The sequence below is a fragment of the Gallinula chloropus genome, assembly GCF_964237585.1.
Source record: "Gallinula chloropus genome assembly, chromosome: 2".
Taxonomy (NCBI): domain Eukaryota; kingdom Metazoa; phylum Chordata; class Aves; order Gruiformes; family Rallidae; genus Gallinula; species Gallinula chloropus.
The window spans coordinates 50,619,581-50,901,624 of record NC_140086.1 but is presented as its reverse complement, the minus strand read 5'-3'; the positions used below and the strand labels follow the sequence as shown (position 1 = coordinate 50,901,624).

At 44.4% G+C, this 282,044-nt stretch overlaps 6 protein-coding genes across 7 annotated transcripts; 3 read left to right on the top strand and 3 right to left on the bottom strand.

Annotated features, from left to right (window-relative positions):
• Positions 1 to 24,504: 24,504 nt before the first annotated feature.
• Positions 24,505 to 97,054, top strand: CABLES1 (Cdk5 and Abl enzyme substrate 1; the record flags this gene model as incomplete). Its single annotated transcript, XM_084280185.1, has 10 exons — positions 24,505 to 25,031; positions 60,853 to 60,924; positions 63,175 to 63,267; positions 69,361 to 69,438; positions 79,108 to 79,207; positions 80,726 to 80,882; positions 81,700 to 81,803; positions 93,099 to 93,205; positions 94,097 to 94,304; positions 95,861 to 97,054. The coding sequence occupies 10 exons, from the start codon at positions 24,505 to 24,507 to the stop codon at positions 95,999 to 96,001; spliced, it is 1,587 nt and encodes a 528-aa protein (XP_084136311.1). The 3' UTR covers positions 96,002 to 97,054.
• A 17,022-nt stretch (positions 97,055 to 114,076) lies between these two features.
• TMEM241 (transmembrane protein 241) lies at positions 114,077 to 176,340 on the bottom strand (the record flags this gene model as incomplete). Its single annotated transcript, XM_084260569.1, has 15 exons — positions 114,077 to 114,782; positions 118,166 to 118,230; positions 145,742 to 145,835; positions 148,836 to 148,905; positions 150,140 to 150,174; positions 155,826 to 155,861; positions 156,855 to 156,900; positions 158,931 to 158,979; positions 160,310 to 160,361; positions 161,745 to 161,770; positions 163,174 to 163,251; positions 166,256 to 166,337; positions 171,040 to 171,117; positions 173,644 to 173,690; positions 176,269 to 176,340. 15 exons carry the CDS (start codon positions 176,338 to 176,340, stop codon positions 114,722 to 114,724), a joined length of 891 nt encoding a protein of 296 aa, XP_084116695.1. The 3' UTR covers positions 114,077 to 114,721.
• A 3,487-nt stretch (positions 176,341 to 179,827) lies between these two features.
• On the top strand, positions 179,828 to 191,294 carry RIOK3 (RIO kinase 3; the record flags this gene model as incomplete). The annotated part of the gene is made up of 13 exons (XM_084260055.1): positions 179,828 to 179,890; positions 180,914 to 181,035; positions 181,847 to 181,992; positions 182,123 to 182,227; positions 182,783 to 182,892; positions 183,597 to 183,740; positions 184,567 to 184,694; positions 185,656 to 185,844; positions 186,318 to 186,477; positions 187,797 to 187,877; positions 187,966 to 188,055; positions 188,386 to 188,493; positions 189,968 to 191,294. The coding sequence occupies 13 exons, from the start codon at positions 179,828 to 179,830 to the stop codon at positions 190,067 to 190,069; spliced, it is 1,548 nt and encodes a 515-aa protein (XP_084116181.1). The 3' UTR covers positions 190,070 to 191,294.
• A 5,698-nt stretch (positions 191,295 to 196,992) lies between these two features.
• On the top strand, positions 196,993 to 210,419 carry RMC1 (regulator of MON1-CCZ1). The gene is made up of 18 exons (XM_084280430.1): positions 196,993 to 197,064; positions 197,447 to 197,503; positions 199,252 to 199,338; positions 199,990 to 200,130; positions 202,317 to 202,420; positions 202,883 to 202,972; positions 203,079 to 203,184; positions 204,506 to 204,617; positions 205,731 to 205,775; positions 206,189 to 206,242; positions 206,474 to 206,602; positions 206,925 to 207,031; positions 207,661 to 207,780; positions 207,906 to 207,983; positions 208,149 to 208,253; positions 208,340 to 208,408; positions 208,549 to 208,774; positions 209,491 to 210,419. The coding sequence occupies exons 4-18, from the start codon at positions 200,053 to 200,055 to the stop codon at positions 209,568 to 209,570; spliced, it is 1,503 nt and encodes a 500-aa protein (XP_084136556.1). The 5' UTR covers positions 196,993 to 197,064; positions 197,447 to 197,503; positions 199,252 to 199,338; positions 199,990 to 200,052; the 3' UTR covers positions 209,571 to 210,419.
• On the bottom strand, positions 210,073 to 237,464 carry NPC1 (NPC intracellular cholesterol transporter 1; the record flags this gene model as incomplete). The annotated part of the gene is made up of 25 exons (XM_084280429.1): positions 210,073 to 210,201; positions 210,812 to 210,974; positions 211,742 to 211,855; positions 212,858 to 213,089; positions 213,923 to 214,123; positions 214,522 to 214,651; positions 215,212 to 215,327; positions 216,108 to 216,298; positions 216,412 to 216,501; positions 217,067 to 217,207; positions 217,298 to 217,425; positions 218,357 to 218,471; positions 219,190 to 219,372; positions 219,780 to 219,969; positions 220,714 to 220,816; positions 221,733 to 221,833; positions 222,388 to 222,614; positions 222,985 to 223,355; positions 224,177 to 224,253; positions 226,631 to 226,880; positions 227,475 to 227,642; positions 228,524 to 228,699; positions 229,278 to 229,384; positions 230,444 to 230,566; positions 237,384 to 237,464. The coding sequence occupies 25 exons, from the start codon at positions 237,462 to 237,464 to the stop codon at positions 210,119 to 210,121; spliced, it is 3,861 nt and encodes a 1,286-aa protein (XP_084136555.1). The 3' UTR covers positions 210,073 to 210,118.
• A 14,526-nt stretch (positions 237,465 to 251,990) lies between these two features.
• ANKRD29 (ankyrin repeat domain 29) lies at positions 251,991 to 280,638 on the bottom strand (the record flags this gene model as incomplete). 2 transcript variants are annotated; one of them, XM_084260887.1, is made up of 10 exons in its annotated part: positions 251,991 to 252,074; positions 254,106 to 254,204; positions 255,314 to 255,409; positions 256,473 to 256,571; positions 262,073 to 262,171; positions 265,181 to 265,279; positions 271,057 to 271,155; positions 272,970 to 273,068; positions 275,148 to 275,258; positions 280,618 to 280,638. In XM_084260887.1, 10 exons carry the CDS (start codon positions 280,636 to 280,638, stop codon positions 251,991 to 251,993), a joined length of 906 nt encoding a protein of 301 aa, XP_084117013.1. The 2 variants fall into 2 exon arrangements, with proteins under 2 accessions (XP_084117013.1, XP_084117014.1); XM_084260888.1 differs by lacking the exon at positions 254,106 to 254,204.
• Between the last annotated feature and the right edge of the window lie 1,406 nt (positions 280,639 to 282,044).

Here is a 282,044-nt window from a genome sequence, read left to right as displayed (position 1 = left end):
GCTTGTGACTAGATAAAGCCCTGGGGAAAGGATTCAAGTTGGAGAAGTTCGTGGAGGACTGTCTCCTGTGGGTGAGACCCCACGGTGCAGCAGGGTGAGGGTGTGGAATGAATGCTCACCCATCCCCAAACCCCCTGGCCAAGAAGGAAACCAACTTGCAAGGGACTGACTGAAGCCCCCATCTCCCAGTCCCTGCCTGCCCTGTGCTGCAATCCGGGGGAAGAAGGGAGTGAAATCGTGACTAGAGTGAAGTCTGCTAAGAAGGTAGTGGAGAGAGAGGTTAGAGGGGTCTTAAGATCTGAAAGAGGAAAACAGCTCATGAAGAAGTAACCAAGAACCCCATATTTTCCCAGTCCCTGCCCCCCTGTGCTGCGAGCAGGGGGAAGAAGGGAGAAAAATCCTGACTAAAGTCTGATAAGAAGGGAGTGGTGGGGGGAAAGTGTTTTAAGATCTGGTTACGGTTTTTTTTTTAAGATCTGGTCATGCTCTCAACTCCGGTTTCTTCACTGTTCTTTGTAGTTGTAGTGTAGTGTAATAAAGTAGAGTAGTTTTTCTCCTCTACTCCTTGTGTTGAGTCTGTTTTGCCCACGTCGATGACAGAGTGATCTCTCCCTGTCCTTATTTTGACTCCTGAGCCTCTTAATACATATTTTCTCCCCTGTCCAACTAAGAAGGGGAGTAATAGACTGACTTCGGTGGGCATCTGGCCTCCAGCCAGGGCTAAACCGCGACAAACATCATAACTCATGAAGCATGATTGATACTTTTTTGAAAAGACAGGTACGTGCTGTGGAGATTGGTGGTCTCCAGCCTGTGGCAGCTGTGTAAAGTTACTGCACATCTCACCTCCTCGCAGAAAGGGGCTCATATATAAATGCATTTCTGTTCCTTAAAGCAAATGCGAACTCACAATGAAGCAACTTTTAAAAAATCTGTTTCCCTTTGTGATGAAAACTATTTCCAACTCATTATGCACAGGCATGGATCCCATGAGCTTCCTCAGAAGAGAACTTCTGCAGGATCTGTTTATGCCAGGGCTGAGCTGGGAAGGGCAGGAGAATACAAACACTAAGACTTAAGGCATTTACTACCGAGGGACTACAAACGTTATTCCAAATGGGCATGTAAACTTGACATGTCCTACTCCAGGAGCTCTCACCCATGTCCCCATCCCCTGTGGCGGCTCTTTTTACACTGGGCAGATGCCCATAAGCTGTAGTAAGCACTGAATCATTCTCCTAGAGGGAACTACCTTCCATATACAGTTAGGAGACTTGCAGGAGTCTTCCCAAAACCAAACGCTCCTAATTTGCTACCTAGAGGTAGTGCCCTGCTTTAATCTGCTCAACTCTTCCAAGACCTAGACATACGTCCTTTAGCAGGAACAAAACTCATGCTTGCAGCTGCAGCCCTCATGGTAAATATTTTCCTCAGCAATTTCCCATCTCTCTCACAGTTCTGGAGTCACACTTTGGGTTCAGACCACCTTGAAATATTTTCAAAAGGGGCTCTCTTTTTGGGGATCTCTTTTCAAAGGGCAAGAGAGTAAAGATGCTCCAAAACACAATAAAGCTCAGCAATCAGAGAGCAAGGCGCTGTCCATCACATCCCATCGCAAAACACTTGGCTGTAGGCTGGGGCACTGGCAGAGGGTCACCCACGTGGAGGGAGTTTGGTGTGAAAATATTCTGTGTGTCCCCCCATCCCAAGGTGTGAGAAGCATGTTAACATCAGGATGGCCAAGACCTTTTTTGTGAGATCCTGGCCTGTTTAACAGCAACTGTGAAAACTCTGCAATCTGGGTGAACCTACTTTCAGGTGGCTTTCTTTGCACCATCGTACAACTGGTGGCTGTTGAATCAAATATTTCAAACCAGCTGGCTGCATTTTAAATCTCAGGCACCCCTTTTTCTGTATTTTTTACCCCCCAGGCAGAGGGAGCTGCATCTTTTTTTTAAATATATTTATGCTATATTCTAACCAAGAAGAAATCGTGCAAGTTGAAAAGTATCAGGAACAGAGCACAGAATAATAAAATAATGTGAGTATGTCTGTGGCTGCTGTCCCTGCAGATCTCAAGCAGAATATCTGCTGCTCTGCACATCTCTTATTTTCTTGAAGGATGAAAAAAAAAAGAGCTACGATATAAAAGACCTGATGTTCCTTGGCTATAACTGATGATGAAGCGGGGGGAAATTTTCAAGAGAGGGATTTCTGAACTGCCCACTCACTAGCTTGTTCCATTTTTTTAAGTCTTTGGGATAATAGAGACTCATTTATTACTCAGAAGTGGCCTGCATGTAACTTTAGATCAAGGAGGTTTGATGAATTTTCAACACATGAAATTCCAGGATTTTCCTGGCCTACTGACAGCCCTTCTGAGCTTTCTCTCTTTTGCTCTGTACACACATGCATTTGGGTATTTTGATTGTGTCTTCAGACCACTCCACTTTCCCATTTTCACTGCTGCAATGCTTTTGAGGTTCACGATCTCACTGCCAAGCCCTCAGTTGCTGCATCGCTAAAGCTCCAGCCCCTACAATCGAATGATTGTGTAAATATCAGATTTTATTCAAGCAAAGCTTTCAGAATAACCTGGAAGGATCAAAACTTCCCCATGTATCAGACCAGGTGTTGTTACGTGACAAAACACTGACATCACCCTCCCCAGAGGTGTGACAGCAGGTGAGGAGACCCTAATAACCTCTCTGGGGACAGGAGTCCCCCTCCCCATCCCTTTAGGGACTGTCCCAGGGAAACCTCAGCTCCATGGGCCAGGGGTTACAGCCATCAGGGTGGAACAACGAGTGCTCTGGGAACAGCATCTTGGATTGTACACACTTACAGGATGTTATGGGGAGGAACAAAAAGTGGGGAAAGAGAGGGATGATGGTGGCTCGGGGAATAACGAATGTGGGAGAATTAGGGGATCAAGGAGGCCAGTGCACATCAACTGCAGCTTGTCAGTCTGCTGAGGTACATCTCATTGCTGCTGTCTGTTCTGCCTACTCTCTACACTCTGTTTCTGTTTCCCTGGGTAGGGGGTGCCTGCTCTTGCTGGCAGGCAAGTGGGGTAGGCGGCTTGGAAGCCAGGTATCAAAGCAGAGATAAGCCCCGGGCCAGATGTGTCTGTGTCCCTGCCTGTGAGACAGCTGGAGGAGTTGGCTATTGGCTGGGCTAAGAGGCCCAACCCAGTGGTGGGGGACTGTGTGGTCTGGGGTACACTGGGGTCTGTGTGTATGTGTATGTGTCCATGTGCACAAGCCTGTACAAAAGGAGACACGGGCATCCACAGCCAGATGCCAGTGAGCCTGAGCTGGTTAGAGGAGGGGCCCATAGCCTGGGCCCGGGCATGGAGCTGGGGCAGCCTCGCCTCATATCCGACAGATCCAGCTCCACCAGTGTCAAAACACAGTGCTCACACCCTGGGGTCTGCAAAAATAAGAAGCTGCTGCAGCCCCTATGCTTGCTGTGGCTTGAGGCTTCTCCCTCCCCATGTCAGTAGTGCAGGGCCGTGCCTCCAGAACCGCTGCACACCTCTGAGTTTCCTTCCCTCATGCTGCAAGGGATTACATAGCTTTGAGCACAAGATCATCAGCTACATGACCTGAGGGCTGCAGGTCCCTCCCACTATCCAGTTACCGGGAATTTTCCAGTAAGCGAGACCCCATAAGGAGGTGTCAGTGATAAAAGCCAACCTGAAAAGAACCCTCTCAGCGTCGGGCGCTGAGCACACTAATAAATCATTTAGCCCAGCACCTTCTAAATAGCAGCCCCAAAGCAGCAATATTTACACAGGTTTCTCCAGCTCGTGCACAGATGGTCTCCCACCGCTTACACCACGAGAGAGCTCTCGGCGTGAGCAAGAAGTGCCCTGAATGGGGGGGAAGGTTCAGGTTATTCACAGGGACATTTTGCATGCTTAGGTCTGGGTATGAAACTGCCTAAAATAAAGCAGAGTATTTCCTACAAGTCCGACGATTCTGACCTGTTTCTAAACAAGCATCTCTGCTCTGAGCACCGAAACCATCAACGAACACAAGAAAAACTCTCCTGAGCGAGCAGAGCGATGCAAAACTTTCAAATCCTTTAGAGTTCCTGAGATCCTCTAAAAGAAATAATCCCTTCCAAATTCTGGAGATGTGGTCTCAAGCAGAAATGCTGCCTCAGCACACACCAAGGTGACTGCCTGGGTTGGCTGTGACGCTGCTGGGACCAACTGATCCACTGCCCGACTGAGCGGAGACAGCAAACTTCACAGGTGATGCTTCGTGTCCTCCCACCAGGAAAACACAGTGGAAGCGGGTCAGCCGAGTTCCCTTCTCCCTGCCTTTCGGTCTCAAGTGAGATGGTATCACCTTGCCAGCATTGCTAAGCACAAACAGCCTGCCCACACTCTGGCTTTCCACTGCAAAGTAGCTTTTTTTAGGTAACCTTTCTTAAGCCAGGCACTGATAAGAGGCGGCCCTGTCACATGAGATGCCACCACAGCTGGGGCTGTGACAGGGTCCTGTGCTGGAGGCTGCACCTGCAGCCCTTTGTTGAAAAAAAAAGAGTAATGGGAGAAAACCCAAGAAAACAAGAAAAAAGAGGTAATAAACCTGAGTTCAAGAGGGCTGGTTGGGAGGGGTCACTGGGGACAAGCTTGAATTTAGCTGGTGATGTTTGCAAGCTGGGCAGCCAACATCATTCGGCCTCTTCTTCGTCTCTCTGTTGCCATCTCCCATCAGCTCCTGTCCAAGCTGTGCTCCTGCAGATACTCGGACAGGCAGAAAGCTCACAGGTGAGTCCTGCCTACGGGATGGGGACAGATGCCTGTCTCCATCTGCATCACACTGCACTGCCACCCACCACCCACCTGCAGGTGGGACCACTGCTATTGCAAGGACAAACCTCTGCCCAAGAGATGGGTACCTGCAGGGGTGAGGAGCACATCTCAACAGAGACCACTTTTCAGCCCTGGATGACATTGAGCTCCAGATGGATGTGAGTTAGGGTTTCAGTCCACCCAACAGCCTCACGATAAGAAAAAGACCTAAATTGGGAGGAACATTCTAATTTAAAACTCCTGGCATAGGGCCAGCGGATAACACAACAGCTCCACAAGTACAGTACAGAAGCATTCCCAGCCCAGAACAATACCAGCAGGTGCTGGTACCACCATGTGACTTTCCTTGCAAGCACCATTCTGTAGCATTTTGCACAACTTGGCCTGGGCCCCCCTTTCTCCAAGACACCCATCTCCCTGGTTTATGCCTGTATCCCCAATCTCATCACTGAAGCCAGATCATTTCTACATTGCATTATTTCTTTTGCCTGGGATTAGGGGAAGGGAAAAGACCTGCAGGATCTTATCTCTCTGTGCAGGGAAAGAGTGTGAGGAGTCCTCCCCCAGAGGAGGAAGGAGTGGCAGAGACAACATGTGATGAACCTGTCTATGAAACATTCCCTTTCCCCCTGTGCCACTTGTGGGAGGAGATACAGAATTCAGGAGTGGAGTTGAGATGAGGAAGAAGGGAGGGGTGGGGGGAAAGTGTTTTGAGATTTGGTTTTTATTTCTCATTATTTTGGTTTTATTTCTCATTCTCCTACTCTGATTTGCTTGGTAATAAATTAATTTCCCCAAGTCAAGTCTGGTTTGCTCATGACAGCAATTGATGAGAGATCTTTCCCTGCCCTTATCTTGACCCACAAGGTTTTCATTATATTTTCTTTGCCCTGAGTGGACAAAGGGGGTACCTGCTGACCTGCCAGGGTCAACCACATCTTGTAACCGTGCACATCTTAAGGACAGGAGCAAGTCTCCAGCCTCTCCCTAATATTCAGCCTGCTCACTCAGCAGGTGGACATTTCTGGAGCAGGGATGTCCAAAGTATGTGCCAGGGAAATAAACAGTGGAAGATGCTGGTCAAAGTGAGTGGTCAATACAACGACCCAAATGCAAAGTGGTCTGGCGTGATCTGTTCCGCGCCAGCGCAGCAAGCATCCATGCATGCTGCAGGGACAGTCCTCTTCACTCAGGGGCTGATTCTGACAAAGCTCCCCTTTCCCCTGGACTGATATTTTAAAACTGGAAGGCAGCTTCAAGGCTTAGTCTGTATGCCAAAAAGAGCCATGGGAAGAGCTTGGCATCTAGCAGGAGCAGAGGTCCACTACACCACGGCTGTGACTTAAAGGAATAGTATAGGAAAAGACACAGGTAAAGCATGGCAAGCCAGTCTTCCCATGGCACAGCACCCCACCTTCCAGCAGTTTGGAGATTTCCTGCACCAGAGGTTATGTCTGGGCCATCGCTGAGACACACAGCTTACTCACACCCTCCATGGAGGAAGAAGCCCTGTTCCCATGTGAAATAAGCAGATACTGCAGTGGGGACAGTAACAGGCAAAACGTGCCTGTCCCATGTGCCCCAACACGGAGGGTCAGGAGCATCCTGCCAACTTTCTGAAGGGTCCCAGCTCAGAGCCTGCTAAAGCTCTGAGTCAGTAATGGTCTCCTTACCCTGGGCATTCACAGGAGCATTACCGTGTTTTCCTTTCAGACTGTGTTGGAATTGCCTCTCTGCTGTGGGGCTGCCTTAGCAAGGCTTGCTCAAGGAAGGGAAAAATCCAAACCTCAGGTGATGTTAAGCTCCTCCCAGGTCTTGCTTTAGGTCCCACCTCCCTCAAGCAGATCAGCTGTAGGCCCAGCAGAGACTTGAAGCCAAGGAGAAGGAGCCAGGCACCACTGACAGCGTCCACGTTGACTTGTGACCCAGCCGGAGGGTCCCAGTATGATCTCAGGAGGCAAGATGAGATTCAGCAGTCAAGAAGAGAGGTGCTTTTCTGCCTGCAGACTTCACTGACAGCATGATGCTTAGGACACTGCTGCCTCCACCAGCTGAGCAAACAAAAGCTTAGATCCCATCTGTGAAAAATCCTCAGGGAAAGCAATCTTCCATCATTATGCTGAAGAGGAGGATGCAGTCCCCAGGGAAGCTCTGCTGGCAGCTGAAGTCTGTGCACCAGCCTTTACTGGCTGGGTTAGGCCAGGCAGAGGAGGAAGAGGGGTTCCTGAGGCTTAGCATATGCATGCCTTCAGGCACAGGCTTGCATCTATGAAGACAAAGATTTGGTTTTAATCATGTCTTTACGGATCACAGAATCATAGAATTGTCTGAAGTCCAACCGTCACCCTAACCTGCCAACCATCACTAAATCATGTCCCTCAGCACCACATCTAACTTCTAAATACCTTCAGGGATGGAGACTCCACCACCTCCCTGGGCAGCCTAACAACCCTTTCTGTGAAGAAGCTTTTCCTAATATCCCATCTAAACCTCCCCTGGTGTAACTTGATGCCATTTCCTCTTGTCCTGTCACTTGTGACAGGGAAGAAAAGGTCAGTCCTTGCTTCTCCTCAGCCTCCTTTCAGGTAGTATTAGAGAGCAATTAGGTTTCACTTCAACCTCCTCTTCTCCAGACTAAATAACCCCAGTTCCCTCAGCCGCTTTGAATAACATTTATGCTCCAGTCCCCTGGCCAGCCTGGTCGCCCGGTCGCGCTTCTCTGGACATGCTCTGGCACCTCAGTGTCTTTTCTGTAGTGAGGTGCCCAAAACTGAACACAGGACTCAAGGTGGGGCCTCACCAGTGCTGAGTACAGGGGCACATTTACTTCCCTAGTCCTACCAGAGGATGTAATAAAAACATGTGAGCATATTGGTTTGAGGGATGAATAGCAAATGGAGCAAATACCAACCAAAACCAAAACTGTTAAATAACCACTATATAACAGAGATTTTGGTTCATCACCACAGTACTTTTTAGTGTATAGAGTTCACAAAATCACAGATTCACAGAACAGCAGGGGGAGGGGACCTCTGGAGATCAGCCCCCTCCTAAAGCAGCATCACCTTGAGCAGGCTGTACAGGATCATGTCCAGGTGGCTTTTGAATATACCCAGAGAAGGAGACTACACAACCTCTCTGGGCAGCCTGTCCCAGTGCTCTGTCACCCTCAGGGTAAACAAGCTTTTCCTCATGTTCACATGGAACCTCCTGTGTTCCAGTTTGTGTCAATTGCCCCTTGTCCTGTCACTGGGCACCACTGACAAGAGTCTGGCCCCATCCTCTTGACATACACCCTTTAGGTGTTTATAAATGTTAATGAATTCCTCTCTCTGTCTTCTCCAGGCTAAAGAGACACATCTCTCCCACCCTTTCCTCATAAGACAGATGCTCCAATCCCCCAGTCATCCCCATAGCCCTCCACTGGACTCCCTCCAGTAGATCCCTGTTTTTCTTGACCTGGGGAGCCCAGAACTGGACACAAAACTCCAGATGTGGCCTCACCAGGGCAGAGCAGAGAGGGGGGGAAAAACCTCTCTCGACTTGCTGGCCACACTCTTTGTAATGCACCCCAGGATACCATTGGCCTTTTTGGCCATGAGGGATAACTTCTTGTCCACCAGGACTCTAAGGTCCTCCACAGCACTTCTTCCCAGCAGGTCAGCCCCTAACCTGTACTGGTGCTTAGAGTCATTCCTTCCTTGTGGCAGGACCCTATACTTGCCCTTGTAGAATTTCATTTAGTTCCTCTTGGCCCAGCTCTCCTGCCTGACCAGGTCTCACTGAATGGCAGCACAGCCTTCTGGTGTGTCATCCACTCCTCCCAGTTTTGCATTATCAGCCAATTTGCTGAGGGTACACTCTGCCCCTCCATCCAGGTCATTGATAAATATGTTGAATAGGACTGGACCAAGCACTGACCCCTGGGGCACACCACTGGCTACAGGCCTCCAACTAGAGTCTGTGACACCTATCACAACCCTCTGAGCCCTGCCATTCAGCCAGTTCTCCATCCACATCACTGTCCATTCATCCAACCTACACTTCCTAAGCTTACCTGTGAGGATGTTATGGGAGACGGTGTCAAAGACCTTGCTGAAGTTAAGGTAGACAACATTCACTGCTCTCCCTTCACCTACCCAGCCAATTTTGCCATCACAGAAGGTTGATTGGTCAGGCATGATTTCCCTTTGGTGAATCCATGTTGACTGCTCCTGATAACCTTTTTTTCCTCCACATGCTTATTAATAACCCCAGAATGATCTGTCCCATCACCTTTCTAGGGATGGATGTGAGGCTGACTGGCCTGTAGGTTACCTGCATGTAAGTCATAAGAGTATTTTTTGAAAAGGTAGCAATCCTAGGACAATTTGATTTGCTCTAATAACACATTCTGGAAGTCAAATTTCTATTTATTTATAGACAACCAAAATGAAAATATTATGTCTGTTTTCATATGATCGGCTTAGAAAACAAAAAACAGGCACAGGAAAAGCATCTGCGATGGAAAGTTACTGTCCTCTCACTGGGACTGCTCTGTCTGTGGGAAGGGAAGCAAAGGGGACAGACTGTCTGTCTGTCTATCTATAGATGGATATATAAAAATATATATAGCATGTATTTTCTTGTACATATTTTTATTTGTAGAAGTAAGAATCATAATCTCAGGAGAAGACAACATGAATATATTTAGTTAACATGAGAAGAAATCATACTGTTTCTTGGGCTAGAAGGGAGCAATGTGTGCTCCACAAATGCACATGTCCTTGCTGGGAGCTGGAGGCCTGGACACGAGTAGTTTCCTTGAGGGCACGAATGCCAGACAAACCAACCCAGGCCCCAGCTCCCATCCCCGCAGCTCCCAGCACGCGTCCCCAGGATGTAGGGGGTGGCTGGATACAGAGAGGTGTGCGCGGGGACCCAAGTGCGCACCCAACTTCTCACTGGGAATCCTCCAGGGAGGTTGTGGGCTCTACAGGAGCCTTTTATGCTGCTCTCTGCATTTGTGAAAAGCAATTGTAAGGTCAATTATAGGATTTTTTTCTTTCCCTGTACCACAAAGCATCCCTAAGAGAGAGCCTCTGCTGTGTCCTCCATCACCTCAGCTCGGGTTAAGCCGCTCCTGAACAAACACTAGCCCTGAAGCCCTCACCCTCTCCATCTACCTCAAAAGCTCAGCACCGCTGCAAGAAAATCTGTCGCCTTGCGTCCCAAAAAATCAGTATCTAAAAGTATCAGCTGGTGCCTTCATAAAGTGTGCCCTGGTGGCTAAGAAAGCCAATGGGATCCTGGGGTGCATCAGGAGGAGTGTGGCCAGCAGGTCGAAGGAGGTGATCCTCCCCCTCTACTCTGCCCTGGTCAGGCCCCACCTGGAGTATTGTGTCCAGTTCTGGGCTACCTGGTATAAAAAGGACAGGGATCTCCTGGAGAGAGTCCAGAGAAGGGCTACAAAGATGATTAAGGGCCTGCAGCATCTCCCCTATGAGGAAAGGCTGAGTGAGCTGGGACTGTTCAGCCAAGAGAAAAGAAGACTAAGGGGGCACCTAATTAATGTTTATAAATATCTTAACTATGGAATGCAGAGGGAAATGGCCAAGCCCCTTTTCAGTGGTCTGTGGGGACAGCACAAGGGGCAATGGCTGCAAGTTGGAACACAGGAAGTTCCGCACCAACATGTGGAAGAACTTTTTCAGAGTGAGGGTGACAGAGGCCTGGGACAGGCTGCCCAGGGAGGTGGTGGAGTCTCCTTCTCTGGAGATATTCAACACCCGTCTGGACACCTATCTGTGCAATATGAGCTAGGGAGCTGCTTTGGCAGGGGGGTTGGACCCGATGATCTCTCGAGGTCCCTTCTAACCCCTATGATTCTGTGATTCTGAGAATTAAAAAGGGGGTCACATTGGGAAAAGCCCATTGGCCACCCAGCAGATTATCAGTTCCCTGCGCACATGGGTGGCCGAGCGGCGGGCAGCAAGATAATCCACACATGCAGGCATATCGCCCAGCTTGTAGAAAACAAGACTCTCCACCAACTTTTCCAGAAAAGAAAAAAAGGGCAATAAAAAAGCAAAAAAAAAACCAACCCCAAACCCCAACCCAGCCTTGAACAAACCAGCCCTAGGCCATTTCAGCCAGCGACAAAGCTAACAGGCAAATCAAACACAGAAATATCCCAGCAGACCTCAGCTGGCTGAATAAACAAATGGAGAAACTCAGGTTCCAAAGAGCAGGGGAGCTGGGTTATGAAACGAGATTTTTTTGGATACAAAAGGAAGCTTACAGCTATCTCTGGTGATTAGACACGGAAGAGAAAGGTCGCTCCGGGTGTCGGACCACACTTCACACGCACGGAGGTTATTCAATCAATATTTGTCCTGGAATCACATGCGGTGGAAAAATCTGCAAGTGAATGGTCAGCAGAATTTAATGCTCATATTCATTCATGTTGTGCTCTTGGATGGACGTGTGTTTTTAAATCTAGCACAGCCTAAGCTTTAGAATCCAGCAGGGTTTTAACCAAAATACAGGGAAATCTCAGAATTAAACACCACATCTGTATATGCCTTTCAGTTGCATCTTCATCAAGGTGGGGACCCCTCACCTGTGATTTCAGATAGGGGTCTGTGGCAGGAGGGAGATTATTTGAATCCTCGAATCTAATGGGAAAAATAACTTAGTTAAAGCTCCAGACAGACAACCCCATCCTCACAAACTCCCCCCAAAGCAGAAGAAAGGTTTATCCCTGCCATCGTTATGTTCCCCAGCCACGCTGCTGCGCTGGCATTAGAGGTTTTATTTAGGGTCATGGCAGTAACAGCGGGAAGATATAATCCTCTGATCAACAGACAGCTGTTACCCCCTGCCTCGGTGAAAACGATGAGCTCAGGTTGAGGATATTATTGCCTTGAATCATCATATTTTTTTATCCCCCCACCCCCTGTGAGTTCACCACATCAGAGTGTTTGCTTATGTTCAGATAGTAAGGTCACGACTCAATTCCACACCCCATGCCCCCCAGCAAGAGTTAAAGGAAATGTGACCGTAGGGTCCCTAACCATGGACTTTAGAATCTGGCAACAAATAACGATGATTAAAACACAAACAAAGTAAAAGCCAGACAAACCCCCAGCTCTCTCGCCTGGTAACAGCAAAATGTGTGCATGGCACAGCACCCAGCTCGCCACAGGCTGTGATACAACTGATGGGTGGCACTCAGATAGCTGTCACGGGGGCAGGACACCTCTGAGTCCTTAAAATAGTGGGTCTGTGTGACTGGAAGGTGTTAGTGCTCTCTAGGATTGCACAGGGGTGGTTTCAGCTGCGCAGGGGTCAGCCTGGGGTTGTAGAGCCCCCTTCAACAGCACAGAGAGATCTATAAAAGGAAGGCAAATACAGAGGTAGGGTGGCCAATTCAAGGCAAATGCTTTATTTAATAGCCTAGTTTATTTTAATAGCCTAGCTGGAAATTCACTGGGCAAACAGCTTCATCAGCTCTGGTCAGGATGAGTGAGAGCAGAGATTATTTTCCTCTGGCAGTCTGTCCTGCTGAAGACCCCGTGCTCCAGCACAGGACAAAGCATTGCCATGTCCTGCATCCGATGTGCTTTATTCCTCACGTGCCTAACGCAGAAGAAAAAAGCCTCTAAGTCGGTCACACTGTGTTAAAGATTGCTTTGATGACTTCAAACAGCCTGCTGGAAACACCCGCTGTGCACGCAGGGCTGCTCTGCTTCCAGAGGAGATGCTGCAGGAGGGCAGAGGGATGAGCGGGAAGCTCTGCCCAGGTCAGGGACACGTTCACATCCAGGAGAAAGGCTCTTTGTCCCTATGGTAGGTGGAAAATCAGCAAACCCCACGCTGAGGGGACTTGGCATAGCACCATCCTGGTTGCAGTTCATGGGAAAAAGCAGTTCTGCTGCTCTTAGCAAAACGTCCCTCTTCCACCTGTGCACCTCCTGCCCTCTGCAAACACTGGCCCTCAGGGACAGGCTGACCCGTGATGCTGCTCTTGTTTGGGGAGAGAAAACGCCCTGTTCAAAGCCAGGCACCCTGGTGCAAAACAGGGTTTGTCCTGCCAATGGTGCAATGGGGCTGGCATGTTTCGGGTGGGGAGATGCTCTTTCTAGGTTTCTCCCACACAAGGCTGTCACGTTTACATTTCATAACCCTTGCAAGGAAATATGCAAATGGAAGAGGGAAAAGAATGATCCTCCCCAGATGTCACCTGCCCCATTCAGAGCTTTGTCCCTCAGTCTGTTTGGCACAGAGCACAGCTGTGTCCTGCCTCACCGCATGCTGTCTTCTGGCTCTGAATTGGGGCAAAACCTCCAGATTTGGGCACAATGGGAGTGTGGAGTTGCTCTTACTGCTCTGTAAAGCACTACCTTAAATAGCCACACACTTGGCCTAAAATTATTTGGCTTGATACCCTTTAAAACTCCCCACTTTGGAAAAAATTGCATGCCGAATTTGAGCACTTGATGTTCTGGGACAAATGACCCTACCTGCGTTTGTCATCCTCTGACCCTTATGGGCCATCACCCCTCTGCTTCTCTCTGCAGTCCAGGTATGCTCCGTATGGAGCAATACAAGCTACGTATCCCTTGCCTACTGTGCTCTAGTTGGCAAGCAAGTACGAAAGGCTGGAGACCAGAAGATGCCTATTCAAACAAACCCACATCTTATCGAGCCTGCAAAGGATTAACACACCCATGTTTTCACTGCGTGGTTCTCCCGTGGAGCTGCAAGGCCTGCTCTAAAGACGGAAACTGCAAGCGGTGGTTTCCAAGGGCACAGTGTGCCTCATGATCCTTTATCAGACCTTGTATTCAGGCCACTGAAATGCTGATTGGATATTGTTGTTAGTCAGTTTAAAATCCCTGTACCTTCTCAAGAGCAAAACCAGGGAGAGGTGGCAACACGTCATCGCTGCTTGAAGCAGCAGGAAACTTAAACCAGGAAATTTCCTGAGATTAGGAAGAATTGGAACACCAGTTGAACTTCTACAGTTTTTAAACCTTTCTCTATAGCCTGTTCCTCTTAACTTCTTCCCACAAACATACCCCCAAAAATAATCACTCAGGTGACGCTGTACAGGAAGGTGGGACCTTGCAGACCCCATGAGCTGCTGAGTGGCCTGTAACACCGCTACCACATAGACCAGTGCAGGCAGCAGACCCCTCCTGAAACGTGCCTCAAGTTTCTCAACACCAAGTGTCAATCCTACCATATCACCACCAAGACCTTTCCTTGGAGGTATTTTACCAGTGCCTCCTATCTAAAGCACCTTAGAACTTCTTCTTAGGTCATCTCACTATCATCTGCCCTAAGGATGCTGGGGTAAATGGCACACACAAACGTTCCCCATGCCTTATGCATGTGGGTGTCTCACCCTAGTCACCCTCTGCACCACAAGTAAAGTGCAAGGGGAGTTGTACTAATGCTAGAGCATCAGTGAGGGAAGTTTGGACTATGCCAGCAGAGACAAGATGCAGATGAACTAGCACTGAGAACTAGAGAAGATACTTGAGCAGCAGTTACCAGGGCTGGAAAGTACAACTCTGACATCCTTGTTTTATTTATTTTCTTTAGAAAATTGGTATTTATGGACTCATAGTATCAGATGGGACATGATGGGGCCACACTTGAGGCTTCATTTACATCTGTACCCTTGATGTACGGCCCATCTGACTCCATTTAATTGTGTTATTTCCCCCTACTTAGAAGCTTGCCTTCAAACTGCTGTCCCAGCCTCCCCATAACTTCCAGTAAGTTCATTCATTACCTGCTGGCAAAGAACCGCAGGGTAAGTTCTGTCTCCTCCATATCACTTAGCAGGCAGAACGGCTACTTTGCTGGCAATTTTAACAGCTTGGAGTTAAAAATAAAGCCCAGATACATTTGATCAGCTTCAGCTCAGGAAACAAATGCTCAGAATATTGATTCAAAGAAGTATGGAGCTAGCTGCAGCAATCGTTCTGTTTTCTGACCGGCTGGTCAGATCGACACTTTTCTTCCCCAGAATCCCTGAGTTTCAAGGCATAGTTTGACAGAGCTTTGAAGTTCCAGGGTTTTCTTTTGTAAGCACGGCTCCTGCTGCAGTCCAACGTTAAGGCAACATAAAACTCTTACAATATACAACACAAGGCGTTGTTTTGCAGAGGAGTTACGCATTTAAGGCAAGCATTAACATAAAGCCAAGTCTTAATATGCCTCCTCACAAAGAATAGTACTTTAATCCAGCAGAAGTCCCATTAAAGCCTATGGAATTAGTACGGCGCTTTTCCAAAGGGGTATCATCACTGGGATGCAGCTCTGGGAAGTAACACCATGATTCCAAGGAGGGTGCAAACAAGCTTTTGCTGCTGAGGACGTAGTAGTTGGTCCCAGCGATGGTTTGAATGTGGCTGATTGGTTCTTGCCTCATTGGCAGAGTAGAAAACAACTCTTTCATTTAGTTTCCAGGAGTGAATTTAATAAGGCTACTGCAGAATACTTGATATTACAGAATATTTAGTTTTCTGCTAAACCTCAAGTTCTTAGCCCAGATTCACCTACTTACCCTTGCTATAGAAGCCTCTTGCTTCGAGGCAGCTTGTTCCCATAGGAACACAGTCACGCTGGCATCACGTGGCTAAAACATTTCCAAAACCAGCCAGCAGAATAATTCTGCTACGTATTTCTTCTACTGCTCCAGTTTGAATGTATGTGTTATGTCCGACTATATCTACTCAGAATTACACCCCCACAGGGCAAAGTGATACAGATAGATAGATAGATAGATAGATAGATAGATAGATAGATAGATAGAAAGATAGATACGCAGACATCTATGCACACACACCTACATTCATACCTATGTTTACATCTAGACCTACCTCTATCCCTATCCAAAATCCTGTTAATTCCTTTTGATGTGTATCTGCACCTATTCTTTTTTTTTTCCCAAGGGAGCAGCACAAAACCCAGCCACCTCCAAAGAAGCTGAAGTAAATTAGAACTAAACCTTGGAAGGTTTAATTGCAGTAAATTAGAACTAAGCTTAAACCTTCACTTTGGGAAAAGGAAGCAGTGGTGTGTCAAGCTTCCCAACAGAAAGACCTGCAGATCACAGAATCACAGAATTGTAAGGGTTTGAAGGGACCTCAAGAGATCATCAAGTCCAAATGTCATGCTAGGAGAGCTGTACCCTCCTGCTACATTGACACTTCTTTCAGTTTGCTTTCTGGCCCCTAAGTAAGTTTTATTTTGTAGTAAATGTTAGGATGGACCTGATGGACCTTTTCCGTCGCTTATTTCTTCACAGCTTAATGGATTTATCCTTCCCTTGGGGCTCAAGGAGGCTTGAATTTTATTCTTTTGACTTGAATGCTGTCTCACTTCCCTTACTTTCTTCTACACTTGAACGCTTCATTTATTTAAACAGCCACATTGATCTCAACGTGAAGATTATTACACCGAGGTGCTATTCAATTTGAGCAGAGACAGCAGAAGACTTTGGATCTCTTGTGCCAGAGGATCGCCTTTCCGTTTACGTCATTTCCATTTGCTGCTTACAAAAATGTCCTGCCAAAACCTTTAGAGGAGAAATGTACCCTGTTCAGACCAATTTTTAGCAGCTTTAATTTCTGTTGGATTATGTGAGAAGTGCATGTGTCGAGTTAAGGTTATTTGTGGTGGGGTTGAGCTGCTGTTTTCCCCCGCGATGGCAGCAAGCCGGCTCCACCGCTGAGCTGGGGCACCCGTGGCCATTCCTCTGCAGGAGAATTTGCTGTTCCTCGAGCGGGAGCTGGATTCCCTCCCCTCCTAATATGAAGGCAAGCAGGAGGATTTGGGAATTGCAGGCAGCAGCCCTACATGAGCACCAGGGAGCTGTGAAAGACCTCCAGAGTGCGGTGGTGGGAAGCCCATGACCTGACCTGGTCCACGATGAGACGAAGTCCCCCAGACAGGCACATGCTGGCATCGAGATGCACAGCCTTTGGCAGCTCAAAGGGAGAGGAGCTGCCCACCATCCTTCTCCCACCCAAACGACAGCTGAGGCTGGCTGCACATCACCCCTGCCCTCCCAAGGTCATCGCCATTTCATCTTCCTTCTCAGCAGCTCAGTCGCTCATGCCAGTTTTCCTGGCTGCCTCAGACAAAGGCAGAGCTGACCCAGCTGGGTGTTATTACTCTGGAAATTTGCTGGTGGCAAATATTTACCTGGGACTACTGCTCAGAGGGTCCAGGCAGGACCTGTGCCCCATCCCAGAGGCAAGACATGGCTGCAGACCCCGGAGCCCCTGTAGAGGTGACAGGACAGAAAGGTGCAGGCACAGGCTTTACCTCTTCTCTCTGGCTGCTTGCTTTCCACGCTGGCCTGTGATGAGCACTATGATCTTCCAAAGTTAAAAGGGCTCTAAAATCTTCCTTGAAATTTCAGAGTGAGCCGAGCGTGGCGCTCACGGGATATCACGTTGCACACAGACAGAAAAATGCCACTGAGCTGAACGCAAAACCCCAGCTCCCTCCGCCAAGAAGTTTTCCGTTTGCTTCCTTCGTTCCCCTTGGACTCACACTCCCTGAATTTAATATTTTCAAGAGGAGGGGGAAAAAAAATAAAAAATCCTTTGAACTTTTTTTTTTCCTTGGATATTAAACATTTCCAGTGAAGCTGAACTCATAGGAGAGCCTCTGAAGTGAAACACTCCACCAGCAAGTCCCTCCGGGAACTTCAGATGCTATTTATTTAATGTTTTTACTCATTGAAGACTGTGTCTGAGAAGGTGTCAACAGCACTTTCACTCTCACCCAGCTCCTCGGTCCGACTGTCCTGTGAACTGGAGGATTTTCCTACCCTTGGCAGCCAGCAAGCTGAAGGACTTGCTCACATGAATGTTTCAGAAACCTGCAGCCCGTTTTAGAATTATCCCGAGGCGATTAAAAATTAACAGGCGCTGTGGCGAAGATGGATGTTCTTCCAGGCTTCCCTCTGAAATCTTAATGTCCAGTGACTCAGTATTTGATTCCAATTGCCTCAAAATGGTAAAGGACGGGATAAATCACAGCTGTCAATGAAAAACCTTAAAAAGCTCTTTTTAGCAACCGGTCGTTCCGTTCCACTGCAGTTACAAGTTGCTTTTTATTTACGCTGCTGCTTAAGGAGATTTCCAGGCAGCCAGGACATTTGCCCATTCCTTGCTTCAACAAAGATTGCTCCATTCTGGACCTCGTGCCCACGCCAACTTATTATGATAGTGGGGAGAAGAAAAAATAATCAAAATTTCTGATTTCACACAAGAAAACTGCAGCGAGACAAGGACAAACAGAGACAGGGGTTGTTTTCTGTACAACTGCCCACAGTTTTTGTTTTTCAAGGGAGGGAGGAGCTATGTGGCCCTGTTCCCATTTAATCACTCCAGTAGGAGCCAGGAGCGGCCACGTTCCAGTTGCAGTTCTGACATGGCCACCTTCCTTGTTTTGTCTAGTTATCCCACAAGCTCACTGAGGCACGGAGGCACATTTTAGCAGCACCCAGTAAAACGCAGCTCCCATTTCAGTGTGGGTCTCCAAGGGATCCAACGGTGAACAAATGACAACAGCAACCACAAAAAACCCTCAAAACCAGCTCCTAGGAGCTTTACAAATTCAAGCATACAAAAAAGGGTGAGAAGGAATTCAGGTTGGATTTGCAAGCCTTCAGCCCTCCCTGTGTGAATGCATCTGATGCAAGGATGGTGACTTTTCCTCCTGCAGCTCCTTCCCCCTCCACATCCAAACAGGCTGCTCCCTCATCTGCTCTGCTAGTCCACTCTGCATCTGTTGTCCAACCATGTCTCTGCCATGCCCCAGAGCAGATGGAAACATCTCTCCTGAAGCTCCTGTAGGTCTTTGGGGGTCTGCACATCCTCAGCCCATTCAGCAAATGCAGAAGGCTGAGGTCTGCTCCATGAAGATATATCCTCACTGGCAGTTTTAGCTGCTAGGCAGGAGTAAGTCAGTAGCTAGCATATGCAAATTATGATTCAAAAGCTTAAAATTGGACAGAGGTAGGTGGATTTTGATAGAAAGGGCACTCTTTCCTCAGCCCCACCTTGGAGACAGAAGCCTACTTCCTGGGGTTTTGTCTCAGTACAGGGATGCTGGGGTATTTTGAAGAAAAGGTCAAGAAAATTTCTAACATGGGTGAAGAGATGTGTTTTTCTTGGTCTTGCTCTTGGAGTTGGCATAACTGTTTTGACCAAAGTTTTCCAATAACTGTTTGGCCTGAATTGGATCTCGTATGGATCTAGCAATGGAAAATGTGAAGTACTCTTAACAAATGGCTGTTGCCACCAGACCCTGTGCAACACCCTACTAAAGGTATCGTAAGTTGGAGTAATGATACAGATGTCAGTTCTGATGACTTAACTAGACTCCCCGAATTTCTCCAAGAGACAAATGACTATCGAATCGGTCCCATCAACAAATGTGCAGTACTACCCTACTGCAGAGCCCAGGAACGTTTCAACACACACACAACCACCACACATGCCACACCTCTGACATCCTAACTAACAACAGGTGGGGTGCCCTGGCCATCCACACCTCATCTGATCTGCAGAGACACTACTTCCTCTTTACTGAGGGGATGGGCTTCTTCACATCCAGCCCCGCCGCCGTACGCATCGCTCAACCGTGCTGTCAAGGTGGTCACAAATACTCTCCCACTTTCTCACTGCCCAGTATAAACTTCGGTTTACACTAACTGGCTGATGCTGGCACCTCCCCTGGAACGGTGCAATGAAGCAAAGCTAGGCTTTTCAGAAAGAGGCAAGTGTGGACCGACACGTACCCAAGGAACGCTGCTCTTTGAGTAAGGTGACACTCATGTTAGTGTCAAGCTTTCACATTTCAATTGGCAAAAGTGGCCCTCAACAAGTAAAACAGTCAGGGTGCTGAAAACCCACCAATGGGAAGCACGAGTACTTAGCAGTTCTGAGAATCAGCCTAAATTTACAACAGACTGAAGGTTAGGGCCTGGCACCAAAACAGGCCTTGCTATCCAGATGCAGTATTAGTCTTTTGTAAAGAATTTGTACTGTCTTTATCCAATTTCCATTCTTAACTGTGGCGCTCAGTGAAATGTGTTCAAACTCCCTCTGTTTCTGCCAGGCAGTCCTTCTAAACAGAGAATTATTAAATTCATATTCCAAGTCTTTCTCCAACATTACAACCGCTTTCCTCTTTTGAAGCACAATTCTCTTCTGAAAAGGGACTCTGGGAAGGAAAAGAAAAAAGCACTTTTAAAGGTTGCTCGTTCCTTGTTTCTCCAAAGTCCTGCACAGTAAGAGTGCTCACAGGCTATGGGAAATCTGCCTTGACTGCTGGGCTCAGGGAGTGACATGCGTGACCAAGGGTCAGAATGACTTCTATTCTCAATTACAGGAGTGTGGGAGCGTTATCTCCAGACTACCTCTTTGCTGAGCTTTGCATGACAGCATTACCTGACTGATCCTGACAGTCAGAAAACAAACCTGTCAAAGTTACAAGAAGAGACAATTGCATTTACTCTTTTTTTTTTCCCCCTAGCCGCCTCGGTCCTGCAGCTCGAACAAGTGAGAGTGACAAGAAGTTTGGTTTTGCCACTAAAGCAGGCAAACACTGTGTTGAGGCCACTCAAGAACTGGCCTGGTGACTCATGCTGGTGACTCAGGACCGGTTATTCCTGCAGAGTTAACTCTCAGAGCAGTACAAGTCTTGCCTCTTAACTCAGATTCCAGGTGAAGTTTTCGATTCACCTGCAAAGATATTTTTAAGCTTGACTTGGCAAGTCACTGAGCAGCCCAGCTTTAGCTCAAGGTGTGTGGCCTTTCAGACTGGCTCTTCAGATCCTGCCGGACGCAGGCTTGGGTTGCCGCAGGACTGCCCTCACACTAGTTAAAGTAAACCCAAGACAACATGAGGCTTCCACACTTGGATTAACTTCCTTCTAAAGGCAGGCATGCAGAGGCACTGCTTCTCCAATCTCGTGTCTCAGGCTCGTAAACTGCTGAGCTGTCACTTTTGTACCAACTCCCTCCACCCTCTGACACTCCCCAGTGTTAATGGACCCTCCAAATTCCACATTGTCTCCGGACACCCGCACCTGATGAGTGTCTCTTGCAGCTCTTGGTGCACTGGGTGAAGAAGCCATCATGCTCTACTGCCCCTATTGCCACTCATCATCCAACCACTTACATAAGCCCGTGACCTCTGAAATAAAAACATTTGCTTCTGCTTAGGTAGAGCTGGTTGGTTGGAAGTGAACTCGGAGAGGGGAATGATTGAAAAAACAGTCACAGAAGTGAGCTTCCAGAATGTGTCTTTTTGGTTTTCCTTTCAACTTTGCTATTTCCTCCGGCCAACCACCGATTCCCCAGCAAAGAAAAAAGTTTCAACCCGCAAAGTCAATTTGTTTAACATCTCCACAGATCCTCCAGCAGACAGGACCACTACAGCACGTGTAAGCATCCCTAGTTTTGCTAAGCACAAATGAAAAGCACATAAGGAGCTGGAAAAAAACCCACTCACCTTAGGTTGTGCACATTCATTTGAATTCGCTATTAAATGTGCAAGTAAGTCTCGAGAACCTGGTATTTCTAACATGCCAATTATCCTTGTACTGCGGTACCCCACTCGTTACCCAAAATAGCTTCACTTCAGTCTGAAAAAATCATGCTTTTCTTCTTGTATGTGGCTTTCTCAAACAGCTTTAGTCTCACGTGCAGTGGAGGGGAGTGTTAACCCACCTCCAACGTGATTTTTGGAAGAGGCAGTCTGCACACACACACACAGTATGCCCAGAGGCAGTTGTGCGTGCTGCGCCGTGGGGATCAGGTAGGGAGGCTGGCGAGCACAGACACGCACCTTGCAAAGGTTGTGCTGGGTGACAAGGTGAGCTCAGCTCAACGAGCCAGCCTAGCCAGGACCGGCAATGTATCCCTGTCCCTCTAATTTTTATGCAGGGAGGTTTGATGAGCTCAACCATTCACATGGGGATTCCTGATCTCAGAGTATTGTAAAAATCGTGTGCTGAAAAGCACCTGGACACGTGTGGTCAAGGTGGGGGGGGTGTGTGGTGGGTGGGTGCAACACTTTGCTATGTGGCTCCACTTAAAATAATGCTTATAACAGACAGTTATTTAGCCCATCACAAGAGTAATTCTGTGGAAGGAATGCGTACTTCTGTAGTCACGGGAACTGTCCCAAGTCAGACAGACCTCCGGAAGCCCACCTGGCATTTGGCTGTTGTTGATTCTCTTTCTCAGATCTATCTCTTGTGAGAGGCTGGATTTGGAAAATACACTTCAGGACTCAGTTGCCATAGCAAGCTTTTGAGCTCCAGAGAAAAATACACACCGTGGCTGTTCAAAAATGCAAGAGGGAAGAAAAACCATCCCAGTGTATACCTTACCCGGCTGTAATGTGGCATGCCTGAGTTTCATGACCCACCTTCCATCTAGCAGTAGTCTCTGGACCAGTGGTCAGCATCCAGGGAATGTGCTGACTTCAGGCTACAGAGCTGTGACACTTCTCTGAGTCCCAAGAGCCCTTCTCCAAAAAGTCCTGAATACTTTCAAAAGCGGTACTGTCTCAAAAGGAGCACAGAGCTCTGCCACGGGAGCATCACTGCCCCAACGCCAGACATCCCGTTGGTTCCCACTGCAGGGGTGTGGCCTATGGGGAGAAACAGGCATTGCCTGCCCCATCAAAGGAAGGTGACAGGTCTGCAAATCCTCAGTCTTCCTCTCCGAAACAGAACTTTGCCACGTTGCAACCACAGGGCTAGAGAGCATCCTCCCAGCAGGTGGGAGATGCCAGTTGGGCTCTTCTCTGGAGAGGCAAGTCTAGCACTCAGACCAGCCGACTTCCTACCCAAATAATCCATCCCTGACACGCAACAGGGACATTATGCCACTGCCCTTTGTCAGGAAAGACAGCATCAGTGTAAACTTTAGGAGAGCAGCCTGAAATGAGACTGCCCATCTCAGAATAGCACTTGCCTTTCTAAGAAAGCAGGATCTGGAAAACATCCCTTTTCTCCATCATTTCCTCTTCCCTTGCTCAGGGTTTCCTGCTCAGGATGCAGCATTACTACTGTGTAAGAAGCCCACCCCAGGGACTTGGCCTCTTAAAGTTCAGACTTTGTGGCACAGGCCAAACTTTCAGAAACCAGTCCAAGACACAGAGCTCGATTCTGAAGTCACTGAAAGGTCAGTTTTGAGAAGAATACAAACCTGGGTCCATAGCTTCCTCCAACAGCAGGATTAGATCCCCCTCTGTGAGCAAAGAATCTCATTTTTTAATCAAACTAGCAAACTTTTGATAAAATCATAGAGGGCACTGCAATATTTATGACAGTTTGAGATGATTGTAAATCACCCACCAGCTATAGCTGCAATATAATACAAGTCATTGTAATGCTTTATGAAGGAGGAGCGCGTCACTATCTTGCAACAACCATATGTTCTGTTGTTTGTGTGTATGTGTTATCCAACCCTTACATAAGCTGTTGATGAAATTATCATCACAGGACAAGAACACTTGTAGCACGGTTGAGCGGATCAAAATAAAGTAATGAAGAAACGAAGGAGCTTTAGGCTGAGGTGGGACCGGCCACTCGCCCTCCCAAGCCGCAGCGGCAGGAGGAAGGAGCGTGCAGACCTGCAGTCAGCTGCACCACAGCCATCCCTTTGGAAAAGGCAGGGGATACACCAGTTCTGGGGGCTGGGGCTCCAAACGAGAGGGCAAGCTAAATACCTGCACTGTTTCTGGTGCAGGGGAGACGGAAGGGTTGGGGAGGGGGCTGCTTCAACCGCTCAGGGAGCTCCTGCGATGCTCCTTACGCACCCAGGCGAAGGCACAAGCACGCCCTGCACTGCAGCAGCAGGCCGCCCGTGCGAGCTGGGGCAGGCCGGGCTCGCCGTGCCGCGGGACCCGCCGCCGGCGGCCGAGCGCATCCCCGGGGGCGGCCACCACCTCCCTCCCTCCCCTCCTGCCCGCCCGCTCGCTCCAGAGCACTGGCCCCGGCCAGGGACAACCAGCGGGGCAGCAGCCGGGCCGCTGGGCTCGGCTTGGCACGGCAGGGCAAGATCGCAGCCCGGTGTCGCTTCAGCAGCCGCGGGCGGGCCGGGTCGAGCCGAGCCGCAGCCCCCGGGTCCGGTGCTGCCGATGCCAGCCTCCGAGGGCCATGTGCCGCGTACCGCGGGTACAGACTCCACCTTCCCCCGGCTCCCGCCCGCCCCCACGCATCCAGGAAGGGAAAAAGAGGAGGAGGAGGAGGAGGGAAGGGGGTGAAAGGGGAAAAAAAAAAGGGAGAGAGAGAGAGGTTGAAAGGAGGGAGCTCGGCGAGACCCACCCTTCTCCCTCCTCCTCCTCCTCCGGGCTGCTGGCCGGGCTTTTGTTTTCCTCCAGCTCCCCGTTTCCCACACGTGATTGCCGTGTTATTGCACAGGGCGCTCGGCGGCGCGGCTGCACCTATAAATAAGGAGCGGGCGGGCGGCAGGGTCCCGGGGCAGCGCGGCACGGCGCGGCCGGGCAGAGGGTACCCCCGCGCCACCCCCATGCACCCCGGAGGGCCGACGGCACCCATGCCCCGCCGCCCGCCCGCCTAAGGGGGAGGCAGCGAGAGGCAGCGCCCGGCCAGCGGGAAGGGGAGGGGGAGCCGGCCGACAATGGCGGCGGCCGCCACCGCCGCCAGCCCCGGCAGTCCCGCCGCCGGGCCCCTGCCGCCGCCGGAGCCCTGCCCCAGGAAGGGGCCGCCGCCGCCGCCGCCGGGGCCGCAGCAGCAGCAGCCGCCGCCGGCGCGCAGCGACCCCCGCCGCAGGCAGGCCGCGCTCTCCTTCCTCACCAGCATCTCCCTCGACGGGCGGCCCCCGCCGCCGGGCAACGACGGCCCCGCCGCCAGGCCCCGCCAGGCCCCGCCGCCGCCGCGGCTGGGCAGCCCCCCGGCGGCGCCCGCAGAGCCCCCCCGGGCCCAGGAAGAGGAGGAAGAGGAGGAGGAGGAGGACGCCTTCGCCGCTGTGCAGGTGCCGGCCGCCGCCTTCCTGGGCGCCGCGGCGGCGGGCAGCCGCGGCCGCCTCAACTCCTTCACGGCAGGGGTGCTGCCGGCGCCCTTCGGCCGCGCCAGCCCCCAAGGCCCCGTCGGTGTCGAGCTCGGACAGACTGGCCCCGCCGCCGCCTTCGAGCTGCAGCGCTCCCGGTAAGCCGCGCCGCGGGGATGATGGATGCGCGGGATGCGGGGATGAGGGATGCGCGGGATGCGCGGGCGACGGGCTCGCCCCCTCGGGAAGGGCGGGCGCGGCAGCCGGGCAGCGGGGGGCAGCCGCGGGGAGGCCCGTTAGCCGCGGGGCGTGAGCGCCGGTTGGAGCGGAGCCGCTCTCCGCGGGGCCGGGCGGGCGCCTCGGCGCTGGGTTGCCGCTTGGCCGGGGGGGCGGCAGCGGCGGGGATGTGCCAGCGCGCAGGGGCAGGTTTGGGAAGGTTACGGAGGGGCGGCTGAGCCGAGCCGAGCCGAGCCGAGCCCCCTGGGCGGCAGCAGCCGTTCCCGCCTGGGCGCGAGTGGCTGAAAGTTTCGCTCCTCCGAATAGGCAACGCGGGCGTGCGGCTGCACTGCCGCCGTCCCTCGCTGCGGCCGGGCGCAGCGCCGGGGCTGCTGTCACCCCTTCCTCACGGCGGGTGGCGGGTTCACCCCGCCGTGCTGCCCGCCTTTGCAGGCAGCGGGCTGGGACCCGCGCCCGAGCCGAGCGCGCTGCAGCCGCATCCGTGGTCCGCGGAGGGGGAAGGAAATCGTTTCTTCCCACCGGTGCCCGCGGATTACGGTGTGCGCGCGCGGTGTAAGCGGCCGTCTCGCTAACCCTCCCATAAATAAGCTCTTTATCTGCGAGCACTCCGTGTTCCTCTGGGCTGTGCCGTGCCGCTCTTTCGCCTTTCGATAAGCTCGCCTCAAAGGAGGAATGAGCTCACCTGCTTGGAAAGCAGGAGACTTTTGGCGGAGAAGGTGCCTGTCGTGTAAAAAACGTGCACGTGCATGTGGATTAATGGCTCCACGGGTACAGAATCGTCTTCCTTCAGTTCTTCAACAACATACTCGAATATCAAAGGCTTTGGGGATTGGGGGGGTGGGGGGTAAAGCCTGGGAAGAAGCTAGAGGAAACGACTGCTCACCCCAAGATCACATCGGTCGCCACTCCCACATTCCCCATTTGCCACACTCCCTTCTTGTTTCTCCCTCGGACACAGGTAGACTTTGAGTCACATGTTATTGTCAGGGTTTATAAGGGTAATTGAGCATAGATTGCTGTAGAAAAATCCCTTTCAAAACCAACTGGCTTGCAGAAATTGGAGGTATTCCAGGAGAAAGTTGTCTTAGCTGTGTGCCCTGCCGTCGGCTGTTTCCTTTTCTGATTCCATCTGGGATTGCGTTGGTGGCTTTTTTTGAGCCCCCTTTCAGGTGCTGTGCTAGGGAGCCCCACCTAACTGAGTAGAATGCCTGCTGGTGCGTTACCACCCATCTTCTCCCAGTCATGTGTCTCTCAAAACATTTCCTGCAGTGACAACCCTGCCGTTGGGCTGTGGATCACCAGCACAGCAACATGACACACACACGCTTGTGCATTTGTCCGTGATGTGGTTCTGCACGCTGCTGCCCATGGAGTGAGAAGTGACCCATAGACCATGATTTAGGAGTTTCTTTTCATCTCTTTAAACTTTTTACTGGTCAATAATGTGTTTGGCAGCACCTTCTTAGTATTCAAGAGACTAGATTCTCCTTGGCCTTCCAGTTAGTGAGTTCATTACTGATGCAGGATTCCTATGTTACCTTTCTTGATTCCCAAGGATCCTCCTTGGTTTTCACTGCATGTTTTGACCCTGTGCTCAGTTCTGGCAAGGATGCTCAGATCTCACCTGTATCACTTCTTCCCTCAGCGCTTCCTCTTTCTGTTGTTTTCCCTTGCCACTTTGCCACTCTCTGAATTTTTTCTTCCACAACCAATGCTTTTCTGTTGTTACACGAGAACATTGTGGAGTTGAAGAGGGAAAGGTAATTACTGTTCTTTTTTACAACCTAGAAATTCAGAGTTGTGCAAGTTTGGCTGCACTGCTAGCATACACTCGGGCTGGATGGATAGTCCAAGTCCATGTCGAGGGAAATCACCTAGGGAAACCTTGTCTCAGGGTGTTTCTCCAGCCCTGTGACCACCCTCCTTTGTACTGTGTATTTTTTTGTGGTTTAAGACATAGGGGAAGTGCTGGTTTTCTCATGCTTTTTTTGTTTTCTTGAGAGCTAGATTCGACTGTGGAGGACAGAGACCTTACACAGCCACCAACAAGTGTGAGGGTCTCTATTGTAGCACTTGCTTAGGGCTGCTGGTGGTACAGGAGAGCTCTGGTTTATGCCCCTGTATTTGCTGACTGCTGTGATGCTGCACATAGGCAGCCCGGGGCAGACCTTTGCCTGCCTCCTATAGAATCATAGAATGGTCTGGGTTGGAAGGGACCCCAAGGATCATAGAGCTCCAACCCCCCTGCCACAGGCAGGGACACCAACCTCCAGGCCTGGATCTACACAAGGTTGGCCAGGGCCCCATCCAACCTGGCCTTGAACACCTCCCATAGATTTGTTTTATTCTGGAAAAGGTAGATAATTTTAAACATCAGGAATGGACAGCTGCAGACCCCGGAGGTTGTATCGAGTGTTTGCTCGTCCTCATCATCATCAGTGAGAAGACGTGTAGGGGCTCTGGTTGCTGGGTTCCTCTTTTGGCGGCACGGAAGCAAAATTGGAGGCATGCACAGGGCTGGCGCAGGCCCAGGGACGGAGGGTTCGAGCAAACCTTCTGCTACTCTCTTAATGCAGAGGAAGGAGCCAAATGGCCAGCACACGGCCTGCCCTTCCCAGCGCGATGGGGTGGGAATCACAACAACTGCCCAGCGACAGGCGTTAGCCCACCTGAAGGAGGATGCAGGGAAGCAGAGAGGAAAATCAGGGATTTTTTAAATTTTGGGGTTTTTTTTTAAGTTTGTGTGTGCATCTGCTGTCTCTCCTCCCACCCTTCCGCTCTCCTTGCAGCGGGCTTGGAATTGAGTTTGATGCGCCGTTTGACAGGCTAGTCCTCTGTGCTGAGACATGTAAGTTATGTTGTAACGTGAAACCACTTTCTATTACAGTATCAGGCAAGACAGGCTGCCCTGTGTTGTTTTTATTTAGTTTTTGGGATCCATTGTGAACATATAATCAGAGTTTCCTGGCTTCTTGTTTTTTTTTTCTTTGCTTTGTTTGTGTTAGCAGTTTGTATAATTGCGTACTAGTTTATATTTAACAAGGTTATCATTAATGTGGTTTGGATTTGTGCTCTCTGTGTATTCCTGAGAAACAAATGATCCAGAGAAAGGAACGCAGAGCTTGGAGCTGTTGGGAGGCTAGTATGTAATTATATACAAATGGAAAAAGAGCCATGCTTGTTCAAAAGTTGGCTTGTTGATGCTAAAGGCTCCTGTCTGCTGCAGGAGGAGTTTTATTTCAATTCTGGGGTAAATGGGTGGCTGAGGACACGGTGCTGCTGGAAAGCAGGGCCAGGTTCTGCCAGGATTCCCTTCATGTCAAGTTTCAATTCATTTTAATAGCTTCATCTTAAAATAGCTCAGCGGAACAGGATTTCAGCAACACCTGTTTAAAATCAGTGCAGATCCTGGAGGTTAGGTGATGGTCCCAGGTACTTGTTTTTACCTATGCCTAGAACTCCTCTTGCCATAGTTTTCTTTGGGAAAAATCCTACTGTTTCCAGTGGCCCAGGTGGTTAGAAGCAAGCGCTGACTTTTGTTGTGGGCTTTTTTTTTTTTGCTAAGGAAGCAAATGGGCGATTGGATTTGAAATTTAAACATTGCTTACAGCTGCGTTTGTCTGTGTCGCTGCGTCAGGCTTGAAGGCAGCTGGGCAGGAGAATTCCTTCTGGGAACAGCTGGTGCTGGGAAGGAAGCAGAGAGGAGTATCTGCTGAGTAATTGCTGGGGGGAGTCCAGTCCAAAGCATATTGAAGTTGGTGTGGTACAAATAGATTTATCTTAAGAATTTATTGACCTGTAAGACAAATCTCATTTCCTGATTAATTCTAAAATTAATTTATGATTAGTAAAGCCTGTGAGAATTCAATTTGTTTCTACCCATTTGAAAATACAGAGCTGTGTACGATCTCACTATTCATCTTCTGGAGAGATGCAGTAAAGGGGGATGCTGAGACGGCCGACTCGTCTGGCTCTTGTAGGGCTCATGAAGCGTGATGGGTTGCTAGTGCTGGAAGGAAGCCTCCAGGATGTTGCTGAGGAGCTGAAACCCTCTGTTTAGTTTTGTGGCAGAGGGCTAAGAGGTCAGAATCCCATCCTCCATGGCCTTGGGTCGGCAGGCAGTGCAGGCTCAGCCCACCACAGAAAGTGCCTCCAAACTGGACATACTGGATTCAAAAGAAAAGACTCTCGAGTGTGTTATAGGCAGCGTCCTGAAAGAGAAGCAAAACAAAGAACTGGGGGCAGCATCCACCCTGTGGGGTCATCCCAGCATCAGGAGTTGTCTTGTGAGCTGCTGGAAGCACGTCGGACCTTTTGTGTGTGATGGAGACTCTGCTATTCACTGGACCTAAACCCCTTCAGGCAGCCCGAGTTTCAGAATGATGTGTACAAGACTAGTGTGAAAACAGCAATTTAATGGTCTGAGAAGTGAATAGAAAATGCACATGCTGAACTGAGTCTTTTCATAGGTGCGTGACCTTGTATACCACTGGTGGTTGCTGTCTCTAGAGGAGGGGATGCTTATTGACTTCAGCTGTCACTTGAGGAGGCTAAATGGCCTTCCAATGCCACCCTGAAGAGAGGACATTCGACAACAGGGTTAAGACTCAGGTAGTAAGGGCTGTTTCACTGGTTGCACCAGTGTCCTGCTGCATCTCTTGGAGCAGGTGTCTCACAGCCTGTTTGCACTGTACAGGCCCTGTGGAAGTTGATGGCCCCTCATCAAGGAAGGGCTTGAAGTTCCCATGCATGCAGCTAGCAGATCCTTCAGGAGTCCTGTGAGGGACACTGAGTGTACCTGTGTCCTTCAGCATGAGCATGCTGAGAGGCTGGGTCATCACATTCGCTTCAGACTATGCTGGAGCAGTCACTGACTGATAGTCAGCTTTCTGAGCTGGGCACATGCTGAGCATGGCCATCCGCCCACACATGGACTGACATCCATCACTGTTGGTCTCCTGACAGTCTTTTCCCTTGTTCAGGCTTGTTCTTCTCTGTCTTGCTTCCTTGAACTTTGTGGAGATGTAGTCATCTTCCACATGTTCACTGACCAACGGTTTGGAAGTCACTGCAGTATGATGATGCACGGGCAGATGGACAGCATAGATGCATCAGTCTTGTTCCCATGCTGCACAAAGTTTCAAACAAAAAGTCCCACAGAAGTTTGTTCTGGCATATTTTAAGCTTTTATTGTACTACTTAGCACCATCTCTGGCAGATAAAAGAGGTAATAGTCCTCAGATAAGAAAAAAACCCTTTGCTGTCAGTTCTGAAGAGGAGCTGGAACAGAACGTAGTGTTCAGGGCTACCAGGGAATTAATTAGACGTCTTCACAGAGGGATAGATGCTGAGAGGGAGCTGTTGGTGCTGAAGCCTCAGGACACGGAGTTTCTGAGCGAGACAGTTTTAGAGCTGGGTCGGTGAGAGGGCTCTGCCTGGGTGGGGGCTTGTTAACCGCTGTGAGGAAACCTGAGCCAGTAAGACTGTGTTGGCTGCCTTTGATGGCCAACAACTCAAAGCCTTCTAGGTCCAACCCCACCTCAGGAAGTCCTGTGGTTACCCAGAGCAGTTGCCTAGCTGGTACGTGGTGACCCCTCATTAGCCATCAGGAGAGCGGAGGAATGAGATGTTTCTGCAGGTTTGCTCTTGGGTCCGTACTTTTCCATTACTGGATCTTTTACTTTCACATTTTTCTTTGCCAGCAAAGCTCCTGTGTGGGCAGGTGGAGTGGTTCTTTTCCTTAGGAGCCTGGTACACAGTTTTCCTCTGCACAGTACTGCTGCAAGCATCTTGAGGTGATGAAGATCAGTAGCAAGCATGTGAGTCACCAGCCCTCCAGACCATCACAGAAACGCAGTTTGATGGTAGATAGGGTAATGACAGATCATGGTTTGATGACAGCTTTTGGGTAACAAGTGTGCTTTAATTTGTAATTATTATGACTTTGCAAACTCTTGCGGTGGAGGATGTACCTTAGCTTGGAACAGTTCAAACCAGCTAAAACACAAATATAAGATCACCAAGTGTGCTTGCTCAAATGAAAAAAAAAACCCCACCCAACCCTCTAGTAAATCTGTGGCTTCATCTTTTTAAAAAAGGAAATGGACAGTGGACTCTTCTCCCTAGAGTGGTGAGCTTGATGGGAAGCAGGACCAAATCCTGATTTTAAATTATTTTTTAAAATTTCCCTGCCCCTGATTTTAGCTGTTTGTTATCAGGCAGGATCTCCAGTGCACAAATAGAAAGGCTGATCTTCAGACTTTAACCTGAAAAAGCAGAAGTTTAGTTTTATGTGTTGGGACTTCTGTACATTGACACTTCAGTAGACACCAACTCATTCCATGAAAAATACGGGAAATCAGTTACTGAATCATGCAGATATCCACAAAATTCATCTCTGGACGTAGCCTAATACCTCCAAAGATTTAGTCAGTCATCTTTCTGACAAATACTCTCTCTTCTTCACTCAGGATTGCTACTGATTGCTGTGGGGCTGCCATGAGATACCAGGCTTAGCCACACAGCAGGTGCAGTGAGACACAGAGTTGGCTCTTCTCATAACCCAACTAAAAAACCCCTTGCCAGGTTTGTGTAAGAAGTATTATTCCTAGAAAATGGAAATGACATCATTTGGCATATGGAGAGTATCTATCTGCCGGCCTGCAGTTTGCAAATAACACGCTGAGAAATCTAAGGAAAGGTATTTGATTTCCTAAGAAGGGCTTAGCAGAAGTTTTATCTCCTGCAAGGGTAGGGTAAAGAGCTCAACAAATCAGTTAGGAAAAGAAGATTTCTCTGGTGGTTGGAGAAAACATGGTGTGTCGATGGGAAGCCTCTGGGACTCTCGGGGTTTGCTTTCCAGGCAGCAATACGCAGATTCGGAGGAGTACATATTTAAGGAGCTGCGAGGTTCCTTTACAGGGGCTACTGTGTTATATTTGTAGCCACTGCCTTCCTGTCATGAATGCTAAATGTATTTTCTGTTCTGGTGGCGTATTTCAAAGTCAACACTGCTCTCAGCAGCTACGTTTTGGTTTTTCGCCGAAGGAAGGTTTTCTATTGTGGAAAATTTAGCAGTGACTGAAAAATGAAGCAAAGGCTACCTTCCTTCCTATGAGGAGTATTTTTTTTTAATGAAGCCTTTCACTCTGTATATGAATACAAAGGACAAGCACATATTCTTAGCAAGCAGTTGTGTTTTCTGTCAGGTTTTGCTGGATTATGTTAGTGATTTTGTTCAGTTAAGGTTTGGGGGAGGGGGAAAGATGTACTCACCACAAAACGTTTTTCCCCCTTCTCATCTTGGATGGCAGAGGAAGGTATGTCCTTTCTAACCCAGGATCCCGCAAAGCCTGAACTGTACATTTACATATGTATAAAATTACTTGGTTAAATCAAGCGCCAGGGTAGAAAGGTATGCTAGTAAGTAATCTTTGCAATATCAGGGATTTTACTGCATAATACTGGGGAGATTAAAAAATAGAGAGCTAGATAACTTTATAATAATTTTTTTTCAGACTACAAGGGATTGCATTTTGGTACTCCTGCAGATAATCATATTACCAAGGTAAATATGATTAGCTTTTCAAATCTACATGCTGTCAAGTCAAATCAGACACAGGCGCGTCAGTTCATGGGTAAAGGCATTCAAGAGAGACATATTTTTTTTCTGCAAAGAGAAAAAAAAGTCCCCTGACTTTGTGTAACAAGAACAATCTGTAAGGTGTCATGATGGTGACTTGTTTCTGCACCACGTCCTGCAGCTGGAAGCGAGCCGCATGGAACGAACAGGGATGGAGCTCTTCAGTTTGCTTTTCCCTTTCTCTGGGCTTTGAGTAGGATGATGAGGACCAAGAAGTCAGTAGTGCCACTTGGTCTGCAGCCTGCAAATAGGTGGTTGTGGTATTTTTTTTTTTCCAGCCATCCACACGCTGTCTGCTCTGTGTGTGTGGCCTCCCCTGTGGCTGTACTGGGCATATCTGCACATATTTTTTTGTCTAGACACAAGGGACAGAGAAGTGATACTGGGATGTGGTGGTGGTGCGAGTGTCAGTGTCAACAGGTACCAACCACTATGTTGCTGTCCTTAGACTTGAGCTTGTGCCTTCTGCAGCATGGGAATGGTGGTGGTGGGTCTCACTGTCCTCTCCCCACTGTGGGCATCTTTTCCTTTCCCATGTAAGGAGGGAAAAGGAGCTGCTGCAGGTACAGGGTCAGCAACTTCCAGTAAGAAAAGTGGGTGAGGAAACATGAGGGAGGCTCCAGCATTGCCAGCATCGTTGTTTCAGGTGGGTCTGCCATGGTTGGAAGCGCAGGGAGAGATCCCAGCCCTCCAACAAGGCTGGATCATGCAGAGGTTAATATACTGGAAAGGAAGCAGAGGAGGTGGTGAGACACCCCAAGCTGAGCTGTCTCCCTGTCCAGCAGGAGGTGTACATGCTGGCACGGCGGCATGTACATGATTTTAATTTCATCATGATGAAAGGGTCAAATGTTATTACTGTTGCTTTTTACAGAGATAACTCACTGCACTGGAGCAGCCTGTTCCTCACTGTGGCTGATAGCAGAGAAGTGGATTATAACCCCAGTGTGGTGGTGTGCCCTTTGCAAGGTGCAACCAGCATAGCTTGGCCACACTACTTTAGAGGTCGATCTGCTGAGCTTCAGTTTGCTGGGTGCATAGAGCTGGGAAGACCACACTGTCACTGGCCCATAGACTTAAGGTGCAGTGGCCACTCAGGGAGGTTGATTGGGTCACCTAGAGGGATGTCTGGTTTCATCCAATACCCCCAGAACATGTAGGGTTGGAGAAAGGGGGACCAGGAGTTGAGTGTCTCCTAAGTCCCTTTGCGTTCACGCTTGCTTGGATCACATAGGTACATCTGTGCATACACAAATACAGTCCATACGTGCAGTTCCAGGAGCTCTCGTTACTCCCTGTGCATGCTGGCATGTGTGGGGAGCCTGTGCTTCCCACCCCACTGTCCTCAGCCTGTCTGAAGGACAGCGTAAAGCAGAAGCTCCATGTCAGCCATGGTCTGAAATGTGTCTTGAAAAAACGGGGTTTTTTTCCTACTCACCGACTTTACTCCTTGTGTTTTGTCTGTCACCCTCCCCTGCAGATGAAACTTTTATTTTCCTTTTGCTTCTGCACTTGATGTAGTATTTACAGATCCAACAGAAAAAGGGATTAATTTCCTCCTTTTTCAGTTGAGGTTGCAATCAGCTACACCCAGGCAAATGCGGGGTGACAGAAGGATTGCCCACGTGTCCCTGGGGTGCGGTGGACTTGCTCAGCAGGGAGTGAAGTCCTCCTTAGGTGATAGCTGCATGTAAACGAAGACTTGGTCTTCATGCCTGGGATGTGCACTCAGTCGAACAGGCTTGGTAGTTACAAGCCAGGCTGGGTAGTTCCCTTAATTTACTTAAGCGAACAATACAATTTCCAGTTGTAAAACACAGAGGTGGGTGGGTAGGGGTGTTTTTTTTTGGTGGGGTGGGTAGTGGGAATGGAGGAAAGGCAGTTTTCAGATGCTGCAGTGCAAAGTACGATGTAATCGCTGGGGTAGGTGAGTCGCGCAGGTGCTGCGGCAGGTTATGTAAAAAGGCGTGGAAAGCTCACCCTCTGCTATTCATAGTCTCAGGAGCCTGGTCTGCAAGACTCCGAGGTGTAATGATGGTTTGTAAAAATGTAACCTCCCATCTTCAACCCCTTGTGTATCTTAGGAGCCTCCTTGATTTTATGAGGCTTAATTGAAGCAAAACTGGCTTTGCTTTCTAATTGGTGGTGGTGGTTGTTTTGTAGAATACCATCTTTTAGCATAATCCAGAAGAAGTGGCAGCTAAGAGGTGGCTGCTTAAGAAGGCACAATTATTTACAGCAGAACAGAAGGTGCCACTGTCAAGTACCTCCATCGTGACCTTTGAGATTTATTTGGAAAATCCGTATTTTTCCGTTTGCATTACTCACCTCAAGATAAAATGCTTTTCTGTTTTAGAAGGCACTCCAGGTACTGCAGAACTCACAAGAAGCCTCACGAATAGCAAGTGTCTGCACACGTTTGTTTTAAGGATCAGACTTCATTGTCCAAGGGGTTTTTTTTTCCTTCTGTTTGTTTTAAAGAGATTTTTATAAATACTAGTTTCTTATTGTTCATCAGTTTCCTTATTGATGTAAGGCTATCCAAATCAAAGATACTCCTAGGGTGTAACAGGGAACAGAGTTTGAGCTAATGCATTTAAAAGCAAAAAAAAAAAATGCAAATGGCATGAATTTCCCAGCACTCTTAAACAGGCACTTCCAAGGTGGGATTTTCCTTAAGCTCCGTGTGAAGGTTGAATGGGTGATGTGAACAGAAACGTCTATTTTCTCGCAGTGAGTTTGTGAGCTCGCAAGCTTCCTGCTCCTAGAAGGATATAACCTTGCAGCAGGAGGGAGGTAATTTTTCTTTAATGGTGTGGCACCGATGCTGTGCTCAGAGCTGTACAACATGACGTTACTCCTCTGTAATTCTTAGGAGGTAAGCCCCAAGCCTGGTTTGAGCAGTTAAGGCACCACACAAAGGTGGGAGTTGTAACTGGAATTTACTCCCTGGGGGAGGATGGGGTCAGAAAGAAGGGGCTGGAGTGAAAAAGCCCTCCTGAACTGCCACGTGTTTGCGAACGCTGAGGCACCTGAAAACAAACAGGCTCTGAATTAATCGCAGGGTTGCTCGTGTACAAGTGAGAACAGGGTTAGGCCAGTCTTTTCTTCTTTTTTTTTTGGTGCAGAGGTAATATTTCTGACCTGTCGAGTGATGGCATATGTTGAATGTCTTACCAGACAAATGAATGTAGCATCAGCAGTTGGGGGTGGTACGCTCTGTCTTGCCACTGGCAGTTGCCGTGCAGTTGTTGCAGTTCTCTGTTTTGTATGACCCCCAGGAACATTTCAACACCGTCTTGTTTGGGGTTTTGTTTGTGTGTGTGTGTGTGTGTGTCTGCCATTTACATACATTAGAAGCAGCACAGCTTTTGAGAGGCTCTTGACCCTCACATCCACTTTCCCAAGATGTGGGGTTATGGTAATGAAGACTTGACTTTGCTTCTCCAGTTTTTTTCTGAATTGGATATCTGTCTTGCATTATTCCAGCTAAAAACAGCAGAGCAGTCAAGCAATTTGAGCTGGGATTTTTGAAGGAGCCTATGAACCGTGAATTTTGAGGAATCTCTGGGCTCCTTTGAAAATCTCACTTTGAAAAGACAGCATGTGCTTTGCCTTTATGCGTTTTCACAAATTTTCCGTAACCGCACCCTCCGGACCTGCCCCAGTTTCTTTACTTGCCCTCCCTGACATTTTTTTGGGGAGCAATTGGCATTGTTGCAGACTTTAATTGTGGTTCCTCATTTTATCAAGATTAACGGTTCGTTTCTGATTTAATCAGTGGCTTGTAGAGCTTGCTTTGTGCTGATGCATTAATAAAAATGGACAAAAACGCTCTTCACAAAACTTGAAGTGTGACTTTGGAGGCCACAGTGCTACTAATCCTTTGCATCTTAGCCCACTGGAGGGTTGTGGGTCACAAGCAGAAAATTGAGGTGATTGTGCACAATGTGACTGTAAATCTCTGATTGCTCTTGTAGCTATTTTTTCCACAAACTGAGAATGAGAGCAAAACTTGAGTAAAAAGACATCTCAAAGGCTTGGTCAGTTCCTCACGTGACATGCCCTTGGAGTGATGGTCAGTCCCACCTGGCTTCACTCTTTCTTGTTTTGCACACCAAAAATATCCAGCACGCTGAAACAAAGCTAAACAAGAACCATCAGCACAAGTTATCTAAACCAATAGCCTTTGTGGGAGAATCAGGTCTTCATCCAGAAGGACTGTGTCTGTGTCAACAAGCAGCATGGCACAGCAGGAGCAGGTCAGCAGAGCCAGGAGCTTGGACCTGAGGGCCAGATGTCCATGTGACGGACATTCAGACCAGCTCAAGCCTGGACGTGTGGACTGAACACCCTGTAGTAGTTGGAGGACGGGTGCTGTGCTCCTGCAGTGGGTCACCTGCCTTGCCCCTGTGCAAACATGGTGGAAATACACCCATAGAAGCTCAGTTCCCTGTTCTAGGACAAAGAGATTCATACTGAGCTAATTTAAATTTTTCACACCCCTCCCTCCTTCCGCTTTTCGTTTGACCCTGTGAATTCAGATGCCTTTTCCCTAGTCGTTTCGTCTGGGAATTGCTGACTCCCCTCTTTCCACTGGGGACTGTAAAAAAATTTTGGTGGGGAAAATATATGTATTTTTTTTGCTTGTTGAATCAGTGCAGGGGGCATCTGTTTTCTGTTTACTGGTTAGCCATGGGCTTCCTAAATCTTCATCCCTTAATACAGTGAGTTCTGTGAAAATGGATTTTTGTGTGTGTGTGTGTGCGTGTGTTAAAGGATGGTTATTCATATTAACAGACATCTTTCCTGCCTCTTCATTGTAAGAGGTGAAACAGGAAAACCAGAATTTTGAAATTCTGCACAGCACGTTGCTGGCAGTTTGTGAGCTCGATGAGCAGAGGGCTGGTGTCCTGCCCGGCGCGGTTCTACCCTTGCCCCGTGCTGTTTTTAGAAGCGAACACGCAGCAGCGGAGGAAGTAGCGGTTTCTGTTCATGAGGTCTGGGGAGGAGGGCTCATTTGTTTAATTAAAAGAAAGAAAAGAAGAACCCTGCCACGTTTCTACTAAGTACAGCCAATTTCACTTCCGGTGGAAGCAAAACAAGGAAAATTTTGCCCGTGACTTCTGTGTAGGTAGCCACCAAATGAACCTTCGCCGTGGGTCCCGCCGGAGGTTTGCAAGGGGGAACCACACACCAGGGTCGTGGTTGAGCTCTTCCTCCCACCCAGCCATGAGCAGCTCCTCACATGTGCGTTGGCGCTTCTGCCCTTTCCCAGCTAGATGCAGGCAGCTTTTGGCTCTATGCGCTGTCTGCCCCTTACCCATCTGAGCACAAAGCCATTCCCCTCTCTCCTCCAGACAAAGCTTCTCAGGTCTGAGGAGGTAAAGGATGACAGAAGCAAGACAATGCAAGTTTTGTATAATTTGTTTTTTTTTTTCTGCTGCTGTGGGGGCCACAGCACTTGCATAGCAGCACTGAGCTGAAGCTTCCTCTTCTGCGGACACTAGCGGGGAGGAGAGAAGATGCTGTCTGTGGCTGCTTGTGCAGCCAGAGGCGCGGTGGCAGAAGTGCTTTTTTGGTTCTTTGGCCAGATAGATTCTTTGTATGGTGCTGCTGTTTCTATAGTCACCTGCTTTCCAAATAGCAGCTAACAGATGCTGCTCAAAGAGGGGCATCTTCCCCGTGCTCCCTGTAGTTCTGTCCGAGGTAAGGGGACGCTGCTCTGTTAGCGTTTACATCTCCCGCTTTACTTGTTGAACTCATACATGCTGTTGGGATGAAGCATCCCGATGATACTCTATGCTGGTGGCAGTCTGAGCATCCCACTGCCCACCCCACCCCCCTCACCTCCTTACACCTTCTTGTTCTGGAAAGCTTCACCACAGCACACACATTACTTAACCATGCCTTCTCTCATTGGTGTTGCTGGAGCATGATGGGATGGCTGGAGCTGTCACTGTAAAGGCTTTAGATGTGTTTTACTTGAAACAGTAGCTGTATATCCAAGCTGTATTTGTCCTTACTAGTACAAACAAGCGTGTTTATTCTGAATTGATAGCTGTATTTGTTCTTTATGAGGTGCTGGGATAAGTTTTTCCAGTTGCTAAAACACAAGGGTTTTTTTCCAGTCTACCACTGCAGTGGTTTTATTCCCAAATTTGTTTTTCATATGTATTTGTTTGTTTTTTTTTTTCTTAAAAAACCTTCAAAGCAGCATATGTTTGTTGTGATTAAGTGCAAAATTAGTTGAGATATAAAAAGCAAGGGAAGGAATTGGGAAGGGGAACTACTCAGTCCTGGGGCCTCTTTCTCTGTACCCGTCTGGCTAATACAAATGTAGAGAAATTTTTGTTCGCAAGCAAGTTCAGAAGGGTGCTGAACAGTTTGTCTTCATATGTTGTTGCACTGTTATCAGGATACCATTTTCTTTATATTACTTATTTACCCAGATACTACTTTGTATATGATTTGGCAGCTTTAAGTTACAGAAAACACACTACAAAAGTTCATGCTTCCTGAGCTCCTACTTCAAGCCAAAGGAGAGACACGTGTATTTACAGATAATGTATTGTTTTGGGGAGGAATATTGTTTCCTTAATAGCCTGTCTGATACCCTCCTTGGAAGATTAAATATGTTTGGTAGTCACTTTGTGGTCTACACAATGTTTGCTTAATATCTGTCATAAAATGATGTAATCGGTACTGGCGCAGGTAAAACCTGAGTTTGAGTTCAGCTTCCAGGTAGGGTACTGTAAACTGGAAACTGTTGTGTATACCTAATCCCACTAGGCAGTATTGTTGTTCAAAATCATTTTCTTTTTCTTTTTTTTTTTTTGTTTTCCTTCTTTCTCCTCTCACAACAGAGCTCTGAGGTCTGCGGTGAAGTGTTTTGTGACACATTTATGAATGGGCCTTTTGCCCTGCTTTCAGTTCTTTAAAGCACAAGAAGCTTTACCAGGAAACAAGAATCTCTTTCTTCTCTGTCCGTGTTTATTCAGCTTGAGGCTGTGATGCTGAATATGCAGACAGACACACAAATCAGATGATCCGAGATGTGTGATACTATAAGGTTAGACGTTTCACACGAAAAGAATTTAAAATCTATATTGGAGATGTTAACATCTGCACTTAAGGCCTGTGCCATCTAAATATGTCTCTGTTACTTTTATAAAACATAGATTTTTGTGTGTTTTAACCCCCCCCCAAGGCTATTCTAAAGTAAATCTTCTCTTGCACTGTATTTAGTCGCATCTTGTGGAAGAGGCGATTAGTTTGACACAAACATTTCTAAATTAGCTTTTGTCAGTGAAAAAGGGGTTTATAACAAGAAAACCCTGCAAACACTTGCAGGTACAGGTACATTCAGCCTTCCTCTCCCAGGTAACTCTCTGCCTTCAGCTTACAAAGTCATTGCCTAACACTGTTAGATGAACCGTTTCATAGGTTCATCTGAGCACGAGCCCCATCAGCCGAGGTTTCCACAGAAGTGCATTGTTAGCCACGCAGTCAGTACCTTTGCTTACAGTACTGAAGTGCACAAAGTTTTGTTGGATTGGATCAAATTGTTGGTATAAGTGACTTATTTTCCCATTTATTAGTTGTGTATGTTTTAAAATGTTGTTGAGGATGGGCTTTCAGTGGTCACCTGTGAGGTCTTTCTATAAACGACTGCGCATGTATTTAGTTCTTGCAATAGTAGAAGCTGAACATAACAGCAACCTGGGAGAATATTGGGCACTGAGATTTTTTTCAAGGCATTTTACACTTTATGTTCTCCTTTACATGCTTAGTTTTTACGTGATGAGCTGCTGTGAGACTTCCTTCCAGGTGGCTTTCTATTTTAAAGGGTTGGTTTTTTGTTGGTTGTCTATCTGATGTTGCTTATAAAGCAAAAAACTTCCCCATCTGGACGTGCCTTTAGGCGATTTGGGCCAGTTAAAGGGATGACTGGCCCTAAAGCAGAGGCTGGCTAAAGCAAATGTGTTCACAAATCCAACTGTTTTACAACCCAGAGTACCACCTTAAACTGAATTAGCTGCTGATTTAAGCTAATGCGCAGGTCTGACTCTGCTCTCTTACAACCCCACAGTTCAGTATTTCAGCTTTCAGAAATACATACAGTTTTTAGACTGAACAGAGGAGTAGGAGAGCCAGATCCACTGAATCTGTTTGCAGGGACCCAAACCCTTTCTTTGCTCTTCCTGCATATGCAAGTGCCTTCAGCAGAACTCAGTAATTATGTTTGAAAGGTAGCATATGCATGCACATCACACTCCTGGCTTGGGGAAATGGAAGTGCAAGCAACAGCGAGCCAAGGCTTAGCATTTTTAAAGAATTTTTTAGTAGCTGTTTTTAAGGGTTTTAGTATGTTTTTTCATGGTGGTTGGAAGCACTAGCAACATCTCTAAATTGCATGATCCAATAAAGGATCCCATGTCTCCTCTCTGTCTTTGTTGAAGAGAAACTTACTCTAGTGTCGCCAGCTTCAAAGTGTTGCAATGCATGATAGGGGCTTTTCAAAGTTCCTGGGCTACTGGGATGAGGCATGGAGATGCTGAGCCCGATCTCCTTGTATTCTGTCTTTCTGACAAAGTTCCTAACTTCCAAGATCAAAAAAAAGCTTTAAAAAGATGCAGCCTGAAAGACCCACAAACCTGAAGGCACAAATAGAACTCTCTAAGGATTCTCAGAAATTCATACCTTTTTAATATGCTTTAGCTTTGTATTTGTTGTTTAAACAGGTAATACGGAGTCACAGGTGTCTTGTGCATTCTCTGCTTCCGGAGAGTCAGCAGTGAATACTAGAGGCAGCGTATGCACATGTAGAGCCCTTGTGTATGTTTTCTCATGGTGGTAAGACGCTTCAAAAAAATGCCAGGTACCACCATGGAAGTGGTAACAACTGTCTCCCACCACGACCAGCACCTGCTGGTCACGGGAGGATGCTTCTTCTTGAGGCAGATGGGGGGGGAGGTACAGTGCAGATGGACTGGGGCAGCTCGGGCAGGTCAGTACGGAAGCATCCCCCGAGGGTAGGACTGTGGTGAGCTGTCTCTGCTCTGACATCTCCTGTAACAGGAGGAGCTGGGGAGATGTGGAACTGGAGAACATGACAATGCACCCTGATGACCAGCGATGTGGTTTGTGAGTTCACAGGAGGAGGTGTAGAGAAATGCAAAGGGAATCATGCATCCCTCTGACCCTTAAACTTTGTTCTCACATCCTCACCTCTCCAGCTATATAAGTGGAAGGGGTCTGGGTGTGGGTACCCACTTTTGTCAGAAAATTTATAATACAAAAATCAGTCAAGAGGGACTTATAATTTTCCTTTTTTATTACCTTTTTTTTTTTTCTTTCCCCTGCAAGGCAGTTGTCTCCTGTTTCATAAATGCCTTTCTCCTCTGGACGTGACCTGGTCGGTTCTGTTGCCTGTCTCAACAAAACTAGCCAGCTGCTCTGAAGCGTGCTAAATCCCCTGCAGGTTAACCTGCCACAAGACGGGGTGTCATCTCCAGCTGGACTGAGATGTTCAAATCCAGCTCAGAGGTTTTTCAGAATTGCCTGTTTTGCATGAATATGGGTTCTGTAATGGTGTCTTACGTTACAGACATGGGCTGGGGGTGGTGCCTGCGAGTAGCTCATTGCCAGCTCTTGCTGAAACCTGTCCCAACCGCAACCTCTTGCTTGGGTTATGGGGACGCAGGGCTGACTGCTGCCCACAATCCTGCCTTCAGGGTATGAAGCCAGCCATGAAGTGTCTGATTAGAATACCCGGGTTTGGATGACTTAATGATTTTTGACAACAACAGAATTACCGGCAATAACAAAACTACCTTGAAAACCAGGAAGTGGAACTGCAAAATTGTCACAGTTGGGATGAGACACAGAGTTGCCCCTTGTATTTGTGACCCTTAATTTTAAGGTTTTTCTCTGATTGTAATCTGTGACTTGAAGTCGGGTCCTATCTCCTCCGGAATATTCATGAAATTAGGCAGTGCCATGGCCAGCTCCCTGGACCCTTTGGAACTACTTAGGCTGTAGTGTCTCCAGAGGTTGGTATTAAGTGAGTTTCCTTTCAGTTTGTGATTTTTTTATATGTGTAGGGTCTGTCAAATCCTTTGCCTGTGCAGTCAGAACTCAAACTGACCGTCTTCCAGAGATCAAGATAAATATTTTAAAGACTAGAGGCTTGATCCCGTGAAAAGCTTAACGGGCATTTAGTTGTGCCATGGAACAGTTTGCTGGGCTTCAAATGGGAATTAAAAATAAGGAATGCTTGGAGTGGAGGTTGTCTCTGCACAGGACTCTGCTGCCCAGTGAAAGCAGCTGCTCCGGGGCTCCAGTTCTGCAGCAAACCCGGCAGGGACAATGTGGGATATTTGCAAGAACAAAGGAGGGTAGGGCTTTTTTCTCTATCATTTTCCAGGATAGAGGAAAAGAAAGTAGCTCCTGGTTTTACTTTTTGTATAAACAGGAGAATAATGCTTTCATAGGAAATACAAGGTTGGGAACGGGGAGCAGCCATTCCATCCTTCCTGCCACTCTCCACTTCCTTGCCCCTTCTCCATTGCTGGGAAAAGTCTCAAAATGCTGCAGAGATTTGGGCTCAGGACTTATTTTTGTGGTGAGATGTGAGTCTGGTTGGGGGGGTACGTAATTTTCATGCCATTTTTCTGATGTTTGCGTTAAGTGCAGAGCTAGGAGCCGCGCTCCCCAGGCCTGCCCTGAAGAGACAAGTCTTTTGGGGTGCCAGCCTTTCCGTTGCCTGGGGAAACTGCAGTTTCACTGACGTAAAAAAAAGACTCTTCACTCTTCTTGTTAAGTAATTTGGTGTTTCTTGCTTCAGAGTCAGTTCTCTGGGTTGCTGAGAAAATTGCCATCCTTTAGCAGGAAGACTTGCGTTTCTGGGGCACGTGGAGCGAGGTGCGGGCTGTTTGCCTGGGGGTGAAACTAAGCAGGCTCTTCAGATGACCATCAGGTTGGTCTCCTCACTCTTTTTTTCAAATGCTTGCGGTGGATGACTGGGAAAACTATATTCAAAGTGACTCCTCATGTGAGAGGTAGGACAGCTCAGGAAATACATGGTAATACAGAATACATACGTTTTTCTAGGGATGCCTTGGTACAACATCGCACTGTGGCCAGACAGGCAGGAGGAGAGAAACTTTGCTACCTCTGAGTGGGTTTTTTTGCAAAATACTTTTAATTTTTAATTTTTTTTCCCTGTTCCCTGCTCTCTAGCCTGGCAGCTCAGGCTCCTCCTGTGGTTACAGCCTGGAAGTAGCCACTGAGGGATCTTCTAGAGAATAAAATTGAGGGGTATTAGAAGATAGAGAACAGCAGGCCATGCTCAGTGTGTTATCTGTGATGCCTAACAGAGCTTCTTTAATAAAAGAGATTTCTTCTCCACCATCCTTGTGTTAGTGGGGCACAAGCATACAAGCCAGAGAAATTAGATAAGTGACTATTAATGAAATCTGTCATTAATTATCGCCAGAGCAGACTGGGAGAATTGGGCTGCATTTTCAGTGGATTTAAATATAACTTTGCTTATGCAATCCTGTTAAGCATTGTTGCAGTATGTCACTGAGAAAGCTCATTATATTTGCTATATAAAGATTATGACTTTGGGGGGGGGAGATTAAAGTTTTAGTGGTGGTTGCCATCTTTCTTGTGGTCACAACAGTGAACTGTTAAATGTGGAGAAGGGGGTAGCGGGGGGGGAACTGTGGGTAAGCCAGATTTTCTGTCTGCCTGGAAACACAATCTTTAATGCTGTTAAGCCAAACCAGAGGAAATTGCGAGCTCTTCTTTCAGGAAGCAGAATTTTTCAGAAAGGTGACATGTTCAAACAGGGGGAAATGTGGGTTTTTTTCTGAGTATGAGTCTTTTACATCGTATATGCGATGAATATGGATGTATGCCTGTATATATAATAAGATAAAATAATAACCAACTGAAACATTGGCTTTAGGCAAATTAAAATGTGCTGTTCCCCACAAAATGTGATTTTTTTTTTTAAATTTTGATGAGAATAGTGGGTGAAATCAAAACAATTTTTTTTAAATTTCCTTTTGGTAATTGAGACAAAACTCACCACTGAACAACCAGCAGTGCTGCTGCCCCCATAATGTTGTAGCCTGTGCTCCTTACTGCTGGAGGTGCTTGGCATTTTCAGCCTGAAAACTTTGCCCTTGGAGCTGTGTCAGGCATTATTTTTTTTGCTCTTAGGAACCTAAGCGTGTCCCTCTGGCCTGCTCTGTTTTCAGTACCAAAAATTCTGAGCTCTGTGTAAGGTCTGCCTTTGCTCACAGCGCTGGTGCACTGGGGTATGGCCGAGGGGGTTGATATGCAGACGCTGTTCTGCAATGTATTTTATTCACCCCAAGCAGCACTTGCTTCAACAAGACATTTGCTGACCTCAGGTAAAGTGATGTTTGCAGACAGGTAACTCTAATTGGACACAAGGCACCTGGTGTAGTGGTGATTAAAAATAAGCAGCATTATGGCTGGTTATTGTACAACTGGCTTGTAACCACTATATAATGATGGTACATTTACCATCAGATTAGGTCATGAAGCAGCTTTACTGCAGCTCAGGAAATTAGGATCAAAAATAGTCTTCTGATTAAAACTTGAGCTTTTGAAAGCTCTTCAGAGAAGAAGGATGTGTGAATGCAGATGTATGGAAGAAATTAAGCAGTCTGGATATGCACGGTTCTTGAATTTAAAGAGAATAATTGATTAAACCTCTGTGCTAGCTTGTCTTTCACAGCCACCCTGTCTTAACAAAATTAAATGAAACATCAGAATAAGTTGCCTAAAATACAAACCATGATGGGTCAATGTATTAAGATGGTGAATTTAGTAGTTTTTATGGACATGCAGTTGTTCCACATGTACCAGCATCAGGCTGCAACAGCGGTTGTCTTGGGTTAGATTAATGAATTTCTCCCATGTTAAAAAAAATAATACTCATACACTTTATCACAAATGTATCAGCAGGAGAATATTTTCTCTTTGAAATAACATTTGCTTTCCGATATCATCGGGAATTGGTCGTCTCCTCCTCCACCCTTTGCTGCAGCAGCATGTTTCCATCAAACACGGGGCATCCCACAAAGTTCCTTACATCCTGCCAGGCACTTCTTAAACACCAGGGGAAAAGAAGAATGTTTGAACCGATACAGAAAAATGATTAGATTCTCATTTTGCTTTCTTTCCTCTGCCTCACACAGAAAAGCATGAACTATATTGGAGTTGTGCTGTCAGGAGCCTAAAGGCTGAACCTGGTCAGTATTGGCCACAGATCTGTTTGACATCTGTTGAGCTTGAAGGAGTCTGGACTAAACCTGTTCCTTGTGACAGTTTTAGATGCCCACTAACTGGTTGAGTTGAAAGTGGGACCTGCAGCTGTGATGGAGAAGGGTATGGGGATGAACAGGAGCTACGGGAGCAGCTGCCAGAGATACAGGAGCAGCAAGTCCTTTGCTGTGATTTGAGGATTGTTTTGGGCTGATCCTGTTGAGGACAGCAGGACTTTTCCTTCCTCACAAAACCCAGTAAGAGTGGATCACTAATTGGGTTTCTTTTTCCTGTGTGCTTGTTAGCAGGATCAATTCCCTGGCTTGGCTGGCTGCAGGAGTCCTTCTGCTGGCATGATGCAGGGGGTGGGTAGATGGCTGAAGCAGCACGGTGCCTTTTGGTCTCAGCAGAAGCTTATTACCATAAATGAGGCTTGTTTAAATCAATTATGAAGTCGTAGTTTGCAGGGGCTGTACACAGGGGCTGACCTTTACTTCATTTAATCTTATTTTGGAGTCAGGATGTTCTGTGGGTTAAGTTGTCCATGAGGACAGTTTCTCTGCACATCAAGCCTGCAACTGTGGGCTGTTCTGCATGTAAGGTACAAGAGTTCAGTAAGTCTTAACAGTGTTCACTCTTTAAAACCCCAGACCCATCTTCAACAAAATTCAGTGTAGTGTGGGTTGGGATCCATTTAACTGATGTCTGAGGGAAACCTCACCCAAGCCCTTTTTTTATCTTTTGAATAGAAGTGATGCTATGTTGAAGTAAGTAGGTGTTGCCTGTTGCCTATGACATGGACATGTTTTATAGTACTGATAAAAGGCCGTGATCACACTGAACCAGTTGCTGCCTGCTCCGTGTGCAGCAGCTCCATTAGCCTGGATGACTACAAGGCATTTGCTCACTCTTGGAGGGGAGCTGGGAGTGGAGAATTAGCGGAGAACTTAAAATCAACTAATGAGAAAAACAAGCATCATCAAACATGATGTACCCCAAGCTGAAATGTGACATACCCCAAGCTCCGAGGTCAGCACGAGCCTTGTGCCTGTTCAGAAAATTGCCATGGGCTCAGCTGGAAAGCAACAGGAACTCTCGCTCCTGGCCAGGATCATGGTCCCAGCCAGTGGAGCAAACTCCCTTGCCTGTTTATCAGTGTTCCCAAGCTGAAAGGCTGATAGAAAGTGCTTCCTGATCAGCATGACAAATGGGATTTTGCATGATAATTATGTTTACAGCAGGACAGATGTACTAATAACACGTCCTCTAAAGACTTCAAATGAGCTATAAAAGAACCAAATCTCTGCTGAAAATGCTGGCAGCAGTAGTATTAATTGTGTAAGTTACAGCTGATAATTGTCTTGTTTCATTTGAATGAGGCAGTCAGCTATTAATGGCTTGTGCTCTGTAGTACCGAAACAGCAGACTGCGCAAAATTCGTCAGTCTGGCTAATACAGTTATATATTAGCAGTGCATCCTAATGGACATACTCTAGTGGCTAGGGAAGGGAAGAAGTGTTTCAGTTAATTTCTAATGCTGTTTCATCTTTTTATATCAAAATACTTGCTTATGTGCCTTCAGGAAGAGAACTTACTTTTCTTATCTACAAATTGTTTGATGTAAGACAATGCCTGCAGTAAAAAAAAAACAAACCCACACTCTCTTTGTGGTTATTGAGGATTGAAATGGAGAATGACTAATTAGCTGTCTTGTTCCACTTATCTCTTCCACACTGGTGATATGAATTAAAATCTTACCCTTGTTTTTATGGGTATGAAAGATCCCCACTGTTCTGCAAATCTGTTATGGAGCATGCATCAGTGTGTAAGTGCAAGTGCACAGAGATTATACATACATATATGTATATATGTTTGTGTATTAAAAAAATACAGACATGACCTGAAAACCTGTTAAAACAAGTTACCCCGCCTAATTTTTAAAATAGCAGTAAAATAAAGTCCAAATTAGTGATGATGCTAGGTGTTGTGCCAGGTTTACAGTTAAATAAAGATCTTGTAGGTAACTAACCAAATTTAAAGCCCTGCTGATCCAAATTGAATTACTTCTTGTGACATCCTAATTCATTTGCATTCCCAAAGCATGTTTCATTTCATCTGCGGTAAGTTGAGCTGCAGATAGTATCCCAGAGGAACGCGCTTCTAGCAGTCCTAACCCACATCCTTGCTCTGGCTGATTAATCTGTAAATCCTTCAAAATTTCTCTCCCATGCTACTACATCAAAGCACCCCCTAGTAGAACATGTGAGCAGAATCCTGAAATGCATTCCCTTAGCATGAGAAGGCCTCTTTGTGTGTTTCATTAGGCAACACTTTGGGGTTTTTTATGGGGAAGCAGGCGGTTGACTTTCTAAAATGTGCAAGATGTGTGCGTTGGTTAGCAAAAGAGAGCTGATGGTCTGGAAAAACTGCCTGGAGATGCTCTGTAAAACTTGTCCTTGGTCCCTTGTAACCTTTCATCAACTTAATTCATTGCTAATGAGCTGCAGGTTCATTGCAATTCATTGCAGAGCTTTAAAATTGCCACCGAGTCAGATGACAAAGCGCCTTGTTTTATGTTACCAAGAAAAATCTTCCGATTGATGGAGGACTGGGCAGTAGCAGAATTCTGAAAAAAGTCTTGGGCCACGTGTCTCTAAAGGATGCTGCTGGAAGCACAGCGGTTTTTGAGAAGAGGAAAGAAGGGCGAGACCAAAAAAATGGAAAATCTTTGTTAGCTTACATCTGCATAGGTTTTATCCTTATTCCTGCTCACCCTGGGGAAATGGTAATGTGATTGATTTGTTCCAGGCAGATAGGCAAAGCCTTAAATATCAAAGATATCCATTTCTGCATCAGCTTAGTGGTTTTTTTTTCTTCCTAAAACCATCTAAAAAGTGCATGTATATAAAAAAATGAAACACCAACAAGAAGAAAGTATCAAAAAATTTAAACAAGGGTCTTGGCTAAAGAAGAGCTAAATAATTTTTTGCATCTGCAGTCAGGGCATTTACCATCCAGAGGTCTGTTACTCTGCCTAAGGTTGTAATTGGCATGAAGCAGCTTTGAGAGGACGGACCACTGCTTGGGCTCAGGTTCCTGTGCCAGGTGGTTGTCAGGGCTGGTGCTGTGAGTTGCCCCAGTGCTTCCCAGACATTTGGATGTTGGCACCTTGAGCAGCCACCTTTGACCGCTGAGAAAATTTGGAAATGTTGAGTGGTACCTTAACACCCTTTTAAATGCTTTTCAGTAAAGTTCATGGCAATGCTTTTGGACAAGGGAGAGGGACATCATCAAATGCAGGACTGCGGAAGCCATCCCTGCCTCTGCTGAACCTTGGAAGTGGAGTAGGGAGGTGCGCTAGTAAACTGCCCCTCCTGGCACTTTACAGTTGTCTTTTTGGACTTTTTTTCCCCCACCTCCTCTGTGCGTAGGCCCCCCTGTGAAGTAATGTATAGCCTATATAAACTCACCATGGGCACATTCATGCTAACAGTTTGTTTGTGATGGGAAGAGCTGGGTAACTCAGATCCTCCAGATTTCCTGTAAGGTTAGGGTGTAAACCAGCTCTCAATTAATCATCTCTACCAGCAGTTGAGTTGCAATTAGATTACTAATGATTGCTTTATCTATTTGTTTTCTTACATACACTATAGATTAGATCGGGTCAAGGGCTCGGGAGACATTTGAAGTGCGTCATGGTGACATTAGGGGTAGGTCAGCCAACATCTTCTCTTCTTCATTGCATAATACCTTTTGGGTGTGCTGGGGAGAGTCTGAGCATGGGAGGAATCATCACTGGGGTTATTTGGTACAGCAGTCAGTGTGCTTTAAGGGGGCTGTCTGCTTTTGCATCTGCTTGAGCTGCTGCCTCTGGTTCTTCTGACAGGGCATGGCTGTATGGGGAGGTAGTGAACACAGCACTGACATGGGTGAACCATGGCAGGGGAGCTCACCAAGTGGATCTTGTGCTGCCTTCTAATAATGCTGACCTTAAAGCACCCCTCTAAATTGCTCTTTGTTGGCCAGATTTGTCACTATGACAATGCTTTTTATTGTTCTGGTGATATATCAGTAGACCCAGTCTAGCAGAGTGCTCTGGCAGCTTCCCTCAGCGGGGTTGCTGAATTTGTTTTTAGAATGGAAGAGGATGAAGTATTTCAGTAGGAAGGGACCTGTAACAATCAGCTAGTCCAACTGCCTGACCACTTCAGGGCTGACCCAAGATAAAGCATCTAAATATTGGGCATTATCCACATTTCTTGGAGGGTTTGTTTTTTTTCTTCCCAAATTAACAGAAACCCAGTAACTCAGTACTGGGTATTTGCTGGCCAACCAACTAGCTGGAACCCAAAAAAATTCAGTCCTGTAATCACTATGCAATTTCCTAAGTAGGAGGCCACACAGAATGGCAGAATAAGTGTTATCTCTGCATGTCTGGTAGCCCAGCACTTCAACAGTATGTGGGGAATACAAATATGGGACCCTTTCAGGTCTTCACATCCAGGTGTTTCGAGGGCAGCAGAGCAGCATGTGTTCCACAAGTGAGCAAGCTGGGATGGTGCCCTTGGAAGAGGCTGTTTGCAGTAGAGTCTATGAAGGATGCTTTCCAAGCCAATTGCCAAGTATGTTGCTGGGGAAGGAAGTATTGACCCCAGGAAAGGCAGCTCCCCAGCTTGAAGATGCAGGCTGTATTTGTCAGGTCAGTGTGAAGCAGTGACTGCTGGATACTCTCTGTTGTGAAAACAGATGGGGAAGCCTCCTGGCAAGCTTCTCTAAATATTGGCTACTACTGTGCCACCACATCTTAACAGTGAGCAGAGGATACAGCTACACAACCAAATGTTACCAGTATTATGAAGATCCCCCTAAAGCTTGCTTACCTAGGGAGAAGGGAGGGTTCCTTGTGGAGATCCGACCTTCTAAACGACCCCCTCTAAACCACGGTTGGTCTTTGTGTGTGTACCTGTGATGAGCTATACCATCCTGTTCCACTCTTAGCTGGTCTTTCACCCAGTGGAACATATGAACTAAATGTTCTGAATGTAGTAAACTGGTTTCTGAAAGCATCTAAATTTTTAATAGAGGTCTGTGCCAGGAGAGAGAGCAGCCTCAGGCTGGGAATGTGCCAATTGCAGTATGCCATGCTGAGCAAGGCACCTCAACACAGAGAGAAGAAAATGATCTAATCCTCTGCTACCACATGTCAGCCCAGTGCCAGGTAAGAGGAAGATGCCGTGCCCGGTCCCAATGGCAGGGATGAAGGGAAACAAGAAGTAGTTTGCCTTTCCTAGAGAAGTCATGCTGGTTGGTTCTGGGATTTGTCCCTCATGGAAAGAGTGAGGAAGAACCGAGCTCCAACTTGGGAGCCTCAGGCATGTTGAAGCAGTTCTGCTGGACAGTAAGGATCTTCTTGTACTGGTTTTGAACTGTGTCTCCATTAGTGCAAATACAAGTTTAAGTAAAACATACGCAAATGCAATATTTTAAGTTAACACGCCTTTTTGTACCCAAATGTCTTTGACATTAAAACTGACTGTGAGTGAACTAACAGGCAAGGTATTGATCCTTGTGGGTGTCATAATATTTAAAATTATGACACTGGGCCATCTTGCATTATCACAGATAGATATGCAGAAGTATACTCATTATTGGATATCTGAGATACCCAGTATTTGACTTGTCTGAACTGTATGAATTACCTTAGCAATGCACGGCCAGGGGAAGGGCATCGACTCCTGCCAGTGTAATAGGATGGTGGGAAAAGCACTTGATCCTGAGGGAATTTTTAGCAGTTGTGCCCAAAACATGCACCATTGAACATTTTTCAGTGCCACCACCTGTGCTAGCATTCCTATCTCATGCACGAAATGCCAGGTGCTAGCTTTCGCTCGTTTGGTTTGGTCTTCATGTCCCCCTCACATAGGGGACTTCCTTTTTTTTCTTTATTCAGGCAATCCACAGTGCTCAGGATACTTTTTTTTTTGAGCAATGAGATTTATTAAATGCCTGTTCAGAGACTGGGGCAGGTCATGAAGAACTGCAGCCCATGGGAAGGACTCATGTTGGAGAAGTTTGTGGAATACTCTCTCCCACGAGAGGGACCCCTCGCTGGAGTAGGGAAAGAATGTGAGGAGTCCTCCCCCTGAAAAGGAAAGAGCAGCAGGGACAGTGTATGATGAACTGACAGCAACTCCTCTTCCCTGTCCTCCTGTGCTGCTGGATGGGGGATGATAGACCAGCTTTGGTGGGCATGTGGCCTCCATCGAGGGTCAACCTACCAGACTGTGTTATGGTGCCTACTACATGTAGCCTTGACTTCCAGTTGAGTTTCTTAGTTAATTCCAGAAGCTTGACTGCTCTGAAATACAGCATCATGGGATTTGATACTTCAAAAACTGGTCTTGCATTGTAGCTTACTCAAGTAGTGTCCTCCGTTTAAGTGTTGATTCTTATTTTCTTTCCTAAGGAATAGGTATCTTTAGGCTGTGACTTTTAAGGAGCAGCATTGCTTGTGGGCAGACCTAAATGTTCATAGTTTTACAATGTGTGGAGTTTTTCAGGCAGAAACAACACTTGAAGAATCTGTTAGATTAATGTTGACTGGACAAAGGCTATTTCAGTGGGGGTTTACTGTAGAAAAAGGAGAAAGATGAAGAATTTGTATGTTTTTACATTGCTATTGTATCTGCTTTGGCAAGCATGTTGTTTTCATGAGAATGAATGATTAATCTGCTTGTATGCTCCTTTAATAGTTTTGAGTGTCTTCATTTAAGTTGGTACCCACTGATGCCTTACCATGGTAATAGGTGTTAGGCTATGAGGTAATGGCTGTTCTGAAAAATAATGGCTGTGGCAGTGTTCGGGCACACTCAAAATAAATCACTGTGCACAAGCCTTCTGAATGGTATCACATTGCTGCAGAGTCAGTACAGTGAGGACAGTGAATCTGTAAATCACCGGTTAGAGATAATAGAGGGTGTAGATTTTAGGTGCTTCTGGATTTGTGAGAGCTCTGCTGCCTTAAAATGAATCTTACTGGATTGCAGCTGTAGCTCCTCATTATGGCTTGGGTTGAGTCAACAGTGGGAGGGCTGGGCACAGAGGCAGCTGCCTGTGGAGGGAAGATGGTAGGTTTCAAACAAGATCTGTCTTGGGTGAATTGGGAATCCAGCTGGGGAGGGTGAGAATGAAAGCCCCCCCCCCCCGAGAAGCAACAGCGTGTGGTGATTGCTCTTCCGTTCTCCCGAGACTCAACTCTTTTTTCCCTTCACTAGACATTTAATATCAATGCTTAACTTTGAATGCATTTCCTCCCAGAGACATGTCTTCTTGAAAGACTGATAATTAATATCAAGTTGAATTGTGCGAGATGCTTAAAGCCCCTCAAAGCCCATTCCTACCATACCTTCTGTTTTTCTGCTCACATGCATATACACATTCACACCACACCCGTGATTTGTCAGTGAACAGCTTGCTTCTCAGCAATTTGAGTGAAAGGACCTTGTCTCTTCACAGTGCTGGTACTCCTGATTTTATATTTAATATAGCCAAACCCAGGTGATCCCACTGGGACAGAGCTGCGCTGGAATACTGTGTGTGATTTGAAGGATTATGTGTGTGGAGCTACATAGAACGTTATGTGAACAGAGCATTATGTTGCATTGATGCACTGTGAAAGGTCAGTGGGATACACTTCAGTATTATCATGTCGATTTCCTTCATTCTTTCTTCCTTCTTTTTGTACTGGGTGTTGGATGTGAGCGTGATTGGTACACGCACACACACAAAAATCCCACCGCTGGGATGGCAGTGTAAGTTTTGGGGTTTTTTTGCTGAGGTGTTACATGCAGACAGTCCTCGTGTTGAGTTCTGTTTATTTTGAAGTATGGCTGGACATTGTGGGGCAACTGAGGCTCGGAGAAGGAGTTGGATGGCAATGGAGGTAGGATACTCTGCGGTGGGGACATCTGGTCAGGGAGGACTCTGGTATGGAGTCATGTTCATGCTATAGCTCCCCCCTCCGCTCATCCTCTTGTTTTCTGCCCATCTTCCTGCTTAACCCCAAAAGGTTGTTGGAGACCAAGTAGGCATTTGACATGGCATTATTCTTCTAATTGTTACTAGGCAAAGGTTTGAAGATCCATCTCCTTACAATATGTATCTCAAGAGGAGCGAGTTGTTGGGGATCCTGTGAGCTCAGGATTTCTGTGTTGGGAGACTTTTCCATCGCCACCCGCTGCAGAGGGATGTGGCCTTGAATCATGTTTGTGTCCTGCCTGCAAGTAGATGACAGCTAAATGGAGTTCTCTTGGTATATTCTCTGTGTGTTTGGGTTGGGCTGCTGAATAAAGAAAATAACCCATTTTCTGCGTGTGCCAGATGCTTTTAACTCCTGTTTTGGGCAGCCGTGCCAATACACTGCGGAGCTTGGGAGTCCTAAATGGAGGTTGATGTTCTTTGCAGAGAAAGGCTCTGCTGCGTAATTATGATAGCACACAATTAAATACTGCTTTATATCGGTTTGTGTAGCTCCTGGAAACTCTTTTTCCCTTAATAATTTTTAATGGTCTCAGGGTTTGTTTTTGCTCTGTTTGTCTTCCTGTGATATTGGCAAAAGATAGGAAGAAAATGAGCTGGGACACAGGGATCCCGCGAAAAACTGGAGAGGGAGGGCGAGAGGTGACTCATTAGCGGGTCTTTCATCTGGGTTCGTGCTGGGTCATGGAGTCAGGGGTCAGGAAGTGAATGGGGGTTCATACACAGCTGATGTCTTGTATAATATTTCAGAAGAGTGTCTTAATTGACAGCAGCTTAGCCCGGGAGTTTGGGCAGAGGCATTCAGCCAGCAGACTGAGGAGTCGGAGGAGTCTAAGAGGAGCGGCTTTTAGGCTGTGGGACAAAGGGGCTGGGGCTGCTGGGGACAGGGCACTGCCTGCCTCTGGCAGCTCTCCACTGCCTGCCTGCTCCCCTGGCCCAGGGGAGAGATGGAACCTGTGCTTCTGTTTGTACCCAAATTCAAAGGGGATTGGGGAGAGGAACTTTACTGAAAACTCCAAAGCTGCTTGGAAGAAACATTTGTGGCCAGCATGTTCTGAAGGAACTAAAATACTGAACAGCCAGTCTTTGTTGTGGGCTACAGACCAGAACTCTGTGTGTATGTGTATATATATTTACTTATAATATATATATATGTACTTGTTATCCTCTTTTTTTTTTTCTTTTTTTCATTCTTGCACCTAGGAGTCTGTTCTGAGATGTCATTGAACACTCTCCTTGTTTTGTTTTTACTGTTCGAGACATTTTGGTCATGAAGAGAACAGTATGAAGCACAAAGTAAAATCCAGCCCTGGGGTTGCTGTTCCCGTAGATTTAGGCTTAAGGTGATCCTAAGTCCTTAATGGCTTAAAATTACACCAGGAGAAATTTAGGTTAGACATCAGGAAGAATTTCTTTACTGAAAGGGTTGCCAAGCATTGGAATAGGCTGCCCAGGGAGGTGGTGGAGTCACCATCCCTGGAGGTATTTAACAGGTGTGTAGATGAAGGGAGGTGGACTAGTCAGTGTTAGGCTGTGGCTGGACTCAATGTTACAAAAGGTCTCTTCCAGCCCAGGTGATTCTGTGATTCTATGATGCTCTGTCTGGTGTGGCCTATGGGAGCTGCATGTCCAGAGCATGTTCGGTAACTCCCCAGAGAGTGTTTGCAAAGGACTAGGTTGGCTTTTGGGCAAGAGCTCCTCTTTGAGTCTAGAGCTGGCATCTTTCGGAAGGGTGGATGGACGGCAGAGGGAAACCTTCCACTTACACCTCTAGGCACGTCCCGAGGTATCCTTACCTCATTACCCTCATTCCCCATTTCTGCAAGTTTTATGATGACTTTCCTTTCATTCCCCCTCCATCAGATCTATGATAGTCTTCCTGTGCATAGGATACATCTTCAGTGATGAAGGCAAAGTGAAAATAATCAAGTCAGCATTTTCCAAATGCCAGGCAGTCTGTTCATGCACGTTCATTTTCCCAGGCCACCTGAAGGGAGGAGGTGACACAATGGGCACATCAACTACCAACAATCTTCAGCAGCTGAAACATCTCCCAAGTCCTCCTGCCAGTGTTAATGCAGTTGGTGCATGTTCAGATGATGAGCACTCATGTGTCTCCCATCATCACGGCATCACCGAAGGGATTCAGTTGTCCCAAAGTGGAGAAGCTTTTCCCTAGGGATGCTTTTGTTCTGGGAAGCCGGCAGTACCCATGCTGCTGGCTTCAGCTATTGTAGGTTTGTGATCTTAACACAAGGAGGGGGGTCTACACCCACAACTTCCACAAAAATTAGGCACATTTAAAATGCAGCTTTTTCCCCTGGTTTAGTAGCTGTGCTACAAAGTCATTATACATGGATTTATTTTTCGTTATCTCTTGGATTATCACTGGCTTCCTTCCTTCCTTCCTGGATGAATTTATCCAGTGTTCTGATTGCAGCTCCGGTTTTTTTATCACCTCCTGTCTATGGGGCTTAAGATTTTGTATGTTTAACATAATTGAGGTGAGTATTTTGCAGCAATTGACAGTGAAGATAATTTTCCACTGATTGATGGGTTGGTTACAGTGAATCTTTTTGCATACTACTCATTTTGGCTATTTGCTCTCTTGGTTACAGACCTTCTTCATTTTATTTGTCCTTGTAGTTTATTTCGTGTGTGCAACTGAGCCACATAGTAATCTGATTTTGGAGAGGGGAAACAGAGACAACATTTTAGTTTTTAAGAAACTTCCGCAGAGATTCAGACAGCTGGTCAAAGACAAATCCAATATGCAAACAGGGTCATGGATGTCTTAAAAAACAGTTGTTTAAAATACCAGGGCATCAAGTATCTCTTCAGTCTCATCCTTTGGACTGGGCTTGGAATTTGTTTGGAGAGTATTGGTTGTTTCTGGGCTTATGTAACAATTGCAAAGGAAATGGGGAGGAAACAGGAAAAGAAGTATTTTAGAGAAGCGTTGAAGGGAAAGTGGTATTACATGATTTTAAATGAATACCCCAAATCCTTAAGTTGAATGAGCTTGTGACTGACAGTGTCCTTCAGGGGCTGATCGTTATAACTAGGAAGTTGTCTTTTCAGAGCTAAACTGCCTTTGTCTGTGTGCATGGAGGTGTGGGGAGAGAGGGTGAAGTTTGGTATACCTGGGATGTGGTAGTTAATCTGGGAGGAATTTTTTTCTGTAAACTAGGAGAAATTAACATCATTAATTTTGTTATCAAGGAAAATTGGTTTTTAGAGTGTCTTAGCTGGCTGGCATTTACTTTGCACAAATTTTAAAGCATTTTATATTGAAAATACATATGCCTAAAGAATTATCCCAAAGCCTGAATCCCCTATGAGTCCCATAGTGTTACTTTCCTTTGGTCTGCATATAGATCCTCTTCCTTAACAATAGACCAACTGTCCCTTAATTGTTATTAAAATAGGACATGTTTTATTACAAAAATAGGTCTCAACGTTAGAATGATGGTGATATGTGATATAAACCAGTGCATTAATCAATTTTTGAAAAATAACCCTTTTAGAAGTTGTATAGACAAGCTCTGACTGCCTGGTTGAAGAAAGGTGATAAATTAGTTTAAATATTAAACACCAGTTGAAGCAATTAATTTTTACTGAAGACAATTAATAGTTTTGCTTGTATTCACTGGAACAGCCTTTCAGAAGCTTTGCTTCTCCAGAATTGTTCTTCTCCTGTGTGTGTGGCACAGGATGTGACTTGGTTCGGAGCAGGTAGGTTCATTAGTTGGCATTTCTGGCATGATATCCAGCTGTGGAAAGCTTATAAAATACTGGTATTTAGGTCATCTTAATTAGCCCTCGAAATAAAGATTTAAGATAAAGTTGAATAATTGCACCTACTTCATGGCGGCTGAGCTCCTTCAGTGAAGAGAGGGTGCATCGCCCTGGCAGCAGAAACTGATCTCAGCAGAGTTGCTGCAAATCCACCTCACCAGTGCTCCAGTGATTGTGTGGGGAGGGGAACCAATTAAAATGAATGATTTTAGGGAGAAGAGAAAGATGTGGCTGTTTTCAGCTGGGTTGGGTGCTGGACTGGTTGGATACCCCTGGTCTCATTAGTACCGATGCCAGCACAGGGATTGGACTGGGACAACCCCTATTTATATCACTGCAGGCTTCTGTGTGACCTCTGCTTCTTCATTGCTGGTGATTTGGGGTGGGGTGGTGCTGTTTATCTGTTCTCTTCCTTGCTTCCTGAATGAGTTTGTCTGCAGCCATGCTTATGTTCACACTAGTAGTGAGGGAGCTCAGGTATAGGTTCTTCTCCTCCAAGTTTGGGAGAGCAAAGAGCTTCCCCCTCTTCTTTGTACAGACCCTCTTGCCACGCTAGGTCCCCAAAATACTGCAGAATCACTACTGGTGACAATCAGTGTGAGATCTTTTGTGCTGAGAGGGGCGATTCCCATCCAGCCTGTGCTGCATTTGGGAATAGCAAGTGGAAACCAGGAGGCAGCATCCCTGGTGCTGGGCATAAGAAGTTGCAACCAGCAAAGGAAGCCACAGGAGTCTGAACAGTCATCAGGCAACTGGATGACCAGCAATTAAAGCTGCCCTGGAGCTGATGAAACACAGTTGCATGTATTTCTGCCAACCAGTGCATCTGCTTTAATAAAAAGCTGCAAATGTAGGATCTTGAAACCCATCTCTGCCAAGCCATTGGCAATGATGTTGAGGATGATGTGTAACTTAAGTTGAGGAGAGGCTTGGAGGGGGGTTGTGGTGGCAGGTGGCATATGTGTCTGGTGTTGCACAAATACCTTGCAGCATCTAACAGGCATCGTGGGGATATACTGTGTGTGACTAGTTCGATCAGTTTGTGGCAAGATTGTACTGTTGTTTACCTCTCTAACAACAGGCAAAGCGTGCTTTTGGTGTTGTGACACTGCAAGATGGGAGGCTGCCATCATTTAAGTGTGTTATTAAACTAATGACATATAAAGAGGTGTTAAAAAGCAGCAGCTATCTGCTACATCAGGGATGCTGGTAGTTGAAACTTCCAACTTGTGTTTATGGACCATGTAACTGAAAATGGAGGGCAAGCTCTTCCTGGCCTGAATTTCTCCCCATAAGACCATCTCTGTGTCCTCTGACTGCAGGTGGGTGCAGGAGAGACATGTTTGGTCTCTTCTTCCTTGTCCACATACCAGCAAGTTCAGCACACCCTGAAATGCAGACTTTATTTTTTCTGAGCATTTTTGAAGGTAGATCCTATCTTGCACCAGATCTTCTAAAAGTCTAGTTTAGACAAAGCCTGAGGGGATTTAGGTTTGCATATTTTCCTAAGAGGATTACGCTTCACACTTAGTTGCTCTATAAATTGTTTGAGGGTTTTGTTGTTTTCTTATTTTCTAAGTACATGAAAAGCCACATAGACATTCAGACTGTCCTGAGATGTGCTGTCTGGGGGTTAGTGATAGAAATCTGGGTTTTGAACTAGTAATAAACTGAACCGCTGAACCTGAGGGTTATTTTGAACTGAGAAACATTTTGGTAATCAGATTTGCAGCACGGCTGAGGGAACAGTTGTGGCAGCACAACTGGAGGGGATAGCAAATTGCAAGAAAGATTAGAAACTGCTTATACTGGCATCAGGGAAAACAATTTATTGTGAAAATACAGCCTGGGAATAAATGAATGAGCACCCTTCCAAGCATGGGGGTGCTCATAACACATTGAGATTCTGGAAACTCTCTATTTGCAGATCAAGGGAGTAAGGCAGTTCAGTGGGAAGCGGAGAACGGTGGAAAATAGTGTGTGTTGGCCTGTGAGGACTGTTATTATGATGTTCATACTCGTAAAATCACTGTCGAGGTACCATCCACCTCAGCAGTGGCTCCTAGGAGCAATGGGTGCTGACACTCCTGGTTGCTATTTGGGTGCTGCAGCACCACAGCAGCCTAACACCCACCAACAGGCTCCTTCTAATGACTTGATAGCCTAATTGTTCATCGTGTGCCTGCAGGTAGGCTGTATCTTTTACATGTAATTTTTGTATCTATAGTGTTTTTTGGAGGGCTGCTAAAACTAAGCCTGTACTGGGGTTGCTTCTCTGCTCACTGGAATGGTCAGAAAACTTGAAATGCTAAGATTTCCTGACTTCATTTCACGGAATGTGGAGGAGGGATCTGACTGGGCTAAAACAGGACTAAACTCATCTGTGCTGCTCAGAGGGATGGTCAGAGCTTGCTTTTAAACTGCTGGTTTGTGCCCACTGCTGCCGGCTCTGTCATCTTTCATCTCTCTTCAGTGGTCGCTCCTCACAGGAGCGGTGAGATGGACATCACTGAGAAGCGAGTGCCATTTATTTGGTAAAAAGGGCAAGGGACAAAGGGAAGTGTCCTTTGTGGCAGTGTGAGCGACGGGCATTGTCTGTACATCTACATCTGCATTGTTTTATCAGAGAGCTGTACTCATAGCATTGTGCACAATGTACTACAGCAGATGTGGGACTGGTGTTACATGGGTCTTAAGTCCTTGAAGAAAGGAGAAACAGTGCAGACTGAGGAGGAGCTGCTGGGAAGTTTCAACTTCTATTTTGCTATAGAAGCTTGTTGGAGTAAGTTTGCTTTTGGTCGGGGTCAAATTGATTTAGTAAGGTAAGCAGAACAGAATAAAATTGATTAATAACCCAGGGAACGGCTCAGTCCGGCAGCTTTACCAAATTACAGCTCTGAAGACTTTGTCATGTCCTCTAACCCATGGTGATCTCTTGTGCTCTGTTTTCTCTGCAGACGCCGGCTGATCTCCCAGCGATCTTCTCTGGAGACTCTGGAGGACATTGAGGAAAATGCCCCACTGCGAAGGTCATTTTATTTACCCTTTCTGGTTACTTATCTGTGAGGCGTGTGCGTGGGGAGACCTGCTGTCCCCTTGTGTGTTGGAACGTAGCTGGGTGTTCATGTCAAGATATTCTTCACAGTTGGTAAAGTAAAACCTCAGCATCTTTTTAAGGTAGCAGGTGACATGAATTACGTGTTCCCTGGCCTTAGGTTCTTAAATAAAAAGACTGTATTTAAATGTCAGAAATTTAAAAGTCAGATTTGATTGACAGAGAAGTCTAGCTGTCACTAACAGGAATGAGTAGTTTCTAATGCAGTACCTTTAAAAAGTAAGTACAGCTGGTTTAATAAAGCAAGCTTTTGAAGGCTAGTATTTTTATTTTTTTATGGATTTTTGATCATTTTTTCTCTCAACACACGTGATCTTATTTTGATAACCAGTATTGCTGTCTTTCTGTGTTGGCTGGTAGGTTTGTGACTGCTACCTCACTAATAAATCTGGCCCCATCCTTATAATATCAGCACTTCAGAGTAGTTTTGTTCCCTATCCAGGAGGCCACAGCTTCTCTGGGGACCGCAGTAATTAGTCACTAGGCAATTCTCTGGGGTGATGGAAAATGGAGCAACTGCTTCACCCTTCAGAACCAGGCTGATCAGTAATCTGACCAGTGTGTGGTATGCTTCCAGGTCAGCTGTTGGGCAAGGCAGCAGGTTAATTTTGAATGTCTCTCTACCTTGGGACATGTAGTTCAGCGGGTTCATGTTGATGCTTAGCCTATAGCCTTGTTTATCCATGTGCAGACTGGCTGCCTCTCCCCACATCGAAGCAAAAGCTTAATAGCAGAGGCTGTACCAACCAGCCAGTTATCAAGGCTTGATTATTTTTACCAAGCTTACTGTCGATGGCTAACCAGCATGTTACAAAGCATTCTCATAAACTACTCAAACGTGTAATTGCCAGAAGATACAAGCAAAGTGCCATTTGGTGGTAGAACCTCTCTCTTAGTGCTTGTGTTCCCCTGAAGAAGCTAACAGGGCTCATTGGAACCAGTGGGTTGAGGGAATCTTGAAGATTTTATTACCAGGAGGAAGGCAGAAATGACAGAGTGATGACGTCCCTCCCCTGGGCTGTGCCCAAGCAGCATTGATGGGTTTGAGTAGTCCCTGCTGGGTTGGGACCAGCAGCCTCTGGTTTCAGTCCAATAAAAGGACCGCTTGGGGTTGGGAAACCGCTGAACTCCGCCTGTGCTTAGGAGAGGATGGGAAGAATAGATACGGGAGGCTCAACACACAGGGACAGCGCTGGTCCTGTGCGCCAGCAGAGGATGCTTGTCCCATAGCTCCCACGGAGGATGCAGCGGCTGCGGTGCAGCAGCCCTGGCCGTGCAGGCAGCGCAGGAGCTCTCCCTCCGGCGCCTGTGTGCCGTGCTCTGTCTTGCAACAAAACAGCGCTGAGATGAAACAGAGGAAGCTTTCACATGCGTTGTGGTTTCAGCTGATTAAGAGGAGCAGGGCTGGAAAGGGAGGGGGATATTGCTGTTTGTCTCATCTCTCCTCCCTCCAGCAATTTCTTTCTCTAACCACAATTTAAAAAGTGTGTTCAGATGTAAAATAGATTTAAGGATTAATGTTTTGAAGAAAGATTTTTTTTTCCCTCCTGGGGTATTTTTTTTCAGTTGTTTTGTATGCTGCCAGGAATGTAAAAAGTAATATTTAGACTTAAAAGCAAATAGAAATTATCCCTGCAAATGAGAGATTTAAAATATTTCTAAAATTAGGACAAGAAAGAACTTTCCTCAATAGCTCCTTTATCAATAGCTGAGAAAGATACAAAAGTATGGGTGTTGGTGTGAGGGGGAAAATCTTATATTTACCAGGTTTTGGTTTAGTTTTGGGTTTTTTTGGGCTTATTTTCCTCTGAAAGCTTGGGCTAAGCTGTCACAGCAGATTACAGGAAGTTCTATTTTACTGAGATTTTTTTTTTTAATGATGTGGTTTGGGGTTGGTTTTTTTGCATAAAGGGAGGGGTGGTGGTGCCTTTTCTTCTTACTATTATTTTAAATATTTTTTTTTTTTATTTGAGCTGTCGTGTTTCCAGACTTATTGTCTTTATTGTTCTTGCTGATTCCTAACACAGGGTGACTCGAATCATTTGTCTCGTCTTTCCTTCCTGCCTTTGTGTAGACTTTTGGCCATACAGCAGGGAACTGAGTACTTTTATTTTTTTTTTTTTTTCCTCCCTCTTCTCCCCTCCCCAACTGATTTAATTTTCAGATGTCGGACACTCTCAGGATCACCCAGACCAAAGAACTTTAAGAAGGTTCATTTTATCAAGAACATGAGGCAACACGATACCAGAAACGGCAGGTACGGTGCATCCAAGGGCTGCTTCTGCAAAGGCAGTCCACAGGGCGTGGGGGAGAGAGCAGGGTGCCATTGCCACTTACCACATAATGCAGTAATGGCCTTGAAAATAGCCAGTGAAGGTTCAGGCTGCAATGCATACTCCTTCCTTGGGTGAAGTAGGAGTCCATGGAAATGCTGGCCCGTGGATTTTTAAGACCTGTGTCTCCGTAATACAAATAACTTGCATAAAATGAAAACCAGTCAGGGTGACCTAGGCACAGTCTGGGTGTATTTTTCCAAGGGTGGTGCCAAGTGCGAAGCGTGAGGGCAGAGGTACCTGGCTGAACCTGCCTGGAACAAGGTTAGCAATGGCTGAAGGACATTTCAAATGTGGATCTGGGTCAGTAGAAATTCTGAAGTTGCGTTGAACTACAGGTTTTTTGAATTGAATTCTAGTGGGTGCTGCGTGGCTCCAGCAAAAGTCTCCTTGTGTTTCTTCTCACACGTAAAATTAAATGAAGTCAAAGGTGGTAATCAACACAAGTATTGCAGAAAGTGGGTCTGAGAAACTAGAGCTTCTTAGAAACAGCTTTTGTAGCAAACAGACACATGAAGAAATGGTGACTTAACTATTGTCTGACGAGCAGCTGATGATTGTACATGTGGGATCAAATACTGAAAAGGAGCCCTCTGATTTTAGCCTGTCTTGTACATAAATATATGTATGCTCTGGAAATTTCTTATAATAAAAATATTCACTCATAAAATATGATGCAAATTCCACAGAGAACAAACGATTACTGAGACGTGTATATAAAATACGTCAATAAACTCCATGGGTTTCTCTGTCGGTTGCAAAAAAGTATTAGTAAGATATATCTTTGCATTTTACCTTAGTTTATATATCAGTCATTATGGCTGATAACATAACTGAATATTTTTCTTGCTAAGAAAACAATGAGTAAGCTTCTGTTACTCAACTAGCTTCTTATCTTTATCAGCAGACACAGTTTTCCAGAATACTTCCATAATCACAATAAAGATACAAGGAGAATAAGATACAGAGTTTTCAAAATGCATTTTGTCTTATGGACAAAGAGCCACAGCGACATTAGCTAAAAATAAGATGCCAACACAACACTTAGCCTAGCTAAGTCCAGTAGCCAGTAGTCTGAGTGCATACCCTGGTTTTCTGATGGGTCTGCATGCTGTTGCAGTTGCTCAAGTTAACAGGCATTCTGGACATAAAGGACCTCTGGAAATTCAGGTGGATCTGCTTTATATGTTCATTGTAAAATTGACAGTTTCTGAGTACTCTTAAGACCTTTAAAGCTGGTGTCTTCCTTGGCTCCCTGTGACACAGAGGAGCACAGGTATTGCAGTGGATAGAAAACCCTCCTGAGGCTCCTTCCCATGCCTGGGACCTTCCCATGCCTGGGACCTTGTCCCAGGCAACTCGTGCATGGTCATGCAGGATGCAGGCGCTCAGCCAGGCTGGAGTCGGGCTCTTTGAGCTCTCTCCCAACCCCCTGACCTTTCTGTGGCAGAGTGTCAGCCTTTCACTTAACTCATGAAGCCCAGCTTGAAAACTTCTGCACAGAATATATTTTTGAGAGGTGAATTTGCTATCTGGGCTCTAAAGTAGCACTTTCAGTAGCAGTGTCACTGGTGTGTGACTGTGAGTGTCACAGCAAAGGAAACTGCGGTGTGGATGGTAGCTCAGGGCTCCCTTTTCTGGTAACTGCCCTTACTTGTGGCTCTCAGCCTGTGAAGTGACGTGTCCTTGTCCTGCAGATCTACGAGCTCTTCACCTCTCAGCCCCAGGGGTGGCACACAGGGACGGTGCTTTGGCTCCAGCCTTCAGAATTCCAGCATCAAGGTGGTCCAGGACTGGCTGAGGCTAAAATAAGAGTTCAGCTATTTAGCAATGAATAAAAACACCTATACATAGACCCTGGTTAATCAGATAGTCCTTGTAAAGCTTCCTGTTGATGGTTCAGTGTACTGGTTAAACTGGTTTCTTCGGCTCTGTGGGACATGGTTTACTACAGGAGCTGGAAAATTAGCTTTCCTAGACTGTATTATTGAAGCAGTCTTGTAAAATAGTGCAAAATAAATTTTCCTGTTAAAAGACAAGGTAAGCCAACCCTGACATAAATTAGCACAGGTAGCCACCAGCCTGCAGTTTCACCCATTTGACTCAGCAGGTTGATTGGTGGTATCTTCCATGAACTGCGAAGCAGAAGATTTCCTATCTAGCTGGAACAGCCTGCTGAAACAGAAACCTGAGCCAGCTGAGCAAACAATTCATGGTGAGAATGGGACAAGAACATTTCTAGAGTCATCCTGTATAGCAGATATAAAAGCAGTAAAAACAATGCTCCTTTCCCACCCACCCCCCATACCATTGCTTTCTCAATTTTTTTGTTAGCATAAAGATCTAAGCCAAGGCCAAAACATGTCTTTTGCTGCCCTTTTAGTTGTGGAAATGCACACACACGCACTCTAAGAGGTCACAGCATCCTCATAGTTCATAATTATTCCCAGCCACCTTCCAATAACCCCAGCTTGAACTCAGGAGACTCCAAAATGATGGCTGCTACCCAGGGAGCATCCATGGTGCATGCGTTCACCTTTGCAGGCAGGACAGCAAAGCCCTGGTAGTCAATCATCAGTTGGGTATGAGAAAAGAGGCTACAGTATTCCTCGTGTGTATGGTACATGTGATGTATATCACATTGCCCAATTGCAGCCTTTCAGTACAAACCCAGAGAGCTGCTAAAGCAGACAGACATCGTTCTTCAGAGGAAGCGAATTACTGATTCTGCTGAGACCCTTGTGCTCAGGAAGTTTTTGTAGTTTCATAGCATGCACCTCATTAAAGAAATTGGAAGATTAGCTTTTATGATCTGAGACAGTTGCTCTGAACCATAGTAATTAGCACAACTTCTTGGTGAAATGTGAGAATTGGAGAGTGAAAACCTTTCCGTGAAGTGATTTTAAACATGTCTAGGTGGCACGGTGGCAACTGGGGCATATAAACCCACTCTGACCCAAGCTGCTTCTGATACTGGAGATGGTCATTCGGAGCCACACAGAGTTGTAGGCTCTCTTTGATGAAGAGCTGAAATCCAGGAAAATGCTTTTCTCCCATGAACAATTATTTGATTTTCTTGATCAGCAGCCGGCTTCCACCATACTTCCTTCTCCAAAGTGTACTTTCGGACAAGTTTCTGGACTTTCTGCTCCAGCAGACCATTGCCAGCCCTCTGAATATTTTTATTTTTCAGGCATATCACCTGAGCTCTAAATAAAAAGTCCCGTTTTATCCCTCCTTGATGAGTTTCTGATCACATCCTCCCCCTGCTTCTCTTCCAGTCCAGTTTCTATGGTTGTTTTGCACCAGCCCACACCAGCAGCTCTGCAGATGACATTATTAGGGCATCCTGGCAGTGGAGGTTGTGGAATCCTCCTCTCTTGCTCTTCATGGGAGATCTTTATGGAAAGAGTTTATGGAAAGAAAGGCAGTTCTTGGGTCCCAAGGGAAAGGCATCTGAAAAAAGTAGCAGCAGGGCTGGTGCTTTTTATTTCCTTTCTGGTCTGATTCCTTCTGATACACATAGCAAATTCTCTGTCGTAACTTCCCACTGTTGTCTCTGCTTGTGGATATGGAAGCACCAGTTTGTTTTTCTTTAAGTATTAAGAATTGGGTGTTGGTTTTGGTTTTTGTTTGTTTTTTTTTTTTTTTTTTTTTTTGTGAGGTTTTTTTTTTTTTTCTTCAGGGAGGTGTAGGGCATTGATGGAAGAGCTGTATTTCCTGAAGCAGCCAGAGGGAGGGGGGGTGGAAATATGCTTAGTGGGTACCGTGGTTTTCCAAATTCAAAGATGCTTTCTGATGTCAGCCTTGAAACCCTGTGCCAAGTTTCATACATCAGCAAACAAGGCTTCCAGTGAACAAGCAAGCTGTTGTGAGTAGCAACCATTCAGCAATAAGCAGTGGCAAGCACAAAATTAATCATATGCCAGTTTGGTTGGGTTTTTTTTTGCTTGTGGATTGCCTTTCTCCAACGTGGAAAATTACCCCCCATCCCCCTGCTGTATAACTTACTGCTGTGCCAGGAGACCGTCTTAAAGGATCTGAGATATTTGCCATAGGTAAGGCGTGTTACAGCTTTCAAACAATGAAATCATACTTTCTTTGCTGCAGGAGAACTTTCTAATGCTGTGTGCATGTTTATTATTAGAAACCTTTCTTTATTGAAGGGTAAATACCACTTTGCAGAATGACCCAGGAGAGGGAAAATTGATCATTCTGCATTTTTCCAAGCATTGCATGCAGCAGCTCTCTTGGGAATCCAAAGCTTTTCCAAGAACGATGACTAAGCTGATCCCTTAAGGAAATAGTGTTTTAATAACAGCGTAACTGGTATGAGATTTATGGGTGGGTATGGTGGTTTTTCAGATGCTAAGGACCTAAATGGCTTGCCTAGGTTTTGTCATCCAGCTTTGACTGGTGCAGGACAAAGGGTGAAAAATGGGGGTGAAATCCTCACATCTGTGCCACATAAGGTCAGAAAAATCAGTGTTGGAGAGCAGGGCAAAGAAGTGCAGCAGTCCTCACAATCAACCTTGCAGTGGGTCCTAGCATTTGAACCACAAGTGGAGATTTTTAGGAAGGTAAACCATCAGTAAATTCTAAAATTAGAATTTAGAATTTAGAAAATCTTAGTTTAAAGGGATGAGGCCTGTTGGCAAACTTGTGAGAGAAGAGCGGTATTTTTAGCACACATTATACAGTTGTCAGTGTCTGAAGGTACCCAGGAAAGAGGGTATATTTATAAACAATCAGTTACTTATTGGCATTTTATATATTGCATAATGATTGAGCTTCTCTTGGCTTCTTGCCAATCTGAATCTCCCAAAACGAATAACGTTGCCATTGACAGCCCACGCAGTTTTATGGGAAGCGGGTCTTAACCTCAAGGTGGTTTTGATGTTGCTTAATGACACATCAGAGCTGGTGTGTAATAGGGTGGCTGCAAAGCAGGTAGGTTGCTCTAAGGTATTTGATTTAATGCCACACAGTGACTTTGCAGATGATGCAGAGATTTGAGGGATGGTTAAATACAAGGCGCTTCCTCTGGATTCAGAGATAAGCTCTGTGCAGGCAGATAACGTGTGCTTTCATGTAGCCAAATCTTGAGCTGCCTGCCCATAAGGAATGAAGGCCAGCCATACTTCCAGAAGGGATTCAACCCTGACAGTTAGTGGCTGGGATAGCTGTGGCACTGGAGGAGAAGAGATTAGGAGCTGTGGGATCAGTCATGCCTGAGTTTCAATGCAATGTCATAGCCAAGAGGGCTGATGTGATTACTGAGGGCAGAGGCTGGTGCGTCTAGACACTGATCTTAAAGGTAAGACATGATGTTTGTATCTGCCATCTGTGCAACTGCTGAGGCCAGTGGTACTTGCTGCCCACAGTCCAAGAAGGGTGATGGGTTAAAACTAGAGAAGACTCAAGGAAGAATCTGGAAAACAGTGAAGGGAGCTGAAAGCTGATGATAATAGAAAACTTTGACTTCATCCATGAGCCAGGCTATTTCAGGAACAGGAAACTGAAAATGAAGGGAGTCCTTTGGTTTAGCAGAGAAAGGTCATGACCAGCAGCTGGAAATTCTTGTTGGATAAATGCAGACTCCAAGCTGGCCACAGAGACGTTGCATGTGTGACAGCTGGCTGTGGTGTGTGTCGCCTGGGTCTCTGCTGCAGCTGTAGTGGTGTGTTACCAGAAGGGCTCCTTGCCTCTCTGGGTGCACTCCTTTCACCAGGACTCCTTTCACGAAACAGCTCTCCTGGATTCAGAGTGATGCGTTCAAGGTAGGCTTCCTAGAAAGCCTGCAGAGGGGGTGGGAATCCACTACTCATTCCACAGGCTTTGGCGCTTCCCTAAAGACTCAGTGCCCTCCCCGCCTGTGGGATGACGAGGGAGAAGTCATCAGTGATGGAAGTTTTACGATGATGAATTCCTCAATGGTAACATCTGTTGCTTTGCTTATTGTGGTGGGATTTTTAAATTTTAGTCTTTGATTTCTTTTATTTTCTTTTATATTTTAGAATAGTCCTTATCAGCAGCAGAAGATCCTTCTGTAGCATATTTTCAGTGCTGCCATATCGAGACTGTACCCAAGTCGGGTATGTATATTTACACATGTACTACATAGACTTTCTGGGCCTGCATGTAGACCTGATAATGGACAACAGCATGATGGAGGCTAATGCTTTTACATATCTGCTCTGAGAGGAGGGAAATGCACTTAGATATATTAGCCTTGTGGTACATTACCAAGTTAAAACTACAGCTCTCAGTCCCCAGGTTATTTATAATGTATGTTGTGGTATCTTTTATTATTGAACTGGAGAAAACTACCCCCCTAAAATCAATGTTCTTGAAAAAAATGCACTGGTTTTATTGTTTCTTCTGACTTCACTCATCTTTGACAAAAGAACTCTAGACAGCAAAACTTCTCTTTTCTAAGCATTTTCAGCTTTCTCATTCTTCCCCAGAAACGTTGTGCTACTGTACCTAGATTTCCAGAACTATAGGGAAATAACTGGATTTAATCATGTCTTTATAATGTAAATTTAACCAACGGTCAGTTATTTCTGTCAGTGAAAGTTGATTATTTTGGCCATACAGGTTCTTACGTGGTGTGAACAACGTACCGTGGGGCTGCCTTGCATCCCTTGATATGCTCTGACACTAGACCTCTGATAGAAAAGTTTACTCAAATTAAAGCAGTTCTCCAAAGACTGAGGAAGCTTTTTGCTGAGCTGAGAGTTGCTTCTGGTTGGGGTCAGCTCAGAGCTTGCAGGGCACAAAATTTGGGGGAAATATTCAGCTGATACACTGAGGTGGGCTTGAAAGAACCATCAATCGCCTGGAGTCAAATTCATTCAGTGCGAAAAGGATGAATTTGGCTCCATCTATTCAGTTCTGGAGAATGATTTGCCACAAGCTGCTCATGCATCAGTAATTCAAAACAAAGGGAGATTATTTTTAATGCACAGAGGAAAGGAGGCACCTTTATAGGAGAGTTGACTTGCTCTCCTGTCTCTTACAGTAATTTTTTCCCCTTAATTAAACTGAGATGACACATCAAGCAAATTTTTGACAGACCGGCAGCTTTGTTCGTTCTTCTTGGGTTCACTGTCATTCATTTATGGTCATTGCCCTGTGGAAATTGCCTCTTTATTGAAAATGGAATATATTTTGAAATGCTGATGACTGGTTATATGCTGTAAATTACATCGGTAACGAGCCCAGCTGCACACCTAAGTAGTATTTTAGCATGTAATGCCTTGTGCCATGCTTACACAGCAAGAAGGGCACGGGTAGCAAGTGCCAGTACAAAACAGTCCAGTCCTGTTCCTTTAGCTAAAAAGCCAAGATTTATAAAAAAAAAGCCTTCTGTCTTTCTTCCAGAGCATCGGAGGAAGACAGAAACAATTCAATGGCACCTCCTTCCAGGAACAGCTGGTGCAAAGAACAGATGAGGCAGTATAGCATAAACTGTAGCCACTCTGTCTTGGGCTGCACAGTGTTTTGCTTACTTCTTTGCACATTTTGGATGTGTGGTTGGAGGGGGGAAGGAGGAGGAGAGAAACCCTGGTACCCCTCTGAAGTACTGCAGTGACAGCACCCATTAGCTTTGCTTTCTCTGAATCTCTAGATTGCTGATGTCTGTCCCTGGGTGAGATGTCCTGGCTGGTTTACATTCTGCAAACATGACTGAATAGTTTAGGAAAAGAAACAAAGCGCTGCGGGGAGCCTTGGGCATGTCTGCAGTTAGACTGGAGTAAGCCCTGGCGGGAGCGGGAGAGCATGGGGGACTGCTCCATGTGAGAGGAGCACATGGTGGAGCTGCTGCTGCTTCTCCACCTCTGCTCTGACCCTGGGCACCATGGCCAGCAAGGATATCTCTGGGCACAGCTGTGTTTCAGGGAGGCTGCCAGGGCCCCATTATGTTGTAGGAGGCACAGAAGAGCTCTACTGTATCGACACTGGCAGCTAAACTGTGCTAACAGATCCACGTAAAAGGACGATCTGAAAGGCAGTTCCTGCAGACACAGCTAAACGCTGTGTACTCAGGCAGGGTGGAGGGGGCAGTGCCACCTCTCACCAGTGAGGTACAAGCAGTGTGCCGGTGGCTGTGGCCCTTGCTCACCCACCTTCCTTGCTGAGGCCAAGCCACAATAGCAAGAACCCTCCCCAAGCCCTCAGACTGCATTTTCAAGTGGTTGTACAAACGCTGATGGAAGTCTGGAGGTACATGAGAGGATGACATTTGAGCTGTCCCTTGGAATACCTTTCCCAAATCCTCCTCCCTGTCAGCTGCTGCCGGCTCACCGGAACATGTCTGTCATCAGGCTTTTGAAGGGAAACTTACTTGACGCAGCACAGAGGCTGCTGGTGGTGTGTGTGGTTTCAGAAGGCCCCTCTGGTGGTACTTGCTCGGGCTGAGAAGGAGGGACACATGGTGCAGGGGGAGTTATTTTCTCTGTTTTCTCCATTATGCTGAAGAGAAATGAAAAGGAAGAAGCCAAAAGTGATGTGATGGAGAGAAACATAGTCGTGAACAAGAGTAATCACTAGTATTTTCTGTCCTCAAAATTTTGTCTGTACCATGTATCAATGGAAACCTAATCCTTCAGCTTAGAGTGCTTTTGTGACAGGGAAAAGGGGAGAATTAAAACCTAAATTCACAGGGATTTTGAGCTGTGGTGTTTCCTGCCAGAGTCACTGAGAGGCAGGTGCTTCAGTGGATCTGGGACATAATTTCTTCTCTTCAGGTCTGGTCACATTAGGACTGTTGGCATCTTTGCCAGTGCCATGATGACAGGCACAGCTTTGCCTGTTTCTGTGGCCAAGAGCAGGGAAATGGGCACGACCAAAGCTTGCTTTTCCTTCCCCCACCTAGCCCAGCAAAGCAGCTGTGAGAGCAGTCACAATGTAAGGAAGGCTGTGCTGCAAGTCAGGAGCTGGAAGAGGTGCTGAGCACCTTGGCGTCTGGCTTCCCTTGGCCCCCAGCGTCCTGAGTGTTACAGCCCAAAGTTGCCAGACCCTGCACAAGGTGTACTGCTGGCTGAGGGCAGCAGTGAGAGGGTTGCCCTGTACTGACAGCACTGTAACAGTGTTACTCCCAGTTATTAAATTAACAGGCACATGCACAAACAGGCTGATCTGCAAGGGTAGGTGGCACCTGCAGGATCCAGCAACACTGATAACGACTGAATGCCTGGCTTTGATTGTGGTATTTCTATGAAATGCAAAGCCATTGTGTGATGCACAGGTTAGAAGCGAAGCAATTCAAGTGCTAGAGGTGGTGCTGCAGGAGTGGTGATGTGGTTGCTACTCATTTTTTTTTCAGTGTATTCGAAATTGTCGTGGCTAAAGGGTAATGATGATCTGAATTTTTCTGCTGAACAGATTCTTGCTCACCTGTGAAACATGTATGCTCTCACCACACAGAGACAGGGCAGTAAAGGTTATGCACAAAACACATCCATGAGGAGATGGAGCAGTGACTACTGAACCTTTCTTACCATTGCGGAGAGATACTCATGCTTTACAGAAATTGTTTCTCCTCTCCTTCCTCACCATTTACTCAGGTTACACTATGGATGGTGTTGACACCCCAGTTAGTCTTTAGTATAATACTTACTTACAAATTTGAAGCATTGTGTGTAATGTTATGCTAATACTATTCTTCAGGTTCCTCTTTCTTATTTAAATGTAATACTTTAAGAGATGGAAGAGGTACTTTGTGAAGGGTACTGAAATTTGATTTCTGGCTCAGCATCCACTTTATATCTTCCTTGCAGGAGATGAGAATTAATCCCCACCTAGGTCTGGAGGTAGGCAGAAAATGGAGGTAATGACAGTCACCAGAGGTGTGCCCTGTACCACCCCTGAGCTGCTGTGGGGCACACCTCCTTTGTCAAAGGTTGTCACAGCGGAACGTCACGCAGCTCAGCATGTGCGTGCACACGTGCATGTTCACCTGCTCTAGGCCCTCAGGGTCATGGCAGACTAAAGAGTGGAGCAATTTACAGATGGGTTAAACAAGGCTTGAAGGAATTTCTTATTTGGAGATGGACTCCAGATGGTTTGAGGTGAATTGGATTTCAGCCCTTTGAGACGGGAGCTGGAGGTCAGACACAGCAGCTATTAGCCTTTTAGCCATGGCAAGTCATGCTCTGGGTGCTAGGGCCAGTGCACATGTCCCCACAGAGGAGCTTATATGGCTGGGCTCTCCCTTGCAGCCTGCACAAGGGAACGTGCCTGCAGGTTTCTGCCCACCCTGTTCCCTAGACATGTCTTTGCCAGGGTGCTCTGCAGCCCATCTGTGTGACCCCAGCCAAGGTGGAGGAAGACCAGGTTCAGGTCTGCCACCTGGTAGCTACTTGGGAAAAAGTAGATTTCCTGGGCAGGGAAAGAAGGGGACCCATTCTCCATTGCTTGTCTGCTCATGGAGCTTCTGTAGGCACCACTTCTTCAGTTTCCAAGGAGATAGTACAGCTCATGGTGATGGTCCTCATGGGTGTTGCTGGAGTTGCTCCACATGGCCTGTAGGACACAGTGGCCTGCAGAAAGGCTCTGTGTGTGCTTCCAGCCAACTGAGAGCAATCCAGCTCTCATTAGTATTTTAAGGTGCCTCAGCACTTTCAGAAAAGGTGGTGACAGTGTACACTGTTAGAGTTGTTATAAAAGAGGAAGGAAAAGAAGGTAGTGCTGTTAGTTGGGTTTGTAGTTCTGTTGTGCTGTGGCTTTTTTTTTTCCTTTCACATACATCATTATGGGTCATAATTCAAAAACATGGTTTTGAAAAGGGACTTTTGGGGCTTCTTTTTGTTAGTGGCATAAACACTGACAGATTGAAATCATACCTATTCTAAAGGTATTTTATTTTTTGATGTTGTAAGAACCTTTTAAGAGCTTCCAAGTTCCTCTGAAGTCCTGCCCAGAAGAAGAATCTGGAAGACCCAAGGGCGGAGAGCTGGTGGTGTTGCATGGATGTGTCACAGCAACATGGCTAGTCTTACATTGCTCTCTCAGCCTCTGGGCTCGCAGTAGCAGACTGGCTTTAGGGCTGGAGGTGATGAACTACAGGACAGAAAAATCCAGGGCATCAGATGTCATGTGTCCTTACAAAACCAGCCAGTTCACCTCATCTTTTATTCTTAATGGCAGTGAATTCATTAAGTGGTTAGAAAGTTACCTGCAGTAGGCATAGCTGATGAATATTGCTGTCTTGACAAGAATATAGGTGTTCATCTGACTAAACTTGCCTCCAGTTAAGGGAAATAATAAAACATGAGTAATCAAATGGATTGAAGCCCAGGGAACGGACCATTCTTCTGAAGTAAAGCAGCGAGTCGTTAGATAAAAAGAATTGTATGTGCTTCTCAGAAATGCTACAAACCAGCTTCATCCAATTTCTAAAGATAAATCACTGCTGGATTTAATTTTGAATTTAACCAAGTGCTGTCCAAAACACTTAATGAGTTCAGTGATGCTGCAGGTAAGAGGTTTTCAGTGCCATCACCCCAAATAACATAGCCACAAGAGTCAGTGAATCCAGAGGCCAGTCATTCCCAATGGCCTTCGTTACCTAAACTCTGAAATCTCTGGTCATTTAAACTGGGTAAGAAAGTTGTATGCAAAATGAGGCAAAAATAAGCCTTTAGGTGAGGTTGTCTCACCTAATAACCCCTGCCATCAGTCATTTTGCAGGTCAGGTAACAAGCATTGCAGTGAGAGTGGAAAACGGGGGAATATTTACAGTAGAAATGAGAGCATCCAGATTGCCACAAGGATAGTAGAAATAAGCACCCTGCAAAGTGGGATACTCTGTTAACATCCTTCAGATTCGTTACCAAGTTCCTTGCTATTGTTCCCCAACAGATTTTGTATGCCAGGCACTTTTGATTAAGTCATCAATCTCGAGTGCTTTTCCTGAACCTTTATCATTCCGTAGGCTTGGGGAAGAATAGCTACCTGATTTTAGCTGAATATCCCCGAAATATCCCTGCTTTGCTTTACTATTGCCCACTTTCCTTGCTTCTTCCAAGTCGAACAATCCAAAACCAAGTGCATATTAGCTTTACAGAAAGACACATAAATCTGGGGTTTTTTTCCCTCACACCAGAACATTTCAAAACTCATTCTCTCATGTATGAATTCTATAGAGCCATTGTTGCTCATTTTTGTAACTTGCCCTGTTCCTTTAGATTAAAATCAGGCAATGAATCCCAAAAGGTTTAGATTTTGAACTTGTACTCCTGTGTTGGGAAAAACATCAGAACGAGAGCTGATGTACTGACAGCTGAATGTGTTTGGAAAGAGAAAAAGGATGCTGGCCCATTAGAGCCATCTTTCCAGGAGTTTCTCCATCTCCTCTCCCTGTAAATTGCCGCTGGAGTTGTTGTTCTAGCAACACTAATGGCAATTAGGATCTGAAAGCTCTCGATCAATTAAAGCAGGCAGGCTCAGGCAGCGGGAGATCTGCTGCTGGACTGGCTGGCAGCGTGTATTTTCCAAAGCTGTCATTGTCCTTGTCCCTGTAAACAGAGATGGTAAGTAGAAATTATTTACAGTGACAGATAAGAACAGTATCTTTTCTTGATGCCTCATGAACTGCCGTGCCTTTTAGAATAAGTCTTTCACACTCTGGAATCACTAAGCATAAAATAATAGACACCAAAGACTTACAGCTCTAAATAACAATTATCAGATTCCTTTTTGCAGTAAGCAGGCGGCTTTTTCATGTATCTAGAGCTCTATTTAATATTTAATGGACACCTAAATTATTCACAGGTTAAAGTGTTCAACTGTTGCTGTCATTTAAAGAGTAAGTGGCCAGCGGGAGTCTTGCATGGGGCTTTGTAGATCACGTCAAAGTGTAACATGTGATTAATTAAAGAAATGTTATACTTCTAAAGGTAATAGCATCCAATTTATATTCTGTTAATCCTGGCCTGACTAATAAAATGCATGGTCTTCCAGCTCAGTAAAACTTCTCATTGTCCCACAACAAATTTGGGATCCCAGGTCGCCTGGGAAAAGAAAATCTGTGAACTCAGGTAGAGAAACTAAAACTAGCAGCTTAGTTTTGAGTGTAGTTTATAGCATTGCTCAGCTTTCTGGAAATGGTATGCACGAATAAGGTGTCTAGAGCTTGACATTGATCTAAGTCAGGGTAACTCCCCAAACTTTGCCAGAAACTGGGATCTAGTATTTTGCCTCCTAAGGAAATGTCATCCCAGATCATCTCAGTTCCTCATGCTTTCTCTGCTCAAATAAAGTGGAGGTAGTAAAATTAAGTTCCCATGATTTATTTCTGCTTTTTGGTGTCTGCTTGAATCCCTTGAAAACTTTGTTAAAAAGTACTTTTGAAAATAAACCAGGAAAATCAAAGAGGAGGAAGGAGGTTTTCTTCATTTAAAAGCCTCTTTGGCAAGGACCATCTTTCCTTCTCTGTATTTTCTAAGCATCTTTTACTACTGGATATTGGCTTGTGCGGTTCCTTGGTCCCATCGGTAATCTAAACAACTTAAACACCGTGAAAGCTTGATTTTGGTTTTTTTTTATCTAAAGTGCCTGTCCTGTAATAGGCCCCTGTGGGGCCCATTGACTGTGGTGCCGTGTGAGGGCATGTGTCCTGAAGGACTTGGTGGTGGTGGTTGGCAGCACTAGTGCGATGGCCATACCCCAACAACTCTCCTGACTGTTCCCCAGGCACGACTTGCCTGTTTGCAGGGGACAAAGTGGAGGCACCCCCCCAAATCTTTCTTAGTTGCTCCTGGGATTTCAGGGGTGTAGGATCCCCAGAATCCCAAGAGCAACTTAATATATGTTCACTAACGTCTTTTATTAGTGAGATGAGGATGTGTATAAGCCAGGATGAGCCTTCCCCATATGTTGATAAGAAGCTGCCTGTTGGTTATTACTGATCTTCCTCAAGAGAGGGAGTTTTAATTCTCTGTTTTATGGACAGGTTTCTCTCCAAAGAGTAGTATTTTATTACTCTAGTTTACAACAGAAGCCATCAAATACTACCTAGAAATAAAGACCACATGTCGAGGAGGGGAAGACCCTAATTACCCCCTGCAAAAACCCCTAGGATGAGGGAGAATGACTGCAGTGTTGTTCACAAGGTCCTGAAGGCAAAAGTCTTTGCTAGAAACATCAGAAAGATGGGAAATTGGAGGCATTAATGTCCATCGATCTTCAGCTAATGTCCAGGAATCGTCCCCATGTGTGCTCACACGTGCCAGCTGACCCTGAGCACTGATTTCTTTTTCAGTCCCCGGAGCTGCTGCTATTTTTTTTTTTTATAATGCTGCTGTGCTGACTCTTCAAAGGGTGCTGGATTTTCACTTGATGAATTACAGAGTTATCTATCTTTGTCTGTTAATTGCATGGAGAAATTTCTCCATGGCTTGTTTTTAAAGTCATAAAGGCACTATTTTTTACCCTGTGTCAGTAAGGTTTTTGTGTGGAAGGAAACTAAACTGTGCTGATATTACTTAAGGTAATTCAGGTATTTGTTTTCATTTGGGGGGTTGGGGGTGCATATGCTTGTTTTGTAGATAAAATCTGCTGAGATGATGACTGCTTGGCATTTATCTCTATGAGAAGTAGTTGCTTTAATTGCATTCTGTGCTAAGCCCATGCCTCTGACAGAGGGCTATTTTTACAGAATTATTTGTCCAACCCCTCAGAAGTACAGTAGCAGGAAACAGGAATGATAATGTGAACTCCAGTCCAGAAAGTAAGATGGTTTTGTTGGGATTAGAAACTTGATCCAGGCTTCTCCTTTGTCATAGAAGTATGTTTTTCAGCAGATAGACATGCTGGGTTTTTCTAGGAGTAAAGTACATGATTTACTGGGGACTCACCCAATTGCCACATTTCAGAGAAATAAAAATGAGTGTCAGGTTGGAAAGGGAAGATGAGGAAGCAGGGTGTGCAGAGACACAGTGGGAGATAGCACAGCCCTGCCATCGGGTGAAGGGCCTGCAGGGCTCCTCCCTGCCTCACTGTCAGCATCTCTCCCACACAGGTTTCTAACCGTGTACTTGGACTTCAGTGGAAATCAAGCAGGGAAATGCTGTGAGATAAACACTCCAGAGCTGCATACAGGTGTCATTTGCAGAGCACAGATTCACTCACTGTCTTTATAACCTTCATTCACGTTTGGATGATGAGGGTAAAGCATAGGATACAGCCCGGTTGTCCCAGGCATCTCATGTACCTCCAGGTGTAAGATGCTGAGTGGGTCTGTCCTTATCATGTAGATCCCCAAGTATCCATCCCAAGGCAATGGAGAGCTGTTTTTCTGCTGCCAGCCTTCAGCGGGAAGGAGAGGAGGAGTCCCTTGCAGAGGCTTTCACGGGCTGTTACATCTGTCTGGCAGCATGGGGGGACACTGGTATGTACTCGGGGAGCATCCGTCTGCCAGATACATGGCAGTTCAAGCTAGATTGTCGGATCTCACCCAAAGTCTGTGTGACTTCCAATTCCTTCCCAGTGCCAGGTTCTGTCAGAGGCACCCAGTGACAGGGAACCTTGCTCTGCACTGTAGATGGATATGAGATGCAACCTGGAACAGAATGTGGGTTTTCTCTTTGGCCTGTTTTAGACAATACAAGTGCTGCCCATAGGAAAAGTTGTCTGGTCTGTGCTTTGCATTGGCATGTTTGGATTAGTGCTGTTACCTTATTTTGGCATTGGGCCAGTGGAAAGTGAACAAGGCGTGTGTATTAAGAGCTGTTTCTGCTCTGGTTTCTGTTTCCCAGGGATATGAAGCTGGATGGTGGACGGCAGTGCCATTCTACTGGAGTGTGTCTGAAAGAGATAATTGGTCTTGAAGGTGTGGAGCTCGGAGCGGACGGGAAGGTGGGGATGATACAGTTCCTATTCCCTTAGGTTTTATGTTATAAGGGAAAAAATGGCTTAACTAATAAATATAAATTATAACATGCAGTGTAACACAGTAGTTAAAGCCCAGTATGTGCAAACTGTAAATAAGCGTAGCAGAAATTCAGGAGGACTGCATGACCTGTCAATACAAACAACTCTGTCTCCTTGAAATTTGCCTCTGGCAACGTCTGGGTCTGTAAAGATGAATCATGCAGCCTTCCCCTGGCTCTAGCTGGAGATATCACTGCAGAGTCTAGTGTCAGGGCTTGAAGATAATTTCTGGTGGGACTTGTAAGCTGTAATTCTATTTTCTCTCAGCTTTATTTAATAAAATAAATTCTGCTTAGTGGTGTATTTCTCCAAAGAGCAGGAAAATGGTGGTACAAATTTGGTGAGTATTTCAAAATCCAAGAGTGCATTCACTCGAATAGAATAAGCAATTATGAATCTTCAGGGTAAGGCACCCTTTTTAAACAAATACACAGAGGAGAGGCGAGTTCAGTCATAAATTAAAAACTTTTTTTTTCCCTGAAAACCCAGATTTACTTTTTACAATTCGGTTTTACCCAGTCTGCTGTCATATACAGATTTAAAGGCCCTGGGTCAATGCTGCTACACATGGTGTGTGCACCTAACCAGGTGTCAGCCAGACCACAGGCTGTAAATTCCTGAGGACAATCTGTGTGCTTATAAATAAATGAAAGCTCAGGTTTTATTCGATACCTGTTCTGACCTCCTCATAAACCAGTCTGGAGTCTGAGACTCTTATTTTCTCCTTCTTCAGTATAATGTTATTTTTGGAAAACAAACCTACAAGAGGCAAGGCGTAGCCTGTTCCTGGCCAAGGGTGCAGGCAGAGAATCCCTATGCTCTAAAAATAATTTTGTCACAAGTTATTCATTCACACTTAGTCCACGTTGGGAGGTAGTAAGTGATCTCCCACATCCTCTGCTATAAACCGGAGCTCACTTACGACACCACTACGGCTCTGCCAGACAAAACCCTAACGAAGAAAAACACCAGAGAAAGTGCTTAAAGTTTAACAGCCTCCGAGTGATTTGCCTCTGGCAGCTCTGTGCCGAGAGACCCGCACAGATGACGCTGTGTCAGGGAAGAAGCAGCTGAGATCTGTTAACAGAGAAGGCCCGCTGGAGAAAACAAGCACCCCGACTGAATTGACAGATTTTTAAATCTGACCCTTGAGTTGGATTTTGTAAATCCAGTGTATTAGAGCTTGGGTGTGTGTGTGTGTGAGTTTGTGGATTTTGTTTGAAGAATTAATGCTTTTGCAAAGGCTTTTTTTGTTTGCATGGATAAACTGGCTGCGCTGAAGCGAACATAGGTGACTGGTGTTTATTCATCTGTGTCTAACAACTAAATCCAGAAAATCCTCCACTAATTTGGCTTCCTTTGCTTCCAGTTGGGATGCACCAGAGGCATCACAGCTGAGCTAGGCTGAGAGTAACTGTCTGTCCGTTCTGACTTTCTTTTTAGACGGTTTCTTATACGCAGTTCCTCTTCCCCACCAATGCTCTGGGAACTCGGAGAAACACGATAGACTCCACTTCATCCTTCTCCCAATTCCGCAATGCAAGCCATCGTAGCCTTTCTTTGGCAAGAGCTAACAGCACCCAGGGGAGCATTGATGCAGGTAACTTCTCAAGAAGCTTGTTGAAATATCCTCGGGTAACCCGGTGATGGGCAGTTGTTGTGAAGGATGGACATGAAGCCGTTGAATCAGACATACATCATGTTGTAGCTTCCTTTCTTGCTGTAACTAAGCAAAATACAGTCTCGTGTCGGTGGTGAAACACAGCCCATTCCCTGTTTGTTTAGCAAAGCTGGCCTACTGAGGATGGAAAGTTAAGTAAACAAGACCGCTGGTTGTATTGACAGGCTCTGATGGCACTCGGCGTGCCGCCTCCTGTCGCCGGCATTGTTTGTTCCTCCTGCATCAGGCTCATCATTACCTTCCTTTGCTATGGAAAATTTACAGTGGCAACACTGCAGTCATAAGCTGAAGGTGTAAATCATACTCCTGACCTTTATTAGGCTGGAAGGGGCTGTGTTTACAAAGCCAGACACAAAACATAAGCCAAAGCACTATATGCTTGCAGTATTTTGGCACGTTAAATGAAACAAATCAAAACATCTGCATAAACAGATGAAAACTTGTTGCTGGGAATAAAAGTGATCATGGAGCTTTATATAACTTCGTGGTTCTCTAAGCCCTGGGTTCATGTTTAACAGGTAATTCAGAAGCTGTAGGTCCTCTATATCTTTCCAAATTTTATTAGTATTGAAGTACTTAGCGCCTTCAAGATTTGGAGAAGTCTTTCGGCTCTTTCTAAAATCTTGCATGAAGATCATGCTGTGCGTTTTCTGTGAACTCATTTGCCATTTCTTTTGAAGTCCAGAGATTTCTTGATGTAATGAATTCCTTTCTTATATTTACCACTGTTTTATAGGTAGTGACCTGGGAGACTTTGTTGAATATGACCCAAATCTTTTAGATGATCCCCAATGGCCATGTGGCAAACATAAGCGGGTTTTAATATTCCCTTCGTATATGGTAAGTGATATACACAATTGGGTGCAGCACAGATGAATTTTGGTAGCAATCATTTGAAGGTTGAGGTTGCATTTGGCCAAATTTTAAGAAGATTATTATTATTATTTTTAATCTACTAATAACAGCTGTTTGGAATGCTTTGTTCTAAATGACAGTTACTAACCAGGACATGTAAAAACAAACTCGTGGAGGTGTTACAAAAGTAAATGCGTTTATTACCCCTGTATTTCATAAATGCTTCAGATGAAAGGCTTGTTTGAACAATGTGTTCATTCTCTCACATTCAGAGGAAAATTTATACTTCCTCTAATTGGCATCTATTACAAAATAGGAGGATGCCCATTAGGGTTTTTCTGAAGTCATGAAGCTGCATTGTGTCTCGATGCTTATCATTCACTCCTTGGAACAGCACTTTGGTGTCTGGTAGAGCTTTTGTTTCCCAGGTATTTATTTCACCATGGGATAGTCCTTCCTTTAATTGCAGAAATTATGAGCAGAGCCTGTATTTTATTCACCATGTCCCAACCCATAAACAGTACAGACACCTAACTGTTCCTTACTCTGTGCTTGAACTCAGTGTTTTCTGTGGTGGGACACTTCTGTAGCCGGTTTCTTCAGTTGCACCAAATCTTTGGTGTGCTATTTTGGCAGGACTGTCACAATGCTATACGTGTTAGCACGTATCTGTCTGAACTACACATCCAGAGTAGTAGTAGTAGGTAGCAGGGGATTTTATTTTTCCAAAGTGGTGACCTCTTCCTCTAATCAAATGTACAAGTAGGCTAGGATTTGAAACACTGAGGTCTAAAGTGTCATCCATGGCCTCACTTAACTTGGAACAGAAGATATTATTTAAGAAACTGCTAATGTGTCTGAAGATACAGTCCTTGTAGGTTTTCTTCTGCCTTCCACCCTGGTCTTTATTTGATAGTAGGGCTCTTGGGTGCCTCTTCTCCAAAAATAAATAGATTTCAAGTGTTCCGTGCAAATTGAAGTTTGTCTCCTTGCTGGCAGCAGTGTTCTGCCTCTTGCACAGAGAGGCTTATTTGAACTCTGAAGCTGTGTTTGTGGTAAGTTTTCAAATGGGAAGTCCAGTATGTGCCCTGCTTACTTTTCAGCCAGTTTTAGGGTTGGCAAATTATTTTTGGCTGCCACCCCTCAAATTGTCAACCTTTTATGGCAGCTACATCTGGGTGGGCAAATATTTGCTAGGTTTTGGTATGGTTATTGTCATGGAGAGGGAACTGTCTTCCCTCAAAGAGGAAGACATTGTTAACCAGCATCCAAAATTATTACAGCTTTAGTTGTCACGGTTGTGTTTCTAACCTTCCTCAGGCTGCAAAAGCACACCAGGCAATCTGAGTCCTCTAGGATCATCTGAGATCTTTGACCCCTTTCCAAATTGGTGTTGAGGTGGACATGGTTGGCTGAGTCATAATAGGGCAGTCAGGACAGTAGCCTCTGAGAGGGGAGGTCTCTGTCCAAGGGGAGGTCTCTTTGATGCCCTTTCCCATGTGTGGTTAACCCCAGAGTTTTGAGGCCCGTGTCTGTACTTCTATTGCAAAACAGGAGCTGACTGGGGATTTCTGCTAGTAGGACTAAATACTTTAAAGGTGAGAACTGGACTTCAAGGGCAATTGTTAAATTCAGAGTCATTGTCTAGAATATATTGGCATTGACAAGCGTCTCCCTGCTTTTTAATTTTCTCTAGGGGTTAATTTCTTCTGTGTCAGGAAAAACATCTCATTTGACATTTTTTGGGGAGGAGGGATTGCCTGAATTTGCCTTCCAGCCTGAGGGTCTGCAGCACTCCCATCACCGTCTCTGAGAGCAAGCAGTAATCTATGGGCTGAAGGATGGGAAATGGTGTGTGGGTTTTGGTGGAAATCACAGGCATGTGCTAAAAGTTCTCTTCTTCAAGGATTTTTCCCGCCCCTGGTCGAAGCAGCATGGCTTTGCAAGAAACTGAAGAGCAGGTGGTTGTTCTTCAGTGCTTGGCTGAGAGCTTTCACAAGGGGCTGGTGCTTCCTTCAACCAGGAGCAGAGAGAAAAGGTAGTGCCGGAGCATCCCGGGAGCTTGCAGGTTAAATAGGATTTGGCACGTCGTCAGTCTGCGGGTAATCGGGCTCCCGCTGCATCAGGCTGGTGAATATAGGGACATATTGGCTGTGTGGGAGGCTTTACTTGCATCCATATTAGACTTTCCTGACTCAGCTGTCCTTCCCCCTCCCTGCAGTGTTCACATCAGTGTGAACAGGAGCACAATAGGCTGTAATTTCAAGTCATTTTCTTCCCCAAATATAAAAATCGGCGTACGCAGCAATTAAACCAGATTGCAGCCCCAGGCCTGCGAGAAACCTGTGGGGTATTTTGCCCGACCGTGCACGGCCATGGCGGCAGTGACGGGCCTCTGCCAAACCACCGTGGAGCTGGAGAGCTGCTGTGCACAGACCGAAACCGGTCTCTGGTCCTAAGTGGAATACAGCTGTAATTACTGCCTCTCGCAAGGGCCGGAGCAGCTGAGCGCGGCTGTGATGTCAGCGCCGAACATTTCGTTGTTTGTGGAAAGCTGCAGCTTGTAATTAAAGTTTCGTTACTGGGCCAGCGTTTAGTGTAAAGGCCTGGCAGCTGCAAGCCTGTAGATATTCCTCCCCCCCCGCCTCCTTATTGATGTCAGAGCAATTAATGGGGGCTGGGGGTGGGGGGGGAAGGTGCGTGTGAGGAGCGCGAGCACGTGGCGGTGTGGATGAGCGAGGCTGGGTGCTGGGCTGCAGGATAGAGCTGCGTGCACCGACATTGTTACTGGGAGCCTGGCTCGTCCTTTGCAGGCCAGGATTTCTCTCCGCTGGTGAAACTTGGTTGAGGTCTGTGTGAATGCTGCATCAGGAAACACTGCAGGCTTTGACCCGAGGTGTAAGATGGACAAAATCCATGGTCCAACTTGGATTTTACTCTGAAATACATGGAGTCAGCACTCGGCATGCAGTGTATGTCCCCCCCCGCCGCCATTTTTGTGGAGTTCATCCTCACCGACATTGGCTTTATAGCCTTGTAATTTCACTGAGCTGAATGAGTCCTGACTTGCACAGGATTTTTAACTGCAAGTGCTCAGCTGATTTCGAGGAGTAGCTGAGCTTCCTCCTTGAAGATAGCTGTGGGGAAGGAGAAATGCTTTCAGTTTGGTCTTTTTTGTTGGAGTGAAGTTCCTGGCTTGAAAAGGGTAATAAACTTCCCCGTCACATTTCTAAAAGAAATACCCGCAAACAGCCTGTCAGGGGGCGATTCTGAAAAAGCACCTTTGATACTTTCCCAGCACAAACTTTATGGCTTCTATTAATTGTTTTAGTCATATTTAAATTCTGGTCTACCCTGGAGAAATTACTTTGCTTTGTGTTGTCTTTGTAGGAGAGTCTACAATCTCTGCCACAATATAAACAGCAAGAGAAAAATTTCATGCTGGGGGGGCGGGCAGGAGGAGGGAAACATCATGTCATGGTTAACAGATGTCTTCCTGGCTGATACTGCTAAAACAGGAATTCTTGCAGATTCTTAAGTCTCTCTAGAATAGGAACTTTATCAACCGGACACTGCAATAATTTCTTTGCTGGAGCCTCGTGTCAACCAGCATACGTCCAGCTTGGCCAATGCCTCCTTGGCCTCCCGGCATCCTCTCCAGCAGAAACAAACTCTGTCCCTAGAGAAGAAAGCTCACCCAGCAACAGGCGTGAGGCTGACCCCGCCGTTCCTGCTTTTGTTGGTAACACAGGGAGGCAGGAGCATGTTAGCAGGCTGCCAGAGCTTTGAGCACCAGAAGAAAAGCCCAGATCAGTAGCATCTTGATTTTGAGCGACCCTTCTATAATAACATCCCTGCAGTAGTATCCATCTATCCCTGCCCAAGGGATGCACTTGGAAATTGGTTTGGGTACTTAACTGCAATTTCAGTGCATCGGTTTAATTACGTCAAAATAAATTGGCATCTCTACACCACTGATACAAAAGCACGTCACCAAAGTCTGCAGTGCTCTTCGAGGAGGCGTTTGCCAGGACTAGTGTCGAGCACAGCCAGGCTGCGTTATTAAGTATTAGTCCTCCATTCTGATTTTAAAATTAGAACTGCTTGCTGCCCTGGCTGTTCAGTCTAACAAAAGCCCTGCGTGATGATTCGGTCTCTTGCCCCCCCCATACTGCCTTTCACAAGGAGCATCAAGGTCAGGAGTCCTCCGCTACAGCCAGTGTCCTTCGGTGCCGTCACCCTATTCTTTGAGCTGCTTCCGTAGCTGTAAATTAAGCATTTGCAGAGTGCTTTTTTATCAGCCACTGACCTTGTACCCAAAAGCCTCAGGGAGCAGAGGATCACGGTTGTGGCGTGTAGTCACTCATACTTAAACCCTGTGCTGTATGTATTTGATGCTGTATTTGGCTGAGACTCCAACCACTGCATATACAGTAACAGTGATGCACTGTATTAATTGAGGATTATTTCAGTGTGTTAACTGTACAGAACAAACCACCGTCCTTCCCTGGGCTTTAATTCCAAAAGGCAGTTTTGAGATTATTTGCTTTGGGAAATTCTGAACCTTTCAGTTTAAAATCCTTGAGCATTAGTAACTTTCTAACAAGTGAGACGTCTTCTTTGAATCTTCTTTTGCTTTTCTTTGGTGGGCTTTTAAATTATTGTCTTTATAAAGAAGGAATCTCTCCTGTTTGCCATCACTGTTCTAAGCCTCTGCTCCATTAAGATTTCCCATCTATGCTCATCTTCAGCCGTCAGCATATGCATTAAGTTACTGACAGTGTATAGCTACAGAGCTGTTCACCTCTGGTATTGAGGTAGCCAGGCAGTGCAGTCACTGGCTGCTTTTCATCTGTTACGTGGCTGAGAACTTACCATTCACCTCACGAAAGTCTGTTAAACGTGTCAGTCTTCCGTCTGCTCTCTGTGAAGTAGATTTGTCGGAGGGTACACAATAACACCAGCTGAGGAGAGCCTGTCCTATACCTTTCCTTTTTATTCATCTATTTTAGTCTGATTTTATCCCTCTTAAGCAGGAGATAGAGGCATCCAAGGCCAGATCATCTTTATACTGGTAGCATGCCAAAGTAGGATTTATTTTCAACAATATTTCATCTTGCCAGTCTTCCCAACCATTCCAGGCATCCTCCCTCCTCCCCTATTTATGAAACTATATATACAGCTTTCCTATGAGAAAGCAGCTGCTTGAAAGCGCTCGTGAATAACACGCCAGCTAACCTCCAAGTTCAAACCTGCCAGCCGTGCAAGAAGTGTGCAGAGTACGTACAGACTCTGGCCAAGGCGGTCGTCGTGTTGTCCAGGCGTCTGTCATCTGCCGTATATCAAGCCTTTCGTTTGTCTTGTGCAACTTCCACCGCGCAGCTAAAACACACACACACACACACACACACACACACACACACACACACACACACACACACACACATTGGTGTACAGGGAGCGGGAACAGAGCTCGCGAAGGAGTGTTGCTGTACGCTGGAGCGGAACGTGTTTTGTGCACATTAAGCTGTGAGAAATAAGACAGACGTTTCTGGGTGGCAGAAATTACAAAACATGCGAGATTGGAGTACGAGAGAGACAGTTTGGTAGTTCCCAGTGCCTTGTGTCTGATGGCTCTGGGAGAGGCAGAGTGCCTGCCTGGGAGGGAATAACACTGCTTATAAGAAAACATGTTCGGGTAGAGGAGTGCTGTGCTCTTTCTAGGGAAATATTTACAAGCCCTGTGTAAAATTTGGGATGTCGCTGTGGAGCAGTGCTTCTACACTGGCAAGACCAGAATCGTTCCAGGCAGACAGAAATCCAAGCCATTTACAGCCACATCTTCTCAGCACGACAGCTTCGCCTGGGACTCACAGGCAGCTCCAATGCACCACAGTGGCATTCAACAGAGAAGAGAGGTGTAAACTGAGCAGAGACCAGGTGGCGAAGGGTGACATTAGGTTGGAGAATGTCCTATGTCAGATCCCAGCTGGTCCTTGTGGGTCGCTGGGCCGCCCAAGAGGTTTTCCTCTGCTCCATTCCTCATGGGCAGGGGCAGCAGTGAGGGTTGCTGCTCAGTGCCAAGCCACTCACAGGGTGCAGGAGGTCGGCAGGAACGGGGTCGGGGACTGGGATTTTTACGTGGACTCATGGGTGCTGTACAGCAAGAGGAGTGCCCGGGTGCCCAGTCAGAAACAGAAGGGGTAACCGATTTGGTCGCTCAGTGAACATTAATTCAGCGCTGCTTTCAGATTCCCTGTCATCAACTTTATTTTTCAAAAAATATTTTATTTTATTCATTTATTTACTGACTCATTCATTCTGTCTGCCTCTCTGGTGGGCAGAGTCCCACATGTACATGCATTTCTATAGGCACTGGCCAGGCAAACCGCACCGCACGGCTGAGGAAAAGCTGGGCTTCTGTGGCAGCTATGAGAAAAGAATCAGGGCTGCGCTGTGGAGGGGGGTAAAAGTAAAACCCAGAAGTTGCACAATTCCTTTTCCTGAGAATAAGGGCAGTTAGTTGAGCTCTCCAGCATGGCACTGACAAGATGAGACAGCTGCCTTAGAGCCAGTGTGTTCAAACATGCTGCTGTTATCCTGTTACATGAATCAAAACCAGCACACACCAGCTTTCATCTGGATTTCATTATTGTGATTTATATCATAGAGACTGTTGTCTCGCAGGAAGCAACAGTATTCAGACTGGGGGGGTGAGGGGTGGGGGGAGATTCTTATCAACAGGACAAAATTGACAAACCTGTTTAAAAATAGCCCTACCTCCTTACCATTTTCAGTTTTAAGCTGTCTGCTTATTCTTAAGCCTCTGAGTGCTTTGCTTTAAATAAAATCTAAAAAAAAAAAAAAGAGCTTTCTCCTTATAAAAAGAATTTACATGAATTCTGGCAAATCTCCCACAGGCTGGAAGAGTCACAGGTAAAACAGATGGTGCCTGCAGAGCGGCTGTGGGGGAAGGTGAACCCCGGGGGGCTGCTGCTGTGTGGCAGACCCCGGGGCTCGCTCCCCCTCTGCACAGCCCCCCCCGGCACTGGGGTCACCCCAGCTCTACCTGTTGGAGGTGAAAGCAGCTGCAGCTTGCTGTCCAACATTACTTCTGTGCAGCCCTTCAACTTAGTCTGGAGGATGGTCGGGCCTCTCTCTGCTGCTGTGCCCGTTCTGCTGCAAAGTTGTTGCTGTCGTGGGCGCGAGGTTTGTGAGGGAGCACGTCCTTCTCTCTGCAGGGGAAGGTGATCACCTAGAGAGAGCTAAAGGCAAGTCTGCCAGAAAAAAAAAGGTGATTGTTTGCAGGGAGGTAATTAAAATAAAAACAAGGAACTTGGTGGTCATGGAGAGCAAGCAGTGGGCAGTTGGGTTTGCAGTGAGGCATGAAATTAGGTGTTACCTAGTGGTGCACAGTAGCACTCTGTAGCTCACTCTTTCTAGGATTGCCCAAGACAACCAAATACAACCAAAAACCACCGGTAGTAACTAAAACCATCTTTGGATTGATTAGCAAGTAAACCTAATGTGCTCAGTAGCTACTGGGTTGTTAAGAGCAGTGTGGACCGATGTTTCTGTACTTTGAGTAGGAGGTGGCAGTGGTGTAAATGAAATTATGTGACTTGTTTCAGTAGTTCTCTCATGGCAGCACTAAGAGGAACCCAGCGTATCTGTGCGATGAAAGCACCCAACGTGCCAATGATGCTCTGGCAGTAAAACCCAGGAGGCAGGCAGCAACATCCTGGGACACAGGGGTAAATGGCCAGCCTCTTTTCAGTTGTCTATGGAGACAGGGCAAGGGGCAATGGCTCCAAGTTAGAGCACAGGAAGCTCCGCACCAATATGTGAGGGTGACAGAGCACTGGGACAGGCTGCCCAGGGGGTTGTGGAGTCTCCTTCTCTGGAGACATTCAAGACCCGTCTGGATGCCTCCCTGTGTGACCTGTCCTAGGGAACCTGCTTTGGCAGTGGGGTTGGACACGATGATCTCTTGAGGTCCCTTCCAACCCCCACAATTCCGTGATTCTGTGAGAGTAGTAGTTGGTATATCTTCTCTCTTCTGCTTTGGAGGGCTGAGCCCTTTCGGGTGAGATGGATCACATGAGAAGCAGTGGGTGACGAGGAGCTGTGGCATACAACCTTCCAACCTCAGCAAGGTTAAAACCAGGCAGACCCACTTATTCAGTTGAAGCCTTTCCTTACGACCCTGGGTAGGACAAGGTTTCTCCTCCTCCCTCCCTTTTTTTCTCTCTTCCTTTTATTCAGAGAGGGTAGCACGTCTCCTGCCTGGGCGTCAAGGCAGCATATGAATTTTTAACCTTAATGGCACTGCAGCATCGGCCCGGAGCTGCGCGCGAGCTCATCCGTATGCATGTGCAGGGTAGCAGGGCTGACTGAAGAAGGTTGATGTGGCTCTCTCCCTCCTGATGCTTTCTTACAACTGGCAGCTTTCCATAATAGAACTGGATTTCCTTAACAAATAATCCCCTTTACCGAGTGAAGTTGGGTCTGGTGCTTAGCACGTAGTTGTGTGGCGGGGGCTCACAGACGTGTACACGTAGGATGACAGCAGACGGCTGTTGTGCATGAAATGCCCAGCAGAATTACCTGCTGGGACGTGGTGGGGACCAGTTTGTCTGGGCAGATGATGCATCTCACTCTGACAGTCAGATAGCCAAATGGCTCACATTTTAAAAGGTGTGTATGACTGTAACAACTCCTCATGGCAAGAAGCTGTCCCTTTCCCTTCTCTTACTACGATGTGTTTATCTCAAATACTTCTGTGTGCTGTTCAGGGGAAACACGTGCTCTGCTTTCTTATAAACTCCTGTAATTATCTATTGCTTCAGTATTCTATCTCCGAAATAGAGTGCAGGAAAATGTGTGTTTTACTCCCTTTCATGCTCATTTCCAATCCAGATAAGAACAGGATGGGCTGACAAGTTGTCCAGTCGCTCTCTAGAGTCACTGCACTCTCTCCTGTCCCAAGCACTTCCATATGTCATTTTAATTAGTGAAAAAAAAAAACAACCCCATGAGCATATTCAGTCGATCTTTTTGGCTGATCTAGATTCCTGTGAGGGTATAATACAGCGATGTTCCGTGTTTTGCATAGAATCATAGAATGCTTTGGGTTTGAAAGGACCTCAAAGCCCATCTAGTTCCAACCCCCCTGCCCTGGGCAGGGACACCCTCCACCAGACCAGGTTGCCCAAAGCCCCATCCAACCTGTCCTTGAACACTGCCAGGGGAGGGGGCAGCCACAGCTTCTCTGGGCAACCTGTGCCAGGACCTCACCTCCTTCAGATTAAATAATTTCTTCCTAACAGCTAACCTAAACCTGCCCCCTTTCAGCTTGAAGCCATTGCCCCTTGTCCTGTCACTGCACTCCCTGGTGAACTGTCCCTCTCCCACTTTCCTGTAGGATCCCTCTAAGTATTGGTAGGCCGTAATTAGGTCACCCTGGAGCCTTCTCTTCTCCAGGCTGAACAAGCCCAACTCCACCTCTTACTGTTTAGTGTTAACAGTCCTTTGCTGTAATATAGGTTAATCATAAACAGAAATTAGAAAAGAAAAAAGTTCTTTTACTGGAAGGAGAAGGCACTGCACTGCAGACAGCTGCTCTCCCACACCCCATGCTTGCAGCTGGCCGGGAGCTGGGTGCCTGGGGACCAGTTTGTCCCCTGGGCTGCCCAAGCAGGGGCTCTTCTCTGCTTCTGTCCAAGGGGTGGAGCAGCCAAAGCCGGGAAGAATCACAGAACAGTAGGGGTTGGAAGGGACCTCTGGAGATTATTTAGTCCACCCCCCCTACTAAAGCAGGATCACGTCCAGGCAAGTTTTTAATATCTCCAGAGAAAGAGATTCCATAACTTCTCTGGGCAGCCTGTCCCAGGGGTCTATCACCCTCAGAGTGAAGAAGTTTTTCCTCGTGTTCAGGTGGAACTTCCTGTGTTCCAGTTTGTGCCCATTGCCTCTTGGCACCACTGAAAAAAGACTGACCCCATCCTCCTTACACCCACCCATCAAGTATTTATAAGCCTTAATAAGATCCACCCTCAGTCTTCTAGGCTAAAAAGTCCAAAGTTCCTCAGCCTCTCTTCATAAGAGAGATGTTGTTGTCCGCTAATCATCTTTGTAGCCCTTTTTTGTACCCTCTCCAGTAGCTCCCTGTCCCTCTTTAACTGATGAGCCCAGAACTGCACACAAGATTCCAGATGATGCCTCACCAGGGCAGAGTAGAGGAGGAGGGTAATATCCCTCAACCTGCTGGCCACACTTTCCTGGATACACCCCAGGATGCTGTTGGCTTTCTTGGCCATGAGGTCACGTTGTTGGCTTGTGGGTAACCTGTTGTCCACCAGAACCCCCAAGTCCTTTTCCACAGCGCTGCTTTCCAGCAGGTCAGCTCCTAACCTGTACTGGTGCCTGGGGTTACTCCTCCCTAGGTGCACTTGCCCTTACTGAATTTCATAAGATCACCTTCTGAGAACTGGCACATCCACAGCATGAAGGTTTGGTTTGGTTTTCAGCTGATAGATTTTGGCCAGGTGTTTGGTGACAGAGGGTTTGGGTGAAACACTTTCCAAATGAAGACTAAGGGCATGAGAGAAGTGCTGTACACCCACAGGTGTGAGCGCTCTCATTGCAGTACTGGCCAGGAGGACCGTCGGGACAAGAAGGCATAGCAAGCCCATTGTAAAGGAGGTAGACCATACACATTGAATGCTGTTCTTACTCAGGGTTTCTGTCCGCTTACTGCCTAACTTAGGACAGCATTGCTAGATCTTGCATGCTGAGTGACCTACTGTGTTGGCTAATTAGCTCTTTATCACAAATGTCTGCTGTGGCAGTGGAGAATTTGTTCCAGTGGGTTCTCTGAAGAATCAGTTTTGAGAGAAACTTGCAACATGTCTCAGAATGGCATGGAAATGTGCATGCAAAATCTGGTCACCACATCAGATATTGTGATGATTTTTTTGGGTGGTGGTTTAACAAGACTTCTCAGCTGAGCTTTATCCACCCACATTTAGTGCTACTTGGAGGATCCTAACAAGGTATGTGTTGTTTGGGGCTCATGCTGAACAGTTGTTTCAGATTTTGCATTGCTTTTCTGACAGAGCAGTCATGGACAGATTTTTCCCCTTAAGTCAGACTTAATTTTCCCCTCTGGGGAAAGAATTTGGACCAGCTGGCACTTGTGTGGTATTCCTTGCTTTCAGGAATCGAGTGATCTTTTGTTACAAGCTAAAAGAGCAATTCTCCCTTGACCTTGTGTTCCAGACCACAGTCATAGACTACGTGAAGCCATCAGATCTCAAGAAGGACATGAATGAGACCTTTAAGGAGAAGTTCCCTCACATCAAGTTAACCCTCAGTAAAATCAGAAGGTACGTTGCAAAGCTGGGTCAGGCTGCAAGGTGAGGCAACTGTCTCGTGTTTCAGTGCAATTGCTGCTGTACAGGAGGGGAAGCACAACACAGATCTTCCCAGAGCCGTGGCCATCAGAGGTGCAGGATAAGTCAGGTGGTTGCTTTGATTAGTGGGCTGAGTAAACAAGATAGGGGAGTGTGCAAACACGCATCTGTTGGGTGTCAAACTGATGGGATGAGGATGTGAGCTGGGCACACACTATACTAAGACACCCAGAAAAATAACTTGACAGAGCTTCAATGCTCATGGCCCTTAGCTTAAAAAGAGACTGCCTTGCCTGGAGAGCATGGCCAGAAGTTCTCAAGCTTCACAGCAATGTTACAGTATTCCATCATCATTTCCAGTGTAGCTGGCTAGACATACTGCTTCACTGAAGTAACAGTAATTTCATTTGACCAAAGTGGCCAGAAGGATGCTGAGCTGTGTTGCTGTGTAACCAGACAATTCTGCAGTACATGGAAAGACTGTTGGTTGGGATTTGACCAACCATAACCAGCAGCAAAGCTGCACATCGAGCACAGGGAATCAAGCTGTTGTTACTAAATAAATTGCAGGCAGCTGAAAACCTTTGATGAAATAACTGTGACTAAAACCGGCAAAGCTTCTCTCTTGGTTTTATAGTTTAACACAGCTATCTACTGGGGGCAGTGAGGTGGAAGAGGGAGGTCAAAATGTGCTGTGAAATACGTCCCCAAAACAGATCGTAGAGGTATCTGCCCAGTAAATGATGTTTTCTGTTTCCCCTCCATTTGACTAAGCAGGAACCTCTAAAAGGACGACTCTTTGGGTGGAATGAGAAATGCTTTAACACCCAGTTCACAGCATTCTTGTCTGGTCTCTTTACCCAGCTTGAAGAGAGAAATGCGCAAGCTTGCTCAAGAAGAATGTGGTTTTGAAGAACCCACGGTGGCCATGGCCTTTGTCTACTTTGAGAAGCTCGCTCTCAAGGGGAAGCTGAACAAGCAGAATAGAAAGCTCTGTGCTGGAGCCTGTGTTCTTTTAGCAGCCAAAATTGGCAGTGACCTCAGAAAACATGAAGTCAAGCATCTTATTGATGTACGTATCCATAGGTTTCCAGTGTTCCTTCAACATGAAGTGCCCGTGCGTTCTACACAAGTCTGCTTATCACGTGCTCTCTAAGTTTCCAGCTGTACAGCCAGCTAAATACCTTCTTTTGTTAAGCATTTATGTGGATGTAGTAGTGATCAACAGCACTGCAGAGGGGTGGAAATCTCATATGGTGTGATTGAAGACCCTGATCTGAGAGGTATCTGACCAGCATTCTGTCAATATCAGTCAAAATGTTAACCCTCAGGGAATTCATTTTGCTCTTAATTATGTGTTCAAGAGTGTCTATAAGGACGACACTCTGAGAGGTGAATGCAGATACCATTTTCAGAGGGAGTCTACTGAACTACTATTTCTTTCGTGGAGTTAAACTTTTGGGCAAGCAAACCTAAAGGAATGCTCCCATTAGAACACCTCACCCCAACTGGTTTTCTGTAGAGTGAGGTCTTTGGTCTTCCACCCACTCCATGTGAAAGAGTTAACAGAGGGGAGTATTATTCCATAGTCCATTTGCAAGCACCAAGATACTGATCTGATTTAATGCTAAAGAAAGTTAGGGCAGGCAGCTGGGAACCCAGCTACAACCAGCTCAGTTCAGGACCCCTGGAAACGTGATTATGGAGCCGAACTGGACTCATGTCCTTCTGCCTCAGTCACAGAACTGGGTTGATGGTCAGTTTGGTAGCAATCCCTCTGAATAACCGGACAAAAATAATCAACCCAGTGGGAGTTGACCTCTCCTGCTATCCTGAAACACTGGTCCATTCTTAAGAGACATTGAGCTTTTCAGTAGACCCAGTGAGCAGAGAAGTAGCATGCCAGGGAGATGTTAAGAAGAGGATGGGGGCTGGGGGGGGGATATCCCTGAACAGCTGGTTGCCTATTTGTAGCTTCCAAATCCATTGAAAACAGCGGAGCAGATGGGAGGTTTAGTACATTACAGCAGAAAGCCAGCTATGAAACCCATCTCATCCCTCTTGAGGATAGTAGCTTCTATTACTCACTGTTCTTACGGTTGTTGCAGATGACACTTTCTGCCTCAGAGGTATTAAGATCAAGTGTATCTAAATCTATCAGCATTAATTTCCCCAACAGGGTGTTGTAACGCAGCCTAATGCTGAATGGAAAATTAGTGATTTCAGGCAGCGCAGGAAGTTTGAGGGCAGTTACGAGGCGCGTGTCCTCCATTACACTAGTGACTCTGGGGTTTCTGTGAAGCCAAGAGATTCCTCTTCCTGCAGTGGCAATCACTACGATCGTTACAAGATGTATGTGCTGGAGCTGGAATGAAGGGAATGGCAAACATGTCAGAAATAGCCTGGCTGGCTGAGCTTTGGAAGCTCACCCCCACAGTAAGGAATCAGTACATCCCGTTCATCCTGCTCTCATTTTCTCAACCTGGAGCCGGTCAGGTCCATCAGCGCAGAGCTTTCAAGGCAGCAGCACGCGTGTTACGCACAACGTAGTCTGTAAGGGAGCACTAGAAAGTGGAATCCTCATTCACAAAGGCTTTTTCTTTCTCTTCCCCCCCTTTGTCATGGCAGAAACTGGAAGAGAAGTTCCGGCTGAACAGGCGAGAGCTGATCGCCTTCGAGTTCCCGGTGCTGGTGGCCTTGGAGTTTGCTCTCCACCTTCCCGAGCACGAAGTGATGCCGCACTACAGACGCTTGGTGCAGAACTCCTAGCGCTGGCTGCCCTGCGGGGAAGGGGCTCCCGACTGTTCCCGCCTGGCTCTCCTGAGCCACAGTTACTACTGGAAATGCAAAATCAGACTCCTGACACTTCACTCTCACTCCCCGAAACAGTATTTCTGGTGACATACAGGAAACACCGCGGCAACGTAAAGACTTTCAGCTTTGGCAGATTTACGTTGCGTTACTTTCTCCAAGCAGGTGAAGACGGAGCTGTTGGTAAGTGGTCAACGTGCTGAAACTGGGTGGCGACTGACCCTACCTGTGGGGAACTGCAGCTGTCAAAAGTAGGCAGAAAATTGGAAGGGCAGCCTCCACGACCACCCCTCTCTCCATCACACAAACCCTGGAAGCCCACGCCGAGTGCATTCTCATAGCGCTTTTTCTACAGACCTGCTGCAACTTCCCGAGAGGACTTCTTACCCTGAAAAAGCTTTTAAAGAGGATATCTTCACTGTGTCAAAAAGAATGTGCCAATCTATTTTTGTATCAGCAATTGAAAGTGCACTTTTTCCTGTGGGGTGTTTGTGTGTGTATCCGTGTGTGTGTGCGCGCGCGCGTGCGACGCCGAACTGATCTCAGTCCAGGTGGTTGGCTTAGCTGTTTCCGAGTGTATCAGTTACCGATGGCGAAGATCAAGGTGACCTTATGTGTTTACTTCTTGAAAAACATAACTACTGGAAAAGTGGTAAACGGGATCATTTTTGGACACTTGGGGTTTGGTTTTTTTAATTCTCTTTCCAACATTGTACCTTTGAAAGGATTACACTACTACTACTACTACTACTACTATTACTACTACTACTACTATGAGAGAAGGATCAGCAACTGACCTTGAGTTTTCAGTCATGTTTGTGATAACGATGAAAGCATTGGTATGAGATTTCCATGTCATGTTTTTTAAAAATATCTTGTGTTAAGCCACATGCATATTTTTAACCTTCGCACTTTTCCCACTGTGGAGATGGTTAGACTTGCACTCTGTAGTGTTGTATTTCTGTGCTCTATGTTAGAGTGCGTAATAAGCACATTTATTGTGCTGTATCTTAAAACAGTGTTTTATTAAAAATAAAATTAAAAGAAAAAATAAGAAGAGTAGGGCTCAGCAGTATAACAGGTGTCTTAAGGCTCCAACAGCAGGGCCATCTGCAGTTTTCGGGTTTTAAACTAGAATTGACTGTGCAAAACCTAAAAATCAGTGCCCACAGAAGTTAAAAGGTCCGGTTCCTTTAGACATTTCAGTACTGGAGTTTTACAGTAAAACTTTCTTGCAGCTTCCCTGGTTCTGACTGGACACCCAGAAAGCTGGAGGGTTTCAGCCAGGCTCCCGATGCTACATACACCCTAAGCTGGCGCCATGCTTAGGGACGCCATTCAGTTGTTGTTATCCCATGGGATTGATGACACCCCTGTCCAGTCTTCTCCTGTGCTGGTTCATTTAACAAGCCTTGCCCTTGACATGCACCACATGGATCCAGTAAAGTCAAATACTTACCATATTTATAAAAGAATAATTAAAAAATCTCAAGCACGAGATTGTAGCTGAAGCCTTAACTCTCTTAAGTTTGGGAGTGCTTGCTCGGAGTACAGAAAGGGCTTGTGAGCAGAGCGTAGAGAAGTGGGACATTCCAGAGGATATAAACACACTAACGCTTCCTTTCTTTCACTCTTATTTTAATCAGTTTTATTCTTTCCTTCAGTTAGGCCAGGAAACATCCAGTTTCTTTACCAGCTTTGACTCCTTTAAATTCTAGTATGGAAAACGCCTGCGTATGATTGCTCTGTAGGATCTGGAAGGGTTTCACGTGTCATAAAAAAACCCGAGTGGGAATTTGTTTGAGGCTGTTGCTCTCCCTCCATTTTAAGGGGGAGGGTGACTGCTCTAGCTTACAGTTGTTCTTAATACTTACCTAATTACTGATGAGATACATTCCAACAGGATTGGGGAAGAGGGGGTAAAGAGAAAAGTGTGCACTCACCTCCCCAGTGCAACGCCCCGCACTGCTGCAACCCATGCGTCACTTGGCCAGCTGCAGAGCGAGGGGAAGGAGGCCCTCGCTGACACTCCTGCTCCCTCTTTCTCCTCCTCCCGGCCCCCACGCAGCCAAGGAACAGAAGCATCAAGAGCCTGGAGCATGCCTAGTGCCTATGGCTGCCCTCTTGGTTTATTCAACCAAAAATGGCAGCGTAGCATTGACCTAAAAGCCAGGATGGTCTGTGGGTCTGCCAGGACGGCTCCCATCCTCAGCTGCATCCCTTCCCACCAAAATCCTGTATATACGTTCAAGATTCGCTTCTGAGCACAGAGATCTGTTTCTAATAGCGACCACTCAAGGCTAAGCAGAAGCTTTACCTTTCTGTCAAGGCTTCTGCCTTTTGCTTTTGAGTCTGATTTTTTTTTTTAATTTTTTTTTTAAATGTTGCTTTATAGGATTGCAGGGAAAAAGCAAATTGTGATTGCAAGATGCAGACTAAAGAATGACAGTCTTACAGTAGTCTTTAGAGACGCTATTGAATCACGCTGTCACATCTTTTGTCTTCTGTGCTGCTACCCAACCCTGATCTACAGTTTACACAGATTTCTGGGAAGAAATCTGATTGCTGGAGGCTTCCTGCTTTTTGTCGTTGTTCTTCTTGTTGTTTTGGGGGCGGGAAAGGGTTTCAGAGTGATGCTCAGTTACAGTTTGAATGTGGAATAAACACTTAAGATGGTGATGATGTTGCACTGTTCACTTAGGAACGTATACAAAGCCATATGATGCTAGATCTTGGAGCACAAAGCTTGGTCAATACAATTATGGTTAGGACAACGGGCAGGATTTGCCCCCCCATTTCTCCTCAACCCTGGGAAAATTCAGGCTGAAGTGATAGAGGAAATCTGTACCAAACAAAAAAACCATGTTGATTGTTTGCCTTTGTCGTAGATGGTAATGAGTGTTGATTTACAAATGATTTTAGGTTCAACTTTCAATAGACTGGGAAAATAATCCATTCCATATCACTTGTTCTGTTTTGAAATTCTCTACCGTACACTCTACCATGCAGAGTTTATTCCTTTTCTAAAAAAATAAATAAAAGTTTAAAAAAAGATAATAAATTTGAAAAACCCAGACTCTTTTCCACCAGTGACATTGTGTAAAGTTACTCCATTCCCTCGTGTGTATGTGTAAAAAAGTTTCAGTGTTGCCTTTCTCTGGGACGTAAAGCTCCTTGTTCATAAGCTGGTGATGGGTTTGTCTGAGGGCCCTCGCCTTCTCCTGGCATTCATCTGCCTGCAGAGCCCCCACTTCCTCCAGCCAAGATCTTCACCACCTTCTTCTGAGACCATTGGGGCTTTTTGTTGGTGTGATTTTGGTTGGTTGGTTTTGGTTTCTTCATTTTGGTAGCAGCTTGTGGAGCCCTTAGGCCCTCGTTCTCTCTGTCCAAACCCTCAGTGTGCGGGAGGATGAGGCCCAAGCAGGCTCAGTGACCTGTAGAATTTGGGATCCATCACTTCAGTTTAGTCCAGGTGTTAGTAAAAATTACAGCTGGCCCTCATAGCAGTTGCAGTTCACAAGCAGCTGCTTCTGCTTGGGAAGGTGAAAGTTTAATTTTGGACATTGGCATTCGCATGTACCCCCAGTTAAACACTCCCACTACTGGTTTTCAGGCTATTTTCTTCCACACCTGACACCCCCTAAACCCCAGCGTCTCACTAGGCCTACCTAGGCCAGGTGGTCTCGCTAAACAGCACCCACTCATTGTGCATTTTCATTCCACATCGATAAAGATATGCTAAAGGTGTGGCTCCCTACCTCCACCCATTACTGGGTTCTCTAGGGACCATCAGCTGTGAGGCCTGTTTGTGCCAGTGTGAGCATCAGCTAGATTTACACAGATCCCAGAGCATATAAATATACAGACACCCCTTCCCCACCACCACACTTTACTAACCACTTTCCAAAACTACTCACAATGACTTCTTTGGGATAGCAGGTAACATCTTTCAATGATACAACTTCAGCTAATGGTTCCAGCCCCATCGTGTGGAGCCCATGGTGTAAGCCTTTCCTGGAAGCACTGAGTAGTTTGTAGGGAGATGATAGCACCTTCCCACGACACTAAAGGGTTTTGGCACCAGGCCCCACATGAAACATTTGAAACAAACAACAAGAAAAAAGAAGGTAAAAGCAGTTTAATGAAGTGAGAGACTGAGCGATCACAGCAACGATGCCAACACCACTAGCTGAGGCTGAAATCTGTCCCAAATTGCACCTTTGGGGAAGGGGAAAAGAGTGTGGGAGGTGGAGTTGAGCTTAATTTGTTTATCTTCTATTTTAAATTTTGTAGTGAGGAGGAAAAAGTATACGGAAAAAGAAGTTGAGGTGCATCCCTTCAAAGAAACGGGCGCACCAGCATAAAGGTCCTTCTGAAGCCCTAAACCTTGTTCCTTCCCACCGCCTTCACTGTGAGCCCACACAGATGGAGATGCCCTAGCTGGGCTTGTTCAGCCTAGAGAAAAGGCTGTGGGGGGACCTCATTGAAGCCTTCCAGTACCTGAAAGGAGCATATAAACAGGAGGGCAATCAGCTTTTTAAAAGGGTAGACAATGGCAGGACAAGGGGGAATGGACTAAAAGCTAAAGGAGGGAAGGTTTAGATTAGATATTAGGGGGAAGTTCTTTACAGAGAGAGTGGTGAGGTGTTGGAACAGGCTGCTCAGAGAGGTGGTGGATGCCTCGTCCCTGGAGTTGTTCAAGGCCAGGTTGGATGGGGCCCTGGACAACCTTGTGTAGATCCAGGCCTGGAAGTCGGTGGCACTGCCTGTGGCAGGGGGGTTGGAATTCTGTGCTCCTTGGGGGCCCTTCCAACCATACCTTTCCATGATTCTATGATTCTGTCCAGGCCCAGAGCATGCAGGAGTGCTTTTTGATCACTATAAACTAAAAAAATGCCTTGCCCAGGACCCCATGCCAAACACCAAGACCTAGAGTGAGAGAAGTAATGTTTCTAGTGTGCTCCTGGGAAAGTGCAGGCATTGTGGTCCCGGAAAATGGCCTGTATTCCTTCAAAGCAAGGCAGGGAGGACCAAGAAGTTGCTGCTGACTTGAGCAGCAAACAGTTCCTTTGTTTAGCGGGATTTAAATACTGGTTACCATCAGAAGTTTACCCTTTCTGTACATTACTGTAGCCTGCCATGCAACTGTTTCCATAATCCTGCTGAACATCATCTCAAACAGGCTAGGAAACTTGCCTCTGCTGCACTGTTGAGACAGAAGCCTTCCCGTTTGCAGGCAAATTTCAATGGTGATTAATTGATAAGGTTTTTTTAACAGGGGTCAGTATTTCATCTAACCCAAAATGGAAATATTTCTCCATGGGAACTATGGGGTTGGCGAGTCGTCAGGGGCATCAGATATTCTTAAGCAAGGTCAGGTATTTAGTTAGACGGGATACTGAAAGGAGAAAGGAGAAACAAAAAGAATCCTCTTTCAAGACCTTCAAAGTGCAGCAAAGTGTTGCCTTCGCTGACATCAGTGGGTATGTCCATCAAGGAAGAAGCTGTGCAAGCCAGATTTCCAGAACCACTGACACAAAGCCTAAATTTACCACATTTTCAATTCCCCACCATCAATGAGCGAGCCTTTATACTCTTCTCTCCCTCCCAACAGATACAGGCAGGAAGAGCAAGTTTCCCTCTTCCCCATTGCTTCACCCTACCAACAGCTGGAGGGTTTTTACTCTGAGAGTTGACGGGGTTTATAAACCAATATTAAATCTCCTGTGGTCACTGGTTTACTGGGAATGGCTTCTATTCATTGATTTAGTAGAGGGAATATCATTGATTTGCTTTTAGCTTTTAGATCAAGCTTCAGACAAGCTTTTCTTCAGCACCTGTAGAGGCTGGAGCCTTACAGCAGGGAAAGGTTTGGAGACATCTAGACTACCTGAAGCCACCTGATTCTCCTCTGCTGCCACACCAATTGTTCGCAGTCCCTGCATGGCTGCACTGTGTGGGGTATTTGCAAAGGACAAAGGCATTGTGTTGCAGCACTAGAATGGCAGTTGCAACATCAGCTTTTAGTTGCTCATAGCAGAAGGCAGAAGGGTCCCCATACTGGTCCCTAAATTTCTCTTTGCGCGTTAGGAAGCCCTAAGAGCGCACAGGTCTCAGCTCTTTCTCCTTCACTCAGCCTTCACCAGTCATCCCAGACACACGAATGAAAATAAAAAAGCAGGGAATATGGCAAATCCCAACATCCTTCTAGAATGCTTCAAACCAAAGCAAGCTTACCAAGTAGTAAGCACGAGAGATGTGTCACATGCTGCTCTGCTCTCCCCTTGCAAGTTGCTCAGGCAGCTTCCCTGGCTTAGTAAAGCTGCACACTCATCATAGGTTCCTCCATCCTTCCACACTTTGGTGTTGCCTTGGCTGAAGAGCCCCTCTGGATGGGGAGGGAAGAGAAACACACCAGGAACAGAATTGCAGAGCTGAACAGCCTGACGTGCTGCGGGGTGGGGGGATTATAAATATGCAGAAAACAATGACAATCTCTCATTTCCAGCAGTATTGTCTGCTGGCAACCAAAGAAACCCAATTGTAATTTGTTGTTGTTTAAAAAGATACAAACCTAATGTAGAAATGTAGCTATAAAGTTTGGTGTTTTAAAAAACAAATGGATAAAAGCCTATTTCTAAACTGCTCTCATCCCACTCAGAGCAAAACTGAATTGTCACCATCCAGCTTGGATTAATGGTCTAGATCATGCCATTTCCCATGTCCCTCCCTGCTTGCCCGTGGCTGGGTGTCCCTTCAGAACGATGACTGTACAATCACCCCTAACCAGAGGCCTGAACCCCAGACACCTTCCTCAAGTGCTCCCACTTCTGTGGGTGAGCCCACAGCCTGTGAGGCAATCGACTCCTGTCAATCACACTGTCACACGCAGTCCTTTTCAATCTGGAAAGCTCTCAGCTCTCTGTCTGCAGGGCAGGACTGCACGGTGGGCCGGGTTCCCACCCATATACATTGGCTACTTCTTAGTTGCATGTTTGGGTAAGACCCCACTGAGCACTCACCCACCACCCATCCAGCTTACCTTTGAAAGGAAACCCTCAGCACCAGCAAGAAGGGGTGCAAGGGGCCACATCTGCCCACGTAAGCATCCCTAGAGAAAAAGGGAGAATCAAGGCATGGTAAAGACATGCCCAACTAAAGAAAGGAGAATTGAAGCAATGACTACACACTCATCATCACTGTGTTCTTCTTCGTCTTTATCATACCAATCTTCGTCTCTTCTTTCTCCTGAAGAAAAGGATCTCTTCTCTCACCAGCTGTGAGAGGACTAAAAAGGTGCTGAACAGGATGGCTGAAAGACAAGAGGTAACAATCTTCTTTCTGCCTTCAAGACCGAAAGTCCAAAGGTGAGCCATTCAAAGAGCACTAGGTTTGTGCTCTGACCTCCCATGGGCCAACCTGCAAACTAACTGCACCATAGCTCCTCGTGGAGCAGAAGCATGTTAAAGGAACTTCTAAGCATGATTTAGACATTTCAGATGGACAAAGTCCAGCAGTTTCAAACACCAGTAGGTTGTTCCAAGCTCAGTCTCTTCTAGTTGCGAGCATTTTTTCCTGGCCAAACCCAGCCCAACACAAGCTTATAAAGCAATCTGAGGGCATTTAAATGCACATCTTTCAAAAGCACAGAGCACTTTTGAAAGCTCAACAATTAATGCCACCTTCTGGAGCGACATCTTCCCAGATATCTTGAAATGTCCTCCTGTGAGCAGCAGAGACTGGATGCCAATCAGGTTCTGTGGGCAAAGCTTACATTGCATGCAAACCCAACACCAGAACTGCAAAGTGCTTATCTCCCATGACAGCCCAAGAGGTTCATTAATGTTTTCTGAATCCAAGACTCCTCAAGCTGTCATCTGCCTTCCAGGGTGCCCTGTAGATCATCTTTTTTCTGTACAGGTTGGAATTTAATTGACACAACAACCTACATAGAGGGAAAAAAAAAAAAGACTGTTTTTGTCCAGTACCCAGACTTTCATTTCCTCTAACCTGAGAAACACCATCCCGAGTTAGAGCTCTACCAGTCAGTGGAGCATACAAGGCATTGCATTCAGCTGTACTCTCTGAGGAACATTTCATCTATTGCAGTTTAAATCATGGATCGTGTTGATGGATTAAGAACTGTCAGATCCTGTTTCCTCTTTTATTCATTGTTAGATGCTTTTCACTTGACTGCTGGTGTTTAGGTGTTTTGCTGTTGGGTTCTGTTGGGGTTTTCTTCTTTCCTTTTGATTCACCTTTTATTATTTCAATAAATGCAGAGATAAGCAGAAAGAAGTTGGTGCAGCGCTGGGAGTTGGGTCTGGCTGGCTCTTTCAGATGGTGCATCCGGAGCTGCAGGCTCCACCCTTCATCTGATTTATTTTAAAAGCCTGCTGTGTCCATTAATGGAAAATTGGACTCTGTTCAGGCTGTGATGGTGTCCATGGACAGGAAAATGGAAAGTTTCAGATTAAAGCTGCAGGAGGCCAGGAAGAAAAATATCTGGTGAATTTAATCGGTGGTGGCAGCACAATTATTATGGACAAATTTTAAAGAAATGGCAGTCTTTGACCCAAAGCTGCTCCATAGTTAGAAAGACAAAGGAGGGTTCACATGAAAGTCTGTAAGAACACAGGACTGAGAAGTTTAAATATTCCTTACTAGCAGGAAGGGCAGACACTTTGCAAACACGATCTTTTGAACCTATCACTCTGATTTGCTAACCATCCAAGTTATTCTCTCCTTAATTTCTTAAAGATCTGAAACATGTCTGATGACACTCAGGCCTCCCCTGCTCGCTTTTGTACCTATCATTGAGTCTGAGACAATTACAGGAGTCTCCAGGACGTTACTCTGTAGTTTCACTAAAAGAAGTAACTGAGTATGGGGATAGCAGCCGCCGCAGCAGCTGCCTTCACTGAAGACCTGATCAGACACTGGAGAAGCCCAACAAAGCATATGGAAGCCCACCTGCATCTGGGTTGCTGCTCTCCACGGAGCAGAAGCCAGTAGATCAGTGAACACCATCCCCAGAGTGCAACCAAGCTTAGATCCTATCTGTGGGATTCTTAGGGGGAAAACCAGATCAATTAAAAAGCTGGGAAAACAAGCAGAACTGCTGCTCTTAAACTTACTGACTGCTTTAATAACTATACCCTTTTGCACTTAACAGTGTAGCAATAAAGTAATAGAAATGTTCCTTTTCAGCATAACAGCATCACTGTAACTATGGTAATTTATATAAGGCTACTGTAGAATACAGGAGGAAACCAGGACAATGACAAGGAAACTTAATGGATTCCACACCAAAAATACCCTGCAAAACTTCAAGACGTTAAAGAACGCTCCAGCTGAAATCTCATGCCATGGGCTTCCTTTATTGTTTGTTTTTAAACCATCATGTGGAAAATGATGATAGAATTCTATAGCAGGAATGTATTTTTGGAGTGGTCAAAAATATTTCCGAGTACTTTGTACGTTCCTATTAAGGCAAAATAGCTAAATCTTCAGCCCATGAGAGGATTTGTCACAAAGTGAGTTCATAGAGTCTCTCAGAGAGACCAACATGAAATTTGGCTCCATCAGAAGAGGGGTGGCCAGCAGGGACAGGGGAGTGATTGTCCCTCTCTACTCTGCCCTCCTGAGGCCCCATCTGGAGTACTGTGTCCAGATCTGGGGCCCCCAATACAAGAAGGATGTGGAACTGTTGGAGAGGGTTCAGAAGAGGAACATGAAGATGATTAGAGGGCTGGAGCACCTCCCCTACAAAGAGAGGCTGGGGGAGCTGGGCTTGTTCAGCATAGAGAAGGCTGCGGGGGGACCTCATTGCAGCCTTCCAGTACCTGAAGGGAACATACAAACAGGAGGGGAATCAACTTTTTTAAAGGGTAGACAATGGCAGGACAAGGGGGAATGGATTAAAGCTAAAGGAGGGAAGGGTTAGATTAGATATTAGGGGGATGTTTTTTATGGAGAGTGGTGAGGTGCTGGAACAGGCTGCCCAGAGAGGTGGTGGATGCTCCATCCCTGGAGGTGTTCAAGGCCAGATTGGATGGGGCCCTGGGCAACCTTGTGTAGATCCAGGCCTGGAGGTTGGTGGCCCTGCCTGTGACAGGGGGGTTGGAGCTCTATGATCCTTGGGGTCCCTTCCAACCCAGACCATTCTGTGATTCTGTGAAATACATTGGCTCTTTAAGAGTATGTTCCCTTGTTTCTTTTCCCTAAAAAACACAACCACATGCAAAACCCTTCCAGTCTTTACATTTGGATGAAACAATTGCTGGTGCAATACAACATTCCATTGTTTTCCTCCTCCTAGCTGAAGTCATGTCTTAAGACATTCCCATCAGCACAACCATCTGTTTGAGGGAGCTGTATCTAGCCTGGAGCCCATACGTAGTAAACAGAGAATCGTGATTGATTGATAAGCCGATTTAATTTGCATCCATTTAAATTAAGATGTGGTTTATTAACTCCCAGTGTAGAAGACCGTAATAGACCCAAGTTTCCTCTGGTCTAGAAAACTCTCCCCACTTTCCCATGAGCTGCTGAAGCCCCAGATGTTGTCATCAAGAGGTTACACTGTCATCTTAACTGTTTTCTACCATATTTACGCCTTTAAAACTGACTTTAAATGGGTTCAAAGGGGAGTTTAAACCAGAATGGTGCCCTTGCATCATGTCTTCAGAAACAAAAAGAGTAAAAAAAAACATGAGAGAGTTTTTGAAGAGAAAGGGGAAGTCATTTTTCTAGCTTTCACACTGATTTCTGTAGCAGGAGGTTAAGGGTTCCTCTGTGCAAAATTTTCAGCAGTGCTGCCTTGGCAATTCAGCATTTGCTCTGGTGAACTACACTGCTTTTCTCCAAAGACTTCTGAATCACCGAGGGTTTGTGCTATGGGTTTGTTTGTTTGTTTTAACCCAAAAGAAAACAGTACAGTTGAAGGGGTTTTTTTTTTCCATCTGAGAGGCTGCAGTAAGCAACTTGCCCATACAACATGGCTATTCACAACATGAGCCCTCCAATGCTTTGCTCAGCAACTTTAATATTCCACTTTGAATACAGCTGAGCCACATGAAATTCTGTTGTGTAAGGCTCTCCTTGAAAGCAGAGATTTATTTTCTTTGGTTACAGCTCATCGAGTCTTGAGGCTACAGCCATCTGTGTTAATCTCCGCACAGTCTGTTCTTATTCATCATCAATAATGAGCCCAAGGAGCACCCATGCTGAAGACAGGATGAACAGACAAGTATAACAGAGAAATAAAAGCCGCCTTGCTGAAATTTGTAGCTTCTGTGTCTACCCTACATCCTAATTCTTTGAATGCAACTGGAGACATTAAATGAGGGAAAACAATTAACTTTGCCCTGAAGGAAGACAATGTTTTAAAGAAAGTTCAACTCTGTTTTCCGAGCGGCCATCGCCGGAGTGATTTGCAGATCTCAGCCTTTGGCAGTGTGACAGCCAGAAGCAGGATGGCAGGGAAGAACTTGGATGCTGTTTTCTTCTGCCTGCTAATTTATTGTGTCTCTTCCGCTACAGCTATTGGGGTGTTCTCCACCAAGAGCTTCTACACAAGTACACCAGGTCATTCAACTGCTGCAAGCCAGATCCAGGGCAATGCCCACTGAGTTGCATACAACTTTGCCTTCAGCTTCATCTCCAGTGCCACTGAAATGTGGTTGGCACCTTGTTGTTCAGCTAATGAAGAAACTCGCTGTAAGGGTCGCGCTGAGCACTCCTGGCAACATCCTGATAATCTTTTTTGCTGGCATTGGACTGTCCACAGGGTTGCAGGCTTATGGGGGTAGAGGATGTCAATTAAAATTTCTTCTGACTGCTCCAACCTGAACAAACTTAATTTGCTAACTTGTGGAGGTAACTGGAATGGAGGTACAGGGACCCCTCCCCTGAGAAGACAGAGAGCAGACTGATTTCTAGGCATCATAAGTAGCTCCCTGAAAGAAGTTCTCCATGCCTTGTTTGAAGCCAGAGCTCATCCCTTGGTGTCCCAGAAGGTGCGTGATGGATAAACAGCAAAAATCCCTTCTGGTTCCCATCTCCAGCCAGGGCTAGAGGGGACAATGACCCAGGCTGGCTATGTCTCCACAGCTCTCAAAGGAAATTCTGAGAAATACTTGCCTTGCAGTGCTTCCCATCCCAGTCAGTGAATGCTTTCTGCTGTTGCAGTGTGACTGCTAATTACAGCAGTGTAGTTCTTACAGTGTGCGTTCACCTACCTCTGGAACATTTCTGCTTAACAACAACCTCATGCTTGAACCCTGTCAACAGAAACTTTAACCCACCAGGTATTAGTGATACTGTTTTGTCAGGGGGGTTGGACTTGATGATGTCTTGAGGTCCCTTCCAACCCCTAGGATTCTGTGATTCCTTCCGCACTTTGGCATAGCAAATGACGTTCCCTGCTCTACACCTTCCCTCTCCATCTTTGTTGCCCATGAATTAAGGAGCCTAACTCCAAACTAATAATTTCTCGATTCAAATAACCATTTCCTCCAGACCACATCAACCCTTCTCCTTACCAGTTGTGAAGGGGTTGTGCTGGAGGCTTATTATATTCAGCCAGCTTGCCTCAGGCAGCCGATGCTCTTACCTGGTACTGAGGTACTGGGTGCTTGCCACTGCAGCAGACTTGTGGGTGCACTCCCTTTCCTCATCAACAAGGAGCACGGAAATCAGAAGTGTAAGTGTAAACATGGATTGAACTCCTACAGGAAAATGGGCCAGACATCTGCTTCCCACAGTGTCCTGACCCTCAAATACTCGAACCAATGTGAAGTCTTATGTAGAGCAACCACCTCTTCACTGGCCTCGTCTGTAACAGTACATGTCTGCGCCTCTGTCAAAATGACATTCGTGTGGAGTCATGAAAAGTACAGGACTGCTGGTGCCCAAGAGTGGGGAGAAAAGCTCGAGCGCTCTCAGTTCCTGACATTACACAGCATCTCCTACAGCCACACCTGTGAATGCAGCAGAGGGATCACATCCATTGCCAGGCAGGAGCGCTCGGAGAGGTTCGCACCCATTTCCCTCCATTCTTCCACATACAGACTTCTCTACACAGGCTGGGAATGGAACAAGCTCTGAGTGAGATGTTCTTAAATCTTAATGACAGACCGTAAGACACAATACATTAAGCATGCTCTCAGCAATATACCATCAAATCAAGAGCTTAACATGCCAACTGGCTGCCCCCACCTAGTCCAAAAGCCGAGGCGTTTATTAAAAGGTAGAAGAGCACCATGTGACCAGTTCCCATCCCAGGTAGTAAGGAGGAGGTACGCTCCCCAACTCAGCCAGTGACCAAGAAGAGATAGTACAACTTTTTCACCTGCATTCTTCCAAAACCCAGCCAAATTTCTAGCAGAAATCAAGGCTTACACAATGGCACTTTCAAAGCACAGTTAAAAAAGGGCAAAGCTTCTTAAACCAGGCAATTAATATGGAAACGGTTACACAACCTTTATGGGCTCCTCTAATTCCTTTTTGGGACTAAACAGACATGTATTTGTAACATGTACCCCAATTAAAAAAACACTGGGAATAAGCAATGCGTTTGTCAGAAGCAAATCTCATCCCATTTTATCTCCTGGTTACAAAAGGGTTTTGGCCTCAGTATTTTTTTGAGTTCTGCCCCCAATCCCCTTCCTTTCACCCACACCTCCTTTTCAAACAAAATAAGCCTGTCCTTGTGTCAGTCGTCTGGAACAGGATTAAAGTTTCACACTGAGCCTGTTGCCTGGCTTGCAGTAGCAGATGATCTGTCTGAAAGCTGTTCAGCCAAGTTCCGCTCCGGGCAAGACAAATTTGCAGGGGAGTTTTCACCAACCCACCTCCTCCTTTAGCTTACGGGTACAACAAAGCTGGAGGAAACCTTTCCTCAGCACTCGGTGCAGCTCCCAGCACACCAACTTTCCTGCAACGCTTAATAAAAGCACCCTTTTCAAATACATGCCTGGTGTTGACATCACATTTCTTGAATTCTTCGGATCTTCTGGAGGATGGGAGACAAGAACATGAATGCACATACACACTCCTGCACCAACTTGTATACAGGCGTTAAAAGGAGTAAACCAGAACTCTGTGCCTTACCAAGTGTTTTAATCATAGAATCATAGAACGGTCTGGGTTGGAAGGGACCCTCAAGGATCATAGAGTTCCAACCTCTCTGCCACAGGCAGGGCCACCAACCTCCAGGCCTGGATCTACATAAGGTTGCCCAGGGCCCCATCCAACCTGGCCTTGAACACCTCCAAGGACAGGGCATCCACCACCTCTCTGAGCAGCCTGTTCCAGCACCTCACCACTCTCTGTAAAAAACATCCCCCTAATATCTAATCTAAACCTTCCCTCCTTTAGCTTTAGTGCATTCCCCCCTGTCCTGCCATTATATACCATGTCCTGCCATTATCTATGCTTTTAATACGTCTGTTGCTTTTTAAAAAAAAAAAAAATTAAAGAAAAAAGTTTTTCCTATTGCTTTTTGCTGGGACCAGGCACCCCACAGATTTTCGGCTTCAGTATGAAACCAGTCTTGAAAGATGGGCAGAGATTCCCTTCCGACACGAAGTAAACCAGGCACACAGCAATAAGCAGCAACAGAATCACTTCAGTGATAAGCATCAGGTTTGCTTAATTAATTTAATAACATTTTCTGCTGGAAGCTATGTCACAGCTGCCAGATCCAGAAGCTTGTTTCGAAACCACATCTCTGCCGCCTGCATTTTAGTAACCCACTTGTAGTCAACACCCACCAAGCTTTACCATTTCAGTCTTCTTCCCTTGGCACTTGGCTTTAAATAGGGGGTCTTCACCATGAAGGCCAGCCACATGCAAGAGTCATGCCTCCAGAGTGGGTAACACAGGCCTTGCCCCAAACCAATTACTCCAGTGAGAGGAACAAAGCAATTTGGAAAATGGAAGTGCAAACAAGGTAGGATCAAACAGGTGTCCCAGGGTTCAGGACCGTCTCTGACAGTGGTTTGATCGAAACTGGTAGATGGGAAATCAGCCTTCAGGGACCTGCTGTCCCTCAGAAAGACCGGCACGCTCCCAGAACTGGGGAGCCTTCAGACCCCAAGTTCCTTAAATGGCGGGTACTGCCAAAAGCAAGGGGCTCTTCCAGCAGCTGAGCAACAGGCCCATTGCTTTGCATTCAGGTATTAATTAGTGTCATTCCATCTTTGCCATGTAAAGGAGCTCCTCCTTCCTCAAAGCTTTGTGCTTGTCACTTTGTATCCCTGACTGACAGGAAAAAAGGTCAATCAGATATAAATAATCCACTCCTTCCATATTCATTCTCTAAATTCGTGAACACAACTGTTCAGTAGTCTTGCAAGATCTACAGCTTTGACTTCCAAGGTTTCGCACTTCAGAGACCATTGTTAACAACCCTGAAATGTGTTTTCACCATGCAGTATCCCTCCTTCTGAGGCAGGGCTGAATTAAAGACCACAAGGTTTGTTCTGCCCCATCCCACCCAAGCCACCACCCTCCACTAGCAACCAGGACATGCCTGTCTTCCCCGCCTTTCCCCTCTGATGTCACTGCCTCCCTGCCTGGGGCTGTTTGTGGCCAAGGAGCCCAACTCGTGCCTCACTGTGTCTCTTCTCCCTTGGGTGCCAATGGTGGGAATGCATCCTTTCCGGAGAGTGGCTGGGGTGGGGGAGGGAGGGGTGTGGAGCCAGGGTCTCCCTGTAGGTGCTCTCCCATGGCTCACCTGTAGATTTGCATTGCATGCACGTGCTGAACTGCCAGCTAAGACTGAGGGCTGCAGCTCGCTGTTCCCAGGCTGACGTGCCCACCGCAGCACACACACAAAGGCACCACTTGTTCCAACAGCCAGAAGCCCTCCAAAGGGCTCTCCCCTTTTCCCCTACAGCAGGGCTGACCCTCCATCAGCTGGCGCTGCTGGCAAGGCTCGTGCAGCCCACTGCTCCCAGGCATTCCCACAGGGGCGGCTGCCATGCTGGAGCCCGTCTCTGCTGCCACCTCTGCCATGGCCTGAGGAAGAAGAAAGTCAACCCATGCCTTTATCACCTCGAGACAACTCGGAATTCATAAAGATGGATTTTGAAGGCCCTGGGGCTCCACTTGCACCCTACTTCAAGTCTTCTGCAAGACTGCTGAGCCTTGTGCTGGCCCACAGGAGTCCTCCTCGCCTGAAGCAGGTGAGGTCCATCCGGAGGGTGACCTTTCTTCCAAGTCACGTTTGAGTCAAGGAGCCCAACTTCACTGTTAACTCAGCTTCACTGATTTGCTTGTGCAGCAGTCAGTTTAAACCTGCAGTATTTTACACGCATCAAGCCTTAGGAACACAAGCACGTGGCACCAAGGCACAACAATGAAAGCAGAAGCAAACAGCTCAGTGCTGTTTACCCTGCATGGAGTTAAATAAAAAGGAAGCAGACGTCTCCCATCCAGGCGACGTTCTGCCTGCTGCAGCCAAACATCCTTCCCTCAGCCACCCCAAGCACACCCTCCACCAGCAAGGTGCTACCCTGACCCCGGCTGCTGATTTGGCTGCTCACTTCCTGCTAAGACCTCCAGCAAGAAAGCAAATGGGTGTTCTGGGGTTTGGTACGTTGCTGTGAACGGCACAGATGACAGAGAGGAAGGAAAAAAAATATTCCAGACTGCAGCCAACCCTTGAAGGTTATGCAAGAAGAGAGGTACACAGAGAGCTTTCCCCCAGCAAAGGTTCCAGCTATGATTGCAAAACATCAGCTATCGCCCAGGGACTCTTTTGAGGTCTCCTAGGGTCACTAGTGACTTCATAATCAGCAGAAAGGTGGCACAGCAAGGATATTGTCTTGACTGGCTGGCAGAGCTGGTTGTCTGGGGAAAAGCAGCGTGTTGCAGCCATTACTCTCAGCACTGTTGGAAGTCACAGGCATGGAAGGCTGCGAAGGTCCATGCCTGGCTGTGTCTTGGCTCAGTGGGCTCAGCCACCCGTGGCATGTTGCTCGTGTTGGTCAAGCACACCTTCCATCCATGCTTGTCCCTCTTCCCTCCTTTCTACCCAAGCCCGGGTTTTACCACCTGGGAAGGAAAGAGCTCGCTCCAAACTCAAGCTGGAGCATGACCTAACTTGCACAGACAACATGCCAGTATAAACAGACCCCTTGCAATTAAATTGGGGCAGCTTAGGTACAATGCAGGCTGGAATACTTCCCTGAATTCTCTTTTTTAAACTACAGCATTTTTTTCTGAAAACCACCTAATCTTTAACTAAAACTCTCCAGTTGTAGGAACTGACTGCAATTCTTTGTAAAGAAGAAGTAATCTGGCCATTTTTGTTAAACTGTGCTGTTCTAGGTGAAGGTAAAATGTAGCTATACCATAAAACCTAGCCGGTGGAACTTGCTAGATTGAAGAAGACACACCTCAACTACTGTAGCCTTCTAGATGCAACACTTGTCTGGACTAGTCCTCTAATTTCCATCTGCAGAGAGATCTGCACTTCCAGAGGGTCTTTCAGTCATATTAACCCATCTATTTGTGAAGAATCACCTCTGTGAGGGCAACCCCCTGTCTCCTTCCATTGACTACAACGGAAATTCTGTCATCTTAGACTAAGGGCCTACACTTTAGATATCTAATGACATGTAGACAAGTCCCTCTCCTCACTGAAGATTTGTTACCAAGCTCTCTTTACCATGCAGACCTTCCCCACAATATTAGCAGTTCGTCATTTAATATTACTTCCAGATGGATTGCCTTCCCAGGCATTAATATATCAAGACTAATTTCTAACAGCCATTAAGCAACCAGAAATGAAATTATTTTAAGAACTCTTGAGATGAATTGTCGTACACTCTTTATGACATTCATTCACGGTTCATAATCTTTGTTGCCACTTCCAATAATTTAAGAGACAAACCACTCACTGCTGGGAAGAGTATGAGTCCCTCCACCCCCTCCAGCTGACAAAAATTCACAGAGTTCAAAAGAAATCTTGGGAGAATGGAAGAAGGAAAAAAAAAAATACGCAAAGAGCAGTGACCACAGATATTGAGATTTATTGCTGATTTCCCCATTCTGCAAAGCTGTCGACCTGCTGCAGTTCCAGAAGGGGATTATCTCCAGAAGCCCCATGGCCTCAGTCACCGTGCCAGTTCAGACGACGTGACTGGAGACCTGTGTGCAGCAGCCTGCTGCTTACAGAACAGACGGAGACAAAGTCCATCCTTCCTGACCCAGAATTCATGGCAGGGTCTGGACATTATTTGGTACAACCTGCTGTCAGCTTCCAACAACAACAAAAAGCAGGGGCATCCAGTGGGGAAATGCTGCTCGTCCCGAGTCCAGTTCCCTGCTCGAGAAGGGAGGTCCCACGAGGTTTTCACACAGAGCCATCCGCATGAGACACTGCAGCTTTTCCTTTACCACATCAATCAGAAACAGTTTGTGTCTTGTGCTTTGAGGCAAAGGCTCCTAAGCATCCTGCCAACTATGCTGCTCTCTTACCAGCACTATTAATAGCATGGTTTTTCTGTCTTAATAATAATAAAAAAAAAACAAACCCAAACCAACAATAGGTCTCCTTCCTTCTGTTTGGTTGTGCTTCTTCATTCCTGCTGCTGCATTTTTTTCACGATAGGGTCTCTAGGCTGCAAGTCAGCTCTTTTCCAGCTGGTGAGATCTGGTTCCTCTTTATGTGCCTGTCCTTTCAGCGTAAACAAGCAAAGCTTCTCCAACCCCACTGATCACAAGGCTGTAAACAAAGTATACCACAAATTTAGCATAAGGCAAGTCCCTCTACATGATGCAATGCCAAAAAGCACAACATTAAGAGCAAGATATTATTTTATCTAAATACATTTCAACCTAGAGACAATAACCCAGGCGTTTTTTTTATTTGTTTTGCCAAGAAAAGGCCAAAAGAAGCTTCTTATTTAACTGAGCTCATCAGAAACTACCCTTCCTGTATTTTAGGGCTGGTGCTATTCACGTGAAAATGCACAGACAGGAATCTAGACAGAGAAGGCTGCATCTAGTTATGAGAAGAGCTGCACCCCCATACACTAGCGAGAATGGGAAAGGGAGGCAGGAGAGTTTGAACCTCATTAGGTTCAAACCTAGTTCCCCCTTGCAATTCCCATTTGCCTTCTGTCCTGAAAACCTGACAAAGTCATGTGGAGCTGTAAAGCCTAGGTCTTCTGCACTGAGGAAATCGGGGCTGGGGGCAGGTGGGGGGGTGTGGGGAAGAATTTTGCTCTGGGGAGATCCCACTGGCAGAGTGAACCCAGTGGAAATCCCCATGTTTGCTTCTCTTCACGAGGAGCTTGGTGAAGGACCATGCCCCAGCCAGGATGGTACGTGTGCCCAAGCGCTTCCTTCCCCGCTGCTCACAGCGCAGTGGTGGCACCAACGCTTCCCTCCCTGGCTCAGGCTAGAAACGGGGCTCCAAACTGGGAGGAATGGTTTGACAAACAAAACCATTCAGTGGAATAAGCTGCCAAGACACTCAATCCATGCAATTGTTAGTAATTTCCAAATCTCTGCTGTCATAGCTGACAGGAATACAGTAGGATGCCGACTCATCTCCCCTTTTATAATAGTGCAAAGCTAAGCCTACTGACCTTCCTTCCGTCTTGGCCTCATGGCTTAGTTAGCTTATGAAACAGAAAAGCTCTTTAATGAACTTTATAAACAAAACAAACTTCTGTTAAGTTCATTTATAAGAGGACTTTTTTTTTTCTTCATTGGGGAAAAAAAAAGTGTGTAAAGCTGAAGGCTTTCTGGTCTTTAATAGCATTACATTCCCTGAAATCTTAGCTTTGGTGAGCTGTTTTAAAAATCACATAATCGCCCTTGTTCCTTAGAGGAACAAACATTGTATAACAGTGTCTTACAATTACACAGTAATCAGCCCTGAAAAGTAGGTGTTACAGTCTGTAGACAGGCCACTGTGGAGACCGAATACCTTAAAATGTGGAATTACCAACAAGGAGCCAAGGGCTGTGAGGGCTGCAAGCTTTTCAGAAAGATCTACACCACGTGAGTCCATCTGCCTGTAACCACTAACAACCTCCGAGCACCCAGTGTCGTGCCTGGATTTCAGCTCCAGTTATAAACACACCCTTTGCAGTAATTCCTTTGGAAGCTAAGGTTGAATAATGTATTCTTTATCCTAAAGGAAAAAAAAACCAAACCCAAACAACATTGCATTTTGGAAGACCTAAAACCAACAGAGCCTTAGAAATTACTTTTTTGTGTGTATGTCATTTCTGTAGATGTGTTGTTTTCTACAACATGTTTAACAGAGACTTTAAAAAAAGGAAACCTCTCTCTGATGAATCATTCTAAAGATCATACTGGCAATTCTGTACAAGAGATAGTAAACTGTAACAGCCCTGGTCTGTGAAAAGGTGCCTGCATTTAACTTGTTCTTTAATATCTTATGTCCTACATCAGAGAATCCCTCTTTGACAGCTCCGAAATCCGAGGTAGCCACATGCCCATGCAATCCAGACTACGAGGCCAACAGAAACCTCCATTATAACTTCAAGATGAAGCAGAGCCAAAACCATGGCTAGACGCCAACACTTGATTTACCTTCAATTTACCATCTGGCAAAGTCCTCCAGCTTCTGTTTATTGTGGGGTGACAGCTAACTGCATTTGCCCATCACTCAGAAATGAACATATGATATTGTCCATGACAACACTGAAGCAACACTAAAAAACTTGATGATTAATGATCTCGTGAGTGCTTCGCAGCTGCCATCATCTAACAAACTATTTCCAGAGCTCTGCTGATAAGCCAAGGCACTGCTGATGCACAAGCAATGAGAACTCAAGAAAATGAATAAATAGAAGAAATTGTGGCAGTCGAAGCGTAACAGTGACCTGAGGGCTAAAGCAAAGTTTCTTCTACAAGACACAGATGTGCTCCTCATGGCCATTACGCTCGGCGCACAACGGGCACGTAGTATGTGTGCAACTACACAGGTCCCTGTGCTCACTTGACTTTTCAGTAGACAGGCCAGCACATACATCCATATGTGAAATCCTGACCCTAGCACACACCAGCACAAGCACACATAAAACACACTGAGGACTGGCCAGGTAATGGTCTGGATTAGGAGTGGCTTGGGTACACTCGTATTAGTTTGGCCTCTTGCATGCACAGGCCACATAAATGGATTCCAAGAGCTAAAAAATATTATGTGTCTTATTTTGGTATGTGAGATTACATGTGTCTAACATGCATAGGGGGATGTTCACATATACATATGTGGGGTTAGTTTAAACCGAGATTCTCTTCCCTATAACTTCTTAATCATTCCTGGAAAAAGAACACGCTAATTCCATTTAGTGTGGAGCTGAAGCTGAAGGATGGCAGGCAAAGGGAAAAAGGGAAGCTTAAGCTTAAAGCTTTTCCAAAGTAAGCAGATTTTTATTTCCAACAACAAATCTGTCCTCTGAGGTAGATGCCTACTCCTGTATTTAGTTGCTATTTGCACAGCAGAAGTGTTTAGGAGCATCAGTCACGGGCTGGCATTTCCCTTCTCTGGGTACTGGGCAAATACAGACCAAAACCATTGTCTTTGACCAAAGGAGTTCACACTCCAATCCTTTACATTACCACCTAATTAGGTAACCCATAATGCACAGCCCTGTGTTAGAAAAATCTAGATACAGCTCTGGAAAAAGTTTGTGGCCACTGTTTCATTTTCCTCATTCACAGTACGTACACCGTGTTAGGGGAACTTGAATGCACTCGACTGGTTAAAAAGATGCTGTCACCAAACCATGACTCCCGTGTTCTACATTCAATTCCACCACTAATTTATAGCGTGCCTTTGAATGGGTCATTTATTTGCCTGTTGCAGCATTTGTCTAGCTGTAAAACACGCCGAGCGAATTGCGGCCAGGCTTAATGCCTGAAACATCCCTGCTCTCCCGCAGAGGCAGAAGAAACGCTCTTCTGCTCCTATTACTGTACCGCATCCATCATCGCACACCTGGTTCTCCTTACATGCAAAATATTACTGGCACTAATGGGACCTGACATTTAAAAAGTATTTCCACATGAAGCACTGTGTGGAAATTCACTTTTACCAGTAAGAGGAAAGCTCACGCAGGCACTTACCAAGAAACTGTTAGTGCATTGGCAGTCATGACAAAGAAGAACGGTGATAAGCTGGCAGTGATAACCTGTTGAATTGAAAAGAAAATAAACACTCTGTGAACTTGTATCACAAATGAAGGCAGAAATAATTTCGCTGAAATTAAATTTCTCCTCATTCAGGCACCTTTTTTTTTCCCCCCACCTTTGCTTTCTTAGGCCGCCTGGGCACACTGCAGGCTGAATATGAGTCAGCAGTGTGCCCAGCCAGCCAGGAAGGGCAACGGCATCCTGGCTTGTATCAAAAACAGTGTGGCCAGTAAGTCTAGGGAAGTGATTGTGCCCCTGTATTCAGCATTGGTGAGGCCACACCTTGAGTACTGTGTCCAGTTCTGGGCTACTCACCTTAAGAAGGACATCGAGGTCCTCGAGCGAGTCCAGAGAAGGGCAACCAGGCTGGTGAAAGGGCTGGAGAGCAAATCATATGAGGAGCAGCTGAGGCAGCTGGGGATTTTTAGCCTGGAGAAAAGGAGGCTGAAGGGAGACCTTATCACTGCCTACAACTACCTGAAGGGAGGTTGTAGAGAGGTGGGTGATGGTCTCTCCAGTCGAGTAACAGGTGATAGCACAAGGGGAAATGGCACAAAGCTGCACCAGGGCAGGTTCAGGTTAGATGTTAGGAAAAAAATTTTCACTGAAATAGTTGTCAGGATGTGGAACAGGCTGCCCAGGGAGGGGGTTAAGTCACCATCCCTGGATGTGTTTAAAAAAAGGGTAGATGAGGTACTTAGGGATATGGTTTAGCATAGGACAGGAACGGTTCGACTTGATGATCTTAAAGGTCTTTTCCAACCTTGTGATTCTGTGATAGATGCAGTACCTGAAATAGTCAATGGACAGCAAAAATGCTGTGAGTCTATGCTAAATAGTGAGACATTGCTAAACATGAAGCTTCTACTCCTGCCCAGCCTTCCTCCTGATATAAGTACTGAGACTTTCCCCTCCAGCCAGTGGAAGACAGGTCAGAAACAGCAGAAAAGGACATGGCACACAGGGACACAAGAGCTGCACAGCCAGCTCAGGGCAGGAGCCTGACTGTGGGGTCCTGCTGGGAAAGCCCACGCAAAATATGATGCTCATTAGGCTGGGAAGCTGGTCATGGACCACAGTTCAATTCAGACTCCTACAGAACCTGGGACGCAGCAGAGGCAGTGCAGGGAACCAGAGCAGAAGGGCCCTTATCTCACATCCCTGATACGTATTTTTGACTTCCCTCTCGAGTGGGAGCTCACTATTTCCATTAGCTTGGATCATGACAGTATTGCCTGTGTTGTACACTACTGTGGTAGGTAGTGTGCAAATGCTTCAGTCAGGTGAAGAATAAATGGTTTGTATCAGGAGGTATGTCTGGGGTTGTACCCATATCAGCAAATTGGCTGCTGTGAAGGAATGGAGTGGATCTGCAGCCTTGTGGTACCCTACCTGGATCAAGCCCATCTCCTGCCTCATTCTCTCCGCACGGTGCCTGTGCTATAGGCAAATGGAGAACAGCCAGGTTGTTATTTATGGCAACCTCTAAGAAGAAAAAAAAAGACATCTCCTGCATCTCTTAATCCCCCTAAAGCAGAGAACATCCCCAAATAGGCCAGAAGAGGCACTCGCTGTATCGCCCTCATCAAGCACCACCGCTCCTATATGGTGCTTATGATCACTGCCCGGTCTCACTGCCAGCTTTAGATTATCAGCCACCTCTCCAAGTGGGGCTGGAGAAGTAATGTACAACCACCTCTTCATCCCCTGCTGCTCGTGACCCTGCAACGACAGCACTCAAGGCAGGATCAGAACTGTGCCTTTCCAAAAGCAGCTGTAACAAACAAAGGGGGCACTGACTAACAAACTGCTTGCCCAAGGTCTGGCACACAGAGCCGACTCTAAAATGGCATCTGCTTCCCTACAGCGCACGTAGTAGCGTTTTAACAAGTAATAGATTATGGAATGAAGTTTCCACTGTCTCCCCTGGGAGTCAACTAGACAAACAACGATTAGGAAATCTTAGCTGGTAATTGTTTAAATGCTTTGTTTCTTAATTCCATCTTTTTCCTTGGGCAATTCTGTATTATCCTAAATAGTTCCTTTCATTCCTCAGTGCTTGTGTTTCCCAAGTATTTGTAAATCACTACCAAGTCTTCCTTTCCCACAGGCATTGCTTATCCTAACTGTTGACTGAAAATCAATCCCTCCATCTAATGACTCTGTCACTGTTCTCTGAACTCCTTCCATTTTACATTATCCATCTGGCAACAAAATGTCCAAAACCGCGCTCAGGCTGCAGATGTGGTAGCTCCATAGCTGTTGTGCAGGGATCCGTTACAAACCATCCTATGTCAGGACTTGGCTGCTTCTGAAAACACCAAGCCATTTGCCCCTGGCTTCTCTGTCCTGGACACCTTGGTGTCACGAGAGATTTGTACTAAACCTTCTGAAGTTGCATTGTTTTTCTTTACCCCATGCTCAATTCCTTTCTTTTTTTTTTTTTTTTTTTTTTGGCATTTCTACACCCAAACCCACATTGCAAACTCTCATTCTCCTCAGAAATACAAGGCTTTTCAAGCCTGGGTTCTGACTGTTCACCCCAACCTGCTGTCAGCAAATTAAAGTGAGTAGGTTTCCAGGCCAGACCAACTGGGATATGTCATAAGGGACCCAGTGTTCTGGTTCCCCACCCTGCCAGGATGTCAAGAGGATGGGGCCAGACTCTTTTCAGTGGTGCTCAGTGACAGGACAAGGGGCAACGGGCACAAACTGGAACACAAGAAGCTCCACCTGAACATGAGGAAAAACTTCTTCACTCCAAGGGTGACAGAGCCCTGGCACAGGCTTCTCAGAGATGTTGTTGAGTCTCCATCTCTGGAGAGATTCAAAACCTGCCTGGACACAATCCTGTGCAACCTGATGTAGGTGATCCTGCTTCAGTGGGTGGGTTGGACTAGATGATCTCCAGAGGCCCCTTCCAACCCCTACGAGTCTGGGATTCTGTGTTCAGCTCTTACCCCTACAGCCTTTTATGTATACATATAAGCAAACATACGACTAAATACATGCACCCAAAAGAGACTGACAGAAGAGAAGCAAAAGTCACAAACCTACAGTTACTCTTCAAAACTCAAGAAGATGAGTTGTCCACATTCAGGTCACACCTTGGACCGTCCCAGTCATTCACAGCCAGAGAGAGCTGATGTGGCTAATGACTCCATAAAATGGTGGATTTCTAGATCCTCAGGGCAGCAAGGAGGGCACACAGCAAACTTGCTATTCAGGACTTCAGAAGAACAGACTTTGGCCTCTTCAGGGACCTGCTTGGTAGAGTACCACAGGACAAACCCCTGGAAGGAAGAGTAGCCCAAGACAGCTAGCTAGTGGTCAAGGATCACCTCCTCCAAGCTTAGAAGTAACGCATCCCAACAAAAAAATGTCAGGCAAAAAAGGCCAGAGGCCTGCATGGATGAACAAGGAGCTCCTGGGCAAACTCACACACAGAAAGGAAACCTACAGAGAGTAGAAGCAGGAGCAGGCAGCCTGGAGGCTACAGAGAAGCTGTCTGAGCAGCCATGGATCAGGTTAGGAAAGATAAAGTCCTGATAGAATTACATCTGGCCAGGGATGTCAAGGGAAAGTTTCTATAGGTACACCAGTGATAAAAGGAAGACAAATGAAAATGCTGGTCCTCTCCAGAATGAAACAGATCTGGCTACCAAGGATATGGAGCAGGCCAAGGTACTGAAGGAATTTTTTTGCCTCAGTCTTCACCAGCACAGAAGGCTCTACTCACACTGCCCAGGTCACAAAAGGCAAAGTGGGCACTGGGAGACTGAAAAACTACATTGATGAAGAGATGAAGATCAGGTTTGAGAACATCTAAGGAACCTAAAGATGCACAAGTCCATGGGACCTGACAACCTAAGTGTACTGAAGGAACTGGCAGATGAAGTGGCCAAGCCACTATCCATTGTATTTGTGTAAGGGATGAGCCCTGACTGTACTGTGAACCCCAATAGGGAAGCTATGGGGAAGGGCCTGGTGTCACTCTCGATTTGCCCAAAAAGGTATGGAAAAGTATTGGTGTCTCAACTGCTCCTGGAACTGGAGCCAATAAACAGGGACACATACAAATCTGCAGGGGACTTGCTCTGCACCGAATACCTGTGTCAGCAGGTGCAACACTGGATCCAGGACTGGTGATCTCTCTACCCCTCTCCCTTTCCTTTCACTCCAAGCTGTTAAGGAAGACTAGGGCCTACCCTGATTTCCCACAAAGCTGCATAGTTTAGGTAGATCTATCTGTGAAAGTGCCAACATTAACAGCGTGTGTTCTCTGCACACCCATTAAAGTTGATGTTCATGTAGAGACCTTGAGTTGTGTCTCACCTTAATGCACATCAAAGGGATCTGTTAATCTGAGACACTTCCACCTCCTCAGAACTCATGGAAGTCTGGTGAAGTTCCCACTGACTGGAATAGGGGAAACATAATCTCCATTTTTAAATAGGGATAAAAGGAAGACCCAGGGAACTATAGACCAGTCAGTCTCACCTCTGTGCATGGGAAGATCATGGAGCAGAACCTCCTGGAAGTATGCTCAGCCACATTAAAAATAAGGAAGTGATTGGCAACAGCCAACATGACTTCACTAAGGGCAAATTGTGCCTAACAAATTTGGTGGCATTCTACAATGAGGTTACAGCAGTAAGGGGAAGAGTGACAGATGTCATCTACCTGGACTTGTGCAAAGCATTTGATGCTGTCCCACCTGATATCCTTGTCTCTAAATTGTAGAGACATGGATTCAATGAATAGACCACTGAGTAGATAAGGAATTGGCTGGACAGTTGCAGTCAAAGAGTCGTGGTTAATGGCTTAATGTCCAAGTGGTGACCAGTAACAAGTAACATTCCTCAAGGGTCAGCACTGAGACCAGCACTGTAACATCTTTGTCAGTGACGTGGGCAGTGGGATCAAATGCACCCTCTGCAAGTTTGCTAATGACACCAAGCTGTGTGGTGGGATCGATGCTGGAGGGAAAGGATGCCATCCGGAGGGACCCTGACAGGCTGGAGAGGTGGGCCTGTGTGAACATGAAGTTCAACAAAGCCAAATGCAAGGTCCTGCACGTGGGTCAGTGCAATCCAAAGCACAACTCCAGGCTGGGTGACAGATTGAGGACAGACCTGAGGAGGAGGACTTGGGGGTCCTGACTGATGTAAAGCTCAACATGAGCCAGCAGAGTGTGCTTGGCACCCAAGAAAGCCAGCCATAGCCTGGGCTGCATCAAAACCAGCATGACCAGCAGGTCAAGGGAGGCGATTCTGCCCCTCTACTCTGCTCTGGTGAGACCCCACCTAGAGAACCGCATGCAGCTCTGGGGTCCCTAGTACAAGAAAGACACAGAATGCTGCAGCAAGTCCAGAGGAGGGCCATTAGGATAATCAGAGCACTGGAGCACCTCACCTGTGAAGACAGGCTGCAAGAGTTGGGCTTGTTCAGCCTGCAGAAGAAAAGGCTCAAGAGAGATCTTACTGCATCCTGCCAGTACCTGAAGGGGCCTACAGAAAAGTAGGAGAGACAGTTTACCAGGGAGTGCAGTGATAGCACAAGGGGTAATGGGTTTAAACTGAAGAAGGGCAGATTTATATTAGATGTTAGGAAGAAATTCTTTACTGTGAGGGTGGTGAGGCCCTGGCACAGGTTGGCCAGGGGAGCTGTGGCTGCCCCCTCACTGGCAGTGTTCAAGGCCAGGCTGGATGGGGCTTTGGGAAACCTGGGCAAGTAGAGGGTGTCCCTGTCCATGGCAGCGGGGTTGGAACCATATGATCTCTAGGTCTCTTCCAACCCAAGGCATTCTGTGATTCTACGACCTCTACTCCAAACCAGTCAGGAGCTGAATCTTTCAAACACTTTATCTAAATACAGGTCCTAGGCTGGAAATCCATCAGTTCAAATGCAGCACTCTAAAATACATCCACATCTTCCTCTAGCAGGCTGGATTCTCCCTTACACACCTTGCACCAGCTGTGCTGACCCACAAGGAACTATTACTCATTTACATCAGTGTGAATGATTGTAGAATTAACTGCACCAAGCTTATCTTAGGCTAATAGCAATTTATTACAGAGAAATATACAACATTCATTACCAAGCATGTAAACAGGAACTGATGAAGCATGGCAGCTGCAGTTATCTACAGAGCATTCTTTTCTTTAAGCTGTTCTCCTGAAACAAACTGAAGTGCTGCATTTGGGAAGTTAAAAGTTGTGTCACCCACTCTCTTGTAGAGTTCTGTTTATCAGAAACTTGAGAAGAGGCCAACAGCAGAGAAACAGGCATTTAAGAACCCTCCAAAAACAGGCCTTATCAAAAACAATACACCATTCTACTGCGGTCATCCCAAACCTCTGCAAAAATGCAGGCTGGAGCCTTCTGGGCTATTACAGCACAACACTGATGTATTTTAGAAAAATTATGTAAGAGCCTCTCAGTGCCAAAGCGAAACAAAATGTGGGTTGGAAGAGCACATGAAGTAAGTGTGTGGAAGGAAGAAAAAAACCCCCCAAAACAAAAGGAAAACACATTGCTAAAACACCCACCTTTGATTGTTTATCTAAAAGAGGAAGACATTTAAAAAATGAAAAACAAGTCTGCAGAGAAGGTAACCATATAATTTGTTCCAGGGGAAGAATGTAAAGTCTAAGGACATAGTTCAGAAGGTAATTTTCCTTCAAGTACGTTTCAGCATTTTTCTAAAGTGTTTTAAGTGCACCTTTAAAAAAGAACACCACCTACATTGATGTTCTGAATGTACTTTAAAAAAACCCAACAAACCACAACACGCTAAGTGCAGTAACATCTCTTTCTTCACTGTAAAGGTCACAGTTGTCCTCTTAAGTATTCAGATGCCTTAGGAAAAGGAATGAGCTTGCAAGACAGAAAAAAAGCAAATAAAAGGGCTACTAAAGTTAATGATTTCCAAATATATTTCGATGCTGAATCTTTAAAACTAAGATGTGGAAAATTTTAATTAGTTGTAACCAGCAAATTTGAAACAAAGTTCCCCAAGAATCTGACATACAGTCAGTAATTTTACTAAATAATACAGCCTGGATGGTTAAACCCCAACAGTTCTAGAAACAGGAATAGCTCCATGGAATCTGCCTACTTGTTTAAAGGAACTGTGATCAGGCAGTACAACAGAAGCTATTTTTAAAAACATTCATACCGTGAAGGTTTCTACGAGATTCTGACACAGCTTTTAGTGGTTAGGAAAAGATTCCAAGCATAGCATCATTTAACAAAACATTTCCACGTGAGCTGAAATCAACCCTGAGAAATAATTTCAAACTTTTCCTTGAAAAAAAAAAAAAAAAGAAAACAAGAATTGTCTCTTAAAATAAATCACTCTAAATTTAATGTGTCACTCCATTGTACCATGGAAACAAGACCTGTTCAGAGGAGCATTTTATTAACACCCATTTGCCTTGATGTCAACTATTTCTGTAGTTCCAATCACTGAATTGTTTACAAGTAATATTATAATCAAAAGTCTTGGCAATTCAGAGTGCATTTGTTATCTCAATCAAAAACAGTTCCAGCTCTTTACAATGTGTATCAGCACTGAAGGAAATAAGCACACCCTTGTGATGGATGCTTATCCGGGGTGAGGTCCATGCATAAAAGGAGAGCTGGCTGATCTCCCCTACTGCTGGAGGACACAACTTGCAGAAATTCACCAGCTTGGCCCAACTCACCCTAGCAGCTTCTACAGCCACGCAGCGTCATGGTTCAGCCCCAAGCAGTGTCTGAGCACCACACCCCGCTTCCAGAGGAGAAGCAGACAAAGCCCCCCTGGGTTGGGATAAGGGCAGTTTACTGACAAAAGCACTGTGAAAGGCCACCAGTAACAGCTGATTACACTCGCACCAGGTGCTAACACAGAGTTACCTTACCAACCCAACAATTGCAGAGTGCTGCATGATGCAAGGACCAACCTGACACCCTGGTCACACTTCAACTGCTCTAGAGGCACCCAGGAGTACCCCTACCCAACCAGCCCCTTTTATGGGGGAGTGATGTCAGGTGGTGTGGAAACAACCTGAGCTGACTCAGATCACCTGGGCTGGCTGCTTGGGGAGGTCAACTCTGTCTTAGCTAGAACCAGAACAAGCAGATAGCCTGCTTGGGCTAGGACTACATATCCCACCAGGAAGAAGAAAGAGTATCAGAGAGGAATCACTTCAAGCACAGGGAGAATGCTGCAGGACTGCCAGAACAAAGATTGAACCCGAATAGTTAGAGAACAGATCAGATGGGACTTCTTTACACAGCTACTCTAGTACAGGGAGCGATCAAGAACAAGAAGGGAAGTCAGAGGACAGCCAGGTCTGTGGCTGAGTTGTGTCATAGAGAAGGGTCTTAAGACCACAGCCCTTTTGTAAGTTTGTACCTAAGTAGGGTTGAACCCACTGAGAAAGGGTGGGACAGCAGAGAAACTCTTCTGAGTTTCTGCTGAGAGACTCTTTTGTCACCTTACAATCTGGACCCCGCTCCAGTTTCTGAATAACAGCAACCAATTTTGAGGAGATTCAGTGATAGGAAAGACCTGCTCATTCTAAACACTGAAACAGAAACAGAAGAGGCAGAACTCATTGTACCTGATGACATTCAGAAGCTGTAGGCTTTGTGCATCAGAGAAATCACGGGCATCAAAGCTAACTCATCAGAAGTTGGTAAGGCACGAACTAAGGTAAAGCTTTAAGGAAGAATCATGAGGAATCACTTAGGAGGAAACAAGTCTGTGTTTCCTCGGTGGTGAAGTGCCTATCTGAAAGACTGAGCTTTGGACACTGGCACACCACAGCCGGACAAAGCACAGGGATCTGGGGCTCCAGGGTATTAACTTACAAGTGCAACAGTCAGAAGCTTCGAACTTCTTGGCTAGAAGACATTCCCAGATTCAGTCCCCACAAGGAAAGGATGAAAACTTCAGGCATTCCCATCACTCTGGGAACCAACAGCAGGTCTGGATGTCATATTACGTCCCGTACACTGCCTACATCACCACTTATATTTAACAAGCTGCTCTGAAGGACAACACAGAGCCCAGCCTCAGGATCCAAAGAGAAAAGAGAGTCAGTTCCATAGGTCCAGGGTTTGCTCCTTATCAGTCTGAACTACCAGCAACAAGAACAATGACAACATCGTTGAAGTGCTGGGTAACAGACTAAGATTCATAAAGCAGAAACATCTTGATGTGTCAAAGGACTTGTTGCACAGTAGGGATAAATCCAGCATGTGAAATCACCCTAGGAAAGAATGTGCTCTTTCACATCTGCATTTGCAAATTTGCTGTAGTGGTTGATGAGTGGAGGGAGGCTCTAATAACACCAGTTTTAAAGAGCTCCCAAGGAATTTTCATAGACAAACAACTCATGACGTGAATGATCCCCTCCTTTCTCCTCATCACATTATGGTCAGACAAGAAAAAAAAAGTTCAGAAAAGCAAAGTTTGTTTCATACAAGTTGTTTTTTTTTAAATTAGAAAAACATAATTTAGAATTATAAATTAATTTAGCTTTATAGATAACAAATAAAGACTGTTTGGAGAATTCTTAGCTGAAGGACCTTAAGAAGAGGCAAGATCACTGTGGAGACAGCTTCCCTATTAGATTTAGTTCTTGACCACATAACATCAGAAAATTCTGGTAAGTCTGACATGTGGTTTGAAGACAGGAGATGACATCCTAAGGGTTCCCAGTCCTTGACAAAGCAGAAACTTGGATCCTGGGAGACAGAAATGCAGGACTCTGCATTCTTTGCTGCAGCTGTGGTTATCCCAAAGCCTCTATGGTGTCAGTTCTTGATCGGTTCAAACCAGCTAGCACTGGCTAGATAAACGTGTCATTCTTCACCAAGCTATCCTTGATCCCTTCTATCCCTGACTTTAGAGAAAGATTTTCAAGCTGCAAAAGCTGGCTGTAGATTCTGACTGTCAAGCATTTCTGAGGTGTTCAGGAACATGTTGTTTACATAGCCAAGAACACGGATGAGGACATTTTCAAAATTTAGATTCTGATTTAATCTTCCTATCTGGAATGGAAAGATATGAGGGATTTAGTCCAGACATGGCCATGATTTGTTAATATTACAACTATACTTGTACATACCATGTAAAAAGTATGTTTCCTCTGATTCACTGCTAAACTGCTAGAAAGTTAAATGTCATAGTTCTTGCTGTAAGTGAGCACAGAGTACTTTACAAAAGTTTTCCTTAGTTTGTGTACACAGAGCCAATCCTTGTAACCTCATTTCCCCAAACTGCCAAACCCTCTGTCCTTACAAAAACGTGTATTTTTTCCAAAGAGAGTGTTTTGAAACGGCTCATCAAGTTCACTCACTGTTCAAAATAAATCCTTCTATTTATCATCAGGGCATCTTCTCAAAACATCAGGAAAAACCTTCTGATGTACGTAACTCTCTTTCTTTTCATTCTACTTGTGGAATTAAAGCAATGTCAAGCTTTTTATAGACATAATATTTGTTTTGTCCCTCTTCTGCATGTTTTAACCAGCTGCTAAGATAATCATCAAAAATCACCAGGGAAATGGACCACTGTTAGCACCACTGGAACAGCTACATCAAGATAATCCAGTACTACCAAAAAGGCAAACATTGCAGCAGGCAAACATCAGTAACAAAACACATTCTTTTGTTTCTTGAGGGAAAAGCATAGAAATAATTTCCCAGATTTCTTTTGCATATATGTCTACATGTACCTATGTGCACACACAATATGGTACGGAGATCAAGCAAAAATGAAACAAAAATCTCCAGACGAGGAAAATAGGAACATTTAATCTTTAAATGCCACCTTCTGTATTAATGAATTCACATTAATAATGTAAGCTATTAATACCATTACTCCTTGTTCACATATATTTTTCATCTCAGGACTATGAGGACATCTCTGGTCGATGAGCCATTTCCATCTAGCTCTCCTCTGCTTTGCTACATCCAAAGTTAAGGCAACCAAACATTGCCAGATGGAGAACCTTAGCCAGAACACTTTGATTCAGAGAGATCCAGCAGAAGAAGATGAACAAGGCATGACTGAAACAGCCAAATACATGGAAGAACACTGAGGGACCTGGGTCACCCCTGTCTGAACCCTGGCTGAAGTCGTCCAGCATGTACTGACAAACCTTTTTGAAGATCTTCGTAGAGCAGGTGCTGACTGTGAAGCTTCACAAACTGCAGAAAGTCAGTCATGAACAATGAGAGGTACCAACAACCCCCAGTAAGCTCTCAGATTGTGGATGGAGACCGTCACTAGAAACCTACTCTTAAGTCAGCAGCAAAAATCCCTGCTAAGGTGCTCATTCTCCCTCACAAAAAACCCAGGATGGGACGACAACTAAAGTCAAGTACAACTTGATTGTTTGTAAACAGGGCAAGGAAAAATTAAATACAAAGAAAACATGGAGGGGGAAAAAAAAGATGGTCATCAATCAAAATAAAGCATCGTTATCAGCTGCACAAGAGATGTCCTCCAACCTGCACACAGAACCAAACCAAAATCAAATTAACATTAAATGCTTAATTTCAGATCAGCCTTGGAGATGATCTACCATGGAAATAAAACCTTTCTGGAAGCTTTCAAGCTTACTGCCTATTGCAATTAGAAGGCTTTTCATGCAATCTGGATCATTTCTAGAAGCTTGAGGGTTCCCTGTAAACCATCTTTGAAGTGCCAAAGCCAATCTCTGGTTAAAAGCAATACAGCAAATGCTGGCAAAAGTCCTCTGACCAACTCACCTGTAATTAATCAACACACTGAAATGAACTGTGAGAGTTTTCAGCTTTATTCTGAGGGTCTGTTGCTACCAATCACAAGGCAAGACAGACTATGATGTTTAACCGAACAGCTTCAGCAGATAATACAACCCCTGAAGGGGCTGTGCTAATAAATCCACCGATGAGGAAGGATTTTAAGCAGAGACACAGCTTTTCCCAAGAGCAATGAGAAGCTATAGTCTTGAACCACCAAAATAATGGCTCTTCCCAAAGGAAACAGCAAGGCCATGAACCTGCCTGGAAAGCTGAGCAGCCCAAACAAGGGGAAGGAACAATCCAAATTGAAATACATTGGAGAAAGGGGGAAAGCAAACCAGGTTTCGCTCTCAATTCTGCTCATTAGTTTCAAGCTAACTCAAGCACATCTACTGCATTACCCTCACAACCTGACCAAAGTGCAGACATGCCCTAAGGGTTTTGGTTCCCTGATGGGCTTAACTGGAGACTGTCAGTCTATGAAATCATCAGGCAGTGCAATGAGTTTGCACATTACAACATCCTTAGGTGCACATCACTCATAGGTGGACTCTGGTCACCTCTTTTGAAGGAAGAAAACCCTTTAACCCTCCCTAACAAACACCCTGGATCAAGAGGTGCACGGGCCTGGGCAGCGTTGTTACTTAAACGATAAGTGATGATGGCACCATGGCAACAGTGGCACCATGGAAACGGTGTCAGAGTCAGCAACTTCATGATCCACACAGCTCTGATCCAGCCACACAAAAGTTTTACCAGCAGCTGTAAATTTATTTGAGATCCTTTATTCCTTTATTTCCTATTTACCTAAATGCCTGCACAGATCTCCAGCTTCCCTAAAGCATATTTTTTCTCAAAGGAGGTTTGGTCACTCTCTCCTGCCCTTTATTTATTTATTTCTCTTTTCTTTACCCCAACGTTATGAAAATAGTAATGGTAAATTCCAGGGGTTCCTTAAGACCACAATTAGTTCTGTGTACTGTGACTCGAAAGCAGGCAGTGTTTAAACATGCCTTAGCAGACAAATGGCAAATGATAACGAGAAAACTTAGTTGAATCTAAGTAAAATGAATCTATCTGGTTTTCACAGCAATTAACTTTTGACCCAGCTTAAAATCAGCTACATGTTGCATTTAAAACCTACTAAATAAAGGAGGGGGAGGGTAGATCAAATGACACAGCCAGCAACTTGCCCTCTAAAATGCTTTCTGAACAGGAGCAGTATAAATGTCTCTAGCAGAATCATCAGATATTTTAAAGATTTGGTTTCTACCTTACCAACGCCCCAAACAATAATCTCTGCATCACAGATGAACATTTCTACACGTCAGCTTTTCAACTGCTATAAGAAAGCAGATTTCTTAATTATCCCTAGTATGCACTTAGAGGGCAGATAGTCCTCTGCATTTCTCTGTATTGATATTCACAGGAAATTAGGTATCCACCCTCAACTTACTATTGCATTTATAAAGATTTTTTCTCAGAGCTGTTTTTTTCTGGATGTTCTTTTCATTTCCAGGATGTGATGACCAATACGACCAAGGCACTGACCCTGCAAATGCAAGGCTGAAGCAATAAGTGGTTGTATCCTATTAGGTAGCATCCTCTGCTACCTAAAAGAAGGGTAGATCAGGTACTCAGGGATATGGTTTAGCATAGGATGGGAACGGTTGGACTTGATGATCTTAAAGGTCTTTTCCAACCTTGTGATTCTGTGATTCTGTATTAGCTTTTTAGAAGTCTTTCAGCACCCTGCCCTATCAGATTAACGCATTGTCAAGGATTTAATGTATAATCCTTGCAGATTAATATGCTACAATAACTATTTTTAACCCCCAAAATCATGTGAAAGCCAAAAGAACTGCTGAATAGTTGTCTAATATCATCATTCTTTTATTCCACATAAGATAAAGGTGGCCAAACTATTGTTCTTGCACCGTATGCATCTCATTAGCAGTTTGGCTGCAGGAGAAAATGAGCCATTGGGGGATACTGAAGCTGTGGTTACTACATCATGCTGGAACCCAGCTTTGAGGCAAGGCTGGGAGAGCTGGGGCTGTTCAGCCTGGAGAAGACTGAGAGGGGATCTCATAAGTACTTATAATTACCTAAAGTGTGGGTGTCAAGAGGATGGGGCCAGACTCTTGTCAGTGGTGCCCAGCAACAGGACAAGGGGCAACAGGCACAAAGTGGAACACAGAAGTTCCATCTGAACATGAGGAAAAACTTCTTCACTCACAGCACTACAGGCTGTCCAGAGAGGCTGTGGAATCTCTTTCTCTGGAGAGATTAAAAACCCACCTGGATGCTGTCCTGTGTGACCTGCTGTAGGTGATCCTGATGTGGCAGGGATGTTGGACTAGATGATCTCCAGAGGTCCCTTCCAACCCCTACTGTTCTGGGATTCTGTGTATGCTCATTTCTGCTCAGTGCAAAAATTGCTCAAAAAGCCCTCCTTTCTCTTGCCTCTGGATGACTTCTTAGAGAACCCTCTGCCCTCACCTTTTCAAGGTTTATGGCACCTGTCTTACAGGTGTCAGACATAAAATGATTTCAGTGTATAGCTAAGGGATAGATTTTCTGATTCTTAGCAATACCTTAATTTCCTGACAGTTCTGCATTGCCTCTTTCTTTTCTTAAACCTTATAAGAGCCACCACAGAGAAAGACACAGCAATTATTTTAAAATATTAAGGTACCTTACAGTAGTTAAGTACAGAAAGTAAAGAAGGATATGTGTGTTGATAAATAATTAATAAAATCTGTGTAAGAAAAATCTCTTAGAAGACATAGGGTATGATGGTCACACTTAGAGTGGTCAGAGATGAACTGGACAGGACCTTTTCAGAAAGGCCTACATCTATCAATATATAAACATCTATCTATATACACATCCATATATAAAGACATGCTATATATAGCACAGACGTATATAAACACGCATCACTGATAAGATAGGACTGAACTTTCACAAGCACATCATTACTCATTTTGCTTTCCTCCAAAATGTGAAAGAAACCCTGAGACTAAAAAAACCAAACCAAAACAAACCCAAAACTCTTTGCCCTTTGTAAAATGCTAGATTTGGTTGAAAACTACGGTAGCTATTTCTTTTTGGACACCAAGTAGCCACTCCACCCTACCTTCACTCGAACAAAAACATCAGTTTCTGTCATAATAAAGAGAAAGCCAAAACAAGAAGCATTTGCCCTCCACTACTGGAGATAATGGCCAAAACATACACTTCCCCTTCCTATGACTAATGAGATAGCTGGTGAAGTGCCACCAATCTCCAGCCTATGAAGTGTAGAGTGGTTACAGAACAGAACATATTTAAGTGTTTCTCTTAAATGTGACCACTAAAAATGCAATGCAGATACTGTTACTGCTCTTGGTGTACCAGTTCTGTAGGAAGGAGACAAAGGGAAAACCCTGCACAATTGATGTATGCCCTCCCTGAAGCACGTTTAGCTGACAGGGAAACGCTGTCAATCATGATTCAAACATGTGTGTGTACGTGCACCAGGCTAACAGCATCTGTTCGGGTCAGTTCTGCAAGTGAGAGGCACAGTCCACCCAGCTGAAGCTTTGTCAAGCAAGGACAACAAAGGTCATTTAATGAGGGATATGAGAAAACATCTTTAGACCAAATAACTTTGATTTTCGTTGACTTTGCCAAGAAGTGCTTTGTCCATTCTTGCTGTTACATGATTGACTACTGATGCATGTGTATTTCACCAAAAGCTAAAAGATATATCTGTATTTCCAGGTTATACCATACTTAAGACCCAACACCTCCCATCTCCTGTAAAAGCTTCATGCATTTTAATGCTTAACTGTCCTTTTCCTCTGTCGTCTCAGCCTGCAGAGGAGTCTCTTTTCCTTATATCCTGTCCTGTTACTACAGAGGCCTTAAACTGCTCCTGCCATTGAGTCTCTCCCCTGAAACTTCTGAGCTCAGAAGCTGACAGAGCAATGTGATTCATTGCCTCATTCTCATTTTATGAATTATTAAATATCTGTGTAATGGAGCAAGCATTGCAACAGCAACAGCAATGACAGTGACATCTTCTACCTACTATGATCATGGACACCAACTGGAGTGGACGAAGGGTTTGTTTAATGAAGTATTAGTTCATGGTACAGAATTGGTGAGATTTTACAATCCTCCCCTAATGCAGCAAGTCTGCAGTCGATGTGCACATCAGAGGAAGGGTGGGGGATCTGCTTCTTAACTTTAGCTGATACAAAACTTGTGTCCCATGGCATGCAGTTTATTAACCTGTCCACTTCTGTCCTAGAAAGATTTCCACATGATGTCTGCTTCTGCTGAAATTACTCGTGACCCAGCCACTGGAACCTTTTGAGCAGATCTGAACCTGTAAAAAAGTATACACCTCTTTACTTTTACTCCACCAACTGTCTCAGCATTATCTTCTGTTTGATGCCCTGAATTTTACTGGGCACTGGGTTAAAGAATTACTTCTTCTATCGGATATGAAAAGTATTGCTTTTCAGTCTTGGGGAGTGGCCAGCTGTAGTAACACTCTGTGGCTGTAAAACCCTGCAATAAAATACGCTTCATCTTACGTTAAACTCGGCAAGAGCTAGCCTTCTGGCATTCCAAGCTGTTCTTCACCTCAGCTAACCCTTATGAGATCATGAACTGGAGATTACCATAAAGAGACAGAAAAGGCTGATAACCCAGATAAGACAACCAAGCTTTTCACTGTCACACTTACGTGGCAAATTTTAACAGGCAAACTGGCAGTTTGCTATGTATAAATGGCACAAAAGGAGTTGGCTCCTTGGGAAGGACTGAGCACAGCATCTGCCTGTGTCTATCTTCCTCCCAAGGGCTAGATGCCAGTGGGTGGGCCAGTAGCCAGATCAGGCAAGGGTATATGTTACTATAACTGCCTTGCAGCATCAAGACCTCTGACTAAAAGGCAGGAGAGGAGGCGATTCCAAACTTCTCAGAGGTGGACTACGACAGTGGCTCTGCTGGCACCCAGGGGTTAAAAAGAGCTGGTCCCAGCAAGCAGAGTGTAAAGTTCCTGGCAGGTGGGGTCCATGTGCCAAGACCAATCCTATCTGGAGTACCTTGCTGTAGAGGGGGCAGCTGGGTAGGATGCTGTGCACATTCACAGCAACTGCTCTTTCCGATATAGATTGCCCAAAGGTCTCAGGCTGAACACTGTAGATCGAGGCCACTGTCAGTTTGAGACCTCTGTGGTTTTGGAGTGTATCTTCAAACCTCTTCTTGTCTCCAGTGTCACTACTGTAAGAGAGCAGATTCTTTGCGTGCTGCTGTCATCACATAAGGAAAGCACAAATGTTGCTGAGAGGGTTCACAGATATTGCCAGAACTGATGAGGATGCCTAGCTCAAGGGGACTATTTTGATGAAAAGCAATATTAAGCATTTTTCCACTGTTAAAATCTATGGAAACACCTGAAGTGCTTATGTTCCTTGTCAAGATTATCATATGTAAAATATATTTATGCCATGACTTACTCAGAACTCTGTGGAGGATACCTCTAGTATCAAAAATAGTATAGGAAACTTTAGGATGCGTAATCAAGTATTTTTTAAAGTCTGTTAGTAAAAATAGCAAGTTTCCATCAACCTCTCTCCCACATAACACAGTTTTGGTATTTCTGTGCATGTATAAAGTCCATTTCCTATTGTATTTCCCATCTCACGACTCCTTTGGGAAAACCTAATTCATAAACAAACAATTCCCAGACCAGATAACTGAATCTCCCTGCTGACCCCTTTCCGTACAACCCAACAATAATAACAGAGACACAGCCTCTGCCTTGCCATTCTCTGGTGTGTTTATGCTGTTTTAGTAATGATGTAATGGAAAGAAATCGACATGCTATTATTATTATGCTAAGGACTGCAAGGAAGAATTGTATTCTTTAAGGTTTTATTTTTCCATTCAAAACCAAAACTCTTTCCAGGGCTTTCCTATCATTCACTGTTACAAAAGGTCAAAACATTCCATCAGAAACCCTGAAACATGTGATACATGACAAAATGGTTTTAAACACATTAACACAGCGAACCCATTTTGAGCAATGCCTTTTATGAGCATTTATGCCACAAGGTTACACGCTTAGCCCTGTGCGTGCCACTGGTCCTCGTGTGTCCTGTGCATGGGAAGATGGTGACAGAAGTGACTACAGTTGACTACAGCCTTTGGCCTCCTGTTGCCTCAGAAAGCGTGAGGAATCCTCTCCAAGAAGACCCATTCCCTTCTGCCCCTTTAGGACAACCACCCATACCGACATGCAAGGGGAGAAGGCTGGAGTCAGCTCTCTTCCTCTCCATGCTGGCTGTGGACAGGACGAGAACAGCTCACAGTCATCTCCTGAGATTTTTCTGAAGCCCGTGTGATTTCCCTGAACTCCACATATTTCAGGGATGGGACATGAGCCATTCAGTCTGCCTCCCCCCAGAGCCCAACAGCTGTTTGCTGACTTCTGTTGAAAGTCAAAATGTAATCCTTTAAGCAGGTGTACAGAGTGGGACTGAGAAATGAATGCACTTGAGATTTTGCAGATTGGTTCTGAGCTGGGAAGGGAGAGGAAGAGAAAGCCAGGGAGATCCATTTCAGACAGCGGCAGCTTGCTAGCATGAGAAGATTCTGAAGAAAGCAACCTGGAGTGTGACACTGAGTGTCTAACAGAGAGGTCAGTGGTTAGGCTCAAGGTTTGTGTGGAAGCCCAGAGACATTTCACCTGTGCAAAACCCAAGGTTTTCAAGAATTGAAAAGGCAGCTAGTGATCCAGACCCTGAAAAGAACAGGGAACCAGCAAGGGAGAAAATGTGGCTATTCTCACTCATTTTTGGAAGCCTTGCCTTAGCTACCTTGAAACCTTCTACATGAGCATGTTACATAGTGCACGGTTCTCCCATATAATTTTGGCGTTTACATCAGTACGTCAGCAATGGAAATGATTTCCAAAACAGTTCATTCTTGTGTCTTCTCTTTGTCACACTTATGACTCATCTCCCAGCCTCAGCTCTCCGTATGTAAGTAACCCCAGGAGACCAATAAAAACGTGGGAGAAAACCAATCTATTTTACAGAGAAACCAATGAACGTGCATCCTCTGTAATTCAAAATTCTGTGAGATTTGGCAAAACCTACTTTTAAATTGTAATTTTTTTACTGTCACGTATCTAGAGACAGTTTGTCCAGGGTAGGGATGGAAAAGGTACCTTCCAAGGACACACTCCAAGGTAGTAGTTCTGCAGTTAGCTTTACACTCAAGAAAATGATATTGCCAAATGTACATGGTGCACTTCAAATGGATACCACGATTGATAAAAGGAAACAAACTAATTCAGAGCATGTCTTAGGGCTCAATTCATCATGCCTGCTGAGACTGGATGTACCATTGTGCTGCGATACTAACCCTAGCCCTGACTCATAACTTGAGGTACTCATTTGTGTGACCGTGTCATGCCCAGAAGCTGTTTCACTAGATGCACAACTGCAGCCCTCTACAACCCCTCTACATATTGAAAGTACATATTGAAATTTTCCATTACCTGGAGATTCAAGTCTCAGCTATTCTTGCAAGGCAGCTTTCTGAAATTGCAGTAGTGCCCCAGGCAGCCTGTGCCACTCAGCTTAGTGGTCACAACGCACATAAAGGAGTTGTTATGGAGACTGATGTCTTCTGAACAATTATAGGGTGTAATTAGTGTTGGATGCTACAAGGTAACTATCAAGCTGTCTCCATGGAAACCACCTGAAAACCTATATTTTTAAGGTTTCAGCAACTGGTCTTTTTTATAGACCCTTAAGAGCACGCTGCTTTTGCCTTCTCTGCTAGTCAAGCTCAGCTGAGAAACACATTTTCTTTTCCAAGTTATTTGCATAGTCCCCATGGTGACTCACAGGAATCGAATATACGTGTCAAGAATAAATGTACATATTTCATACAGCGAGGACCAACCACAAATCAGTAAGGATCTTTACCATTTTTAATTACCTTGATGCATATGCCTGTGCATCTCCACATGAGTACACAAGTAGTCTAGATGGAAGAAGCTCACTTCCACTTTTGTGAACCTCTTCTAGCCACAGCGGAAAGCCTCACGGTCATGGAAACTCCCTCTCTCAAGTTACAGATGCGCTTCAAACCACACTGGTCCCACAGAGGGCACCTACCAGCAGAGTCTGGTCAGGTATAGCATACAATTTTCCCTCTCTCCCAGGACTTTGGCTTGCAGCTGCACAGTTTTTCCAGGCTGGGCAAGCAGAGATCTTGAGACATCCTCGCATGCAGTGCAGGATCTTTGCCGAGTGAAAACGCACTCTGTTTATGGAGCTCCAGTGGGAGTTTATGACATTTTTGCAAAAAAGCTTTAGGAGGTCCAAGCCAAGAAAGCAATGTGATTTTCAGCCAAGAATCTCACTGTCACATTTGCCTGAGCACAGCAGTGTGCAAAGAAGAGACTACTTCACTCTACACTACCGAGCAGGCGAGTGCCAGATACCCAAACACATTCCGGTTCTGCTTATGATAGATGTATACAATCTTTAAACAGTTTGTTGTTTGGTTTTTTTAATGTGGAATCCTCTCCCATCAAGGCAGAGATGAACAAGGAGACACGCTTGCTTCAGAAGGTGCCAGTGGCAAGGATCTTGTAGAGTGGCACTTATTTCTGCAAGTAGCCCTCAGCAGAATTTAGGAACTGGCGTTCTGGACCACAGCGCTTTACAGCACTTGCATGTGAGTCAGCAGTGAGAGGCAAATTAAGAGAATCAGAATCACAGAATCACTTAGGTTGGGAGAGACCTTTAAGATCATTGAGTCCAACCACAGCCTAACCCTGACTAGTCAACCTCTAGTCCACATCCTCAAGCACAACATCTACACACCTTTTAAATACCTCCAGGGATGGTGACTCCACCACTTCCCTGGGCAGCCTGTTCCAATACTTGACAACCCTTTCAGTAAAGAAATTCTTCCTGATATCTAACCTAAATCTCCCCTGGTGCAATTTGACCCCATTTCCTCTCATCCTATTGCTTATTACCTGAGAGAAGAGACTGACCTTTACCTCTCTACATCCTCCTTGCAGGTAGTTGTAGAGAGCAATAAGGTCTCCCCTCAGCCTCCTTTTCTTAAGACTAAAAAGCCCCAGTTCCCTGAGCTGCTCCTCATAGGACTTGTGCTCCAAACCCTTCACCAGCTTCATTGCCCTTCTCTGTACACACTCCAGCATCTCAGCATCCTTCTTGTAGTGAAAACTAGACACAGTACTCAAGGTGTGGCCTCACCAGAGCTGAGTATAATGGAACTACTACTTCCCTAATCCTGCTGGTCACACTATTCCTGATACAGGCAGAATGCACACTGCCAGCTCATGTTCAACCAGCTGTCCACTAAGACCCCCAGATCCTTTTCTTCCAGGGAGCTCTCCAGCCACTCTGCCCCAAGCCTGTAGTGTTGCCTGGGGTTACCGTGATCAAAGTGCAGGACCCAGCACCTGGCCTTGTTGAACACCATAAAGTTGGCCTCAGCCCATCGATCCAGCCTGTCCAGGTTCCTCTGCAGAGCCTTCCTGCCTTCCAGCAGATCTTAAGTATGGGATGCAGGGGGAAACGGCCAGCACCTTTTCAGTGGTCTGTGGAGACAGGGCAAGGGGACAAGGGGACAAGTTGGAGCACAGGATGTTCCGCACCAACATGTGGAAGAACTTTTACACAGTGAGGGTGACAGAGCCCTGGGACAGGCTGCCCAGGGAGGTGGTGGAGTCTCCTTCTCTGGAGATATTCAAGACCTGTCTAGACTATCTGTACAATATGTCCTAGGGAGCTGCTTTGGCAGGGGGGTTGGACCCGATGATCTCTGGAGGTCCCTTCCAACCCCTATGATTCTATGATTCTATGACACTCCCATACAATTTGGTGTCACCTGCAAACTTACTGAGGGTGCACTCAATCCCCTCATCCAGATATACAAGTTATACAGAAGATATACAAATAGCAGCACATGTTTTAAACTGCAAAAAAAGTGGAAAAAACATAAATTTGGTTTATTTCTCTTGGTTGGTTCACCCCTGGATTTAAAGCAGATAAAATTCTCATGTGAACTGATATCTGTGAAGAAAGGTGCAGTGAGCACAACGAGGCTAGGAGCCCCAGAAGACTTGCAGTTGTAGCCTCTCCATCTCATGAGAAGCAGAAAAAAGAGAATTTCTGCTTTAATAAAAAACATGAGTACATTTCCAAGCTTTAAGAGGAATATCAATCATTTTTTTTTTGTGCTGACATGAAGATGGATCTAGTCTCTCCATTCTCTTCAAGACACCGTGGGGACCAAAGAAGCAGATATACAGAAACAAAACATAAAAATCAAAGACTAGAGCAGGCATTCTGAGTAGCTGTTATATATTTTGAGGGAGGACTAAAACTGCTGGCGTATAACTGGAGCAGTGGGCTACAGTTGGGTATATAGGACCCACAGAAAAGGTGCTCTTTCAGACTCTCCTGCAAAAATACTTTTGCAATGTCTGGCAGCCAGCATTAAACATGGGGTGACCTGGGGCAAACACTTCTAAAGCTAAAAAAATGAGGAACTGAAGCAGCTGTCAGGAGATGCTTTTATGTATCCGTGAGCCTCCAATAGTGTTCTGGTACACTAGAGATTACACAATGCTGCGTGAGATGGCCGTAGAGAAAAGAGCTGCAGACTCCTGATGAGATTCATCTAAATTTTCTTCCAACTAGTGCGTAAGAAAGACAGCATAACACTCAATGAGACTTTATTTCAGTTATCCAACTTTGTTTCTTCAAAGAAGGGAGGAAGAAAGAGAGAATCCAAAATCCACTTTCCAACGACCTTCCCATTTATTCTTCCCCTTTTTAACAAGTTGTCTCAATGGGTTCCTACTGCGACAAGAGGGAAGAATGCTGCCAATCAATGTGATTGATAAAGCACTTCAACTTCATTGCAAGCACACACTCCCTTTTATACTATTCCTACCACGTGTTATACTTATCATATTTTAATTGGCTCTTAACTAAAAGTTACATTTACATACTCCACCCATCTTGCAGCCTGGGAATCATGTCTCTTTCTCAGTCCCAGGAGCACTGAATCCTTATCACACCTCCTGCTCCCACATCTTGTGGCCTTGCTGCATGATACACAAGAATACGCTGACTGATGGTTGACCCTTCTGTTCTCACCGAGGCGGCGTGGGGCCTGGTCTCACTGAGCTACACAGGCGACTGCTTGGACAACTGCTCCATAGGCTCATGGCCTTGCTTCTCAAGCCATTCTGCAACAGGTTCCTACTGGAAACAAGCTGAGTCCCGTACTACAAGATTGCTGGGATAACACTAAACATGATACAAGAGTATGAACTTGTAAGTAACCAGGATCTTCCTGAAGAAATGTTCCAAATTACCATTTTCCTCTCCTATTAATGATTTAAATTATTATTTAAATTATTATTTAAATTAGAGACACTAACAGGTTTCATCACCAGATACAGAGTGGCAGCCTTAATCTAAACAAACTCACTGACTGTTAGAGCTCATTAGTGTTCTCACCAGATGCTTCTGTCTGTATATACGAGCATCTCCAGTTTTTCTTTCCAGTACATGACCCATGATACTAACATAGCTTTCAAAACAAAACCAAAAAACATCTCAGTACAGCTTCAAATCCTCACTCTTCTGGGGATTAAATCTGTGCAAGGCTATGACAAAGCATTCCATATTTCTTCAGCTTCTTAAAAGCAATTATTTTGTTTTACAGATAAGTTAAGGGATTTTTTGGCATTTCCTAGCCATCTATACAGGGATGAGTAACACACACGCTATGTGCTTCCACAGCAAAAGTGCTGAGAGCATTTGTCACTGTAAATATCACATGGGGCCATCTACACAGATGAAACCTGGGCTTCATCTGTCTCTGCACAGAGCAGTGCTCTGACACAAAAACTGTCAGAAATCATTATTAGGAAGAATTTTAAAACCTCATACAATGATTTAAGCTGCCGTAGCCAAAGTAAGTATCATAAAAACAAGTTATGACCCAGCTCCAGTTTTTAAGTGAATGAGAAATTAGAGGGCAGGGAGGCCAAATATGTGGGTTTCACAAAGAATGTCTCTTTGAATCTGCAGAGCAGGCTCAATCAGATCTCATGGTTAGTTTATTAGTCTATCGGCACTTAACAAGAAACGAAGTGGTGGCAACGATAGCCCCAGCTCATCAGTCACACAGGTACAAAGCATCCAAATGGAAAACAGATTTTCTGATTCTCTGCAACTCCCTGGAGGCCTGTGCTGCTGTCTGAGGAGTACAGCATTCTCTTTTCTTGGCTCATTTGCAACATAAACATATTCTGGCCTCAAATGCTGCTCCTTTCCAACTGCTGGTGAAAACTCCAGTCAGTCTGAGAGATTAAGAGGATGATCTAGGGCACTACTCAATCCACAAAAAATGCTCATGTGGGAACACAAAGCCGTTGTTATGACCAGGGGTGGGTTTTTTCTACTCGATCTCATTCTGCAAGTCTAGATTCCAACAGTTTCTATCTTTACTCTTTATCCACATTAGCTTCCTTCTTTTTTTGAAGGGCGTCACACCCTCAGATTTAAACAGATTTTTACAGTACTAGTTAAATGCTGCTTTTCCACACCTATGATGAATGAAGATGTAACTGAGACAGCCTTCATACCCACGCAATGTTGGGCTGGATCAGTGTGTAGTTTGAACACTTCCAAACACCTGCAGCACTAGTGATAGACAGGACTCTTCTTAACCCCATATGTAAATGTATGGCTCCTCAGAGTTAGAAGATAGTTTGTGAGAATGTTGTAGGAGCTGATAGATCAACTGCTACTTACCCTCATAGGCAAGGTCCAGCCCAGCTCTTGCTTTCTCCCTATCTGTGTCTGTCTCTGCAGTCTCTTTTGATCCTTGTCCTGAAGCTGATGTATAGTGTTTCTGAATTTTTCAAGCATTCACTGATTTCTACCACATAATCTGCTGCATTTTGGCACTTGGAGCAGCAGTTCCACTGTGCTCCTCATGCTGCCTCAGATGGCTATGACTGAGCCCTAAAATAATTCTTACAGCAAGCTTTAAAACATTAGTGAAAGACATTAGGTAAATTGCTAGTTTTGGTAAAATTGGTAGGGCTACAGACAGATCTCATGTCCTTATTACTTATGCCCCTCTTTGAACTCAGGACAAGATATAATTTGAGCACTGGGTTAGAAGCTACAACAGGAAAAGAATTAATTTGCTCTGTTACAAAAAACCTTCCCAAGCAAGATAATTAAACCATGCACATTGACAAACACAGACTTTAAAGGCTGAAGATCAGATTAAATTATCACAGTGACAAGCCTTTAGTTTCTATAAAGGCACCTAATTTCACTGACAACAGTGGCTAGAACAAACTTTGTCTAATTTATGTCTAGAGTTGGCCAAACCCCCACAAATCTAGAAACTCTTGAACTTTGTGAAAGCTTTGATCCAGTCCAGACTTCGTGGCTCTGATCCACTTCAGCTGGGAAGGACCCAAATCCGCTTAAAATATATTTCACAACACATCTTTGCCTGCATTTTTTTCAGATAGGTCATAAATACCATTCCTCCTTATGCACAGTACCTACCAGCAGAGACAGCTATTCCCACCTCCAACCCAGGCTGCTAAAAAAGAAAGAGAAAAAATCCCCCAAAAACATGCAAGAGTGAGCTCTAAATCAGATGACTTCCTACCAAGGAGCAAGAAGAAAGCTAAGGTACTAAAATCTGCACAGGCAGAATGTTGGGAAGAAATTCAAACTGGTGAGAAACAATGTGTGATTTGTACAGCACGGACCAGCTTACGAAGCACGAAATGAGCCTTATCACTTCCTTCTGGTTATCCCCACAAAAACAAAGACTCATTTGACTACAGTTTCTGAACAAGCATATTATGCAAGTCATTTTTTGTTGTTGTTGTAAGGTAGGAGCTTCATTCACTGTAGTAAGAAAGCTGTGATCACAAACCACATAGGAAGGTTGTGGTTTTCAGATGACCTAGCTGAGAGAGATGAAATGAAGTAAAATCTAATCAGGGAGTCTGACAAACTCCTCCAACTGCATTTACCACTGATAATTTAACAAATGAGTTGTTGATAACTTAAATCAAGTGCAGCCAGATCCTAGACCTACAGATCATAGGACAGTTCCAGTAGGAATGGACGTTAGGAGGTCAGACCAGGTTGCTCAGGGCTTTGTCCAGTTGGGTCTCGAAGAACTTCAAAGACAGAGACTGCACAGCCTCACTGGGCAACCTGTGCTCCTGCCTGACTTGTCCTTGGGGTGAAAAAATATTTCCTTATACCAATCTGAACCTCTCTTGTTCCAACTTACACTTGCTACCTTTCACTGCCCCCAAACACCACTGTGAAGAGCCTGGATCTGTCTTGATAATTTTTCCATGGCTCCTGGGCAGCTGCTGTTTGTTAGGTGCTCCCAAAGCTGTCTCCCTTCCAGGCTGAACAAGCCTGGTCTGGCAGCTGCTCCTCAAAAGGCAAGTGCTCCAGCCCCCTGAATTCCTTGGCAGCCCTCTGCCGAACTCACTCTGGTTTATCAACATCTTCCTTGTCCTTAGGTACCTAAAACAAGGCTCCCTGTTCCAGATGTGGTCTAACAAGCGCTGAGTAGAGGGGTATGATCACTTCCATGAATATAGGGCCTGTGCTGCTGTTAGTAAGACCCAGGATACTTTTGGCTTTCTTAGCTGCCAGGGCACACTGCTGGCTTGTGTTCAGCTTGCTGTCTGCCAAAATCCCCAGCTCCTTTGCTGCAGATCTGCTTCCCAGCCATCCTGCATTATTGCCAGGGGCTCTTCCTTCCTACACGCCGGGCTTCATATCTGTCATTGCTGAATTATGTAAGATTTCTGTTGGCCCATTCCTCTCATCTGCCCAGGTCCCTCTGGAAGGTAATCCTGTCCTTCAACATCATTGACTGGTCCTCCTGGTTCAGTGTCCTTTGCAAACCTGAGTGAACTCTATCACCTCTGATTCTTCAACAAAGATGTTAAACAGGATGGGTCCCAGGACAGACCCCTGTGCTATTTCAGTTGTCACAAGCCTCCAGTTAGAGCAAGAATCTTTAACCTCTACCTTCTGACCCAGACCATCCAACCATGTTTCTACCCATCTAATTGTTTGCTCATCCAAACTGCAACAGTCTAATCTGGATATAAGAACATTGTGGGAGATGCTGTCAAAAGTCTCGTTAATATGAAGACAAATGACATCCACAACTCTCCCCTGCAATGACTGAGTGACAGTACTGGTACTGAACTTCAGGGAACTAGTTTTAACTCTTGGCTCTGGGAAGACACACTAGGAACAACTGGTGCACGCACTCTCAGGAGTATTCTTCTCCAAAACACCTGTGGTAAGTATATATTTGTATTACCAGGATTCAATAGGCCAATTCCTTAGTTGAAATAATGAGCCCAGCCTAAATAAACTCAGTGTATACACAGTATTTCAGCTTAGCTAATGATCCTGGTGTATTATGCATATGGTATTTGTTGCCTCAACTCAACATGCAAGTTGCACAGACGCCCTTGAAGCAGCAAATAGGTCAAATGGAAGTTAGAGACATGCAGAGATTCCTCAGTTCTGGGAGAAGCACATATCCACAGTGCTCCCGTGACAGTCTTTGTCTTACCTTTGCGAGGAAGCTCCATGCTGCATACTGCCCTGAGGTTGTGCTGCTTTTTAGCTTCACTGTGTGCAACATCAGGAAGAATCCCAAGAGTCCACTGCAAGGGATGGGGAAAGCTTGTTACTAAAGTCTCTTAATTTCAACTAATCAACCTCTTACCGGCATCTTGGTTTTCTTAATGCAGAACTGCAGTGTGTTAATCCCATCTGGAGAAAGAAACACGTTGGACAAAGAGCTTACATTATGTCCAGCACATCTCAGGTTTGGTTCAGTCAGTGACTAGCATCAGAGTAAAGTCAGTCTGACACTCTTATGACTGGTCTCTGATACTCTTGCATAACCAAGGAAGTAGAGATTATTGGAAACATGAGGTGAAATACTAACTTCAGGCACTGAAATGGCTCCGAATAAAGGCAATGCTAATTTCAACAGGAGCCACACATGTTTGGCAACTAACTCACTTCAACCTCCACACAGCCTTGAACTCAAAAAATAACCACTGGAAAGTTTCTGCCTGAAGCTTTCAAGCTGTTTAAACTTCATCAGGCCTTAATTCCAATTAGGAAGTCAAATACATCTCTACTGTATAACAAATAGACAGATGACTCAGTAGTGCTGGGAACTGGATACTCCAAAGCTCCTTACTGACAATTAAGTGAATTTTTCTTCTAAAGTCATACAGGACAGTAGTCTCCAGTGCTCCCATAGTCAAGACTACTCTCAAGGAAACTCTGTTCCACATATCACTGTACCTCACAGAGCTTGCAAGCTCTGGCCTTGCATTTTGTTTCACTTGTTTACATACCTACAACCAGTGTGAACCAATGAAATAGTGTAAACCAGCAAGCAGGGAAAAGGACTTCAAAATATATAAGGCACAAATTCCTGTGTGGCTGGTTGAGAGGTATAAGAGATTACAAAGTACTGTGGGAAGATGCACGGGAAAGCAGCTGGGATCAATACAGCATGCAGGAGGTGAGACAAAAAGTGCCCTGGTATCCCAAGACGTATGTTGTTCTGGATAGTGATGTGATACAGTTGGTGCCCTTTCTGCAATAGCAGAAGACAGAGGCTCCCCAGGTCAGAAGCTCCATGCTGGGCTCCAGCACCAAAGCCAAAAGCCTCTCCCTGCTCAGTACACGTGGTAAAGTTGCACGTCAGTCATGTCAGTAGAGGTGGTTTTGACACACCAAGCACCAGGTTAAGGTACATGCCCAGGAGCAGTAGGTACAAAGGTTTCTTACAATGAGCCATGACATAAGATCCCAGAGGACTATCCTCTCTGCCTGGAGCCAAGCAAGCAGATACTGCTTTGATGAAAAAAGATAGGCCCAAACTCAGCTCCTTCCTGCAGAGTGTGAAGTGCTGAGCAGCAAAGCATTCCACTCTGAGAAATCAGTGAGTTCAGTGAAGCAGCACTGCCCAAACGTTGGAAAGTCCAGTAGCTGGCTTAGGTTTGTTCCACATCCTCTGACTGCTGTGAGAAGGGCTTTTAGTCAGAGTGATTTGAGGATGTTTAGTGCAATTCAGAGATTAAAAGTGACACAGCTAATTATGATATCTGAAATATTGATGTCACAATTAATCCTGAGCTATTTCATTAAATAAATGAAGCACTTTGCACCTTATTACAAGTGCTTCAGACATTCCACATAGGTAGTAAATTTAGCTGCATCAGTTACCCTTACTTTACATTGTATAGGTTTTCCTCTAAGTCCTTTATGGATACAAAGACACTGGATTACAAGAAGTAGGACCATAATTGAAGAGGGTTGTTTCTCCATCCAACTATTCCTTTCCATTTGCTGTAGTGTACAGTTCTATCTACTACACGTGTTCTGAAGCTGGGGCAATGGAAACAGAAGTGGGAGGCTACAACAGCAGTCAAATTTTCATTAAGTGAAAGAGAACAATATCTGGGCTAGATATCCATTAGAGCCTACAGTTAGACCTTACCTTCAAGAAGTAAATTTCACCTACCTATCGTGGACAATCTTATTCATTAAATAACTAATTGCAAGTTACTTGTGGTGTGGATAGTCTGCCCTTGCAAAAAGCCACTTTCATACCCCAAAACTATGTACATAAGGAAATTATTTAACAATATTTTTTCATATCCTTTTTTACTGGAAAATCCAGATACAAGTAAGAAAATCCTTAACAACTGGAAAATATTTTGGCCATCAGCATGAAAAATATTTTTTCCCCTCTAAAAAGAAAACACTTCCATTTGGCAAATGACTGGAGGGGAAAGACAGGAATAAATTTTTTTTGAGATAATTAAGAGCTATAGGAAACATATTTATGTTATCCTGTGAGAATTATACTATTGGGCAGTGAACTTTTGCTACTCAAAATAAAAGAATGCTTGTTAAAGCTTTTCCCTTTTACCCCAAAAAAACATTCTGCCAAATAACAAGATGTACAGGCAAATAAATCCATGTACACCCATATACTGCTGAAGACTAATACTTCATAATCACTGCAAACAGCAAATTTTACAAGGGCTAATCCGACTTGAGAAGTATTTGAGAGATGCTATTTATCAAAGCTTTACTACATTAGGTAAAAATTAGTTTACTGGAGACTGGGAACTCTCCTAATCAGAATGCACTCACTCAAATAAATACAGGCTTCCTGCATGCTTAAATCTCAGGCCTTCAAATGCATACCTACATATGCACAGATATAGATCCTCTGCAGTTATGCCAGCAGAAACTAGTAAAACTAAGTTTTTGCATGCTGCAAAATTTGTAACTGAGAGTTGAAGTTGGAAGTCAACAGGATCTGCTATTTTGAAAACATTCACATGTCCTGTTACAGAATCATAGAATGGCATGGGTTGGAAAGGACCCCAAGGACCACAGAGTTCCAACCCCCTGCCACAGGCAGGGCCACCAACCTCCAGGCCTGGACCTACAAAAGGCTGCCCAGGGCCCCATCCAACCTGGCCTTGAACACCTCCAGGGATGGGGCATCCACCACCTCTCTGGGCAGCCTGTTCCAACACCTCACCACTCTCTCTGTAAAGAACTTCCCCCTAATACCTAATCTAAACCTTCCCTCCTTTAACTTTAGTCCATTATAGAGAAGTTACCTGGCGCAGCAGCTGCTATGAAACCTGTAGAAGTACAGGAATGGAAAGTCCAAGGCACTGAAGAGATCACCTGAGGGACAAAGCAACATACTCAGTGGAACACGTTGGGAACAGCAATTATGTGAACATTACTAGTTTAACATTCCTTTGAGCTTTTACAGCCGGCTGACTTTTCATTTATGACGCTCTCCACATTTCTAGTGTGTTTAATGATTTCTCTCTGACCTTGCTTCTAGTCAGTTCCTGCCTTTGGTTAAAAAGGAATACCTAAGAGTATTCTTCACTCGTGTACAGAAGATCCTGCTTAAGCAACAGCTGCCAGTGGATAGACACGCATCATATCCACTTCTTTTATTACAGAGCTCGTGGTAGTTCCTACTGAAGTAACATGAAACACAGACATATGCTGGCCCCTTCCCTCTGAACATATGTCACATATGTTCCCTTGCACTCTGTCACACAGAGCAAGTTCAGAGATTTAAAAAAAAAATCTTCCAGATCCAAGCAGAGCTTCTGAGTGCCTATGTTTCCAAGAACCTGGGCCCTGGTTGCTTTTGGTAGCAACAATTCCCAGGAGTTCTACAGCCTTCAGGCTCTACAGGAAACTCCCTCTTTCACTTTTTTGAATACATGACTATTTTGCTTAACATGTCTGTTCAGGCTGGTTGGGGAACACTGGATACACAGTATGCACCACCAGGCAAAAGGGGGATTTTACGTTTATTTAAATGCTTCTTTTGTTTTTCTGACTGAGCAAATGTCTAGTGAAAGCAAGAGGTGATCAGCTTTAACCCTGTAACTATTAAAACATCAGTACAGCAGGAATATTAGCCACCATCAAATATTTCATTTCTCCATCTTTAGCCTTTGATCTTTCACTACTTGGAATCCTGCCCTGGGCTCAAGCGATGGGATACATCCAATGAACCTTTGCACAGCACTGAGGGTGATGCAGAAAAGGAAACTCGACTCTATATGGATTGCTGGAAGACTGCTCTGATTGCTCTGATGAGGACATGTTGTAGGGAATTCTTGTCCTTTACCATGAACCACCTCAAAACCTATTCCTTGTTCTCCGTCCCATGCTGCTTCTTTGCAAAGGGCAGTTAAGAAAGGTATTAGTAAATATGATGCTAATTACACTACTTTATATACCCTCCTCTCCTTTTTCTGCAGGATCTCATATTATTGGTCACTGTTGAATTACAGGGCTAAAATCTCACAGAGTTTGGTCTCTAAAAACATGCATGGAAAGGAAGGGTAATATGGAAACCTAAAAAAAGGAATAAATCAATCCACTTTACCTGCTGGATGGGATGCAGAGGCCAACAACACCACACTAAAATATGTAAAAAAAAAAAGTTTAATTGTATACTACAGAATTTAAGACGTTGCCTGAATATTATAAATTGATGGCTTTGTGTTTGTGGGTTTTTTTTCACAGTGAAATTTATTCCAGTTAAGTAGAACAGCTGAAGCATAAGTATCAATTTAGAAGAAAAAAAAAAAAAGGTTGGTTGGGAAGGAATCTCTGGGATCACCTAATACAACCTCTCATCTTAAGCAGAACTATCACCAGTATTTGGTCATGTCCTCTGTGGCTTTGTCTCAAAAAAACAGGTCTCAAAAACCTCCCAGCATGGAGACCATAGCCCTCTGTGTAACTCTTTCCAGGGCCACCCTACTGTCCTAGTGAAGATTTTCCTGACGACCTGTTTTTTTAACAACCAAAGCTGCAATTTATGGTTGATCCATGTTATACCATATGCCACTCCTTACAAGAGTCTGGCTTTGTCTTCTTTGAAATTCCCTTTGAAGAAGGTGTAGGCAGTTTTTAGGTTGCACCTTGGTCTCCACTTTGCCAGTCTCAAAAACACTAGCTCCTTCAAACTCTCCTCACAGCAGGCCATGTGCTCTAGGTCCCTGGCAACGTCAGTAGCCTACTTCTAGATCTATAATTTCTCAGTGTCTTTCTTGAACTGAATAGAATATTCCAGCTGCAGCCTCAGCAATGCTCATAATAAATTCTCTCAATCTGACAGCCATGCTCCTTAAAATGTAGCCCAATACCTGGTTTGCTTTATTTTGCCATGAGCATAAACTACTGCCTCATATAGAATCACAGACTGGTTTGGGTTGGTCAAAAATGAGCTAGCTCCAACCCCCTGCCATGGGCAGAGACAGGCTCCACTACACCAGGTTGCTCAATGTCCGATCCATACTGATTCACTGTTACCCCAAGTCCTGCTGTTCAACCAGCTGGTGACGCCACTGAGACAGAACCTAGGGAGAACTGTATTTGTGCCTAGACTTGAGTGTCCCTCTGTCTGAGGATTAATTTCAGCTGTGTCTGTACAGATGTCTGCTTTATAGGCATGTACACATATTCAATATCTGTGATAAAAAGTCAAACATAGAGTCTTATGCACTGCACGGTCATGCCCAAAATAAGGACAAATGCTGCAATTAAAGGAGCTGTAAAAAATACATGAAAATAAAACCAAGTACCAGCCCAAACAATGCACGCTTTTCACAGAGATACAACTGAACAAGAAAATCAGCTGTGACCAGTTCTTTGGTATAGTTAGTGGTATAGGCTGTGCAGGGCCTTCTTCAGTGCTACTGATTCTTCCCAAATTTTTTTATTGCATGTTGTTTCCAAGGTTTAGAAGGTTAGAGAAACATATTCTGGGGCACTGCAATATGGGAGAAGCATGCATGTCTCCAAAGCAGATTTGCAGCTTCCTCCGATAACATTCGTCCATGAACACGAAGGACAAGAGGGAGAAGGAGAAAAGATTATCTGGAAAGGTTATTTCTTGGTAAGCAGCAAGCACTGTGCTTACAAAAGAAAAGAGAAATTCATTAAGGTTATAGATGCTAAAGCTAAACAATTTTCCCTGGGTAATTACCTGCAATTCTTACAGTTCACTAGGCCCAGTAATGGTGGCAAAGTGCCAACCCAGCCGATGGAGGAAGGGAAGCCTGCACAATGAAAAGTTAGGGCAGAGAAAGAGCTGGAAGTGCTTCCCAACACACAGAGGTTATGGCTAGAAAACTGAACTTGCTGTAAATGAGCAACCCCCAGTACCTGTGGCAATAAAAGTATCATCAGCATGGTGCTTAGAGCAGGGCAATTCCCTCTCCCAGCATTAGCACAGCTACAATTTCCAAGCCTGCTCCCTCTCAGCTGTTCCCTGTCCTGTACATGACCAGGCTACCGTGCTTGGCGGCCCTGCCCTCGGCACGCTTCCGTGAGCCCTGGCATCATTCGCAGAGGTGCCGGATGGAAAAGGCCTTGGGCAGCCTTGTGAAGATCCAGGCCTGAAGGTTGGTGTCCCTGCCTGTGGCAGGGGGGTTGGAGCTCTATGATCCTTGGGGTCCCTTCCAACCCAGACCATTCTATGATTCTATGATTCTATGAAAAGAAACTGTGAAAAGCACGGAAATCCCACGGCCAGGGAAGCCTCCAGGGGAAGACTGTCACTGAAATCAGCCATGGGAGACAAGGGGCTGAAGGAGGGAACAGTTAATGAGCGACAGTCAGGTGGGTATTTTACACTTAATGTTTTACACAATGTCTTTGAAAAGCACTGGCTGAGATGTTATGCTCACGTTGTCAATATTTATACGTGTTTTTAGAAGATGTGGTTGTCACAAAGATATTAAACAAGGCAAAGCAGATCACTTACAGTAGGCAATCCCCCACCCCTCCTCCTCACACATGTGCTCTCCTGCATGGGATGCCAAGAGAAATTCACAATTCCTTGGTTTCCTGATAAAGAGAGCAAAAGAAGCAAAGGCCTATTGCTTTTGACTGAGCAAGAGAGAAAAGAAGAGGCTGGCAGGACAAGTGAAACTGTATCAACAGCAATGAGAACTATGACTATGGCATGTTTCTCCACTTTAGCTTTTTCCATTATTAGTTTTTAAACAAAAATCCAGTGAGATTGGGAAATGCTCAGAGAGAAACTTCCTTCTGCAACCAAGAGAAATTGATAACCCTACCAGACATCCCAGGCCTTGATCCAAAGAAAACATAGGAGGAAAACAAAGCCACCCTTGTCAAGTGCAAGGCAGGTTAAAGCAAATGGGTGAGATGACACTAAAGCTGTCTACTCCGGACAGAACATCAGTAGAAAGAACACCATGATGTTGCAAAACCAGAAGAGGGATGCAGAGGTTTCCAGCAAGACAGCCTGGACATCAAGCTCCAGCAAACCCAAAATCCCTGTGCTCTTTTTCCTCTGTGTACTCAGCACTAAGGGCTGGGTCAGCCATGGTTTTCCTTCTGGCTAAAAAGAGGTTTTGTCAGCAAGAACAGCAATTTATGCCTGCAAAGCCACTCTTCACTATTGCAGAAAATCTATTGCAGCTTTTTTAATTCACACAAACGATTCACAGCCCTTCCAGCAGCCAGATGTAGTTTAGCTGCATTGAAGAGAGCCTTTACCTCACGCCTTTGTCAGTGCCATTTATTCACCACTTGAAACTCTGCTGCTACAAGTCCCTGTTTTCTCCTCACCAGTGACTCCCAGGCCATCCAGCATGCATTTGTGAACAAACACCAGACAGACACTGGGATGCACTCAAACTTTCTTCCAGGTTCTCCAGAAGAAGTAAACTATCTCTACCTGCCTCAGCATAGGAGAAAGCCCAAGATGAGCTGTCACCCACTTCTAAGACACATTATGTATCCCTAAACATGCCATAACATTACTCACCCCCACATGTAGCCCTTACTACCGAGATGGGCAGGGGGCAGAAATCTGGCTCGCTCCTTGATAAAAAGTGGGGGACTGGAAAGGAATAAAAGAAAATACAAGATCACTGGAAAAACTACAAGAAAGTAACTAACATGTAAGTCAGAGCGCAGGGAAATAAAATACTGCAGTAAAAAAAAAGGTGGTGGGAACAAGACTGGTGGATTACAGAGAGGTTCTTGGAAGTGCATTTCTTTCTCTTCTCTTCCTCCCTCTCCCTGCCCCACATGCTTAAATACAAGGGAGATGGATGAACAGGATGGAGTTGGGCCCTGAGAAGCCACATCACCCCTCCCTTCTCTGCAGAGCACAGCTCTGCTTTCCCTCCTACACTTGTTCCTGGTCTGGCTCCTTTTTAAAAAGCCATTGAATAATCAATCATGTTCTAAGTGATGAAGTGAGAAGAATGCCACACTTGCAACATCAGCAAAGATTTCTTCAGATCTGTTTGGTTCTGGAAAGTTCCCATTATGTACGTTTGCTTAAAATGTTCTCCACTCCCCAACTGTTACAGATCTTAAAACTGGAAACCGTGCATGGCATGTAAGGACAGCCTAAGTCAGGAGACTTGGTGAATTTCAGTTGCATGTCTGGAAGTGTCCAATGGAGCCAATACAGTTAATGGGTTTTTTTCTCCCTTTCATAAGCCTGTAAATCAATAATCATGCTTCCCATGTAATGTGGAACTCCTGCTCTCTGGTGGACACAACTTCACAGGCTTCAAAGGATACCATCAACTAATACAATGGGAATCCAGCCATGAGTTTTTAAATTAAACCTGCAAAACTAAGACCTTCAGCCACAATCTGAATTTAAAGGTTCAGGCCCAGATGCAGTTTTCAACTAAGAACACAACTGAGAGCTGTAGTCAGGCAGGTGCCAGAAGAAAAGACAACAGATTTTACTGCAAGTTCCATGATTGTCCCTTCGACACAAATAGCTACAGCTCATTCAAGGCTTCATGGGTTATTTCTGCACACAGCAGTGTATTTGCAAGTTCCATGACTAACTCTTTAAAACACTTTCAATAAACACAACTACCTTGAGTAAAATTGATTTGCTTTGCACTTCACAGTAGATGGAAAACATCAACTTAAATAAGAGACCACTTCAGACTGATAATCAGATATTGTCAATGCATGGGGGCCCTGGTGAATAGACAGGGGGATCATACAAATGCAAAATCAGAGTCCTGTATTACTTATACATGGAAATAGGAGATATGACTAAGCAAAGACAGAAAGAAATACACAGTATTATCATGTTGATGAAGCTCACAAGATAAATGGGAATTGAAGAGAAGGAACTGTCCTACATGGGTGTCCCTAAAGGGTTCTTATCAAGGACCTAGAATGCGGCCACACATCCATCTAATCAAAAGGACAAGCATAACTTCACTTTTCTTATCTTTATTTCTAACTTCTGCTCTCTCGTTCATTCCTTTTGACCATCCTTTCTTAGAACTTAGTATCTGTACTCCATAGTTTTCCCATATAACTTTAGCTACTGTCCCAGTAGGCCAACATATACAAGATGGGATTGTGGATGGAGGAGAATCTACTAAGGTCTCTACATGCCTGACATCAAACAAAGCTTTACAAAAACCTAGGGGAAGCCATGCACACCGAATGTTCTGGCTTCCATGGCTCTGAGGAAAGGACTGACTTTTTTTTTTTTAATAAAAAAATGTAGGGGAGTCTGATCAGTGACTCTGGCTCTTTCACTAACTACAAAATAACAAGTCACTTTTGTATCTTCAAATCAGAGAAACAACTGAAAGTCTGATTTGCTCAGTCCCACTAACGGCACTCTGAACAATCAGCTGCCACTCATGTTCTTTGCAGATTGTACTTTTGTAATCACTACCTCTCCTTCTGGCAATTTTGTAGAAGTTTTACTTTCTGAAGTGGGGCATTGCCAGGGAGTTACTCTGTAAATATTATTTCTGGAAATGATAGATCACTTGTGCACACGGTGATTAAAAAAATCCATAATTAACACCTCGTTACCTCCCCAGGTATATATTGGCATGTCCACCTATAGCCAGAGCCAAAAAAATCCAGCTGCTAGACCATTCAACTTTGCACTGTCCTTTCAGTGAACGTTCTGCTAAATATACACATTAAGAGAGTGGTAACTATGAGCTTCTCAAACACGCCACGGCTGAAAATGAAAACACATGCCACATAAAACCAGCTATGGTGTATCAAAGGCTTATTCATTTTACCTGAACACATAGTTGATGTACTGTTGGTCCAGGTCACTGGGAGAGGAGGGAAAGGAAAAAAAAAATATCTTCTTTTAGTAATACAGTTCATTTTGTATGAGACCAGCATTGTAACACTGAGATATGGCATAATATTAAGATTATATATGACAATGTTATAATTAAGTAATACTAACACTATAGTTCTATTATATATAACTAGTTATATTATATATTACTAGCATTATAATATTATATCATATATTATGCCCATAATCTACAAACATAATCTATAAACATTATAATACTATCAATATATTCATTTCCACATCTGCATATTCCTTTTGTTGTTACTATGCCAGTGGAGTCTCATTTAAAGTGAAGATAAAGCGAGACTGACAAAAATTAAGACCTTTTCCACAGGGTCTATCCATATTCTATACACACATGTATTATGTACATATACATAATATGCAGTGGCAACATATCCATCTCCATCTACAATGACATGTGCAGAATATAGACAAGTAACACCACGTGCTTTCAAAACAGCTATTGTCTGGGTGAAGTTTTAACACATACGTGGGATTAACACGAGGTTTCAAGGTTTTTAAGGTACTCAGCCATTCCAGTCCTGTGGCAAGTCACCAGCTGCTAAACATTTTTGAGACTATGTCACAAAGGCAGACACTGACAGATTAAAACCATGCAGCTTTCAAGGTTAATACAAACTAACATTTTCTCTTAATGACTGTGCCAGTAATTAGGGGTTCTTTTTCCAGGACTGTCATCATCCTTTGATAAGACACTGTTTAAAACTAATTCAGTGTTCGAGTTTGCAGCATAACTATCAATAACCACATGCTGTTGTTATCAACAGTAAATAAGGCTCCTCTTGCAAGAGAAGTCATTAATGATTAACCAAGTGGTCCAGCTCAGACTTGATAATGCAGAGATCCCTAGAGTTTTATCTGACTGCTACACAGTTGTGACTCTAACCCTCTGTGACAGCAGCCTCTTTCTTTTAAACAGAGTAAGAAAACACATTACCTTAAAGAGCTAGGTTTCCATAACTTGTGAAATACTTTGTAAGCCCCTGTAATTGAAATGACATGTGTAATTGCCATACCATTCAATCATTCTGACAAGCAGCTCGTTTGGTCGTGGTACCAGCAGACACGGAGCCCCTCTAAATTACAGTTTAGCAACACAGCACAAAGGATGCCTAAACCATGAGTAAAATGAACCTATCACTTCAAATGAATGGTTTTGAAGTGTTATCATCTCAGAGTACTGCCATGCTATTTGTTTCTGCTAGTCCTTCTGAAGAAGGGACAACTCCTAGCTCACAGCAGATTCACAGGGAAGTGTGTATGTACTTATGTACACATGTGTAAATAAATACAGAAAAGTGTTGCAGAATGCTTTCTTCAGCCAATCCTGGTTTTTTGGGTAACTTCTATTATCTGTTCACCTATGTAAACCCTTACTGCTACTGGCTCTGAGCTGTCTTTCCTGCTTACAGTTCTCTCAGTACTAGAGTCTCCAGGTTCTTTACATTTTTGACCTACCCACCTCTTGGTTAGCTCCCATTTCTATTCTGAGAACAGCTTTAAGCACTCAAGAAGGAACAATACAACTTCAAGCTCTACTTTTTTCAGACCCTTTATTTAAGGCTTTTTAATTCATAAAGAAAACCAGAACATGAAAAGCAAATCCATTAGAACACTATCTAACAGATGTTCTCTGTTAGACAAACCAAAGGGTAGAAAACACGTCCCTTCTCTAATGCTCTGTCTGGATTAACTGTGTGACAAGTTAATTCATCTGTTTGCTCTTTTTTTGCAGCATCTTTATTCTGTGTCACTTGATAGGAGATCTAATTACACAAAAAAAGCCCCAACAGTCCTACCAACAACTTTCTCTCAAAAACAAGAAAGAAGCAGTATTTTGAGCATAAACATTATGTTGGCACTTCCTACACGCTTCAAGCATGCAGAAGAGACCTCCTGAAGACTCTCAAAGCAGTCTTCCACCTCCGTGGCCTCACACTGCTTTACAAATGAGACCTCTTGACTTTGAGAAAGCAGTAACATCACTCATTACAGCAAACAAGTGTTTGAAGTGAAAAATGCCTTGCTTTTTGTTTTACTTAAATAAGCAAATGTTTACCATATTACATTTCCTAAAGGAAGTATATATATATATATATACTATTTCTAGTTTGTACATTAACAAGATTTTAGAATGGGATCTCTAGACCTTCCTTGACACAAATACACATAAACAAATTACCTTTGCCCTGAAAATGATGCAGCATGAATAAACAAAATAAAAAGAGGAATCAACCCTAATTTGCAGGCAAAACTTAACATATGCATGAGTCTACTCATTAAGCCTACAGGACAGCTAAGAACCAGCTACAAGTACCTTATTATCCAGCCTAATGCTCTAAAAGACACAGATCTAGTTGAAAGTTACTGCTCTTGTTTTCTTGATATTTTCTGGGTCTGTTTCTAGCTGAAAAACTAGAAAAAATCAAATATAAAATCAAAATAAGTCCTCAGGGAGGACTTATGATTTATCCAAATCAATGTTTAGTCTGAAGAAGACAAAAGAAAACCTGACAGGTTATGCAACTCATTGTTAAATTTTTTTTTGAATGCATATGATTACATAAAAAAACCTCCAACATGTCAACATCCTTCCTCTGGGATCATATTCCATGATATTTTTGAATATTTTTGTCAGTTCTTAAATAAAATCAGTGTGTGCAATAAAGCTCCAAGTTATTGCTTGATTTTTTTTTCATGTTTTTTCTCCCTTCGGAAAGAAATGTCTCTTAGTAGGCAACCATCAAAACTTCCCAGAAAAGCTTAGTGCTGATTAAAATTGTATGTGCATTTTCACATCCACTGTCAACTGACTGCAATATCTAGTTTATTTTGTTATTGTTTTCAACATAAAAATCTATGAAAGGAAAGCACTTTCTTACATTTACTGAGCCTCTTCATTCTAAGTGATTCTTAAATCCAGAACCTTAAATACCAGTAACTTCATAATAAAGCTGATTCCTCCAACACATTTACTCTTCCTAATTCTTTTTCCAAAGAGAAAATTACTTACCTACACAGACCAAGTGGATCAGAGCCCATAAATAACCGTTTGGATCAAACTGCAATAAAGAACATGCCCATCAATAAAAGCACGTTCACGTAAATATACGTATGGCTAGTTCCCTGCATTAGCTTTACAAAGCAAGTACAGCGAGTGGGAGCCACGCTACAAAGAAAGAGATGATGGCTCAAGAAGACTAGGAAGACTGAAGCTTTTCCTGTCCTGCTCAGGGACCTGGCATATGCCAGTGACCAAACTTTTTCACAGTGAGGGTGACAGAGCCCTGGGACAGGCTGCCCAGGGGGGTTGTGGAGTCTCCTTCTCTGGAGATATACAAGACCCGTCTGGACGCCTCCCTGTGCAACCTGTCCTAGGGAACCTGCTTTGGCAGGGGGGTTGGACCCGATGATCTCTTGAGGTCCCTTCCAACCCCTACAATTCTGTGATTCTGTGACCCAGGCTCTCAGCTAGTCTTGGTGTGAGTAGCTGTTTCTTTCTGAGACACACACCATTTTAAACAACCAAAGCCTGTGGACTCCAGCCTGCGGAGTCTTGCGCCGGCAGTCAGGGAGAGGCGAGAAGAGGAAAGGAACATCCCTGGTTTTTGCCTTGTCTCCTTTCCCCTCTCAAGCCCTGCAGCAGCTAAGCTGTCTCCCTCCCCAAGGCTCCACCGAAACAGGGAGTATCCAGAAGTGTGCTTGGAACAGATTCCTGTCTCTGAGCAAAGTCAGGTCTCTTCACAATCAACAGGGAAAAATAAACATTTTTGAGAGGAATTCACCTGGCACATTTTAGTTGTCTGCTTTCGGGGGAGATGAATTATACCCCAGAAGTTCCTGCTCTGCACCATGGACCATGCAGGGGGCTAGCACTTCTGATGGTTACATCTGATCAGGTGTATCCAGACAAGTTCCCAGATTCATCCCACCCAATTTCAGATACTAACTACGGTATCTAAAACAAAGAAGCAGCCTTCCTAACTCTCCAAAAGAGAAGATCACTTCCAAGGAATAGATCTTTCCTGGACTGAGCACTTTCTGGAGCTAAGTCCTTGCTTTCCCCAACAGCTACAGAAAGTGTGCAGAGTGATTACAAAGCTACCTTAGGAACCTCCTGAAAGTATGTGCCACTAATTCAAACCTAAGTGATTTTCTCTAAGCCCTAGGAGAAGTTGAACTGAGGTTTCCTAGTTTCCCCTACCTTCACCAAAGGGCTGTATGTCCACACTGCTCAGAGGTTTTATCATGATGCAAAAAGCATTAAAAGCAGCAAGACTACAACACTGCAACAGGAAACATTTACAATTCCTTTGCAGGCAAAATTATATGCTACAAAGACATCACACACATCGAGGTCTAACTAGAGTTGCTTTAGAAAGCAGAGCTCACCTGTGTGTCACACAGAGGAAGGCACACTGCTGCTATCAGGAGGAACAGCACACTGTGGGGAAGAAGAGAAAAAAAACAAAACAAAATCAAAAGCTGGATTTGTACTCTCAGCAAAGTATAGGCAATTACGCTCAATTTTACACTGATATTTCATTTGTTTAATTTTCACTCCATATTTGAAAAGTAATTTCTGCCACCAAAATTGTTTTACCCTGTATGTTCTTCATAAGTCATACGCAGCAAACTTCTATGAGAAGAGAAGCAGCAGCAGCAAACATCTCAGCAGTGATGAAACAAATTTCTTTGTAAGGAATATTATTCTTCACTTGCCATCTGGCCTCCATAGGCTGGTTCAGAAAGCCAAAACCCACCAATTTCTGGATGTGAATGCCTAGCAAAAAGTTCTTTCATTAAGGTGAACTGCCTGTTACAACAGTGTGACTCCATTACAAGCTATGGGGCAACTCCAGAAAACAGTGAAGTGGGTATGAAATGACTTAAAGACAGTACAAGTCCTCTCCTAGTCCACTGACTTGGACCAATAAATTCCTAACCCCTGACTGAGTTGCTGTTTCCACAGGCTACTCTGGATACATTGATGTCAAATTTCTGCAGACTGTCACTATTAAAAATAACCAAAGCTTTTGCAGCTTATATTCCTGCTCTCTGGGGGTACAGAAAAAAACAGAATAAAGATAAAAAACCCAGCATCCTTGAAAATACTCCAGTGATGAAAACAAGGCCACAGTAAGTCTGATAATGGAAATAACAAGAAGAAAGTAGGAAGATGGTGCCTCTAAGTACACTGAATAACAATCCAACATCATCCACTCTAAGTACAGCTAAAATATTACAGAATGTGGAGGACAGCAAATACACATTCTTCAAGTGGATGGGGGGTGGAGGGGAAGAATGAAAATTTTAATACATGACTGGCCGACTTTTATTTGTCCCCTTCTATGTCTCTTTTTAAGCCTAAACAACAAGGACCAAGGTTGGCAGGCTGTGTAGCAGAATTGGGTAACACTCACCTTTTCTTTCTTAGGAAAGGCATTTTCAGCTATTTTATATCACATTAATTATCCTTCTCTTACTGTTTAAGACTACCCACAGGAACTTCAAACCTGATTTTTATCTCCTTTCCAAAAACATACTTACAAACCCTGCTTTGTTATTCAGAAAGACTGACCTCCTGGGATTTTTTTCTTTTTGCAAGGAGCAAAAAAGTGTTTCTATTTAAGCACTTGTTTAAAAAGAGAAAGAAAAAATCCCACAACATTTTAAAAATATTTAATTACTCCTATGTTGCAATTTAGGCTCACTGCCCACAGGAATGCGCCTTACATTCTTCATTGTTTTGGTGTGCCATTATCTGAAGCAAATACAGAAGCTGGAGTCAAAATAAGTCTGAATCTGAGCAGTTTTTACAACTTACCTACAGACTTTCAGATGAGAGGTCTGCTGTAAAAAAGAAAATACGATTAAAATAATTAAAATTTGAAAATAAAAATGGTGAAATAGGCCTTTCTTCTTCCAAAAAAGGGAAAGTGATGTCAGGTGATCTTACTGCACCAAATACATTAAAAACCCACCAAGCAACATCCAGCAGTCCATTATGTTCGAGCACTGCTTAGCAAATTCAATTTTAAAAAAAGAAGCAAGACTACAGATTAGTCTACTTCAACTTGATTTACATTTTCAGATTACTTACCAGCAGGTAAACCTAAAACCAGAGATGAACTTTACACCTGGTCCTCAAACTTAATGTGAACTACACCAAAACTATGTAATGCATATACTCAAATATTCAGTATTCTTAATGAATTAGGTACTAACCCAGACAAATCAGTCTTGGTCTAAACTCATGAGAGTTTCCCAATGCTTTGGTCCAAAATTATCCTCCCAAGGCTTCCCAGCAAGACCTGTGTTTGCATTATCCTTGTCCACAGTGCTTTTGTTTCTCAAGAGAGGAGACATAAACATGTGAGCTAGAAGGAAAATATGAAACACTGACAGGGACACTAATCAGAGGACAATGCCACAGGGACATGCCATGGTACACACTGTTATGTCCCTTAGGCTAACCTTAGTGACCTCCTCAGTTTGTTAGCAGTAGCAAACATGGGCCATTTATTTGTCTTCTGTATACACACAGAGGCAATGAATGGAAGATCGCTTCCACAGCGAGCCAGGGGCCACCATAGAAACGACTTTGTGATAAATCATTTCCCAGCGTTACCTCACACAGCAGCTCTCTGGTCAATTAGAAAAGCATTTCATAGCCTAAAAAGATGGATTCCCAGTGCTGTTTGCAAGAAACAAACCCAGCTTTTAGGAAAGGGAGCAGGAATTACTCTCCTGACTTTAAAAGATCTTGGGAGAGATTCTCAAGCATTCAAAACAAACCCAAAATGCACTGGCTTTCCTGCATTTCATATGGAGATGTGATCTATCTATAACCAGACAATGCATATAATACTAGGTATATTATGCTAGTTAGAGCTAAAGACCCATTCCTTCTCCCTCTCAGCTCAATGAGATTCTTATGTGGGGAATGAGAGAGGGACAATATTCATTTACAAAAGGAAAAAAAAAAAAGCAGGACCAAGCCAATCTTAAAAATGCAGATCAAGCTGTCGATACACATTTGCAGAGTTTCATCAACTAAAGGGGAAAAGAAAACATCAATATAGATACTTGTCAACAGCAAAGCTCTCACTGGGTCTCAGTAACGACTGGCAATCACAGGAAGACTAGAAAAGTACATGGCAGTTATGCCCATATTAAAAGAAATGAGGTGTCTTGTTACAGGGCAATTATATCACAAGAGGTACCCTGAATGTAGCAATTAATAGATCAATTACCTCCTTCTGCACAAACTTCTGGAACCCACAGGTTAAAACTTCCGCCGCGTTGTGCACGGTGAGGAACACTGGGATTGGCTGTCATTGGGAGAGAATAAAAACACCCAAATCATCCCAAAACACTCAGTCACATAGGCAAGGGGCATTTCTCTTAGGGATGGCTGTCCCACATGGTTGTGGGTTTTGGTTTTGTTACCGTTTTTTAAGCTGTAAACCCACACCACATCTCCTAAACAGGACTTAAACCCATTCTGATCACTATTACAAGGCACAGGTATCTTTTTTAAATGCAGACTTTGCTTGCTTCTTCTCCCACTTTGGAGTGCACTTCGTTTGTACACAGCTACCTCGGTGAGATTTTCTCCAGGTTTCTGCCTCTAGTTTTGCTTCTCTGTTCAAGCATCTGCAGCCTCCACAGTAAATAGTTCTCAGTAGTTTTCCCACCTCTGTCTACTGGTACTAAGAATATAGTATGACTCCTAGCAACAGAGTTACAGGCAAGATGATTTTATTTGATTGCTTTCAGTTACTGCTAGGAAAAGCTGCCCAAAATAAGAGCATAAACGTAATAGTTCATATACAAGTGATGTTGAAATTATACCCACTGAGGTATCTGGATACCATCCCAACATGAAATCATTAAGAAACAAACCCCAGTGATAACAATAATGAATCAAACACCCATCGCCCCAAGCAAATTCATCCAGAATTAGTGGTTCATAATACTTCCTTCAAATCAGAGCCATGGTCTCTGAGGCAGCTGAAACAGAAGCAATTCTGTCCACTTGTGTGGACCCAGAAACACAACAGTTACATCAAAACAACTTTTAACACCTCTAAACAAGCAAGGACTGAAAAACACACAAACACAACTAGCAAGAAGCTGTCAGCCCCAGCTTCACTGATTCTGAAAAACAATTTTCAACCCTGTTGCTGGACAACTGAGAACATAACACCACAAGTGTCAAACATAAGCGTTCCGAGCCTGACACAGTAATAGGAAAAGCAAGAAATAACCACGCACAAGGAAAGGTGACAGCAGAATTTACATTCTTCCTTTTATGAAGCCAGTTTATTGGGTTTTTCTTTCCTCCCCCTTGCTGTTGGCTCTTCCAAATGTGTTTTGGAGCCAACAATGGCTCCAGTTTGCCTAGCCCAGTTAACCTTCTCCATATGTCTATTGTCTTTGATGTGAGTATTTCTTAGATTTGTGCGCGGGCTTAATGCTTACGAAAAGAAAGGTTTGCTGGTTGGGCAGGCAGGGTGAATAGACTCTGTGCAAACCTCCCCTCGCAGCTCTGCATACTTCTGTTAATGCATCACAGTCCAGAGCTAAGCAGCCCTCCTCCACTTCCAGTCCTGAACTCCTGGGCAGGGGAGACTGCCAGCACCTCTAGGGAGAGGCACAAAAAGAGATTAAGATTGTAGCCCTGCCAGTATGCAGGCGTGTTTGAAAGTGGGTCTCCTTGGCTTTGATCAAAAAAAGTGCACGTAACTTCTGCTTTAGGAATAAACCCTCTTAATTCAAACACACTGCTGAGGTGAGCCAATTCAGGTACGAGTTTGGGACAGTCCATTCTCCTTCTCACCCATGTCATAAACTTGTTGTATTACAAGTTATAGTAAGTAAAGTTCCTGTGTAGGATTGAATTTAGCCCCAGTACAAAGTATAACACAGTAACTATGGCCTAAGACTCCTTGTCCTTTTGTCTTTCCTCCCAAAATGGCCAGAGAAATAGGCCTCTCAATCTCTGTTCACGTGCAACAAACAGCCCATCAGAAATGGGAGCTGTGCCTTAAGAAACGTTTGGGATACAAATCAAAACCATTCACTGACCCTCTGGCTCTTCAGTACCTCTCACACTGAATGACCAATGCAGGGACAGGAGAGAAACAAGGTAACTTACAGGATGACTGGGAAGTAAGAAGCAGCAGCAGAGCAGATGTGATTCATACCTCCTCTGCCTCCCAGGTGAGCAGCCAGAAAAGATGCTGCTGCCAAGGCTTTATTGCTGTTTCCAGACAGGATCCTTAGAGATCTCTGCTCAGTTTACACCAGGGAAGCCGAGTGGAACTTGCTCTGACAAGGAACCAAGTGGAAGTAAATGTAATCGCCCCGAGATGGAGCTAATCTGGAGGCATGGGGCATCTGAGCACATGCCTGTGCTTTCCAAAGGCCACCTGGGTCTGCGATGAGGCCCCTAGCTGTGTTCGTGACAAAGACTTCCTACCCTCTTCTGCCCTGCCATCCCTGAACTGGGATGTTCAAGGGATCACTACAAGGAGAATCTTGTCCAAAATTCCCTTTTGATCCTTCCTGGGGTTCAGGAGCTGGCAGGAGCAAGCTGGCTCTGGAGTTAGATTAAGAGGCAGTGACAGAATGCAGAAGGGGACTAGTGCAGAACCTGGCCTTGCAGACTGCGTAACAGCAGTAAAACATGGCTGGTTTGAAAAACTGTCACCACTTTTTCTTTTTTTCTTTATTTAAGAAAGACTGTATCATTTAAGTAAAAAGCATTCAACTTTAATGAAAGCAGATTTGAGATCCCCTAAACATTTGGTAGTTTATTGTGATTCAAATGGATCATAAAACTGATTAATCTAACTCTTCCCATAATCTCTTTCCAACCTTCAATTTATTTTTTCAAATCCTGTAAAGCATTAAAAGCCTCTCCCTGAAGTGGTCTTCATCCTTGTCCTGGAAGACCACTTCCCACAGTGTGGTGGCTGATCCCACAGTCACATTCCCCCTTCTGCAGTTACAGCTAGTAATGTCTTCAGAGTTTCTTCCCTATTTGCACAATTCAGGTCACCAAGGATCTGTTCTGCAAAACACTGAGTGCTCCAGAGAGATGCTGAATGCTTTGGACTGTCACAAAAGCGCTTTTTGACACCACTCAACACTTCCTAGGATTGTGGATTGCTGCTCTAGCACCATCAACAATGCACATTTTACTTTAATCCCTCCTCCCTTCTACCCTCACAACCCAGGAGCTGTATTAAACACCTTATGTGAAGGGAATGTTCTTTGCTCATAAAGAAGAGGTAGTAAAGAACCAACTTCTACTTGTGCCTTTCTTACCAATCTAGAGAGTGCCCTAGAGCCCGCATAAATAATGCCAACAAACAGCACTGAAGCAGGAAGCCATGACAGGATTTCAGACCTGTGAAAACAATTAAAATGCCATTAATTCACCATATTCACTTTACATTCAGTCAGCAACAGTTGCTTGCAAGGAATATAACAATATGTATATATGCACATATATTTCAGTGGTGTGCATACTACATTTGTTCCCTGATTGTTCAGTATTCCTCCCATGTAGTAAACAGCTCTGAGAGAGTAATTACTCACTCCATCTAAGCCCAGATAGGAGCTACCTGCAGGTACATTTTCTTTCTTTTACTTTTTTTCCATGGCTCCTCTGCCCACAAAACTGTTTGTTTCATAGCAATTACTTCCACTGGTTTTAAAGGAGAGGAATTTCAACGAGTTTCGTTGATGCACTGTGCAAGGAAGCAAGCCTGACAAGCCAAGGCATTAAATGGCGCACTTGCACAGACAACACACGTTTTCACTACGCACAAACACACTCGCCCACCCACGCATCCATTTCTCAGCCAGATTTACAAAGAGACTCTTCCTAAAGATCAGATTGTCTCTGTGGGAGCCTGTCTCTTGAGATTTCCTAATGATACTCCTTTGACTAAGGCAAACTCCTAGAGGCAGTTTGACAAGCAATGGAGGAATGAAGTCATCAGAGATTGAACTGATATTTGTATATTTTTTTAGCCATGGCTATTGCAGCAGGGTCAGGTTTAAGTTCTGGGAAAGGGATTCAGAATTTGTGTTTTTCCTTTTCCATCTTGGTACCTGATGGGAAAAAGGATCAGATAGGTGGTAAATTTCACAGGGAATAACTTCAGATTTTGAGCAAGAAAGGAAAGGAGTAGCAGTGATCTCAAGGCCTGATCCAAAGGCTTCCCAGGACTGCAGACACTGCTACCCTTATTAACTCTTCTCAAGCTTTGAACTAAAGTAAAAAAAATGTTAGTGAACAATGCTGGGTCTCAAAACAAAACCAAACTGCTTGTAGTTCCTTGATTTGGGTTACAGAGTCAACCAGCATGTGAGAGTTAAATCATCATTATGGGAACTGCTACTCTACCACACTTCACGGAACACAAGACAAACAGATCACCAAACGATGAAATCAGAATAGCCTGAATGAAGATAAAACACTCCCAAAGATTCACATGAACACAGACAAGGGAAAAAACTAAACATCCCATTTCTTCTTTTTACTTAGTCCTTGTTTTGGCAGGGATAGAGTTAATGTTCTCCCTAGCAGCCGGTACAGTGCTGTGTTTTGGATTTAGGATGAGAGCAATGTTGATAACACACTGATGTTTTATTTGTTGCTAAACTGTGAAGGACTTCTCAGCTTCTCATAATGGCCTGGGGTGGGTGCACAAGAAGCTGGGAAGACACAGCCAGTACAGCTGACCCAGGCTGGCCAAGGATATTCCACACCACATGACATCATGCTCCCTACATAACTTGGGGGGAGGTTGGCCTGTGGGTGCCACAGCTCGGGAACTAGCTGGGCATCAGTCAGTGTGTGGTGAGCAATTGTGCTGTGCATCACTTGTTTTTGTATATTACTATTATAATCATCATCATGTCCTATTAAACTGTTTTAATCTCAGCCTGTGAGTTTTTTGTGGTGGTTTTTTAATTCTCTCCCCCATCCCGCTGGCTGAAGGGTGGGAGGATGCCAGCAAACCCGATTTCTATCCATAATTCTCGAAGATACTTGATAAAAAACCCAAGGTAATGAAAAGAGAGTAATCTCTAGATCCTTTCACTGGCATAAATAATTGCTCTGTTCTTTGAGGAAGTCACCAACATTTTTTTCAAGTTACCAGCTTCCACTGGAAGTCAATAACCTCGGACACCAACACAAATACCCCCACCTGATTGGAACTGCAACAAATGGAAGAGGGAAGGAATAAAAGAAAGGAGGACTGGGAAGATGAAAGGAACACACCATGAAAACTGAATTTTCATTTCAAGCATAACAGTCTTTCATGTTCCCCCCCACTAAATTCTAGGAATACCAAATATATCTTCATCTCCAGTGCAATGCTGTGAAGTGCAATGGAAAAGGATTTCAGATGCTTTTTCCATGATGTAAGGGTAGAATTTTATGCTGCCAAGTGGGAATTTCAGGACTGAAAAAGAATGCATGGATGTTTGATGTAACGTGTCAGCACCAACAATCTGTCTTGGATGTAAACCAATTAGTAGCTTCTTATGTTGGCAACACAGTCATGTACATGCAAAACAGGAAAGCTCAGCGACATAAAGAACCGATGAGCCTGTGGTTGTAGGGCTAGATCCAAAGCCCACTAAAGTCAATGGGCAGCTTCCCCTAAGCCACACTTTGGGGCTTTGGCTTAAGCAAGGCTCTGAGCCACTGCTTAGCTGTGGGGAAAATTCAGCACTACAAGAAACACCAACCAGAACACATACAGCTTGAGTGCCTACAAGGGGAAGGCAGGAGTGGGGTGGCAGATCACAATGCTGGAAGCATTATTTAGATGCTACACATATTCCTCTGCACTCCCACAGTGCCCTTGCTTTGGATGACAGACAGGTACCATTCACCCTTCAGATGCATCAGTAATGGTGACAGAATCTCCTACAGCTGGGGCTACTGGAGGGAAGCAGATGAAAAGCACAAAATGTAAGGAACACTAAATAATGTATTTTTATTTGGTTTTTACTGTAAAGCTAGCATTTCTGACTTTAGACAAAGGGTGCTGATTTCAATGTAGTAAAATAATTCTGCTGAGACACTTTGGGATAACATGAAGTGGCTCAGAGAGCACATGAGACCAGTCCACACGACAGAAATACCAAAGCTTTATGGAAATAAACAAAAAATAGTGTATTATTTGAACAATGGTAAGACTGGGAACTGGATATGATTTTCTCAAGTATCTTATACACACACCAAAGAAACCACAAAACCCCAGATAGATTCAGAAACCAATACTCTGTTGGGAGGGGCAGAGAGGATGACCTCACCTTTGGAGGGGGAAGGAGCTTGATGAGAAGTGGTGGACATTATGTTTGTTGGGGAAATTGTTGTTTGGTTAGTTTGGGGGATGTTTTGGTATGTTTTTGTGGGTTTGGTGATTTTTTAAAATACAGGATATATATGCCCTATGCCCAGTTTGGCAAATCATTAAACCACATGCCTCAATCCCCTGAAGAAATTCAGATTTAAAGTCATTCTTAAGTAGTTGGCTGAATTGTAAAACATCCATTAATTCTGTCCATTTCATTCGGTCTATTCGAGAACAGGCGTTCTGTGTTAGATAAACTAAGGGGGTTCTCAGGAGCTATTTTACTCCCTTTTCCAATGGCGCGCTGACATCTAGTGGCCTGAAGTCTCCATCGTCAAAACACGAACTAATTTTTCACCAAAACTTTAATTTGATTTTAAAAAGTCCTCTTCAACAGTAGAAAATGGCTGTGTTCTGTATTTAGTGTCTCATGAGTTTTGAGAAAAAGAAAAAAATAATAACCAAAGCATCTTCCCAGAGCTAGGAAGAAAAACTAAAGACTAAACTTCTTTAATTCTCCTATTTAAAGCAAAAGTAATCATCGAGTGATGAAAAGTTGATCTAGAAAGGACATTACTGATGGCTGCATTCCTCTGTCCTTTAGGCTGTCTGTGAAGACAAAATCTGCATAACAATATATATTTTATAGTAATATATGTATCAGTAACTGCCACTAAAGCAAGGCTTGAACCATAATCCTGCCTCTGCCTACATCACTCCTCACACCTTTAATGGCAATATCCTAATTTTATCTACACTGCAGATAAGAGATAGGAAGTTAAATTCTGGTTCTATTTATACTTTCACTTAAGTTTCAGTAGTGACATGAAACTTGGACATGAAAACAAATTTATCCTGGTTCTTCTGACATATATGTAGGATTTTATTCCAAATGAGGAGATTCAGTTTTGCAAACAGAAAATTCACCCACACAGAATCACTGAAAAAAGGCTATATCTGAATAGAATTTGGGCAGTCATCTAGTCCAGAATCCCCAGCATCAGACAGGACTCCAAATGTCTCCAGAGATGGACATTCAACAACTGCTGTGGGCATACATCTTCTATATTATATTTTGCAAACTAAAAAACATATACCCCACAGTCCATACCGCAGAATGGATTCACCTGAGCAGAGTACATCATGCTGGACAATTCTGCTGCAAGTTGCTGTCACACTCAGTACAAGTAGATGACCTTTTAATTTGGGGTTTGAGTATTGTATCAGTCTGGTACTTCAGTAGCTGCTGTTGCAGTGCAGTTAAAAATGCTAGAGTTAGCCAAGGGTGAACCATTCCCATTTTTGTGACACACCTCTTATAGAAAAAGATCACATTTGTGGACTTCCCCACACTGAGGTTTTGGGGAAACATGTGTCAACACTCTTAACTAACATTACAAGGTTTCTCATGTAATACTGTAAAATAATCCAGGAAAGAGATATGGACAGACTGTTGGCTAAGTTATCTGTAGAGTCTTCACTACTGCTTTTTTGGTTGCCTAACTAAGGTTAAATCAAATCCACTTCATATTAGCAAGCAGATGGAATTGTGTCATTGAACATTCACGAGACAAAACCACAAGATCTCTCCTACACCTGGGAAGCAGAACACAAACACACACACACCAGCTTGTATTTTAGCAAGTTAGTATCTTCCACAACCAACTTAACTATGTCGTAACTCAACAACAGAAAATAGGCAGGTAGCAGACACTGAAAACCCCACAATACCTGGAACACAAGTTTATCTCCACCCAGCCCAGCTTCCAGGAGATGTGAAGCAGAAGTCCACCCACTAATGTCTGCCACCTGAAACAGAAACAAAACAGTACCTGTGAATTGCTTTTGCTTTTTAACCATGTGGAGTATTACCTTAGAATCCCCAGAATTTCTCATAACTCTTGTTATTGACCAATTCTCTGGGTTTCCAGGGATGCCACTATTCCTCTTTGAAGCTTACATGTTTATGGGTCTTTACTTCCTCCAAGTTTTCAAAACCTCTTGTTTCAAATGTTTTGTAAATCACCATCTACCACAATTACCTCAGTCGTGTTACTGAATCCTCACTTTATCATCTCTGCCCACGCAAGCGTTACACTAACAGCGATGTTACAGCGACGATGATCTGAAGATGCAGGTGAGGCGAGGTTTGTGACAAGAGATAATTATCTTCTCATATATAAACCTCTATTGTTAGAATAAATAAACATGATCTCAGGATTCAAAGACTCGCTTCCGCTGAAGTAACAGGCCCCAAGCATGACGCCTTTAGGCCTAGCAGCTTCAGACATTAACTCTATGACTTCCCGTGGTTATCTGTGATGGGCTTACATTATGAACTCCCTCAAACTCAGACTGCTTCCCACACTCCCCTCATCTTGTGTAGCTGGTACCAAGAGAAGAGTCATCAACAGTAACATTATTATGCTTCTGATTCTGAGCTTCCAGAGCAAACATCCTTACAGCCAGAAAACCCGGCATATAACCACAGTGCTGTGGTTTTTCCTCACAGAAAAGGTCTGTAGGAATCACATACATTCCACACTGACTTCTCTAATGACTTACCCTACCATAAAGACATTCCTTAGTCTATTAGGGAAATAGTATGTGAAATGCTTGCAGATAACTTATTTTAAAGCTTAAGACAAAGTGTGTATCACTGTTAATGTTAAGTTATTAGCTTCCTTCTTCCTTAAGCTAGTGGCTTTCAGAGAGGTGTTTCATATGTCTTGGGCAAAAATCCTTAAAACATCTAGCACAGTTCAGAGAGAGATGCCATACTAGAGCGTTAAATCACATGAACATCTGTAACAGGTATAGCGAAGATTTTGTTTACTATTCCCACTCATTTCAATGCATTTAAGAAATGACTTAAAATATCGCTCACCCATAGGTAAATAAACAAATATTCACTCTATGCAGTATTACATGCAGAGGGACAGCATCAGAAAAGAGAGCTTGCTGTCTACACGGGTATGATGGATATTCAGTGCTACTACCAAAACTCACTTCACCTTTTTAAAATGACCATATGAGACCTTAAAAGCCAGGTATCCCTGATGTTTGTTGCAGGCTTGACCACGCTCTGTTCCAAGCCAGCAGTGAGTCCCCATCAACTTCATTGTGAAGAATGTCTTGTCTCAGGTTTTAAGGACAGAAATTGATGTTAGTAACAGCTCCAGATCCTTAGCACTATGCAACATAGTCTTAGATTATATAGGGAACGTAAACAATGACAACAAACAGTAATAACATGAACTGAGAATAACACTCTTCACCACCTTTGCTCACCCGTCATAGCTCTGAATGAAGGAGCATCTGAGCCATTTAATAATTATCAAGGAAAGGACACCTTTAAAAGCCAGAATTTAATGAAAAAAGTATTAAGGTGCTGAGATGCATCTCCAAATAATAGAAAGAGGAAATAACTGGGCTAATAGACATACCATCAGGCAGCTGCTTGCTATGCTTTTTCATTGTTGATTTACCACACTTGTATTTCACACACATTACTCAAAACCCCCTTCCCGATATGATAAAAGCCTTGTCCAATAGACAAGCCTGTACGTGTGTCAGAACTGAAGAAAGCATTTGCTGTATATTTAACAGAGCTGAGTACACTCAAAGGAAATTCCCAAGGCAATTATTCTTAGAGCTGATCATACTCCTGGGCCTGCAAGTCAGGCAAAAATATAAGCCACAAAAAGCAGCAGCAAGGGAATCAAAGATACCCAGTGCCTGCAGATTTTACCATTATCTCAAAAGAACAAATGGGGAAAGTCTTGACCATGAGAGGCTGCATTTTCACTAGAGGTCTCACAAACTGTGAGCAGCTCTGACAGTGTTTATAGATACTTGACAAAACATGTCTTAATGATTGCAATATATCATGACAGTGACTTGTGCTGCAGGGTTACAACAAAAGCTAGGCATAAAAATAAGCACCATGATATTTGCGTATGCCTAAAGATGGGTGTCAGGTTGGTTTTCATTAGCATAGTGAACAAATACACCACAACTGCACATTGTCCATGAGTGACATTTCCAAAGACAGGCTGTACTAGAATTGCTACTTTTATATTCTGAAGCATAATACTTTCAGAAAAATGAGAAATGATAGAGTCTATACATCTTAATTGCATCACCACCATGATGTTTAAAAATTAACCAAGACAAATTAATGAATGGTTTACAAAGGCTTCCTGAAGTAGGTTCTTTAAACAGCAAAAGCCAGTAATGACAAGAGGTACAAAAGTTAGCTTCAGCATGGCACAGCAAGACATTTGCTGATTAAAGTAATTTTTCAAAGAACTGTATTCTAAAAATGGTACTTACCCTTGAAATAGGGTAGGGTAGGTAAATTTCAGGACAGACAGGACATACTGGAAAACAAACACCAAATTAATGAACATCAGACACCTACAGCTTATAACATTAACAAACAATCCAACAAAACACAGAAAGTTTCTATCAAAATAAAGAAAAATAAAAAGACAACAAAAAAAGTCAGTAATTTCTCTTCCCATGCCAGAACTGCTGGATGCTGCACAAGTCACTGTGGAAGGTAGCAGACACTAAAGTACAGGTGTGGAGTGGACACACTGAAAAAGGCTACCTTCTGTGTTGCACTCTCACTTTCTGAACACACACCATGCATCACACTGAAAAGGATTAACAGGAACAAAAAGGCACAATCCCTTATCACTTAAAACCACCTCATACCTCAGAGGCAACCCTTGGCAGAATCAATACCAATAATCTTAACATAATTGTCTCCTGATGATTAATTCATCTTGCAGACCTAATATTCCATTCATTTTGTGCAAAATATTAAACAGACCATAAAGCCCTTTGGAGATGTAATATGCAGGGACAAAAAAGCAAAGCTTCTGTGTCGTTGCTTTAGGATGCTTCATCAGGGCTTTTGTGTATAGATGCTAGTGTCTTTTCCCACTCTATATGTATATATGCAAAGGAGAAGAATGGCTGCAGGTTCCTCAGAGGAAAGGGACATACCATTCCTTCCAGGAGCCAGCAGAAGTTGTTGATGGCAAAGTGAGAAGCTGAAAGCTTTCAACAGAGAGGAAACTCTGCTGAGCACTTTGCAAGGTCCAGGATTTGTGTTGATTCACAAAGGGCTGTGTTACACATAAGCTTGTCTGAACTGCCACATGGGTTTTAAATCAGGACAATACACCTGCACATGTCCTCACCTCCACTTGCATTTACATACTTCCTGCAACAACTGAAAGGTCTATATTCTGGTTATTTTTAACTTCATTGCACTAGCCTGCATTCAGGTTTGAAAAAAGGTCTTATGTTAAAGTTCTTCCATCTTCCTCTCAAGTATAGTTAAGCCAAGGACCTTTTTCCAATGCATGATGCAATCTGGCACCTAGTCTAGCCCTTTTCTGTTTAACTAATGACTGCTTATAGCAGTCTATCACATTAAGTGTATTACCTCTCCCTATGAACTTTGCCTCTTTTCTGGTCTTCAGTCTACTTCTAGGCATCCTTAATAGCAAGTATATCCTTGGGAGGGACACAAGTCACCAATGCCAAGAAGAGATTTCATTTTCACCTCTGAAGTGCTGCTTTTCAATACCTCTCCCCCTGGAAACCCATACCCTGGTTGCTTCAAAAGCATCTTTCAGAAATCTGCACCGGAAACACAAATGCACTTTCTGATGAACAGGGCAGCAGGGAGCCGTTGCTCGCTCTCTCTCTCACACCCAGAGTGAATAACCTGCTTCAAACGATGTTTAAACTACACTATTTTATTCACAGTGTGGCCATCTTCAGCTTTCTACTTCTTGGACATTTCAACAGGCACCTAGGCTGTGCAGCAGCAAACGAGACTTCTCGTCCTTCATCTGCAGGTTCACGAAACTTTCAAAGGGCCTGTGGAAGTCAGTATTTGCTTCACCACCACTACAATGCTTTGAATATTTCAGACTTCTCCCTTGGATGCTTGGTATCCTTGTTGCAGGTAACAGACGTTTTTGGGGAATGACTGTGCGTTCACTCAATGGTTAGAATCATAGAATCAATCATAGAATCATAGGGGTTGGACGGGACCTCGAGAGATCATCGGGTCCAACCCCCCTGCCAAAGCAGCTCCCTAGGACATATCACTCAGACAGGCGTCCAGGCAGGTCTTGAATATCTCTAGAGATGGAGACTCCACAACCCCCCTGGGCAGCCTGTCCCAGGGCTCTGTCACCCTCACTGTGAAAAAGTTTTTCCTCCAACTTGCAGCCATTGCCCCTTGTCCTGTCCCCACAGACCACTGAAAAGGGGCTGGCTGATTCCTCCTGCATCCCCTGCTTCAGATAATTATAAACTTTAATTAGGTCCCCCCTTAGTCTTCTCTTCTCAAGGCTGAACAGTCCCAACTTACTCAGCCTGTCCTCATAGAGGAGATGCCCCAGGCCCTTCATCATCTTCGTAGCCCTTCTTTGGACTCTCTCCAGGAGATCCCTGTCCTTTTTATACCAAGGAGATACCCAATGATGAAATACAGTCAGCATCACTGGTGCTTTCGAAGGAACACAACTGCTGGCTCTGTAACTAACGTTTCATTCATTAAGCGATACGATGTCACCCCTTTACTCTCCCGGGTATGCCGTTAGCAACTCACGTACCTCACGGAGAGGCAGAGGCACGGCACGCTGAGGAAAACGCGAGCAGCGGGAGCAGGCAGCTATGTGCTCCGTTACGAGCGGACGCGGGGATGGGCAGCGGGGGGCCACGGCGCTGACATGCCAGGGGCTTCAGCCACCCGCGGGGCAGTCCTGCTCCGGGAGGGGCCGACTCGCCGACCCTCCCGCGTCCCCGCACTTACCTCGCCCTCTCAGGCGCGGCGCCCCGCCGCTGCTAGAGCGAATGAAGTGCCCCCCGCAATCCCGCTCCGCCCCGCCCCTCCGAGATTCGGGCGGCTCCCCTCCCCCCCGCCCTCACCTTGTTGGTGAAGTAGGACGCCAGGTAGAAGAGGCAGAAGGCGAGGCCGCCCGCCGACCTCTTCAAATACATCTGTCACCGCACACCCCGCCGCGAACGCCTCGGTGCGCGGGTCCGCTCCGCGGCGGCCATCGCAGCGACACGTAGCGCCGCGGCCGCTCCAATGGGCACCGGGCTCCCGCCGCCCGGCACCGCCTCCTTAAAGCGCCGGTGCTGCCGCCTCGCCGCGGTGCCGTCCAGCTCTGGGGGAAAGGAAGGGCGCCGGTACCGGCGGGTGAAACTTTGGGCCTGAGCCGACCCTGTGCCCTCACAGCCTAGAAGGCCAAGCCGTGTCCTGGGCTGTATCACAAACAGCATGACCAGCAGCAGGTCGAGGGAGGTGATTCTGCCCCTCTGCTCTGGTAGGACCCCGCCTGGGGTGCTGCGTCCAGCTCAGGGGTGCCTAGTACAGGAAAGACATGGAGCTGCTGGAGAGAGGCCAGAGGAAGGCCATGAAGATGACCAGAGGGCTGGAGCACCTCTCCTGTGAAGAGGTGCTGTGAGAGTTGGGCTTGTTCTGCATGGAGAAGGCTCCGGGGTGACCCTGGGAAGGAGCCTACAAGAAAGGTGGAGAGGTACTGTTTATCAGGGAGTGTAGTGATAGGGCAAGGGGTAATGGGTTTAAACTCAAGGAGAGTAGATTTCAACTGCTAGGAAGACATTCTTCAGTCTGAGCGTGGTGACGTACTGAAGAGGTTACCCAGAGAGGTGGTAGATGTTTCATCCCTGGCAACACTCAAGATCAGGCTGGATGGGGCTGGCTCTGAGCAATCTGATGTACTTGAAGATGTCCCTGCTTATTGCAGAGCATACGTAGACTACATGGCCTGTAAAGGTCCCTTCCAACCCAGAATGTTCTGTGATAGATTCATCAGTGATGTATAAACTATAAATATTTGAGGGACATAGAGAAGCAGTGAAAGACATGCCCTACCGATGTTTTATGAAGGCATCAGTAAACCTTGTTTGTCTCCTATCTGGTATTAGCAAGGCCCTATCTTTGCAGTTCTCAGATAATGCAAAGTACAGGGCTCTCTGTACACGTACACCCTGGTTTTAGAGACCAGAGCAAAGCTGCAAAAATAAGGAAGTGAGTGTGGCCTAACCTGGGGAGGAGGGCACTAACTGGTAGACCAGAGACCAAATCCAGCCCACAAAATGAGCCTGTCTAATCTGCTATGTTTAGCCTCAAAAGGCAAAATCAGCAGACAGAGCACAACAGCTCAACTTTCTCTGCTGCACCAAGACAAATTCAAGCACTTTGGGCCATCAGACACAGTCCTGTCTGGTTCATGAGGAGGTGGCCCAAACCAGACATGATTTCCAGTGCTGAAAGGTTTGTTCTATCCAAGCCTACAGAGATAACTGTCACGCCACAGCAATGGATGTGATAGAGGTGGCAGGGCAGGTGATACAGCAGTTCCACTTTGCAGAGCATGTGTTAAAAAAGCTCCAAAAATCTGTATGCACGTCAAATGTGTACTTTGCAGACAAAAGTACACTTTACATTGCATCACCAGTTCAGGATGGAAAACTTTAAAAAAAGCATTCAAAAAGTTTACAGGTATCTGCAACCACTAGCCTAAATAAGTATAGGAATACTTTTGACATTACAGTGATAATCTCTCTCTGTGCTTCTTGTGGTATTTCTTATTAAAATTGAGAGACTCAGGCCAAGACGAGCTATCTTTCTACAGCAAAATGCAGGATCAGATCTGAATTCTTCAGCTGCTTACAGTGAGGGATTATGAATGAAGGTAGAAATTTATACCGACATTGTTTATCATGAGTAACTTGAATTACATATTAAGTAACTGCTATACAGCTTTGTAATTATTTTTAGTAATATGAAGGGAAGTTGCTATCTAGATTTTATTTTATTAGGAGATAAGAGTGTGTGGCAAAGGATTTTGTTTACATGTAATTTTACAGAAAAATTATTAAAATTCAGTTCAATAGTTGATCCATTCAAGCATTGAATGATCCAGAGGTTGTGGGGTCAAGGCCTAATCGTCTAATTAGTCTCTTAATATTTAAGAGACTAATAGAAAAGATTTATTTCTGAACACTGAAATCATAATAAAAGACATAGGAGTATTAAGTCATTGTTAATGTCTTTTTTCACTAAAACCTACCAAAACCAGTTTTCTGGCTAAAGTAATGATTTTTCTTGAGGCAGGAAGACATTGCTTTGACATTTTGCACGTTTATAAGACTGATAAATTCAACCAAAGAAGATAGAAGGGGGCACAGAAGCAATCTTCATACCCCAAAAAGGTGATTGCAGAGAGGAATAATCTCTTTTCACCAGGGTTAGGGGCAGAGAGGATGAGGACAACACTGGTGTTGCATGACCAGATCTGGCCATCCTGATGCCTCTGTGGCACGCCCCTGTGTCGTGCCAGCAGGCTGTGCGTGGCCAAGGCAAGCGTTACGACCTGGTCCTGACCCTCTTCCGAACAGTCTGCCCTTTAGACTTTCTGCGGGAATGAACGCTAGAACAGATTGTCTTTGGAGATTCTCATGTCTTACGTCATTGAAGGTTGTTAAGGACAAACTAGGTGAGTTTTGCCTGACAAGAGTTGATTCTTGCGTGCCTGAGAGTCAGGAGAGTGGCTCTTGCTGGGCCCGCCCTGGCAGCGGGGCTTTGTGAGATGTGTAACGGGGAACTTAACTCTGAACAGGCCAGGGGTGCCGCAGGGGCTGTACAACCTCTTCCCACTTCTCCTGCTCTTGCAGCCAGACGGCTTCGTGGGGCTGTTTTTCTGGTTACCCACGGCAGCTGTGGCAGTGTATTTGTCTTTGTGTGCAGATACCTCAGAGAGCCGGAGGTGGGCCAGCCCCAAGGAGGTTTCTAGGCGTTGCTTCCTTCCTGCTGGAGGTTTGCTCCAGCAGCTGTCTGCCAGCCACCGTGCAGGGCAGGGGCAGCGTCGTGGAGCTGCCCCTGCCCTGGACATGGGGCGTTCTAGTCACAAGGCAGTGTAAACACTACATGCCACACTGGGGTGTAGCAGCGGGCAGCTCACACAGGAACCGTTTCGCTTTGTACCGACAGTGAGTTAAGGGACATGGGGCAAGTGAACTCCTCCACTTACAGCCTTCTGCGTGTGGGACCCCCCATCCCCCGATTCGCTCGGTAACTCCCTTCGGTAACCCTAACGTCGCTCACTGGCTTATCCAGTGTTACCCCGTTTGGTGTCCTGTCAGCACAGCCCCGCGGCCAGGCTGCCATCGGCCTCGCACCCAGCGCTGCCCAGGAGCCCCCAGGGCGCGGCCGGGCCGCAGCCTCAACCCTCAGGCGGCCCCGAGATTCTTCGGAGTCCGCCGTGGTCCCACGGCCGCCACAGTGACATCACCGGAAGGCGGGTCAGGCCCCTAGCCACCGGCCAATGGGGAGCCTTACTGCGGGCGACCGTCAGAGGGAACGGAGGAGAACCCGGAAGGGCTCGCATTCGCTTCAGCTGCACTGAAGAGACACCTCGTTGCCGCCGTCGCCGCCCGCTCGCCCTTGTATGCTCAGATGGACCCGGTAGGAATCGCCGCCGCTCCCGACGCAGGGCCGGGCCCCGCCTGGCAGAGCAAGGTGAGCGCGGGCTGGGCGGGAGGCGCAGGCCCGGCCCGGCCCGGTGGGCCTTAGCGGCGGTAGCGGGGCGCTGCCAGGCCTCGGCGGCGGCCCGCGAAGCTGTATCCCGCAGCTCCGCGGCCACCGCTGGCCTGGCTCCTCGGGGGTGGAGAAAGACATTTCGGGGCGCAGGCACCGTCTCCGACCGACCTTCGGTTACGGCAGGGGGCCAGGCACGTAGGTAGCCCCGGTATGCGGCTGCCCTGCTTCCGCCCGCCTCCCTCCGAGCCGGCCGAGGCCGTCGTGAGGACGCTGTGAAGTGGTGTCAACAAAACAAGGGTCACGGCTGTTTGGCAGACTGAGCGCTTGGCTCCGCTGCTTGAGCGGAGAGCTGTGCTGGCCAGGGTATGGCGTGGATTGCTGCCACTGGCGATTATCTCCTTGGTGGAGAGAGCTGCTGTTAGACCCTGATAAGTGAGTCAAAGCTCTGTTGGTGAGCAGGGGATTAGATCTAAGTGAATTTGGTTGTCGAGGCAGTGAGTCACACATTGGTTGCATTCATCATTTCCCCAGCCCCCACCACTCCAAGTGAGCTTCATGCGTGCTTCTGAGTTTTTGAACGGATGTTTATGACAGCTGTCCTTTCAGTGCTCTAGAAATGGGGGAGGAAGCTGTGCCCCAGCCATTAATGTTGTGTTATTCTAAGAGAAGTTTTATGTAGACTGTGCATACACTTGTAAGTAAGCCTTCTGGGAAGGGTTTGTCCCTGTATTCAGAGTGTACTGATGCTGTCAAACTGACTCTTTCCGCCCCTGTTAATAAGTGGCCATCAAAATGCTTTCAGTCACAGTCTGCCCTGTCAAGTTTACGAAACTACTCCTTGAAGTGTTTTTAGTATTTCAGTTTATCATACTTCCCTGTCCATAGAAGACAAGCTCTCATAAAATTACATGAGCTTATTTTGGAGCTAGCGATAGCTAATTGTCCAGATTATTGTGTTGCCACTGCATTTCTTGCTGACTTGAATAAAATGTTTATTTACAGTGTCCGTGGGGAGCCCCTAACACAACATCAATATCATGTTCCCTCGCTGATGTAATGAGTGAGCAGCTGGCGAAAGAGCTGCAGCTGGAAGAAGAAAATGCTGCTTTTCCTGAAGCGGTTGCGTAAGTTTAAATCCTGGATTAGTGATCTCCATAGTTGTGAAGACATCTTCTGTCTCTTGTGCATTTTCCTGCAATGGGTGTAAGGTGTAGTGGTATAATAAATGCTTTCTCTGTTGTCTTTTTCAGTGAAGATGGCTTCCCCAGTTAAAACTCCTCCTTAAGTTTTCTTCTCTGTCACACTTCCTTCCTTTCTGATATTTTCTTTGTATTGTTTTGGGTGCTTTAAACCAGCTGTAAGCTGAGTTTTGAACAATACCAGAAATGTGTTTTTTTCCTTTCCCTTCTAGAGACTCTTGTTAACAGTGCACAGTGTTATTTCAAGAGCTGTCATATGTATCACCTATAACCTCCTAATACTTGGAAGCTCTAAACATAGGCCAAGAGCGTACAGTTCTAAACTAATACAAATTTTGCCTGAAGTCTTTTCTGTGAAGCAGACCAAAGAAATGCTGTTTGGTTTTGGGGTTTTTAATTTTTTTTTTTTGTAATTTACAAATAGATAGACACGCCCCTTTCAGTTTCACAAAGGGCATCCTAAAAATAGAGCCTAATGCTTCTTACTGAATAGTGAACAAGTAAAAATTAAAGTACTATTTACATTGTAAAGGAGTGGCAAAGAGAAATAAAGTCAGGCTCTATGAATACTTACAGTTGGCTTGGAGGTGGAGGGTGGACAGTTGAGATCCATTAGTTTTTGTACAGCTCTGTATGAGGTCTTTTGTATTGAGGGATGAAACAGTATAAAGCAGTGTTTCTCTTTAGATTACTGTGTTTAATTTTTTTTTTTAATCTCTGTTTTCATTTTACATAGTGTTGCTGAAGGACCTTTTATTACAGGAGAAAATATTGACACTTCTAGTGACCTAATGCTAGCTCAGATGCTGCAGATGGAATTTGACAGGGAATATGATGCACAGCTTCGTCGTGAAGAGAGAAAGATCAATGGAGATAGCAAAGGTACCTTCATTAGGAGAAATATGTATTTGCTTTGGACAAATTCTTGGTGCTCTGCTTAAGCTGACAGACCTGTGAGGAAGTAGCAAATCCCTGATAATCAGAGTCATCCTTATTTGTTTTGTTTCTCAAGTGTCCATATCCTTTGAAAATTATCGGAAGGTGCATCCCTATGACAGTGACAGCTCAGAAGATGAGGTTGATTGGCAGGATACTCGTCATGATCCTTATAGAGCAGGTATGTGGCAGTTTTAAACAGTACAATAGGTTAATAGACCTAAGAATCTAACATCATTAAACTAGGTTGGGTTTTTTTTAAACATAAGGAGACATGCCAGTTGTGTGTAAAATCAGGTCACCTAGTTGAGAAGTGTTACTCAGGAAGTTGGGTGGGCAACTTCAGGCTTCTGTCTGTCAGTATGTTGGCTTCAGTGGCTCAATGTGGTAAAATAACTATTGTACATGGAAAGTATTGTGGGATGTGCATAACTGTCATCTACATTTGGCTGAGGGCATCTGCACATGATACTGAACAGACCTGTCTTTTAACACACCAAAAGTGTGATCTCCCAGAGAAGACAGAGAGGTCAGTCTTCCTGGGAAGAGTCTTCATAGGAAGAACATTGCCAAAGAAGCTGTCGTGTTTAAGACGAGAGTGCATTAAGATCACACAATTGAAGTATTTTATTCTCTTTAACAAATAAAATTACATTACTTTTGTGGGCATTGTGGAATCTTTATCAGTTATGTTTATTTAGATGTAAAGTTAGATTTATTTTTCACACTGCTGCAGATAAACCTACTACTACACCAAGAAAGGGCTTCATAGGAAAAGGAAAAGACATCACTACTAAACATGATGAAGTGGTATGTGGAAGAAAGAACACTGCTCGCATGGAGAATGTAAGCAAAAACTTACTTTGTGTATAAAACTGGAATGCTGCAACTCAGTCAAAGAACTAATGCTTGTCCATCTGTGCTACTGTTTTGGTTTTTATTGTTAACAAGATGAAAGCGAAAGCAGTGCAGTGTCTGGATTAGTTATTCAGATTGGCAGTTTGAGTTGCGTGGGTTTTTAGTTTAATAATAGTTTGTTAAAAACATGAATCAATAATTTTCACAGAACTGTTGTGGCAAAACAAAACCATCAGTAAGTTTGGTATGTAGGCAGATAAAACGCCAAGGCTACTTTTGAAAAGCATAGCTATTGTGTAACCTGATTTATTTTTTTTTAAATTCATTTTGCCTGATGAGCCAAATAACTTACTTTCAGTCAGTTGTTTGGCTTGGAGCTTTTCAGTCTTGATTGTCCATAGATCGTACCTTCCACTTTCTTTAATGTAACTGGTACAGCTTCTGCAGATAAGGAAATGCTGCAAGTGCTATTTTTATAGGATATTAGGTAATCTCATACCAATGTGGGCAGAACGTTGAGTTCCGAGTTCAGAGCAATAGCTTTTTGGCATAGTGACATTACACAAAGTGGGTTTCACATAGTTTTTTATCTACCCTAGGTTTTTACAAATCAAAATGAGAAACTCCTTCTTGTGTCAGCTTCTGATGTCTGCAAGTAATAGTGCTGAACCTTCTGTTATTTCTGCTTGTAGTTTGCACCTGAATTCCAAGTTGGAGATGGAATTGGGATGGACTTAAAGCTGTCAAATCAAGTCTTCAATGCCTTAAAGCAGCATGCCTACTCTGAGGAACGTCGAAGTGCAAGGCTCCATGAAAAGAAGGAGCACTCCACTGCTGTATGTTTTTAATTAAATCTCTATATACTTTTAATCTTGTGTAACAGCTGAATGCTGTTTTGGTAATTCTTTGAAACATTTGATATTCAGTCAAACAGTTGAGCAACATTATGTTAACGTTGCTGAAGGCGATGGTATCAGCCAGCTCCTACTAGAAAAAAAAGCTGTCTTTACTTGAGCTGCAGTATTGAGAGCTGTATCAAAATAAGAGGAAGCAGCTTCTGGGTTGGTTTTCTTGGTCTTCCTAAATTGTTAATCAGCTATAATGAATAAACCGCCTAGAAATTATTAATAGAAACCATTCAGAGGACTAATCCTCTGCAGCTGAATCATGTGCCTCCAAATACCTGTCATCATAACAAGATGAGGTGACCAAGTAGGCTCTGGCTTAATAATTGAGGAATTCAGTTGATATGCTTTATGGGTGAGTTTAGAGTAAGGCCTCTAGTAATTCCTGCTGTGGACTTCTTCAGATTTGGGATGGTTTTGATTCATGATTTGTTAAGATATCTTGAAAACACTATAGAAAGCACTCCTGAGTCACGGCATGTACTTCATGTTTAACTGGTAAAATACTGTATGGGCTACACAGCTGACAAGGTACCTGGGAGTATTAAATATTAAGGACTAAATATGGCAGTGCTGGAGCAGTTTGACTTTGCTTCATCTGTTTGTTTGTATTGTTGGGCTTTTTCCTACCTGTTGAGAGAATGCTTAATGCTTTATTCTTTCCACCTAGTTGAACATTTGTGCTATATAAATACTCAAGCTCGCTGTAAAGCAGAGAATTATTTTAATGAACAGACTATTAATTTCTTGCCTGTAGGAGAAAGCTGTGGATCCTAAAACACGTTTACTTCTGTACAAGATGGTCAATGCTGGGATGCTGGAGATGATCACAGGCTGCATCAGCACGGGAAAGGAATCTGTTGTTTTTCATGCATATGGAGGAATGTAAGTATAACGTTTGTTACTCACAGGAGCTTTAAGTACCAGAGATGGTTTAAAAACCAGAATCCACAAAAATACTGAAACAGCCTGCATTTCTTTCATTTACAGAGACTTAGAGTTTGTATTTATGTGTATGGAGACAATAATAAAATCTGAAAAACAGATGGTACCAACCATAAGAAAAAAAACACCTGCATTTTCCTTCCTTGAAGAACGGGGGGAAAAAGGCCACTATGGCATTTTGTATTATCAGCTCCCTCTGTGCAGTTCAGTGGAGGTGCTGTTCATTTACCTTGAGAATAGTGTGGGGATTGCTATGTTCACTTTGCCAGTCATGAAAAAAATCCACTTATAAAGACTAATTGAGGTGTATTGAAGCACCACTAGTTAAAGTGAGTTAAGAACGATCTAATAGAACCCAAATACCTATTTAGAGACATCAAGAGAGAGGTAATTTGGGGAGAAAAGATGTTGCTTTTTTGTTTTGTGGGTTTTTTTGGTGTGTTCTTTCTTTAATTGACATTTGCTTGAATGGTATTTGGGAGTGTGCTCTTGCTTAGTATTACTCAATGGGTGACCTTTGCGGTGTTTAACAAAACAGTGTCGCCAGTTATTGTTCTTATGCAAGACTTTTTTCACTTGTAAGTTATTGAAACAAGTACATCCATTAACAGTTCTGTTATTAGCTGTGACATTTCAGTAAAATTTAAGAAATTGGGAGATGGAACCTATCTGGTAAGCAACATAATGAAAATGCCACGATCCAAACTTTCATATATATATAAGCTTAGTCATAGAACTCTTCTAAACTTAACTTGACTTCCAGATTTGATAGAAAGTCAGATTTTTTCCTCTCTTACGTTAAAAATCACTATGCCTTGCAATATTTGAAAAATAAACCCATGCATTTGCTTGTAAAGATGTGAATAGTTAACTTTGCTATATATTTGACTTTTTCCACAAGAAGCACAACCGAAGATAAAGTTATACCTCCAGAATGTGCCATCAAAGTGTTTAAAACAACTCTTAATGAATTCAAGAACCGTGACAAATACATTAAGGATGACTACAGATTTAAAGACCGCTTCAGTAAACTGAATCCACGAAAGATTATTCGTATGTGGGCTGAGAAAGAAATGCATAACCTGACAAGGTAAATTAAAAAAACCCCAAACGTTTAGTTGCTGAATGCCTGCCTGTTTCTTATTTTCTGTTTAAAGAAGTTACCCTGCATCTGGCTAGAACTTCAGGTTTTATTTTTAGGCTACACAATATGCAACCTGGCACAAACTGAATAATCCTGTGTATTTTTACAGTGTAAGGAATTGTCAGCATCTTCAGTGATTTGGCAGCAGAGTTGACAAGGTGATGAAATTAACAGGCTCTAGCTGTAAAAGTAATTAGTCTTCAATTAAAATTTTCAGACTCATGACTTTTAAGATCTGAAATTTCTATGTGAAATGCTGCACAATACATTAATTCAGTTTTCAGTTTGGTCTGTTTCAAAGTCTTGATTCTGAATCAAATTCTTCACACACAGCTCTCTAAGACTGGAAACGAGGCAGGGTTTGGGGGGGGCGGGAGTGTTTTGCTTTTCTTAATGAGTATCTATTTTCTGATCCACAGAATGCAAAACGCAGGAATTCCATGTCCTGAAGTGGTTATGCTTAAGAAACATGTCTTGGTTATGTCTTTCATTGGCAAGGATCAATTCCCAGCTCCCAAACTAAAGGATGTAACACTTAGTAATGAAGATATGAAAAAGGCCTACTATCAGATTCTTAATGTAAGACAACAGTGATTTTCTCCTCCAATTTCTTGTAGAGGATTAACTTAAAGGACAAATTAGCATTTATTTACTTCTCAGGATGCTTGCATCACTTTCAAGATAGGGAGTCCAAAGGCTGATTTTGCTGCTGTTTAATGTGTGACTAAGAATAAATAAGAAATTACACCCTAAAACCCCCAAATTTAACCTTAATCTGTCTAGAAAACATACTGCAGCTTGATGGCAGATATTTAGCAGCAGAGAAATTATGAGCAAGTAGTTGTCCTTTTATTGAAGCAGTATGTGGTTTAGAAAGGGCTCTGAAGTCTTTCTGGGCTTACTGAGTACTTAATTTGCAATGTGTAAGCCTGCTTCAGTGGATAATGCCCTCCCCACCTCCCTTTTTAACAAATCTAGAAATCAGAGGATGAATTAGAATATTGCACGGTGGATGCTTTACTTTCCTCTTACCTGCTGTAATTGGTTTAAACATGTACTTGCTAACTGTCCCCTGGCTTTTAGCTTCCTATAGACATTAAAACAAACAACACCCAACTCAGAAGCTTGATAATATGAACGGTCTGTGCCTCAAATCTTGAGGCCAGGTTAAAATTCACCTAAAACACAAGCATGTTTTAAGTTAAATATGCATACTGTTTAGGATTCAGTATATAAACCTGTGAGGCTTCTTTCCTATGTGATAGGGGTGAGAATGACAGATGTATTTAGAGAAAGTATTTGTCTGTCTGTCCTGGTTCTGACCAGCCAGATCAACTTCCCCAAGCAGCCAGCCCAAGTGAGCTGAGTCAGCTTGGGCTGTTCCCACACCACCTGACATCACTCCCCCATAAAAGGGGCTGGTTGGGGAGGGGCACTCCTGGGTGCCTTTAGGGCAGTCTGAGCATGGCTGGGGCATTGGGTCAGTTCTTGTGTTATCTGTTATCAACAGGTCAGTAAGGTGCTGTTATCACTGGGTGCAAGTGAAATTTACTGCGGGTTGTTACTGTACTCCTTTCACAGTGATGTTGTCAGTAAACAGCCCTTATCCCAACCCATGGAGGCTATGTTTCTCCTTCAAGAGTGAGTGGTGTGTAGTGCTCAGCCACTGGTTTGGGCTGAACAACTGCACTGTCTCATATGCTTGGGCTGGTTAGCAGAGCTCATGTGAGTTTAACAGACCAGTTGCCATGTCCTGTATGAAACTTCATTGAATAATTGGGGAAAAGCAGTGTAAATTGTGTGGGTGATTGGAGAAAGGCTTTTTGTTATAGTAAGGTGAATGATACTTATTTGGAGTATAGCATGCTCCATTCATTCATTACTTTGGCTCCTTGCAGATGATGCAACAGTTGTATAAGGAGTGCAACCTGGTCCATGCAGATCTGAGCGAATATAACATGCTTTGGCACGATGGGAAGGTGAGCGTGTTCTTAATGTGGGAAGGAAAGGTTTCATCTCATGTGAAATGTTGCTACAAAGTGAATTACTACCTCTCTGTGACTACAGGTCTGGCTTATTGATGTCAGTCAATCCGTGGAGCCAACCCATCCTCATGGGCTCGAGTTTTTGTTCAGAGACTGTAAGAATGTTTCACAGGTAGGACTTCTGCATCTCCTACTCCTCTGTAATGCTGAATGTTTTTCAAGATAAAACAGAACAATATCAATTTGGAGCTGACAAAAAAAACCCTAATTAACCAGTGCAACTAAAAATTACCACCACCACTTATATGTAAGATTGCTCTTGCATATTGTCCATGCTAATGGTATGGAAAAAAGTGTGGAGGAGTAAACTGGTACCACTGGAACGTAGAACTTCTTTTATTTGTAGGTCAACAAAAGCAAAAGTATCATTTTGGGGAATGAAAAGGAATTATTTTGTTTTGTGTAGTAAAAGTGCTTCTTGTGTGCTTTTTCTATTGACTAGTTCTTCCAGAAAGGAGGTGTGGCAGAAGCACTTAATGAGCGTGAACTCTTCAATGCTGTCTCAGGTTTAAATATTACAGCTGACAATGAAGTAGACTTCCAAGAAGAGGTACAGCTTTCTCTGTCTTTTGCTGTAGCTGCTATTGTAATACCTGTGACTGGTGTATCAGAGTATAATTTCAGCTATCATTCTGCATTAATTCTTTTAAAACTTGATTATTTCAACCTAGTAAGAATGTTTTCAGAAACTCATACTGACAAACCTCTCCCTTCTTTCCTGCTCCCAACTATAAGAGGCTTCATGTTGCACACAACTGCTGCTTTTGGCATTGAAGAAAACAGCGATCTGTTTTAGGTTAAAGGCTGGCTTTGTTGTCTTCCCTCACACATGTTAAAAGTTGTGCAGAGAAAGGAGAGCTGGGTTAAAAACAGTAATTGTGCTACTGCTTATTTTTCATGGTTTAGATTTTAACTTTAAATTCCAGTTTGGGCTAGCATTTTCAGTTTTGAAGCCTGAAATTACGCTAATGTAAATGTGGCTAAGCAATCTTTGGTCACCTTTTGGCTTTTAATTTTCAAATCTTGGCTGTAACTCTTCAAGCTGTGCATCAATAGCAGATATTTATAAAAATAAGTTCTCAAATGTTACATTTTTAGTAATTAAAGCAAGGGCAACATGGCAATTCTACTCTACATGGGTTCCTAATGACAGTGTAGGTTTATGCTAGTCCAGCAGGTAGCACATGGGATCTTGAAACTACTTAACTCCTGGGGGGAGTCCTCAAAGTGAGGAAGGGATAAAGGGATCGCTATGTCACTGTTCCACAATCCTTGTGTATCAGCTAATGAAGGGAAACCAATTCCCTCACTGACTGTTTTGAGTATTGGAGGGTGGTTTGTTCTTTGGTAGATTTCCTTGTGGGGTGTGGGGTTTTTTGGTTGTTGTTATGTATTTTTTGTGTTTAGGTTTTCATGGGAAAGGCTGTTTACATAGAGTTAGGTTTGAGCAGCCCACCCTTAATTTTAGTTATTAGTAACTAAAGTCAAAGTCTGGAGTTTATCTTCCCTGGAGTACAAGATGAAGTAATCCAAGCATAACAGTCTGGAGGTCAAAACAAGCTACTGTGCTGTGTTGCTGTGCACAGAACATCAGCAATGAAAGTTGAAGGCAGTGACACTTCAAAGATGGTTGTGGCAGATTTGTAATCCTGGTGCTGAATTTCTCCAATGCTAATGGATTGGCTGAGTTACAGTAGAAGTGTTTGGAGATTGAGAAAGGGATGCTTCTGTACTTGGGGAAAACAGCTGAAGACTTAAGAATCTCCCAGTCCTCCCTGCAACTCGTGCATTGTAGTTGCATAGTGTGAGACTATAAGGGAGTGCTACTCATTCCACAGGCTTGTTGAGAACTGACATTTCAAGCTGTACTTCCAAAGCCTGTGGCTCCCCTACTTTGACTGATACATTGAAACAGGAATAGAGATCTGATCAGTCATCTGAAGCTACCTTGTAACGCTGTTTAGAAACATTCTGGTGCAGGTGTGGTTTTATAATTTTGTCATGAATTTACCATCTTACTCTAGATTGAAGCTTTGGAGAAGATGAATGAAGATCACGTGCAGAACCATGGAAAGAAACTCTCAATGTTCTCAAGCGATGGAGACCCACCTATATATGATGAATAGCACTGAGTGCACAGCTGCTAACAAAATCAAACACAAATTTGCTGCTTCTAACAATGTTGGTGCAGTGGTTAAATGTCAACTACCCATGTCGAGAGTGTGGTTGACTGGGAATACCAAAATGGAAACACAGTGAGCATATGGTGATGCTTTGGTGGGTTTTTTAACTTTGCTTACGTGTCGGGCTGGCACTGTGAGAATGGACTGTCACTACCTCTTCCAATGGTCTGACTTCAATTACCCAGTTACATTAGACTAACGTAGCTGAGGTAATAATCTTTTGCATGATTCAGAGCTTACATGTTTTAGTTTATTTAAATTTTTACTTTTAAAAAAAAATCTAGATCATCTGAAGTATTTAGTGGGAAAGCATGCTAGGAGAGTCCTTTTTTCTTTTTTTTCCCCCCTTTATTGCTACTTGAAAAACTAATTAAAAAACTTTCATCCTTCTCCACCAAGGGTAAAATGAGAAGTCAAGCTATGTGCTCTAAACATATGAAAATGTTAACGAACCAATGTCCTTATTCATGCAGAAGTCTGGACCTTTTCATTTGAAGTACCTAGAATGTGGCTTTAACTGTCTCTGTAAATACAGTTGGGTATTACATGAGAAACAGATTTGAATCCAACCAGCCAAGGACTTCTTTGGTGATGTGCCAGGAAATCTTGAGGGCTGCATCTACACTGCCTAACAGAGTAAGTTTGGTTAGCTTCATTCTTGATACAGGAGTTGTTCTAAGACCTTGATGCAAGCAACAACAACAAAAAATCTGTATAATAATCCTGTTCCTAAACTGAAATTCTGGTAGAGGATCAAGTGTTCTTACTGAAGATAATTATGAACTATGAAAACTAAATATTCATCATCAATATTTTTAAAAGAAAGGGTTGGGGTATTTTTGCTTAAAAGTGGAAAAAAATCCCTTTGGATTTGTCTTTTTTCATGCTATAATTCTTAATGTTTGTTGATTTTATTTTATTTTTTTTTTTTTAGTAAGTTCTAAAAATCTAGCCCATTTAAAAATGAACTGATGTAGTGGGGTGGTTTGGAACCAGGAAACTTAATTCTGGTCAGCTTCTTTGTAACTGCTGTTTCTGATGCTGCTCTTAATCATGCAGAATGTAGTGCTGTTACATGTGACATTCTCACAGTGGGCTGTGAAAGTGATTTTTTTAATTATTTTTTTTTGTTTGAAAAACTGGTGGCAAAGTAAAAATTTTAAGATCTTGTGGGTGGTATTTTTGTGTGGTTCTTCCCATCATAGAGTCCTTGGTGCCATACTAAAGCAGTGTTAGGGTAGGACTACCATGGTTCGTTGTAGCAATAGAAAAATTACTGGTTTGCTGGGTACTATGTAAACAGTAACCAACCTTGATGATTTTGCCAATTTCATTCCAGTACTTACCTTTTCTTTCCCCTTACTTTGGAAATAAAGGGATTTAAGTCTACTTCTCCCTGTTCAGTGAAGCAGTTCCCAAAAAAACTGTAGGGGGGAAGAACAGAATAGGCAGTGGTGCTGCAGTTATCTCATTGTAAAGCTGCTGTTGTCAAATATAACGAAATCTGCTCCTTCAGAGAAAGCTTTTAAAAAGAAAAGGATAATCCTATGCTGGGGTTGTTATATGTTTCAATGCTCCTAACATTTAAGAGGAAAAAGATCTCAAAAGCAGTTGCTAATACCTTACACTGTGCTTGTCTAGGAAGATTGGTGATTGTTAAGGATATTTGCATCAAATGAGAGGAAAGAAGCAGAAATGATGGGAAATGGGGTTTGGGTGGGGATCGAGCCCTCCTTTGAAACAGAGGCACCTGCTCCTATCGTTGTGCTTGGACTGAAGCCACAGTTGTTAGTTATTTTTAATTTCTCTGCAAAACTTAGCACAGACTTGAAAAAAAAAAAAAGTCCCAAAAGAAGCAATGGTTCTCAAGCCTGTGATGTAAAGCTTCTGGCCCTGACTGTATTGCCTAAAGATCATTTCACTTCCAGCAGGAGAACTGGCTCAGGAATTTGTTTAGAGATTGAGACATCTGGGCATGTTACCAAGTAGTTAAAAAACAAGAAAAGGTGCTAAAACAAGCATTTTCCTGGGCTCCTTGGAAACAAAAGGTTCTAGGAATATTAGTAAGCAAATAAAATCTTTAAATACAGATTTTTACATTGTTAATTAAGCCATTGTCTTAATTAACTTTTCTGCCATTGACTGTTGCAAGGGCCTTTTTAAAACGATCACACTAGTCTCAAAGTGTGCATTAACATACCCGTCTGCCAGTCCCTGCCCTGGTTTCTACTGTCTTAATCCTCCTGTCGAGCTGAATGAGGTACTTGCTGCCTGGGTGGGAGGTAGTGGGTTGAACAGTGGAATTCCTTGAATTTTGACAATGGGTTAACTGAACTTTTGGCTAAGGAGGGGGATAAGTTTACTCTGTAAAAAAAAGCCAAACACCCAACATTGAAAGTTTAAGGCAGCTTAATAAGCAAATACGTAACTGATAGTGTTCTGACAGGATCTCTGAGCTATACCATAGGTTTTGCAGCTGCTGGACCTGCCAGCACGTCATCCAGAAGACCCCATTGCTGGTTTGTTGTCTCACCTAAAACACAGATAAGCCCAAGCGCAGAGAAACACCCCTCACCCCTTTGTTAATTCGGTTCTTCAGAGAGCCGTTTCCCTTTCCGCCCCGCTTCGCAACGGGCCGCTGGAAAGCCGCTCCCTGCCCGGCAGCGGCTGCTCTTCGGCGAGGAAGCCGCGAAGCGCAGCCGGACCCCGCAGAGCTCTGGAGCACCTGGTTCCCCCCGCACCCCCCAAAAAGATTTGGGGTTCTGCTCTGAGAAAGAGCTGTAGTGGTGGCCCTGAGTGTATTGATCTGGGCTGTAGGTATTTCCCCCCTGCGCCGGCCACCTACCGCAGGGGCCTTTCGCACGTTACCGGAGGGATTCCCGCGTTACACCGCACAGCGGAGCCGGACGGAAACCCCGCCGCTCCCACCTCTCCGGGAAGCGGCCGGCGGGCTCGGCAGAGCCCGTTCCCAAACAGTGACAGCCCTGCTCGGCGCGGGGAGGACGAAGGCTCCGGGGGCCGACGCCACCTCCGCTAAAGCGAAGCGGGGCTACGGAGGGCAGCGATGCGGTGGGCGGGGCGTCCCGGGGTCCCGCCCGCCGCGCGTAGGGGAGCAGCGCGCCCGAGCGCGGGGCGGGGCCTCGCCACGCCTCAGCCGTTGCTCGCTCTGGCCGCGGCGGTTGGCCGCCCCGCTCCCTTCCCGCCGCGGCGGCCTGCGCCTTTAAGGCGGGCCGGCCCCGCGTTACGTCTGAGGGGAGTGTAAACAGGAAGCGGCCGGCCGGGTAGGCGGGGTGGGTTCGTTTCATTACCGGGGCCGTTTGCGCCGGGTGATTTGCCGTGAGCTGCTGCCGCCGCCGCCGCCATGAGCCGCGAGCTGCCGCCGGGGGAGGAAGAAGCGCCGGGAGGAGACGGAGAAGGGGAAGGGGGAGCGGGGGAGGGCGGCTGCTACCTGGCGCTGTGCGCGCGGCCCGTGCACTTCGAGAAGGCCAACCCTGTCAACTGCGTCTTCTTCGACGAGGCCAACAAGCAGGTGGGTGCGGCGGCGGCCTGTCAGGCCCCGGGGGAGGGGGGGGGGGTGCGGCCTCCCGCCGCCCCCGCGGGCTCCCCGCGGGGGCGGCGGGAGGCCGCGCCCCCCCCCCCTCCCCCGGGCCTGGCAGGCCGCCGCCACGGGCTTGTCACCTCGGGACCTCGACCCGCCGCTGCGTGAGGCAGAACCGCTGCCTTTTGTCGGTGCTGAGCGCTCTCCCCGCCGGCCTGTCCCTGTGGGCGTGTGAGGCGAGGGAGCGGCCGCCGGCTCCTGGGTACTTGCCTTCCCGCCCCGTGCATCGTTCCGCAGGCTGGGGCTCGGCGTCGGGCCTGTTGCCTCAGGCCATCTGGTTGCTGCTCTTCTGCCTCTCTGAGACGAGGGGTCTGGAGGACCCTCCCTGTTTTCTCGGCTGCTGATCGTGAGGGTGGTTGTTCCCTGTTAGTGGTGCTGCTGTGGTGTGAGGACTTGCCGCTCAGAACCTGTCATCTAGCTAGAGACTGTAGAATTTGTTGGGTTGTTTTTTTTTTTTTTCCCTCAAACGCATCAATATAGACTGAATATAGGCTGAAATTCAACTGCCTTTACTCTCGCTGCCTTAAGGTCTTTCAGGAATTCTTCAGAGTCAGCAATTTTTCTTTCTCTTCCAGATGCCCCAACATTACTGGCAAACTTTATCACTTTACCTTCATTTATCTGATTTCTTTTCCCCTTTTTCAGTTCCTGAAGATCAATGTGTTAATAAAAAATTAATACTTACAGCTTTACTCGTGGCTCAGACTTGAGTGGGGGTTTTGCTTTTCATTTCTGTGCTTTAGTTTTTCAAGTGTGTTTCCCCTTAATATGGGGTTCTGATAGTCAATTCAGTACAGCTAGAAGATCCGCAGTCTGTCATGAGGCTTATATAGATGTGGATACATTCTGGTGCCTAATTCCTGTCACTGTGCTGTGACCTCAGCCTTCACAGAATTGAAATGTTACAGCTTTCTTCCCTGTAAAAATGGCATGGTTTGCCACGTGTGGCTTGGTCATGATCAGTGGCATATTCTGAGGAGGAGGGAGAGTTTCTGCCATGTGTTTCATGCCATCATGCTCTGTTCAGAACTACCAGTGTCCTTTCACTATATAAACCATATTCCTTTACTTAGGTTTTGAGGGCTAGCTGAAATAAGATTACTTAAACGTGGCTGTCAGAGGACACTAAATCACACTGTGGATGTGATACAACTACACGTAAACTGGTTGCTAAGAGCTCGGTTGAAAGAAACTTGTTTTCCACTGTAAAAGTAATTTTTCATGTTTTCCTGCAACTCTAAAAATGTTTAATTTCCAATACATCTCTAAATCATTTGTAACCAGCACTTCAGTGACAGTTTCCCACATGAATGTGCTCCTGAGAGATCTGTCGGTGCTATCTTCTCATCTCACAGAGATTAAGGCAGCGTTGCCTTCATTTGCCATCTACATCAGCGTTAAGGTTTTATCATTCTAGCAAGGCTGTGGACTGACTTGTGATTTGTAGTCTTGACATCTCAATTCCTGTATGAGCATCTTGCACCAGTAGCACAGCTAGCATTACAGAGCAACGTATCTGTTATTCTGAGACCTGATCTGTGTGTCTGGAACAACAAAAAGCATCTGCCTGGCTTTCTTTTCTTAAGCCAGTTAAAGTTCTGAACAGCGTGACTTTTCTTAATAAGATGCTATCTTACCCCAGCTCAGCAAGTGGTGTATAGATCGCATGAGCAGGTTTTGTGCTTGCATGGAACTGTAAGTGGTTAATGCACACGGGCTGGAACTTCTTAGGCACATGGAAAACTGCAGGTTGCTGTTAAACTCTTCCTATCTAATGACATGTTCTGGCACGATCAAGTTTCGGGGCCACTGAGTTGCATCTCTTTCCCCATCCCTGACCTGATTTCCTTCTTGTTCTAAACAAACAAAATACAAGATACTTTTGCTAGCACCTGACTTGGGAAAATATTAAAAAAATAAAAAAGCTTAACAGAATTTTACTGTTGTAGCTTGCCCAGTAGTTCAGAATGTGGCGAGAGGGCTGCCACAGTACCACTGGAAACCTGTCAACTCTAAGAAAACTTGGAACTCCAGTGGGAGGAATTGTTTATTTATCGAATCGCAGTGTGAGCTGACAGATCTGTGTAAGAGCAAAAGTTGTGCCTAGTAGAAAAAAAAATTAAATATATTGCTTTTAGGAAAGAAAGCATGTTAAGGTTATGATTTAGAATAAGCAACCTATACATTTAAAACTTTATTAATAGGTTTTTGCTGTTCGATCTGGTGGAGCTACAGGAGTTGTTGTTAAAGGGTTGGAGGACAGAAATCCCATTTCCTTCAGGTAAGGTACCTTCATCTTTGTTGTCTTGCGCTAGAATTCTGTAGTCTTAAAATTATGTGGTACCTAGTCCTGATCTACTGTAATTCAGGCATAGAGCTTATAAGTAGTTGTAGTCATATTTTAATTTAGTTTTATTTTTTAAAAGACATAGTCTTGAAATGAGCATGGCATGCATCCTCATAAATTTATAGTCTTCTGGGGATGGGGGGAAGTTACTATGATGTGGCTTTTTAAAAGAAAAAAAAAACAAAACCAAAAAACAACCCACCAGTGTTTCATTAAAACACACTATATATGCAAGAGTGTATGGGGATTCAAACTTGTGACTCCTACAGTAGCAATGAATTAGCTAAGGGTGCAGTTCAGCAAGTTAAAATAAACTTAAATGTGGAGAGAACTATCTCTTCTGAATTTCATGTGATTCAAGCAGAGTGTTTCCTACTTGCTGCTGTTTCACCTAAACTGGCTTCTTTGTCTTCCATTTCTTGTGGAAATACACTTCTTGTAGAATCTGACAACAGTGCTTTCAAAGAAACTACTTTGTCTTTAGGAAACTATTTCATATATATCCCTGCGTTAAAAGGGATGGCTCCTTGAGGTCTGCTGTCATATGTAAGGTGGTTTCAATCCTGATGTGGATGAAGTGATTTGTAGTGTGGGTGTGATCCGTCTGTGTACTGTGATCTGTCAGGTATTGCATAGGGCCTGTCCTAAAAGTTGCTATTTTTATTTGACTACCCTTGTCACAAATCCTGAAGGAGCTGTACTTCATGAGGCTCCACAATTTTCCTACTTGGCTGACTAGCTCTCTCTTTGGACATAGTAATGCCCACTGGAAGTAGAGTCTGAATTTTGAATCCTGTACTTGTCAGGCAACACTAATAAATTCTATTCAAGAGCATTTGCATTACACATTCCCCCCCCCCCTTGTCTTTTTGTGGGTATCTTACACATTTATTTTTCTTCCTGTATAGGATGGAAGACAAGGGAGAAGTGAAGTGCATCAAGTTTTCCTTGGGGAACAAGATATTGGCTGTGCAAAGAACTTTGAAGAGTGTGGTAAGAAACCTGGACCCTGCAGATAGGGAATTGGAGCTGGAAATCTACCTGTAGTATCAGAGTAGAAGCCTTTGAGACGAATATTCAGGAGGTCTGGTGGCTACCAACAGCTGTACTGAAAATTCCTCCATCATCCTGATTCTGAACAGGCAGCGTTGTTGTCTTGCTAGTGTCATTTGAGAAGTGTCTGTGTGTGTGTGTACCAGCTTCTGTAAAGAATTCCTTGACAGGGGTGAAGGAGAATTTAATAAGGCAATGTAATAAGTCTTCTACATATCTCATCCAAAATAATTTGATAAACCAATACCTATTCTCTTGTATCTATGTATGCATCTTGTCCATGCTTCATAATTGCTAATATACTGTATGGGTGTTTTTGCAGGATTTTTTGAATTTTATTCCAGATAGCCCTCAGCTAGAGTATACACAGGAATGTAAGGTAAGTTAAATGTCCCAAGCTTATACCTGTAAGAAAAACTTTGATCTTAGTTACCTTGGTGACCTCTACTTTACAAGAGAATTAATTGAGATAACTTTCAAAACACTAATATGATGTAAATGAGATATGTAGTTGCTACTGCCTAGCTGGTTTGAGGTAAACAGGTATTAGCAATACTGTAAAAAACTTCCTGGTTCAGTCTCTTTAATTCTTTCCTAAAAAGGATTGGGAATGCTGTGGAGGCAACTAATGTCAAGGGTTGGGAAAGAGTAGAGACAAAGAGATGATGGTACAGTAACGGTGGACAGTAATTAAACTAATGCCAGATAGTCAGTGTGGGTGTTTTACCCTAATTTCACTGGTCAGTGATAGGAAATTATTACTAGTTTGCATGCTATGTTTAGTATTTTTAAACAACACTTCTCATTTTTTAATGAATATTGAAGCAGAAACAAGCACCGTTGTCCTTGTATGGTACTTGCCAACTTTTAACTAAGATACATTACATTTTTGAGTATTAGAATGCTAGAGTAAAAACATCTGATTTGCACAGAACCCTTGACTGGGGACTGGCCTGTTGGAGAGCAGCGTAGGTGAGAGGGTCCTGGGGGTCCTGGTGACCATGAGCCAGCAATGTCCCCTTGTGGCTAAGGCGGCCAATGGCATCCCGGGGTGTATTAGAATGGATGTGGTTAGTAGGTCAAGAGAGGGGGTCTTCTCCCCTCCTAATCTGCCCTGGTGAGACCTGGAATATTGTGTCCAGTTGTGGGTCCCTGAGTTCAAGAAGGACACAGAACTCCTTGAGAGTCCAGCGCACGGACACCAAGATGATTAAGGGAGTGGAACATCTTCCTTGTGAGGAAAGGCTGAGGGAGCTGGGCCTTGTTAGCCTGGAGGAGACTGTGGGGTGACCTCATCAATGTTTATAAACATGTAAAGGGCAAGAGTCAGGAGGACAGAGCCAGGCTTTTCTCAGTGATGGCCAGCAATAGGACCAGCTGCAGTGAGTGCAAGCTGGAGCATAGGAGGTTCCATGTGAGTATGAGGAGAAACTTTTTCACTATGAGGGTGATGGAGCACTGGAACAGGCTGGTCAGAGAGGCTGTGAGTCTCCTTCTCAGGAGACATTCCAAACCTGCCTGGATGTGTTCCTGTGCAATTTAGTCTAGGTGATCCTGTTCTGGCAGGGGGTGAACTAGGTGATCTTTCGAGGTCCCTTCCAACTCCTAATGTTCTGTGATCTCTTCACTCCTGTAAACTTTAATGCTGGAGCACTCTCCACATAATTTTTTAAGATTTTGTGTTTGAGCAAACCATCCTAGTAAAGCATTTATGGTAGTGTTCTGAGTGAAGTCATGGCAAATTTTTCCACATAGTTCTTGATATCTGTCCACAGAAGGAAACATCTTTTCATGCCAGGAATTGTTTGAATTGACAGTATGACTTGAAGCAGAACAACTTAGTCATAGTGGGGGGATGGCAGAAAATTGACTGTGTAATAAACTTGTGAATCTCACATGCTGCCAAAAATTCAGGTCATACAGTAGATGTGATCGTACATTGTTTTGATGAGAGTCTTTACAAAGTAGCTGATGCATGCTAAGTGTCTGGCTGGCCAAAAGCATTAACTCCTGTTACTGGATAACTAAATTACTGTTGGTCCATCATTCTTCGTTTAGCAATAGTAGCTTATCTGAATAGTTAATTTTACCAAGTAAAAGACTGTTCATTTGCTTGTTTGTTAAAAGACAAAGAATGCCAATATTCTAGGATTCTGCTGGACAAGTTCTACAGAAATCGTCTTCATCACAGATCAAGGAATTGAATTCTACCAGGTAATACAAGTAACCCCTGTAGGATGTACTTAGAGATCTGAAAATGTAAATTTGTGTCTTTGAACTCCTTTCCTTCAGCTTTGTAATTGAGAGAGCTCGCTACTGAAAGAAGGAGATTCTGCTGCTTTTGTTTGCAGACTAGGATTATTTTATCTTTGAGAGGAATATATTTTTGGACAGAGGGAATCTGACACTAACAGGCTGTTTAGCACAGCTAACGAAGACCCTGTGTAAAGGAGTGCTGAATTAAGCCTTGAGAACTCTAGGTTAATAGATGCTCTTGGTCTGAATGGAAATGAGTATCTAACTCTGCTGTGAAATAATCACTTCATGCAAAACAAATCTGCATTGGGGAGGGTATGTGCCTGCTTCAGATGCAGCAAATAGTTAACTAGGTAGCGATACCCTTCTACAGGTTGGCAGTTTCCCTCTCTGTTGATCTCATAGAGTTCCTCTGTGTTGAGTGCAATTAACTTTGCATATGTTTTTGAAGAAATCTAATTAATAAATAGCCCTTTCTGACATTCGTGATGGAGGAATATTATAAACTTCATTCTAAGTTGTGCACTTAACATTCCTCGTTACTGCGTAGTACCATTTACACTGTTGGAACCCTGACAGTAGTATAATGCTGGTGTCTTGTGTCCCCAGGTATTACCAGAGAAACGAAGTTTAAAACTTCTGAAGAACCAGAGTATTAATGTCAACTGGTACATGTATTGTCCAGAGAGCTCTGTAATTCTTCTGTCGACCACTGTCCTTGGCAATGTCCTGCAGCCATTCTATTTCAAGGTAAAGGGATGTATTCCAAACTTTTAATTCTGTGTTCTTCCTTCTTTTTAAAGGCTGCTTCTTCATTTAAACATTGTATTGTTTTTCTTGGATTTCTTCCAAGAGGGGCACAGCCTCACATCCTTGTATGCCAATAAGCAAAGGACAAAGCAAAAATCTATAAGGTAGTTCCTAGGTGTGGGCTTGAAATTAAGTAATTGGCTCTTTCTTATGTCCTCTTTGGAAACAGGTGTGTCCAGCTGAAGTTGGGACAGTTGACCTTGAGAAAGTTAAAAAAAAAAAAGAGAAAAGACAATGTTTGACAAATACATTTCAAGAGATCTATTTTCCACTTAAGCAAGAATATATTACTTACTTTTAATACAGACATTTGCACTCTGTAATGTTAAAATAAAGAAAAACTAAGGGCCTTTCACTCCTGTTTATAGTTATAACCTTCCAAATCTTAGTGGATGAATTTGAAAAAGAAAGTAGGTTAGTGCTTAAGAAATGACAATTGTCCCAAGCATGTTGGGGCTTTCTTTACAGTAATTATTTCTCTTGGTGTTCCTCCCTGTGAACAACACTTAAGGTTACTGGGAAAGTGTGTAGTGAAAATATGAATCGGTTTGAACTTGATCATGCACTAAAGTGATTGAAAATGAGGAAAAGAACTACAGAGTTCATCTTGCTTCTCTTAAAGGATTAAGGAGGTTTCTCTGGTAGCACAAGGGAAGAGATTAGAAAGAAGCTTATTCAAATGGGTTTCCTGTTGGGGTTTGACCTTGCATAGGGTCTGTGCTGGATCCAGAAATGGTGTTAAGTGGTAGGTGGAACTTACTGGCCTCTCACAGTTTTCTTTTTAGGGACTTGGGTCATGCTTCCTTGTAGTTCAACTTGTAGTTGAAGCCAAGTACTTTGTACTTTGTGTTCAGAGGTAATCTTCAGAGATTTCCTGAAAAAGGTACTGTACTACAGTAATCTTTGAAAAGAGAGCTGTTTCTGTAGTGTCCACACTTGATGCTGAAGAACGAGTTAACAGGAAGGGGAAGTGAATTTCAGTAGCAGCTTTGGAAACTCTGAAAACTTAAATATTAATTCTATAAGAAAAAAGAGGATAGAGGAAACCTTGGGCAGAAGGTGGGCTCTGATATTGTGGTTTTGCCCCAGCTGGCAGCTAAGCCCAGTTGCTCACTTCCCCCTGGGATGGAGGAGAGAATCAGAAGAGTGAAATTGAGAAAACTCCTGGGTTGAGATAAAGACAGTTCAGTAGGTAAAGCAAGAGCTGCACGTGCAGGCAAAGCAAACCAAGGAACTCATTCCCCACTTGCCGTGGGCAGGCAGGTGTTCAGCCATCCCCAGGACAGCAGGGCCCCATCTTGTGTAATGGTTGTTACTTGGGAAGACAAATGCCATCGCTCCCAATGTACCCCCCCCCCCCCTTCCTCCTCTTTCCCCTGGCTTTACATGCTGAGTGTGATGTCATATGATGTGGGATATCCTTTCAGTCATTTGGGGTCAGCTGTCCTGGCCATGTCCCCTCCCAGCTTCTTGTGCAGCCCCAGCCCACTCACTGGTGGTGTGGGGTGTCCCTGCAGCAAAGGCCTTGGCTCTGTCAGCACTGCTCAGCAGTGACAAAACACCCCTGTGTTATCAACAACACAGTTTTCAGCACAAATCCAAAACACAGCCCCATATGATCAACTGTGAAGAAAATGAACTCTATCCCAGCCAGAACCAGCATGTTCTAGTGTGAGGCAGATTGTGGAGCTAGCAAGAACAAAAGGAGGCTGGAACTGGTAGGAGGCACTGATATTTTTCCCTTTCCAGTAAGCGGGTATTTTAACAGTTGGTGTGTGTGTTTTGGTGGGAGAAAGTCAAGAGAACTGCTGGTTGAAATCTCCAGGCCAGTTGTAAACAAGATTTACATAAAAATTTGTCTTAATTAGAATGGAAGTGTTTTTCTAGCTGAAGCTGATACTATAAAATTAAGATAAGGCTGCTAAAATTGTAATACCTGAAGTATGTGTTTAGGATCACAGTAGGAAAAAAAACCCCATGAAACCTTTTTCCGTTTTGACTGTCACCACTCTTCACCTCCCGGGGGTGCTATTGATACAGCCTTTGATGATAAGTTACTTGAGCCCTTTCTGCTTCGAGCCTTAACAATGGATTTTTGGGGGTTTGTTTGTTTGTTTGTTTAACAGAGTGGAACAATGTCAAAACTATCAAAATTTGAAATCGAGCTACCTGTGGCACCCAAGTCCTCCAAGCTCAGCCTTTCTGAAAGAGATATTGCTATGGCTACAATGTACGTATCTGACTAATCCAATTTCCCCTGGAAAAGTATGACACTTTGGGAATGCTGAGAGCAGACACCAACAGTAACATGGTTGCACGTGTTTCTTGTTTTAACACAACTACTGCTGTAAAGTGCTTCAGTTACTGCCTCAAAAGGTGTCTCAGCAACTCTCTTAGGGACAAGTGGGGAGGGGAAGTAACTGAGAAGCCTTACAGGAAATTGTTCTTGATTAGTACAGAAATTTTGAGACTGTTTGTTTGATTTTGGAACTGATAGGTTGGTAGGGTTGCTCTTAGATGCCTAACTTGTATGAGCATTGTGATTTAGCAATTGCTGTTTTAGTCGTTCACTTTTAATTGATTACCTGACTTAGGTAATCTCACATCTTCTTTTAGGAGAAAAATACATGGCTGTAACAGATTGGTGGAGCTTATATTTGAAACTAAGGCTTTAATCCTATTGTCTTGCTAGATACGGGCACCTTTATGTTCTCTATTTGAGGCATCACTCAAGGACCTCCAATAGTACAGGAGCAGAAGTAGTTCTGTATCACTTACCAAGGTAAGAGCAGAATGAAGACCAGGAGGGGCAAGTCACACGTGTGAGAGACTTCTGCATGCCTAGCTGGAACAGGCTTACTGACCACGTCTCACCCCTGTTCCCCTAGAGAGGGCTCCTGTAAGAAGACACACATCCTGAAGCTGAACAGAACGGGGAAGTTTGCGCTGAATGTTGTGGATAACCTTGTGGTTGTGCATCACCAGGACACTGAGGTCTGGTTGATTTATCTCACATTGTGCCTTACCTTTCAGAAGCTATGGGCAGCTTTTAATAACAGCACCCAAAGCCAGAGTATGTGCAAGAACAAAACCACGTGAGAGATTTGGAGTTACCCTTTTACATATTGATGTAAAAGGGTAACTCCAAATTTTAACATTTAATCAGGGCTGTGCCTAAAGCCTGCCTTTTCAGGCACTCTTTTCCCCTTGTTGGTTTCCTGTGATACTCTGCTGCTGTACTGCATAGGCTTTTAAGGCATTATACAAAGTAGTAGAGTGAAATTGGACACTAAGTTATTAATCCTGGGAACCTCTCGGGGCGTGAAGGATCAGTTTCTATGACACAGATTTACGTTCTTGTAGGTTGAAGGCCTGGGTCTACAAAAACTTTTGTGAACACAAACAAACTTTTGCATATGGTAGCATAGGTAAATCTTGCCTGTCTATAGTCTCAGTATGAGCAGGGCTTGATCAGTGGTAAAGCTGAAGTGGTACTTAGCTCTTAACACAATCCAAAGCCCTTCCACATACTATCTTCTCTTGGGCAGCTTCAAGAACTGGGTTTTCAGTGACTAGATGATGTTTCAGTTAAAATTTTTGTTAATTCTACATATCAGCATTCAACCTAGAGCACTTATTCTCCAGCATCTCAGCCAAGCTATAAACATGTGGCTATATAAACACAAAAAACCAAAATCAGACTGAATAAGCTAGATGCCAACAAATGAAGTTGTTTCATTAGCACTGAAAGTGAAGCGGATTTCCACTGTGGAAGGCTAAGAATGTTGTCCATACTGGGTAGGAGCATCAGTGACCTGAGTTGAACAAGGCTGAGTAGAAGTATGAGGGTGTCCTAGGAAGATGCAGAATTCTTCTCTCAGTTTCTAGGTTCCATAACTAAGCAGTGAGTGTGATATGAATCTCCTATAAATAAGGGTGCATACGAGAGACAGACTTTTTACCAAGGCCTGTAGCAACAGGCAAAGGGTCAATGGTTTTAAAATGAAAGAGGGTAGATTTAGGTTGGACAGAAGGAAGAAACATCTTTATTCCAGGGTCTTGCTACACTCCTTGTAGGCTGCCCTGGGATGTTGCGGATGCCCCATTGCTGGATGTGTTCAGAGTCAGGTTGGAAGGGGGTTGAGCAGCCTGATGTAGTGAAAGATGTCCCTGCTCATAGCACAACCCTTCCAGCCCAAACCATTCTGTGACTGAAGTGGAGAACACAAGATGGAGATGTGAAAAGCAGTCTGAGTGCATGTAAATGGGTGGTACTTCATGTTTGCTGTTACTAATTTCCTCTTCTCACTTGCAGACTTCAGTTATATTTGACATCAAGCTAAAGGGAGAATTTGATGGGTCTGCTACCATCCATCAATTTGTGCTTCCTCCTCGATCAATACAACCCTATCAAATACCTGTTGCAGGTAGAACTACTGTGTAATGAATATCCTAAGACTGGTTAGAAAACGTGACCTAAATGTAACAGCTGGTGTACAAGAGGGATCTGTTTTTCATGTGCTGGTTACTAATGCTTACACATATTTTAGGAGAGAGTAAAGGGAAAAAAAGTCATTGAGCACAAATTTTTGTTCCAAATTTGCACATACTACAGGAAAGGAATTGCTGTTAAGGTGTATACTTTCCATAGTACTTTGCTTTTACACCCCAAAGGGAGGGTTTGGTGTTGGGTTTTTCTTTTTTGGTGTTTGTTTTCCACAGCTATAAAAGCTTGTGTGTGCTCAAAAGCACTGCATTCTCCTCTGTCTTAATGACTCTTTAATTTCCTGAGTCACAGAAAGAGGCTGGAAGACAACCCAAGCTTCAGCTCCATTCTAGAAACAATGCTGAGATAAGAGCTGAAGTGCCAACGCTGAAGATTATTCTTCCTGGCTGATCTTTCTGTCCTAGAAGCAGAGCAGATAGCTACTTCCAGCTTGAGGGTAACGAGAAGTATCTGAGCGTAGTTCCTCTAGCATTTGGCAAAGCATCAGGGTTCTCTGTGTAGAAGAGACTCTTGTAGAGGAAGGACTGGACTGTAGAAAGTTCTTGGAACGGCTGGATGTTGACGTCACTAGTAGGAAGTATGACTGAAATGCGTGGATGGAGGTTTGTATTAAACAGAGGCTAGGATCAGAAATACAAACCAGTCCTGCTTTTAAAGGAACTAAAGTAGCTGCATAAATACAGCAAGTGGAGTCTGTGCATCTAGAGTTACAGGACTACAGAGGGAGTAACTCTGCATGTATGATTGCACTTGGCTAATGTTAAAAATGGTTAATGTTTTAAAGAATGTTTGCCTTCCTTGTGTAGATTGTCTGGCTACAGAAATAGGTCTCTCCCATATGCTGTAGGACTGCTGAACAGTCATTAAGGTTGGAAAATACCTCCAAATCATCTAGTCCACCTGTCCCAACATGTTACAATCCATACTTGCCTTTATAGCATAAGCAGGTAGCTTGTTTTTTGTTTTTTTTTTTTAAGTGTAGAACAACTGCCAGGGCACTTCAGTTCTTCACCTGATGTTAATTTCTCTGCAGGTCCAGCCTCTGTGACAAGTCAGTCTCCTGTTCCATGTAAACTCTGTATCCTTTAAGTATTCTAAAGTACAGGAGTCGTACAGAACTTCATGCTATGCACCAAGTGTAGCAGCAGCTAGAATTTGTTACTCTAGGCTTTAAGTCCAGCTTTATCTGATCATACACATTTACTTCAAGACAGGCTGTTATGCTTCATAAGAGACTGGAATGCTTTCCTAGAGTCGTAAATATGGAAATCTAGTACTTTACACAAGGATTTATTGGTCATGTGAGATGCTTGTATGAAATTACTCAAAGTGAAGCTATCAGTAAGAATGTGGTTCAAGACCTTATGAGAAGGCAACTGTGACATGCTTTACCTTACTGCCCAGGAGCAGACCTCATTAACAGTAAATGAAAGCTGGGAGCAGCAGTTTATGATCAATGTTAGTGTGGAATGTTTGGACTTTAACATTCAGATTCTTCATCTTGGATTGTCTTTCAACCTGATATTATCATCAGTGCCAGTGAAGGTGAGTAGAGACTGTTTAAAGCTTTCAGTGTACAGATCAGCTTAAACCAAAGTGACTGATGACCACTCTTGGTAGTGGTAGCTGTGGATGACCCTATCTTTGCTACAACTTGAAGGGGAATGCTGTTTTAAAGCAAATCAATCATCATCTACATGTGTTCTCACTGAAGGTGGAAGGATGATACCTGGGCTATATAAGGTCACTGACTTTGTTTTACTTCTTCAAATCAAGGTTACCTCTGGAGTCTCCAAGTGAAACTTGAACCAGTAGTTACCCTCTTGCTAGATAAAGGCAAACTAATGGATTTCCTGCTCCAAAGGAAAGAATGCAAGATGGTTATCCTTTCTGTGTGCTCTCAGAGTAAGTTCACATGCTTTCCCTTTCCCAAAAGTAGAATACTGCTTACTTGTAAGTGCTCATACAAGCTAGCAGAGCCATTTTTAGTTTTGAGATTCCCACTGAAGCTAGCTTGGTCCTCTAAGATCTTAGATGCCTAGACTACCCTGTCATCCTAAAAACTAACAGCAGCAAGAAGATTTCAAGTCTGCCCTATCATTTAGGTAAAATAGATCTGACAGCTGTTAAGTGTGTGTGAAGTTTAGAGTAGCACTCACCTTTTGAGCAAAGGGAATATTAAAACCCCTGGTTACTTCTCATAGTTTTTTTCTTTTCATCTTTCCAGTGCTCAGCACAACAGAAAGGGGATCCCTGTCTGTGATTGCAACTGTTTTTGACAAACTGAATCATGAATATAAGAAGTACTTGGAAGCTGAGCAAAGCTACACTATGGTAAACCATGTTAACTACAGCAGCCTACAGAGACAAGATGATGCTATTTGCATTTCAGGTTGATTCACAGTGAAGGCAAAATACCTGTCCTTTCCTACTCACAGTAGGAAGTCAACAGAGGAAGGTACAACAGTACCTTCCAGAGAAGACTCTGATGTGGCAGATGCTCATCTGCAGCATGACAGCAGAGTAGGGGAAGCTCAGAGAGGAACTTGGGATATGAAAACAGTTTCCAAACCACTGATTTTGTGATATACTGTCCCACTGACACAACATATGCAGCACTGATGCATCTCAATTATTCCTGTTAAACTAAGGAGTTTACCTAGTATAGCCCCATGCTAAATAACCTTCCAGAGCTGAGGGCTTGCATCGACATACTCAGTTTGCTTCATCTCCTGGAGCTGAGACATAGAATAGCAGTTACATTTATATACACACTTTTAAGAGCTGTTTAAAATTTAAGCTACAAATGCATATTGATGCATTCTCTAATGACCTCAGATGTGCATTTGCTCAGCAACTAAGCTTTTCTAGCAGGAGCATAACTATAAACATGTCTATACAGATAAGACTGACTTAAAGTACTGAAACACTACAGTCCTGCTAAAAAGGCTTTCTTCTTGCAGGTGGTAGAAGCAGGCCTGAGCAGAAGTAATCCACTCCTGAAGCGCCCAGTCCGCACACAAGCAGTTATTGACCAGTCTGACATGTACACACACGTTTTATCTGTGTTTACAGAGAAGAAGGTAAGTTCATTGTGCTAGTTTGGTGACTGCTTGAAAGAGCCTTCAGAAGGCATCAGAATACCCTTTCTTGCAGAGTGGTCATTAACAGGAAACTGCAAGCTGCACCTAATCTTTTTCTTGTGCAGGAAGCACCCCATAAGTTCACTATAGCAGTCCTGATGGAATACATCCGCTCCCTTAACCAGTTCCAGATTGCAGTTCAGGTAAAGTACTTAATGGAATGCCAAGTACATCACCTCATTCCATGAAATTACATGGAGTTTCAGACCAGCCTTGGTCATGTGTTTGTGTCATATACACTACAGCCTTCTAGATCATAAAAAACCTGGTATTGAGGCATACCCTTGGTCTTCTTCCTACATTCACAGCACTACTTGTACGAGTTGGTCATCAAAACCCTTGTTCAACACAACTTGTTCTACATGCTCCATCAGTTTCTACAGTACCACGTGCTCAGTGACTCCAAGCCTTTGGTATGTAAGGCAGGTTGCTTCTGTAAGCTAGTGATGGGGGTGGGAGGTGTTGAGAGTTGTAAAGTTGATTTCTGCTTTTGCCCTAGGCTTGTCTGTTACTGTCCCTGGAAAGCATTTACCCCCCTGCACACCAGCTCTCTCTGGACATGTTAAAAGTAAGCATTTCAGCTCCAGTAGCTCCTTGTCACATGTGGGTTAGACTTGTCAGACAGCTTACCTGACCAAGCCTGAAGTGACTAGCAAGCACCAGTCATGTGTTAGGAGCAGAGTCTCACAGCTGTGATTGACTTCACAGAGGCTTTCCACAGCAAACGATGAAATAGTGGAAGTGCTGTTGTCCAAGCACCAAGTTCTGGCTGCCTTGAGGTTCATCAGGGGTATCGGAGGACACGACAGCATCTCGGCCCGCAAGTTCCTGGACGCGGCGAAGCAGGCGGAGGATGAGATGCTCTTCTACACCATATTCAGGTTCTTCGAGCAGCGGAACCAGCGGCTGCGAGGAAACCCGAGCTTCACGCCAGGTCAGCAGGCAGCAGGCAGACCAAGATACCCAACTGTGCCAACAGACCTAAGACTTGCTTTGCCTCTGCTCCAGCTCAGTCTGTATTACAGGATAAAACTGCCCGGGCATCCTAGCCTGTGTTTTAGGCTTACCTTTCAGCATAGTTCCAAAGTTAACTTGTCTCACCCCTTCACGTTGCACCCAGTAGCAAAGAGACTGTGTCAAACAGGAACTTGGGAGATTAAGCTAACCCATTTGGCTCAGAGTTGCTCTCACTGCTTAGTTCTGCAGAGCCTTATCTCCAGGTACTGCTTTCACCTGAAGCCAGGAACTGGGCCAAGAAGCCTTCTGAGTTCAGCTGTTTCAACAGGTTACAAAAATGTGAGGCCAGTTGCATGCTACACTTCCTCTCACCATTAAAGCCCAGCTAAGCTGCTTACAAGGGGTTTAGCCACCAGATAGGCTGTAGGCTCTGAATCCGATTCCAAGATAGAACTCACATAGACATTAATCTGCTGGTTAGATGCAGGTACTAGATGAGATGCCTGCTTCAATACAAAAATACTTGTCACAGGAACAGAGATGCCTCAGTATTCCACTGCTTTAATACCTTAAAGGAGTCTAACAACTTTGGAGATACGATTTAGCACTTAAAAGTTGAAGTAAATGAAATTATGCAGTCTTGCATCTCAGTTTCTCAAAGTTAACATCAGTTTGCATTTTGCCCCCTCTTAGGTGAGCACTGTGAAGAACACGTCACCTTCTTCAAGCAAGTTTTTGGAGAACAAGCTCTCATGAAGCCCACAACGTTCTGAAAGACTCTTCCACCAAAATGTATAAACTTAATTTATTGCATTTAAGTAGATTTTTGAACTACAAAATTGCTATTTTATAATAAAGTATATACAAGACATTTTGGCAAATATTTCTAAAAATATTACAACTTGTGATGGCTTCCCCCTAAAAATAGAGACAAAAATTGCATTGACCTGCATTTAAAATTAGTGTCAGTGGTTGAGCTGTCCATTCTTGTACCATCACCTCAGTTTCACTGAGAAAAGCTAGTCAACTTGCAATACAGCTGGTTTAGGATTCTAGAAGACTGCAACCTCTTGAAAACAGAAGTGTTTTAGTAATCTTGTTAACACATCGAGCTTTAGTAATATTGTTACATGAGCCACACGTAGCGTTTCCTGAGTTTAAAGCTATGTCCAAAGCTCCAGCTGGTATCTTCTAGTTGAGTCTGTGTGGGAGTCAAGTCAGTGGTGGTTACAGAGTGATAGTCATCCAACGTTGCTGGGCTTCAGCTCTTCAGAGGTGGGCCTAAGCCACAGTTCATGGAGTCCACTAACACTGTTAAAAACTAGAAGTAGAGGAGCCTCTCCCGTTCTGTACCTCTGGACCTCTCTTGTGTGGCACGAGTTTTAGCTTTATTTACTGATGGGCCTGAGAGAGAGAGAAAGAGTTACTCTGGAGTCTCAACATCACAGCAGATCAGCCAGTCTCTTAAGCAGCATGCATGACCTTAATTGTCAAGGTCCAGCTTAATTAACACTGACAAGACTGCAGCACCACACATTGCTTTCTGCTCAGCTGTTACTTGCTGTCAGCAGCAGCAAAGGCAGCAGGTGAATCCACATCAGCCTTCACCCCCTTAAGCAAAAGCAGCCTTTAACCCAGCCTTAAGAACTATGCCATAAGCACAAGTTTCCAAATCCAAGAGGACAGCACTTGGACCGTCCTTACTGCAAAGCAAGATCACTTCCTGCTAGTGCAGGGACACAGTCCCACTGCCCGCTTGCTGCCTCCACCCACCATCCTGTCTCCCAGGGGAGACATGAACCACACTGCAGGCTGTTGGGCTGCTGTAACCCTGGGGCTCGCACTGCCCCCAGCCAGCCTTGCTTGCCAACAGACCAGCTGCCTGAGTGACCAAAAGGCACACTCAATCCCACTTCTTATCCTTGTACTCCTGCCCAGTTAGTGGGGAGGAAGTGTCCACAGGTAGGCAGCTGGCTTTGTTTGAAGTGTGTCACTTCAGACTCTCACATCTTACCTATGTAACTAAGCAGAACTGGAAGAAAGATAAGTCCGTGTGTTGCTCCCAGCAGAACCATAGCTAGGTACATCCTGAAGTAGAAGACCTTGAAGATCTGAGATTTGGAAAAAGCCAATACTACAATTCCTCCAAATTTGGTCAGCGTGATACCACTGAAAACCTGTCAATAAAGAAGTGTTTAAGTGGCAAGTAGGGCTTACGTAACCCCTGTGCTTTAAGAAATTCAGCAGATGCTCAATACTTGCTTGTAGAAGCCTCAAATTATACAACAGACCTGAGAAGCAAATCCCAGACCTACTCAGGAAAAAAGTTCAGCTTCTCAGTCCTGTGAGAAACCGGCACAGGGCAGGCTCTGTATGATCAAAACTCCTGAGGTTTTGATCTGTATGGCCACCTGCTTTTAGCTTAATTTTTCCTTCAGGCAGATACAGATAAAGAACATTACTGATGTAGCTCACATTCCAGGGAAGTTCTCTACCTGGGTCCAGTACAAGTCTCACCAGAACAGCCAATTCCAGCCCCATTTGGGTCACTCAGATTAAGTGCCAGTACTACCTAAACACTAAGCCCTGCTTGTGTTCACAAAGCACCAGTTGTATTCTATATTCACAACCATGCTTCCCAGTCACATCTCAGTATTTGAGATGCAGGGTTAAACCTTACTGGGATAATTCAAGCTTAATCCAGGCTACTAGTTCAGCTACAGCTTTTTGCTCCGTTCTCTACTATTGGGTAGTAGTAACATCTGACTAACAACTGGTGTCTTTACCACCCCTATTACCAGTAGAAGCCCAGGGTCACCTGTTTTAATCAGGTATTCCAAAAAGAACAGGCAAGGCCACCCTTAGGACTTGGGGCTATTGGTGTAGTCTTTAAAGTTGTAACATGGCTACCCCACTCCCCCACCCCCACACAGCAGATACTCACTGAGCTGCCCATGTGGGACAGAGCTTCTTCTGCACGTTCTACTCGACTGCCCTTGGTGCTCACAGTGAACGCTCTTGTCACATGACTGCAGAACTCCACAGCAATACCACAGCTCTGGAGAGTGAGAAGCAGCACAGAGGCACCGGTTAGATGAGCACTTTGATGGGAAAGGTCTACTCTGAGCTCCTGACAGGCCAGGGAGGTTCTAGCTGCTGTGGTCAGTTTCAAGGGTTAAAGGGTCCTACAAGCCAGCTTTCTCTAGGCTGGAGGAGGTCTCATATGGAATCCTACCACCACTCATTAGTTGCCTGACTAATGTAATCTGATTAAACAGCAATGAGAACATGAGATCTTTTCAGAGGACAAAAGCTTGATGGTGAAGAAAGCTGGCTTCTATACAGCATGGGCAGTGAACCCTGCACACTAAAATCAGTTACAGGTAGCAGCTGCAGTAACATCACTTTGGAGTGGCGCTCAAAATACACGCTGACTTTATTCATAAAACCTTCAGCTGTTTAAAGAGTCGCTACACTGACTGAACACTTGGGAGATCTCAGACGTAGCAGGCAGGCTTGCATGACCACATGCCTAGCTGTAACACAGGACAGCAGCTTACTCCCCTGTTACCTTCTCAGATCTGCCACTCATCTCTAGAGAGCCAGGGAAGCCAGAGCCCCAGCACTGTTATGAGTTACTGGGTTCTGGAGCGTTTCACCAAGGCACTCTCTGCCCAAGTGGCTTCACCCACAATGGTGCTGCCACAGCACAGGTTTGCTCTGCAGACAAAGCAGAAACCTTAACACCAACATAGGCATCCTTACCTCTGGCACAAACAACCTCTGCTGATGTGCAACAGCCCCTAGCCTATACAGGAACAATACAGCTGTTGCTGCAGAACAGAGGAGACCCCCACCAGGTGTAGTACAGCTTACAGCTCAACTGCTGCCTCTTGTCAGCACTAGGACTAGCTGTCAGAATAAACCTGTTTTCCACACACCATCTAGAAGTTTTAGGATAGTTCCACTACTGTTCAAATGCCTGTCAAAGTTCAGTAGAAATGACATATGGAAACAGAAACATTGGAAACAGAAGCAGAGGAACATATTGTTAACTTACCATGACAAGATTTACTAATGAAACTGCATTCAAGCTGATGCCCCAGAGCCACATCACTCCAAACATATTGATGATTATCATAGCAATAGTGATTGAAACTACAACAGCAGCCCACAGTTCGAAACCAAGCAGCACAGTTGTCACCAAAAATATCGATCCCAAGGAGATGCAGAGGTTAAAGATGGCATCGTGTACAATTGTCAAGTATTGCTCATAGAAGACATAAAACACGCTGTGGAAAGAAAGGAAGCTGTAGTTACCCATGTTCCTTTTTGTATGCTAATATTAGACTAGCTCCTGTGCTAATGATAAAGTAGTTCTCTCCTTACAGGAGTCACCAATGCGAACTGGCTTCCTAGCATCACTGGAACAACTCCTATGGAACTCTGGCTGTTCTAGGACGCTTCAAATAAAGGCTGTGTCTGGAAGTCGGGGTCACTCCCACACTTCCATACAGGCAGCCACAGTAGTTGCCAGAAGGCAGTTCCTCCAATCAGTTGTGTTATCTGCTGTGCAGGGCCTGAACCAAACCATTACACAGTGAGACCACAGGGGTGGACAGGCTTCTTCCAAGCAAAGAGATTAGTATGGCACCTGCGGAGAGTATCAACTCAGAGTCAATTTCTTTGTGGTACGCTCACGTAAACTCCTCAGTAACCACAAAGCCATGAGCCAAACAGTACTTGAGTCAACATCACCACTACCTTTGTCTTGAATTTATATGACTTCCAATGAAGTCACTATGTTGACATTACAGCCTGCATCAACCCAGGGCAACATATCTGCTTAATTCAGAACTCAAACCCTGCCATGGAAGCACCCACGGTGAATCCAGAGCTACAAGGATAGGTTTCTCGAGGGTTTTTTAGTGACCAACCACAGTAAAGAAAAGTCAGTGCTATAGATTTAAGATGTATTTTTATGGTTTTACTGAAAGTTCCGCAGTCTCTGTATTATCTCCTGTTAGGCCAAGCTCCAGACTCAAGTCTTTAAAACACTATTAACCAGTACCCTTTCTCAGTTCCTCAAGTATGTGCCACCAAGGCAAGAAAGACGTAAGCATACCTGTAAGGAAACACCCGGTAGTTCTTATCTTTGATGCCCATGGTTTCAGTAATGTTCTCTGCTATAGCCCGAGCTTTCTTCAGAGCATCAATGAAGTCAGATGATTTCTTCAATACAGTATGGTAGGTCATAAAATAAGTAGCTCCAACAGCAGACTTGTTGTTAATAAAGTTGACAGCAGAGCTATATGCAGCATGTCCTCTGTGTGAAAACATAGTAACGTTGTATAAGTCAACGTCAGTGAACACCATTCACATTCATTTGCTTTTATGACTTAGAATCTTGTTTCTAACAGTTCTAGAAACTGACAAAAGCTTCAGAGTACAATTCATTTCAGGATTGCACAGGATATGCTAGAACAGACTGACTAGGGAAGCTGTTTCTCTTTGTACAGAGAAAAGCTGCTGTTCCATTCAGTAATGAAACAATTGTTTCCCCAGCTCTGTTTCGGAAAATACAGAGGCAAAGTGTCAGTGTCCCTGTGCCTTTTAGAAGGCCATTAGATACCCAACCTCGCAGACGTTAAGAAAAGTCAGGCTTCCAGAGGGAGTATCTTTGCCCTGCTGATTTAAGCAGGATAGAGAGAATGTGGTTCTTACCCTTTGCCACATTTAGGGTTAGGGTTGTCTGACAGGAACATTGGCAAAAACGTCATGAAGTCTTCACCCTGCGGCCTCTGCTTGCCTTCTTGAGTCAGCGGTCGACAACGAGTGCAGGATGGGTCGACAACTGAAGAAATACAGGAAGAGGGTCAGCTACAGCATCAACTATTCCTTGTTGTAACACTAGCAGTTTCTCCTTTGCAATACTACAGGATGCAGTTCCATAAAAGGCATATTCACTGGCAAAGTAACAGGTCAGCCCTGAAATTCCATATAAAAGTTCCCAGTCCCTTATTTTTATTTATTACTACTAAAGGCAAAGGCTACCAGAGAACTTGGTTGCTTGTGCACTATCTACATTAAACCTGAGGAGAACTCTACCAAACTGAAGGATCCGAGTAAGAACAGAGCACTGAGTTTGAGTGCTTGAATGAAACCACCAGAAAGATCAAGAAATGTTATTTGAAGTGGCCTTTACATTGGTTATCTAGGTAGGCTGTCTTCAGTAGAATTCCAGTAGAATGCTTAAGTTCCCTGTAATTTGTTTGAACTGCTGTTGGTGTGAACCCAAGAGGTACCTGCCTGCAGTAAGAAAAACCACCCCCCGACTCATACCATGATAAAGTGTTTTGGCTGCCAAGCCTACAAACCAGGCTAATCCTCCAGCAACGAGATGGGTGTTAATACCTGAGGCATTGCAAAACTGTCCGGTGGTGTTGTAGACTCTGCAACAGGATGACTGTGGCTTCACCCAGTCAAAGTAGTCATCAATCCAGGATGATGGTGCATAGCCTATCCTTGTGCTAACAAAACACACATATCATCAGTACTTTTGTGTTTCACTGCAGAACATGTCTATCCCTTGATCTCTCCAAGTGCTGAATTACTCCATGTCAACCCATTTTGGTCCAAGCCACCGAGCTCTCCATGCAGTCCCCTGCTCCAGTTCCCCATCCAAGAGCCAGTGATGCTCATAACACCGCAGTGAGCAAACAGCAGGAGCTTCTTCCCTGCATTTAAGTTCCACTGCCAAGCTCAGCTTTCCACCCCCCTGTCCGCACTCTGCTCCATCCCATTCCATGTGTTGCTGCATCAGGATTCAAACCAGGCTCCTCCTTCAGTTAAGCTGAAGCAAAACCACTGAACTACAGTGAGAAATGTCTCCTCCTGACTCTTCCCAGATGTTGGCTGCTGAACTCCAGAAAAAATTCCTGCTTAGCCTTACTAGGCTAGTTTAACCATGAAGTTTTGAAGTTCAGCACTGAAGACATTTTCCAGGAGAGCTTAACTATACTGAGAGGTTCTCATGCATTTTAGTTCCTACCATTCCCAGATGTCTTGAAGGATCAAGCTCCTTTACCAAACCCAAGTGTATTTATATATACACCATGAGCTTTATTCTCAACCTAGGAGATGCCACAGCTTCTTCCCTTCTCTCCTTCCCAAAAAAATCACAGTATAAAGCAAGTACAACAGTGTCAGTTGCACAATTAACAGATGAGCCTGAACTAAATTAAAAGGACACACTGGTCAGCTACATCTTTTCCACATGACTATGAAGAGAAAAGTATAAACAGACTTACTAGCTACCAATTTCTGCAGCATTGAAGACTTGCTGGACAAGTGAATCATTATTACATCCCGTTCCACCACACACCATGTTCTGCCCTTCCAAAGAGGTGTAGTTGTGCCCTTCTTCTAGGACAAAGTAGACAGGAGGACCCGCATGCAGGTACCTGCTGAGCTGGCTGAAGTAATCCATTACATAGGAATCCTTAGAGGGAAAGTTTTGAATTACTATTACATAACGTTGAGGGAGCACAACAAGGTATCAAGGTTTCAGTCCAGCCACAAATGGCTGAAAAGCAGCACGATTTCAAGACTCACATCTGGCATTGAGAGAGATTGATCCAGTCCGATCTCGACATTGTGCATAACTGCTGCACTGAAGGACAGAACACCCACAAACATGGATATCTGCAAAGAAACACGTGCATGGAAGTGACAACCATACAGAAACAACAAGCAACAGGGGTTACTATGTTAACAGGAACCCTGCAAAGAGGCTGTAGTTTGAATATGCTACCCAGGCTTAGTACAACTGTTGCAGTAAAACCTAGCTACCCAGAGCTCTCACTGGAGCCAAGGGGAAAATTTATACTTGGAAAGCAGTAGTGAAAGAGACACCAAGCCTCCTGTAAGCAGCCAGAGTAACCTCAAACCCCATCACGGATTTAGCAACAGCACTAGATTAACGCAGTGCAGGAACCAACACGTGCTGACTTCTGACTTGTACCTGAAGTGATCTGACTGTCAGTAGTGTAACTCAAGCCTGGGCTTTGGATAATCCAAGGTCAAGCTTCTATTGACTAGAAATACTCTTGCAATTGCAAAAGCTTATTCCACTACTAATGCTGAAAGCAAAAATACTAGAAGCTTCAGTTGTTTCATTGTGTTGAAGATTTCAGTGTTCAGACCTTCAGGCTCACTACACTTTTGCTTAAGTTTAGATGACTGCTTACTTTAAAGATGGAATACATACAACTATTGGTCTCATCCAATCCTTAAGCAGATATGGAGAATAAACGTTTTTGAAGAACATAAATAAGATGCTCTCAGAACGCTGGACTCCATTTGCTTCTTCACTGCTTTTGATGCAACACAGAATATCCAGTCTATTCCTCTGAAAACAGATTAAATGCCAGGTTTAGTACAGTTCTGCAGAGGATGCCAGTCCCTGTTACAAATGAGTTACAGGTGCATTTATACTCACCTCTTGACGCTTAATATCCAAGCCCAGGAGACTTACAAAGCAAGTCACTTGAAGAATAAAGTCTATGAGCACAGCCATTCCAGCGAAGAGCGAGAACGTGCGAACTGCTGGCATCGTAGACAGTGTCCCTGGAGGAAGAGACCCAGTTTGTTGGAGCACACAATAGTTTGGGTTGGAAGGGACCTTCAAAGACCATCTTGTTCCAACCCCCCTGCCACGGACAGGGACACCCTCCACTAGCCCAGGTTGCCCAAAGCCCCATCCAGCCTGGCCTTGAACACAGCCACAGCTTCTCTGGGCAACCTGTGCCAGTGACTTACAATCAAGTAGAAATACAGGAGCATTTTTCTGTAAGGATACCCAAATTAAGTGTTAGAAGAGCAAAGAGCCTGTCTCTTCAGAGTGAAGAAAACAGCTGATAATGAGCCCGTCTACTATTGCCATCTCTGACCTGTTTGACAGCCTTAAGGCTGTGGCAAGTAGTAACTAGGTGTGAGACACTTTTCAATTCCAAATTTACTAGTCATGTGCAGGCTGTGTACGAGGATAGTTAAGGAGAACTGTCAAGCAAGATCTTGCTTCAATACTTAGCCACTCAGTGCAAGTTGAGCCAATAGCAAGTTACACTCCACGTAAACAAGTTCATGAAAGAAGGACAATTTATACTTGAGGGGTAACAACATAAGATATGCCTCAAACACAGACTGTAAGTGTGAACCTCTAACATAACCTGTCATGGGGCTTTTTTCCAAGCAACAGCAAAATGACAGAGCACAATATAGGAGTTAGTAATATATTGTCAGGGTGTACTAAGGTCAAGTTTAGACTTGACAGTCACTACAAGCAGTAGAAGGTTCCAGCCTTTCAAACTGAAGAGCTTGACAGATTCAGAATTAGATCTTCTTAACTATCCCCAGCAAAGGCCAAGTTAAACTTGACTATAGCAATGAACAACTAAAACTTCCTCTACAAATTCTTGCTTTTATATTTTAGCTTTGCATTTGTTCTTGCAACATGCAGGTATAAGATTTTTTTCTTAAAACATTAACGAAGTCTTACCAAGAAAGAACGCTATAGTCTCCGAAAAAGATGAGAGAAACATACTGGGTGCCACATCTCCCAAGACCCTGCCAATCTGTTTATCCAGAGTTTCACCCTGAAGCCGTTCATCTCTCTGTTTTAAAGCAAGAATTTATTACAATTATGAATCATACAGATCAGAGAGTGATTTCCTGTGGATTTAAGCCAACAACCTTCAAACATCCAAAACTCGGTAAGTCTCACCGCATTAATCTGAGTTAAATAAAAGAGCAGTGGTTCTCTAATACAAAAGCAGCAGGAACATTGCCTTGCTTCAACCCCAACTTAAAACACAGTAGGAAGTTCAATACTTCAGCCCAAGCCACACACTTGCCAGAGGGAGTGCCAGTTTCTGTGGGTTACTGAGCCTGCCAAATTACAGAAGTCAATAACCCACGATGACTCAGTGTCAGAAGACCCTGATCTGAAGCATGTGGTTTAGTCCATGATTACCGCCCACACCACACTACAATTACAGTCAAAACAGTAGCCCAGTTCTACAATTACCAAAGGAGGATATTAAAAGTAATATTCATTTGTCTATCAGTAGCATGTGGAGCAGAAACTACATTAAATGAGCTTGGTACCAACCAGCAGTAAGAGTAAGCAGAGGTTTTCTAATGACAACAGACAACAACACAGGGACAGCACACACAACACACCTATTATCTTAGCACTCTAGGACCACTAGGTATCCTGTGAGTCCAGAGCTACTCCAACTGGGCTAAGCACTAGAATGCAGAAGACTATGCTCCACGTTAACAGCCTTCAAAGATGACAGGCATATTCAGTAAAAGTGAAAGGATACACACCTGAAGTGTCTGGACTATAATGAAAATGTTGTCCACCCCAATAGCCAGCACCAAGAAGGGGATTACTTCTATCACAATCAATGTCAGCGGGATTCCAAAGTAGCTGAAGATGCCTATAGAACATGCCACTGAGCTCAGCACAATCAGGATGCCTGCAATGCCCAGGGAGATCTTTGAATCCACCTAAAAAAGTTGTAAAGATTGTTAACCAAACCAGCATCACCCCACAGGACAGATTACAGCAAAAGTAAAAAACTCTTCTTACATTTAGCATAGTTAGTAGAAAGCTTACTTTTCTGTTTTTTTTTTTTTTTTCCAAGATCCAGTTGTATATTAAAAACAAACATGAAACCTTAAAGCTTGAGTTAACTGCACATTTGAAGTGAGAATGAGACTATGAAGCACACATGAATTATCAAGTATGACAAGGACAATGCTCCCCCTGGCTCCTGCCCCAGGAAGTCTTAAAGCGTTAAGAGAAGATGAAATATGAGCATTCTGCAAAAAAACTGCAGTCACTTAAAGCTAAAAAAAAGCTAGTCAGCAAGCTGTAGCTTTAGTATTTACAGCAATGAGAACTATACACGTACCAGCAGTCTTCTACAGCTCTGAATATGTCCCAAAGCTATGGAGATGTACACAAACATTACAATATAGCTTATCAACACAGTACCAATATCGTTGTTGCTTTCGCGATTGATCTCATCTTCAATACTCCGCTCAGCAGAGAATGATATAGTTAAATTAGGGTTACTGTAGTTCTTCAAAAAGTTAATAAACCTAAAAAAAAAAAAATAAATCAGTCACACTTTGAAGGCTAAAACAGTTCACCTTAGAGATACTTGAAAGTCTGTTAGAAGGCAAATTTAAATCATCCATGTGATACACTGTGGCCAGAAAACACTTTGAGGGACCTTCCTCCTTTTCAAAAGGTGTTCTAGGGATGTGTAATCAGCACCCATCCAAGCACTAGAAATGCACTATGCTGGAATACTTTGCATGTTCTCTTTAGAGTGACACAGGTAGACTCTAGTTATACTTGTACTTCATCTCAGACATTCAGTACAGTAGTTTTTATCAGAGCTGTTAGCCAGAGCAGCTGACCCATGTAAACAACATCAGCTTGTAAAGAGTGAAGGGGATGAAAGATTTAGAACCTCATCTGACATTCTTAAAGAATACAGGGTAATGCTGGGCCTTTCCACTGGTGGTTAATGGTCCCATACAGTGAAGAATTTACCTGTGTTCTAGACAAAGTAAAATACATCAAATCCTTTCTAAAGTTACTTATCAGCAGGTACTATTGGACTACAGTCACTAACACCACTAGGAACTTATCTCCTCAAAGCAAACGAAATGAAAATCTAATCACCAGTATAGTCTGTCCTTGACCAGTTCTGCTGCCTCAAAACATCCCTGCAGTTATACTGAGAAACTGTTAGTACAGTGCGTGGCTTTCACGTATCAGCACGTGGAGCTGCTCTAAGTAATGTATGTGTTTCAGAAGGCAGGAAGCCTACTTACTCTTTTTCCCATGCCAAGGCTTTCATTAGCTTTCTTGAGTCATTGTAGTAGTTGTTGACAGGAAAAGTAATAACAAGAGCTGTAGCGTTATTATAGTTATCACCTACAGAGCAAGGAAAAAAAAGAGTAAATGGAGCTTACATTCCAGTACAGGTAGGGACAATTAAGTTCAAAATGACCATTGTCCAAAGCAATCCCATCCCTAGAACTCTATTAAAAGCAGTCTGTTTAACAGCACCGAGTTCTCAAACACACTAGTGAAATAACAGATAAGCATTCCAGATGGTTTTCAAAAGTAATTATTTGTTATTTACCATGTTCACAGCACCCCAGCATTATTAACTTGCTGCAATGTTAGACAAGGGGCTACTATCTAACTAGTACTTATGACTAAGAAACAGGATGTGGTTTCCTAAACAGTGTGCCTCTTTCATACTTAAACTTTACTCAAAGCAAGTAAAAAATACCCTACAGTTTTATGAAGCACTGCTTGCCTTCAAAGGCTGGTTTAGTACATTTGTGTTTGATGCCTCTATCAAGTTATGTTTTACTGGATAAATTGCTTGAACAAGATTCTGCCTTCAGAATAATTATGGAAGGATTTACTTTGTGAACACCTTAATCTAATTTTACTGCTCTGTCATCAGTAGCAAAATTGTTTTAAGTCAAAAGCAAAATACATGTTCTTCTCAGCACATCAGCTTGAGATATTTACTACTTAATCAAGTCTCCAGAACCCATGGATCCTTCAGCAGGCCCAGAGCAGACTGAGTGTTTGCGTGTGCGTCAACAGGGTAAGTGCTTTCCAGTAATGGGCTGCTTACATTTTGCCTGCCTCAAAACTCAGCACTGCTGAAGTGTTATGTAAAATACCCTTACTTACTGAAAGTTTAACAAAACTCCAGGTTTTCTGGAGTGCATTTAATTACCTCTGTTGAATAAGAATGCATTGTTATTGCCAAACACAGCACACAAGTGTGCACTCTCAAGACAAACTGCTGTACTGTTTTGCCACCTACCATCGTATCCTCCCAACACCAGCCATGGAAACACAGGTCCACCAAATGTTCCTAAGCAAGGATCGTGAAGCAAGCTTGTGTCATTCAGTGATGCTGGAGCCCTAAAAGAGACCACCAGCAATAATAACTGTTAGCTTCTGCTTGATAACTGAGGCACAGCACCACAGGGCAGGTAAAAAGCTGCCGTGCTATAACTGATAGTGAGATAAGTAAGGCTGCCAGGGATTCTTTGCTCTTGTGCTGTGTTTGTTTAGAATTCAAATCCCACTTTAGAGGGGTCTTCCTTATAGCTTCAGAGACAAGGAATCACTTCTGCCCAACTGAACCATAAACCGAAGTGAAAGCTTCAAAACTACCTCCTGCTACAGAACTGTACTTCTCAGAATTGCCTGACTCATGTTCAAGGTAAACCAGAGCCAGTGTCTGTACCAAGCCAAGTTAACTGGAAGCTCAATTGAAACGGAACTCCTGCTAAAGCACCGAGACACAGCAGAACAAGTAACCTTTGCTAATCTATGGTTCCACATAGCATTCAGTTTAAAAAGGGGTAAGAAAAGGTTCAAGGGGGTAGCAAGAACTAGCTAGTTCTATTTGCCAGCAAGACAAACACCTAGTTGACCTACAGCTTGAAAAAGCATGTAATTGTACTGCTTACCGAACACAGTATAAGAAGTGAGTGTGGTAGTCAGCATAGACAAAGAACTCGTCCCCGACAGTGTGATCCAGAACAGAATGACTGTTCTGAAAGTAGTTGAGTACACTCAGTATCGTGCAGTTGTTGTTGTAGGGAGCAAGAGGAGCCAGGCAAATGTCTTTCAGCATTACAGTCTCATTGTCAAAAGAAGCATTTATGTTGACAATAGCATTCTGCAAATCCAGCACCTTAAAAAAAACAAACACAACCAAACCACAGATTAAGGGCAGCACAAGAAAGCACTTCCCTTGCAAGACAGGACTTTAGTGAATGCTATATTCCCAGAAGTTTCCAAAGGCAGTGGCACACATTAACAGCAGCACATGACTAAACCTTATTATTTCTGTGTTCACACTGAAAATACTTACTGGGACTCAGCTAGCAAGTCTAACAGAAGAGGTCAAAATACAATGTTTTCAGGAAAAGGCTTACAGGAGGACTATAATAAAAATATCTAATGCTCATTTTGGCAGGCATAGCATTGCAGATAGAAGCCCACTCCATATGGTTGTGCCCATTAGATATATTTAGATCTTTGCTCTTGGAAGTCTCAGATACCTGATGAAGAATGTCCTTGGTAAGTGGAGGACCAAAAGGTACATCTGATCCCGATGGGTAAGGTGAATAGGTGTCTGGACGTCTGTTTGGTGCTTGAATAATAAGTTGTTCGGTACGGAAGAAAGGCCCAAAGTGTGTGTCAAAGTACTCCTTCTCCTTGCGAGCTTGGCTGCTTGGGGCTGACCAGAGGTCTACAGGGTTTGTAGTTGCTTTAATGTACATGAAGCCTGAGCAGCACATTGCAATGAAGACCACGGAGAAGAGGATAACAGGACGTGGATTTCTGACACAGAAAGCCCCCCACGATGTGAATGTCATCCTTAGGCCATTCTCAAACCTTTCACCAAGCCTTTCACCCCAAGTTATTTTCCCTGTAAGAGCAAGACAGCAGCAGTAAGCATCTGAGAAGTCAGTTTAGCAGCATTTTCTTGAAGTCCATTAGGAACTTTTTCACAGTGAGGGTGACAGAGCACTGGAATAGGCTGCCCAGGGAGGTGGTGGAGTCTCCATCTCTGGAGATATTCAAGACCCATCTGGACACCTATCTGAGTGATATGTCCTAGGGAGCTGCTTTGGCAGGGGGGTTGGACCTGATGATCTCTCGAGGTCCCTTCCAACCCCTAAAATTCTATGATTGTATGATTCTATGAAAGAGGAAATTTCATTCCAGCTCTGTTTACAGTACACAATATCTACGCTGACAGTTAGACCCAGAAATCAATCCCTGATTGACATCTAGGGTGCAGAAACCAGTGTGCAACTAACATTCCCCCTTCTAACACAAAACTGTCTCTGACAGCAGCAGGCACAGCAAGTAAAGGCATGAAGCAGCTAAGAAATACATGAACACTGAAATTAGCTACCTCAGATGCTACACAAATTAAACTACAGTTCTCACGCTTTGTACAGGCATGTGATCAAATTGATTTTAGCATTACATTGCTCCCTTTGCCCCCAGCTACAAAGCACTCCAGAACTTCCTAGCATAGCTAGGTCACTGTGCAATCAGGGCTTTCAGCATCCTGCAGAACAGGGTTAAGTATGTCAGAGATACGGGCCAAAGGACTGAAATAAAATGCTCTGAGAGTGGATTATAGGGCCTTACAAAGCTAAAATTCCAGAGCCTATCCACAGGAAAGGGATGCACTGAACCAGAGTTTTAATACATCTATTACTGTTACCCAAGACATACCATTGTCACGATGGGAACTCACAGAATAGGCAATATTGCTGTCAATTGGTGTGTACTCTGAGACAAAGTGCCGTTTCCTGCAAGACAAAAGAAGCTATGTTACCCTTCTTTCCCAAAAGGTTCTCTTTTGGAGTTTGCACAGCACAGTCCAATGCTAGCAATAATTTTGGTATTTGACTCCTTCAGAATCTATAGACACTATGTACTATGTATCCACTCAAGAACAGCAATCTCCATCTTTACCATCCTTCAGAGCAACTTACAGCCCTGTTGGCTGTCTAAACTTTCCCAGCTTGGATCAAGGACACATTATTTACTACTTTTTTTTTTTATATTAACAGCCAAAAAAGTCTCTAAGTTGAAGATAACTCAGAGCAATATCTAGAACATTTCCACTTCACAAGAACAGAAATGTGTTTGTGTTAGTGCTTAGACACTGTTTAGTCTAGGGTTAAATGTACTAACTTGCTTTGCTAAAAAGTATCCTTGGAGAAGAGTTGAAAAGTTGATAAAGAGGGAACATCCTGCCCCAGCAGGTGCCAGAGTTGGGGCATTGCCAGAGAAGCCTGGAATCAACAGAAACTGAGGGAAAGGTAAGGGTGGTAGTGGGAGATCATGACCACCCACCCAATTCAAGGACTATGCAAATGCCCCCCCACACACACACTTTCAAGGAGCATGCATACTAATTTGAATATGCTTTGACCCCTAGTAGATGATGCAGTAATTACTAATTATTAGTGTAAATTTAGGTGGTTTTTTCTAATGCTGTAACAAGACAAATATGTTGTAGGTTCTGTGTGTAGTGTGGAGGCTGTGTGGAATTACCACCTAGCACCCATCTCCACACAGACATGGAATAAGCCAGACACCTCTGACAACAACAGTAACAACCCCGCTTTTGAGACAAGAGTGATAGTATTTGCAAGAGATTTCTACATTAGAAATCTTCTACTTCATTAGTCAAATGATTAAAGTTATACTTAGCCTGAAGAAATGGGGAGGTGATGAAAGAGGAAAGTAAGGTACTTTCTTCCTGTCCTGAAGGCAGGCAAGTAATAGCCCAGAAGACTTAGAATAGACCTATATTGCTTATACTCATTCCTGATACCCAGAGCAGGAGGTAGGTCCAACAGCCTCCTCATGGCAATCTAATCAGACCTCAAACTAGAGCAGGATGTTTTGGGCTACAAACCAGACATCTCAAAACACCCTTACCATTTCATGTAGTTTCCTATGCATGCTGCACAGTAAGTTAAGGCCACGGAGCAGGTAGTAAGCTTGTTGTATCCACTATCCTTTTCCACACAGATTTAATTCTTACCATACAGCAGCTTCAGATTCCTGGCTGTAACTCAACATTGAAGCTGCATTGAGAAGTACCACCATACTGGAAAACGCTATTAAGAAATATTAATAGCTTTCCACAGCTTTGGATTGCTAGCACACCCACACCAAAGCATTTACAGCTACAGTTAGTTATGCACTTCACTGCCAAGTATCACATAGCATAGAGAAGTTAGCTTGCTGCCCCTTACTTCAAAAACACTGTAATTACTTAGTTTGTTGTATTTTCAAAACAGGAGACTAAAAGTATTCCTGACTGAATTTGCAACAGGGTCGTAACTGCTTTGATACAAGCATTACTCTGCAGAAAAACTGTTATGATTGCATGTGGCTACCAATCCCAGAGCTTGCTCCACAACTGATCCCAAATTTAGCTCCTACAATCCCATTATCTTAGTCCAATTTTAAGTGACTCTTTTTCTCTCAGCTACATCTCCTGACAAAGTATGTTACATTAAACACTTCATTGCAGATGTAAGAGACAGAAGTAAGAAAGGCTTTAATGAACACTGCATGAGATAAACAGGCCTCTCCATCACTGGAATTTCCCCAGCTCCTCCCAGTTACAATTTAAGTAACAGGAGATTTGAGGAAGAAAATGGGATTGCATTTTTAGTCATATGGGTTCTCCTCCAAGATATTTTACTTGTGTTCCAATCTAGCCTAAAGCATTGTAAATCCCTATAGCTTCTAGAAGTTTGACATTTGAGTATGAAGATATTTCACTGCTCCAGTATCTTAATGCATACAATCCAAGAACAGATACAGTTTAACAGAGATGTTATGCTTAATATCAGGTTAATCAGATACATCCATTTCCCCATTTTTGCAGACTCTCAAGTTGTTGCTTATGACAGTTGCTGTTGTAAATATTCAGTCCTGCAGCTAGGAATGCTATGAGAGTTGTGCATCAGCTAAACTGACTTCTGCACTTGCTTTCTACCACATGTTTTTAGGTGCTATAACATTCCCAGTAAGTAGAAGCCTCTGCTACAAGTGATGATATTTGTAGCTGGGTGAAGAGAGAGACATAAGTATCCCATTTTGTGCAAATGAAGTTTCTGTAGAAAAGGCAAGCAACTGAGCTATGCATTTTGAATGCTTTACCTGTAACACCAGACTCCAAACACAAGTGCAAAAAAGATGAGTAGAAATCCCATGTAGGAGATCCACATGATGACATACACAGCATCCAAACCCAACAGAAGCCAAGGAGGAGGCAGTGGTGGAGGTTGTGGTTTCGGACCACAAACAATTGAACAGTCCTGGCAGCTGCATGGTCCTGTCGAGTCGTCTACAGACTCATTACAGCCTTTGGTAGCGTTGTTCATGGGATTCTTTTGGTGGACAGGAACATCTAGGACAAATCACAAGTTGTAGAGCCAGTTTTACTACCAGTTAAATATTCACACCTTCACAACACAAGCACCCCAGTAAAAGGGATATATATAAAAGGCCCCAGCTTCTTCATAGAGTTGCTTTTCTAGGTCTTATAACTGAAGAAGCCACTGCCTTTTCCATAGCAGGTACTGACTATTTACAGTTGTCTGCTAACTGAGTAGTCAAGTTTTAGAACTTTTTAGTCTAAAACTAATAACCACATGCTATGCTTACATCATTCCTGCAAGAATTTGTTCAGATTGTGAGGTGTAACAATTTCCTTGCAAAGAAATCCTAAAGGATCATGTTACTGCCCTAGTTTCCCAAGGAATATAAGTGATCCAGTCACCTAAGCTCAGTCCATCCCTTAATGAATCTGAGGGATCTATACATCAAGAAGCTACATACAAAGGAAGGCCAAAGTATGACTTCCACACAGAATATCTTGCATTGCTTTGAAAGCCTCAGACTGCAGACATTGCTGGGCACCTGATTTAAAAACTCAGCATTCTAGCGATAGCACACAGCCTTTGAGAGAAGCTTCAAAGGCAAAGACTATTCAGTATCTTACCTGAGAAGACAGGAATAATGCTGAAAGGAGTTTGCCCATTGTCTTTACTAAACATGTACTCAATCCAGTTGGTTGCATTGCAGTCTTTGACATCCTTCCCACACAGCAGCCCCAGTGCTTTAACATTACTTGATGGAGCCTCGACATCTTTACAGGCATTATACATTGCTAGGAAGAGTGCAAGAAGACAGAAGACTCATTAAATCAGTCTCACCAACTGAGCATTCCAAGTATTTCCAATAATTACAGACTCACCAAGTTCAAAAACCACACTTAGAGCTTTCAAGAGGAAACATCTTAAGGCAGTGAAAGAATGCTTTCAGTTGTATTTACAGTATTCTAGGTGGCAGTGCAGTGTTACTGCTATCTTACTCTGAGTAGGTCACCTGGATCTGCACTGTGCTAGAACCTACTTAATATAAAATAATTACCTCTCAAACAGTAAAGGTTTTTTCAGACAAAGTTATGACAAATACTTAAAGCACCTTTGACCTATATGTGATATATGACTTTCAAATGTCTCAACTTGATCTAGAGGCCATTGCACAAAATGTACAAAGACTGATCTAATGCTTCAAGCTTGCTGTAATATCCAAATACAACCCAGATTTGTTTGCTCTTGGACAAAATCTTTGGATTTGCCATTGGACTAGAACAATCCATCTCAGGAGTGCTTTTTAGATAAAGGCATTGCAGCACCTCATTCAAACACTATCATACTTGCTAGACAGTTTCAGTATCAGGTCGGCTTTGGACGTTCAGTATTTGGCAAAAAAGTTAGTCATCAGGGTTCTCAGCTATTCACCATTTGTACAGATGTCTGGTCTCAGCTGAACTGTCAAAAGCACTGTCCTTAACACTGGCAGTGCAATGTCTCCTACCCATGCAGAAATTAGTGTTCCAGCAGTTTTAAGGAGGAGCCTACCAGTACCTATAAGATGCCTCAAACTTCGCAAGACTGTCAAAAAGATGTTTTGCCCTCCTAATTCTTCCTACTGGTTTTGTTACCTTGACAAAAGCTTAGGTATATTAACACACTGTTTACTCACCATTTGCAAAGCGTTCCCCAATAAAGTACTGCAGCTCTGTAATACTACTTTTGTTCTCTTTTAAAACTGGATCATAATAAGGTATGGTACTTGTAACACTCAAAAACTCCGATTGATTTGGACTGCAAGTCAGTTCACAGAAGAGGTTTATCAAGTTGTAAAAACAAGATGGACATCTGGGTGGGAAAGGAAGTACACAGCAATCAGATTAAGAGGTAAAGATGCACAACATACATAAAGATGACAAAGATGCATTGACCTATGCAGCAAGTAAACATCCTGCTCAGAGTGACAGGACATTTAAGTTCTGTAAGTTTTTAAGTCAGCAATGCAACATTAGCTGGTGCTTAAAATTGCTTACTCATGAGTAGCATCAACACCATTCACTAGCAAAACTGCCTAGCTCAAACAGTATATATAAACAGTCTGACAGAACACTTAACTGCTGCTAGGAAGAAGACTTCTGTTAGAAGACCACCAAACAGTGCTTTGTGTTGCCTTCTTCTGAAGGCTTCGTTACAAATACAATAGCTTGAGAAAAAGCTAAGGTAATGTTTATTCTACCAGCTAACTCCATCAGGACTGCAAGTAGTTGTTTCATGAAATTAAAGCCTCATGATAGGGATGAGGCATTTTCTCCAATAAGCCTTCAAATGAGGCGACCATCTTTTCTACAGTCTACTTGAACAGAAGAGTCTTAGTGTGCTTTATTAATGTTACAAAGCTCTAGTTGCTTTGCCATGCGTTAGCATACCTGGAAAGAAACTGCAGAGGCAGCTGCAAGTTGGTTTTCAAAGTCTGAAGCTGACGAACATCACAGCAAGTGCTAACATTGCCAAAGAAGAAACCTGGACAGAGTTCCTTAAATACAAACAGCATTGAGATCAGGGAGCAGGAAGAAAAAGCCTGTTTAAGACTTCAGAACTCATTAGTTTTAGATTCTGCTTCAGCATGTTTCAGAATACACTAGCTATTGCTGTGGAAGATACATGAAAACACATCTAGCTTATGAGCTATTTCAGAGAGCAGGAAAGAATCACTTCTTTTATTCAAAGCATCACTTCCTTTTAAAAAGCTCCTTCAGATGATCTTTAGTCACAGAGTCTATATATAGAATGATAATGGTATTTGAGAGTCTGCTAGTGAGAGGACAACACATGTTTATCCAAGCTGAAAGGAATCTTGCAGCTTATCCTCTAGTATACCTTCTGGGTAGCATCACATTGTGGAGCATCAGAATTCAAGCCACTAACCACAAAAATAATCACTGATGAACTGACAAGGCTATTTCATGGTCAGTTTATAGAGGAGACAAATACATTTAATACAAAACTAACAGAGTAACACAGAAGCTGTACATGAAATCTTTAGAAACAGTACAAAAGAGCAGTTAGCTCACCTATGTATTTAAGTCACTCCTGCCACCAGCTAAACCATTACTTATTTCATACTCTAAATCTTTGAGTGGTTTTGTTCATTTTGAGCGCTAGAGCCCAGCTAAGGAAACAGTCTCACACTAGGAACAGCTAAGGAGACCAAACTTTGTCCAAGCTCACTCCATCTGAATGGGTGCCAGTTACTGCCTTCCCATTCACAACCACAGAACTTATCATAGTTCGGAAGAGTCCAAAAAAATTTAGTCTGACTAAAGAGTGCTCAAGCCAGTGAGGAAAACACACAAGAAAGTGAACCAATTGTATATTTAAGGGTGTAATCACACAGTTCAGAGACTTCTCATCTCCAAAGGGATATTACCTTCACACTGTTGGGGCTATGAGATATACCTGAGAAACCAGAGATAATGCGTCGCTTTCTCATCAACTTAGGATGGGAAATTTAAAGGTCATTGCACATGTCTAACAGAAACCTAAAGTATAAGAGAATTATTTCTCTAGCAGCAGATCTCCAAAAGAAGCTCACCTGCATTAAGTCATAGCCATCTTCTGGTAGTGCTATCGGTGGTCCATCATAGGCACAGTTGTATCTCTTGTCTCCAGAAGCAACTCCACATTCTCCGTACCAGACACACGATTGTGGAAGAACCTAATGAACAAGATACAACTGATTAACTGCAAGGAATAATTGCCAAATTCCTCAGCTGCTGAAGAGTTTATGTGCTACTATTCTAAAAAACATTTACAATCCAGATTAGGTAATTTCCTGATAATTTAAACATCAGCATGTCCTGTATAAAACACCCATTAACAAAAGCCTGTTCTTTTGACAGGGCACACATCACCACTGATGTCCAGCTCAGCTCCCCACCCTTCCTTGCCCAGAAATACTCTGTCTATAGTTAAGACCAAGTATGAGTGTTACTAAATCAATACTTGGAAAGTATTTCTTAATGTATCTCCAAACACAAGGTGATGAGGAAAATCATTTATGCAAGGCAATGCACATGATTAGGGGCTTGAACTGTCACTTCAGAGCACATGAGGAGCCAAACCATTCCATGTTGCTTACACACAATGCTTCAGTTCCTCCTACCACCTTTTACTCTTTCTTGCAAACTCAGCCACTTGGTGACAGATTTTTGAGGAAACAGCAGCATGAACAGGATTCTGAAACAGAACTTCACAGCTCTGTACTCTCCACAGAGCACCATGTACTGTCACAATCCCAAAGGATGCCCTCCACCACTTTCAGGCCTAAGCATTAAATGGGCTTACATTCGAAGTAAAAAGAAAAACAAATGAAGTCTCATTTTAAGAGGATTTTAAGGGACTACTGAAAAATTCATGTTCTTTATTACATGCATAGAGTGGACAATGGCAACTAGCAAGCACTCTATTTTTGTCTCAGTACCAAAGAGCATCTGAAATGCCAAATCAAAACATTTATTCTGAAAATTAAAACATTTAGTGCAATAACAAGTTATTTACAGCAGAAAGTTTAGGACAGCTCCAAGGTTTTCCTATGCACCTGAGCTGCAAACAGAAAACAAACTGCACAAGTATTTATTATGCTTCTGCCAGCCCTGATGAGAAATTTTCATGGTACAGTTTGAAAGATAACCAACTTATTTTTATCTCCTGAACAACCTTGACCTAGCATTTGTAGAAATGCCATATGCTTACACTGCAAGGACAGACTGCTGTGCTTTGTGCCTGACCATGAATAATATTGTTTACTGACCAGAGAGGCCTCTGAAAGGCTGAACTCATAATACCCAAGAGCTACCCAGAATTACAATGCCTCCACAACATCTATTTTTGTGCTAACAGCGCTGACAGTTCTTCAAAATGTCCATCAGCAATTTGTAATTTGGTTGTTTTTTAAGTCAGGGATGATAACCATCACCAGTTTACCTGACCCTGTTAGAGCTGTTTTCTCTTTAACTCAATTTAAGCAACATGGTCCAATTCAAAGTTACTCACTACAAGCCAGGTCCAAAAGTCAGTTTAAGTGCCACTCACACAGGTCACTATTTCATTTGTCCACTCTAGCATTTCTTCTAGCTAAACCTGTAACCAGATGCTAACTATCACCATATTCTTACAGAGATCACAGAATCACAGAATTGTAGGGGCTGGAAGGGGCCTCCACCCCCCCTGCCAAAGCAGCTCCCCAGCACATATTGCACAGATAGGCATCCAGATGGGTCTTGAATATCTCCAGAGAAGGAGACTCCACCACCTCCCTGGGCAGCCTGTCCTAGTGCTCTGTTGAAAAGCACTCCTCAAGACTGCACTCCTAAACACTGAATGTTTAAGATCAGCATAAGCCTAAAAGTTAAGTTCCTGTAACTTGGAGACTATCCACAGAAACTACATTGTGGATTTCTTCATGCATCAAATTAATCCAAGAAGTCAACACTACTTTGATGCAAATTTAGAAGTCACTTTCTTCAATTCTCCTTCTCCACACCCAGATATCTCCAGTTTTAATAGCAAAGCATCTAGTAATGGGGAAGGTGGTTCAGTGTTTGTGTGTACCAGTGTCAGAAGTGAATTAATCATCTGTTCAAGAGGAAGTACAGATTCACTGGTATTCTTGCAAAAGGGCAATGAATTTTGAGCCGCTTGCTGCTGCCTGTGAGAACAGAACCTGGTATTTTTTCAGTATCAGGCTGGCATCCATGTTTAGTCTAGAATGGTTTGTAATCACAGTTTCTATGAACACTTTCTAAAGAAAAACAAAACCACTTTCTATGCTTATAAATTCTTGTCACCAAACACTTCTTAACTTTTAAGTCCCACAAAATTATCAACCTACTCTCTATTCTGGAAGAAGCTAAGCCTTCCTGAAGAAAGCGTAGTAAAACTGTCAGTGCAGTTACCAGTTACAGAAGGCTTACCAGGGCACTTACTGCACAGAAAAACTTAAATTTCAGGTATCACATCAGGCTGACTGATCGTTCAACTGTTTTAAAAGTACAATCTATATTTCAAAGTAACACTTCCTTGGTTATAAATACACAGATATAAAATAAAATGCAAGCTGCCTTATGTCTGTAAGTTCACCTACAAGGCTTTTTTTGCCAGCACTTTCATGACAGAACACAAAGCAACTTACTTGGAAGTGACATTTGGTCATGCATCACAAAGTATTCAGCTAAACACACAAGAAAAAAAGCAAGATAACTTGTTCCACCCAAGTCCTAGTTTACACCTGTAATCTGAATAAAGATTTTAAAACCATATTGCCAAAGTTCCACGTTGGTAAAACTTACAATGCAAAACCAAGTGTTTATCACTCAAACTTTCTGCCTGTTTAGAAAAGCTGAACAGATCAGTTTTAACTACTAGAAGAGTGCTTAGACCCAGAACTGCCAACTTGAATACTATACTGCAGTATTAATACCAATAATTCCATTTCAGAAGCAATCTAAGATAAGGTATTTATGCCACGACCTAGCAGGACCTCACTCAGAAGTCTGAATTTGTTCCCTGAACCGATAAACTTTGGTAAGCCTTGATTCTCAGTGGTTGAACTGAGTCAGCCACAAAATATGGTAGAGGGTTGGTCTCCTAGAGTTCACAGTATTCAGAGGTTCTACAAGTAACTGAGTAACTACGACCACTGATAATACTCAGCTCTATCTTACCCCCAAAAACCCTCTACTAAAAGCTAGATTAAGTTACAGAGTAAGACAAGTACTTTGCTCTTTCCATTCTTTCAGAAAATTCCTATACTGGTAGGAAGAGATAGGAATGAGTAAGCGTGGTTGTAAATTAGTCATAGTTAAGAAGGTTACCACATGCAGAGTCAGACTTGAAAGTCACTTAAGATCTGGGTGAAAAATAATCTCTTAAATGGGTGAAAGCCCTCTTAGCTCCAAAATGAAAGGATAAATGTTGTGTGATCCCAATCAGCTTCTGAACAAGGATATACTCCATAAGCCTAACACAGGGTTGGCTTCTGAAGAAAAGTATATTCCTACTTCTGGTAGACTTACTCTATTTGAAGAGAAACTTCACCTCGGGTCAGAACTCCAGGAGCTCTAATAAGGAACTCACACATAAGCAAGTACAGGCATTTTGTGACTACCAACATTCTACAAAGGTTCTGTTACAGCTTGCTGGTTCCCAGCCATTATAATTTGTTTGGAATAAAACTAGTGCTCCAACAGATCATAAACACATTTACTTTAGTCCAAGTTTCTTCAACTGCATGTGGGAACAAATCAATAATCTTTAATGCTTCCAGCAGCATTAGCCATCACCAACAATGATTACATAGCTGCTAAGCAGACAAAGAACAATGATGATGTTGTGTACAGAAACAGCAACTATTTGTAGTCCTGCAAATTCCAGATGACAAGTGAACATTGTTTGGCTCTCCAAACTGAGATTAGTAATGTATGGAAAAGGCAACAGCATCAGATACAGCTGTTTCCCCTTCTTTCATCTAGGGTGGTACATCTGGGATCTTGTGGTACAAGAAGAAAGATTCCAAGAAACATCATACTTTGCATATCCCATTCCCCCACCCCCCCCAATCTAGTTCACACCACATTTAATAGCTGCTATTGCCCACTAGGTTGAGAAACTGAGTTCTAGGGAAACACCCTACCACATTACCCTTAATAAACAGCAACACTGGTTTATGGGAACAGGTGACCAGGTCAAGATTGCAGATCTGCCCCAGAAGTTACACGCTACCTCACAGATCTCCCTATGAGGGGAAGAGATTGTCCACAGACCAAAGGAAATTGTAGAGGTTTTATTCTTGCTCTTTGCCTCTTTCAGTAGCTTGTTCAGAGGCAGCCAGTGCAGCTCTAAACTGTCTGCCAAGCTCTGCTCGTTCCTTTGCCCGTAGGGAAGGGACTATTCCCTTTCAGGCAAAAACGAATCATTAGCTACTTTGGTTCCAGCAAAGCCCCAGCTCTGGAGTTATCCAAACACACTTCACATGTCACAGGAAAGTCAAGGTCAGGCAGGAGGAGAAAGCTGCAATACTGGTAACAGTTCAGTATCTGTGGGAGCAAGCTGGTGTTAGCTGATGATGACTTATTGGGAAAACACACGCTCAACTGCATGCTTGATCAGAAAGCACAGGGCCCCTAACTAGCAGCTGTCCAAAGCGAAGGCCATCTGCGCCACAACACCTCTGATGCCCTGCAGGGAGACAGCAATAACACCTCACAACACTCAGATTGCTTCATCCACTGACCAGCAAAGCGCTGTTCAGTTCCACCAATCATTCCCTTCAGTTACCTCCCCCACCTTCTAAGAGGGCTTCTTCACTTTCCATCCAGAAAGACTACCAACAAGTCACTCCTGATTTTCCAGGAAGTAATTTAAGTAAAGCCGGTACTGTCATGCTCTGAAGCTACGCTGCCATCCCTGCCAAGCAAGCTGCTCCACACAGGCATTCTGGAACTTTGTGCCCAAGGTCAGGTAACAGCACGGTGTGGGCCACTTGGCAAGCTCGAGACAAAGCAGGACCTGCTGCTAACATCTTCCCCCAGGACTGGGACCCCAGTTGCTGACAGGAAACCTGCGTCCAACCTCCCTAAGCCACCACATCCAGTACATTACAACGTTTGTAAGAGACTAAGAACAGTTTCAAGACTTCATCCCCCTGTAAGTCCACATTCAGAAACAGGACTAAAGGAGCCGAGACTTTCAGTGTAGTTCTCCAATGGTATCAATGGGTAGTTAACTGTTGACTAGTAAGAGGTTACCTGGCACAAGTCCCGTGCCATGCACTGTCCAGAGTGAAAGATACATCCCATACAGGCTGACACTTTTCAGGTCATTGTCAAAGTGTGTGTAATGGAAGGATTACAGACCTAAATACCACTCTAGTCCACTTCTCCAAAAAGCAGTGGCATAGCATACAGCCTTTTGTCTATGCACACAACTGAAAGCATGAAAACATTACAGCAGTGCTTCATGGGGAGAGCAGGTTCACTTTCACAACACTGCTCTTCTGCAAGCCTCTAACACTACGTAGGCTCAGTCTAACTGAAGGACCAGCTTCTCCAAAAGATATCAAAAGTCTACTTTGTGGAGTGTTAGGCTGTAAATAAAAGAGTTAATGGCCAAAAAATGTTGCCTCCTATTACAAAACTGAAGCCTGCATGGTTAGAGTAATTTTGTGATGTTTACTTCTTATGGACCATAAAGCCATAGCCTCTACAAGCATCCCCTAAGTCTTAGGGGAAGCTCCTCTAGTTCAGTATCCTACTGTCACCTAAAGGAAAGCATCTTGTCAATTTCTTTACCAGCCTAGGACACATCTCATTGCCAAAAGATGGTATCTCCTTCCAAAGACGTTACATAAAGTAGTATCAGTAAGGTGTGAGGTCCATTACCTACCCACCTGGAGACCATGAGTCACTACTAAACAGTCAGCTTCTCCTACTTTTCTGTTCAAGCTCTTGAAAGGTTGTTAGAAGAGGATACACACAGAAAATAAACTTGGAGTTTAACAAACTTGAAAACATACCCTAGGAGAAGTTTTAAGCTTAACCTTTTTCAGTGGGGGAGGGAAAGGAGGGGGAAGAGTCACAACACTAAGGCTTAGGAGACGTTCCCTGTTTCTCTGGAGGACCATGGAGTATCTCACTCTTTGGAACACGGCAGGAACAAAACAGGGCCAAGAAGAGCAAAGGTTTTGCAGATTTTTTTTCCCCCAAAGCATCACGAACTCCAACTTACTCCAATCCTTATTTTTAAGGACACATGTAGCCTGAACGTTGGCACATCAATGCCCCGCCGCTCTGGCTGTGCGCTCGCGGGAAGCTGTCACCCTGCCTCACGCACACCCCGAGCAAGCCGAACCGGACGGCGAGGCCGTGTGGAAGCCCCGGCACGGACATGTGACCGCAGGGCCACTCACATGCGCAGGGCATTGCGTAACCGCCCGGCACCCCGGCCAGCCGCTCCTACGTGCCACAGCCGGGGACCAGCGCCAGCCACAAGCTGAAGCTCCCTAAATCCGGGCACACCCGCTTCGCGCCTCAGGTGCTCCCAGGCGGGCCTGCTGTGTCACTAGGCTGCCTCCCGCACCGACACCCCCCCCCCCCCCCCCCCCGACTCCCCTGCCGAACCCCGGCCCTCGCCCCCGCCCCGCCGAAGAGTGAGGGAAAGAGGGAGGGGGAACCCCATCGGAGACAGGGAAGGGCCGCTGCGGTACCACGTTTCGGCTTCGCACCGCCCCGATCGCGGCGGCCTAACCCACACCCGGCGGCTGGCGGGACAGCCGCTTCTCTCGGTCAGTTCCCCCGGCCCGGGGGAGCCCCGGCTTCAGGCAGCGCGGACAGCCGCCACGGCTGCCCCCCGGCACCGAAGCAACACCCGGAGGGAACCCGCATCCCGTGACAAGCGCCCGCTGCTCTGTTCTCCCCCGGCGCTGCCAGGAGAGCCGGCAAACCCCACCGCAGGCACCCTCCCCGGGAGAGGCTCACCTGCACGGGCGACAGAAGCAGAAGAAAGAGGACAGACAGGCCGAGGCCGCCCTGCCCGGGGCTGCGTTGCAAGCTCCCCATGGCGGCGAGGGCAGGGGCGCGGCGGGGCCGGCAGGGCTCTCGGCAGCAGCACCGAGAGGCGGCAGAGGCAAGAAACGGGAGTAGGCGCCCGCGCAGGTCCGGAAGAGCCGCTCTCACCAGACCGGGCGGCGCTACCGGCCCCACCACCGGCCCCTTCGAGAAGCGGCGGGGGGAATCGCGCCCGTGTGCCGCCGCCAACCGCCGCCGCCGCCCCGCCCCTGGGCACCGCCCGCTCCCCGCCCCCGGGCACCGCTCCCCCAACCTCTCGGCGGCGGGGCGGAGCCGCGCCTCACGCCACGGGCGGGACGGGCCGCGCCGCGGGGAGAGGCGGTGGCCGAGGCGGTGGCCGAGGCGGGGCTACTCAGCGGAGGGGAGCTCGGCCCGGTGTCAGAGGGTGGCTGTGCCTCTCCGTCATGGAGACCCCCGCCTAGGCTGCGCGCAGCCGCTCGGCGGCTTTGTTTGGGCGCAGAAGCGTCAGTCGCGCAGTTTATAAATACCAAAAATCCAGGCTTTGACAAAAGCGCCTTAATTTTGCTTCTAAATGACTAGTTCACGATTTCCAAGCGTTAGCCGCACAACCCCGTCTGTTCCTACCGTGCAGCTGCAATAAACAACACTCCCAAGCGAGGCAGGGCGGGCTTTCCTGGGGCTCTGGCTGCCGCTGAATCCGGGGGGCCGAGCTGCGGAGGCTGCCTCTGGCCGGCAGACATCGAGAGGCCTGACCGATGTTGCAGCCAGCAGCTTTGGGAGGGCTGATGGCACTTTCCCATTGGGTTTGGGATCTCTTTCTTTCTTTGGGATCTGCCTTGGGATCCGGCAGGGAGGAGGCACATGAAAAGTGTGGGGTGCGATGCTGCAGTCCCATGCGACCTCCCCGAGCTTCCCCCTCCACCTGGCTGGTTGCCTTCGCGGCCAGGTAGCGCACCTTGAGCTGCTAGGATAAAACACGTCGTTTAGCCGATATTGCCATCTGCTGACAAAAACGCAGGCTAGTCTTGGTGTTATAGCTTCGCATATTGGTCGGGGACCTATGGGGGGTCACGCAGCCCAAGTTTCTGCTAAAAACTGAGCCCAGTTGGATCCGGTGTCTCAGGGGATTGTCCAGTTGGCTTTTGAATAGCTTCAGAAATGGAGATTTCACAGCCTACTTGAACAAACCGTTCCACTTTTTGACCACGTGTAGAATAATTATTCCCCCCCTCCCCGCCCCCCCGTACCTAAGGAGATCTTTCCCCTGCTCTAATTTGAGTCTGTCGCCTATTGTGCCGTCCTTGTGCCTGCCTGAGAAGAGTGTGGCTCCCCCTTCTCCGCATCCTCCCATGAGGTAGTGGTGAAGAGCAGTAAGATGTCCCCAGAGTCAGCTTTCTGCAAACTGAGCAAACACAGCTCGTGTGCTCCAGCAGCCCCAGCCATCCTGGGGGCAGTAATCTGGACTTGCCTCTGGCATGGGTAGCACCTTTTTCATCCTGAGGAGCCCAAACCTGGACACAATACTCCAGATGTGCTCTAACGAGTCCCACAGAGAGAGGAATCACCCAAACCCTTGACCTACTGGTTACCCTTTTGTTGATACAGACCGCTGACTCATGTTCAGCATCTTACCTTGCCCAACCACCCTGTCCTTTCCTGTCAAACCACTTTCTATCTTGTCTCTGCTCGCTCAGCTTGTACTTTTCCATAGGATTATTCCATCCATCCATCCCAGGTGCAGGACTTGGTATTTGGCAAGTGCTAAACAAAAGCTAGAGTAGCTAAAATGACATTGTGTGTTAATTTTTATGTCCTAAATAAAAATATTATTCAGCACTATGCAGTGTGATCCTAAAGGCAGGGGACAGAGAGAGTGCCACATTTTTTTAGGCACTCCACATAAGCAGAGGATGTGGTGGGCATAGCTTGCGTAGCTACGAGTTTAAAAAAATGCAAGAACCTTGTTTCAGTGCTTGTGAAAAGCATGAAGGAGAGTTAAACTGACCAAACAGAAATGGCATTTATTTCTGAGTGAATTACATGGGGAAGAAGCCATTTAAGAATGATAGGTGAGAGAGAACCATTTCATAATGTTACCAAACAAGCAAAAAGGAATCTATTGCAGTGACAGTTCCCACCATAAACAAAGTCCATAACTTCACAGTTCTCTGACACCTACAGTATTAACCAAGAGAAGTATTTTAGTGTTTACCTAAATCTCTGAGGGATATCTATATTTAGATGGCTGTCTAAATTCACACTTACTCACTCCAGTGCAGTCCCTCAAAGAACGCTGCTTTTTTGCACTTGCAGGCCAAAGTGAAGTGACATCGGTGTAAAGACTGACTAACAACCACTAATCAGACTAAGATTATCTTTGGTCATAGAGACCTCTCAAATCTTGCATAATGGCAGATGAAGAATCTCAAACGTGTGTCTGTTTTCAAGTTGCCTCTGTGCAGTGGCAGCCAGCAGGCCAGAGCAGGGTGTTCCTGCAGCCTTCAGTCTTCGTTGTGGTTGCGTGCTGTATTCAGGGACTGAGGATGCTGCACTCTCTCTAGCAGCTCCCCAGCATTTAAGTGTAATTGCATGAGTGTTATCAATGATAAAGCTGGCACCATCCACCGTGTCATCTTGAGGTTATCTCTTTCCTTCCAGGCGGGGAAAAAGCAGCCCTGAATAGTTAACCCACGTCAGTGCTGCCAACTGCTCATTGCCATGTCTGTGGTACACACAGCCCAAAGGAGACTGTCCCCACTCCCAGCTGCTCCTGTTGAAGGACATTTATCAAGTTATATCATATAAGGTTCCCTTTTATGTTAGGGACTATCTGCTTGGAAGGAATAATAGGGAACACTTATTCTGGTTCTTAGCAGCATACACAAAACTACGTTTTGCTGCCTAGAAGCAGGCACAATATTAATTCACAGTGGAGGGTGTCACTTTGGTGCCTCCATCACCCCAATAAGTCCTTTAATTGTCTGTTATGATCAAATAAGCCCTTTTTCCTCACTGAATACCCTGAATAGTGTAAAGATGCTCATCAGGAAGCTTGTGTAAAATAGTTGCCTGCTTTGTTGTGTTCTACATCTTTGGCAGAAAGCCCCGAGTAGTGTTTTCAGAGGTGTAGTCCTCTGTTTCCATTGCTTTGCTCAATGCAGAAGTGAAACTTGGGTTGCTGCTTCCACTGGAAACTCAAGTGACTAGTGGTAATGACCTTGCAATTTCCACACGGCCATCTGTCTGAAGAATTACTTACACTTACAAGTGGAAACAAAGTACGTAATCGCTTTGCAGCAAAATCAATTAAAATGTCCATTGTTGTTTATTCTCCATTAATTATTATTTCTATTGCGACAGCACCCAGAGGCGCTGGCAAGAAGTGGGAGCTATGTTAAGCAACACCCTTCACAAGCACATCGTGAAGCGGGATGCTCTCCTTGCGTGTCTTGCAGTCTGTGTGAGGACAAGCTGCAACGGGTGGGTGAGAAACTTCACCCCATTTCTCACACCTCCATTTTCTTGTAGAGCCAGTCCAAACCACTATAGCTTGTTCCAAGACTGTTTTTCCAGCTAAGCCAGAATAATACTTGCACTAAACAAAGGTGGTGTTTCCTATTCGGTGGTGTAAGCAAATCATCCTCCTTTCATCAGGTCTCATTTGTCAGCTGCCTTTGCCTGTGGAGACCTGCTTGCCTTTTAATTATACCCACCTTGATGGGTAGAGATGCTCTTGGCTGCAGAATTCCCATGTGGGATCAAATGAGACTGAGGGGGCTGATAGCAATTTGCCTGATCCTGCCAGTACTCACTTAAATATACATTTAGTATGTCAGGTGATGCTTAATCAAGACTTTTCTTCCTTTCATCTTTGTATCTGCCCTAATGTATTTTGATAGCTGCTCTACCTTATCTAACCTTAGAAAGTTGCTTTTTAGGATCATATCCTTTTTGCATTTGTCAGTGAAGTAATTGAAGCTTGTTCAATTGTATTACAATTAGACAAAGTTATTTATTGTCTAGTCGCTAAAGCTCGAGATTTGAATTCAAATAATTCTGGAAACTTCAAAGTTTATTTCAGTTTTGCTACAAACTTGCTGCATGACCTGGGCAGGTCCCAAACTCTCCAGTGCATTTTCCTCTTCTGTAAAGTGGTGCCAATTGCATGGCAGCGTGTGGCCCAAGAGTTCCAAAACCAGGTGTCAGCCTGGTTGCTATTGAAGGAAAACACCATAGAAATGCAGCTTATTATTGCAACAAGGCCTGGAGGCACACTGCATTTGTGTCTGTGGGCAAATAGGTGCAGTGTATACTCATGCCAGATACTGTACCTCAGCACTAATATCATAGAATCATAGAATACCAGGTTGCAAGTGACCTCAGGGATCATCTGTAATCCTTGGTAAAAGATCCATCTCAACAAAAGAACCATCTAGACAAGATGGCCCAGCACTCTGTCCAGCTGAATCTTAAAAGGGTCCAATGCTGGGGAATCTACCACTTCCCTGGGGAGATTATTCCAATGGCTGATTGTTCTGATTGTGAAAAGTTTTCATCTAGAGTCCAATTGGAATCTCTCTAGGAGTAACTTGCACCCATTATTCCTTATCTTTTCCATGTGGCTCCTTGTAAAAAGGGAGTCTGCAGTTTCTCTGTAGCCACCCTTTAAGTACGTGGTGTTGAGGTCATCCTAAGCCTTCTTTTCTCAAGGCTGAACAAACCCAGTTCTCTCAGCCCTTCCTCATACAGCAGGCTTCCCAGTCCTCTGATCCTCTTGGTGGCCCTTCCCTGGACCCTCTCCAGCCTGTCCACAGGGGACCAAAATTGAACCCAGTATTCCAGGTGTGGTCTGACAAGTAAAGAGTACAGTGGGGTCTTGACTTCCTTATTTCTGCCAGTGATGCCCTTGATGATGCAGCCCAGCATCCTATTGGCTTGCTTTGCCACTGAAGCACAGTGTTCACTCATATGGAGCTTGCTGTCCACCAGGACCCCCAGGTTCCTCTCGATAAAGCTGCTCTCCAGCCAGGTGGATCCCAGTCTGTTCCATGCAAGTCTGTTCCCAGGTGCAAGACCTTACACTTGTCCTGTTGAACTCTTCATAAGGTTCTTGATAGCCCACCCTTTCAGCCTATCTAGGTCTTCCTCCAGGGTGTCTTCCCCTTCTGAAGTGACTACTTCTCTACTCCATTTGGTATCATCTGCAAACTTCATCATGCTGCACTTGATCCCATCAGCCAGATCACTTATAGAGAAATTAAACAGCATTGGGCCTAATACCAATCCCTGGGAGACCCCACTTGTGACAGGTTGCCAGTTAGAAGAAGAATTATTTACCATCATTACTGGGTGCAGCCAGTCAGTGAGTTCCCACCCACCACACATACCCCATGTCTAGACTGTAACACATCAGTTTCTCTAGGAGGAGGCTGTGGGGAACCATATTAAAGGCCTTGCAGAAATCCAGGTAGACAATATCCACTGCTTGCCTCACATCAACTGAGCAGGTTACTTTATTGTAGAAGGCCATCAGGTTTGTCAAACATCAGAGAATCACAGAATCGTAGGGGTTGGAAGGGACCTCAAGAGATCATTGGGTCCAACCCCCACGATTTGCCTGTGCTGAATCCATGCTGGCTTTTCCCAGTCGTGTACTTCATTTGACTTGTGATAGCTCCCAGGAGGATTTGTTCCATTTGTTCCCGGTTTTCCAGGGATTGAAGTAAGTTTTCTGGATCGTCCTTTAAGTCCTTCTTGTAGATGAGGGTGACACTAAGCTTCCACCAGTCTTCTGAGACATTCTCTATTCTCCATGGCTTCACAAAAAGTTATAAAGAATGTCCTTGCAACAACAGCAGCCAGCCCTCTTAACACCCTTGGGTGGATGTTTTTGGGACCCATTGATTTCTAAGGGTCAAGCTCGTGTAATAGTTCATATGCCAACTCTTCCTGCACTGACAGTGGGACTATGTTTGCACAGGCCTAGATTTTTGTTCCCAAGGCTTTGGGCTGGACAGTGCTGGTAAAGACAGAGAAGAAGGTGTTGAGAACCTCTGCCTTTCCACTGTTACTGGTGACCAATTCACTTCTCCTGTTTAACAGTGAGCCAATATTATCCTTCTGCTTCTGCTTGTTGTTTACATTCCTGAAGAACCAGTTCTTGTAGTTTTTGACATCTCTGGCCAGTTTCGGTTCGAGCTGAGCTTTTGCTTTTCTATCTACATCTCTACATGTCCTGGCAATGGCCTTGGATTTCTCAAGGGATATTCATCCTCTTTTCCATTTCTGGTACATTTTTCCTTTTGGTTTTGAGCAGACTTAAAAGCTCACAGTTAAGCCAAGGGGGTCTCTTGCTCTGCCTGCTTCTCTTACCTTTAAATGGGATGAACTGGTTTTGTACTCCCAGGATAACATTCTTGAAAACCTCTTCTAAAATTCTAAAACCTTTGTCTTTGTAATAACCTTCAGTGTGCTCAGTAGGATCTCAATATGCACAATGTTGTGATCACTGCAAGGATATGGCTAACCAGGATATCACAAAGCAGGTTTCCTCAGTTTGGGAGTAGCAAGCCCAGCAGTGTCTCATTCCTAGTTGGCACATCTAACATATGCATGAGGAAGAAGTCCTCTACACACTCCAGGAACTTGATGGATGACATGTGAGCACTGTTCTTCCAACAAATGTCTGGATAGTTGCAGTCGCCCAAATGAACCAGGTTCTATTGACCCAAAGCTTACTTAAGTGACCCAAATACTGCTTCATCAGCCTTATTATCTTGGTTTGGAGGTTGGTAGCAGATGCTTACTGTAGGATCATCCTTGGAGACGATTCCTCTGATCATGGCCCTCAGGCATTCCATGGGGCTTCCACAATCTCCATAGCTGACTATACATTCAAGGTTGACCTTAACAAAGAGCGTAACTCCTTCACCTCTTCTTTCCTGCCTGTCTTTACAAAACAGCCTATAGCCATCCATCATGATCCTCCAGTCATGTGAGTTGTCCCACCATGTTTCAGCTATTCCTTGGATATCATAATTTTTTGATTGGGCACGGAGTTCCAGCTCACCCAGGCTGTGTGTATTGGTATACATACACTTGAGGTGGTTGGTCTTGTGGAGGCAGCTAAAGAACATGTGTTAATGCTCTGATTGGCCTGGCTTAGTCTCTGATTTGTTGTAGTGGCATGAGTATTGCCACTTTGGACCTCACCCACTGAGTCCTTCAGTTTAAAGTCCATCTCACCAAGTTGGCCAACCTGCTGCCAAAGTTTCCCTTGCTTCTCATAGACAGGTGGATCCCATGGAGTTGGGGCACCAGGTGGATCCCTGGCAGGTTGTGCTCACCAAAGAATATCCTGTTACCATAAAAGCCAAAACCCTCATGATGGCACCAGCTAAAAAGCTGGAAGTTTATTTTCATTATACATCTATTTCTGGCTGCACCTTTTCTTCAAACTGGTAAAACAGAAGGAAAGTGAATTTGGGCTCCAAATCATCTTTTTGCTTGTACCCCCCAGGGCTTTGTAGTCTTCCTTGATTCTGCCCAGATTCTAGCTTGTAGGGTCATTCATGCCTGAGCTGTTGCACCCTCTTGGCAGCATCTCGAACCTTAGGTCCCTGAACGCAGCACACCTCTTGTGACTCCCCACAAGGCTGACTGATGGGTGTTTCAGCGCCCCTCAACAGTCATCCACTATGTGCACTCATCACTTTCTTTTGCTAACAAACTCAGGGTTTGATCTATTAATGGCTGTGCATGGCTCCTGGGTTACAGTGATGTCAGTTTACCAAGTCCCCTTGAGCACTGTGCTGACACTTGGTGAGTAACTCAGGATTTGCTGCTGAAGTGGAGAATATGGGCAGGACTGTCACAGGGGAGTCCCTGAGGGCACTACCAAAATCTAACTTGGCAGGAGGAAGAGGAGACAGGTTTATGAACCACAGTTCACCTGAGAAACAGACTATTTTTACCTGGACTTGAAGACATTTTATCAGTTTTACAACATTGTGCCCCAGCGAGGAGGGTCTGATGTAGTCACATGGCCAAGGGATGCCCCACAGAGATTGTTCTTGGGGTCTTCAGAGTGTGGAATAGTTCTTCTGCCTCTCTGTGGGATATAGTCTGGTCAAGCAGACCACGAGGTTCTGGCATCACTTTGCCAAGAGTATTCTAGGAGCTTCTACCTATACATTGGGTACACAGTATGTGTGCAGATGTGGGTATGTATTACCTCTCAGGAGCACAACTCTTCAGTATATATAAAAATCACAGTCTGTTTCAGGTCTGTGTTGTGCCTGAACCAGTGAGACATTTGCCATAGCAAAAAGTGTCATCCCTCATTCCTTTCTGACTTTGCTGTGTCCCACACCGGTGTGTCCCACGTTGCCCTGCTGATCCCCAGGCAAGGTGCAGCGCTAAGGAAGTCCTCGTGCCAGCTCTGAGCAAACTGACTCGACATTGAGAGCTGAGGACACCGAAGTGTTGGTCCAGTTAAAATGCCTTGTCAACATTGTGAGAGTGAGATGGATTATTCAGAGACACCTTAGGTGCGTGTCTCAGATTTCATACTGCCATGCAGCTACAGCCACAGTTGGTAAGCATATGGTCTCGTTACTGGTCTCATGAGAGTTGGCAGCTCTTTAAATCACTGAGGCCATAATGCAAAAAAATGTATTGAATCATATATTTTAAGATCAAAAAGACTATTATGATCAATAATATTCCTGCATATCACATAATTTAATCTGGTAACTCCTGAATCAAACACAAAATGTTTCAGGAGAAATACATCTTTCAAAATGAAAAGCAACTGTTTTGGGGTTTTTTAACTCAAATGATGAAGGAATCACCTCAGCAATTTTTTTTTTTCAATAGATAATTACCTTCACTCCTGCAAATCTGTACCTTGAAGTTTGAATGTGTCTAGTTTCAGTCTCTTGATGCTGTTTTGCTATGCTTTCATGTGCAAAATTAAGGAGGTTAGCGCTACCAGAAATTATCCTTTGTAGTGATTTAGGCCGTGACCAAGGCATAGCACTTTCTCTTGATATTCTCTGAATAAATGAAGATGCTTTGCTGTGCTGTGGCTGTAGGAGTTTTTGATGACCGTTTCAAATGTGGCTCACCACAGTAGAAAATTGTAGGAAAGAGGCAAAAAGCCTGGGATGTGAAACACAAGGTCAAAAGCAGGGTTTTCAGTGTAGACTCTTTCCCCCTTTTATAATGTTCACAATCCACTGCATACCATAATAAGCATGCCAGCAGGATGTAGGCTTTTTAAAACAAAACAAACCCTGAAGTAGGTCAGATCAGTGAAAAGGCCAGTTTCATGCTTAGGAACAATAACAGAATAGTAACAGAACCACCAAGGGATGTCTGACTAACTGAATACAAGTATCATCTTACTCCTTTGGTCCCTAAGTCGCTCTTTATTGTTTTCATTTCAGATCTGACCTAATGGATGCTAATGTCAAGGAGATTCTGCCTGGGATGTCTGGATCTTCGAAACAAACCTTGTTATGTCATGCTAAATTACATTTCCCTGTTTCTCAAGCCAGGGCATTGGCTTTATTTGTTTTGTGAATGCTCTCTCATCTGTAAGGGCCTAGTAAATAATAAAAGACTAATCAATCAAGCAGAGTAGAACAAAATGGCCTTCACATAAATAGGAAATTAATTCCGGTATTCTACAAAGAGAGAAAGAGCAGAATATGGAAGAAAAGAAAGGAATATTAAAGTATGAAGACATGATCTGAGTAGTATATTAATTTTTATTGAAATAACGATGTGGAAAAATGTGGTTTAGCAAATCAACATTCTTGCTGCAGAATATTAGTCTTACATGGAGTTACATAAATTTATGCTGCTTCTACCAAATGCATAAAAGGGCAGGTCAAAAGAAACTGGAATTCAGAAGAGCATGAAACCACCACATTTCCAAGGACCAAATGCAGACCCACTATGAGAAGGCACAGCACCATTTAGTCCCATGTGTGCAGTACAGCACTCCATTGCTGGAGAAAAGAGCCATGTCCATAATCTTTGGTTGGCCTCATAAGCAGGTGTTAACGTTTTAACACTGCTGGCTCAGGGGTTTGAGGCAAAGGCAGCTTTTTATGTCTGCTCAGTGTTCACATTAAGTGAAGTACAGAGGGGACAAGGTTTGTGCTATCTCATTTTCTGTACAACAATCCTGAAATTTCTAGGACAACATCAGATTTGGTTGACCTAGGGATTCCCCAACAGTCCCCATGACTGGCTAAACAGAGAAGCATGAATTATTCTTGCAATCAGGCTCTGACTCTGTGATAAATAATTGCCCTTGTCAAAGTGCATTAAATATGACCTCCAGCTGTTTGATCTGATCCTCTAATCCTCTCAGCTCTTCTAAATGAAACAAAGGTGGGCAGAACAATAGTGAAATGGTTTCGCTCCTAGGGAAGAACAGCATGTGCAGGTCAGGAGGTACAACATTCCCTTTTGTATCATGACTAAATACATGTCCCTGCACACTGCAGTGATCATCCTAAATGAAGAGCTCGATGTATTTGGGGCATCTGAGGCTACACCACTATATAGCTCATGGGTCTTTCCTTGTGGTCATCCCCATCCTACAATGGCTTGATACTAGTGAAATAGAAGAAAGATGCCCTATACTTTTCCTTGATTAGTTTGTGTAGCCTCTTCCTGGTTGTACTTTCAGCTCATGGGAAGTCACCAGGCTATAGCACCTGCATAAATCCAGGTAGAGAGATCAGAAGGTTGGACCCCTGGGTCTGAATGCACAGAGAAGCAAGCCTAAGAGCAGTGTGCTAGTGGAGATGATTTTTTGGAGGGAGGAATGTAAAATGGAGATATATATGTCCATACATATGTCGCACTTTTGGGGAAAAAGAGACCCCTCAATTGACCAGAAAAAAACCCTAATTTAGCCTGTTATCCTGTCCCAATTCTATTTCCCATCATTATACAGCACCTACTTCCACTGAAATGGATTTGGTGCCCCTTAATTTCTAATCTAAATTTACTCTTGTCTATTGACAGGAACTGATGAACAGCTGCTGCGTTTCACTGGTGTGTGAATGAAATCGTCTATTTCCCTGGCTCCCCCCAGCAATGCATTTGGGAACTTACAAAGGTAATAGTGTCTGCAGAGAGCACTTTGAAAGCTTTGCCCAAAAGGCATGACAACTATGCAAAGAGCTACTGTCAACATTAGTGAATCACTTCAGTGAGGAAGGGAAAGCAGGTTTCCCTTTTAGAACAACAAACAAGCCACAGCAGTATTTACTGAGCACTTAAAAGATAACAGCAGCTACAAAGAATTGTTAAGGTTTCTTTGTGAAAAGGCTAATTGCATGGCGAGAAACAGTATTGCAACTTTCAAGCCCATGTACAGGCAGATTAAGCACCTTTTTGTTACAGGGAACCCAAAACTAAAACCAGATCTCTCTCGAAAGGCTCTAAGATGAAACAGATGCTCCCAACGGGAAGGTTTCCATGCTTAGAAATCCCATCTTGGTTGAATAGAGTCTTTGCTACAGCGAGATTCAATCTCATCCTCACCCTGAGCTGGACACAGAAAGACTGCCTCCAGCTCTCCACCTCGGAGCCCCACACAGCCTGTGTGCTGTGTCAGCCAGTGCTAATGAGAGCCAGGAGGAAGCTACAAGCCTCTCCCTTCTACCTGCACCAGACCCACACCTCAGATTTTGTTGAGAAATAAGAAAAGCCAGTTAGAGCCCAATATTGCTCAGAAAAGGATGACCTGGTAACTGCATCCTCTCAGAAGAAGGTCAGCAGATGCTCTGTATGGGATGCAGCATCCCAGATGTTCTTCCCCTGTTGCTTGAGAGCCACGGCTGAGGTGGCCAGGCATGGGGGGGCAGCTGGACACATAATTTGGAAAGTCCTGCTCTCAATGGTGGGCAGCAGATGTGCATCTTCCCATGGACAGGCATAGCTCAGGAAGAAGCTCTGCTGAATAGCTGCCCCCCCGCCCCGGGGTGAGACCACTCACGGGAAAATATGCCTGGCAGAAAGGAGAGGCCACCTGCAGATACAGGACACCTGCATGTTATTGTCTCAGACCTCTTACCTCAGCTGTCACAGGACCACTACTTGTCATGTTGTCTCTCCTATGCTCTGCCATCAGGGGAAAACAGGAGACCCTCACTGACAGTGGGTGCTCCCACATTTTTTAGAAAGATTGTGTGATCATTGCAGCCTGTCTGAAATCAAGGTTATTAATTGCTCACCCAGCATGACTACTGAAGACCTTCTAATGCTTATCCTCCTCTACAACTGTCAAAGGGCTTTTCATAGCAGGAGTGTGGTTGTTCCCAGCTGTTTATCTGAAGAAACTTTAGGGAGAAAGATCAGTATTCAGGCCAGGTTCTCTAGAGTCCCTCTAGCATTCTCCAACACACTATGTTCATCTTCAATGCACCGGGGGCTCCAGATAAACCTATCCTCTCCAGCTTTGCTTGTCAGAGTCCAGTCCCATGTAATGCTGTGCAACTTAAGTTCCCAATAAGGCTCTTGAGATTTCTGCCTGCTCAGTATTTTTTAGTCTTTTGCAGGCTTGAAACCTGGATACAATCATCCTCTAAGCATCTTGCATAACTCTTTGGTTCTGTACCCGTTCATCTGCACGTTTCTGTTAGGCACAACATTATTTTTATTTAAAAATACAGCAGCATGAATTACCTAAACAAATAGTTGGAGGTTTTTTTCTGTCATCTTCTTACGTATTTTTAGAAAACTTAAAGCTTTCTCTCATAATGCTGAACAGAAATGGAATAGCAATTCCAGTTTGCAAACAGAGGTGAACTGCCTGCTTCTGTTCTCTTCACTGGAACCCCAACTTCTTACCTAACTTACTCATAAAAGGAATAACTTTATGATTTAGTGATATACATATGGTTAATTTGCACTATGGAACCTACATTCATTTGTGCTAGCTCACTAAAAACATATTTTTGTTTATCTCACAGAAGCAAAATTGCAACAGTTCAGTTGAATCCTAGACAGACGTTCTTTAAGCAGGGGACATTATGTTTCCTCACAATCTTCTCTGTCCTCAACTTTTACACAATTTTTCAGTAATTCACCAAGGTTTGAAGACAGGTGAAATGTATGGATTTAAGTACTGGACTAATGCTATACAACTCATCATAAAATAGTCTCTGATGTTTTTGTGGCTGACGGGACTTAGCATATACAGTTTATATGGCAAGAATGACTGGGTTTTGATGGGGTGTCTTGCAGCACCGTGGGCAAAACATAGCTCTTCACAAGCCATCTACAGTATGCACTGCTGTGCCCACACAGGTGCTCCACAACAAAGGCCAAAATTCCAGTCGAGTGTTCATTTTCCATGCCCACATTAATTAGTGGGCTTGTTTGAGTGGGGCTGCATGTAACCCTCTCACCAGCTGTTGAAACACCTTTACATTGCACACTTACCCCTTAATTCCTGTCACAAACCTGGGGAACAAGTGCATTGCATAGTGGCTGTGGGTACTAAACCATGGTGTCACACATATACGCGTGTGCAGAACATATATATATACTACTTGTATAGCATCTGGGCTGTCGTGACAGCTAAATTTCTGATGTACTTGTGCCAGTGAATGATGATATGCTCTGGTTGGCTTGGTCAGTAACTGGTCCTCCCCCACAAAAATGTGTGTGCATAGACTGTAGGTTTGGGGATGGATCCCCATGGCACTGCGTATGCATCACAAAATGCCATCAACTGCTATCAACTTCTGTCGCTGGACAGATTGACAGACCAAGATGCTACAACTGAAGAGGACATCTCCTTGCTTATTATTTGGTTGGTAGCTTTTGGCGTCTTTTGCAACACTGTGCATCGTCTTTATGGAGATTCATGTAGTAGCCAAAATGCTACCAAAGCCCTGGGCTGGCAAGAGGTGTTTCCTGTTAGGATGTCGCAGGTGGGATCTCACCTCTAGCCCCACACAGCACTTGGAGGTAGAGAGGAATGGTCTGAGACAGCTCTGCCAGCAAAGAGAGGGCAGCAGCACCATGGCGCTGCTCCAGGACTGACTGCATCCAAAGAGCTGTGAGATCTGGGTGTCCGTTTGGCACAAGGGCTGGTTGCTCCTGACCCAGAAATGCACCTCGAGGGGCCTGTTACAGGTGTGAGGCCATGCCAGTACAGGGATGCGTGTCCTAAATGGCAGGCACGCTTGCATGTGTGGGGATACATATGCTGTACACGCAGACGAGCAAACATCAGTGCTGGGACCGGTCAGAGTGCAGGCAGGATCAGACAGCGTGAACGCAGCTCCCAGGCCAAACTCTGCTCCTTGTCGCAGTCCTTCTGTGTTCAGAGGTGCCAGCTGAAGGCCCTAGCCTGTGGTGACCTGGTGGCAGGGGCCTCGTGCGTTCAGGGACCGTGTACAGGAGAGGCTAATCAGTTCTTCAAAGTGTTCCAACAAGCCCTTTTTGGGCAACCTATGTTTACTGTCATGCTACTGTGGTCAGGGCACATCTCTGTCAAGCCGCACTTGCTTCAGGGCTTCATTAGCTTTTCCTTTGCTTTTCCTTCGAGCGGAGGAGTCGGAGGATGCGTTCGTTTTTTGTTAGTTCAGCTGGCAGTTCATTTGCCTGGAAAAAAAACCCTTCAGGTTAGCAAAAAATTAGGATTTTTTTTCCACACAATTGTTTTAAAACATTAAGCTCTTAAAGAAGCTGGTACTGAGCATTATAATGATGTGCTTATTCCAGTGGTGTCTCCTCCACCTCTGTTGGAGATATCTTAAGAAGTCCCCTTTCCTCAGGTCTTCAGAATAAACCTAACATTGGATTTGAGTGGTCATTTTCTGCTGTCCAGGCCAAACAGTATTTCTTAGACTCCTCATGCACCTACCACAAAATTAAAAGTGTTGGGGAAGGCAGTAGGCCTGCCAGCAGCCTGACTCTCCTCACAGAAAACATAGGCCCTGACAATATCCTCATGTTCCTGTGAGACAGGAAAGTTACTCATGCTGAGAGGTTTTTGGTAATCACAGTCTCAAAACACGGCGGCCTTGAAGACAGGGGTAAAGACTGCTGTAAACCAAGAAGGAGTTGTGGGAAGGTATTTGGGAGTAAAGGAACATATCAAGAACCATCCATAATAAATGGTCAACACAGCAGATGTGCAGATACTTTTAGACATCAAAGGTAAACTAACAATGTTTAGCTATAAAATATGCTTATCAGAACTTGTTATAATTACTAACCAATCAGTTTGGTGCAAACAGTGTGTGTAACCAATTAGCAGTTTTTTGGCTTGCCACATCTGCAGTAAGAAATGTTTATAATCTGTGTGATTTTACCCAATAAATGGCTTCACCTTAATTCATATCAAATTGTGTGTGGCCCATCGCCAATCTCTGCAAAAAGTGGTGATTTTTTTTTTTTTGGGGGGGGAGGGTATGAAGAAGGTCTTTAAGTACTACAGTCCATAAAAATCCAAGGAAAGACTTTAATTGTTATGAAATAGTAAGTGCTATTCTGTAGGATGGGTAATAGAACATCAGAGTTTGGTCTTCTGTATTTATTGAATGCAATTCTGGTAACAGAAAGTATTTTAATGAAGCTATTTCTGAAAATCAGTCTCTCCTGCAACTGTATTTTGTCACATTTTATTACAAAAAAATTAGTAGGAGAGTTTAAGGACACAGAGTGTCTTGTACTGCACACCTTCCTGCTGAAAATCACCATCAGTAGCAGGAAAATCTTGGGCATTGCTTGGATGATATCAGCGCAAAATGCCTCCTAAGACGAGCTGCTCTGTGAGAGAGACCAACTTTGCTGCCATCAAGTGGAATGATACAGAAATAACAGGCACACATTTTATATTCAATGATCAAAGACATTTAGAAGGTGTATGTGGGATTACTTGCATACAAACTTTCATTCATCCAGTAATAACCCAGAAGGAAATGCCAGATCATCCATTCATAGCTTAGCAAACCCAGATAGATATCAAATACTAGCAGCAAATAGTTCATAAACACAACTCAGAGGAAGACCTTTTCATGGAAATTATCAAACATGTCATGTTAAAAGACTTTGCAGAACAGAAACAAGACAAGTTTTCTGCGGAACAGTTGCTGCCATAGAATGAACATGGAGCTCTTTCAACAAACTAAGAGATTTATATTGAGATATGGGAAAGGTGCCTGTGATTTGGGATATTTTTTATGTTAGCAATGTGCTGAATTCTAACCAAGTTTCCATATCAAAAGCAGCCAGATACACATTCCTTTTGCTGTGGAAATACTGTCTTTTACGCACCTGTGTGGAGATATAAGTCGTCACTTCTCAGAACAGGAGCAGATTACTGTTTCCCTAAAATGCAACCTAGCTAGCCTATGGCTAGTTATAGTTAATTTAATCTGTGGTGCTTGAGTGAGTGAGTGCGTGGTTTGGTTATTCTCATGTAACTTCACAGGAGCCAGAATTATTGCTGGCTCTGCCTGGCACGCTTATAGATGCTTGTATACAGAAACAGACAGAACAGTGATGCTTCAGGAGAGGATCAAGAGGCAACCATGGACCAACACAGCAACACGGACTGCCACCATGCACAGGACATGCACAGCTCCACTGCTCACTGCTCCTCACCTGGGATGGTGTGCCAGGACATACCTTGTTCCTCAGGCAAGGGTCTGCTCCTGCTTCAAGGAGCAGTGCCACTGTCCTTGCGTTGCCACTCAGGACGGCTGCGTGAAGAGCAGAGGTGCCATTCTGGAAAATACCAATGGAGATGTTTGTACCCTGCATGGGAACAACTCAAAAGGCAGTGAAACACAAATGGATGCAAAGATCAAGCTTATGAATGAGAAAGAAATAACATGGAGTAGATTGGGTCATCAAAGGTATAGGGTCTGATTCAGACAGGATGCTGGCAGGCAAACAGGCTATGAAGGAGGTGGGTTTAGATGCTTTAATAAAAATGAGAGTCAGGATCACTTTACCACAGCAATATTTCCCTTTTAAAATTACCCTTGTCAATAGATAAGAGGTGAAATGAACGCTGCACTTGCTTCTGCTTGGAAAAATCACCCATTAGCAAGTGAAACAGAAGCACAAACAGTAATGGAAAACATCTGTGCACTTTATTTTCTTTCTCTGATGATTAATGATCTCAGTGTCAGGCAGCTGAATGGTGTTTTATTTATTTTTTTATGGCCAGCCTTTTCTTCTGTGGCTGCCAACTGACAGTTCAAATAAGAATGAAAGCTATTGCATACTTGCAATTAGCAATTAAGTTAATGCCCCCTGGATTTTTAAGCACGTAAAAAAATGTCAATTAGATTCAGGCACAGAGGCTATCAAAGTATGAGATTTATAGGGACATAAAATTAGATCATCAATAAAAACACCAGCTTCCAAAGATCTGTCATTTTTCACGGTAAATTTCGAATTCAAATGAAAACAAAATGAAGTAGAGGATCTGCTTACAACAGATCTCTTAGGATACTGTTTTGCTGACTAGGTGCAATAGAGGCCAGAGTATAATGCTAAAACTGCACTGTCAAGAGCAATCCCTTTACTGCAGAAATAAATCATATGGTGAAAATCAGGAGAATTCCTTCTATGACACAATATGCTTCCTCATTTCAAAAATAAAAGTCACAATTTCTCATTTGAAAAGATTCATTTCTGTGTGGCATTAAAGGCTAAATAAGATAATTTCATTTTTCTTTTCAATTTTCAGGGCTCAAGCTCCTTATCGTCTTCTACTACCATAAACCTGATGTTTATGACCTCATGCTGGTCATAAACATCAGGTCTTTCACCAGACACTTTGCCTTCTTGAGTTTCTGCTTAAAACTCGGCGTTTCTCTACTGACCTTCAGCAGGCCAAGTGTGGGAGAGAATTTCAGCAGCTCTTCTATCACATTGTTGTAGCCTTTAATGGCAGCCTTCAGTAAAGCCGTGGTACCATCCTTTAGAAGAGAAAGGAAGGTCAATTCAGTTATCAATGCTTTGTCTGCATTCCCCTTGTCTGGAGGGAAATGCCAGCTCTCCCCTACACCTCTGAGAGGATGGTCTCCTCTGCTCATTGTCTTTCAGGAGGCAACTCTACAACATAGGTTTCTGGCTCTAGGGCCCCTGGCAGTTGAAAACTTCAACGTAAAATGACCCAGTGACACTGTATATCACAGAATCACAGAACAGTTTGTGTTGGAAGGGACCTGAAAGCCCATCTAGTTCCACCTCCCTGCCATGGACAGGAACACCCTCTACCAGACCAGGGTGCCCAAAGCCCCATCCAACCTGGCTTTGAACATTGCCAGGGAGGGGGCAGCCACAGCTTCTCTGGGCAACCCATACCAGTGCCTCACCACCCTCACAGGGAAGCATTTCTTCCTCACATGTAATATAGGTCTACCCTCCTTTAGTTTAAAACCAGCACCGCTCATCCTATCACTACCTTCCCTGATAAAATGTCCCTCTCCAGCTTTTCTGTAGGCTCCTTCAGATACTGGAAGGCTACAATAAGGTCTCCCCTGAGCTTTTTCTTCTCCAGGTTGAACAAGCACAACTTCTCAGCCTAGCTTCATATAAGAGGTGCTCCAGCCCTTAGATCATCTTCATGGGTCTCCTCCGGACCCTCTCCAACAGCTCGCTGTTTTTCTTGCGTCGGGAACCCCAGAGCTGGACATGGTACTCCAGATGAGGTCTCACCAGAGCAGAGTAGAGGGGCAGAATCTCCTCCCTGGACCTGCTGGTTACATTTCTTTTGATGCAGCCCAGCATATGGTTGGCTTTCCAGGCTGCCAAGTGCACATTGCCAGTTTATGTTGAGCCAGCATCTTTGGCTCTCATTTCTATGGATATTTCTATTTCCATGCCCTTATTCCAGGAGATCCTTCCAGGAAGCTGTCCCAGGCACACAGGGGAAAAGGGAGACTGTGGTGGGACTTTACAGCCTGGCAAACAGGATGGACTCTGGGGACACCAGGCCTCCATTCAGTCAGCCATGGAACTGGAGGAAGTGATACTTACATCCCGTGCAGCATCTCTCTCGGCTCCCCGGAGCAGCATTACTCGCACCACTTCACTGTGGCCCATCTGCGACGCAATCCACAAGGGTGCCGTCCCATCCTGCAAACACCACCACCAAAAAGATTGCCAACGCTTTCACTGAGAGATCCTGTGGTCCCTGATGTTTTACCACCCAAGTCTGCCTCCTGCAATGGATGTACTTCAGTTCACATCCTGCGTGACAAATTGATACATGTGGAGTTGCTTCCAAAAGTACGTGGGTGCTCAGTGTATCAAGTCAGAACCACTCCAGGTGTGGAGTAGAGCCATCCTTAGCTGCTTTCTCTGGTGTAGTTGCCTGAAATGTGCATTGCTGTGTGAACACTTAAAGCCCTCTCTGGCTTATCAGTTGTGCCTAAAATGCATAGGGAAATTTGAAATGTACAGGGCAAAGATAGCCTGTATAGTTTGAACTCTGGGTGGCTAGACATGACAGAAAAGACAGGCAAATCTCCACATGCTTGGGCAAATGCTGCAGCTGTGTACATGTGGAGTAGAAATTCACAGAAACTAAGGAACAAGGCAAGATGATTACTAACTTTCAATGTTTAGTTACATTATCCACCAGGGAAACTGGTAAAAGCGTCCTGCCTTGCAGTGATGGTATTTCACAAATTTTATCTTCAAGAATTCCTCTAGAAAACAAGGCAATTATCAAGGAATCCACTGTGAAGTAACCTGGTTTGGAAGATACTGTCTTATGCAACCGTTATTTGAGCAGAAAACCTCAGAAAATAAAATGCACATCCAGAATAAGTCGAGTTTGGTGATGGATTTCCATCCCAGTGGGAAGGAGATTCTAGTTTCAGCACTAGAAGTATTTCTCAATGCAATTAGAATTTAGTTTTGTGTCATTTGCTTCTCAATGGCCTGATTCTCCAGACTTCAAGAGGACTCCAGCAGTTATGTGGTGCCAAATTGATTCTTGTGGGCCATTAACGAAAAAGGTTTTGCCTGTATGGACTTTAACATAAAAGTGAGGCCTCCCGTAGCAGGGTGCCTGCTTCTGGCTTCAGTGCTTGCCAGTTCCCCTCATCACCCTCAGCAGCCTGAAGTTTTGGCAGGAAAAAGGACAACAGAACATACCAGGGCTTCCAAAGGAGCCTTAATGAGAAGTTTGAGAAGAAAACAACATGTTACTTCAAATAAGATATTTCTACCTTAATCAGAGAAGCCATGTGTCTCCTTAATGCCGACTGAAGGTTCATATGACTTGCTCATGCAATCCAAAAAACCACTGTTGAACTAGTTCTCTGCTTTCTATGGGCTAGTGACCTAATCCTTTGGAAGGAACAAAAAAGTTTTTGCTTCCTTTGATATAATACTCTGGGCTTCCCCTTTTCTGATTCCGAGAAAGAGCAAATGCACATCCTGAGATCTCCGGTCTTCTCAAACGGTGACGAACAGGAACTGTGCCTGCTTTCTTATCGTTCCTGAAATTAGTGACTGACCTCATTCTCGTATATATCCCGTTAATACAATGAGTGTTCTTTGTGATTCAGAAATTACAAAGGGTGTCTTGTATACAGATATTAGCATGGTGGCAAAACCAGTGCCTCTCCAATTTATAGTGTTTCCAATGCCAGTAAGCTGACACTTCATATTTTTTTCGAATCTCCCCCCACCAGAGGGCTCTAGAAAGTAGCAACAGGGACACTGAAAAAGCCTATAAAACTTGGAAAATACCTGAGACCAGCCTACACAATTTAATCTGCATAAAGATCCAATTCTGTGCAAGTCCTCTCTTCTACTTACATAAGAAATTAATGTACAAGCACAGCATGGGGAACATGGCAGCTTGCTTTTACTCACAGTGAAGTTTGTAAGAACAACTCTTATTCTCAGGTATAAATGTAAAGAAGCTTCTCTCTGAGGCAAACAACATCTGACAGGTTTATGCAAATGTGTATAGTATTTATAGGGAGTAGATGACATTTCTGTCCATTTCAATGGTGGTGTATGGTACAAAAGAGATACTACATTGAATTAAGAGGCCAAATGAGAATTCCCACACTAACAGATAATAGGGCTTGGAGATGAGTCAGAAAGAAAGTGAGAATAGGGAAAGATGCAGTTCACAAATTACTTTCCTTTCCTTGTCCCCCTGCCCACCCAGAAGGCTGCAGACCACTAAGTTCCTAGAACAATGTTAAATACCCCACATTTTTAAGTTGTGTTTATTTCTGTATTTGACTACAAGATACTATGTATCGACTACATCTCACTTTAGCAGCCAGGGGTTCCAAACATGCTCTGATCAAAATCCCTGATGCTCTTTCTCTTACCCGTTAACTAATGACTTCACTTTGCAGCTTTGAATCTCAGCATTTGCTTGTGGCTTGAAGTTTTCAAAAGGACCCAATTAGGGTGGGAGTGAAATAGTCCTTGAATTTCCAGTCAGGACTTCCAGGGAAAGAGAGCCCGTATTCTCAGGCTACTTCATCTCCTCTGCTGTTTTGCCCATCAGTCCACTTGCATCACTAGACGAGCAGAATTCTTGCTGATAACAAATTGCTTGCTTGTCTGAAGCCTACACTCTATATAGGCTTATTGGGTTACATAGTTGCATAATTGCATATCATGTGTTAAGAAAAAGACTTCAATTTTTCAGAGTATTTTGAATCTGTATTGCCAGAGTGCAGCCTGCTGGGACACTGGCTGCCAAAACAGAGGGGAAAACTCATTGGCAAATGATCCTCTTGCTTTGTTTTTGAGGTGGAGAAGCAAAGAAACCTCTCCCGCACCAGGTTTCAGACGCTGCCCCCAGCTCTGTCTAGACCAAAAGATGACAAAAGAATTCCTGCTCGGCTCTGTAATGTCAGAAGGAACAGAAGGCAGCAGAAAATCCAAGTGAAATCACATTGCCAGGGAAGAAACTTGCCAGGGAGCTTCACTATTTAGTCTTGTGAGAGCTGGGCTGAAGGGGCTGCACATGGACAGCCAGCACAATCTGAGATGCTCTATGGTATCAGGAGCATCCCTGTAGGACTGGGACACAAGACTAAGGGGGAAACTTGCACCCACTGCAGCAGCAGCAGGAAACTCACAGGGCAGATGTACTATGCCTAGGCAGTTGAATTAAGCCCCCAAATTCACAAGGTAGAGAGGAAAACCTGGACACTACGAGGAAGGAGAAACATGAACTCATAGCTCTGCAGCTATGGCCAAGCCCTGTACTTGATGTCACATTGCTTAGAAAAGCTTCCTACAGCAGAGAGAGCAGTGTAGTTTGTAACTGACAGTGGGAGTCATCTGGCATCGAAACTGCCCCATCTAGAGCTACATTCCTCATGACCAACATGCCACCTTCGAACAAAGTACAAATGTATTTGTTAGTAGGAAAGAGACTGAAGTCCACCCAACCATTACTTTACTAATTAAACAGTAAAAATGTTCCATTTGTTAAGGAAATGTTTCAGGTTACAGTGGGCCCAAACACAAATGCCATGGACTTACCCAGGCATAATCTTAGCAGGGATCGGAGGTACCCTGAAGCAAAGCAAGCCCGTATTGCCGGAGATGAAACCAAGCCAGGAGGAACATTCACACAGACTCAAGTCTCTGCACCAACTAAGATTTAAAAATGCCTCGTGAAACATTGTGCTGTAGAAATTGGATTAGAGAGCTAAATAAATACTGTCAAAAAGAATTAGCTGGGGCATTATAATTACCATTAGCAGAATGCAGTTTTTATGGCAATGTGGTGGGGCTAAGACTAAGGCTCCCCAACTTAGACTGACTCAAAAGGCATTAATGAATAGCTTGGCCTATCCTTCTACATTTGTCTTTTAGACTGCATTAATTAACAGCTTTTAACAACATTTCTTAATGTTGATCTTGGGAGACAGTGCGGAGGTAGCCTAGGAATAACTAAAGCACCAGTCCAGGGAGTAGCTGCTAGTGCAGCTTTGGTGCTGGAGAGGTGGGGGAAGAGACAGCAGGAAAATTATTTTAGTTTGGGCACATAAAATGCTAATCCAGTTTACTTGCTCTACAGGAGCAGCAGGGGGGCTATGCAGAGCTACAGATGCAGCAGAAGTCATATAGATCAATCTCTGCTGCCTGGTTATGATTTGTCCAGTTTTTTGGTGTAGATGAAAGGAAATCCTGAAAATACCTGGGAAAACTTGTCACATGTCATGCTGCCCATCATTCTGTGAGTTTCCACATTCATTTACTCCTGCCTGCTGATTTTTTACTTGCTGCAGTCAGTGATCACAGCCATTTGGCAGCCATGCATGACTGACTGCAAGGACAAGACCTTATCCTGTCAATTTAAAACGTGCAGTCAAGACCCAGGACAGCTGCCTTGCCTACAGAGTTTCAGCAGACCACAGGTGAGGCTTTCTCAAAGCAGGTAAAGATTCCTGGGAAGCCCTGTCTCTAACCAGACCTTCATGGGAGTAAAGCTATCTGGGCAACTCCCACATCTGGCTACTCAAAGCTACACCTAAATGTGCTGTTTAAGTACTGAAATAAGAGTAAAGAAATAACTACCCAATTAAGGACACCTCCCCTCTTTTTTTTGTGAAACCTAGAGTGCTTTGTATGTCTGTACACCATGTATACTTACATATCCCACAGTTATTTTAACACCTAGGAAGTCTCACTTCCTTTGCTAGTACCAGCATACAGTGAGGCAAGGCGGATTTAGTTCTTAGCCTTCTAGCAGGGACCTCTCAACCAGCCACAAATCTAGCTCATACGTATCATTTAATGATCAAACAGTAGCCCCACTGCCTTCATAGGAACTAATTTCATGCTTATGGTTGCCACTGGTAGTATGTGTTTGCAGGATCAGGCCCACTAGAGAGAGTAGCTGGAAATGGGGCCAGCAAGGCTTTCCACGTGTATCACAAGCTTCCAGAGATGAAGGCAGCACCGGTACTCGAGTTTCACAGTGCACAGGGATGACACAAAGTGAAAATAACAACGGTAAAACTGAAAGGAAAAGCTTTTCTCAAAGATGAGCTTTGATGCTGAAGCCACAGCACTGAAGGCCTGGTTGTTTCAATATACAGGACTGTCTCCCACTAATGTTCCCAGATTTCCAAAGGCTTTTCCTAGGATTTCCAGAAGAACACAGAGATTTGTAGGGAGGCTGTGTGGACCTTCACAAGTAACTTGGTGTAACAGAAGCAGATCAGTAGTTGCAAGAGGTAGTGCAAGGTCTGTACGTCAACATTATATACAGCTGGAGGGCTTTATTTTGATTTAATTTGGTCCCTAGCTGTAACACACACATGGTTCAAGCCTGCTCAAAGGATCAGTCAGTGGTTTGATCTGCTTTAGAGTGGAAGTGCAACCGGTGCAGACCTAGAACAGAGCTTCCAGTTTCACTTCTTCCAGAAACAATCTGGTTTGCATGGAAACAGAAATGTGGGTTCACGCTTCCAAACCACATTACCAATCTGAACTAAAACACGAATGCGGGGACAGCCACCAGCTGCCTTCCAGTGAAACACCTCCATGGAAACCTGGTACCTGGAGAAAATTCCAGTGTTAACTATTTATAATTGTAAAAAATTAGAACCCAGCTCTGCCCTGAAGTGTTGGCTTACCTGCCGTGGCTGGTTAACCTTTGCTCCCGAAGAAAGCAGCAATCGGATGACATCCAGATAGCCTCCTTGTGCTGCCAGGAAAATTGCAGAAGCTCCATCCTAAGGACAAATACATCCAGCTTACACTGTGTTGAAACGATGCCATTTTTCCCCAGAAAAGCTAACCAAACTGAATGAAGGTCTCATTCACAAGCCAATATGCTGTGTAACAGCAGATACACTGCCATGCTCAAGAAATAATTACCAAAATCTAAAGTTTAGTTCAGAACTATGATAATATTTTCATTCAGCGTGCACAAGTACTGGCTCCCATCATATATCAAACTGAGCATTAAATCCTGGGTCTGCAGTGCTAGCAGCCTAGTTCATTGAAGCATGGAACTACATAAGTAGAAATTCATTCCTGTAAAGCAGTATGCGCTAATTTAGCTTTTATGTGTTCATGGGGAAGTGTTCTGCTGCATAAACACATGGTGAAAACGTGCTCCAGTACTTTGCAAGAGTGGAGGCTCCAGCACTGAGGTCTGTCCTTGAGACTGAAGGATTAAGCACTGTGCTGTACTACCGTGTCACCCCAGCCACTACCATGTCACTGCTCTGGCACATCTTGAGGAAGTGACTTAGCTTGTAATGTAATGAAGTAAAAGTAGCATGTGCAAAGCTGAGTATCTCACAGCCCTATTGGAAGTCAGTATTTTCCTGCAAAAACCTTGTGAAAGAACAAATTTGAAACAAATACGGGATTTTATTTTTCCCCAACGTGTCTTTCACGTGGAATTTGACTTCACAGAAATTTCTTCCTCAGGCAAAAAATAAAAATAATCAAAAGTCATATTTCATTAATATTTTGATGAAGAAATTGCAAACAGCTCTATAATCCATCCAATGAACTAGAAGTGGAAACCTGCATTAAGGATGGGACAGGTGTTTACCCACCCTATATCCACGGCACTCAGCACGGTGCGTGCTAGGGCAAGTCTTCCCAGGAGGTAAGACTCTTTTAGCTTAAACATAGACATGGATGAACCCTTTCACTGCATCTCATACCAACTCATGCATATACTTATCACAAAATACAGGGGAAAATTTCCACGAAATTTTAGTGGAAACCTGTTGTTGACCTTGTTGGCATACCAGTATGTTGGAACTGAATGTTGCCTGTGAAGAGATAACTGCTTAGCTGCTCCTCTTCCAGCAAAATGTAGCAGAGACTTAGTGAAGCATGAACTGAATCTAGTGCCCCAGGGATTGAATTTAGAATGTTTGACCTTGATTTCAAGACAAATCTTCTAGTAAACAATCAAGAGAGGTGTCTGTTGGCACTACAAATACACAGCCCTGGGCCCTCTGAAGGGCTGTTTTGACTGGTTGCTATAGGAGTATATGAAATAGGGTGATGGTATCAGGTCCTTTGCAGGCTTTGTTCAGAGGTGGGTATAGTGAGAATAGTTCCATTTAGAAAATAACCAAGGTTGTGTGAAATTAACTCTTTATTGTAGCATGAATCAATAGGTTGAGTTCCCTATCCCCCAAACATTTTAAAAATTATTAGGTTATTGTACTTGAATTGATACTGTAATGAGAAAGCAGCTTTGAGGCTGTAATGTTTGTGCAAAAAACAGTGTTTAGTTAGGCTATTCTCTTGTCTTTTCCTCCACCCCTCCTGTGAGTCAGTTTAAAATTAAAACATCTATCTTGATGGTTTTGGGAGGACTACTGAAATTCATGCTTGAAATCCCTCCCCTGTGGTCGCCTGCCAGGGCAGATGCCAGCCAGATAACACTTTGCAAACGCAGCTTGTTGATACCCCACAAAAGGAGCTGGGCCAATGCTCATTTTTCAAGAGATTGTGTTCTTATTTCATTAGGCAGCTCTTTCTATGTGGTTTTGCCCAATGGCTGAGAGCAATAAAAGCATGGCTTTAAACCCAGTTGCAAATATTGCTCATTTCCAGTAGAGACAAGAAGAAAGCTATTTCACTGCCTTCACTTCTAGGTAAGTGCCTGTAGGTGTGGCACCATGGCTATTTTTAAACCCAGTGGTAACCCCTGGGACTACCGTGCAGAGCTATGAATCACTGCCCTCAGATTAGAAAGGCGACTGCTGTTTACAGAGCAGTGAGGGTGGAACACCCTTCTTTAAAAAATATGGGGTGAGGGCAGGACAGAGGTGGGGGACTCCCTGTGCCACCACTGCACAGCCCCCAGTGTGTTGATGGCTTCTGCAGTCACCAGCCCTCAGCTCTTCCCCTGTGAGTTTGTGGGAGTGGCGGTTGCAACAGCATCCTTGTTACAGTTTTGTGTAGCTGGGTTCTGGTAGAGAAGGGAAGGAAGGAAGATCTACAAAATCTGTATTTTGCAGATACAAAGCCGATGGAAATGGCTGAGAAAACTCACATATCCCTGGGGAACAACTTCCTCTCTGTCATTAATGAGAACCTCAGGGTAGGAAAGGGTGGTGGGAAGTAGAGGGAAAATCTGCAGTTTGTTTCTGTGGGATACTGAAAAATTTGGTTTATTTGTGTCTCTGTTGGAGTAAATTAAAGCCAGTGCTTCATTGGCTCAATCCAGCTTTCTGAAATATCAACTAAAAAAGGTCAGTTCAGTCATTTTAACCATTCTTTGCCCCAAACACTGGCAAGTTAGAGATGCATGAATGCCAAATTACATAGTTTTAACTGATATTTAAAAAAGTAAAATTAAAGATATTTAAAGATTTTAACTTTTACTACTCTTTCTGGCAGAAGGCTGGTGAACTGATTCTCTAGTACCTCAGGTCTTTTGTCTGCGATGGAAATCATGGCAGATCATGACTTTTGTTCAAAGCTAATGGATAGCACAAATCTGATCCAGATTTGGCACATACCTTTTGTACAGATAATGAACCAAAAGGTTAAGCCAAAACATCTTTTCTGATTTTCTTCTTCTACTCCCAGGATTATGAAAAGCAGACAGTTAACAGAATTCACATCTTGGTAGAGTACTATAAAACCACAACATTTGGCAAACACTTCTCTGTGCTGGAGCCAGAGTATCCACTGTTGTCCAACCAACAGCACATTTGTTCCACCACCAGTGTTGTCAATATTATCTGTGTGAAATAACTCACATAAAGTTGATCGTGAATGTTGGCTCCATGCTTCAACAGGGTTTCCACTACTTTTACATGCCCATACTGACAGGCAGCTAGAAGAGCAGTACCTCCATCCTGTGAAAAGGCAAAGAATGGGTACAGTCAGGTGACAGGACAGGTATGGGGCTGAACATCACCATTAAAAAAAACCCACCCAAAACAACAACCAAACAACAGAAAACACCCAATGAATTATAAGGCTTTTCAGGATTTGGCTCACAGCAGTTCCGTGGCGACTACCTACTGAATCTTTCAGAATTTTAGCACCAAGTCCTGCTACATAAAACTTTAAACTTGGCTCTGTCACTATAAACATTTCTTTCCCAAGTTGGGTTTTTTGGGTTTTTTTTAGTAAAGGATGGGAGGACAGAAACTAAGAAAATTCTGCTTTTTGTTTGTCTTCTGCTCTCCCACTAGAAGCTTTGTTCCCTTCACAACTCCAAACTCCTCCAAGTTTTGCCCCTTTATAGCCAAATCCCCCACCCCTACTAAACTCTTCCACCTTTTGAAGGAGAGTACACCTTTCCTGTGCTCCCAATCTTGATGATCATCTAGTCTTATCTGGCCAGAACCTCATGCCCTGTTGTGTCCTGCTTCTTACATGTTGATTATTGGCTTGAAGAAGAGGAGGGAGCATATGTTTGAAAGCATGCTAGCTAACTGTGGAAGTGTGAATCAGCCCAAACCCATGACAGTCACTGAAAACCCTGTTACTTCTGCTGAAGAAGTGATCCCTGCAGGCAGGATCAATCCCAGGCAGTTATAGTTGCTGCACATCACCACTGAAGGGAGACCCAGCTACATGCATCAAATCCTGATTGTAGAGACACTCTCTTGGGAGCCTCTGAGAAGGGAAACACCTCAACATCACTGACAATTGACTCCAAGGCAGCTGAAACAACTGAGATAGCAAACGTGGGTCTTGCCATCTTAAATGCGCTGTGCCCTGCTCAAAAATTACCATTAGTTTTGATACTGATATAGAGAAAAAGTTCTTATCTTCTGCTTGAGATGGCACCATGCCATCACCCAAGGGTGACGCACACCCTGAGTCATTCACACCAGAAGTCTCCTCTTTCCTTCTCTGCCTTCTCTGGTCTCAAGCCCCATCCTCCAGAAGATAAGCTATCTAAAGCATTTTAGATAAATGGTTTCTAGAGCTGTAATTAATATGGCCAAATGATTGTGTCATCCCTCATCTTTGTTATCTGAAATAGCTCCACAGTTTCGTCTGAAATTTTCCACACAGCCAGATATCCACAAGAAAAGTTACAACTTGAATGGCCAAATCTTTTATAATGGGAAGTGCCAATCAAATTTATTAATCTGTGGTGCTATTTCATGCCTGTGATAACCTTGTGAAAACTCAAGCTCTGGCATGAGAGAATTAACCCACAGGGAGTGTCTATAGCTACTCTCAAACCCCCATATTCACCTTCCCCCTCATTTCACTGAAGAGCAAACAAGGCTTGAGTGTCAGCAAAGTCACAGATGTGAAGCTGTTATGTCACAATCTAAGAATTGCATATTATTTCGGGGTTATTTGACTAACTATGATGTGCAACCATGTCAGTGGAGTTAAGTTACTCATTGTATCTATAGAGTCATTAGATTTTCCTGTCAAAACAAATGACTCTAATTTAATAGGAACTGCTGGAACAAACAAAAGCAATCACGATGGTTCCTGGATCAAACCCCACCTTATACACACTTAAAAGACAATGGCTAAAGGTATAGCTCCTGTCTCCAGCCAGCTGAAAGCAACTTTGCTCCAGTAGTGAGTTACTGGATCAAAGGGCTTCAAACAAAAAACAGAAGCACTTTTAAAGATCCTTTCCCTGAAGGAAATGGAGAAAGTTTGTTGAGAGGAGAAAAGACATTGTGCTTATCCAGATTGGGGCTCCTCTGTGGAGGGGCAGGGAAGGACAGATGAGTTTTAGGAAGCAGAAGAATACTGAGGCTCCCCGTATGGAGGGTAAATCACCATGCTCGGTTAGCTGCATATGGGAGTAGTTTGTTGCTTATTGCTTTATGGCCTGGGTTTTGTTTTCTAAAATTCTTGTGCTCTCAACAAACTTCTGTTATTCTAAGAAGATTGGCTATTGACATAGTTTCTGTAGGGAACCTAATGGCAGTTCCTAAATGAAGGGCAGGCCTACCAAGTTAACCCCAGTTAGCGCAGCAGGGCTGAAGCCACACTCTTAAGAGTTCAGCTGTGTGATTCCACCTCAGGAGATCTCACAGCCTGAGGTTTAAGAAGGGAGAGACTTCTTGCAGGATATGTCTAAATGTCTCAAAATAGGGATCCAGACCAAGCGTTTGTTTGAATCCAGAAAGCAGTTTTGACTTTTTAATTTTTTTAAAAGAATAACACATTTCCCAAATACACTGTTTAGATCTTTCAGAGTGACCAGGTTTCCTAGATCACCCTAAGCAGAGTCCAGGGATCAGAAAACAGCACAGAGGAGTCCCCAGTCCTCCCTGCCCAACCTGAAGCAAATATTTACTGCACCAGAGAGAACTAGGTAACAACTTAAAGGTTTGGTGCTTGATCAGGAAAATAACGGGGCTCTAACACCCACCCTACTGTGTCCCCTGTGAAGTTGAATATATTCAAGAGAAGAGACAGACATTCATTCGAACGCTCTGATAAAAACACAGGTCTTATTATAAGAAAAAGGAAGTTGGGACCAGAATTCTTTTCCATTGTAAAGGCCACGTGGTAAGACAGTGGTCAGTTAGATTCAGTGTGAAGGTCCATGATTTCTTAGAAGGAGAAAAACCCATCCCCATTTACTTCTATTGAGCTTCTGTCTTGCTTTCCTTCAAATTTTCTTTCTTTTTGCCCAGCACAAGAGCTGTTCCTCCAGCAAGTGCTAGCTGGAAAATACAAATGTTTTACAGGCTACTGGGAAAGCAGATGAATTATGAAAGAAAAAAGTAAAAAAGTAACTGACAGAGTTTTAAAATTGCTTTCAGCCATGTGATTCCCTCTTGTCATTCTTTTTTGGCTTCAGCTGAGACAAGCAAAAAGCTGAAGCAGCACCTTTGGTACTGGCAAGCAGGGCAACAAGTGGGAGTAGGGACATGTGAGTAACCGCAGAAGCACTTCTTGGGCAATTGCCCTTCTGCAGCAGGCAGGAGGCTGGTGGCACAGCTCAGAGAAGGCACATTGCCTTGCCTTTATTTCTTGCTCATATCCTGTTTTCCTGGCACAGTGTAGCTTCTATTACTTCTCTGCTAACTCTTTCAGCTCAGACAGTGGCCAGTTCTCTCCGCTATCTCTGCAATTCTTCCTCTAAAACTATTATTCTTATCCCACACAGTCTGTCCTCCCTACTAGGGCCACATACCTCAGCTGACAATCATTTTCCATGTAAGCACTTGAAACAGTGACACTTGATACAACCACGCTAACTGGTGTAGACCTCCCTGTTTGCTTACCTCTTCCTTCACCACTGTCATCATCACCTGAAAGTAGCTTAGAATTATATGGTATTGTATCACCTCTGAAATATGCTGCAAGGGAGGAGACGAAATCTCCTGCAATCACTATCTCTTGACACACTGTTCAACCTGCAGCAGTGCTCAGAAATCATGCTGCCATGCAAACCCTTTTAAGAACCCACATGCTTATGACAAGTCTCAAATTAAGAAAAGGGAACGTGTTTCAGTTTATGAAGGATGCCAGACTGGGACAGTGAAGAATAGTATTATTGAATAATATTTATTTTATATATAATAACCTTCAATAGTATTATTTATTCTATTTACAACATCAGCAATTACTGCTAATTACTTTATTATACTATTTTAGAATATTTGCTTTGCCTGTCACAGTGAGTAGTGACTGTAATGATATAGGGGGTAGCAAGAATTGAATGCCTATATTAAGATAGTTCTCCAGCAATCAGTCCCATATATGAGTAACAAATACAGTAATTACAATTTACATTCAGGTACATGAAAAATAAGATCTTGGGCTTTGCATTTCTTTGCTTTTAATTCTCTGTTTGCAAATGGATTAATTTTCAGTGCCCTTTAAAGCCAGCCATGATTGGCCATATCTTTTCCAGTGCTGCTTCCAGCTGAGTGCCTTAATTGGAAAATGCCTTCTCTCTGAGCTGAAAAGGCATATTTTGTCAAGTATATTGTTTCTGGAGTTTGTGGGGAGTGAGGTGGTGGAGGAGCCTGTTATCTTAGTTGCTTGTTAACAGAACAATGGTCTGATGGGATGATTCCAAGCTACAAAAATCACATTATTAAATCAGAAAATTGAACTGATACAAAAGCACATGAGAAGGCTGTCAACACAGTATGTTATTAGTGGTGTCTCCTGCTCAGGTACACACTGCTACGAAAGCTATGAGTTGGTTTCCCAGCTAGTCTCAGTCTAAAGCCCAGCCTGGAAGCTGTAAGCTTTTGGATTTCTGTGCCTAGATCCTCATTTCAGAAGAAAAGCTGCAGCCCTTGGGCAAGGAATGAGTTAAAGAAAATGGTGATTTCCGGGATAGGTCCCAGTGTTAATGATGAATCTAGCCAAACCCTCGTGCTGCTGTTCAGAGAGAGCAGATTCTTTGGCAAAGAGGACATGGACGTGATAGCTCGCCTCAACTTTTTAAACCAGTGTCACTTGAATCTTGTGCAGATTAATTTTAACTCAGCTACCCTTAGTTCAGCTTTTAAGAGCCTTCTCAGGCACTGTTTGTTGTGAGTGCTGAAGTGACTGATACACCTCTTGAAGAGGTGATGAGAAGGAGAGAGAGCTTGGACAGGCACATTTGATGCTGCTGGAAAATAGCCTCACATACACACTGCACACCAGTTTGTCATGATACATCCCGTGTGAGTTGCTGTTGTCTTATGATCGGCTCGACTGACAGTGGCAGAAAACTGTGAAGAATCTCTGTGCTGTCTCTCCCAGTAACTCTGTCCCACCTGAGACTACCCAGCACTTTGAAGTCCAGCTGTTGTATTTAACACTGCAGCCTCCTGCATTGCCAAGTTCCAGGGATGCGCTCAGTGTTGTGTTAAGCAGCCACAATTTCATTCATGTCTTTAAATTTACTGATTGCTGCTATGGTCAGAGAGTTGCTTACCACAAGCAATGCTCCCTGGGGTACTGAATTCTTACTGTGTGGGCATGTGTGGCCTCTGGCTGCAAAACCTCAGGAATTTTTAGTCCCTGGAGCATAAAGGATTGAGTCTCTGATGTTCCATCAATTCCCATATTATTTAAAGCAAGGAGTCAGAGTTGATGTACTGCTGTCTGTGATGAACTGCTGTTCTTAATGCTCTTTCCCCCATGAGGGGTGATGAACCAGACCCAGGCTCTGCTGTCTGCACTTTTGTCTATTCTAAGAGGATTCTGAAAAAGGATCTACCTGAACAAAGGAATAGAAGGGCTGAGGTGCATTTCATCTCCTTGTCACAGGTGGGTAAATGGGAATTTAGGGAGGACTGAAGCGATTATGCTCTAATGTATCCTATGGTGGTATGCAGGGGCATCCCAGTTTAGACAAAATTTCAGCCTATGCAAGTACATATACGCCTAAAATGGGATCCTACCTAACATGTACAAAAAGACCCTTTGTTCTTGCATTGGAGGGCGGCTTAAGAGGAATGACTGATATCATTATCAAGGGACTGATCTTTGATCAACGTATGTCATTAAGTCTAGGTAGTAAAAGTTAATCCCAAGTTAATATTTTCACAATATGCTCAGAAAACATTCAAGTGAGGAAATCCCTTTATCATCCTCCTGCTGCCATATCATGTTTCACGGGAACAGGAAAAAAACAACTTTGATTGCCAGAGTGTATCAGCATGCAAAAATAGACCCATCATCTTACTTTATTCTTAAATTCAGTGGAGGCTCCGAATTCAAAGAGAAACTTCACTACATCGTTGTGGCCTTGCTGTGCAGCGAAGAACAGAGAAGTTGCACCTGACTGTAAGGAAAAGATGGATTAAAAACCCCAAACCATAACATACCCTACAGAAGTATATACATTTCAAATGAAAAAGTATTGAGCACAATCAGTTGAATATCAGCTGAAAAGACATGATGGTGTTGAGGACTCCAGTGGACACCATGTATCTGAAGTCCATTTTCTTCCTCCTAATGAACTGAGAAATCTGTCCAGCATCATGCATTTGAGTAAAACCCCAGTTTCACAAGAGGCTTCTGCACAGAGTTTCTGATACAGACCTCTTAGGATTCACTCGCTTCTACCCAGCCACCAGATAGGGAGAGCAAGCCTGGAGCTAGGAAAGATCAGCTTTGCACAGCAGAGGAACAGCCAGTTTATCAAAGGGAAGGGAAAGGAATACATATAAGCAGGCTTTCCTGCCTCTGGATCTCTCATTCCATGTAAAAGATGCAGGAGAAGGGAGCTACACATGAAATTCACTCGAGTGCCCCAAGCCTTTACAACAGCCCATGACTGCCTGAGACCATTTCAGAGCCCCGCCTACTAGATGTATTTATGGGACTCTCACTTCCCCAAGCTTCACAACAACTTCAGAATACAAGAGCACTGGTTTGAGTACATGGATTTAATGTCAGAACAGTGCTGCTGGTGTTTAGCACTTTAAGCTTCATCTTTTTTGCAGCAGAGTGATCTTGGAGACTTTCAAGGTTTCTCTTTTTGTTGGCTGTATATTCTAAGAGATACTCCAGAGCAGCTCCGTAAAACTGCTCTCAGCTTTGCCTCTTGTGCTGCTTTTCAAGCAATGTTTACCTAAGGGAAGGGACATGTTTAAATGCATGATTTGTTGGAACAAGACCCCACTGAAAGACACTGGCAGTAGTGCTTTGCAGCAAGTTTAGGCCAGTAAGCACAAAGACACTTATATCATCAAACATGGCATTCACTGACTCAGTAACTTGCAGATGTCAGCAGGAGACTCATGCTCTAGTTCCAGGTAAACAAGGAAAGTGAGAAACATTTTCTTGCATTGTTGAAGCAACGAGCTTAGTGCTGTCCTGCACCGCCTGCCGCCACCCCGTCATCGCATGGTGCCCCTTAAACTGCTCTTCTCTTAGGGTCTGTACAATTTTTGGTGCCCCAGAGCAATTCTGCTCTCTGTGTAGCCAACATATGGACCAGAGCAGCTGCAGGTACCCCTTACAACTGTTTGTGTGGAATGTGAGGGGAAGGCACTTTCCCAAAACCAGTCACTGATGCCCCTTCCCTGTGCAAACATGTCACGCAGTGAGGGATGGCTTGAATGCAGACCAGAGATGTGGGGAAGGGTAGAGGTGATTTGGCTGTGTGATTGTTAGAGATGAGTTGGCTCAGACTCAGAGGCAGAAACTCCAAAGCATAGCAAGTCAAAATAATCCCTGGGCCAGCAATGGCATCCACTCTGTTTTAATGATGAAACTCTGCAAATCAAAAGCTAAAGGACTTCTGTTTATCATTCATCCCATCCAGAGAGCTGTTAATTACTGTGACAATAAGTAAAACTGCAGATGCATAAATGGTCTAACACTGGGAGGTTACATCTCAAATGTAACCCTCACCAACCAGATGTGCTGTAAATTTTTGATGAATTATATATAAATGTACACCTGGCATCTCATTTTCTATTATAAACTCCAGACATTCCTTGATATTGTCAGAACAGACCATGTTTATTCATGCATTGCACAGCAAGTGACAAAGAAGCTATTGGCAAAAAGCAAAGAACATTCTTTATTATTTGTAATAAACCAATGGTCACTTAATCAGTCCCTGTTTGGATGCAGAACTTCTCCTACCTCTCTCTGCAGATTGATATCTGCTCCTTGCAACACCAATTCCCGTACACAGTCGACGTGGCCATAGTAAGATGCTACCATCAGAGCTGTCGTGCCAAGCTGGGAGTAAGGAAAAAACAAGTCAGTACCTTCAACAGTCACCTCTAGCAATGAATGGGGCTGTCTGGAAGAGACAACACCTCTTCTGCAAAGCTGAAGGAAGCTCATGGTCATTTAAAAACTTGCTAGAATTCAAAGCTTAGTTTGAAAATGTGTTAAAGCAAAAGCATTACAGACTTGCCTGCAGTGCTAAGGCCTGACTATTCAACAGATAGGTTTTCAATGATGATGTTGCCATATTGTCCTAAATTAAGTGCAACAAGAACAATGAGAATATTTTTGGTTTTTACACAGCATTTTTATCAGAGAATCCCAAAGATCTTTGCACTATTTCCAGAATAATAATCTGAAATACAGGAGCTGAGTGACTTAGTTGAGTCACTTAATTGTGAGTCATAGTCAGGAGTAAGGTCTGGGTGATCTGAATACTAATTCCCTATGCAAATGACAGGAGCAAACTTACTCTGTGACTCTTCGCAAAATGTGAGAGAACTTTCCACACAAGAACTATGTGCTGAGGTTCACTCAGTGACCCTTAAGGCCACCTTTCCAGCCAGGCAAGTGAGATTTAGTCTATATGCGTGTGGTGTATGGACAACATGCAGAAACCACATGTCCTAATGACAGTCATGGCATCAGGTCCACAAGTACCGCAGGACAAATACTTGCCTATGGGACAAATAATTAAACGAAGATGAAAAGACATAGGAAAGATGTGGGACTGTTGGAGAGGGGTCAGAGGAGCCACAGAGATGGTCAGAGGGCTGGAGCAGCTCCCCTACGGAGAAAGGCTGAGGGAGCTGGGCTGGTTCAGCCTGAAGAAGAGAAGGCTGTGGGGGGACCTCATTGCAGCCTTCCCGTCCCTGAAGGGAGCAGAGGAACAGGAGGGGAATCAGCTTGTTAAAGGGCAGAGACTGGCAGGACAAGGGGGATGGAGTGAAGCTGAAGGAGGGAAGGGTTAGATGAAAGATTAGGGGGAAGTTCTTTCCAGAGAGAGTGGTGAGGGGCTGGAAGGGGCTGCCCAGAGAGGTGGTGGGTGCTCCATCCCTGGGGGTGTTCAGGGCCAGGTTGGATGGGGCCCTGGGCAACCTTGTGTAGCTCCAGGCCTGGAGGTTTGTGGCCCTGGCTGTGGCAGGGGGTTGGAACTCTGTGATCCTTGGGGTGCCTTCCAACCCAGACCCATCTGTGATTCTATGATGCTGTGATTCTATGATTAGTGGGCTTAGAAGATCTCTTGTACTTTGAAGGTATTCAGATACCTTTGAACATATTAAAAGTGGAGAAGCTGTGGCACGTTCATGTTTCAGGATGGAGGTGGCACCAATACAGTATAACACAGGCACAACCCTCAGTAAGTCAGTCCCAGTGCCAAACAGAAGAAACCAGGGAACTTCTCAACCTCAGTTTTCCCCAACTCTTCACCATAGCTTAGTACAGGCAAGTGTCTCTCCATATATTGTAAGCAAAATAGCAAGAGATACCCACTATCTGTGTATTCAACCCATGTCTAATCTTAAAAGTAATTCCGACCTGTGCCAGTTGCAGTCAGGAAATTCCTCTGAAATCTACCTGTCACGTGTCTGGGCTTCTCTTTGCTTTGCAATATTACTGAGCCTTCATGTTAGTGCCAAGTCCAAGAGATGGTGGGGTGAGGGAGGAACTCCGGGGAGGCCAGGAGCTCTCATTATGAGGAGCAATGCTAGCTGACAGAATCATTGCTACCTGGGCTTGCTTGAGTCGTCCCTTCACTGTGATCTATTACTACAATGACACTTCCCTGCAAAGAGAAGCCCGAGGTGCTAGGATCTGTGTTTTTAATGTCAGCACCACAAATGACTGTGTAATACACATTTTTGAGGGCTGGCAAATTCCTAACCCCTCGCCACCGATGTAAATCATCACACTATTTTATCTTGAGCTTCAGACTTGCTTCCTGACAAGGTAAGGTTTTAAATCATCCCTAAGTGCCATAAGACTTTCAAATGTCTCATGTTAGCTCCCTGCCACACCCTCTGCGCAGTGGGCTATGGAAAGGGATGTAAAAGCTGTACGGTGGGTGTAGGTGCATTGTGTGCATACACTGTCTTTGCAGTCCACATCTACTCGCCCGCTGTTCAGCAGCAGCTGGAGGAGAGCCAGGTTTCCTTTTCTTGCAGCCCAAAATGCAGCATTAGCGAGCGGTGTTTCTTTCTGGTGAAAAAAACCCAAACAAACAAACAAACAAACAATGACAAAATACAACAAACCAGAAACAAACCACCTTGGAAGATGCATTGGACACAAACATACATAGAAATTCTGCATCCAAGCCAGAAAGGTTCCAGCTTAATCTGCTGTTCTTTCAAAACCAGAGCATAGAGGGGAAGCTAATTTAATTTCTTTCTGCGATTAAAGAGCTCGGTCTCCCTGTGCTACCTCATGTTCTTTCAGGTCTCCCCTGCGACCATGGCAGCCTGTGACTCTTTGCTCTGTAATGAGAGACAACGATGCTAGTCCAGATCCACAGGGAAACATCATGGAAAACAACATCCTAACTGCAGTGTACCTGGATTGCCAGCCCCTGTGGTGGGGCTGGGCACAGTTAGAGAGGCCGGATCATCCTGCTGACATGTCCTGCTGCAGGACATCCTCCTGGGTTTCAGGTTAGCTCTCTGCTGGCTCCTTTTCTGCATATAAAGTCCCAATACAGGAAAAGTGTTGCTCCTGCATGGGTTTGGTCTGCCTTCTCCCTGGAATTAACACCCTATAACTGCAGGCACGTGAGAGATCTCCCGGGTGGGGCTAGGTAAAAAAAGGCTAACCTCTCTGTCTGTAGACCTACAGGTTCATTTACTAGATATGTATGGCAATATGGAGGGCAAAATTTGGAACCTCCTAAATCTAGGTAACACAGGTCTCTGCTAAAGAATTGGTAGCAATATAACACTCTTTTGAGGCTTTCTTGGCCCTAAAAACAATGTCACAGCGTGACTTCAGCAGGGTAGGAGCAAATCATCACTGCCGCAGCACAGGGGGAGGACAGCAGAAAAACCCACAGGCTTTGCTCCTCGCCTCCCTATCTGATCCGTGGGGGCAGCTGCCAAAATGCTGCCCGGACAGGTAAGCACTGTGATGGGTGAAGTGCGGAGGGGAAACAGCTATGAAATCCCAGGGCAGGCTCATGCCTCTGATGATTTTAAAATGCCCAAACTCGCCAGCGGTTCAGCAAAGCACCGTTTCACTGAGACTCATCAAAGACTGAAAGGGTGCCAAAAAATACTGGGGTGGAGGGCCTTGCTCTCCAGTGAATCCTGCCTTGAGGATAACCCAGAGAGAGCGCAGGGTGGGTGTAGAAGCCAATCATTCTGCTTTAGGAAATGCAATGCATGCTTCCCCACGTCTACATGTCAATGTGTGCATGTAAAGAAAATCGGGATTGAATGGTTTTATGGCTGATAGTAAAATGCACACATTGAGCAGGGTCTAAATTGCTTCCTTCACTGACAGGCGAGTAATAAACCTTGCAGAAACAAGCAGACACAAGACCGATCCTGTGTGGATCTACCCCAGAGCTGTCACGCTGGGCACTTTCCAGGGGTTGCATTTTTAATATTCTGAAAGAGTTGGGGCCTGGAACAGGCTGCCCAGGGAGTGGGTTGAGTCACCATCCCTGGATGTGTTTAAAAAAAGGGTAGATCAGGTACTTAGGGCTATGGTTTAGCATAGGATAGGAACGGTTGGATTTGATGATCTTAAAGGTCTTTTCCAACCTTGTGGTTCTGTGATATTCATAGGTTGAAAAATTAGTAGTTGTTTGAGGCAAGAGAAGTTCAAACTGCTCAGTGAATTATAAGGCACCTCCTATAAATTGACAGCAATGTTTCTCATACCAGCACACACACGGGCAAAAGTCTGAAAATTTCAGCAAGCCCAGTAGGCTAAACTCTGATCTTCCTTTTACAGCTCAGACATTTCCCCTGGTGAATCGGTAGATAATGTCGATCCTCCTTGCTGGCAACGCAGAATTGTTTTCCTATCTTTACCCTTAGAACCACTAAAATTTCATGTAAAAGCAAACAATTGCCCTAAACACACAGTAGCCCATTTTCATCTGGTTTATTAGGCAGTTATTTATAGAGTTGGTCATTAGGAAATTGTATTACTGTCTTTATTATTAGAAGAAAGCTATTGCAAAAGAATGATATTTAGACCTTGCAGAATGGGAAATCAAATTCCTTATCTTTTATTGTTTCACTCTATCCCTTAAAGTTTTACAAAGCTTTGGGGCATGACAATACATCCACACAGGGAAAGATTTATTTCATCTGGCCCAGCTTTCACCATGAGAGCACAGTAGCAATGTGACTGCATTTTATTATGCCTATCATATAACAACACCTTTATCGATCAGGTAGGTAGGAACCAGGAATCAATATTCAGGAACTCTTCACCTGCTTTCATCAGTTTACCTCAGGAGAGAACCAAGTTGCCAGTGTTACCCTAGTCTGGAAGTAGAAGTCCAAAGTCTTTAGCCTTATGAGTCATAAATTCCTACTTCCTTTTTTTTTCTTCCCCCGCCCCTCTGGCCCATAATTCCTACTGTAGCTCTCTGGCAAAGTTGTCCTCATGCTTTGGGTCAGACCCAAGGAATGGAAGAATTCTCCAGCACATCAAGGACGTGAAATTGGGTTTTTCCCAGTAATGCTTTTGACCCGACTTGGAATGTCTGCTATTGGTACTTGTACTTCCCCTCCTGCCCTTGCATGGCTGGGGATTCCTTATATAAAAGTGGTTTATACATCACACTCAGACCATCAACCATATTGTTATTCGATAAAAAAGCAAACACAGATCTGAGCTATTTTACTGCTAAGATGAATGGAATGTGCCTGAGAAGGGCAGCCTCAAGTCAGCAACCTGGTGGCCAGTTCTCTTCTGCTTTCAAACCAAGGATTTATACCTCTGTATTCTTCAGTTCGAGGGGACATCAGCAATGCTGACATCACTGGTGGGCAGAATGTAAGGCACTACTTTGGGATTAATAATCTGATTGAGTAATTTCTGAGCAATAAATAGGTTTTTAACTGCACGATATGACATAAGCCTTGACTGCTGTTGTTCAGTTACAAACTCAATCCTGTCTCATCAGATACTTCTTAGGGAGATGTAACGTTGAATTTGAAGAGATTAACTGGACACAATTTCCATGTGACTCTTATTATAAAGCTAGTGTGCTTCTAGTGCCTCCTTCAAGTGAACTATTGATCCTCAGCATTGACAGGCTGGGAACAGAACATAATAAATGTTTGGAAAAGTCATTAGCTAATAGCTTTGGTGAAAAGAACATATTTCGTTGTCATTTGCTCCAGGATCAGCAACTTTCAGGATACAATTTCCCCCACTTCATCAAGATCTCTAAGGCAATATTTCAAACTCTGGCTGTGCTATTCAATTCAATTCAATTGTCTATATGCTTTTATGAGAGGCCAAAGATGAAAAGCTGGCATTATATACTTAAAAATGGCCTAGAGGAAGAAAAAAAAGTTATAAATCTGACAAGACCACTTCTGTACAGGAATACAGGAAAAATAAAATGTGATAATGTACCTGTATGTGTCATTTTAGGAATATTAAGGGGAAAAGTATCATTTAAATGCTGTGATCAGCAGCTCCCGCTCCCTGTCCTACCTTTTATTTGCTGTTTGCAAAGTTACAGAGGTGTAACTGCTGAGGAGGAAGAGTGCAGTTCCTACACAGTGGTCTTGGAGATGAAACAAAAGAGGCAATAGTCAAAGAGAAAGACAAGAGCAGGGAAAGAGAACGCTAGCCTGGTAACGTGCTCCCTATACCATCAAATAAAAGAAGATTCCCTTTCCTTTCTCAGTTTCAAAATGAGTCCTTTATTAGGCAGTGATACATCATATATGAAGGGTCCTGTTAAAAAAAGAAGGTCATCCAAAATGTAAATGTAAGTTTTAGACGGGCAGAAGATGGTAGAAGAGATGATATTCATGTGTATAGACACTGAGAGGAAAGTAAGTACTACCTCATGGAGGTAATTTCCATAGTAAAATGGAAAACATGAAGACTCAGTGACAAATGTAGATGGTAGGAAACTAAGGCAAGTACACAGTCTTCTGAGAGAAAGAGAAAATGCCAAGAAAAAGAGACACAGAAAAGGGAGAACACGGAGGGAGGTGGGGCTGCAGTTCTCTAGAGGTAGAGGGAGCAGGCAGTGAGCTACCATGAACGGGAGTACTTGTGGGAATACAAAGAGAGAAATAGGGCACAAAAATGGGATAAATCAGAAGAGAAGACCTGAAAGACAACATGAAAAAGCAAGGAGGCCAAAAAAGGCGAAAGCAGCAAGAAGGGGGTGCTGGCACCACCAGGACCATGGGGCTGGCATCCATAAGGGTGGGTGCTTGTGAGAAATGATGGTTAGGTAAAAACCTCACAGAGGCAGAATGAAGGGACAGAAGAGACTGAGGACAACAAAAGCAGGTGTGAGACCAATGCAGGACCAAAACCAGGATGACCACAGAGATTTCACCACACAGTGAAAGGTACACTTTCTGAGCCACACTGTGAGCAAAGGAACCTGCTCCCTGCCACATCAGGTGGAAAACACCTGCTGCACCACCATCAAACTGACATGGTGCCATCCTATCACCAGCCCTCCCGGGGTGGGGAGAGAGATGGATGGGAGTGAGAGGCAAGTACAGGGGATAATCCATCAAATAAAGCAATGCAATACAGCAACGTGGCAAAGGGCTGGCACAGTGCTGTCGATCAATAAGCGAAGGGCAAGCACAGCATCCAGAAAGTGCATAACAGAGAAGATGTTTACCTAGCATAAATATTACCCATTAGTATCAGGGAATTGCTGCTTACTTCCCTCTTTGCCAATCGATTCTATTAGTCCTGTCTTTGGATTAAAAAACTTATTTTAGGTGATCTTTCAGAACAAACCCCCTTCCTTTACATGCTTTTGGATGGAAGAAGTACAAAAAGTGACAGGAACCACAGACAGAAAAGGGAACAAGCCAGCCTGGCTTCAGCAGCCACCACAGCCTGAAATGATGGATAAACGCTGCCTCCTTACTATTACACAACCAGCACTAGCAGAGAGGATCGAAAAAGTGCAGAGGAGGCTCCTGACTGCACCAAAGCCCACAGCGCTGAGCCCGGCCACCCTAAAACCAGGGTAAAGCTTCATGGAGGCTTGCAGTTTATGTAATGCTAACCACGCATCTTTTGGGGGATGTCAGCTACGGAAAGCACCTGCTCCATCAGCTGCCACCGCAGCACTCTCGGGGTACCCCATAACCCGGGAAGGACGTTTCTGGTTTCTTTCCTTCCCTATACCACCCGCGTTTTTTCCCAGGGAAGACAATATATATATATATATATATATATATATATATATATATAAATTAAAATAAATCAGTCCCAAATCCAAGAATATGACGTAGCATTTCCCCGGCTGCCGGCACGACGAGCACAAAAGCGGGAGCCGAAACGCGCATCCCCCCGCCCGCCCGCCCCTCTCCCCGGCGCCACGGCTCACCTTGAACGACATCCTGCACATCGCAGCGCCCCGCCTCCGCGCCGATCCGCGCCGCTCCGCGTAGCTCGGCGCCCCGGGGCTGCGCGGGGCCGGGGCGGGGCGCGGGGCCGGCGCCTCCCTCCCGCATGACTTTACGCTCATGAGTTTCTGGCTATTAATGCCCTTTAAAATGTGGCTTCTTAGGGGAGGGGTGTGGTAGGTGGTTTATTGTGATTGTTACTGGCGTTCTTGGTGGTGGTACTGTTGTTGCTGATGTGGTGGTGTTATTGTTGTGGTGATGATGATGAAGAAGAAAAAGAAGAAGAAGAAGGAAAAGAAGAAGTGAGCATGGCTTCCCTGAAGCCACCCACACCCACTGCTCCAGCAGCAGCATCCTGAGAAGCAAGACCCCATGGCTTGGGACACACATGTCTCAGCCACGTTCAGACCTGCAGAGCAGGGAAAACAGCCCCCTACCACAGTCCAGGTCTTCTAACAGAGCTAATGTCAACCCCATGGGACATCTTTTAGATTTTGTGGGCTTTTCCCTTCATGTCTGGGAAGAAAACTGTCAAGAAGTGTTGCTGGGTGTATACCCACGCTGCGGACGCACAAGCACGTGGGGTGAGCGTTCCCTCACCTTGCTTGGATCCAGCTATCAGCTATCTCCCATGGGTGATGCGATCCCTTCAGGAAGACAGTCAGTTCTTAAGGGCTTAATTTTAAGCCTTCAAAAATTAACAACCATAAAGCTGATACATGTCCTGCTTTGCCTGCCTGCCGCAGACTTCATTCAAAGCCCGTGTGATATAGAGTAGGCAAAACAGGGCATGCTCTGGTGGGACATTCCTGAATTTCTCTGCTATTGTTGGTTTAAACGCAGCCCTTAGGGATTTTCTTGTTTTGATGTGCTCACATAAATCCCATTCACGAGAAAATTACGTGCGAGCACTGAGAGAAAATACTTGCAGCGAGATCCAGAGAGTTTATTCTACAAATCTGCAAGAGGAGGATTTTTCTGCACATTTTTTTTTTTTCCTGAGGCAATACTCATCTGTGCATACAGTAAAACAAACTGTAGGCAAGCAGATGAAAGCTCCTAATAGCATAAACTCATCCCAGAATGTATGGCCTGGTATGAACTTCACTTTAATTACTGAGAAGATCGTACAAACATGGATGATAACTCTGATTTTTTTTTCCTTAAAATACTGAATAAAGTCAGTAGACTGAGTAGTTAAGAGTCATCCTTGCTCTGATCTAGTTGCACAGTGATGCTTGCCCAGTCAATGAGGAAAATATTACTAATCTGTACACACTCCCTGCCTCACCCCTGGAAAATCCCTGTATTTATTCAATCTCTTGTGAATAACATACCAATCTTTTAACATTAATCCATCAAAATGTTAAATATTCTGACAAAGGAAAAATAGGGAATTCTTGGGATG

What these genes read in the sequence shown, in the direction of transcription:
- RMC1 (XM_084280430.1), top strand. Translation starts at nt 200,053, where the DNA reads ATGTATTGTCCAGAGAGCTCTGTAATTCTTCTGTCGACCACTGTCCTT. An exon ending in TCCTGTTCCATGTAAACTCT is followed by an intron (nt 205,776 to 206,188) that starts GTATCCTTTAAG and finishes TTTAACATTCAG; the next exon opens with ATTCTTCATCTTGGATTGTC. An exon ending in CTGTGTTTACAGAGAAGAAG is followed by an intron (nt 207,781 to 207,905) that starts GTAAGTTCATTG and finishes TTTCTTGTGCAG; the next exon opens with GAAGCACCCCATAAGTTCAC.